At 47.6% G+C, this 283,717-nt stretch overlaps 7 protein-coding genes across 11 annotated transcripts; 5 read left to right on the forward strand and 2 right to left on the reverse strand.

Annotated features, from left to right (window-relative positions):
• The first annotated feature begins 14,744 nt into the window (after positions 1 to 14,744).
• Positions 14,745 to 79,068, forward strand: NARS2 (asparaginyl-tRNA synthetase 2, mitochondrial). 3 transcript variants are annotated; one of them, XM_074146479.1, is made up of 15 exons: positions 14,830 to 14,952; positions 18,546 to 18,655; positions 19,796 to 19,916; positions 20,602 to 20,742; positions 25,611 to 25,691; positions 37,066 to 37,166; positions 39,903 to 39,977; positions 52,744 to 52,879; positions 59,989 to 60,087; positions 60,506 to 60,543; positions 63,812 to 63,878; positions 65,992 to 66,129; positions 67,439 to 67,536; positions 69,654 to 69,680; positions 78,236 to 79,068. In XM_074146479.1, the coding sequence occupies exons 1-15, from the start codon at positions 14,830 to 14,832 to the stop codon at positions 78,378 to 78,380; spliced, it is 1,500 nt and encodes a 499-aa protein (XP_074002580.1). In that variant the 3' UTR covers positions 78,381 to 79,068. The 3 variants fall into 3 exon arrangements, with proteins under 3 accessions (XP_074002597.1, XP_074002580.1, XP_074002589.1); XM_074146496.1 differs by lacking the exon at positions 39,903 to 39,977 and having other exon boundaries at positions 14,745 to 14,952; positions 52,747 to 52,879; XM_074146488.1 differs by lacking the exon at positions 39,903 to 39,977 and having other exon boundaries at positions 52,747 to 52,879; positions 59,989 to 60,086; positions 60,499 to 60,543.
• Positions 79,069 to 92,827: 13,759 nt separating this feature from the next.
• GAB2 (GRB2 associated binding protein 2) lies at positions 92,828 to 192,160 on the forward strand. Its single transcript, XM_074149260.1, has 10 exons — positions 92,828 to 92,941; positions 151,447 to 151,747; positions 177,646 to 177,886; positions 181,537 to 182,123; positions 183,138 to 183,232; positions 183,969 to 184,251; positions 185,251 to 185,341; positions 187,164 to 187,266; positions 188,125 to 188,250; positions 189,977 to 192,160. The coding sequence occupies exons 1-10, from the start codon at positions 92,870 to 92,872 to the stop codon at positions 190,118 to 190,120; spliced, it is 2,043 nt and encodes a 680-aa protein (XP_074005361.1). The 5' UTR covers positions 92,828 to 92,869; the 3' UTR covers positions 190,121 to 192,160.
• Positions 192,161 to 201,438: 9,278 nt separating this feature from the next.
• USP35 (ubiquitin specific peptidase 35) lies at positions 201,439 to 220,147 on the reverse strand. Its single transcript, XM_074152383.1, has 10 exons — positions 219,466 to 220,147; positions 218,029 to 218,164; positions 212,395 to 212,524; positions 210,876 to 210,977; positions 207,015 to 207,173; positions 206,253 to 206,446; positions 206,037 to 206,130; positions 204,058 to 204,164; positions 202,267 to 203,482; positions 201,439 to 201,609 (listed from the first exon to the last, which is right to left on the reverse strand). The coding sequence occupies exons 1-10, from the start codon at positions 220,145 to 220,147 to the stop codon at positions 201,439 to 201,441; spliced, it is 2,991 nt and encodes a 996-aa protein (XP_074008484.1).
• Positions 220,148 to 244,064: 23,917 nt separating this feature from the next.
• On the forward strand, positions 244,065 to 244,847 carry KCTD21 (potassium channel tetramerization domain containing 21). Its single transcript, XM_074157285.1, has one exon. It carries the CDS (start codon positions 244,065 to 244,067, stop codon positions 244,845 to 244,847), a length of 783 nt encoding a protein of 260 aa, XP_074013386.1.
• Positions 244,848 to 251,769: 6,922 nt separating this feature from the next.
• On the forward strand, positions 251,770 to 264,894 carry ALG8 (ALG8 alpha-1,3-glucosyltransferase). Of its 2 annotated transcripts, none has more exons than XM_074162818.1 (13): positions 251,770 to 251,849; positions 252,503 to 252,581; positions 253,892 to 254,085; positions 255,856 to 255,965; positions 257,484 to 257,551; positions 257,805 to 257,931; positions 258,509 to 258,612; positions 258,723 to 258,843; positions 259,134 to 259,273; positions 260,090 to 260,229; positions 261,458 to 261,555; positions 262,575 to 262,647; positions 264,663 to 264,894. In XM_074162818.1, exons 1-13 carry the CDS (start codon positions 251,770 to 251,772, stop codon positions 264,892 to 264,894), a joined length of 1,566 nt encoding a protein of 521 aa, XP_074018919.1. The 2 variants fall into 2 exon arrangements, with proteins under 2 accessions (XP_074018919.1, XP_074018991.1); XM_074162890.1 differs by having other exon boundaries at positions 251,793 to 251,848; positions 252,491 to 252,581.
• A 3,749-nt stretch (positions 264,895 to 268,643) lies between these two features.
• NDUFC2 (NADH:ubiquinone oxidoreductase subunit C2) lies at positions 268,644 to 273,311 on the forward strand. Of its 2 annotated transcripts, XM_074153583.1 has the most exons (4): positions 268,655 to 268,793; positions 270,259 to 270,402; positions 271,701 to 271,703; positions 271,920 to 271,969. In XM_074153583.1, exons 1-4 carry the CDS (start codon positions 268,655 to 268,657, stop codon positions 271,967 to 271,969), a joined length of 336 nt encoding a protein of 111 aa, XP_074009684.1. The 2 variants fall into 2 exon arrangements, with proteins under 2 accessions (XP_074009692.1, XP_074009684.1); XM_074153591.1 differs by lacking the exon at positions 271,701 to 271,703 and having other exon boundaries at positions 268,644 to 268,793; positions 271,920 to 273,311.
• Positions 273,312 to 279,021: 5,710 nt separating this feature from the next.
• LOC141469434 (thyroid hormone-inducible hepatic protein-like) lies at positions 279,022 to 280,156 on the reverse strand. Its single transcript, XM_074154959.1, has 2 exons — positions 279,695 to 280,156; positions 279,022 to 279,400 (listed from the first exon to the last, which is right to left on the reverse strand). The coding sequence occupies exon 1, from the start codon at positions 280,103 to 280,105 to the stop codon at positions 279,713 to 279,715; it is 393 nt and encodes a 130-aa protein (XP_074011060.1). The 5' UTR covers positions 280,106 to 280,156; the 3' UTR covers positions 279,022 to 279,400; positions 279,695 to 279,712.
• Between the last annotated feature and the right edge of the window lie 3,561 nt (positions 280,157 to 283,717).

A 283,717-nucleotide genomic window follows, 5' to 3' on the forward strand; every position in this document is an offset into this window, starting at 1 on the left:
GATTTTACCTTGATTCACAGTCTCTGAAACAGGACACGAAACAGATGGACAGATCCTGGCTGGTTCACATGGGAACTGCTTCATGCCCTGGGACGTGTCAAGCGACATTCAAGGTCCTCTGCTGGTGATGGGTCAGCTCCCAAGCACAGCCAGGCTCTCCCCACGATCCCTCAGCCACCACCTGAGCCATGTCTCCTAGGGACAGGGCAGCTCCCAAATCTGAGGATGAAGCATGTGACATAGGGGAAAAAGCATAATCAGTGACTTCAGTGGGAATGAGGTATCTGCATGGTTGTTTATGAATATTTCACCTACCTATAGCTGCAGGAGCTTAAATATCTTTCTCAGTCTGTCTGTGCCATCCCATCCCTTCCCATCCTATCCTCTCTCTCTCCTCCTACCCAACTCTACCCTACCCTGACCTATTCCATGGGACTCAGGTGGACACACACTAGGCTGCTCAGGACACGCTGCAAACAATCTCTGAGCTCTTCCTTCCCAGGGATGGGATTCGTCTTACCTGAGTATCAGGATTTAGTCTAAGTGACTCATCTGAGCTTTCCCTTCATGGCCAACTGAGAGACAAAAGCTTTTCTTGATGCTTCCTAATTCCTATTTTCGACACTCATCTTGGGAAGGGCAGAAGCATTTTGGGGAGTTATCCACCTGGCTATTTTGTCACATGGGGATCCTACACTGTCAGCTTAGTTTGACTGCCTAATATCTAGAAACCTCCTTCTCCACCACCAGGAACAACTAGAGCATGACACCAAAGAAACGGTATCATTTTCTCTCCATCATCCAGCTATGGGCTGGAGACAGAGTGATCAGAAATGAAAATGCTGGTTTAGTTTTCCGTCATAGTGCACGACAAGAGCTCTTCAGGACTGTGATCCTGCACAGTTCAAGTCAATAGGAGCAAAGGGCCAAGGACTGATCACGATCTGTAGGTTTTGAGAGCAGCAAAAATTATACTGCAGGGAAAACAAAGTCAACAACCACAACCTCTACAGGAAACAACATGGAAGCTTCTTCCAGTCACTGACAAGAAGCTTGAAATAAATTTTCTAGTTTTGCAGTATCTGAGAGATTCAAATGGTCTTGGTATCTCCCCTGCTTTGGTTTTGACAAGGACAAAATCCTGGACCATGGCCAAGAGCTGCAGGCACTGAAGATTGCTGTTAGGGATTTAGGTTTGAGAATTTTGTAATGAAAATCCTCCTTGTGAAATATTGTCCCAGAATCTCCTATGAAACTGCAAATAAATCACACAGAATGTCTCCTAAAGTGTCCTGGCCTCTCCTAAGAGCATAGATCATACCCTCCCCCACAGAATACCTCTGTATGGATCAGAGACCTGGTTCAGTTAATCATCAGACAAGGTCCACGCACTCACGCAGAGCTCTTTGCTCGACAGCGGCCTGAATCAGCCCCCTTCATAGCATCCCAGGTACAGAAATCACTTGTTTGATTGGCTCGTGTTTAAAAAAACCCTAGCCTTTTCTTCCCTGTTATCTGCACCTGGTAAAGGCATTCCTGATAACAAAATAATTTATAGTGAAATAATTTATTTTTTTTAAAAAAATCCCTATTCTACCTTTTATCTAACTCTCTCAATTATCTGGTCTATATTCCACTGAGAAGAAGTAATTACTGTATGCACTAAAATTCATCCATCCATCCATCCATCCATCCATCCATCCACCCATCCATCCTGTCTAAAGTACTTATGCTCATATTTCTCGGTAGGAAGAAATTCTTTCCTGTGAGGGTGGTGAGACACTGGCCCAGGTTGCCCAGAGAAGCTGTGGCTGCCCCATCCCTGGAGGTGTTCAAGGCCAGGTTGGATGGGGCTTTGAGCAACCTGGTCTGGTGGGAGGTGTCCCTGCCCATGGCAGGGGGTTGGAACTAGATGATCTTTAAGGTCTCTTCCAACTCAAATCATTCTATGATTCTATGATATTTAGGTGCCAATTTCCACTTATCACAGAAATCCTCCCACCTATTCCTTGGGAGCTCAGCTCTGTGTCTGTAGGTGTTGTATAGGAGCAGGTTGTACAGGGCTGGAGGGTGTTCCAGTTCCCAGCTCGGACTGTATCCCAGCCCATATCTGTGAGCTCTCCTTTAAATGAAATGAGGTGGATAGTGTCCGTCTTTGGAGAGCACAAGTCTAGTTTAAAATGAAATGCATCCAGTAGGTGTGAGAGAAATTGTTAAAAATAGGATGGGGACGACAGAGATAATAAAGCAGGAAAATGCATTCAAACTGCTCCACACAAAAGGTGGCAGTTTTTGGCTTAAATAGTGTATTTGTATATAATCTTCCAGATAAATATGTAGATAAAGAGTTGTTAGAAGTCGTCAGGATGATTTGGGGCACCCAGCAGGCTGTCCCAGCCATGAACTGCCTGGTACAGAAGCGGTACCAGCTCTGGGTTCAGAGCGGTCCTTGGTGTGATGTTATGAGACCTCTGCTGTCATCTAGTGACAAAAAGGAAGAAGTAGCCGAAAAAAAGGAAAATCTTGGGATTAAAGAAATTTCAGCATACATTATGATGGGGGAAGCACAAAACAGTGTATTTTGAACAGCTGGAGCTCACTAGCAGCAGGTGAGGTCTCACCTGTACATGCAGAGCCATTCCAGATGGTCTATAATATATCAGCTAACATACATCTCTCCTAACCATGGAGGCTTCACCATCCTAGATTGCCATCCTGTGAGCACACACCTAGGCTATTTTAGATGTTTCCTTCAGGATGGGACACCTTGCTCCCTAGAGGAACCTATTTGTCTCCATCAGCTATGAAAGGAACGTGAACAACAGCTCAGCTGTAGACACCTGCATGGCAGCACTCTAGAGTTAGGTGAGATGGCTGCTGTCCCTTATGACTACTAGGAGGTGACACTTGCATGGAGAACAGGTCAGAATGTCTCCAGAAACCTTGCTATCCCTATCCTCACCTTTGCTGATTTTGCTGAGGAAAACTCAAGCTCGCCACAGAGCAGCAGACCACAAAGTGGCTTCTTCCTTCATATGGCACGAGGAGCTCCTCCAGCCTTTTGCAGACATGTCCTGTATGGGGACACGTCCCCTGTGGGGACACACTGGAGGCAGCAAAGAGCATCACTGGCAGCTGGGAGAGGTAGAAGGCAGCAGAAACTATCTGGAGTGAAATGAGGCATGAGAAATACAAGAGCTGATGGTGCGTGCACAGAAAGAGACATCAGAAGGTCAGAGTTCAAATCCCATGTGTGACCTTGACCTCTTGCGTGATTTAGGACAAGTTGTTTCACCAGTGAAGCCCAGTAGCACAACAGGATACTGGTTTCCCCTGGGAAATCTCCAAAGGCATTAAAGTTCGGAGGCTTAAAACACCACGGTGATGCTGGCCACAATAGTCTGCAGATACTCCAATTTCAAAGAAAATTTGGGTTTTACCAACAAAAAGTTGGTTTCCTCTCCCTACATTTTAAATACTATGGGTGCACAGTGGTTAGAAAGGCTTAGATTTCTTCTTGCCAGCAGGGATGAAGCAACTGAATCTGAATTTTGCCTTTGTTTGCCTTTCCCCCACAGTATTCTTCAGCCATCCTGCAAAAGTGGGTATGAAACACTACCACCGCTGTCCCGCTCTGCTGGTAACGGGCCCTCGGTTCCTTCTGTATCTCTATGAATCACTTCATTAGGTTCACAGACCTGCCAAAGGATATTTCAGAGATTTCCTTTTAAGTCTTGAAAATAAAATATTAAGCACGATCAATCATTTCCTGTGACAGCTTCTTTGTCCATGTCCAACTATTTCCATTCATTAGAAACCATCTATTTAAAGGCCACAGTGCGTGGGAGAGGGGTAGGTATTAAAAAAAAAAAAAGCTATCTTTTGATCCTAACACTGAAGCATGGTCTAATTTTCTTTGTTTTCCTGCTAGAGTCACTTATCTGAGGTGCAGCCATGCCTTGAATAAGGCAGGAGCATTACAGATGCTCAACAACGTCCCAGCATCTAGGGCACCCTGCTAAGGGCAAAGACTCAGATTTCACAGCGCGTAATTTTTGCTCACACGATTGGCAAGCAAAGCTCGACAACAAGCCCCAAAATGATTAATAAACACCTTTATGCACCTGCCGAGGTCTGAAAGGACGAGTTCATGGCAGGAGCTTAAACTTCAGGGGGTTTGAAGAACTTGAAGCTCCTCAAGACTGGCCAATGCTGGGAACCATGTTGGGCACCAGCAGTGATAGAGGTTCCTGCATCCAAACAAATTCCTTCTGCTACCCCGAAAGTAGCAGAAAGTCAGCTGCCATCTCTATATTTTCAGGCCAAGCGGGATATTTCTGAGCAGGATTAAGGGCTTTTATGTTGTCCTGCCGCTAAAGGCAAGTTTAGAGAGAGGGCAGGGCCAAGTTCTCAGCTTGCCCTGTTTTTTATGCTCCTCCACAGCAAGGAGGAGCAACATCTCTTCACCAAGAAGGGGTTTTCTTAGTTTTCTTAGAGCTAAAGGGATGCTGTGAGAGTCATCAATGCACTCCACATCGCCTCGGAAGGGGCCGCAGGACCCCCTGCGTGGGGGTCAATGTCTGCATGGAGAAGTGGAAAGACGTAGTCGACGCAGTAAACAAAGGCAACACTTCAGAGCAGCACATGGTAGAGGCAGCTCACCTCGGGTAAATACGCCACGGATGAATAATAAAAAGCTCCCCTGGTTGCCTGAAGCGGAGGCTGTCATGGAAACCCCGGCAGCGAGCAGCGTCGTTTAGGGGAATCGCTTAGGAGTGACAGAAAAGAGGGCATCGTTTCCTGGGTGGTGGCAGGATTCAGAGATTAAACACACCAAGCAAGACTGAAGTTTGGGCTCGGGAACTCTTCAGCAGGTTGCCCATTCAGCCTGGGACATATCAGAGACTTTCTGTGCCTTCCCTGCAAACTGGGGTGGATTTTCCCCTGTTAGCCCTGTTGAAAGGGTATAAGCCCTTTGGGACAATAAATATCCATATTAAATACCCATTAATACTTAGGCTACCTTGGGGGAGATGCTTTGTAACCAGAAAAGGTGGTTGTTGTGGGTATCTACCATGAGGTTTGGATGCAGAGCCTGAAGGAAGAGTGGTGGAAGGACTCTGTATACACCACTCTCCCTATGAAACATGGTCCAGAAGGTCATGGCCGGTGCTGCACCCTCTCCAGACCATCATCCCTCAGCGCTGAAGGCTCGGGGCAGCTCCATCCTGCTTGTGTGATCCAAATCAACACGAATCCCAAATTTCCAAACCTGGTTTTATACCCCCTCCTCACTGAAAGATCACAAACCAGGATGCTCGTTTGGGCCCACCAGCTCACCAGCGTGCAAGCACCCTCCTCCTGGCATTCAGTGTCAGCCTTTATGTCTTAATTGGCATCCCCCAAACCACTCCAGCGTGAGGGCAGACAACCCGATAAACATAAGAAACTGCCCTCCCTTCGGTGCCTTTTCCACCGCGCTTCCCCCTTCCAGGCAGCCTGAGCTGTTTTATCACTTTCTCAAAAGGAAAGCGCTGCCGAGTCCCCAAACCTCACAGCAGCAGGGCGCTGGAGATAAGGCAGGGAAAATATTTCACTCGCAAGGAAACTGTGCTCGTCTCGCACTAACGTCCCCATCCTCTGGAATCCAAGGCAATAATTACAGCAATTTGTAGATAATTATTTGTTAATTAAAAACAGGCTTGCTGGGTACAGTTACCAATTTCCTCCGCTGGCTGCATAGGGCTGCGCGAGGAGACACTGGGGGATTGCCGGTTTCGTGAAATCCTTTGCTTGTTCAGTTCAGAAAAAAAGCCCCCGGCGGGTCGTCTCCCCCCTCTCCCCACATCCTGGCAGGTCTGATTCATTCTCCTAAGACATCCCAGAGACATCCGTGCCTGGCTTTCCCTTGGAGATTTCCAATGAAGGTGACTGCCTCATCCCCTCCCGGCCCCAGCAGCCTGTTTCCCCAGCTAATTTAATGACCCCATGCTCAGGCAGATTCATTTCCAACTATACTTGAATTAGTAGCTTCTAAAGAAGGAGTCATGACCCCAAGTTGAGGTCATGAGCCTGTGAGAAGCTCACCTCCATCCCATGTTTATGTTAGCAGTAATAAATGAACAGTGTGTAGATGGAGTTACAGATGGGAGCAAACCGAAGCCGCTGGCTTAAATAGTGCTGTTGGGGGCAATTATTCTGCCCTAGGCTGGGCAGTCTGTGGTTCTTGGTAGCTTCTCAGGGATAGTTTCCATGAGAGCTGTGAGAAGAAGTAATGACAAGCTTTCAGATGTCCCCCACTAAATATCACACCACGAGGAGTGTGTCTTGGGACGATGCCCTTTATGATGTGCCAGGACTTGGGATCTTGTGAGTCCTCTGTTTCTCCTGTGGAGCACACCTTCTCCTGGGCCCAGCATGATCCACCAACTCACCAACCTGCTCCAGGATCTCTCACAGCTCCAGAGCCAGGAGGAATTATTTAGCCCTGGTAGCAGGAAAGTCACATTGCTCCTGATCTCCTGCTTGATTGAGCTGCCTCTGGGTGGCCACTTCAGATGTCCCTTCTTCTGTGGCACTGAGGAAACAGCTCATGGAGTTGGCCGTGTGGGTTGTACACCAAAAGAGTACCAGTAACACCAGTATAAACCCTCACAGAAGAGCAAGCCCATGGGGAAGTGTGGTAGGAAGAGAAACTGAGCAGCCTCCTACTCCTGGTCGTAGCATAGCTGCTTGGAGCCACAGAGACAAGGATGGGACCACAGAATAATATGGCCATTTGTCATCATGTGCCCAGAAGCAGTTTGTTCCCATCCCCCTTAGCAGTGGCGTCAATGAGAACAAACCAATGATAATGGGGAGGGGAAACAAATTAGACTGTCAATATCCTCTTCATGGAAATAATCTCACAGGTTGTTAGTCACACAGGGCTGGCTTCGCCCCTCTAATTTTCTCCTGTACGTGGGCTTTCATGTTCCTCTCATCACCTTAGCGGCTGAGAGCCTGCACCATGTGCAGAGGAATCACAATTAAGCAACGTGGCTGGATGTCATGATATATGGGACTACGTCTCTGCTTCAGCAGAACGGAAAGCTAGCAAGGAGCCGAGATTAAACACCGGGTTAATTAGTACATTTAATTAGCTCTCAGTTATTAAATCCTTTCAGACCCTTAGATAAATCGCTCAAAGTACAAAACATTCCTTAGAAATGCTATTATTTATACCCCTCTTCTCTCTCCAGGTGTGTGCAGGGCTGGGAAGCTCTTAGCTTTCCTCCTGCAGCTTCCTGCAGGAGCAGAGTCCATCCTCTCCTCAACGGCCCAGCATCAGGCCCTGAGATTACCCTTGAATTTACAAGCCTGAAAATTTTCCAATTCACTGTTCTTTTGAGAGGGGGAGAGGCAGTACCCTGCTAACATGGGCAACAGCAGGAGGAAAGGGAATAGTGTTGGAAAAAAAAGCAGGGAGCAACAGTTCCTCTTAACTCTGAGAGACAGAAACAGACTCACAGAGGTTTGATGTGGGCTTAGTAACCCAGCAGTACGTCCCTTTCCGTGTCGCCTCCCTCTGTGTCTGCAGCAGATAGGCATGGTGGTCCTGCAGGAAAAAAGAGCAGAAATAGGTGGAGGAACTTCTCATGCAGGCATTGGAGCACTGGCAGTCACCGTGCCATCCAGACTGAGGTAAAGGACAAGCTCCTCCAGGATCCTGTTAGTAGAGTCTCCAGTGTTCACTCCCCTAATGATTTTCCTGTGGTTTCCATATTCATCCTAAGAGTCTGTGGATGCATCTCTGCTCCGAAGTCCTGGAGCAGCTACCAGCCTGCATCTCCAAGTGCATGGTGGTCCCATGCTAACTCACCACACAGAGCTGCTAAGATCCATGGGGTCAGCTGAGCATCAGAGAGCCCATGGCAGCCCTGCCAGAGGCTGTTCTGGTAGATGATTTATTTATGGCAGGGAAATCCAGTTTCTGAGATGACCTTGGAGACCGACTCAAAGTGTTTATCACTTGGATAATGCAGGGCCCTGAACAACACAGATGCAACGAGCCCAGGCTCTGGGCAGGCTGGAAAACTGACTCCTATAGAGCCAAATCTGTACGTCGTTCCCATCATAGTTCACTGGGAAACGGATGTTTGTGTCTAAGGAAGGAGGTTTCAGCATTTATAGCACTGAGCCTTTTCTTCCCTAGTTATGATGGTGGGCAGGGAATTCAGGTCCTCCTGATGCTGGTGACCTAAACCCATAGGCTGAGAATTTCTGGGATCAAAGGGCTACATCAGACATGTTTTTTTTAAGGGATTTTGCTTAGGAAAATATAACAGTATAGGATTAAGCTGAGGGATATTCCTTGTTGCACCATGAAAGATACCACACAACAATGACCTAGCCAGTACTTGTCTGTGATTCTAATAATCTTAAATTATTAGAAAGCAGAAAGCAAAGGCTACGATAAGATGCTGTTACTCAGCAAACCAACATTTTGAGAACAAGGATGCAGCTTTCTGGAAGATAATGTTCTTTTTTCCCCTGCACAGTTTCAAAAGAAAGGTATTTAATCCTTCTATAAATAAGTATGAATGCATTTGCTTCTAGAGTCTACAAAATATGTCTGCAACAAAGCAATGTGGAGACATTTGGGAATGAAGTAGCTAATTTGATACTCATAAGAAACCATAACCATAGCCTAGGACTGCATCTCAGAGGACTGGACTGACCTTTCAGCAGCTGGTGATAGTTCTAAAATGGCTTCTCATCACTGAAAGCCCAATCTAACATCAGTTAAAATAAATTAAAAGCTATCACTGGCTTCTGCGGATATTGGATTAGACCATATAAAACCCACTTGAATGCTGGGAACCCAAGGAAATTATCATGGTAAATCTAAATTCTAGTGAAGCCTTACAGGCTTTAAAACATCTCTCTGCAGCCCCATTAAGAATGGGTTTCTACTTAGCTCATGAATAATTCACCTTTCTTTTCCTTCTGATAGATGACGAGTACCACCACGATGAAATACCACCACGCCCAGCACAAAACTTAGCATTCCAGTCACCTTCTTGCTCACAGATCCAGAGCACGTTTCTGTTGGAAGAGAAGTCCAGAGAAGTCCTCTCCAGAGGCCCAGGCTAGACGTTGCTTTCCCCCAAAATGTCTTTCCTAGTTTCCTGCTGTCCACAAAGATGTAGGAGCGACTCTCCTCAAGGCTTTGTGATCTCCCCATTTCCAGTCACTCTCCCTGGGCCATGGTGATGGGCACGGGCAGGCTGACATGCTCCACCTGCTTAGATATGCCCTTGCTTTGGTATGACTTCCAAAGTGACCAGGATCTGATCACTGATACAGTGAGAAGACTTCAAAACTGTGGGGAGACTGGCAGATTGAAGAACTGCATACTATCCACAGGTTAACAAGGATTTATCTGCCTTACTCTTCTTCCTTTTGGGAGGCCATGCTCATGCCCTGAGAGCATGGTCCTTTATCTGCCCAGAAGACACTATGTCGAGCTTCAAGTAGAAGGCACAAGCTGATCTTCTGGCAACATAGTCAGAAGGATGCTGGACTCTTGGGGGATGCTCAGGGCTCCAGTTTAGAGGTCTGTGAACAGTGGACTCTGCTGCTAATAAAAGCCCTCACTGAAAGAGCCTTCCAAATCAGAAAGAGATGCCACTGCTGGGAAAAACACCTTCAAGGCTCTCAGCAGGAGAGACGGAAAAGATTTCCACATGCCCAGTCCTGAGGGAAGAGACTTTCTGTAGCAGCATTTCCAATTCGGAACTGGACATGTGGACATACCAGGTTTGTCTCATTAGACACCAGACAGACGCGAGTCACAGTGACATGGGTTAGTGGTGGTATTGTCAGCGTTAGGTTGATGGTTAGACTGAAAGGTCCCTTCCAGCCTAGAAAATTCTAAGATTCTCTCTTGGAAGAGGCAAAATTTGATTTCTTGCTTCATACCACTTCATCCCATTCCTTGCCTTTCTTCGGAGTCCCACTCCCTGGCCAGATCTGGAGGATCTGAGGTTAAAAGCCTCAGAATCAGAAGGGAACAAGGACAGATTCACTTCAAAAGCAGAACTGCATGAAGCTTTTCCTTCTCCACCCGCTAGAAAGGACAAAGGGAAGGAACAGAAAGATGTAGAAGGCATGGGTGAGGAGGGTCCATGCAGAGACAGTCTGGAGTTAAAGGCCCAGGCTGAAATATCCACAGAGGAGGCATTTCAGAGCACTTCTCCTGCCAGGTGAAGGCTGGGCATTGCTATATGGATGGTGCCAAGGAGGTTGGGGCCCTGCAAGCATAAGGCTGATTCTCTGCTCACCCAAAAACTGACACTGCCTGTTTGGAAGCCCTTCCCCACCACAGCTCCATGCTTTCTCCGCAGCCCCTACGCCCAGCTGGGAGTACAAGAGAATCATTATTTTTCACCATCCTTTCAACCTCCCTCCTTGCAAACAACCTGACAACTGGCTTCCTGCCTCCCAGCCCAGACGTTCATTACTAATCTGATCCACAAACAGCACCAGTGCCCTCTGGAGAGCTTTTAGAAGAGCTCTGCTCTGCAGGGAAAGAAACCAAATACACATTCAAACACTGTTCTGTCCTTTGCAGACACCCAAACTGCCTCCAAAACACCCAGAGAGGGAACAGAGTTATGAGATAGCTCCAACACTGTGTGGACCCATATAGACCTACTGAAACAACCTGAGATCTGGGGTCATCACTGGGGCTACGGTTCATGGTACTGACGTTGCCAAACTGCTGGCCAGTGAGGACAGCATCCAGCAGTGAAAAGAGGATGATCAGCTTTGTTGGGAACAAACTGATGTTTGTTGGAGAGCTCTGGGAACACAGTAACGCCTATCTGTCCCCCTGCCACCTTAAAAAAAACTTGCCGGAGACTACACCTGTCAGCACGTGAGCGTTATCTGCAGTCCAGGAGCCTGGAATGGCTCACAGCAACGTAAGTAAGTCCTGGCAGCATCATCCCCAGGTGAAGATCTCATCAAAAGGGAGTATGGAGCAGATCAGGGTGTATGAAGCAGCAGGTGATGTAGAGCTGAGCTCCAACGACAGAAAAGCCATCTGAGAGACTGTCGACTTTGCACTCTGCTAGTGCTCCATCCTCATTTTCTTTTGGGGACTGATGGACCAAATTCCTGTCCTGTCTAGCGATGCCATTTGGTCTTTAGAAAGAAGGATGGGAAAAGTTCAAGTCCAATCCCAGAAATTTGAGGCCAGACTTTCCTGTGTTACCCCCTTCCCTCCAAAGATCCACAGGTGGCCCCGGAGCAGGCGGGTCTGAGGGGAAGGATCTTACCCCTTTCCTGGCATACTTAGGCACTGTCATTGGTGTTACTCCCTAATTATTCCCTAAATTAATTGTTTATCTGGCCTGGAGAGGGTTTTATGAGTCAAATACCCCTGGAAAAAAATATTCTGGGCAGTATAGGCCAAACAAGAGAGGCAAAACCTATAGCTGAGAGCAACAATAAATGCACCGTGACCGGGCAGAGAAAACACATAACGTGCACTGAAGAGTCATTACGCACTCATTTAATTCTCACATTAAGCCAGGAGTTCCCCGAACGATAGAGCCCTGATTTCCTACCAATTTACATCCTGTATCTCTGCCTGACACTGCGGCAGTACCAGCTTCTTCCTGCGCTGCGATTCTCTAAGAAACCACACCACAACGCTGTACCAACAGCCAGCAAAGCTCAATGCTGGCCCTTACAGGAGGGGATGGTGATTGGCATTAAAAAGAAACTAATTCTGCTCACTCCGGAGCACAAAGTCCCTGTGTTTCCATCCAGCACTGAGGCAGTAACCTCTGTGTGTCCAGGCAGTCTGCCCGATTCCGTGCAGCAGCACGGAGGACATATGTTGGACAAGTTTCCTCGTTGGCTGAGGATGCACTTCCAGCCCGGTTCTCACCTACCCTTCCTGCACCCTTCCCTGAGGTCTCCTGTCCTTCCTCTGAATGTCTTTCTCATCCACCTGGTTACGTCCCTGCCCCTGCTCTGCAGCTCTAATTCCTCGGGACGGCCTCTCAAGGCAGCTCAGAGCTCAGGTCTAGACTGAGAGCCACGGGTGGGGACACTGGCTTACTGGGAGCAAAGGCAGAGGTGAAGGAAGGCCCTGGCAAGCAGCATGGGGACTTTGAGGACAAGAAGCTTTTCATGCACAGATAAAAAGCACCACAGGGGAAAGTCGAAACCAAAGCTTTGCTCTTCTCTTTCCCATGCGTCCAGCTTGTTTCTTTGAAACGAGGTCTCTGGTCAGCAATTCTTTTCTTTCCTGAGACTTTGCAGTGAGGCAGGGATTTGTCTCCCTATAAACAGCATCACTGCCAAAGCTGCCTCCCAGCACCTCCTGGCCCTGGGGCCATCACACTGCTGCTGTCTCTCGTTTCACCCACCAACTACAAAGATCAATGCACAGGAATGGGACAACCCCTGACCACAAGCACAGCAGACGTGTTCAGCCGCTGTCTTTCCCCAGCATGACCGAGCAGAATCACAGAATCACAGAATCTTAGTGGTTGGAAGGGACCTTTGAGATCATCAAGTCCAACCACATTAAAAAAAAACAAACAAACAAAAAAAAAAAAACCCACAACACGCAAAACCAAACAAACAAGCAAACAAAACAAACAAAAAAAAAACAACAACAAGAAAAAAACACACACACAGAAAAAAAAAAAAAAAAGCACCCACCAACTAAACCCCACACCCACAACCTCACACACAACACCCCACCACAAACCAACAATCCCAGGCACTAGAACATGCCCTGAAGAGCCATGTCTACACGTTTCTTAAATACCTCCAGGGATGGTGACTCCACCACCTCCCTGGGCAGGCTGTTCCAGTGCTTGACCACCCTCTCAGTAAAGTAATTCTTCCTAATATCTAATCTAAACCTCCCCTGCCGCAGCTTCATACCATTTCCTCTGGTCCTGTCGTTATTCCCTTGGGAGAAGAGGCTAACCCCCGCCTCTCTACAGTTTCCTTTCAGGTAGTTGTAGAGGGCAATGAGGTCTCCCCTCAGCCTCCTCTTCTCCAAACTAAACATGCCCAGTTCCCTCAGCCTCTCCTCATGAGACTTGTTCTCCAGACCCCTCAGCAGCTTGGTGGCTCTCCTCTGGACACGCTCCAGCAGCTCAATGTCCTTCCTGTAGTGAGGAGCCCAAAACTGAACACAGTACTCGAGGTGAGGCCTCACCAGTGCCGAGTACAGAGGCACGATGACTTCCCTGCTCCTGCTGGCCACGCTATTCTTGCTACAAGCCAGGATGACATGAAAGGGAAATGCAGGCGAAGGGCAGAACAGAGCGGCAAATTCCAGGCAGCCCAGGTAAGCAGGAGTGATTTTACCCCATTTTTATAGAATCATAAAATGATTTTGGTTGGAAGGGACCTTTAAGGATCATCTAGTTCCACCCCCCCCGCCCCGCCATGGGCAGGGACAGTTTCTACTAGGATCAGGTTGCTCAAAGCCCCATCCAACCTGACCCTGAACACTTCCAGGGATGGGGCATCCACTTCTCTGGGAAATCTGTTCCAGTGTCTCATCACCCTCATAATAAAACAATTTCTTCCTTATGTCCAATCTAAATCTACCCTCTTACAGTTTAAAGCCATTGCCCCTTGTCCTGTCATGACAGGCCTTAGGAAAAAGTCTCCATTTTTCTTATAAGCCCCCTTTAAGTATTGAAAGGCTGCAATAAGGTCTCCTCAGAGCCTTCTCTTCTCCAGGCTGAACGCTTCAACTCTCTCAGCCTGTCCTCACAGCAGAGGGGCTCCAGCCCTCTGATCATCTCCATGGCCTCCTCTGGCCCCGCTCCAACAGGTCCATGTGTCTCCTGTGCTGAGGCCCCAGAGCTGGAGGCAGCACTGGGGGGGGTCTCCCCAGAGAGGAGCAGAGGGGCAGAATCCCCTCCCTTGCCCTGCTGGCCACGCTGCTGGGGATGCAGCCCCTGATACAGTTGGCTTTCCGGGCTAGAAGTGCACATTGCTGGATTGTGTCCAATTTTTTTCCCACCAGTATCCCCAACTACTTCTCTGCAGGGCTGGAGACACTCGCCCTCTTGACAACTGCTTTTTACACACCACTCAGAGGAGCTGGAAGAAGCAGAGGGTCTGCTTGCAGAGCAGAACAGAGTCCTGTGTCCCTGATTAGGAAAAGCATGGGCCAACATGGGGCTTACCCCTCCAGAGATGGCCCCAGGAGGACAGAAGAGTGGCGGATGGTCCCCAAAATCCACAGCACGCAGTCCACAGACTGTGCTAATACTAAGGAGGGTGGCCTCTCCCTTCAGCCCGCTCCCACAAGCGCTCTCAGGGCCAGCTGGGGAGCAGGGCTGCAGCCTGGCCTGGCCGAGAGCCCAGCCGCCATTGCTTTCTTCTTCCCCAGAGGCTTTGGCCTGGACGGTCCCCAGCCCATCTCGTGCGATGGAGGTGGTGGGAGCCCAACTGGGGCCCCTAGGGCAGAGGAGGCAGTAACAGCGCTGCCGCGGTCCCAGAAAGCAGCAGCATCTCTTAACCCCGGCCAGGGGGATCTCTTCTCCCCCGTCATCGGTACCCTTGTCCCCCTGACCCACCCACCATGGACTACATTTCCCAGTAGCCCTTGCGCTCCAGAGGGCGGAAAGGGCGGTTCCCTCTCGTTCTGATTGGCTCGTTGGCGTAGTCTCCCTCGCGGCCATTGGATGAGGCCGTCACGTGATGCGGCGGCGGGCGCGTCGCCTCACGGGAGCGGCGTGGGAGCGGGCGGGATGATGCCGGGCCGCCGGAGGGAGTAGGCCCGCTAGGTCCTTCGCCATGCTGGGGGCTCGGGGAGGGTGGCAGGCCCTTCGCCGCTGCTCCTCCTTGCCTCGGGCCGTGCGGCTGCGGGTCCGCGAAGCGCTGGGGGCTCGGCAGCCGGTTGACGAGGTTAAAGTGCAGGTGTGTGGCCGGGAGGTCGGGGTGTGCCCGGTAATGACCCGGCCCAGCGCCCAAGCCGAAGGGAGAGGAGCTGGAGCAGCATGGGCCGCGCCGGGTCCGCTGCCTGTGCCTCAGGGAGAAAAGCTGAAACCTCTGCAGCGGAATTTACTAAACTTACAGGTGTCTTTTACAGTCTGCAGAGGCAGCCCTCGCTGTATTTTATCAGTTTGCCGTTGTGAGGTCAGATATGAAGCTTTGAAGTTGCTCAGACCACATGCAGGGAAAGACGGTTGCTGTGGTGGGTTATACTGAAACACGCACTGTCCAGTTTTGGTTTTATCATCTGTTTTGGTTTGGGAGGCTGAACCAGAGTGGACCTCTGCACTGTTTTTAAAGATTTGCTTCAGGTCTCGTTCCACGTCTAGGTTTATAGCAGTGTCAGGTAAAGCCAGCATAACACTTTCATTGATGTTCGTGTCCAGCTCCTGTTATGAAACAAGGTAGACTGGGATAAATGGACTGTTTTGCAATGCAGCTCTTCCCTGTTTCTCAGCACAGGGTTGTGTGGCCCCCTGTTTTTTGGTGTTTCTGACTGACAGGTGCGTAGTCCCTGTTTTAGTGCAAGGTCCTTGGCTAGAACTCTGCAGTTGTCAGTATTTCTGGATGACTCTCTAAAAGACTGGGGTACTTGGTAACAGTTTTAAACTAAACTGAAAGAGGAAAGATTTGTAAGGAAGAATTTCTTTGCTATGAGGGTGGTGAGGCACTGGCACAGGTTGCCCAGGGAAGCTGTGAATGCCCCATTTCTGGAGGTATTCAAGGCCAGGTTGGATGGGGCTTTGAGCAACCTGATCTAGTTGAAGATGTCCTTGTCCATGGCAGGGGGTCGGACTAGGTGACGTTTAAAGGCCCCTTCCAACCCAATCCATCCTATGATTGTACTGACCCAAAACAATTTGTAGCGCGCTGGTATTCCTGCACACATGTAGCTGAACCCTAATAGGGTAGGAGGAAGCTCATCCAGCACAGGTGTTTTTCAGCTGTAGTTTTATGAATAATACGAGCTGGAATAAACTGATGATAAAATTGGCAATCCTGCCTTTTTTTCACCCCAGGTCCTTGCTGCTTTGTTGCTCTGCCCCTGTGCTGGCAAAAATGGTTTTTGTATTAAACTGGGTTGGGGAACTGATCTGGCTTAAAACCAACCTTGTTACGGGAATGTGCTGTCTGGTCTGAGTTGGGGTCATCACTACACGTTGCTTCTGGTATGGTGTAAAGTGGTCAAAACATTCCTGCTACAGCTGCTGCTGCTCCAATACAAGCCTGTGGGTATGGGCTTATTTCCTGTTGCGGGATGCAAGACTCATCTTCTTATTTGACAGATCCCAGAACAGTGTGGTGAGGTGGAAAAAAAAGCTCTTGAGAATGTTTCTTTGTTCCAGAATTTTGTGTGTTTTGGTAAAGAGAGCTTTAGGAGGAAAGAAACTAAGAAGAACATCTGCCATTATACATTAAACATCATGCATCAAGTATAATGTGTATGATGTGTTCTGGGGATTTACTGGAATACAGAGGGTAGGCACAACAGCGTCAAGCTTGTTGTATGAAAAACCTTTTAAACAGCTGTTTCTGTGTCCAGAGGAGAGCCACCAAGCTGGTGAGGGGTCTAGAGAACAAGTCTCATGAGGAGAGGCTGAGGGAACTGGGCATGTTCAGTTTGGAGAAGAAGAGGCAGAGGGGAGACCTCATTGCCCTCTACAACTACCTGAAAGGAAGCTGTAGAGAGGTGGGTGTTGGCCTCTTCTCCCAAGGGAATAATGACAGGACCAGAGGAAATGGTCTGAAGTTGGGGCAGGGGAGGTTTAGATTAGATATTAGGAAGAATTCCTTTACTGAGAGGGTGGTCAAGCACTGGAACAGCCTGCCCAGGGAGGTGGTGGAGTCACCATCCCTGGAGGTGTTTAAGGAACGTGTAGACATGGCACTTCAGGGCATGCTCTAGTGCCCGAGATTGTTGGTTTGTGTCTGTTTGTGGGTTTTTTTGGTGGTTTTTGTTTTGTTTTGGTTTTTTTTTGTGGTTGGACTCAATGATCTCAAAGGTCCCTTCCAACCGTGAAGATTCTGTCATTCTGTGATAAGAATATGACAGTGCCCAAATGACCAGACTTCAGTTTTAGACTCTTGTTTTTTGCGTTAGTTCTTGCCTCGGGTGGAAAACCCTGCAGAGGTCGTTTAGGGAAGCGCTTGTCTGAAATTGTGAGGCTGGAGCAAAAGGTGAAGTTTTGTTAATCAATAGGTTTATGACTTTAAAATCCTCCATAGTTCTTGTATGCAGTTGTTCTCCCCCCCGTTATACAAGCCTGTCTAGCGCCTTGTCTCTGAGTAGTCATGTTGTAGTTTTAAGAATGCTTTACTTCTGGTACAGTTTAATTCTTGCTGTTTGTTCAGCCTGGGCGATAGAAGAATTTGGATTCACATTGGTCTGTCTGGTATAAAATCCCTACAGCACTTGCACAGTTTGAAGTCATTGGAGCTACTTGGGCACTTACAGTTAAGCAAAAGACAAAACTGACCTGAAAAGAGGCAGTTTAGTTGTTTAATCAGCACTGTTTTTGGTTGTTCTCTACAGAATTGTTATAAGATGAGCTTGAAGTTCCCCAGCCGATAGTTTTGCTTTTAAGGGCAGCTTTGTCTCAGCTCTTGTGAGCTGGGAAGCAACTAAAGGAGTTGCATCTTGGATGCTATTACTTTTGCTTGGTGCCTTGGTATTGACTTAACTTTTAATTTCTTTTTAAGGGAAATGTTATTTCTTATTGAAAAGCTCAAGACGTTACCCTGACATGTACGTGGTCAGTTCTACTGTTTTGCTGTTACAAAGAGCTGCTGTGTGACTGGCTTAATTCTTCTAGTCAAACCAGACAAGAACCCTTCTAGATGTTTTTTTTTCCTTAATATTTCTTTTTCTGTTGGGGCAGTGTAGCAGTCTTGATTTTGAGGTGTAAGGAGAAACACCCAAAATTTTCAAGGCCTTAGTTTTGATTTTTGTGTTGCGTGAATATGTAGTTTTTCACCTGAGTCTGTTGGCTGCGGCATCATTGTTTTAGCAGTCCAATGACTTAGGGCTTGTAAATAACCAGTGAACAAATTTCAGCAACAAAAGTTGGTACTAAAAATCATCAAACCAGTCTTTGGTGTGTTATCATAAAGAACTGTGCATTACTGGCCTCTCTTGTTGCAGTAAGAAGTGTTTTGAAGGGACATCACTAATAATACATACTTTGCTAAAATGCTTTTAATCTTCAGAGCACTTTGCTGCTTTTCGTCTTCTCAGCTCCCCAGAGGCTCAGGTAGATTTTAGTTATCCCTGCTGTACTCAGGAGAGGAGTTGATGTCTCTGCCTAAGGATTTATTCCTCTTTGCTTTGAAGTCAATAGAAAAACTGACACAACTTTTTTTAAATTATTTTTTACTTTTTTTACCCCTAAAGAAATATTTCCTTTGATTTCAATAAGAAGTTGAAATAGACCTGAAGTAGCACGTCCAGCTCAGCTGGAAGAAGAGCCATGACTACACAGACTCTATGCCAAGAAGTAACAAATTTATTTTTCTTCTAGGGCTGGGTCCGCTCTGTCCGATCCCAGAAGGAAGTTTTGTTCCTGCACATAAATGATGGGAGTTCTCTGGAAAGCCTCCAGGTGGTTGCCGATCCCAGTCTGGAAAATAGGTTGGTCAATTTGAAATACCTGGAGAAACATCTGTGTTGATCAGTGGTTGGAGGGGTCTGGTTAGGCCTCCTTCCCTGTCCCAGTGACTCACTAGAACCTCCAGCAGCTGGCACCTGACTATAGGAAAGGCACTGCTGCAGTCTAGAGGTCACTGGATGAGATTTTTAGGATGGAGAGTGTCTGTCTAGTCTGTCTCCACTTAACTGAGACCTGGTGGTTCAGCTGCTTGTACTCTGAGATTAATTTGGACCACGTTTTCTTAACAGCTGTAGCAGCTTGGGCATTCTGGGCTACTGTTGGACTTGCTTGGAAGTCACACAACGTAGCCAGGGATGACTGTCCCCCAGGTTTTTGGAGGGCGCTGTTGCTATTCCCATAACAACTTGAGGGCTGGCTTGTTAGGCACACCCCCTAGACAGGTGTGCCTGTTCTATTATAATAGGGTAATAAAACAATGCACTTATTTTACAGCTTCATCTTGTTTGTTACTCTTAATTGTTCTTTGGGCTAGGGTTGGGAGTTTCAGGATGATCCAGGAAACTTCTGCGCATAACTTGATTTATTTAATTTTTTTTTTTTCTATACGCCTGGTTTGTCCCTACCAATAGCCCCTTCTAATAAAAGCCTTTCCCCCTCACTTGTACAACACTCCTTACGGAATCACAGAATTGTCAGAGTTGGAAGGGACCTCTAGAGATCATCTAGTCCAACTCCCCTGCTAAAGCAGGATTACCCAGAGCACATTACTCAGGACTGCATCAAGGCAGGTCTTTAGAGCCTCCAGAGAAGGGGACTCCACGACCTCCCTGGGTAGCCTGTTCCAGGGCTCTGTCACCCTCACCGGAAGGAAGTTCTTCCTCATATTTGAATGGAACTTCCTATGTTCCAGCTTGTGCCCATTGCCCCTCGTCCTGTTGCTGGGAACCACTGACTTACCTTGTCCTAAATTCTTCTACAGCTTTGTGAATCTATTCACATTCCCCACCGATGCATTTAATAATTTTTCATTTCATCAGTTAAGCCCTATGGCTACAGTATCTCTTGTGATCTCAAGTGGTCCAGGTAAATTAACAGGAACCTCTTCTGAATGTCTTTGTATCAGTGCCTAGTAAAGCTGTTGTTTTTTCTTGGTTTCTTAGAGACCTCACTTTTGGAAGTGCAGTGGAAGTGCAAGGAAAACTGGTCAAAAGTCCTCATAAGAGGCAAAACATGGAGCTGAAAGCCGAAAGCATCCGTGTGGTGGGACCTTGTGATACTTGGGTATGTCACTGCAGCGGGAGTGCAACTGGTAGGACCACTGTGGGAATTAATTTCAAAAGGTCCAAGTATCCAGCAAAGCATGCTTCCAACTGTATTTTCTCTGAGTGCTCCTGCAGGCTTTGATTTGTTTGCAGTGTCTATAGGGTATGTCAAAGGAGAAACATGGGATCACCATGAAAGCTTTCTTTGGGGGCAGAGCTGTTTCTGCGTGGAAGCTGGCACACGTGCTGCCAGCTAAGAGTGCGCATTTGTCCCACCATGAAGCCATCACCTGTGCCAGGTGGTTTAGCTGGTAATTCTGGCTGAGAAAAGAATTGGAGAAGCAGTGGGACTGGTGAAAAACACTAAAAATTGGTGGAATAACCATATCTGCCCCAGGCACGTTTGGAAGCAACTTGCTGTTGCAACAGTGAGATGAACAGTGGCTTTCAAGGGGGCTCAACATCCAAAAGGTGGAGCATTTCAGAGCACTGCTACCTTCTCTTGTGTTCATGGATCTTGCTGTGCTGTAAGCATTATAAAATCCACAAAATAACTAGAATAGATACACAAAAACATCTAGTTCTTCTGTCTCTGTAATGATGATTGAGTTTTGGTAGGAAGGGATGGTATTCCATGCATAGCAATAAAACTGTATTGACTCCAAGTTCTCATCCTCTTATTTTTCTTGCCTTGTTGTTTTCAGTCATTCCCCCTAAAAATGAAGGAGAGGCACCCGCTGGAGTATGTCCGACAGTTCCCTCACCTGAGGTGCAGAAACAACACGCTCGGCTCCCTCTTGAGAATCCGCAGTGAAGCCACTGCAGCCATCCACTCATTCTTCCAGGTAGACTCTTCTGTACCGAGCCTTATGTGTAAAGCATTCCCCCAGTTTGGCTTCACAGGAGCATGTTGGGAGGGAGGGAGGGAGAGTGATGTCTTAATGGATTTTGGACGTGGTGGTTTTCTTTATAGGCCTTGGCCAGGCTGTTGTTTATCATAGAATCATAGAATGGTTTGGGTTGGAAGGGACCTTGAAGATCATCCAGTTCTAACCCCAATGCCACGGGCAGGGACACCTCCCACTAGACCAGGTTGCTCAAAGCCCTATGCAGCCTGGTCTTGAACCCCTCCAGGGATGGGGCATCCACAGCTTCTCTGGGCAACCTGTTACAGTGTCTCACCGCCCTCACAGTAAAGAATGTCTTCCTGAGATCTAATCTAAATCTCCCCTCTTTCAGTTTAAAACCATTACCCCTCATCCTATTACTATGCTCTCTCACAAAAAGTCCCTCCCCATCTCTCCTGTAGCCCCTTTTAGAGACTGGAAGGGGCTCTAAAGTCTCCCCGGAGCCTTCTCTTCTCCACGCTGAACAACCACAACTCTCTCAGCCTGTCTTCGTGGCCTCTGCTGGACCCTCTCTATCAGGTCCATGTCGTTCCTGTGCTGAGGACTCCAGAGCTGGACGCTGTACTCCAGGTGGGGTCTCAGGAGCACAGAGTAGAGAGGTAGAATCCCCTCCCTGGCCCTGCTGGCCACACTTCTTTTGATGCAGCCCAGGATACAGTGTGTGGTATCTGTGGTCTTGTTAGTGTCTTTCCACCCGTTTTCTGTTAGTTATTTTATCCCTTTAACTAAGTTAACTGGGAGGGGTGGCTGGCACTCCAGAGGGCTGTGCCACCATCCAGCGTGACCTGGACAAGCTGGAGAGCTGAGCAGAGAAGAACCTAATGAGGTTCAACAAAGGCAAGTGTAGGGTCCTGCACCTGGGGAGGAAGAATGCCAGACACCAGTATAGGTTAGGGGTGGACCTGCTGGGAAGCACTTCTGAGGAGAAGGATCTGGGGGTCCTGGTAAATAGTAAACTATCGATGAGCCAGCAATGTGCCCTTGTTGCCAAGAGGGCCAATGGGATCCTGGGCTGCATAGGGAAGAGCGTGGCCAGTAGGTCGAGGGAGGTCATTCTCCCCCTCTACTCTGCACTGGTGAGGCCACAACTGGAATAGTGTGTCCAGTTCTGGGCTCCCCAGTTCAAGAGAGACAGGGAACTGCTGGAGAGAGTCCAGTGTAGGGCAACAAAGATGATTAAGGGATTAGAGCATCTCCCTTATGAGGAAAGGCTGAGAGAGCTGGGGCTCTTTAGCCTGGAGAAGAGAAGGCTGAGGGGAGACCTTATCAGTGCTTATAAGTATCTAAAGGGTGGGTTGAAGGAGGATGGAGCTGGACTCTTTTCAGTGGTTCCCAGTGATAGGACAAGCGGCAACGGGCACAAGCTGGAACATAGGAAGCTCTATTCAAATATGAGGAAGAACTTCCTTCCGGTGAGGGTGCCAGAGCCCTGGAACAGGCTGCCCAGGGAGGTCGTGGAGTCCCCTTCTCTGGAGATCTTCAAGACCCGCCTTGATGCAGTCCTGAGTAATGTGCTCTGGGCAATCCTGCTTTAGCAGGGGAGTTGGACTAGATGATCTCTAGAGGTCCCTTCCAACTCTGACAATTCTGTGATTCCGTGAAGTTGCAATATTGCTGCGTGTGTGGTCTGTGGAACACAACATAATACAGAGTTGTTTAACCCATCCTCAGCAGTGACCTTACGGTCTTTGGACAGAAGCCTCCTCCCACATGGAAAAATTTGCGATGCAGGAAGGCTTCTGATTGACTCAGAGCTTCAGTAAATTAACTCTGATTCCAGATGCCACATAGACACCATGGGTTTCCATGTAAAGAAATGTAGCAAGTCCTCTAGCAAACCCGAGTCCTTTCTTTTCAAACTGTTCATTGAAATAAACATGGTTTAGTTTAGCTAAACTGGCTTTAGTTTGAGTAGAATCATATTCGGAGCGTTCTGATTATAAAATTCTTATGTAGTAATTAACGTGGCCCAAAGAACAGGTCAGAATTGTTGAGACTGACTTTCTGGTCCCAAGTATACTGCTATTTGTCACCTGCAGTGGCAAAGAAACATTGCTTGCTCTAAGAGTTATCTGAATGGAATGACGTGGTATTTAGAAGATTATTGTTTTCTAAGAACTTAATAGAAATCCGGTGTCAGGTAAAGCTGCTGGTGGTGTCAGTATTGTGCCAGCTCCTGAGACAGAACCCGACTCTGTCAGGAATCTGGCTTTGCTGGTGTCGTGCCACTAGATGGCATTGACTACAAAAATTTGTGATTTCAAACGTGCCCAAGGAAGCCGAGGTACAGAACAGCATCTTATTCTGACAGAGGCTTTACTTCTCCAAATTAACTCCAGCTCAGACTCTGACATATCTTCCTGTTTAAAAAACTCAAGAGCTGAGCAATATTAAAAAATATGAAGTAACATTAATTTAGCATCAGCAGCTACACTAAAGTTATTTTCAAAGGGATAAGGAAGATTTGGTCCCAGACCTGATATTTGCAAATGCTTGTGTCACAACTCTACTGGCACCAGGAATGTCTGTGGTTTGCTCCATTTCTGATGGAAGGAAAGCAGTCTTTTTTAATTGCCACCTATCTCATCCCAAGAATGTTGCAATTTCCAGCTTGACAAAGTCAGAACATCCGATAACGAGAAAGTATAATCAGAGTGTTTGCACTGTGCAGAGCTGTAAAGAGCTTAATGCTGAAAGAAAATAAACGGGTTTTTGGAATACACATTCAAAGTTACGTAGACTCCCTGTAACTTAAAAAACTTTCTTTTTTATCCCCTTCATTTCCAACAGTGAATGACTAATGCCAAATGCCTTTGGTTTGGATGTTGAAGGCTAAAATGTCATCTTTATGTCTTCTCCTGAGTGTTGTGGTCCTTGTGGGATAGGAACATTGTTCCTAGGCACAGTGAAATGGTTGCAATGTGAATGGCAGCCTCCACTTTGTACGTTAACTAACTTCCAGGTTTGTCAGAGCCAATAATATGACTTGAAGTATTTTAGGAGCTTTTATAAGGGGAACTGAATAAGCTGAATCTCGGTGAGGAACTCCTGCGGGCACTCGGCAAGCCAAGGTCTTTGCACCTGTAGCCAAGGTAGCCTAGAGCTGACTGCGGGGACTTTGCTCCCTCTAGATCGTGTTATGGTATTTCCACAAAATGCATTGTGTGTCCGTATGAACTCTTTGGTGCAAATTAATTTTAGTTTCATTCCCAGGATGGGCAGTAAATACTGCTCAGGTCGTCTTAGCCTTTTAACTAGCTACTGGTAAGGACCAAGGCCTGTCATGAACAGTTGATTTATATTATTGTGGTAAAAGCTGTGAAACTAAACTTTTAGAAACATTTGCTTTTTATCTTTTTTTTTTTTAATTAGTCTTTTGTGTAAATAGACAATGGGTTATGCTGCATCATTGCCTGTATCGTGGTAATACTGACACACCCTGATTTTAAAGGGATTCCCTTTGTACTAGATATTACAGTGATGCAAGAGAAAACAAATCCTTCGTTCACAGCTGAAATCAGGTAGTTCCAGGTTCTTGTTTGCCTTGACATGCTCTGTGCTCCGCTCCATAGTGAGACTAGGTTAGGAAGCTGATGGTTAGTAGAGTTCTGTTCCCAGTTCTACCTCTAACGAGCTGTGTGTCATTGTCTGAGGTCTGCTTGATGTACCCATCCACTGAAAATTGGGTTGCAGCTGGTTTAAAAGCCTATGGCTGCACTGCAGAGAAACACAGAGAATAGGGGCTCTTTCTTCATACAGCCTCCTGGTTTCCAAGGCCTCTGCTGGATGTATGAACAAGTAATTGTGTGGGTACCTAGAAGGTGACCAAGCCAGTGTCACCTTAAAATCAGTTTGACTTTGATATCTGAGAAGATGTGAGGAGGGATGGACATTTTCATGGTGTCTGGGTGGTTTTAAGGTGTCTCTCACATGCGGTGTGTGATTTGTCATGTAACACACTCTCTTATGCAGAAAGGCTGAGGTACTTGGGTCTTTTTAGTCTGGAGAAGAGAAGACTGAGGGGGGATCTGATCAACACCTATAAATACTTAAAGGGTGGGTGTCAAGAGGATGGGGCCAGTCTTTTTTCAGTGGGGCCCAGTGACAGGACAAGAGGAAATGGGCACAAACTTGTACATAAGAAGTTCCATCTACACATGAGGAGGAACTTCTTTCCTTTGAGGGTGGCAGAGCCCTGGAACAGGCTGCCCAGAGAGGTGGTGGAGTCTCCTTCTCTGGAAACATTCAAAACCCGTCTGGGCATGTTCCTGTGCAACCTGCTCTGGGTGGACCTACTCTGGCCTGGGGGTTGGACTAGATGATCTCCAGAGGTCCTTTCCAATCCCATATCATTCTGTGATTCTGTGATCATTTCTTTCAGTGGAGAACACTAAGAGAGTGTCCTCTGGCCAACCACCAGCTTCCAAAAAGCTGGAAGAAACTGAAGTGTTGAGGCTGTAGGGGTGAATTTGATTGAAAATGCCCAAAAATGGAGGAGGTGAGAAGAAAGGGCAATGGTGTGGAGATGGGCAGTTGCAAAGACGCATAGTAATGGCATGAATCTCATTTCCTTATGAAACGTGGAGGAAAAAGCACAGGTAGTAAACATTGATTTGTAAATCATGCTAGTATTTAATTAGTCCTCTGTCTTTGTCCATTTAAGGCAGATGTTGCCTAAAAGAGTACATATGCTGTACTGGTTGGGAGCTAATAGCTGAGTTATAATGTGTGCTGGTTGATATCATCCTCAAAGTTGACGTTTGATATCTTTAGCCCATTAACTTCTAGTGTTCTGTCTGTTGCAGGATAATGGCTACGTGCATATTCATACCCCCATAATAACATCAAATGATTGTGAAGGTGCCGGAGAACTCTTTCATATTGAGGTAAGTTGAGTTGAGTGAAGTTTGTTTGGATTTTTGCTTGCAGAGCAATTCTGGAGTCATTGAAGGTTAGAGGAAATGCTTGTCTTCACAAAACCTTTCCTTTATGTACTTCTGTGATTATGTTTTTTAATATAGCAGTCCTTTGCTTCAACTAGTAACTTAAATAGATGCATTGCTTTTTTTATTTTATTGCTGGTTTGTGCATTAGTGAGCACCATTTGTACTGATGAGGTTTTTTCTATCCCTGGTATGGTGGAAAAGTTTACAAAGAACCACAGAGGGAGGTGGAACATCTTAATAAACAGAAAGATGTGATCATAAGAGCCTAAGAGCTGGGATGGGACATTCAGGACAGCCTGTAACACGCAAATATTTCTTATCTTTGAAATGAAGAATATAATTCACCATGAGATAGTTTCTTAAAAGAAAGTCAGCAATACCTAAAACTCCTTTTAACCTGTGTATATATTCCTCCCTACAAGCTACTCCTGCTGTATGTCAGAATTCTCCCCCAATATTGCCAAGTCTCCCCATCCATCCACCAAATTACTGCCACAATCCATCGTTACATAAAGTACTTCACAACTTGGGTCAGAACCCCCTATGAAACTTATGTACAGCTATAACGACTAAAATATTCCTAACCCCCACATCCATGAATCATAAGAAATTCCATCTGCCTTTTATACGTCTATATTTGAAATTCACTCTTCTGTCTCAAACAATTACATCCACTGCCACTTATGCTTACTGGCTCCAGCCTTGCTGGTGAATCATCTCTAAGCAAAAGAAAAACTGTTGAGGTGGCAGTTGCGGGATCACGTACGTCTTACACTCTCTGCACAGCCTCCTGACAAAAAGCCTCACTGTACTGGTTCTTCAGCATCTCGAGGTCTAACCTGTGCTACCAGTGATTCCCTTCCAGACCCAGTACATGCGTCTCAGCCTTTTTGCTTGCTGGGACAATAGAGTTGATTAGCTAAACTAAATGATTCCTGTTTAATTGACATCCCTTAATGCTACCAAAGGTTCGTTCCAGGCTGTTGCATGCAAATTAAGATGTGAAAACAAGTGACACTTAATGATGAGAACATTATACAGTTTGCAGCTGTACAGTGTATTACGTCTTTGGTACAAATTGTATCCACTTGAAAGCTGTAAAGGATGCAGGACTACAGCGTAGGTGGCTGGTAGTAACAGAAACACGGATGCAAATGTTGATTGAGGTGCTAAATCGTGAAGCTGAGACTTGTGTAAACTGGATCTTAACTAAATGCATAGTTCAAGGCAGCTTTCTTGCTCTCTCCAGAGTGATTGCATACGTGTAAGTAATACCTGTCTTGGAGAAATGCAGTGACAGCTTTCAGTGAAAGGTGTGGTGTAAGTGCTGAGTCAGATCCCACAAAGAAAGGGCTTCAGAAATCCACTTTCTGGTGGGAAGTGGGAAGTTCTCCCTTATTTCCTGTTTCTTCTCCGAGCACCGCTTCATTGTCTGGCCTAATTTAGGAGTTGGTTTTGTTTCTGCAAAGCTCTGTTCAGAATTGGTCACGGCAAGCAGAGATCCAAGATCACTTGCTATCCATCTGTGACTCCGCTGGAGCAGTGACACTGTTTCTTGAGAGTAGAAATCTGGGGAAGATTAAGCCTTCCTTGGGCCATGAGTGTGAGGCTGTCAGACATAAAAATAAAGGTGACATAAGAGTGACAGACATAAAAATAAAGGTGCGGTATTTGCAGCAGACCCAGACTCTCTACTTACTTTTAATCAAACCAAGCATCAACACATTCCTCATCTGCTGAATTCACTCACTTTTAAACTGGCCCTTAATTCACTGCTTGCGCAGGCCAAGGGAGAAAATAAATTCCTGTTGCTCTTATATTTGAGCAGTAGTCAAGAGCTATGGTGATGGGAATCAGTGAAAGCAACCAATGGGATCCTGGGCTGCATAGGGAAGAGTGTGGCCAGTAGGTCAAGGGAGGTCATTCTCCCCCTCTACTCTACACTGGTGAGGCCACAACTGGAATAGTGTGTCCAGTTCTGGGCTCCCCAGTTCAAGAGAGACAGGGAACTACTGGAGAGAGTCCAGCGTAGGGCAACAAAGATGATTAAGGGATTGGAGCATATGAGGGAAGGCTGAAAGAGCTGGGGCTCTTTAGCCTGGAGAAGAGAAGGCTGAGGGGAGACCTTATCTGTGTTTACAAGTACCTAAAGGGTGGGTTGAAGGAGGATGGAGCTGGACTCTTTTCAGTGGTTTCCAGCGATAGGATGAAGGGCAACGGGCACAAGCTGGAACATAGGAAATTCCATTTAAATATGAGGAAAAACATTTTTCTGGTGAGGGTGACAGAGCCCTGGAACAGGCTGCGCAGGGAGGTCGTGGAGTCCCCTTCTCTGGAGATCTTCAAGACCCACCTTGATGCAGTCCTGAGTAATGTGCTCTGGGCAGTCCTGCTTTGGCAGGGGAGTTGGACTAGATGATCTCTAGAGGTCCCTTCCAACTCTGACAATTCTGTGATTCCATGAAGTAGATTCCTCAATTTAAATCCTGTACTTAAAGTTTTAAGACCTATCCTCATAAATTGCTGTCCTGTTGCCCCTGAATTTGTAGCAGTTACAATACACCTGCTGCTTATGGGTTGTTTTTTCTGCCCTTTTCTTTTTCCTTTAGCTCTCTTGGGTGGTTTATAAAACTGATAATCTCTCTGGTTATAAAACTGATAATCTTTCCTGTTCTGCTGCAGGTGGAATGAGTTGAAAACTTTGGTTGAATAGCCCTTAGGACCCAAGTAAAAACTGCTTTTGCACCCACTGTGATCCAGCACCTTTTAATAGGTGTCTTTCTCCTGACTGGCACAATTTTAAGCCTCTGACTAATGTCTGGTGGCTGTTCAGGCCCATGCATTCTTTGGAAATGGTGGAAAGTGAAGAGAGTAGGAGTATGTTTTTACATGGCATTTGAAGAAATGGGGGGAGGGAAATATCTTGAGTTAGAAGGAAAAAGCTTTTTGAAGCCGTATGATCTTTGATTCCTAGACCTCTTAATCCTGTAGGATTTGTGATTGTTTATATTTTCAGCTTCCTCATTATCTTTGTTTGGTTTGGGGCACGCTGATTAGTGTGTACATAGCTTTGGTTGGGATGTTCTCATGCTTGGGATGAAGGAGAGTCCCTTTGCTTTCTGCTCGGCAAATGAGTTCAGCTAAATCCCGTAAATCAGGGCAGGGGGGATCCCGTAATCAAAAGACTCATAATGGTGAAAAGAGGGCAGTAAGCAGAGGAGATTTTAAAGAATAAATAAATCACAAGATGGTAAGAACTCCAGAGAAGTCTTTTGCGCTTGAGACTTTCTACACCCGAAAAGTGTAGGTTTGAGGAGAAACTGCCAGAAGTGTGAGAACAGCCAGGCAGACCCTAACCCGCACGGAGAACAGCAGCAACACCAACTTGTGGATCTTTGCACCGTTGATGGTGTCTACCTCTGGTGGAACCCTGGAGGGGGGAAGCATCTTGCTTGCTCTGCCTTCTTTAAAGTAAACTTACTGAAAATGCTGAAAGAGCCTTTAATATTGAAAGCTGGATTTTAATCAAATGCAAAGTAGAACGAGGTAATTTTTGAAATAAGGAGAACTCAGATCAGCAGAGTGAGATGGCTGCTTTTTATTTTGTTTTAATTTAATCTGAGAATAATTCCTCTGTACCATCTTGGCACCTCAGGGCAGATCCTTTCCTCACATTTTTTTCTTTTTTTTCTGCTGAAGTCTAAAATACTTAGCAGCTTTGTATGTTGCAAGAAACTTTACAGAGTGTCCCCTTGTGGGGCTGCTTCCGAGGAAATCTGCTTTTCTTTTGTCTTTGTGGCCCGGCTGCATGTCTGTTCCCTGCTATTTTCAGTAGCCTCCCACTCTGTCTGCAGTGTTGAAGGCTCCCTGCTTTCTGGGTCTCTAGCTCTCTCTTTTTCGCTTTGCTCCCTGGTAAGTCTCCTTGTTTGACTGTCCTCGGCGACTATGCAGAAGGTGGAGGCTCCTCTAAGCTCTGGAAGAGTCTTCCTGGACCAAGACACTCCAACCAGTATGATGAGGCCCTGGACAGCCACTTTGCCTGGTGCCCAGCTGCAGCCTTTTAAAAGAACTCAGTGTCCAGTGGATTTAGAAAGCAGAACAGCTGTATGGGCATTCACAGCTCTTTAAAGCAGATCTCATGTGTTTTGTATTGCTTGTGGCCTTATTCCTTCCTGGGGACAGTGCTCTGCATGTAAGAGTGGTGCATCAAGAAGAGTGTGGCCAGCAGGTCGAGGGAGGTCATCCTCGCCCTCTGCTCTGCCCTGGTGAGACCCCATCTGGAGCACTGGGACCAGTTCTGGGCTCCCCAGTTCAAGGAGAGGGAACTGCTGGGGAGGGTACAGCAGAGGGCTACAAAGATGATGAGGGGCCTGGAGCATCTCTCTTAGGAGGAAAGGCTGAGGGACTTGAGTCTTTTTAGTCTGGAGAAGAGAAGACTGAGGGGGGATCTGATCAACACCTATAAATACTTAAAGGGTGGGTGTCAAGAGGATGGGGCCAGTCTTTTTTCAGTGGGGCCCAGGAACAGGGCAAGAGGAAATGGACACAAACTGGAATATAAGAAGTTCCGTCTAAACATGGGGAGGAACTTCTTTCCTTTGAGGGTGGCAGAGCCCTGGAAGAGGCTGCCCAGAGAGGTGGTGGAGTCTCCATCTCTGGAGACATTCAAAACCCACCTGGACACATTCCTGTGCAACCTGCTCTGGGTGGACCTTATTTGGCAGGGGGGGTTGAACTAGATGATCTCCAGAGGTCCCTTCCAACTCCGTATCGTTCTGTGATTCTGTGAAGGAGTGCTGTGCTCTACCTGTTGGCTCCAGTGGAGGTAATACATGCTCTGCATCAGGCTTGTCTCTTCCCACACACATACCTCATTTCATCAGGGTCTGGGTCAGGCTATTTCATTAATCGAAAGGATACTTATTTAACTGCAAACCTGAAAAATCATCCAGATATTTTTCTTACCTAAAATGTGTCCAGAGATGGTGTGGTGTTTGCTTTTTTGCCACCTGCTCACAGGGTGAATGGAAAAGCTTCCAGATCCCTGAAGGATGCAAGTGCATCCTGTGCCTGCTGTGGAGCCAGAAATACGTTCCTCCTGCTGAAGATGCAGAAACTTGGTCCTACCATTCCTTCGGTACTGCTGAAAAATAGCATTGTCAGCACCAAGCTGGGGTCTGCTGGGGAGAATCACAGTTAAACGCCAGAGTATTAGTGTCTGTCAGGGGTTTCTGCTTTAGCGATGCATCATGGTCTGGGAGGCAGCTAGTCCCTGGGAGGCTGGGACTTCAGAGAGGTGCTCACCAGGGATTGGGATAAACTGGAACTGAGCTGAGGGAGGGCTTGCTTTTGCCTTTTCTGGCTCTCCCAGTTTCTGTTCCTTTCTACCTGCTTCATCTCTGCCTGTAATTCCAGTCTGTATTTATGAGGTGTTTGTCTCAGCAGAACCGGCTGCTGTTGCCCAATGCAAGTCCAGCTGATCAGAATTAGGACTGGAATTGCAAGGAGGACTTCTTGGAAGTTCTGAATGTTGCAGTGGTTGTCTGAAAAGGAAAACCCAATCGCGTTTATAATGGGACATCGCAGAGAGCAGGTCCGGATTAAAGATGTGGTGCTGTGAAGCCTCAGCAGCGTGGTGGTGTGGGCCTGGGCTAGGGCTACAAGCAGTGATTGCTCTGAGCTTTTCAAATTGTCTCTGATCCCTTCGTGCGTTTGTCTTCCATGGAGTGAAAGACTGAATCAAATGGTTTATACCCTCCTGAAGCTGATTGCCTCAAGTAAAAGTTAATACAAGACTGACATCAAAGGGAATAGTTTTAAATTAAATCATTAGACATTTGAGGAGATGGAGAACAAAACAGGTACTAAATCCAGTTGTTCTCGTATTTAGAATGAGAATAAAAGGCCTTTCATGTTGATGTTGAATCCGGGTATGTTTATAGCACATTTACTCTGAGACACCAAGACGTTTCATACAGATTCCCCCTCCCTTTTTCCCCATTGCAATTCGGGTAGTTTTCAACTAGGGATGGAGAGCACTTGAAAGCAAACGCATTATTCCCCCCTAATCTTTTATCCAGCAGCGATGTTGGGGTTGGGAAGTGGGAGAATAGTCCATTTAATTGAAATAAAAGCACCACAATGTTGTCGCTTCATTTTGCTAGGCATGGACATGAAAAACAGTCTCACTCAGTGACAGCAGCAAAGGGATAGCATCACCTACTATTTATTATTTGTCTTCTACCAGTGACTGTTGTTGTTTATTCTAAAGAAGCAAGTTTGATCTAAGAGGCTGAGTGTAAATCTGGGGCACAGGCACTTGAAAACTTTGGCCCAATCCTGTGCTTGGATGTGTAAAGTGGAGCAACCAGCTCTAGTGGGTTAGTCAATATTTGTACATGTGAAGCTGCTAATTATGGGTTACCTCCTTGCCGAAGGTGTCCCTTCAGAAGGAAAAGGGAGGCATTTAATTTTCCCTCTGCAGCAAGTGGATTGACTTTTGCAGCTCACGACACCGATTTGTCAAGCTTTGTGTCTCAAAATGAGGAAGTGGGCAGCTGTGGAGAGGCAAGGTGATCCGATGGTAATGGGGCAGTCAAATTTTATCTAAATATCACTATGTTCACTCTTCACCTTCTGCTGGAAGCCATCCAGGAGCTGCTCGCAATTTGGACGTGCACCTCAGGATCTCTCAGTGGCCTCTCAAACTGGCTGCGGGTTTTTATTAGTCTAGTTGAGCTGTAAGACTTTCTCACACTCTTCCTCCAGTCACTTACTGTTGTGTCTATTTTCTCTTTGCCTCCCTGAGATTACATCTGATTTGGAGAATGAAAAATGACACAAAGTCATTATAAATAAACCAAGCCCCAGCTCCTGGAGACAGCTGTATCCTGTTTGTAGAAGTGTTGAGATTTCATGGCTGATTTCTTCTGTTCTTTTCCTGCTTCCAGTCTGTCTCTTTCTCATTGTTTAGAAGTTGCATCCTACAGGATTAGGTGGGATTTTTCACTGGTGGAACGAGGAATGTAGCTGAACTAAGCTTGGAGGAGGAGAAACTGGAGTGGTACATGGCTCTTCTCTTTAGTGTTCTGGGGCTGTGGTATGTGGATGTTTGTATGTTTATTAATATCCTTATTGTTTTTGAGCAAATACTCTGGATTTATTTGAAGAAAACAATAGCGGCCGGCTTCTACATCCTTGGGTGTTGTTGTTTGGTTTTTTTAGAACTGCAAAAACCATGAAACAAAGGAAGGAGTCCTGGGGTTACAGCCGCAAATTGTCATATTTCCATTGATCTCAATGGAGCAGGGCAAACTTGCTCTTTTCTTTGGCGTGATGCTGTGAAGAGATAAAACTGCCTTGTGATCTGAGGTCTTTGGCAGTCTCTGTTTTATCTTTTTGCGATGAGCAGCAGAGCTTTTTGAGAACAAAAGCAACACCTTCCGACTCATTGAGGGGAAAAATTGGCAGGTTGTAGAATATCAAAGGCTGGCAAACAAGCCTGAGCCTAAACCTCCCTGTGACAAAGCAAGCTGGGGAGTAGGGTGGCTGTAGGAAGTGACACACTTAGCTGAGCTGGCAACACTTAGCATAACTCCTAGGAACTACTCTTTGAAAAGTGGGTATTTTGAACTTATCTCAGAAGTTTGGAAGTGAATATAGATCAGCCAAACCTCAGCCTCTCTTTGACGTTACTTTTGTCTTTCTCCTGAACCTTTGACTTCTCCAGAGCTTAGGGATGACATTGAAATATAGAAAATGCTGAAACAAAAAATCTCGTTTATCTTCATGTTTTCTAAAAAAGTCACAGAATCGTGACCTCTAGAAATTGTCTAATCCATCTCACTGTGCACAGAGTTAGCTAGAGCAAGTTGCCCAGGACTGTGTCCTGCTGAGTTTTCAATATTTCCCCAGATGGAGACTTCACAGCCTCTCTGGGCAACCTGTTCTAGTGTTTGACTACCCTCACAGTAAATAAAAAAAGGTTATTCTTGTTTTCAGATGAAATTTCATGGGTCTTTTTTTAAAATCTGTGCCCATTGCCTCTGTCCTCTCAGTGAGCACAGCTGAGATGAGTTTGGTTCCTTCTTCGTTTCCTTCCATCAAGTTTTTATACACATGCATAAGATCCTCCCCTGAGCCTACTCCACGCTGAACGGTCCCAATGTTTTCAGCCTCTCCTCATATAAAACATGCTCCAGTCCCTTAATCATATTTGTAGCACTTTGCTGGACTCACTCCAGTATGTCCATATCTCTCTCATACTGGGGAGGTGAGCACTTCACCCAGCGATCCTGGTGAGTTACCAGCGCAGTGCAGAGGGGAGGGAGCTCAGGAGGCTGGTGACTCTCTTTGCCACGAGGGCTCCTTGCTGTCTTATGGTCAGCTTGGTGTCCACCAGGGAAATGATGAAGCATGGTCCTTATGCTCAAATGACTTATAAAGTGCTCGACACAGAGGTCTGCTAATTTTTTTTTTATGTCTGTAAATTAAAAAACAAAAATATACCATCACTTTAATGGGACCTTTTTAGACTCTTTTTCATAACGAAACACTGAACTTGCTAAATTTTCCATTACTCATAGATTTTTATGCTTAAAAACATACCTGGTGACCTGAAAACAATATGCAAAAGCTGAAATTAAACATAGTTTGTTTTTCAGTGCGTATATAATTTGTAAGCCTTGATGTTTCCAACTCCGTATTGTTTCAGTTCTGCTTTTTTTGAAGACTGAATAGCAAGTCTTAAGAGGATATTGCATTCCTTTTTTTTTTCTGATTACTGTTGGTCTTTTTGCAATAGAAACAAGTTCACTTGCGCATGAAAAGGAAATAGCACTGATTTTTAAGTCTGCTAAAAGTCAGCACACCTGACACAGAAAATACTCCTCCATTTTCTCATCAGACTTGAAATTGAATTTTGAAGGTAATGCTGTGTGAAGCTTCAAACTTCCAAACGATGGAGATTTCTTTCCTTCCCCCCCTCACTGTTCAGCTTGGTAGGGTATTTGGAGACTGGATTGATGGGCTGGCATCTTTGTTTTGTATGTTGCTGGGCAAAATGTTCTTCAACAGATATTCCAGAGGGATTTTCTCTGGGCAGAGAAGAACCTAATGAGGTTCAACAAGGGCAAGTGTAGGGTCCTGCACCTGGGGAGGAAGAATCACAGGCATCGGTATAGGTTAGGGATGGATCTTCTGGAAAGCACTACTGAGGAGAAGGATCTGGGAGTCCTGGTGGATAGCCAACTTTCCATGAGCCAGCAATGTGCCGTTGTTGCCAAGAGGGCCAATGGGATCCTGGGCTGCATAGGGAAGAGTGTGGCCAGTAGGTCGAGGGAGGTCATTCTCCCCCTGTACTCTGCACTGGTGAGGCCACAACTGGAATAGTGTGTCCAGTTCTGGGCTCCCCAGTTCAAGAGAGACAGGGAACTGCTGGAGAGAGTCCAACGTAGGGCAACTAAGATGATTGAGGGATTGGAACGTCTCCCTTATGAGGAAAGGCTGAGAGAGCTGGGGCTCTTTAGCCTGGAGAAGAGAAGGCTGAGGGGAGACCTTATCTGTGTTTACAAGTTCCTAAAGGGTGGGTTGAAGGAGGATGGAGCCGGACTCTTTTCAGTGGTTTCTAGTGATAGGATGGAGGGCAACAGGCACAAGCTGGAACATAGGAAGTTCCATTTAAATATAAGGAAAAGCTTTTTTCTGGTGAGGGTGCCAGAGCCCTGGAACAGGCTGCGCAGGGAGGTCGTGGAGTCCCCTTCTCTGGAGATCTTCAAGACCCACCTTGATGCAGTCCTGAGTAATGTGCTCTGGGCAATCCTGCTTTGGCAGGGGAGTTGGACTAGATGATCTCTAGAGGTCCCTTCCAACTCTGACAATTCCGTGATTCCATGATTTTCATTTTATGTGTCTGCATTTCCCGGAAACGTGGGATGTGATTTCTCTCCCTGCTCCCAAACTCCTCGATAGACAAGCCCTTTGCTATATACGTGTTACTTTACCCGGGAGCCAAAAATTAGAGTCTGCTCTAGACAATCTGCATTTATACCACTCTTGTTCTCAGAATTGCTTGTAAAATGGTGAATGTGTCCTTCCTGACATTTTATTTTATGTTTTGTTATCTCCTTCCTTTCTACTAATTCAGCTTATGGATGTTTAAACACTTAAGTTTTAACATCTTTTCTTTGAGTAGAATTTAGAGCTTCTGATGTACCCACACACAAAGGCAAGAGGTGAGAAGTGAAGAGCCACATATTCTTTTAGCTTTGTGTGAACTTTGTGCTGCCCTCAAAGTTTTGGGCAAACAGTCAAGCTCTATGAAGCTGTCTCATCTTAACAACTTACTTCCTGCTCAGCTGAACTGATATAACTAATTACTGGGGATCCAATTTACAGTCCCTATTGCTTTGAGAAATCATAGAATCATAGAATGGTTAGAGTTGGAAGGGACCTTAAAGATCATTGAGTTCCAACTCCCCTGCCATGGGCAGGGACACCTCCCACCAGACCAGATTGCTCCAAGCCCCATCTAGGCTGGTCTTGAACACTTCCAGGGATGGGGCATCCACAGCTTCTCTGGGCAACCTGGGCCAGTGTCTCACCACCCTCACAGCAAAGAATTTCTTCCTAATATCTAATCTAAATCTCCCTTATTTCAGTTTAAAACCATTACCCCTTGTCCTATTTCTACACTCCCTGATAAAGAGTCCCTCCCCATCTCTCGTGTAGCCCCTTTAGGTACTGGAAGGCTTCTACAAGGCTCTCCCCGGAGCCTTCTCTTCTCCAGGCTGAACAACCCCAACTCTCTCAGCCTGTCCTCGTAGGAGAGGTGCTCCAGCCCTCCACTGGACCCGTTCCAATGTATGAAAGAACTGTGTATCCTTTCTCCATGCTGGCATGTCCAAGCTTTACTGGTGACACTGGGGGTATGGGTCACTGTTCACAAACTTGTTCTGCAAGTTGTTGTGATACCTAGAATACATATTCTCATAAGTCACTGAAAGTAGAAGCAGGAGCTGTGGCATTTCCCACTTAAAGCGTGGCTTTTCACTACGCAGACATGTTATTTGCATTGGACTCCTAGAAAGAGAAGTCCTCAAGAATGCTTTCTCTTGGGGGGGTTTTCTCTTAATGTCTTTTGCTTGAATAGGTTTTAGAGCCTGTTAGCAGGCTGAGCAACGATGGGGAGCGTTGTATTATGACTTACCACACTGTTGGATTCCATCTCGGCAGTGATTTCCTAAGAGAGAAAAGGGAAAATAAGCCACCAATAAACACCGATAGTCTGACTTTTTGCTCATTTTTTTACTTACAGACATCAAATGAGGCAAGGGAATCTGCGGAAAAGACCCATTTCTTCAATGTTCCTGCCTTCCTGACGGTTTCTGGCCAGCTCCATTTGGAAGTGATGGCGGGGTGAGCAAAATGGGAAGTTTTTGTCTTGATTTGAGGGATCTTCTCAGTTGGTAATTTTGCCCCATTGGTACCCATTAGATACCTGCGCCACGTGGGCCAGCAACAAATTGAGCAGCAGTGGCTGGACGATGGTGTGAGAGGCCAGCCTAGGCAGGGAGAAATGAAACTGCCTTTTAATTCTGGTCTATGAACTAGTTTTAAATACTAGGAGCCGCCTCCTACTTGCTATGGATTGGGAATATTGGATGACTGTAGGACTGTTGCTAATAACTGGAGTACCTGAAGTGTCTTTTTGCTGCTGTTCACATCTGACGTGTCTCAACAAAAAAACTTTTTTCATTTTAGCCGTCGCATTCCTTTCTTTTCTCCTTTTCCTGTCTCCTTCAGTCTTCGTGTTGTGTTTCTTGCTTCTGCCAATTCTCACTTCTCCTGTTTCTGGCCGCTAAAGTGATCACAGTCAAATAGTTAATACTGACTTTGATTTAAAAAAAAAAAAGTTATCCTTAAGTTTTTAATGTTAATATTTCACTGAGATTGTTAGGGGTGAAAGTGTCAGTCTGTCAGAGAGATAGTTCCCTTTGATTAGGGGTTTTGGTCCTCATCTACACTGAATTTTCCCAATAAATTAACCAAATTAGTACATTAAACAGATGGAGTCAAATCAGCACAATCCCTTATTTGAAGGCACAGTTTTCTGAGCGTGGGTTTTCCTCAGGTGTGGTACTTCAGCCAAATCACTGCTTGCCACCGAATGGCTGATAAAGTCTGTCAGAAACCAGGTAGCGCTGCAGTTGTTTACCACTTGCCAAGGGGGTTTGTCATGCACTTTAAAAGTGATTTTAAAGTCACTATAAGTGAAGATGAGAGGGCTAAAACCCCTTGCTTTAGAAAATGTGGACTTGGAAGATCTGCTTTTTTCAAGTGGAGGTTCTAACAAGTATTTCTAATAGTCTTAGTAATTGCTGTCTATGCCTCATATCTAATGTTGAGAACCAAATAATAAATTTTTAGCTGTGGGGTTTTTTGTTTTGTTTTAATTTAATCACTGTTGCACAGTTTAATTGGCTGCTGGTAAATAGCTGCAGTGAGATGTTCAAAGGGCAAGTTTTGTGTATAAATCAAAAGGTATAAATTTCTTCAGAAAGCTGTTTTCTGCTTGGCTTGTTATCTCTGAGAGACAGTGTCTTTTCTCAGACCACCTAGACAGCTGTGGTCTGCTGAAATACCCAAGCTAAAGGTTCTCAATGGACAGGATGTTTCTCATGTGGTGGCCTGGCTGCTGTGACAGAAGCACAGGTCGCTTGGCAGCCAAAGGCTGATGCGTCATCTCAGACATTAGCTGGGGAAAGTTAATGAGGAAGAGGTTTGTTTAACTGTAGGGGTGATGGAGTTTTTGCATCCCTGAAAGGAGATGGGATGACATGCATTTGTACGTGTTAGACTTAATTGACTGTCATGCTTTGTGACCTTTATTGGAAGACGTAATTCCACAAATCAAGTAAGTCCAAAGAAAAGGTATGGATTGTAATGATTAACTTGAAATACAGTCTCACTCTCTTACATCAGTGTGTTCCTTTAAATAGTACACAGCCTGCTCTGGAGTGGAGCAGAAGGCTAAACTGAGCAGATGCAAGACCTGTCTGCTAAATAATTTTTTCCATTGATATCACTCAGGTGCACTTTGTTCTCTAGAGATGGGTAAAAAAAAAAAATCGATGCACTTCAGCATGCAGTACAGTACATTACAGCTTCGTGGTCCTATTTTACAGTAGTGTGTTGTTCTTACAGGCATTTTAAATTGATCCAGTGCCATCTGAATCTAGATAAGCTGTGTTTATTCATAATGGGGCATAGCTGTTCTGTGAACATGCTCCTTTTATTTTTGTTTTATTTAAGCACACTGAGTTTTTGACGCCTGCAGCTCAAGTGGTATTGAGTCCCTTCAGTCTTCAAAAATAGATCAAGCTCTTCTCCATGCAGAAGCACCGTAGTGATGCATCACAGTATTAACCCTCTATGTACTGTGAAACCCTTTAGGTACTGTGAAAGTTTTATTTGTGGTTATCAAGTTGGGACTTACTCTGTCAATGGGACTCCTACATGATGAAAGAACGTAAGGCCATACTAGTAACCAGAGGTGCTTGGCCAACAAATGTGTTCTGACGATGCTTTCAGAGTAGTAAAAAGTGGGTGTCCTCTTCTCCCAAAACCAGAAATGTTCTGGTCTTTCCAATAAACAAAGCAGCCAAAACAGTAAAGACTTATTTTTGGATTGGTTTTGGATCTTATGACATTTGTTTGGATTTGATTTGGTTTTGGATTTGATCTTATGACATTTACCCTTTTGCTGCCTTCGGTTTTAGCCAGACTCATTTTTTCACACCCAGAAAATGAACTATTCTTCTAAAATTCCCTTGAGCTTAAATAAAATGTTGATTTGCTGCAGTCCTAAGGCTCAGTTGTTAAGAAACAATTTGTTCCTGAGAATTTGTGAGAGGAGAGGAGACCAAGGTAGAAATGCTTGGAAGACCCTTCCCCATCTAGTCTTGCTCCATATCCTGTTGTGACTTGCTGTGAGACATGGAAGTTGCAGAGCCAGATCCTGCAGAAGCCCATTAGAAACCAGAGGTGGGGCAGGATAGGTATGAGAGGCAGGAGGAATTCGTCCATGGGGTTTATGTATCAGAGAATAGAAAGCCAGCTGGGCAGTCGTGTCTGTCTGGAGTTGGGTTTTAGCTTTACAGGGCTCATGAGCAACCTTCATGCTGTGGTTGGAAAAGTCTGGACAGGAGAGGTATGGAGAAGACTTACCAGATGTGTCTGGAACCAAGTCTTCTGCTGTCCGTGCTGAGAAGTCATCTGCAGCCCACAGGGTATCATCTGGATACTTGTGCCTGCCTGTTGTCCAGGGCTCAGGGCTCCTGTTTATGGCAGGGCTGCTTGGTGCTATTCCCGATAACAGGAAAGAACAGTGAGCCGTTTATAATTTGTGAATTTTTAACCTTTTTCTTTGAGGAAAAGTAGGAAGAGAGATGTTCCTGCGTTTATTGACTGTCTGCTGTGCTGTGTGTGCGTGTTATTGAAGGCAAGGTCGGAGAAGTTCATCTTGTCTCTCAGTATGACATGAACAGCCTACTTGGCATAACTTCTCATCTCATTGTACTTCGTGTTTGCAGTGACGGCATCTATGTTGACTGCTCAGGGTGCCTGAATCATTGTCAGCTGCTGTAAATCTCTAGGCTCTTTAAGGTCTCCAGAAAAGTCTTTATTCAGTAATACAGCTCTCCCCTTCAGTCTTCTCAGCCTTGGGTGAGTGAGTAACCAGCATATGTGGTAGAAGTTTGTAGGACTGTGTGTGTCCCAATAACTGGTTTTAAATGTCACTGGTTTGCTGTGGAGTCCTTGTGGTATTTCCCTGCCCCGTGACCCTCTGGTGAGGATAAAGACCCCTTTGGGGACCTGAACTGGGCTGGAGGGTCTGTGACAGCTGAAGATGATTCAGAGGCGTACTGGAGACAGCCAAAGCCAATTGTTGCCAAGAAGTACAGCTCACTGGCTCATTTACTCATTTTTTTTTCTCTCCTTTCACCCGTCTGCACTTCCCACAAGCTCTACCTGCTCCTCTCCTTTCAGCCACTCTTGGTAATAGTTTACATCGTAGTTTTGCACTTATTTTCTTTTCACCATGTTTCATCCCAGGCACTGTCTGCTCTGCCTTTACATCATGAGCTTAACTAAAACTGCTCTTCCTAAAAGCTTGGGGGGCTATCCCCTCCCTAAATCCCAGGATAAGTTCTCTCCTCAATCCTTGTCCTCTCTAGCTCTTGTTTCTATTCTCTTATCAGGCCTTCAGTAGGTTTCTCCTCCCTTGTTCGTCTCAGGTTCTCTTGAAGTTCCCTGCAAATGGGTAAAAGTCTTAAAGGCAACCGAGTAGCAGCCTGCAAGGAGGTTATCGAGAAGACAAACCCTCTCATTGTAATGGTGAATGACCAGAGGACAAGAAACAATAGAGATAAGTTGAAACAAGAGAAGTTTTGAGAGGGTATGGGGGGACGGGAGGTGGGAAATCACTAAGAGATCAATCAAACATTGGAAAAGATTGCTGAGAGAGGCTGTGCACTTTTCATCCTTAGAGGTTTTCAAGACCCAGCCAGATAAAGCCTTGAGCAACCTGGTCTGGCCTTCTCACGGACCCTGCTTTGAGCATAAGACTGGACCAGTGACCTCCCGAGATCCCTTCCGTCCTGAATTATTTTGTCCTTCGAAGTTTATTCTTGGCATCATTCTCATTTTCCTCTCCATCAGTTTCATCCATGAGACCATCTTGGTGAATTATGTCTCTAGATCACTTTCAGTTCAACATCTCTCCCCAGAACCTGTATTTTTCTACCTGACTTAAAATCCGAGTCTTTCATACTGACATCTGCCCGTTAATGTCTAGCTATCAAACTTGGTTTAGTTGCAACATAATTAATCCCACTCCCTTCTCCTCAAGCACATCCCCTTGATTTCTAAACCGTCATGGATTTTGCTACCATTCTGCCTATTGCACATATTCTTTGCAGTCCTGCAACTGGTTTTTCTGGTTGCAGAGATGCTCTGGAAAAAAATCTCAGTCATCCAGACCATTCTAGCTGTATCTGCCTGAGTTTGTAGAGAGCTGAACGCAGTGAATTTCCTGCTGGTTTCAGAAGATGCTGAAATCACACGTTTTCCACTTTTAAAATGCCAGTTCTTCACTGTTTTTCAAAGCATGGAAGAGATGGGGAGAGATAGCTGTCATTTCGGATTGATGTTCAAGCAAACACTGCCAAACTGAAGAGAGATGTGTTTGAGGCCACATTCCATAAAAGAGGCTTCGTCTGGCAAATGCAGCCCTAAAATTTGATTCCAAACTGACTTGTTAATGATGGAAGAGATTGCATTGTCTTCAAGCAAATATTTGCTCTACATTGTACAATTTTAAACACTTTTGAATGCAGCTGCAGGAATGATGTCCAGTGGTAGAACATTCCTGTTGCTAAGAATTAACAAAAATAAGTGCAATTATTTATCTTGGAAGCCTGAATAAAATCTCTGACATTTTCTTGCAAAACATTTGTTTGAGTCTGACTCATGACGCAGACTCTTATAATTAGCACACTAACTTCCATTAGTTAGGCTGACACTTAATTGGAGCTATAAAAAGCAACCATGACATGTCTGGTTTTAATCAATTACCGCATGCTTCAGTCTGGTTCATGACTGCTGCAGTGGTCGTAAATGACTTTGTGTTACTGGGAGGCTCAATGCTTGAACTTTGTAGGTACGACAGTGAGCCCAGGGTGGCTTGGCTGGTTGGAGCTTCATGGTCCCAAGCACAAATCCAGGGTGGAGAATGGATGGAGAGCATCCCCAGGGAGAAGGACTTGGGGGTGTTGGTGGATGAGAACTCAACATGAGCCAGCAATGTGTGCTCACAGCCTAGAAAGCCAACAGCATCCTGGGCTGCATCAAAAGAAGTGTGGCCAGCACGGTCAGGGAGGGGATTCTGCCCCTCTGCTCTGGTGGCACCCCACTTGGCGTACTGCATCCAGCTCTGGAGTCCTCAGCACAGGAAGGACATGGACCTGTTGGATCGGGTCCAGCAGAGGGCCATGAAAATGATCAGAGGGCTGGAGCCCCTCTGCTGCGAGGACAGGCTGAGAGAGTGGGGGTTGTTCAGCCTGGAGAAGAGAAGGTTCCGGGGAGACCTTATAGCAGCCTTCCAGTCCCTAAAGGGGCTACAGGAGAGATGGGGAGGGACTCTTTATCAGGGAGTGGAGTGATAGGACAAGGGGGAATGGTTTTAAACTGGGAGAGGGGAGATTTAGATTAGGAAGAAATTCTTTACTGCGAGGGTGGTGAGACACTGGCTCAGGTTGCCCAGAGAAGCTGTGGCTGCCCCATCCCTGGAGGTGTTCAAGGCCAGGCTGGATGGGGCTTTGAGCAACCTGCTCCAGTGGGAGGTGTCCCTGCCCATGGCAGGGGGTTGGAACAAGACGATCTTTAAGGTCCCTTTCAACCCAAACCATTCCATGATTCTACTATATGCTGTTGGTCCTTTTTCCCTCTCTGCTTTTTTCGGCAGGGAAGGAGGTACTTCCCTTGCAAGAAGGACAATGAGTGTGCTGAGAGTAGCTGCAGGTCAGCCATGTCCCTGGGATCCACGCCTGAAGGGCTGAGTACCATCCCAGCAGTGTCCTGGACTATGTGCTCTTTATTTTATCTCCTGACTGTAAAAATCCAGAACAGGTAGCACCAGAAGAACAGGTTTTACACTCATCTGATGAAAGGTATCATCAGCTGAAATACATGGTCCTCCTTTTACAAGTAAGCTAAGCTAAGCCATTCTGTTTTTATCTTGAATCCAGTGCACAGTTCCTTTCCTTTCTCTGAAGGTCTTGTCATCCCTATTCAAAGCAGAAGTAGATACCACAGGATCCATGTCAGAAGATCCCAGCATCCAAGTTTGTGTAGGGCCTTGCAGCTCAGCTTCACGCGTGTGCCCAGATGAAACCCTCAGAGATGCAGGGGAGTGAGAAACTGTAGCTTTGTGAGTTATAATCGGGCTGTTACAACTCTCTGCCCATGTATTCCCCATGCCGTAGTACCCACATTCATGGTGGCTTCTGAGAACCTGCTTTACTTTGAGCGAGGCAAGTCTTCTCCTGCAGCTCAGCTGACCATCATTGGCAAACTTGATTGCTTACAAGAGCATGAATGTGCCTTGTGTTCAGGGTGCAGCTCCTGTTTCTTGGGGAGCCTCTGTACCCTGAGAATTGGCTCCAGTATGAGATGCTAAGGTAGGCAGCTCCACCTCTGTTTGCTCCCACGGCTTTCCTTAAAATAGGTGCACAAATCCAACAGTGTGTGCCCTGATTTTCTGCAAGGGTTTGCTGTCCTTGCACTGAAGTAGAATATGGTTAGAGATACATGTCATGGTCAGCGGGACCACTTTGCATTTCATACAGCTTTTAGTAATTTTTTTTTAATAGTTCTTTATTATCTTTAGTCACTGTAGAATTTGTGGCCTTGAAAATTTTAACTGCTACACCCAAACTGAAATAGGGCCTGATCCATGACCCTCCTTGAGCACCCGCCGATGCAGTTTGTTGCTGTGATTGATATTTGTGGAGTTGGGAGAACCAGTGTCCATCTGAAAAAAATAAAATTGATTTAAAAAGAAAAAAATCCTCTTCAAAGCTATTATAATGGAGTTTGTGGCGAACGTGTTTTTTCCACTCTGAAAGGAAAAAGATTTAACACAATTGCTTCCTCTCCCTCCCCCCATGCTGGTAATGTATTTTTATGCTTCAGAGTCAAAGTCACTGGGATGATTAAGTTTTGAAAGAGATCTTTGCTCCCTGTTTTATTTAAAGCATTTTATATCACTCCTTTGTAGAAGATCTCTGTTAGGTAGGACATGGGAAATGGTTATTTGAATAAACGCTTGACTACTCTGGTGGCTTTCATTAGCCCAGCTTGAATTATCATTGCTAATTGGTCGTTTTAATGACTTTAATTAGATATAATAATATCAAAACTAGGACAAAACAAGGCTCCACTGAGAATAAAGTCCAACAGTGTCGCGTAAAAGGGCGGAGGACCCAGGCTGATGGGATCTTTGAGCCTGAAGCAGAAGATGCTGTACGGCTCTGGGTAACTGTTTCCTTTGTGTCTGGATTTTTCCCCTGTTCTCCTGCCATCTGTAAGCTAACAATATAGTGTCTAGGTGTGCTGTGAGGTTTAATAAACAAAATGCGGGGTGCTTTGCCACATAATTAGCGTATATGGGTCACGTTAATTATTCAAGTGTGCCTGGATGTTTTTCAAGCAGAGGTTGATGACCCGGGGAGGATCCTTGTCCCATCTTCTCCTTTTCTCGCCGCCGAAGCCGGAGCAGAGGACGTGGCAGGGGAAGAGCCCACCCTGCGGGCATGGTAGGACTCTGCCCTTCGGAGGGGAAACTGCTGTGTTGCTTCAGTCTGAATGGCTGGGGCGGGGGAAGTTTGGCACTTCCCAGTCCCGTCTGGGAACTTAGACAGCTTTTTTTTTTAATGTATGTATTTATTTTTGGCTGCTTACAAAAGGAAGTAGAGTCCCATCTCGTCGCAGCGTGAATTGAAACCTTAGCACTCAGCACACCAGCTCTGCTGCCCCGGCTGGAGCCTCAACATACTCCTATAAAAGCCCTTGTCAAGATGCAGCTTTTCTCATCTGCTGTTCCTCAGAGGGCTGTGCTGCCATCCAGCGTGACCTGAACAGGCTGGAGAGCTGGGCAGAGAAGAACCTAATGAGGTTCAACAAGGGCAAATGTAGGGTCCTGCACCTGGGGTGGAAGAACCCCAGGCACCAATATAGGTTAGGGATGGATCTTCTGGAAAGCACTACTGAGGAGAAGGATCTGGGAGTCCTGGTGGATAGCCAACTTTCCATGAGCCAGCAATGTGCCCTTGTTGCCAAGAGGGCCAATGGGATCCTGGGCTGCATAGGGAAGAGTGTGGCCAGTAGGTCGAGGGAGGTCATTCTCCCCCTGTACTCTGCACTGGTGAGGCCACAACTGGAATAGTGTGTCCAGTTCTGGGCTCCCCAGTTCAAGAGAGACAGGGAACTACTGGAGAGAGTCCAGCGTAGGGCAACAAAGATGATTGAGGGATTGGAACGTCTCCCTTATGAGGAAAGGCTGAAAGAGCTGGGGCTCTTTAGCCTGGAGAAGAGAAGGCTGAGGGGAGACCTTATCTGTGTTTACAAGTACCTAAAGGGTGGGTTGAAGGAGGATGGAGCCGGACTCTTTTCAGTGGTTTCTAGTGATAGGACGGAGGGCAACAGGCACAAGCTGGAACATAGGAAGTTCCATTTAAATATAAGGAAAAGCTTTTTTCTGGTGAGGGTGCCAGAGCCCTGGAACAGGCTGCCCAGGGAGGTTGTGGAGTCCCCTTCTCTGGAGATCTTCAAGACCCACCTTGATGCAGTCCTGAGTGATGTGCTCTGGGCAATCCTGCTTTGGCAGGGGAGTTGGACTAGATGATCTCTAGAGGTCCCTTCCAACTCTGATAATTCTGTGATTCCGTGATTCCAGGTGGGCAGAAGTGGCATGTTCTATGAGGAATCTTTTAAAATTTTTTCTTCTGCTTTTTTTTTCTGGATAAAGTTCATTTCTTCCCCCCGCTGCCTATTCAACAGTAACATGCGTTTTCAGTGTGCAAAATCCAAACCATCAAACAATATTTACGGCAGTATTATTTTTACATTGAGGTTAAAAACCAGGTACTTCTGTCCAACTCCGAGGCTTCATTTTAACACAGTCTGCCCAGCTCAAGGATGTAAAACATTCTCCCTCTTCTCCAAACTGCTGGACACCCCATACCTCACAGCATCATTAGGAGCCCTAGGTTTCCGGCTCCTCCAAAAACTAGACCCCGGAGGCATTGGATCGGTACGTTTGAATGGCGTCTGTGTGCATGTGGTTTCTTGTGTCGGGCCAGAACATCTTTCAACATACAAATTTCAGCATCCTTGAACAATTCCAGTCGTGCTTGGGTCAAGAACTGCAGCCAACTGGTGTCTCCTGGCAGCCGAGCAAAGTCATCTGTTTATTTTGATGGAGAGGGCAGGTCCTCCACGCTCAAAATGAATATGGTCATGCTGGAATGGAGTGGAATTAAATTGGATGGATCGCTTTATTAATTTCTTTCCTTCCTAAGGGAAAGGGCAATGTGGCTGGCAAAGCTAAGCTCTTGGGCTTTAGGGTCACCTTGCTCTCCTTTCCTCCTGAGTTGACATCATGCTTTATTTTGTCCTTGAGTTACAAACTATTGTTTCTAGATTTTCTTGCAGTCTAAATTTTAGTGTGTGTATGTGGAGAGAATGTTGGTGGGCCACGGTGGCAGGGACGGACATATGGAGTTGAAGGGTGACATGTTGTGTTTATTTAGCATGGCCAAAGATAAGATTTGGCATAAGTGTTTAAGGCCAGGCTGGATGGGGCTTTGAGCAACCTGCTCTAGTGGAGGTGTCCCTGCCCATGGCAGGGGGGTTGGAACTCAATGATCTTTAAGGTCCCTTCCAACTCTAACCATTCTATGATTCTATGATTTTGTTCATGCGGACACCTGTAGTATTTTGCGATGAAAACAAGGACACCCTACAGATGAATTGCTGTGTGCGCTGATGTGGTTTTAGTGCTTACCCCTGAGTCACAGCATCCAGCTTCTGCCTCCAGCTGTGTCACTACCGTGTGGTGTCACCTTGGCATGGGCTGTAAGCTGACTGTGCAGGGATTGCAGCTTCTTGATTAATAGCCTCGCTCGGAGTTATATCCCCATGGTTCGACAGCACAAATAAGTCTTTATTACCCCAGTAGCAGCGTGGAGTCCTGGCTCAGAAAAGGAGCACAATCCATTCCTGGCTTGGGAACCACAGGTGCAATTAATTATATTTGGATGGCAGTGTAAAAATTGCCAGTAAGGCAGAGATGCTCAGGCCCACAAACATTGCCAGAGTTTAATTAAAAGGATGACTTTAAGCAGCTTTGGGCACGGATACTTTATACTTCTCTATTGGTTTCTATCACTGTCTCAATAATGAATTGTCAACGAGCTCAAATGAAATGAGCTTTCATTCTGCAGGGCATGAAGCTCTCAAAGGGGGAGAAGTAGCTACTTCAGCAGTGTGTAAAATAAGGGTGAAAAAGAAGTTGTTTCTCCTTTCTTGGGTGTTCATAGGGTGGAGATCACAAATGCAGCCTGTGTAAGAATGAGCCTCCACCAAGTGATGGTCCGTACGGAGGATGACTGTACTCCAGCAATGCATCCAAGCCCTTTGCTTGGACATCCCTCTACTCTGCTCTGGTGAGACCCCACCTGGAGTACTGCGTCCAGCTCTGGAGTCCTCAGCACAGGAAGGACATGGACCCGTTGGAACAGGTCCAGTGGAGGGCCACAAAGATGATCAGAGGGCTGGAGCACCTTTCCTATGATGACAGGCTGAGAAAGTTGGGATTTTTCAGCTGGGAGAAGGCTCCAGGGAGACCTTATAGCAGCCTTCAAGTCCCTGAAGGGGGCCTACAGGAGAGATGGGGAGGGACTCTTTGTCAGGGAGTGAAGCGATAGGATGAGGGGTAATGGTTTTAAGCTGAAAGAGGGGAGATTTGGATTAGATCTCAGGAAGAAATTCTTTCCTGTGGGGGTGGTGAAGCACTGGCCCAGGTTGCCCAGAGAAGCTGTGGCTGCCCCATCCCTTGAGGTGTGCAAGGCCAGGCTGGATGGGGCTTTGAGCAACCTGCTCTAGTTGGAGGTGTCCCTGCCCATGGCAGGGGGGTTGGAACTCGATGATCTTTAAGGTCCCTTCCAACCCAAACCATTCTATGATTCTATGATTTGCTGGGCTGGGGCAAGGAAACTCAGCCTTTTGCAGGATGGGGCCCTAGGTTTTGCAGCGTTTCAGTGTGTCGGAGGGAGCACTGTGAAAATTCTCTTGGCCTCCACATTAAGCTCTCAAATTCTCCCAGAGAACTGGGCAGAGTGAAATGCAGCCCCAGAAAGGGAGCAATTAATTAAGCAGCTCTGTGCCTTCCTCTGGTGTCGACCCCTGTGAACCGCGTAAATGCGCTTGGGTTTGCCGTCCCGAGCTCTGATCTGGCTGAAGCTGACGGCAAAGGGACTCCTTTCAAAGCCTCTCTTGTGTTCTTTGGGAGCACGTACAAGGAGAGTGTTACAGACATTACTGCTCTGCCTGTAATGGCTAAGGAAAAGGGCTCGACAGATTATTGGACTTGCTTTTTGCTTTTTTTTCCCCCCTCCTCTGTGTGCTTTTGTTGGAGATGAGGAATTAGCACTACTTTTCTTTAAAAGACTCTCGAGTGCCCACAACCCCAGCTGACCTAGGCACTTTTGGAGGCTTAGCCGGAATTTTCAAGTTATTTTTAAATGCTGGAAGTCTTGCAGAGGTCTGGGAATGTTAAATGATTGATTATTTGCATCGTAGAGCATAGGAGTCACAGCCCTGGACTGAGGCTCCATTGTGGTAGGTGCTGAATGCACACAGAACAAAATGCCTGGGTTTGCCCTCGGTACCGTGAAATCGGAGCAGAGTCAGCTCCCATCCCTCCTTTCTAATATATTTATACATGCTCAGTGTGACACGGCACTGTATCAAATCAGAGATACGTTTTTCAATAGCAGATGAAGTACAAATAAAGGTCAGATTTGTGTAGCGTGCATTTGCTTCATGTCTTGAATGGCAGAACGCAGTAAACAGTATATGAATGCCTGGATGAAAAATAATTGTTCATACTTGGAGTTGCTAAGAGTGACTATATGTATTTTTAGCTGTGTTTCTCTGGTGTGTCCAGGCCTCTGGTCAGTGCTGCGTTGCTATTACCAGATGATTTGCATTTACTGTGCTCCTTTGATCTTTTTGCCAGCGTGACATCTGGCTCCTTTCCCTTTGCCAGGGTGCCAGGATCGTGGCGAAGTTCTCACAGTTATTTGTATCTATCTTTTCCCTTTACAATTAGCCTGAGAAATGAATGATTCCTCCCCACAGATGTGGACTTGGGTTTTTGGTTTTTTTTATCCTGCCAAAGAGCAGACAAGGAAATTCAGCCCTACACCAGTAATGTTATGTTTTCTACAAGCTATCGCAAAGCCCTTATCCCTCCTGTTACTGGGCATCTTAGTCCATGAAGTTGCAGGGCTAATGGTTGGTTTTGTAAATGTAGGAGGTGTTCTGTGTACAAGTTTGAGAAGATTGGTCCCGGCAGGATGCCTAGAGCTGAGAAAAGACTGGAATTGGTTCCTGTGGGAGTTGTGCTGCGCTTGTCCTCCCAAAAGCTCCGTCTCGGGCACAGAGAGGCTTTATTCTTGCAGCACGGAACCGATCTGTGACTGTGAAATGTTTGACCGCTGTTGACATCTTGGAGCAATAAGGATTTTTTTTTATTATTATTATTATTATTTTTAGGTGTCTTGCAGCCAGAGAGCCCCTTGAAAGATAAGTATCTAGTCATCATGCTTGGGCTGCTATTCAGGAGGAAGTAAGTACAGCTCAAAAGTTCTCCTAGCAGCCTGCGATGCTGGAGACTGGCATCTGTCACAGTAACCTACATAAAGTGAGGTATCAGTGCCTGTGCCCGGACAGCAGCTGAGAAATGTGTGTCTCGCTGAAGCCAGGCTGCTGCTCTGTGGGACAGGATCTCCTGCTAGCCAGCTGGTGTAACGCTCGAGTTTTAAGTGTGGCTTTTTGAGGACTTCATGCCAGGGAGAAATTAGAGACCTGCACATCAAACGCAGCAGTCCCGAGTGGGTATTTCAGCAATTGCAAGCTTTTCAAAAGATTTTTGTCTTGGGTCCAGTCCTGGCCCAGTCACAATCTGATTTATTTAGGGAAAATTCTTTCTTTAACTGAACTGAAGAGCCCCAAGTTGAAATATTATACCAAAAGCCTCAAACATGGGCACAGGTAGCACAAGAACCTGCGTCTCCTGTTTCCCACTACAGGCCAAGCTCCGTGGCCTCGCAAGGAAAAGTTTTTGACCAGTTCATCCTTAAACATTGAACAATTTTGGCCGAGTGACTCATTGTTTCATATTTGTTGTTTGTATTGCTATAGCAGTTGAGGCTCTTAAGCTTTGGATCCAAGACCTTGTTGTGCCAGGTGCTGTAGGAACATGGAAAAAAAAAAAAAAAAACAACAAAACAAAACAAAAAGGCCTTGTGAGGAAGAACGTGCGTTTTTCTATAACCCAGCACAACAGATGGCTACAGATGGGGGAGCACAAGGAACTGATGAGATAATACTGACCTGTGCAGTGAGTAATAATCTTGGTACATCACTTACCTAAACATTGCCGAGGTTTTATAGACACTATAGCAAAGGGCAGTTTGAAGGAGGATCATCAAGTGACGGCAGAAGTTTACAGTAACATCACATTGAGAGAGAAAAGCAGCAGAGGGAGAAGAGACATGCTGGAAGTGATGCTGGAGGAAAGATGTTTCCTGCAAAATCTGGTCATCATTGCAGATGCTGTGGTCATGTATGAGCGAGTGCAGGTATAGGAGCAAAGTGGAGACAGAAAGTTTGTTTGAGCAGGGAAAGCAGAGCCAGTGGGGAAAAGAAACCTACAGGCAGGCTATGTATTCGAAGTCTTGACCTGGAACTTTCTTCTGGTGTGTTTACTACTACCAACTCGGGGAAAAAGAAAGTGCTGTTTCTCTGAGACATAACCTTTACCCGTCCTGTGGCATGAGGGAACAGATGAGTGAAGCAGAATGTGTGTGTTCCTTTATTTGCAGTGCAGATGCCTCCAGAAGGGGCAAAGGAAAAACACTGCTTCTTGTAGTGCTGTTTATTTAAACTTCAGTTTAACAAAATTAGCCTGTGCAGAAACTTCAGCGAACATCCCCTTGAAGTTGAAAGCTTGCAGAACAAGATGCAAGTCAAATGCCAACCCCAGCAATTAGCACGCATCCTTTCATGAGTGTTAAACTCTGCTTAATCTCTACTGATCAGGTTCTTTTTCTCCTATGTGCTAAAAATAATGTCGGTCATGATTTGCTTCCCATGCAGCATGGGAGGAAACAGCTATCATGATGTCTTTTCAGGAAGCTCTCGCTAGTTTGAGGATGTCCAGGAGCCCAAGTGCTCATAGCCCACAGTGTAAAAGGTGTTGCTTGGAGTGCAGCTTCCCCATGGTGAAAATAAAACTTGCCAAGGTGTGTTGCTGTTTGATAGGAAGGATTCTTACGAAGGAAGTGGAGAATCAAGAAGGCTGTTGTATCCTGTGTAACGCAGCATGACGTGACTGCAGAACAGGGGAGGATGTATTTAAATAGACTCCCCAGAAGGTTGCTGGAGAAATAGCTTCATAATAGGAAATGCATTGGTTGCTTCAGCATAAAATGATAGCCCAGATGTGTTCTCTGCAGTAGGAACCCTTTTTAGCTGAACTGTTTTTAGCTGTGTAGAAAGAGCCCAGTTCTTTATCTTGAAGGCTCTTTCGACAACAAACTTTGGTCTTGCCACTAGAGGGGGACTGAAGGCTGTACACTCCATCCATCCTGGGCCTCACCAGCCACCTCTCGGTGCTAACACCAGCCCAGCAACTCCAGCAGCAGGACCCTCTCTGCTCTGTTGGGCTCTGGGGTATCACAGCGCCCATAAAGGTCAGATCTTGCAGCCAAAGAAATGTGAAGGGACATGGACGAGGGGAGTCTGACTGGTGCAATGTCCAGATGCTTCTCCGGTGATCTGGTTCTGCAGAATGTCATTTTTTTTATTCCCACACAGCTACGGAATGTGTCCTGAGCAGGAATGGTGTTCAGTGAAGGCTGAACAGGGCTTTTGCAACCTCCCTGAGTTATGGAGAGGTGTGAATAACCCCTCTCCATGCCTGGATGAAGGAACGTAACAGCAGCATACCCAGCAGTGCCATTAAACTGGTCAAAGATGGAATGGAAACATGAGTGCTTCTAGATCCTCTGAGAAAAGTGGAGGCTTTGAGTATAACAGATTCACTTTTGTGCTGGGCCTGACCTACCTGTTTCTTGTTGCCTTGCAGGGCTTTTACTCATGTGTTCACCTTCGGCCCAACGTTCCGAGCGGAAAACTCGCAGAGTCGCCGGCACCTGGCAGAGTTCTATATGGTGGAGGCTGAGCTGTCCTTCATTGAAAGCCTTCAAGATGTCGTGCAGGTGGGCACTCCAAATATCTGTGCAGGACCAGTGCCAGAACTTCCTCGTCCTCCCTGAGCTGTGCTCCCTGCCCTCAACTGAGGTTGCAGCTCCTTTCACCCTGTGTGAGCCACGTAGAGGCTGCACAGGGACTTCCCAAAGATCAGGGTTTGCTCAGCAGAGGTAAGGCCACAGAGGGCATTTGGAAAGGAAGATACAGGCGTGAGCGCAGCCCCCATTTGAATGGGAGGCTGCACAGTTGCTGTATTGCTAGGAAACCATAGAATCATAGAATGGTTCGGGTTGGAAGGGACCTTAAAGATCATCTAGTTCCAAGTCTCCATGCCATGGGCAGGGACACCTCCCACTAGACCAAGTTGCTCAAAGCTCCATCCAACGTGGCCTTGAACGCCTCCAGGGATAGGGCAGCCACAGCTTCTCTGGGTAACCCGTTCCAGTGTCTCACCACCCTCACAGGAAAGAATTTCTTCCTGAGATCTAATCTAAGTCCCCCTCTTTCAGTTTAAAACCGTTACCCCTCATCCTGTTGCTCCCCTCGCTGATAAAGAGCCCCTCCCCATCTTTCCTGTAGGCCCCATGTGTAAATGTGCTTGGCTGGTGCTAATGAGAGTAGCACTTTCCCCTTCAAAACCTTCAGCATCTCTCCAGTGAATCTGAGCAGTACTTAACGCAGTGTGTCCCTTGGTGTGCTCTCTAAAGAGCTCCTTCAAACCTGCATTGAAATCGCAAGTAGAAACAACAGTTCCTGGCATACCCTGTTCGCTGTGGCTTTAGCGGAAGACTGATAGAAATCCTTAGTCAGCGAGCTTTTTTTTGTTGTTTAACAACATGATGGATGCTAATGCATCTTACTGGTCTCAGCATAAGCCAGCTGATGCCCAGTAGGGATTGTGAGTAAACATCCACACGTACTCTCCTGTATCAGATAAGGTCCTTGGAAAGCTGTTGGAGAAAGACTCTTAAAAAGACCCGAGGCACTGGCTACATATATGTAAAACAACATCCAGGTGGTGATTTCTTCAGCCTGGATCATATACAGTCTGAGTCAGTATGGCCTGAGAGCAGAGCTGACATACGCTCTCTCTTGTGTGTGCTGCTTCTGCATCTTGGATGTCTGGATGACACTGGGCTGTGTGGACTGACCCGTTGGGGTCAGTGCTCCATCATTAATAGCATCCCGCTCTTTCTTTTCTCTCTACTTTTTTTCCAGAACAACTTTGTGTATTCTTAGAGTGTTGCATCTGTATATCTTCACACCTGACTTCCTGAGCCCCCTGTTTCTCTGGGTAATCAGGAGCTGATTGAAATCTTCACTGCTCTTACTTAGTTTAATAAGCAGGGTCTTCTGTTAAGTGGTGTTTGAGCCCTTGAACACAGCATGAACATATCTGTACTCTTGTGCTGAGAACCCTAATTTCGTCGCTTTTGAACTATAGACAACCAGTTCAGACGATTCAGAGAATTAGATTTGAGAACCGTTCTGGAATGTGTAGGGCTTTTATTTGTAGGGGAAAGGAGGAACTTTCCCCCCTTGGCTTGGCTTTTGTTGTTGCTAAACATCTTGTGAAGTCTCAGCCTGTGCTCTCCTCTTTCGCTTCTTCCCTTTGTCCCAAAGGCTTTGACGAGCATCTCTCCCTATAACAGAAAGTCTCTCAGCAGCCATCATTTTGCGTTCCTCATAGTGAGTCTACATTGCAACATGCTTACTTTTGGGATGTTCTCATTTGCAGAAGTACAGTTCCTGTTTTGTTTTATTTTTAAATCATTGGGCAATCTCTCTTTTAAAAAAAAAAACAAAACAAAACAAAAAAAACCCAACCAAAACCTGACAGCTGCTCTAAAGCCTAAATTAAGTTTCTTTTTCCCCACATAACTGACCTAAATTCAGTGTTCTCTCATGAATCTGCCCATTGGGCAGTTTGTGTGTTTGTCGTCATCTGCAAGTTCTTTGTTCGGTGCAAAACGCCCAGTTGAAAGCCTTGGGGGCTCTTGGCCAGCGTTAGCATCTGAACTTTGTCCTCGCATACAGAGCTGGATTGTTTAAAATGTATTTTTAAAATTGGTATTCAACTTTTGGACTAAATACCTCTAACTTTAGCAAGTTAGTGTGCTGGGAATGCTCAGCTTCTCCAGGGACATCTTGAGGATGGGGCCGGTCTTGTTAGAGGATGGGGCCGATCTTTTTTCAGTGGTGCCCAGGGATAGGAAGTTCCACCTAAACCTGAGGAGGAACTTCCTTCCTTTGAGGGTGGCAGGGCCCTGGAAGAGGCTGCCCAGGGAGGTGGTAGAGTCTCCGTCTCTGGAGGCATTCAAACCCCGCCTGGACATGTTTCTGTGCAACCTGCTCTGGGTGGACCTGCTTTGGCAGGGGGGTTTGAACTAGATGATCTCCAGAGGTCCCTTCCAACCCCATATCATTCTGTGATTCTGTGAATTCTTTGGTTACACACCATTAAAGAAGAGCCTTGCTGCAAAGATTTACAGGTTTACCATTCACTGATGAGGCCTGAGATCTTTCTCTCAGCCAAAGCTACAAGAGAAACATGGCTTTCCTTACAAAATAAAAGGAAAAAGGAGATTTAATAACAAAGTTACACATATTCGTGAGCAAAGAACCTAAAATCTTAGAGCAATGGCCTTTTTTCTCCACTGTAATTGCACGGGGTAGTGCTCAGTTATTCCTAAATGAGTAGCAGAGTTCTTGTGAAGTCTCATGTGTCTTGATCATGCAATCTGAATTTGTTTTCTGTGCCAAAACGTATTTTAGTGCTACGAAGAAGCTTGAACTCCCACAATACAGGTTTCACAATACTTTGTGTGGAAAGCCCCATGTGCTTGGCACAGTGCTCTGCACTGCGAGGCTGGGTGAGAGCATCACTGCTTTAGCGTATGGAAGTTTATCTAAGGAGAGGCCTCTCTGGCTCTTTCCAGAACAGTCTACTCGAGAAGTTGAGTCAAGTTGCCCCAAGGGTACTCTTCCTCCAAACTGGATGAGAAAGAGAGGGAGATAGAAGAAGGTCAGGTAAGACAGTGGGAGGGATCCAGTCTGTATGGAAGTGGCTGGACTCACTAGAGCCATTGCCCCTCCAGTCCCTGAACTGGAGGTCCAAGGTCTCCAGTCTCATCTGTCCTCTGAGATGCCTGTTGTCACCCTCTCCCTTCAGGGCTGTATGTAGCTGTGTTTGTAGGTCATTATCTTTTATTTTTTGTTCCACTGTCTTGGCAGCACGGTGGATTTAAAGGATCCCACTTCACTCATTAAACTAATGGGGTCTCAAAGAGGCTGTATGATGCAGTCATTATATAATTTCATCAAACACACTTGCAAAACCATGCCAAAACCCCCACATTATTTAAGCAGTAAAGTTAGGAAATGCCAGAAGGAAGTTTTCTTGAGGGCGCTTTTGGGAGTTATGCATAGTGTTGGTCTTCCTTAGCAAGATCACATCCTAGTGTCTCTGTCTCTTTAAGAGATGGAGAATACATCTCCTTAAGATGGAGAATACAATTTCACACACGTTATTTGAGCTCCATCCTGAGGGCAGAAGTATTGTCTTCCACTGGTTATGTACTTCATCACAATTAATTTGCTGTCATTACAGCCCAGTGGCATGGAGCATTATTACCTCCATTTTACAGAAGGGAATTCAGGCATGAAATGAAATCAGCAGTAGCACTGATTTGGGGTGCCGGTTTCAGGGACCTTAGATCTGAAACGTGGGTGTGGTTTCATTTCCAGAATAGTTTGCACCCCGAGTACTTTGTGTCTTCAGTGCCAAGGTTGAGACAGTTGGGCAGATCTGACTGCAGTCTCAAGGGAACAGACACCGGTAATCACATGGGAAAGGTTTGTTCCAAGTGTCTTGTGCTCTTTAGAGACATCGGGGTACCCTCAGGGCTATAGGTACCTCCTCTGGAGTGGCACCCAGCTGCTATAGCTGAGGCTTTTGGTGTCCTAACTTCCATCAGTGTTTATTTTTCAGCAGTGACCTGACAGACCAGAGTCTCCTTCCTTTCATAACAACAGCATCTCTCTAGAGTGGGTCTTGAGCTGTTGGTTATACAGCTGAGGGAGGACACTTTATGACCAAGATCAGACACGAATCTCCCCTCTGTGTGCGTGTGTATGTGCACACACGTTCGGTGTGTGTGAGCAAGCATGAAGGCAAGAAATAATGGTCCACTTGGCGAATGTTTCGTATGTAAATACCCTGTGATCTACACTGCATCCATATGCATGTTCCCAGGTAAATGCATAAACAAAAATGCTTTTTGTGATTTTTCTGAAAGTCTTTTACCTAATAAAGATGATGATTTGAACCCTTCTTGTAGTGCACAGCACCTTCAGTTGCTGCTGCTGACGTTTACCGCTGTTGATGATTTCCTCTGTTTGAACTCTGGTCATGATTTTATTTGGGAAGCTGGTAAATTGCAGTGTGAGAAGATCCAGATTAAAATTAAACAATACAGTTGGGAGCTGCTCCTAATCAAAATCAGTCAGTTAACCACTCAGTTCCACAGCAACATTGGGGAAGGCCAGGACCGCTGCTGCTGAACTTCTCTGAAAGATGAAAATCAAGAAATAAAGGCTGAGAGGGATAAGAGAGAAGGGAAAACTTTTATCTCTGCTCTCCTACCAGTGCAATTTCTACTTTTCCATTATGAAGCAACCAAATTAATGGGCTTTCAGGCACCGAGAGTCCCACCTCTGAGATGAGCTACTTGCTGTGATTCCCATGGCTTTTTCCCCTGTATAAGTCCCCTATCAAACATGTTTCTTACAGGATATGTTCAAACCAACCGCTTGCCCTGTGTCTCCAGCTCACGCGTTCCTTCAAACCAGCAAGCTAGTCGTTATGCTTCACTCCTTTTTTCATATAGCCTACTTTCTAGTCCTTAATTATATTATCTGCTTAAAGCCATAACTTCTGATTTGGAGAGCTTTTTCTTTTCTTTTTCTCCCCTTTTCTTTTTTCTGTTTGTGCCTAGTACACATTTGGCATAAAAAAGAGCAGCGAGGAGGCCAATGCCTGACCCACGTGTCTGTCTCCTTTTGCCAGGATAAAACCTCAGTCACAAACCTGGAAATATTTCTCAGATTGTTTTTCCCATACCACCCACATCTTTTTTTCCACAAGAGGAAGCTGCTTATGTTGAATGCTGTGGGAACCTAATTGTTACTTTATCGCACAGTGAGGGAAAAAAAGTGCTAATTAAACAACACGGTTTTCTGAAACCAGATGATACTTTCATTTTCTAGAAAGAGGAAGCTTAATGTAAAATCTGTTCGTCTCTGCCTGGTGAAACCAGCTGAATTGCCAAGGAGTTTTCTAATTTCATTTGCATAAGCCTTTTTCTGGCTACTTTGAAGACAGTTCAAAGCTGTTTGGTTATTTGCCACTCAGCAGCAGGAATGCTGGCTTTTCATTTCCTCCGTGTTTGAGTATCAGTAGGGGTAAAACTGTTCATCTGCATATGATAATGCTGTTCCTTTATTTGGATCTTCCCTTTTTAAGCAGAGGGCCCAGGTAGATGCAGGAGCCTGAAGGCCGAGTTTGGCTCCAGAGGAGTCAAAATGGGCTGATTTACCAGCTTCTCCAGGCTGGTGGAACGCAGAGCTTGTTCATCAGCGCAGAGCAGCGTTTCAGCAGTTTGGGACAGATGATGAAGGATGTTCTTCTAAACATAAGAATTTGAACAATGTGCCTGCAATCTCATCTTGGCTGTGTCAATAGCCCAGCTTCTTCTTTTCTCTGCCTTTTGTTCCTCTTACCCTGTGAGATCTGGTTCCTTGCAAGGCAGAGACCTGCTTCTTCCTCAGATCTGCTGACCAGGCTGGATGGGGCTTTGAGCAACCTGGTCTAGAGGGAGTTGTCCCTGCCCATGTCAGGAGGTTAGAACAAGATGATCTTTAAGGTCCCTTTCAACCCAAACCATTCTATGATTCTATGAATGTCAGGTTTGCCTTTTCACGGTTAATCTCTCCTGGGCTTTGCGATGTCTAGGGACTGCTAATCACCTAGCTGCAATTAATGAAGCAGTTGGTATGCTCGTATTAAAAAACAGGGACATGCCAGGACTTTCAGAGGGTTTTTTTGTTGGGAGAAGACTGGTCCTATCCCAGGCTGAGATGCTGTGCAGCCCTGCTGCATTGCTCTGTTCCTTCCAGAGGAGATGAGAAAAAGGAAGGTGATTTTGAAGAGGAGTTGTGATCATCAGTTCTACACAGGTACCAGCTACCTGCTTTGTGCAGGCATAAGGCTACGAGGAGTCATGGGAACCCTTAATCTGCATGACAAGTGTCTCAGATGGTCTGCTTTGCTTAACCAGAGGAGAAAATTACTCTTAAAACGGGTTGATCAAAATACAGTGGTGTCCCACAGGGGGGATTTTTGTTTTTTTATTTAGAACCAAAATAGCATTTTACTTTTTTCATGGGTGAAGCCCATTTTACTGGATAAGTGTATACAAATTGGATGATAATGTCATTTAGCTAATCCACATTAGTTTAGGGAAATGAAACCACATCTTTTTTTAGTTTCTCAAACATCCCTGCATTAATGTGTTCTCTGCTCTCTACTCATCTCTGTACATGTCGTCTTTTGCTTTGCTCTTACTGTGCAGAGTCTCTCTGGCTGGGATCTGTTTGATGGGTTGGCTCTATACAGTTCAAATTTATTGTCGTCTCCTTTAGTTCTGCCACCTCTAACAACAAAGCAGAAAACCAGAATTGCTCATTTCAGGACAGGCTCCTCACTAATAATTAATCTGAGACCGGTCATTGTGAATGGTTGTAATGTGTGTGTTTGTGGCTGACCAGGGCTCCTGCTTGAATATTTTAGCTGTGTTTTTGTTCACTGGAGATACCTGACTGAAGATACTGGGACCATCAGCAGACTCTGAAGCCCTAAACCCATAGCAGAAGCAAAGTTTCCAGTCCTCTTCAGCTACTGAGCCAGCTACTTAGGAGCATTAGCAAGCTGGTACCATCTTATGCAATCTGACCATGCAGGAGCACAGAAGCTCCTTCTGTGCCCTTTGGCTGATGTGTACCGCCTGGGACATCTAAGCAGTGTTAATTTTTCACCCACTCCTGTTTTCTCTCTTAGGTTATGGAAGATCTTTTGAAGACAGCAACAAGCACTGTGCTCTCCAAATGTCCTCATGATGTTGAGCTTTTTCATAAATACATACGTCCTGCCCAGAAGGTAATAAATGTGACAAGAAAGAGCTACAATCCTGTTATGCATTATGGGAGCTCTTGGCTATAGGGAGGCTTAATTTTTTAATTTAATTTTTTTACTGTGTTGTCCTGTGTTAACAAACTGTGAAGACCTGAAAGTTGGCCTGAGCCAACAGAGAGAGGACACACAACTTTCTGTAGCTGGTAGCAACTCTGGTAGAACTGTAGCTGTCACATCATCCAGCAGTCTCTGAATCATTAGCTCCAATCGTCAGGTACCCTTTTAGCACTACATGGCTCGGTGTGGGTTTTGACCTATATCTAGATCACAATGCAGACCTACAAAATAAAACTTAGAGGGGGGTAGCTATTCTGAATTTCCTCTGGGCCCCTGAATCATTAAGAGTAGTTTTACATTTTTATTTTCTCTTGTTTTGACCAAGGACAGGTTGGAACAAATGCTGAAGAACAAATTTGTCACGTAAGTACTTCTATTTCAAAATGATCTGGAAGAAGGCTTTTGGGGAAAGAGTTCTTATTTTGTATATGTTCCCAACTCAATGTCTTGTGGGTTAGCATAATGTCTCCAGAAAAGCATGACTTGCGGTTCCCTTTGTGCTGTTCGCCAGTTGCCCTTTCATCTCTGCATGAGACTGGTATCCAAATCCATTGGCCTTTTGCTTTTGCTTCCCTGGACAAGATCCTCTTTCTGTAATGGTATCCTCCTTCTTCCAGCATGAACCTGTGCAGTGGTTTGCTCACTGTCTTGCTTGGGTTTGGATTGGATGCTCTGCCTTCCTTCACACTTCCACTCCAGTGGCTCTCTTTTATGAAACTATTTTTTGATATTTAAAAATCCCAATTGATTTTCTATTCCCCATTGCTTGTGCAACTCCTTTTTCCCAGTTATCTGTGTGCTAAAGAACTGAGGGGTTTTGGTTTCCCTCCTTGGCCCCCAGAAATACTTCCTCTTCCCTTGTCTTGGCTATCTCTTCGAATAGTGGTGCTCTCATGAATAGAATCATATAATCATGGAATTGTTTAGGTTGGAAGGGACCTTTCAGATCATTGAGTCCAACCATCAACCTAACACTAACAAAAAACGTCACTAAACCGTGGCCCTCAACACTACATGTACCAGTCTTTTAAGTACCTCCAGGGATGGTGACTCCACCACTTCCCTGGCCAGCCTGTTCCAATGTTTGATAACCCTTTCAGTGTAAAAAATTTTCCTAATATCCATCCTAAACCTCCCCTGGTGCAACTTGAGGCCATTTTGTATCGCCTGTTACTTGGGAGAAGAGACCGACCCCCACTTCTCTACACCCTCCTTTCAGGTAGTCATAGAGAGCGAGAAGGTCTCCTCTCAGCCTCCTTTTCTCCAGGCTGAACACCCCCAGCTTCCTCAGCCGCTCCTCACAAGACTTGTGCTCCAGACCCTTCACAAGTTCTGTTGCCCTTCTCTGGACATGCTCCAGCACCTCAATATCTTTCTTGTAGTGAAGGGCCCGAAACTGGACACAGTGCTCGAGGTAGGGCCACAGAACATTGTCAGGTTGCTCAGCCCAGCCTGGGGTTCCTGTTAAGCAGCTACAGCCATGCTTGGGCAACAGGATCATTCATGATAAATCCTCTCTGTGCCTTGTGCCTGCACAGACACCATGGGAGGCCCCAGTGAAGTCACTCTCCATATCAGTCCTCCTCTCTTTGAACCTAACTGATATTCCCGAAAGGACAGAGTTTCACTCAGCTTCTCCCATGGTCCAAGAATAAAGAAAGTGAGTCAGTCCATCTCTCTCTGTCTCTGTCTTTCTCTTCACCAACTGCTGGCAGATCTGGGGCATTCCTGCCTTACATCAGTTACATGCGTTGAGCCTGTGGCAGTGATATGCCTCGTTTGGACCATGGTCTTGCACAACCCAAACACATGAAACAATATGTTTCTTCCTGAGGTATTTCCTCCAAAAGCTGCTTCTGTATTAGTGAAACCTTGTAAGATGAGTAGAAAGAACTCATGCTCTTTAGGGAATTTGGTTTATAATTGGATTTAGCCAATGATGCAGAGAGATTAAATGACTATGATCAGGTTATTCATTCTTCTCTTTGTCTACATTTGCTTGGTATGTGGAAAACTTGTCAGCAAAAGTGTCTTCCCTTGAGTCTTCATTTCCAGTTATCAAACCTGCAGCATCTTTCATTGTGCCATGTTGCCATTCTTTTGTACTGGTGGAATCACAGAATGGTAGGAGTTGGAAGGGACCTCTGGAGATCCTCTAGTCCAACCCCCTGCCAAAGCAGGTCCACCCAGAGCAGGTTACACAGGAACGCATCCAGACGGGTTTTGAATGTCTCCAGAGAAGGAGACTCCACACCCTCTCCGGTCAGCCTGTTCCGGGGCTCTGCCACCCTCAAAGTAAAGTTTTTCCTCATGTTCAGATGGAATTTCCTCTGTTCCAGCTTTTGCCTGTTGCCCTGTCATTGGACACCACTGAAGAGTCTGGCCCCATCCTCTTGACACCCACCCTTTAGAAATTGATAAGCATTGATGAGGTCCCCCCTCAGTCTTTTCTTCTCCAGGCTAAACAGACCCAGGTCTCTCAGCCCGCCCTTGTGAAACAGATGCTCCAGTCCCTTGATCATCTTCGTAGGCCTGCACTGAACTCTCCCCAATAGTTCCTTGTCTTTCTTGAACTGGGGATCCAAGAACCGGACACAGTACTCCAGATGTGGCCTCACCAAGGCAGAGCAGAGGGGGAGGATGAGCTCCCTCAACCTGCTGACCATGCTTTTTTAAATGCACCCCAGGAGACCATTGGCCTTCTTGGCCACAAGGGCACGTTGGTGGCCCATGGTCAATGTGTTGTCCACCAGGGCTCCAAGGTCTCTCTCTGCAGAGCTGCTCCCCAGCAGGTCAGCCCCCAACCTGTGCTGGTGCATGGTATCTCCCTTGGTACAGCACCCTACACTTGTCCTTCTTGAACTTCACTAGGTTCGTCTTTGCCCAACTCTTGCCTGTCCAGGTCTCGCTGTATGGTGGCACAGCCTTCTGGTGTGTCATCCCAGTTTTGTGTCATCAGCAAACTTCCTGAGGGTACACTCTGTCCCCTCATCCAGGTCATTGATGAATACGTTGAATAAGACTGGATCCAGTACTGACCCCTGGAGAACACCACTAGTTAAGGCCTCCAACTTCAGGAAGTTGGTGGAGAACCTGCGCTCAGATCTGTCAGAGGAGTAGACAAACATTGCTGCAAATAAATCTCTCAGTTTTTGCAAAGTAAAATGAAAATGTTTGAGCTACAAGCCCTTTACACTCTGGGCTGTTATTTCTGCCTAACAGCATCCCTAAGGGCAGAGCTGTGTTGTTGGAGCTGCGCTGATGAGGGCACATTGTTTTCTTTAAAAAAAAAAAAAAACCACCCAACAATTTCTATGAAGCAATTCTCTGAAGGGCTCACTTCTGACTGAAATGCAACGTTGCAATAATTCAAAAGTGTCTCGAGAGCTTAGCGCTTCCTGCCCTGCATGTTGCTGAAGCACAGGAAGACATAGGGTTCTTGCCATATAAATTGGTTTTTGGTTTCGGTCCAAAGCAGCATTGCTGGGAAGTCTGACATCACAGCACAAGTTGGCACGGTGGTGGGGAAATGCCTCCTTAATTTTCCAGTGCAGCACTTTGCCAGTAAACTTTCTTGTTATTCCTTTCATAGTTATCTTAAAGACTTTTTTTTTGTTTGTTCCTCTTGCAGAATATCCTACAATGAAGCAGTGGAAATTTTGAAGCAGGCTTCTCAAACTTTCACTTTCAAGCCAGAGGTAGGTAGTTGCCTGGTGGCTTGTCCCTGTGCTTGTTCATGGGCATGGCCATCCTGAACTTTGTAAATCTCCTTTCTCTCTTTCTGATACCACAAGAGTCATTACTTCGCACAGGTTATCCGCCTCCCGGGGTGCTTGCTCAGCTGTAACCCAGTGTTATGGTTTGAGAAATCCATAATAATTTATTGTCATTTAGACAATTACTCTATCACCTGATGACCCTTCCCCACATGGGAAGGGTAATCAGGGAAAAACAAAGAAACGCGAGGGTTGAAATATAAATAGATTTAGTAGGATAAGACTAAATAATTAACATTAATAGTACTAAAGAACCACTATTGATCCCGGTACCAATATAAAATATACAAGGATCATACTCAGCCCTTTCTATCAGCAGGAAGCTCTGCACTCCCAGCAGGGGACAGCAAATGCCAGACACTGTGAGCACTGTGGCTTCGGAAAGAAGGGAAGGGCTCAGGGGTCCAGCACCAGGGCAAGAAGTTCTCTGGATCGCAGCCATCAAGTGAGAGAGAGAGAACTACGCAGCAAACTTTCTAATTTATATTGAATGTGATTTTTATGGCATGAAATAACCCTGTTGGCAGCTTGGGTCAAGTGCCCATGTCTCTCGCTCCTCCTCATCCCTGCACCTGTTGAGCTTGCAAACACTGAGACCTTGAATCCCACATACCACAGCTGGCTATAAAGTAAATATTTTCACGAATTCAGACACTAGAGTCTTCTAAAAGTGCTGTTTTCCCAAGCATTAGAAGAGAAATTAGTCCTGTGTTGCCCAAACCTGGACACCCAGGTATAACTTTTGCCCTTTGGGGTTGAAATGGGAGCAATATAAGGAATGAGATCTGGAGCAGAAGAACACGTGACATTTGTGGGAAAGGAAGCGATGAGTTTGTTGTTGAAGGACCAAGGCTGTAGTAAAGATGCTTCTCTCCTGTGTGTGAGTAGTGCTGAGTGTGGATTCAGTAGCAATCATCTAAGGAGAGTTGCTGCAATAGTCATCAAATAAAGGAATGAGATTGGAATAACATCAAAAGTTTGACAAGGACTAATAAGCCAAAACCATGTCAAAATACTGTGTAATCTAGATGTAGGTAAAGGGAATCCCTTGTCTTTCCAAAGCATATTGACTGGGAAAAAAAATATGTGCTAGTCTTTCTAACACTGTTAGATTATGGTTTTCTAAAAATCATATTTTGCCCAATTTCAAACATACACAGTAGGAAGTGCTTTCTTGGTGGTGCTCATCTCATGTGTACTAATTAATCTTTATCTCATTCTGATGCTTTGAGGAAAAGAACCCTCTGGCTGAAGCCACCCGCGTAGCCAGTTGCGTGACTGTCTCCTCTCTGTGTACTAGTGGGTGTAGAACCTTAAATCCTGTATCTGTACTACCTTAATCTGAGACAGAAAACTCAGGATATTTTCAGATGAGGAGAGTCTGCAGAATATCTGTTCCCCTCTTCCCCTTCCACTCCCATAATATTCTTTGCATATCCTATAATGGACTGGAGGTCTCTTGTCAAAAGCCACAGAATTTATAACAGCATTGGAAGAAAGGAGAAGTGAAAGACATTGGAAATGTCCAAGGCTTCTGATAACAAAGAATTGGTTAATAGGATGCTGGGTTTTCTTAAGTGAGAATTAATGTAGCATGTAACAGGACACAGGAGGGAAGAGGGCGGTGAGCCTAGCAAAGCTGCTTTCTATATACCAAAGATAATACCGAAATAAGGCTGGTTTCTGGGTTGAGTAAGCTGGCTTTGGATGGGTGCCTGTTTCCCTTAAGTTATGCAGAGTGTGGGTTTTGGTTTGTTTTTTGTTTGTTTGTTTGGGGTTTTTTTCTCATTTGATACCAGATGCTTGGGCTTGATGCAGGGATGAGCTGGCTCTGTTCCGTAAAAGTTAAACCATATTATTTTCATTGCTTTGCTCTGCCTTAAAACTCGTAAAGCTCTGTCTGCTTAGCAGATTTTCCCAGTGGCCTGGTGAGAAGTTGCTCTGCTTGGTTTCATGTTATTCAAAGCTGTACACCTCTCCTGTGCAGGGATTTTGCTGTGTCTCTTGCCACAGGGACCTTTTGCTGTCTTTACAGTGGGGCTGTGACCTCCAAACAGAACACGAAAAGTACCTGGTGAAGCACTGCGGTGATGTTCCCGTGTTTGTGATTAACTACCCGTATGATCTCAAACCTTTCTACATGAGGGACAATGAAGATGGACCTCAACACACAGTGAGTCCATAGGTCACACTTCCATCTCTTTTTTTGGCTAAGTCTTAGCCTACGGAGAGACAGACAGATGAGGATAGTCTTCTGCTGGGCCTCCAGTCCAGAAGTCCAAGATAAGACATGACCATCAGGTGATCCTGTTTCTGTTGTTTTCCTGTTGTAGAAGTAATCCCCAAAGCAGGAACAACAAGAGGAGGATTCAGGAGTTGGGTAGCATTAAGTTTTTGCTAAGTCCTTTAAGACAGATTTGCAATAGTTTATTTTTTTTCCTGGTAGACTTCTGTACTACTAGGTGAAATACCTGGAATTGCATGACTCCGAGCAGCCTGTGATTCTCTTGTCATCCAAATCTACCATCTGTGTAATTCTCAAGTAGCAGATGGACACAAGACGTAAACTCTTCCTCCACAAGTCTCGTGCTTTGAAGGTGTGACTTCCCAATTGAACTGAGACAACCTGAAACATTGCTTCTACTGAAAAGAGCTACTACCCACACTGTGTGCCACTGTCACTTCACAGCTCAGCTGTGGGAGAAGAGAAGGTACTCTACAAAACAAAACAGAGAAGAAAACCAGGCCAAACCTAACAGCAGAGGTGATAACACTGGAATCTGAACACTTGAATCAGCACATCAGTGCTGTTGGGCCATTTGTACCATTACCAATCACTAGAGCTTGCTCAAGGAATGGGGGCAGATGGGGTAAACACAGGTTGCAAACATCAGAGCAGCTTAAACTTTAAGGGAATCGGGGCTTCAAAGCCCCGTCCAGCCTGGCCTTGAACACCTCCAGGGATGGGGCATCCACAACTTCTCTGGGCAACCTGAGCCAGTGTCTCACCACCCTCTCAGTGAAGAATTTCTTCCGAAGATCTAATCTGTATCTCCCCTCTTTCAGTTTAAAACCGTTCCCGCTCATCCTATCGCTCCACTCCCTGATCAAGAGTCCCTCCCCCGTCTCTCCTGTAGGTCCCCTTTAGGTACTGGAAGGCTGCTGTAAGGTCTCCCTGGAGCCTTCTCTTCTCCAGGCTGAACACCCCCAACTCTCTCAGCCTGTCCTCATAGGAGAGGTGCTCCAGCCTTTTTCTGGGTTTTCTATAGGCTTACTAATTTTTATCATTGTAAAGTTCCCTCCCAGCCTTCTCCTGTCAACAAGGGACATTTCAAGCATTTGCAAATACTTACCTAAGTGTCCTGGTCTCAATAAAAGAATTACAGTAGCTTTTTACAAACAGCCATCCGGTGTCAACTGTGCTGCTGCTGTAGACTGTATGGCCACATGACATGACTTACATTGGGTTTGTGTCTTTTAAGGTTGCGGCTGTTGATCTCCTCGTACCAGGAATAGGGGAATTGTGTGGAGGCAGCTTGAGAGAGGAGCGACTGCCCTTCCTCAAATCACGCTTACAGAGGTACGGAAAACCCACAGGTGCCAGGAGACCAGCCCGACCAAGAGAGCATTTCATCAGCTTTCAGTGGTTGGCAAGACAGAGGAGCGGAAGGGCAGCTAATGCTATTTTAAAAAAGCCTGTTTTTATCTTTGAGATATCTATTTATCTGAGTAGGTGATCACCAACTGGTGAAGACGTTCTTGTGCTTCTGATGTAGGTATGCAAACTGCCTCTCTGATATAGCTCTTCAGAGAAGAAGAGTTTAGTTTATGCTAGGAGGCCATGGGAGCAGAATGGGACAATCTGGAAGAGGGCCTGATATGAGGCACTTCATCCTTGAGCCTTTTCTTCGCAGCTTTTGTGGCTGAGAGTGGCTCGCGAAGGTGGAAGTTGTCACGTAGACAAAGCTTAGATGTATTTGTCATCGCGTTGTGTAACTGAGGAACTGCAGCTTTGGTCAGAAGCTTTGCTGTGATGCAGCTGGCCTCAGTGGCACCATTTCAGAGAACAGGGTTCTTTGCTAACAGCTTGGTGGGAAGCTTCACTGGAAGCGCCTGCAACCTCGACTGTGTCATCTGGGCTATGGGTCATCTTTCCCTGGTACTTAGTTCTGGATCATGTGACTTTCAGTAATTTTAGGCTAAATTCACTACCAGAGTATCAAAGCTTCTGTTTAGTTAACAATAATTAACATTATGGATGGGATAATTCTCCATAGACAATTACTCCCTGTGTCCTCTCTGATTGTTCAAAAGAACCTTTCATAACTGTGATGAGTCCATTGTGGAAAGCAATTTTGGAGGAGGATTAGTCCCAGAGTAACACCGTTTGCACACTGGGAATGAATTTGTTGCTTAAGTCAGCTACATGCTCCCAGAGATACAGCTACTCAGTGGAGAAGAGCAAAATCCATTTCAGCATAATGAATTCAAAAGGGCAATTAAAATCACCAGAACATTGGTTCTCAATTTCTGGTGTAGGATGGTATCACTCCCTGGGCTTCCTGCTGCTCTCCCTGTGAACTCTCCCGAAGCAGGGATGCTTCAGCTGGAGTACGATGTCGCCTGCTGCACTTTTTCTCTTGACATTTTTGCCAGTGAGATCTGTAGAGTCCACAGCCCTCAAGGTGTGGGGCTGGAGGAGGTGTCCACATGGAGGTTGAAAACAGACTTTCTTGTTTGTCAGGAAAGTCATAGGAAGTATTTCAAGCTACAAATGGGGTGTGTCTTCAGTGACCTTAAAGTACAGCTCTGCATTGAAGATGACCTGGAAAAATAACACCTCTTTTCACATGGTTTTTCTCAATTTTGAGTACTCAGGATCTATCTGCTGAGTCCATATGCCTTGTTCAGGCTTTTAAATTCTACTTCCTGCACACCCAGCATAACTAAGGGAGATAAAGAAGGGGATTCTTGTCTCCTTATACACACTTCATACAATAGCTCTCCAAGTCCAAGTCGGGGACAGCCGCAAAGCACTGAAGGCGAGAGAAGTGCTCTCTCTTTGCTTACAGCCTTTTTTGTTCATGTTCAAAGAAATGGAAAAAAAAAAAAAAATAAACCAACAACTTTGTTCTGGTTCTGCCAGGGCAGGAAAAGGAGAGAGGGTGCACTGGTGGCAGTTAGAAAAAGACATATTTTATTTAGTAATTTTACAGAAGTTGACACACATTATTAAAGCTACGGGAGTTCAGTGGTTTTGTGCACTACGGAAGGGGAACCGCGTAGCCACAGATGTGAAGAGATTTTTTCCTCTCTTAAATGAGGTTGGCTGCATGTCATTATAAATTTAATATTGAGGCCTGTACTCTCCAAACATTCACAAGCAGAGTTTACTGATATGCTCCAAGTTAAGAATATGCACAAGTCTTTGCATGAAGCTGGGATCAACCCTGTATGTTGACAAAACAAACTTTGCATTTTAAGAAACATGTTGGGAATCTGTTGAAGATTGTCTGCTGATTACCAGAACTGACAGCCGCTAATTGTATCTTCCTTTAATTTCCTGCCTTTCCTTTTTGGACTGAGTTTAGTCATCAGACCCTCCCTTTTCTTGTAGCATTCTCTTCCAGGCAAGTGCTGCTTGCGCGGATCTCCTCTCTTCCTTTACTTACAGGGTTTTTTCTTTTTGTTCCACAGATTAGGACTCGCAGATGCCTACCAATGGTAAGACACTATCTTGGTCTGCAAGCTCTATTTCTTCTTTTGAGACTCCTTAAAAAACTATTTCATTTTTTTGATCCTGTTCTTGAGGGAACGTTTCTTGGCCCAGTTGCCCTCTCATCACTGCCAGTCTAAATGGAATGGCCAGTCCATTTAAACAAAGTTTAATCCAATGCTACTTAGTTTGTCTTCCCAATTTGTAAACTCACAGCACAGGTCATTCCTTTCAGGGTTGCATTAAGTGAATTAATTTACAACCCATGAATGATTTTTGATATTAAATCATTAAGCTGTGTTCCATGTTGAATAGATTCTGACCGCCATCGCACGAGATAAACAAGTTACGGAACCACAAGCAATTTGTGACCTTTAACAGTTCTATGAATAACTCCCTTTGCAATTGACAGGGCAATTGGGTCGAAAAATCTCCCCTAACAAAGCGGTTGAAGCAATTAAAACTGTCCTGCTAAGGAGACAGAACAACCTTTGAATTAATGGTTTAGCCTATTAAAATGACAGAAGGATCTTAGTGTTCCTCTTGACAAGTGTTTCTCGGTATGTACTTTGTTATAGCTACTGAAAGGGTGATAGTGCGGAGAATTTTAAATTTAGAAGAGTATATTCACGTACTCTGCAGTATTTGGAATGATCATTAGGGAGGCTGCTTTGAAAAAACAGCAGAGTAATGTAGGATTCTTCACTCTCCTCTTCCCACAATATGAAATCACTTAGGAACAGCCCATTGCATGGCAAAGCTTTACATCATCTATTTGCAAACAGGGTGAATAAAATGTCTTCCTTTATTTTTTGTGTTTATGGGCCAGAATACACCATATCGCTTCATCTGAGGGAAGGATTATCCTGACCAGGGGTAGTCAGTTGTGTGGTTTGATGCTGTGATACAGCCTGAGGAAGTCTGGTGTTCAGTGGCAGAGCCTTCCAGCTCAGCCTTGCTTCATGCTTCCCTCAAGAGAGAAGATTAAGACCTTGCCCGTCACCCATTTGCATTTCCGTGTGTTATGTAGCAATCACATTCTGGAAATTCTTTCCTCCTGTGGTCTTGTTTTGGAGACTCTTTCCTCCTCTGTTCCCTCTGCTCCATCACAGATGATGTAACTTAGCAGAGAAGATGAAAACTGTTGTTACCTCCTGCCGTAGCAGGGGCTGGTGTTCCAGGAAGGTGCAAGATAGGAATAATCCTGGATGCTTCTGGACTACAGTCCAGAATCTGCCAGAAAACAGGTAGGGGGTTTGCCAGCATCCATCTTTTCAGCAGAGGTGACAGGAGAGACTGAAATTAATCTCCCCCAATTTAGTGATTGAATTTAGTCTCCAAAGCTGGCTCACAAGCTCCTTAAAGAACAGTTGAGTCATTCCTTTTTAAATATAATATTTGCTGACTTTAGAACGAGGAGCTGTATGAGATGTGGTCCCTTTTGAAATCCCTTATATATTGCCATATCTCTGTTTCTATCTGTTTTCCTCTTCCACTAAGCGTGAGGATACTGGGAGCGGGGTCACTACATCTAGGACACCTTGTCTGTGGAAGAATCACAGGGCAAAGAGGCAAGTGATGATCTGAGATACAGTTCTGCTTATGCCCATTCCTAACTTTTAGAAAGCTTTTAAAAAAAAGTAGATAAAGGGACGTGGTCAAAGTCCTCTGAATCTTCTTCACTTCTCTACATCTTTTCTGTTGTGCAGGTTTCTTTCCATAAAGAGTATAAATTGCTGAAGTATTTGGCTTGATTTTGCACATTTATTTTATCTTATTTTCTCACTCCTTCCTTCGAGCTGCAGATAGAAAGGAGCTCAGTGCTGTAGATGCTGATCTTGGCCAGACTTGGAGGGGTTTGTGAAACTGAGGTGGGAAAGTAGGGTGGTCAGAATTGATTCTGGGAAATCACTTGTTTTCTCTGTGACCGGGGAGTATTGAGTATATTGCCTTGTAAATGGGGATTCTGATCCCGTTTGCAGCCTCCAAGTGCCAGCTTAGCAGGAGCAATAACAAAGCAGGTACTTTGTAATGAACAACATGTCCCCACTACCATCAGCTTGTGCATTGTGCTGGTTTCGGCTGGGGGCTGAGCTAAATTTCTTCACAGTAGCTTGTATGGGGCTGCGGTTTGGATTTGTGCTGGAAGCAGCGTTGATAACACAGGGATGTTTTATTGCTGAGCAGGACTTAAACAGAGTCTTTTCTGCTCCTCACACCACCCCACCAGCGAGCAGGCTGGGGGGGGCACAAGAAGATAGGAGGGGACACAGCCGGGACAGCTGACCCCAACTGACCAAAGGGATGTCCCATACCGTGTGACGTCACTCTCAGTATATAAAGCTGGAGGAAGAAGAAGGAAGAATTTCTCTCGTGGAAAAACTGGTTTCACACGGCCTGGATGAGCATACGATCCGCTGGGTGAAGCAATGGCTGACTGGAAGGTCCCAAAGAGTGGTGCTCAATGGATTTAAATCCGGCTGGCGGCCGGTCACGAGTGGTGTGCCTCAGGGCTCAGTGTTAGGACCATTTCTGTTTAATGTCTTTATTGATGATCTCGACAAGGACATAGGGTGTATCATCAGCAAGTTCGCAGATGACACCAAGTTAAGCAGGAGTGTTGATTCCCAGGAGGATAGGGAAGCTCTACAGAGAGACCTAGATAGGTTGGATCATTGGGCCAAAATCAACGGCATGAGTTTCAACAAGGGCAAGTGCCAGGTTCTGCACTTGGGCCACAATAACCCCAAGCAGCGCTACAGGACTGGGGAAGTGTGGCTGGAAAGCTGCCTGGAAGAAAGAGACCTGGGGGTTCTAATTGACAAGCGGCTGAATATGAGCCGGCAGTGTGCCCAGGTGGCCAAGAAAGCCAACGGCATCCTGGCTTGTATTAGAAAAAGCGTGACCAGCAGAAGTAGGGAGGTGATTGTGCCCCTGTACTCGGCACTGGTGAGGCCACACCTCGAGTATTGTGTCCAGTTTTGGGCACCTCAATCCAAGAGGGAGATCGAGGTGCTGGAGCGAGTGCAGAGGAGGGCAACGAAGCTGGTGAAGGGCCTGGAAAACAAATCCTATGAAGAGCGGTTGAAGGAGCTGGGACTGTTTAGTATGAGGAAGAGGAGGCTGAGGGGAGACCTCATCACTCTCTACAACTACTTGAAAGGACACTGTAGAGAGGTTGGTGCTGGTCTCTTCGCACAGGTAATTAATGACAGAACGAGAGGGAATGGCTTCAAGCTCCAACAGGGTAGGTTTAGACTGAACATTAGGAAAGAATTTTTCACAGAAAGAGTGGTCGGGCATTGGAACAGGCTGCCCAGGGAGGGGGTTGAGTCACCATCCCTGGATGTGTTTAAGAGATGTGTAGATGTGGTGTTGGGGGATATGGTATAGGGGAGAACTTTGTAGTGTAGGGTAGACGGTTGGACTCGATGATCCCAAGGGTCTCTTCCAACCTGGACGATTCTATGATTCTAAGAGGACGATGTTTGGAGTTACGGCCTTTTGTCTTCTTGAGTAGCCATGACACATGATGAAGCCCTGCTTTCCTGAGACAGCTGATGCCGATGGGGATGAATTCCTCATTTTGCTTGTGTGCGCAGCTCTTCCTTTACGTAATAGACTGTTTTTATCTCAACCCATGCGTTTTCTCACTTTTACTCTTCTGATTTTCTCCCCCATCCGGGGGGGTGGAGTGATCAAGCAGCTGTGTGGTGCTTAGTTGCCTGCTGGGGCTAAACCACAACAAGCAGCATTTCAGACAGCTTTAGACACATAAGGCACAGGTTTTCTCACTCTGATTATCATCCTGCACATCAATGGAGAAGATGGCCTCATGCTTAACCCTTTACAGTCCAGGTACCTTTCTGATCTTCTGGTGTAACACTGGTGGAAGCACACAGTGGCAGAGCAGGTGTTATCTGCCATCTTAGAATGGATATTACTATGTTGTCTTGGCCTTGCTTCTGCTCTAGAGGGAGAACATCGAGCTGTGTTGGGCTCTTGAATTTCTAATGTTCTTTGAAGCTTGAATGCTGGAGTGTTCTGTTGGGTCCTTGTGTGGCAAGGTAGAAAGGAGGAGTGGACTTAAGGAACAGCAGCGCTGGTGACCCACCTGCAATCCACAGCCAGTGACAGCATTTCTTATCATCCTTTAACATCCTTCAGTACCCAGCAAAACCATGTAACTCATCACTGTCCTTGGTGTGGGTGCCTGGTCCTGTTATTCCTGCTCTGGGGAGAAACCAGAGCGCTCTGCTGGGCCATACAGGGCCAGGCGGAAAGTCAGTGCTAAAGGCAGCCAAAACTTGCCCAAACCCGACTCGTGTTGGTGGGAGTGTTTTAGATAGACCTCCTTGAATGCTTTTTTTTTGTGGATTCTGAAAAAGTTGTAGCAGAACAGAAGGTGTCTGAAACCAAAGATAGTATTTTACCCAGCATCAGAACCTGGTGATACTTTGCGTGTTTATTTCCTGAAACGTTCAACAAAATGGTCTTTCAAATGTCATTTCACTAGTAGTTTTTCATTATCCTCCTTTTTTTCCAGTAGAATATTCAGCTCCATAGACTGCAATATCTTTGTTCTTTCAGCCTTGCTTTTTAAAGCTGCGGAGGCTTTAGTATAACAAGCGGGTTACATAAAAGATCAAAATTATATTTGTTTTGAAAGAAGACTGAAAATAATACATTCTGCTTATGAATGGTCACAGAGAGAGCACTGATCTTCACCAGTGCCTTGCCGTGCAGCACAGGAGCTCATGATGATAAAAGGGTATAGATTTTTAAAAGGATAAAAGGAAATGCTTTTCTAACTTGGCACATAACAAGCTCCTGGAATTCATTGCCAGGGGATGTTGTTGCAGCACATACTTTAGTAAGATTCAAATCTCTGCAGAAGTCCTCCAGGTCCAAAATGTGAACTCTGGGGCTGGCTGGGGTCGCAGAAACTTATTTCCCCAGTGGAATAATGTTGCAGAGTCCCCCAGTTGCCAATGGAGAGCTCAGCTCTTCTCTTAAGTTGCCATCTACTAGGAGAAATAGCTAGACTAGTTCATGGCTAGTTTTGAGGTGAGAACCATCCAATGTCTGGAGACTATTGAATGAAGGAAAACCCCAGGGAGCGTTTTCCAGCCTAAAGGGAATTTTCTCTTCATCTGCAGGCAGTTACTTTTTCTTTCATCTGGGAAGAATGGAAAATTTCTCAATTCCTTTGCTGCTTCTAAGCATGGTCGTCAGAAAGGTTTCACAGGCTTGATCCTCAGCACGTTTAATTCAATGGACTTTTTCCATTAACTTTAATGGGTTTTGTTTTGCTCCTTTTGCCAAAGTGGCTTCTCAAAGTGCTTTGAGATCTCCAGATGAAAGCCCTGGATAAGCAAGGGTAGAATTTATTGTTATTGTTCATCTGGAAGAAGCAGAGTTATTTCATTTCCTTACAATGACTTTATAAACTCTGTTGCCAGCAAATGGGGAAAAAAGATGCCAAGCTTAGTCTCAACTGGCTTTGCACAGCCTGAGATATGTCATCAGAAATATTTGTGCTGGTTTTTATATTACTAGTTGCAGTTAGAGTTGTCACCATCTGGTTTGCCAGTTCTGCTCAGAACTACTGAGCTCGTACAGATTGATCTGCCACAGGCAGCACCCACATCCCTCACATTTACGAGGTCTTTCCTATTTCCCAAGTCCCCACCCTCCACATCAGATCTGAGCATCCTCTTCCACACAAACCCTTGAAAAGCTGCTCAGCGGAGCTGCCTGGGGGCAATTCCCCGTGTATTTGTGGAAATTCAGGTCTTCTTAATGCAGTCTGTATGGAGTGCATATGGATGAAGGCCACCGCGCTGTTGCACAGCTTACATAGAATCATGGAATGGTTTGAGTTGGAAGGGACCTTAAAAAGATCATCGAGTTCCAACCTCCCTGCCATGGGCAGGGACACCTCCCACTAGACCAGATTGCTCAAAGTCCCATCCAGCCTGATCTTGAACACTTCCAGGGATGTGTAAGTGTTCAGGGATCCTGTCCATGTTCGTAAACTAAGCATAGTCTTCATTACAAGGTGTGGGATGGATGCCACTGAGCCTCAGCAAGCCTAGCTAACACCCAGCAGCACAGATAGAGAGCACGTGGGTCCCAGAGATCAGAAGAAGTACGTCCCACCCTCGAGCTGTTCAACTTGCAGTGTAGGCAAGACTGCACTCTGTGTGTCAGTGCTAGTAGAAGGAGGTATGAAGTTACAGAATCAGAATCATCTAGGTTGGAAGGGACCTTTCAGATCATCCAGTCCAACCATCAACCCAACACTGACAAAAACTGTCACTAAACCATGTCCCTCAGCACCACGTCTACCCGTCTTTTAAGTACCTCCAGGGATGGTGACTCCACCACTTCCCTGGCCAGCCTGTTCCAATGTTTGATAACCCTTTCGGTGAAGAAATTTTTCCTAATATCCAATCTAAACTTCCCCTGGGGCAACTTGAGGCCGTTTCCTCTTGTTACTTAGGAGAAGAGACTGACCCCCACCTCTCTACACCCTGCTTTCAGGGAGTTGTAGAGAGCGAGAAGGTCTCCCTTTGGCCTCCTTTTCTCCAGGCTGAACACCTCCAGCTCCCTCAGCCTCTCCTCATAAGACTTGTGCTCCAGACCCCTCACCAGCTCCATTGCCCTTCTCTGGACAGGCTCCAGCCCCTCAGTGTCTTTCCTGTCGTGAGGGGCCCAAAACTGGACACAGCACTTGAGGTGGGGCCTCACCAGTGCCCAGTACAGGGGGACAATCACTTCCCTGGTCCTGCTGGCCACTCTATTCCTGATACAGGCCAGGATGCTGTTGGCCTTCTTGGCCACGTGGACACACTGCTGACTCGCATTCTATGTTCTAAGAATTCATATTCTAAGTTCTATGACTCTATGAAGTTCTGCTTCTAGTTTTACTGGTTGGGCAGTGGAGGAGAGGGGAAAAACACTGGGGAAAAAGCCCTGAAGATTGGATGAATGAACTGCAAGCAAAAAGTGTATTTTATATTGTGTGTATAGACATAAGTATTTATATATGTTTATATATATATTTCAGTGTACTTGCTTGAATATATGTATATAAAGTGTGCTTGCCTGGAGGTCCACGTGCTTCAGAATTTTGTTGGCTTGAAGACTGCATTTTAACAGTGAAGCCAAAGTAACACCACTGGTCACCTCTACTTGCAAAATAGAAATATTCTGCAACAAATTCTACAGCTGCAAGAGATCACTCTGGTAGACTCGCTTTGACAGTATGCCTTTTGTGTCATGAAATATTATTTTTCCTTGCGGTTCATTAACAATAGTTAAAATTTGGGAAGCCATTTATTACAATTAATCCAATCTTAAATTTTTTTCACAGTGTTTTTTCCCCTCTGCTCAACTACCAAAGAGTAAAACATACATATATATTTAAGTGTACTTGATTTTTTTTTTTTTTTAAATTGGGATGATAAAATATTCATGCACGAAGATTAGAAGCATGTAATACATCTGGAGTCACTCTAGTCCCTTCCTAGTGAATTCATATAAAGAAGAATAACTTTGTGGCCTCAGCAAGCTCAGAAGTGGCCCCGTAAATCAACAGAACCACTGAGATGTTTTTCACTCCTATTAAAATAAAACTGTTGGTGACAACTTATAGCTGTAAATATTGTTCCTGTGTATCACATCAGCTACAGTCTAGCTGGGAAATGGGGAACTTTTGACATATTCTTTTTGACACCCATATATTTGGAATATCTGCTTCATTTATGGAGTTTCCTGTGCACAACAGGTGCTGTTCTCCAAAATGAAGTGTCTTGTTCCAGATCTCATTTTTGGAGAAGATATGTCCAAGATTTTTTGCTGACTTACCGTAGAAATAAATGAATCAGTCTGTAAGAGTGATTGGGGGGAAAAGTAACGAAGAGCCATCATAATTACCTTAAAAGAAAAAAAAAATAAATCTGAAGGAATATTCAGCAGTCAGCAAGACCAACTTAGGCTTCTGAAGAAATTACTGGAAATGAAATGACTTAGACTATTGAAAAGAAAACAGAAAATGAAAGAATTTATTGTAGGGCAGATTTCAACGCCAGCGTGGCGAGGGCTAAACAAACCCAAGCAGGCGACTCCCATCCCCGGCAGTGGAAATGTTTTGTGGTTCTGTAGGAACCTGGGTTTGTGCCTCTGCTGGGAATATTTGAGAAACTAAAACTTCCAAAGATGCTCTCGATATGAGCAGAGCTGCGACGTTAAAAGCTGTTCTTCCTACCCAAATGAGTTCTTGCTCCTGAACAAAACAGATTCTAGCGTATTGGCAAAGCAAAGCTACGCTGGTTTAAATGCATTTACACTTGGGGTTTCTGCTAAAAGAATTCTGCCTGTCAGGGAACCGCACCTCTTCACAGCCCTGACCAACGCCGGCTGCATTGGCAGAAATCCAGAGTGGTTAAAGGGTCAAGGGGAAGTAATTAAGATGGAAAGCAAAACCCTAGATAAAAAGCTCTCTGTAATTACATCGGCATAACCGTGCTGCAAATGTAACTGTCTGTTTAAATTACAGGTATCTAGACCTCCGAAAATTCGGCTCAGTTCCTCATGGAGGCTTCGGAATGGGGTTTGAACGCTACCTGCAGTACATCTTGGGAGTTGACAATATCAAAGACGTTATTCCTTTCCCCAGGTTTTCTCACTCCTGTCTCCTGTAGCTCAGCCGTTGACTCAATGTGGAGAAAACTGCTGCTGTGACGATATGTATATAACACATTAGGATATGACTAAGCGTGTTTGAGGAGGAAATCAAGCTAATTTTTATATCAGTGACACTCTTGGTAATTTTAATACTGGAAATTGAATTGAATATTGAAAATAATCTATGTGCTGGTAAGATTGTGGAAGCACACTCGCAGTTAATTTGATGGCAGTTCATGTCTTCAGTGCTCTTCAGGAGTGTTAATAAATCCCACTTAACTTAAGGGTTAAGATTCTCGTGAGACTAGTACAAGCCGTTGAAGTACTGAATAAGTGTTGTTGGGAGGTAGAGGGGGTTTTATGTGAAATATTAATAAGGAGGTGTGACCTAAAACGGACTGGGAGCCAGGACTGCTGTGAGGCTTTAATAGGCTTTAATTAAATGCCGGGGCACAGTGCTTTGAAGACTTGAGTGTTATAAAATTGTGAAGTGTTGTTATGGCTGCGATGCACTTGCTCTTACGAAATGGCTACTGTAAAGCATGTTTCTCCCCACTCCCCAAGTGAAAAGCAAATATTGTTTACCTTGAAAAAATCAGCCAAACCTAGCAAGGAAAAATGTCAGATTGGAGCTGCTGGAGCGCATCAGGTGTGTGATGTTGATTTTGTGAATCATCAATAAAGATGTACACTGGGTTGTTTTGTAACTCTGTATGGTTCCTTCTTCTGTTATAAAACTGTAGCACTCGGCATCACAGTGTTTCTTTCAGTGCCTTTGGTAGATGTTTCCTTTTCTGTATCCCCAAATTAGTTGCACAACTTCTGCAGGAGATAGTTGTTTTCTTTCTCCAAGAGAGCACGTGGTCACAGCAGAAAGAAATGTTCAGTTAGATGAGAATTCATTCATCTCTCTCTGGAGCCAGCTTGCAGTTTATTGGTGGTTTCTTTTGTTGTTGCTTTGCTTTTTTTGTTGTCGTTCCTGAAAAAATCTCTCACGTGCTCATCGGACCAAGCAGTTCCGTCTATATTTTGAAACAACCAATATATGCTCCCAAACTTTGCATATGTATTAAGTAATTGCTTATCACTATAGGATCTGAACTCCTTGCTGTCTTTAATGGGTTTATGTGCTCAGCTTCTTTGCCAGGTAAAGAAATACTCATTTCTGTTTTGAAGATGGGATTAAGTGACTTGCCCGAGGCAATTGGAAAACAGTGGTTTATTTGGGGCTTGAACTGAGAGTTTCCAGCATCCTTCTTCCCTTCCAAATTATCCAGCAAATGGTCATTTGCATAGTGCTTACTGCTCTGGAGCCCAAGACAGCTGCAGTATAAACAATATAGATAAAAAGAAAAAGCAAGGTAACAGCCTTATTGCTAATGAACCCTGGTGTTAATTGCCACATACAACGTGAAGTGGCTGCAGAACAGCCCTGAAGACTTCTTTTCCAAGTAGATGAAAGAGACTGAAAAATAGTAATCAAATAGCATTGCGCTGGTGATATTGCAGTCGCGGTTCTCTCTGGTGGGGCTGTATAATACTGCACCTGGAGTCTCTAAAATTTAATACATATTTATGTCATGTGGCACCTGCCATGTTTCAGTTTGGTCCACGGCTGGGACTCTTAACATGTTACGATCATGCAGACAACATGGCCACAAGGATGTTTTGTTGCACACACTGAGACATCCCCTGCATATCAAGGGTGTTTTTTTTCATATCTCCTTCATCTGCTTGATTAGCCAGGTGTTAACCGTGCGTTTGCTGGTTCCTGTTTCCTGGTACAGCCTGGGTTGGTGAGTCCGGTTCCACGAAACGGCTCAAGCACCTGCATTCCCTTCAAAACCACTGAGAAGTTCCTACATCAGACACCCTTCCTGCAATGGACCGTCTCTCCTTTTCACAGAATCACAGAATGATACAGGGTTGGAAGGGACCTCTGGAGATCATCTAGCCCAACCCCCCTGCCAGTGCAGGTCCACCTAGAGCAAATTGCACAGGAACGTGTCCAGGTGGGTTTTGAATGTCTCCAGAGACGGAGACTCCACCACTTCTCTGGGCAGCCTCTTCCAGTGCTTTTAATGCGTTGCCTTAAATGTTATTGCTGGCCTTTGTGGTTTGGATTTACTTCTCTCAGCAGAAAGATGTGGAAGGAGTACAGCTGCCAACCAGCCCCATCCACACCATGTTCCTAAATAACTTGCGGTGAGCAGGTGTCCTTATTGAGATCCTTAGTCACCGGTTCTGTCACGGTTTCTGTAAATGAGAGAGCTTGAACTGGAAGCCCATCTGCTGAAAACGGACCGGGTGGATGGCGAAACCATCTCCCGTCCACTCTGCTCTCTCCTTCCTGTGCCAGCTCTGGGCTGTGTTGGGTTTGGCATCAGTGGGAGGTGGCTGATCACCCTCCAAGATGCCAGATCTGATGGGCAGGGTGGGGCTCAACAGCGACAGGTGAAAAACAAGGTGCAGAGAAGACGACAATGGAAGGTGCCAAAAAGTCGTGGGATGACATGGCATGAGTCACATGGTACAGGGAAGGACAGAAGGACGGTTTCAAACAGGCTTGTGGAGCGGCTGTCAGGGCCTTCTTTGAGGTGACAGCTTGCAAGAACCAAGGACTGGTATGATCCACCCTTTGTTCTTTGCCTTGACAAGAGGTTGTTGCAGGACAGAAGGTAAAGGTTGAACCTTTGATTTATAGGTAGGTAGGTATATGAAAACATCAAGGGTCTGGGTTTTTAGTTTTGGGGGGTTGGATCGGTTTTTTGTTTTGTTTTGTTTTCTTTTTGTCTAGTTGCAACCATTGCAGAAAGATTTTTAAGGATGATGTAGCAAGGATGCACCGTAAATTATTCTGTGTGTTTCTGACTACATGTCCAAGAGGAGTGGTCTCCCCAGTCTTCTACATGTACTTCTGTTTCATTCAAATGTACTCGGTGAGTTGGATATCCAACGGGCAGGGTTGAGGTAAGGGGGCATTGCCCTTGGGTCTAAAAGCTCATCCAAAACTCATCCACTACCATCAATAATCTGGCAGAATAAGCAGGAGGAGAGCAGGGTCGTTCCCAACAGAACCAACCAGGTGAATGTTCGTCCTCAGAAGGGAGAAGAAAGGGTTGTCCAGTCTTGGAAACAGCCTTCAACTTGCATTGTCTTTCCTAGCGATGGGAGAGAGGAGAAGATGGAGGCTGAGGTCCATGAGTATGATGTTACTGCTCAGGGTTAATACCGAGATTGGCGTTAGAGTGAGAAGCTTGATTTATGGGTACCCAGCCGCTCTTTCCCTCCAGGCTGGCATTGTTCGCCTCGTGCTATGTATATATAACATCGGCTGGTATTGCCAAGGAATGTGACGTGTTTTCCCTGGGATTTCCATGTGGAATGTCATGTTATTTCCTTCGAATCTCCTCTCCCAGAATGAAACGGAAGTTAATCTGGAGGACAGGGGAGGTCATTCCTTTTGGACGTGTAGGCAGGGAAACGCACTGAGACTTTCCTAGATTTAAGCCATTTTCTTTGCTACATCTTCGCTGAGAGCCTGCGCTCTGGCCATGGCTGAAGCCAGATAAAACCTCTGACAGTTCTTCAAATAAAAAAACCCTGTTATTCTTTGCACACAGGAATCATCTCTTAGCCTGAACGTGCAGCGCAGTAGCTCACGTTGGGGTGTTTTCAGTGCGGTGAGCGGTCAGTTCTCGAGCCCAGGTGACCAGCACGGGCTCTGCTAGCATCCTTTCGGTAAGTATTTCTTCAAGTTTCAGTTCCTTGGCAGCTGCCACTGCCTCTTTTCAGGTTTGTCCTCGCTCTGAGCTTCGGAAGAAAGAATCGGTGTCATTGATTACTGCGTCTGTGGCTTTGCCACATTAGGACAGAGTTGATGGGAGAGCAACACCCCTGGGAATAAAAGAGCAACGCTGTAAACTTTGCATAACCAAATGCCAGCCTCTCAGAAGAGCGTTTAGAGGAAAACCTTTATTTTCACTTGAAGAATATCAGATAACCCCTTTGCTTAAGATTTTTATGTGCAGGATCAAAGTATCCCAAAGTACTCTATTTTTAATTTAAAAAATAATACTCGTGGAACCAACACCATGAATCGGTCTTTTTGATTTTAAATCCAAAGAAGAGCAAATGCATGCTCTGAAGCTGGTAGTAGAGAGCGCTGTTCTCCCCCTTATGATTTATCTTGTGATACCATGGCAATGTCTAGATCTTGGACTGTGGTACTAGCTTCTGTACGAGCAGAGATGAAGATACATCGCTGGGCCAAACTTTTCAAAGCCAACAGAATAGCTCAGGGATTTTAGCTGAATTATCTCTATTTGGACCCGTCGACTTAAGGGATAAGCAGCGAGGTGCCCAGCTCAGCATCCTCTCTCCGCTTTATTTGGTAGTAGCTGTGATTTATAAAGCATCGCTTGTTTGAGGGAATGCCAAAACTTTGGTGGGAAACATAACGTAGAGTTTTGCTTGCTGGACTAATATTGATTGTTTTGGAAATAGCTTATAGATGTGTTTTTCTTTGCGGGGGGGAGAAGGGAACTGATTTGCCAAGAAACACTTTGGTCATTGTTTCCATTAAATGTGTGTATAGAGATAAATGTGGCTTTGCTGCTGCTGAAACCAATAACAGTCGTTATTATTTTTGGTTTAGCCTCTGCCTTACGCTGAGGGAGAGCCGGGAGATGGCTCCAAAGGAGAAATAAGAAAGAGTTTGTATAAAGATTGTCAAAGTCCTAATTTCCTCAGATCTAACCAAAGATGCCGAAGCCACAAAAATGGTGGTCTCGGGGGTGAATTTATTGTTTTGTCTTACTGCTTGTTGCAGAGCCGTGACCTTCGGAAGGACTGTAAAGTTTTATTTTATGATCCTGCTGGTAAAGAGACGTATGTAATTTACTATACGAGTTCGTACAGACTTGGCTAACAACAAGTTTGACCCAGAGTTCAAAGAAATTATGGCTCCCGTGGTTTTATTGCTGCTGTGAAATGTATTATTATCTGTCCTACAGCTGTGTCTCGGTGTCTGCTGCACAAGGTGTTCAGCAAAGATGCTCTAAAGGGAGAGCCTTCACATAAAGGGCAGGAGAGGGGCAGGGCTGTGTGGCCATTTAAAAGACATATAGTAGCTCCGTCAGAAATTGCAGGCTCGATTGTGGGTGAAATGTGGATGAAATAACTTCAGAATCCTTGTTGCTCTTATTGCCGACACTATTTTACTGCGGGAAATTGAGGCACGGAGCAATTTAGCCGCTGGCCCAAGGTTATGGAAGATGTGTGGTGGCAGAACCGTGGAACTGACCCAAATCACCCCAATCCTTGCCCGGCGCCTCCCCACGAGACTTCTCTCTGTTTGCCTTTGGGTGCACTGCCACACCAGAAGCAAGGCAGGATGTTTGCGACTGCTCCGGTTTCAAACACATTTTTGGCATTTCTAAGATCCCAGACTGTGCTTCAGTGATTTTTATCTATCCCTGTATGGCCCGAGGCCTTTCAGAGATAGCAATCCTGCTGTTTATTTTTATTACTCTTACAATTGATTTTTTTTCTGAATAATTTGAGGCAGCAAACAGAGTACATTTTTAATTTTCTTTGCAAAGCTTGATCTTGCTTCTTGCTCTTCACCAACAGCTGTGTGTCGTACTGTCTTCAGCGGGTTAATGCACTGATACTTGTACGTGCTGTAAAAATGGAGGTCTGAATTTTCAGAAGTCGCCGACCATATGGGTTGCTGCCAAAAGAAGACACAACTTGCCCAGAAAAAAATCTTAGTGTGGTCTGGGAGGTGGCCTTGATAATTTATGTAAATGCATAAGTTTCTGTATGGGACTGTTCTGTAGCGTCTGCCATGACTTTCAAAAGTTGCTAGATTTACAGCCACAGGGGAAAATAATTGTATTTCATGGACACAATGACTTTGCAATAATAATTCTGTGGTGTCTTTTCCTCCGTTGAGCATTAATTCAGTGCTGTCTTCGTTGCCATTTGAAGATCCTGGCCTCTAAGTGCTCAGTACTGTGATTTAGCCTTGTGAATGGGGCTTGTGATCCATATCTTTCTGAGACACAGGTCTCCCGTTTTCTACGTGTCCCTCGGCTTTGCTGCTGCTCTGTTGATGGATGCGTGGCCACAGGCTGCTCATCCAAGCAGGAGACAGCAGGACACCCACCCTAGACAACTTCAAGGCTTACTGACCTCTCTGTGTCGGTGCTGCCAGGGCTTTTCACGCAGCTTTGAGAAATCCGTGCTCCAGGTGAGTGCAGAAAAGTCAGGGACATATGAAGGGACTTGCCAGAGGCTTTAGGGGGAAGCAAAGCCAGAGTTAGGATCAGGGTTAGAATTCCAGGCTCCTCTGCCTGAGTCGAGAACAGGTTTTTCCTATTTCTGCACGAAGTTACAGAAAATGGGAGCCTATGAGTAATCTGGAGAGGGGCTTTTTACAAGGGCATGCAGTGATAGGACAAGGGGTAATGGCTTCAAACTGGAAGGGGGGAGATTTAGATTAGATATCAGGAAGAAATTTTTCATTCCCAGGATGGTGAGACACTGGCCCAGGTTGCCCAGAGAAGCTGTGGCTGCCCCATCCCTGGAGGTGTTCAAGGGGATGGGGCTTTGAGCAACCTGGTCTGGTGGGAGGTGTCCCTGTTGAAACTCAATGATCTTTAAGGTCCCTTCCACCCCAAACCATTCCAAAATCAGTGCCCAGCCAGTAGCCAGTTTGCAGCTCTGGAGGATCCAGCTGTGAGCACTTACCTGCTGCTGAGCTTCTGGCATCGCTGTAACCGATGGGGCCTCGTTTCTGGCAGGTTGGGATCGCACGATGGCATCTCCATGAAGCATTTGAAATGACCTCAGCAGTGGTTTAGTATAAATACATCACCACGTGCGTTCAGGCTTGTCCAACAGCCTGTACACAGCATCGTTGCCACCGAGCAGGGGCTGTGCCCAGCAGCTGAGGTGCTGGGAAGGTTGTGCCTCTGTAAATACTCACGGGTGGTGCTTTTCCATATCACCCTGCACCTCTGAACTTTGCCACCCGCAAAACCCGAATAACCACGCAAATCAAAACCGAGGGCCTGGGTTATACGATGGCTTCCAACAGTCTCTCAAATTCCATTATTATTAATAGCATTTAATACGTTATTAGCATTTATGGTGATTTAGAAAGTATAGGGTTCAAGTATTTAACAAATTTAATGAGCCTATTTGTTAACAAACTTGATGGATGGCTTGCCGAGCAGGATTTGCGTTGCCGTCTCCTCGGAGTACATGCTAAAACGGGGTGGGTTTAGGACCATGTTACTCCAGTCCCTGATTGAGTTCTGGTACCATCTGTAACAGTACGGGGGAAAAAAAAAAAAAAAAAGAAGAAACTTTGCGCTAAACCCTCTGAGATAGAACATTATGAAGTGTTCATTTCCCAGATCATTAGAAACTCAAAATAGCCATCTGGCCAAAACCAGGGACGCGTCTGCCTGCATCTACGGCGTAACAGCGTTCAGCTGTGGGGGTGGCCGGGACTGGGGGCTGGAGAGCTTCCTTTGCCGCTCATCTTAGTTAGAGAAGTCTCTTTGCGCTTTGGGCTTTCTACGGTTGATCTGCGATTCGAAACTGCACTGGCTTTTGGGGGATGTCTGCCTAAAATGCAATCGACGTTCCAACGAGGAATATAATAGGCTTCCTGTGCCTCCAAATGGCCTAAAATGCTTTGAAAACCACGAGAGCGTATCACCTCCACGCGTTACTCCGGTGGCTGTTTTCACTGTTAAAAAAAAAGTGCCGTATTTCAGTCTCCGTTTGCCTGGCCTCAGCATCTGGCAGGAGGGTATCAGTGTGTCTTAACTCTCACCTTTCCGGGGGCATTAGAAAAGACCAGGGGCTCTTGAATTTGCAAAATTTGACCTAAAGTATGATGGGAACAAGCTGTCACAAGCTGGGTGGGGATCTGAAAATAAGGTCTTTATGCTGCTGGCTTTACTACATTTATCAGCTGCCACCCTCACCTATATTATCATAGAATCATAGAATGGTTAGAGTTTGAAGGGACCTTAAAGATCATCCAGTTCCAACCCCCCTGCCATGGGCAGGGACACCTCCCACTAGAGCAGGTTGCTCAAAGCCCCGTCCAGCCTGGCCTTGAACACCTCCAGGGATGGGGCATCCACAGCTTCTCTGGAATTACCTGTAGTAAAGCTCTAAGTCTGCTATAAACATGGCATTTTGTATATTCCTTATTCTCAGCCGATGATGTAGGGTGGGAACTGAGGGACTCCTTCCTCATCAGCCATTCACTCCTACTCGTGGTCTCATCTTCCCTACTTGTACAGTAAGAATAATAACATTTATATGTCTCAAAGCTCATGTGCATCATAGGTCCAGTAGTTTTAGCTCTAAGCCGTGCATGGCTTACAACTGTAAGCAAATGTAGATACATACTCTAAATAATTTACACTTGAATTTACGCTGAATGTAGTGTCACAGCAATGACTTCCTTCTTCTAATAGAATTTTTCGTTCATTATATTGCCTGTACAGTGCAAGCTCATATCCTGAAGGGGTGTCGTTGGAAGGAGGAGTAGGAGGAAAGCATCTGTTTTTATTCTGGCTTCTGTTTTGACCAGCAAATATAATGGCACATGACCGTTGAGCTGACAGTAATCCAGTTACAAAAGTCTTCAGAGTTACGGCACCAACCAAATTAAACTTGATTACATCCAATTATGCTGAAAAGCCAGACAACAGCTCTTAGCTTGGGGTGAAGTAACTTCTTGCCATCGCATGCGGGGAGGCCTTGCGGGGTGTCAGGAGGATAATTGCTCGTTTGCTCTACCACAGAGCACCATCTGCTCTTGAAGTCATGCCTAAGGACGTGAGAGGATACCGGGGGGTGGAGGGGGGACACAGAGGCAGGGGAGCCCGGCGAAGATTTCTCCCCGCTTCTTTTATTATCATTTGTTTTATGGTTGCTTGCCCTGGGCCCAGCTGCAGTCAAAGCCCCATTGTGCCAAATAGTGTGTCCGTAGAGGGAGTCCTTTCCGTACAGAGCTTCTGGTCTCATCAGGGAAAAAAAAAAAAAAAAACAAACAAAAAACCAAGGATGAAGTGGCCTTTATGCTTAAATCAGAATAGTGGCCATGTCTGGAGCACTGCCTGGTGCTCTTTCCACCCAGCAATGCTACAATGGTTTTCTGTTTTGAGAAGGTGAGGAAAAAAATAGGAAAACTCCCAGTTTCCTTCTCTTCCCTGGTGGAAACAGCATAACTGGAAGAAAAAAAAAAAAATAAAAATGGGTAAACGTGGCTGCCAAAAATGTATCTGGATCTCAGGAGAAGAGTTTGCGTGAGGAACTCGTCCATCCTAGAAGGAAGCATCCGGCACAAAGAAGCTCTGCCTGGGCCCAAAACTGAGAAATATTTCAGTAGCGTTCTCTCCCAGCTCAGCTCTGGGCAAAATGATTTCTAGCTGTCCAGTTTACCGAGGGAAGCAGGACTGGGCTTCAGCTTGGACTGTGGTTCTCAAATAGGAAAACCCTTTTAATTATCTTCAAGGGCAAGGACTGGAAGTGTCCTCTGGCTGCATCCACAGACACCGTCCAACTCAGCACCCCGGCCCCTTCCCTGTGCTGCCTGTTGGTCTGCATCCATTCTTGATGGGTTGTGCTGGTTTTTGCCAGGATCTCAAACAGAGAGGACAAAGCAGATTTAATCTGTTGTTTTCCCATCGCCACCACTAGCAACTGGGCCATCAAGTCCAAGGGAGCGTGGGCGCCTTGAACACTGCTGACTTGCGAATCGTAGAATCATAGAATCATAGAATGGTTTGGGTTGGAAGGGACCTTAAAGATCATCAAGGTCCAACCCCCCTGCCATGGGCAGGGACAACTCCCAAGAGACCAGGTTGCTCAAAGCTCCATCCAGCCTGGCCTTGAACACCTCCAGGGATGGGGCAGCCACAGCTTCTCTGGGCAACCTGTTCCAGAGTCTCACCACCCTCACAGGAAAGAATTTCTTCCTAATATCTAATCTAAATCTCCCTTCTTCCAGTTTAAAACCCTTACTCCTCATCCTATCGCTCCACTTCCTGATAACTCTCTTCCCTTCTCTTTTTTTGAGTCTCTATTAAGGCATCAGAGCTCTGGTGCCCCCCCCCCCCATCTTTGCCAGAACATGGTAGTAAAGATCCTTCAAACTGTCTCATTATCTGATCAAAGCATCCTGTGCTACTCTTCCTCCCGCTCACGAGGAGCAGCCGGTGCTGCTGGAGCCGCTGTCTGTCACCCCAAGGAAAGGACCTTCTTGTGGTTTGGCTTCAATAGCGGTTGTTCTTGGCGGGGGGGGGGGGTGTCTTTGCTCTGTTCTTTTATGGAAGGTGGAAGGCTTGAAAAGACTCGAGTTCTTGAAAGGGGTGGTCTTTGATTTTTTTTTTTTTAACCTTGAAAATTCTTGATGAAATAAATAAATAAATAAATAAAAGCTGCTTCCATCTAGCTCTGCTGCAGGAACTGTTTCGTGAAGATAAAGTCAGGTCATATTGTTGTGGAGCTGGATCTCATGAGACCGAGCATTCGCTCAGAGTCGAAAAGCCGGCGTGTAGCAGCACAGCAGATTTTTAAAGCCTCCCCCACCCCACCCCAGCATGTTTCAGTTTATATTAACCTCAGCAGAGGGCATTTCCAAGGAATTAGTGCCTGGCTGGGGTAAGTAGCCCAAAACATTTCAGCCAGCTGGTCCTTAATCCCCAGGAAATGCCCTGCGTCTCCATCCATCCCTGCCCCTTCCACCGGCTCTGCCTGCAGCTCTCCCTTCTGCCAGTAGATGGCACAGCTCATTTAAATAAATTTGGAGCAGGCAGGAGGAGCAGCGGGCATTGCGGTTTCTTTCTTAGAAGTTCTGATTTTTCACAGATTTCGGTTTCAGCCAAGAGCAAGGGAGCACACTGAAAGTTGTGATTAAAAACCTCGGAGATTTCTGCTGGAGAAAGTGTAACTTTTTCGTGCCCCACTGCCCCCAGCACATTAAACACGCGGCACAGGGGCTTTTTCTTGGAAAAAATGCTTTTCTTTGTGCCCTACCCTTGTGAGAGGAATATGATTTCTTACATGGCATCTCTTAATTTCTCCCTTGCTACGCCTGCTAATTCTGCTGTTCCCCCTGCAGTGGCTCCCGCTGGCAGAGACGAATTCTCCGTGGCTTCATATAACTCCCTCATCGCGTTTTTCCAACACAAGGATGTGGTTTTCACAGTTTTCCGCCAAGGCTGCTTGGCTGTTAGCTCAGACTCCGGAGATTTACGCAGTCAGCTGGGGCCAGCCTGAGTTCAGTCCCCGCCGCCGGTTGGAGGAACAGCTTGAAGTTGGTAAAACTGTTAACGAACGTGCGAGCGCTGCCAAATCAGAGCCGCGTTCATGACATCCCTCGTCTTTAACTCCTAGAGGCACTGGGAGTAATATTTGTATTTCTGGCCAAATGCTTTAAATGGGGCCAGCATTATAAGGCATTGCAACGTTACATACATTGGATCATATGTAATCTGGCAACTCCGCGCCAGAATTAACTTGCTGTTCCCACCCTGAGCACAGCCACAGCGGAATTCGGGAGACACGTTCACGTGGAGAGTCTTTGTTTCAAGCGTTTTTCTGCACAGAGCTTATATTTCGCATTTGAAATGTCAACGTACTTAAGAATACAGAAAATGCAACCTGTTTCCCAGCCGAAAGTCCCAGCAATCTGAGCTACACGTGTCAGGTTTTTGCAATAGGCATCACCAAAGGTGTGAAAAAAAGAATTCGCGGGGGGTACTTCACGTTTTGGACACCGTTCAGATATGTCTTGTGCTATAATCAAGTCAGTAAATGTCATCCAGAGTAGGGGATGAGTGGAGAGAAAGGATAGTACAGCGAGGAAGGAGGGTGATAAACCAAAGGCTGCGACAGAAGATGTAGAATAATTCATTCCAACTCACGCGATGATAATTACGGAGCATTTCTTTAAACATCCGTCGCCCAAATGAAGTGTGCGTGGTGAGAGCTGTTAATATAAAAATGCGGACAGGGTTCTCTGCAACTGGTTTTCAAACTGATACCACTTTGCACTGGTGTCCGTAGGAGCGAATTCCTAACCCCTGAATCATTAACATACCCCATGGAACGGCTCTGCACGACACCTGCCTATTAATCGTGATGGTCTGCTCTCAATTGGGTCTTTATAAATCCCCAGTAGGTGACCGGCCTCCCTGAAACTGCTCGGGGTTTGGGGAAGATCTCTCAAGCGCAGGTCACCAGGACGCAGTTTTCCCGGCGAATGCGCAAAAGGAGAGTTTTCGGGCGAGACACTCGGCTCTCGTGCAGCGTAAATTGATCCGGCTCCAGTGCACTGAATAAGGCAATGCCGACTGGTGCCAGCGCAGAACGAGCCTCTCCGCCCCCCCCCTGCCCTCGGCTCCATTGGCAGAGATCACAGAATCACAGAATGATATGGGGTTGGAAAGGACCTCTAGAGATCATCTAGTCCAACCCCCCTGCCAAAAAAGGTCCACCCAGAGCAGGTTGCACAGGAACGTGTCCAGGTGAGGTTTGAATGTCTCCAGAGAAGGAGACTCCACCACCTCTCTGGGCAGCCTCTTCCAGGACTCTGCCACCCTCAAAGGAAGGAAGTTCCTCCTCATGTGTAGATGGAACTTCTTATGTTCAAGTTTGTGCCCATTTCCTCTTGTCCTGTCACTGGGCACCACGGAAGAAAGACTGGCCCCATCCTCTTGACACCCTCCTTTTAAGTATTTATAAGCATTGATCAGATCCCCCCCTCAGCCTTCTCTTCTCTAGATGGGGGAGCTGATGTGACCACGGCCATCATCTGCGCAGGGGATGCCCCGCACTTGACTAGGGATGAACCCCTTCCTTTGGGCAGTGAAAAGGTAGGATAATCATTTTTAGCCTTGGCATTCTGCTGGCAGAAAAAGCCAACGCAAGCTGTTGAAAAAATACATTCCTGACAAATAACAAGCTTGCTCTTTAAGGGGTTATTCCCCTCTCTTATGTATTCACAAAGACGATAAACAACATATGGCTTAACTGTGCTGTCCCCATCTCGAGAAGAGGTGCCGTGCCTACCTCCCGGAGGCACCGCGACTTGTAATTACGGCTCCGAAGTGGCGCAAGAGCCCCGCGCGAGCGGCGTTCTATAAAAGACTGTTGTTGCTTGACGTGCCGTAGAGCATCCAAGCCGGCGTGGAGCTGTTATTGCACCAGCTCCGGCACAAACACGTCAGGAGGGAACCGTCCCTGCCCAGGGAGGTTGGACGGGCCGGGAAGTTGAGGCAGGAATGACTGAATGTGCCCGAGCAGGTTTGGGGCAGAAGTGCTGTATAGAGGCAGGTCTCAGAAATCCATCCCCAGCAAACAACCCCCCCACAAGTTGTATTTCCCCAGTAAGCGGGCAGCGTGAGCGTGGGCTGGGAGGACTCGCCTTTTACGAGTGCCATGCCCAGATTTTTGGTTTTAAGGACGGAGCAAAAGGAGGGCTTAGAGCGTAATCCCACTCGCAGGGCTGCGGAGGGAAGTTTTTTTGCGCTGCCAGAGCTGGGGAGAGGATCAGGCTTTTCAATGTACGGTGCTTCTAGATCTGGAAGATGATAGTTAATCTCAGCCGGGGTATAGTACGCTGTAATACGAAACGCGGCTTGTCTGCGTGAGACTCCAGTGGCAGTCAAATCCCCTTTCAGTGGGCACAGCTCCATTATTTAAAAATCAATAATAAAATATGAAGCTTTTATCGATTCCCCTCAATTTTTTTTTTTTTTTATTATTTTTTTTTTTTCCATCCAGGAGGGTTTTTTTTTTTTTGCTATTGCTGGTGTTTGGCTGTTTCTTACTCAACCTCTTTGTTTTCCTATGGCATCTTCGTCTCACGCACAAGCCCCTGAGCGTGGCGGGGGGAAAGCTTGTATCTCCTTTTTGGGGTGAGAAGGGCCTTTTCCATCAAAAGAGGGGAAGGGTCCTGGGGTGATTAAACCTTATGGTGGAGGGGTTTGGGGGTGGGGGGGGGGGGGGGGGGCATGACTTTTTGATTAAGGCAGTGCCGGGCTACCGTGCAGATGACCTGCTGCGGTATGCGTAAAGTTCCTATATAGTGCTAAAGTGGGGGGTGTCAGGAAGGAGAGGCAGCCCCTCCCGGGTGGCGGGGAAGCCTCCCGGGGCCGAGCAGCCCCTCTTCCCCGTAGGGTTTGTATCTTTAAAGCAGGCTGGCGGGGCGGGAGGCGTGGTGAGCCGGGGAAGGAGCCAGTTTCCTGCTTTCCCCGCTCGCAGCCCGGCGGCGGCAGCGGCGGCGGGGGGGGAAAGGCGTTCCTCGTGTCCCCCCCCCCCCCCCCACCCTTCATCCATCCATCTCCCCACCCACCTACACATCCATCCACCCTTCCATCCCTCCATCCATCCACCCACCCACCGCCCTCCATGGGCCGGCGCTGCCGGCGCTGAGCGCCGGGGGAGGCAGCGCCCGGCCGCCGCGATGAGCGGCGGGGAGGTCGTGTGTTCGGGCTGGCTCCGAAAGTCACCGCCGGAGAAGAAGTTAAGGAGATACGTAAGTCTCAATCCACCCCATCTCGTCTCTAACCCGGGCTCTTCCCCCCCCCCCCCCCCCCCATTCTCCCTTCCTCCGGTAGCCGCCGCCCGCTCCGCTGCACCTGCAGCCGCCTCGCCCGGCGCCGCGGAGGCTGGGCAAGGCGGGGGGGGGGATGCCACTTGCCCTGGCCGGGAGGGGTTGGTGGTGGGTCCTCGCTGCTCGGGGAAAGGGGGGGTGGAAGCATCTCCGACCCCCCCCTCTTTTCCCCACCACCACCACCACCAACCCCCCCCTCCCGGGCTCGTCCCACGGCTGGAGCGGGACTCCGGTTTTGGGGCAGTTCTTGCTGCGCCCCGCGGTGGCCGGGCTCAGCCGGGACCTGCGACTGTCACACCCCCACCTTTGAAGTCGTGGGTTTTTTTTAGGGGGAGGTTAGCAATACCTTTGTCCCAGAGAGTAAAGGTGATAATGCATCTCGGATTCCCTCCCCCCCGCCCCCAACACCCCCATAACGGTCGCTTCCCCCCTCCCCGCTCACGGTTCCTATTAATCATTTAACGTCCGAAGCCTTTGAAGATAGCACCAGGAGCGCTTCGATAGCCCTTTGTGTCATTAGCGGCTGAGATCAAAACACTTCAAAGAAGTTGTAAAAAGAGGGTCCAAACGCCGGCTCTGTCACATTCCCCACTCATGGAAAGAAATAACTGTTCTTTGCGCCCTCCGCCTGACGGGCTCGCCGAGCTCTAAAGCTCAGAAACGCGGCAGCGTCGAGCTGCCACCCTATGACTCGGCACATCGCTCCCCGGGATGAAGCCGAGGTCCTGCTCCCTGACTCCAGTGACCGACTTCTGCCAGGCTCCAGGTGGCTGGGACGCAGCCTCCGGGAGTGAGCTGGATGTTTTCCCTTCCTAGGAGGGAATCGTCCTTTGGTCCCGTTGCTTTTGCCCGCGTGGATTTTGGGAATGGGAAGCAGAATAAGTGCAGCTGGTGTCTCCCCGGTGCCTGTTATCGATTGATGGAAGCATCACTGCCTACCCTTGAGAGGGAGGTCGATGTCTGTAGTGCCCTATCACGGGCCGGTGCAGGGCTGAAGGGGTATCCCATTTGTGAACTGGTGTTATTTGCCTTGTCCGAAATGGGTGCAGCCCCGTAGATATCAGTGATGCCGCATCCCTTTGCGTGCCTGGTCTCTCTTGGCAATCCTTTCCTTGCGTGCCTGATCCCCTTCAAGGGACAATCAGGTTGACTGCGGGATGGAGCTGCGAGGGAATACGGTTCTTTTCCTCCCTCTTCCCCCCTCTCCCCCCCCCAAAATGTACCGTGACAACGGTAAAACCGGGTGTTTACATGGGAAATATCAAACCCCTGATGTATGTAGGCAGGCTTTGGGGGAGCTGGGCAGAATGAGTTTGTGCATGCTGAACTGTGAAGGATGCTTTTAGCTTAATGGAGCAGAGCACCTTCCTCCCGCAGAAATCAACTAATTGCTGATCCTGAGTCACCAGTGGCCTTAACTCATCAAACATCGTTAGCTCCCCAGCGTCTCCCCCCCTCCCCGTGAAAGGGCACTCACGTCGCCTTCTGAATATCCAGCCTGTGCTCCGGCATTCCAGAGAGAGCTGAATAAATCTGCTAAATGCTCTACACGAGGGTGTGACACGCCGGCGGTTAGCGCTAATTATCGACGTGCATAAGAGTGCTTTTCATCCAGATAACATCCCAAAGTGCTTTGCAAGCCACCTATGTTTTCAAAACATCCTCATTCCCCCAAGAGGAAACGCGGCCGTGCTGAGATGTGCCCGGCCGTCCCACGCAGCCTCCGCGGGGCAGGAAGCCCTGCTCGGCAGATGTCACTCGAGGGGATCTCTGTGCCGGAGCGGTCCCGGCGCTGTGGTCAGTGGGACTTCCCTTCCAGTCACGCCGCTTTGCAGCGGCTTCCTGCATCGGTGGCTGGATTTGAAAATGTTGACCTTAACTGGTACTGTGCCTCGCTCGGTGGTGCCCCATTCCCTTGCTTTTTGATGCATTATTATTAATATAATAATATTTCTTTAAGTGCATCGTGCATCCAGGGCGTTGATGTGTTGGTCAAGTTGTTCTCTTGGAACGGGTTGCCCAGAGAAGCTGTGGCTGCCCCATCCCTGGAGGTGTTCAAGGCCAGGTTCGACGGGGCTTTGAGCAACCTGGTCTAGTGGAGGTGTCCCTGCCCATGGCAGGGGGGTTGGGACTTGATGATCTTCAAGATCCCTTCCAACCCAAACCATTCTATGATTCTCTTCGATAGTGGTTTCAAGCAGCTAAATGTGGTAGAGCCTGAGACTGATGGCTTTGCTCCCCTAAAACCTGCCTTCGTCTGCAACAAACCCACATGGTTGGACTTTGGTTTTCAGGCTCAAAAGGTGAGTTTTCAGCCACCAGGGTGTTACACCAGCTTTTGTACGGACTCAAAGGGAAGGCGCTGAGCTGCTGGCTTTGCCGCTTTCCTTATGCCTTCGGTTTATATTCTGCTTTGAGACCTCAAAGGAGGAATCTCAGGCTGCAGGATGCTGCTAATCGGGTTTGAAGTTCCTGCTCTGGCTGTATCGACACAGGGAAGATGATAGATTTATTTTTTCTTTGACAAGTGCCTTTCAAATGTACGTGTCTGCACATGGGTGTGTTGCTGCTGCTGTCCTTGAAATGCTGTGCTTTTATAAGCCTGGTTTTGTTTTGGTTTTACTTTTCAAGGAGATCCTTGGCAAGAGGGGAAGGTGGTAGATTTTCTTTCTAAATTCCATCCAGAGAAGTTGGGGAGGGGGGTTTTTTCTCCACCCCTGATCCACGCAGCGTTAATCTGCATTTACAGCAGTACCCGCTTGGTTTCATTTTAGAGGATTGTGTTTATGTGAGATTGTGGGATGTTTTATGTAGGACCTTTTTGTACAATGCCCTGGGAAATACTGGGGTCTGGAGTTTCTCTTCCGTTGGGTGACATTCATCTGATCAAACAATGACTGTTTCGAGGTTGAGACGAATTGTGCCTCTTTTCTGCCGCATAACTGGGGACAGGGGTTCATGTAGAGCCTAGGGAATTTGCCCATGATCTCAGATGAGGTCTATAGATGCTACTGTAATACTGATAATGAAAGGTAACCAAACAATCAAAGGTCAAAAGTAATGGAGAAATCAAAATACACCTTCTGCCTCCAAGCTCCAATGTCTTCTTGCTTGATTTTTTTTTTATTTTATTTTTTTTCCAGACAAACACTTTTTTACCTTCAATGAGTCACAGAACGGTTTAGGTTGGAAGGGACCTTTAAAGGCCATCTAGTCCAACCCCCCTGCATTGAGCAGGGACATCTTCCACTAGATGAGGTTGCTCAGAGCCCTGTCCAACCTGACCTGGAATGTTTCCAGGGATGGGGCATCTCCCTCCTCTCTGGGCAACCTGGGCTACTTGGGGCAGCACCTTCATTGTGAAAAATTTCTTCCTTAAATTTAGTCTAAGTCTCCCCTCTTTTAGTTTAAAATCATTGCCCTTCATCCTATCGTAACAGGTCCCCACCTTCTCCCCTTCTGACTTTCATGCATGGAAGGGTCTCCTTGTACACAGCCACAAAGCACAGAGCTGTCCTTTAATTATCCTCCTGGTTCCTCCTTAAAACAACCATGAAAAAAAAAAAAAAAATAAAAAAAACCCCTCCAATCCCTAAACAAAACCCTTGGCTTCAGTTGTGTGACCGAGGAGCCGAGACCAGCGCGTGTTGTGCCGGTCTGTACTGACTCACTGTCTCCTGGTGCTCTCCCACTGGACGTGCGTGTCTGTTGTCTCTTGAGTTAGACGTGGGTTTAGAGTGGTGTTTTGTGTCTCTCCGCCGCCTGGCACGATGGGCTTCGGGGGTGGGCTCTCTGGCGGAAAAGCAATGTATAAAAAAAAATAATTGCTGTCGTGGTAGAGGAGCTCTTAGCTTCCCATCATTACATCAGCGAGCTTTGCCTGCTTCTTTATGTACCGTGAAGTCAGAGCATTTTTCTGTCTGGCTGAGATGTATGTCTACGATTCTGACTAAAACAAAAGCTTCTCCTCTTGGATTGGCTTAAAATCCTTTACTGCTTCCCCCCGCCCCCCCCCCCCCCCGCTGGTTTAAGTCGGGGGAGAGTTTGGCTTTGTGCATCAGTGGTCGTTTTTTACATCAAGCAGAAGCAGTTTTATCAAAGTCATCGGAAGACATGCTCCTCTCCTATGGGGTGAGCAGAAGAGTTTAAGGGGGGTATGACAGAATCACAGAATGCTATGGGGTTGGAAGGGACCTCTGGAGATCATCTAGTCCAACCCCCCTGCCAGAGCAGGTCCACCCAGAGCAGGTTGCACAGGAACTTGTCCAGGCGGGTTTGGAATGTCTCCAGGGAAGGAGACTCCACCACCTCTCTGGGCAGCCTCTTCCAGGGCTCTGCCACCGTCACAGGAAAGAAGTTCCTCCTCATGTTTAGATGGAACTTCTTATGTTCAAGTTTGTGCCTGTTAACCTCTTGTCCTGAAGGTAACAGGCTGATTTACTGATCGCAGCCGTATTCCTAGGGGTGACTCCCTGATAAAGAGTTTCTTTTGGTCCCTGAAGTAGGGGAGTCCCTCATATCCCACCTGAAGATGCACAGCAAGGATATCCTTGTTAAATGAGGACATAGGATGTGGGCTGAAGTAGGATCACCAGAGCAGAGAAGTATTAGACTGCTCAGAACATTGGGATACCGGGTGAGGTTTGGTACGGTGCTAATCAGGATGAAATTTTAGAGCAGGGAGAGAAGAAAGGAGATCCCCTTAACTCTGCAGCAAACCAGAAAGAAATGGATATTAAGCAAAGTGATCTCTTTTTCTCTTATCTATAAGGAGTTTTAATGGGTAGCTCTCATCTTCAGCTGTGCCATGCCCGATTCGGGATGCTCCCCTCTACCCAATGTAGGAAACAGTTGCAGAAACTCCAGAGAAAAGCACCGAAAAATGAGCAGAAGCCGAGAAAATGTGGAAAGACTGAAGGAAATGAGGTTGTTTAGTCTAGGGATGAGAGGAGAAATAACAGTCCTCGAGCATGTCAAAGGTAGCTGTGAAGGGGAAGGGAGTAAACTTCTCCATGGCCAGCGGTGGGAGGCCAAGAAGTGCTGAGCTCAAGCTGCAGCCAGGGAAGCAAGTGTTAGGAAAAACTTCCTAACCTCTGGAACCAGATGGTTTGGGATGGGCTTAGAGTCTCCGTTGGTGGAAGTTTCGATAGGCAGGTTGGCCAAACTATGCTTCAGGAGAGCTGATCCTGTTTTGAGGTAGTGGAATAAATTTGACAAATTCTCCAAAAATCCCTTCCAGGGCTGGTTTAGGTGAATTTATGGATTTTGAGCCTGAACTTGGGAGGGATAGCAAAGAGGCTTTAGGGCACAAATCGTGTCACCTAGATCTGCTGGTGGGACTCAGGGAAGTCCTCTGACCCAGTGCAAACAAGTTTTCTGCAGAAAGTTTTGACAGTCCTGAACTCCATGACTATGCATCTTATTCCATCTGTCAAGCTGCCTTGCTGCACCCTGCTCCTCCCATGTAATCTCCAGGCTTGGTTCAAAAAGACCATCAGGTGTCTTTGTTGTCACCTGCCCCATGATTCAGAGGAGGGATGAAGGCTTACTCCACTGGAGAAGGTTTTTCAGGTCATGGGTGCATTTTGTTTGCAAGAGCAGTGCCCACACGCGGTCCTGCAGCACCACCTCTCTTGTGCAACACTGCACGAAGGTCACGCTCCACAACTTGTTTCTCTGCTGCATCATTGCTGATGAGTCAAAACACACAACCTTCTCTCAGGGTCATTTTGCTTGGGTTTGGGGTTGCGTTCCCTTGCCTACTGTAGCATTCATTGTCTAGGGGCAGTCAGATGGGGAGGCGTATTGCCGTCATGATACTCTACTCTTGATATAGTAACTTGCAGCTACTGGAAGGATGGTTAAGGGGATGATGGAGTCAAACTCTTCTCAGTTTTAGCAGGTGGCAAAATAAGGGGCAACAACCGCAACCCAATTTTGGAGGCTCAGTTTGGGTCTTGGGGAAGCTCCTCCAGTAGGAGGGTCGTGGTGTAGAGGAGCAGGTTCCCACAGGGGCTGCAGGGCCTCAGTCTTGAGAGGTTTTCAAGACTTGGCTAGAGAAAATCCCAGCTGACCTGATCTAGTCACACCTCAAATGCAAGGTTGGACTAGAGACCTCCTCAGATACCTTCAACCCAACGTTTCTGATACCTTGGTGGCATAGTGCAGCGTGGATCCACCAATCTAGGAAGCAATATAGCTGCTTTAGCCCAGCTCTTGCTGCAGGTGGATAGTCCTTGTTTTGTTTTCTACCAACACAATGAACCCATGAGAAGTGCTGTTCTAGGGCATTTCCTCAGCTGCTGAAACTCAAGCTGGTTTGGTCAGGGCTAACTTGAGGCATTGCATTGGCCCAGGTGGACATACCCGTAGAGGTGAGGAGCCCGTGTGTTCTGTGGGGAGTGAAACTGGTGTATTTTCCTGGTGCTTTGGCTTTGCTTAAGACAGCCTGAGTGAATCTTTGGCTGGCTGTCGTGACTTCAGAGCTGGCCGATGGTCCTGGCAAAGTCCACGGCAGATGTAAAAGATCGATGGTGGCAAAGCACAGGTTGAACTTAAGAAAGACAAACAATACTTAAGGAAAGCGTAACAGGAAACTGTCTTCATTTCTCTTTGGAAGAGAGCAGAAGTGATACTGAAACACTTTTTTTTTTTTTTTCTGTCTTTTTCTTTTAGCAAGTGTCAGATGCAAGAGGTGATGTAATAGTGTTTACCAGACTGAAGCACATAATTTATAGTAGTGACTCAAATGCAGAGAAAGTATTATTTATTTGGATTATGGTAGCAGCTGAAGAGACTGGGATTGGGGCTCGATGCGCTGGGTGTTTGGTGAGACCACATCTGCCCTGAAGGGTTTGGTCGGGTGGGGAAACCGAGGCACGGAGCAAGTCAGTGGTTTGGCTGCACTTGTGCTCGGGGTCATTCCCACAGCTGGGAACTTGGCTTGGCTTTATCGCTTCTACCTGAGCCAGGGGTTTCTGAGCTGCTCCCCGGCTGCTGGGGAAGCCTGATGCTACGGAAAGGGATTGCAACTGGTCCATGGGAGTACGTAGTACTTCTAGCAGGGATTTAGACAGCGAGAGTGCCAAGGTCATCTGGGGGCTCTCTGAGATGAGTTGATCCAGAAGATTTGGAAATTACTGCTTTTAATGTAAACTGCCCTTCCTTTCAGCGCTCCTGTCAAGTCTTTAAAGTCTCACTTCCTTATCATAAGGCTTAGGTGGATCTTACAGCACCTAAGAGTGGTGGCGAAGCGTGTTTATCCCTATCTCGGGAGACGGGAGAAATGAGGAAGAGAGACTTTGATTTACTTCAGGGTGCACGGAGAGCAGCAACAGAGCTGAGAGAGGTTTCTGAACTGCTGTCGTTGCTGTTCTGCGTGGCCTCTCCTTCACATCTTAGCCCTTCTCCGTGGGAGAGACCCATCCTGCCAAGGATATGGCCAAAAGAGGTTAAAGCCAGGATCAACAACATGCAAATGCTTATTATCCCCACACCATCCTTTGGCTGGGTAATTTTATGGAATTTTAATTGCGGCACACCTAGGCATATCGTTTGGCCAAGAGGTGTCGTGTAAATACAGGCTGATTTGATTTCCTCATCCGGAGCTGCAAGCGGGAAGCCTGGCTCTGCCACCAGGGCTGTTGAGAGCCTGGCTCATGCCACCAGCATCTGGCTCCGGAGAGGCTCCCAAAGCTGCTGAGCATCCAGAAAGTCTCCTGGAGCATCCTGGACCTCTGCTATGGGTCACTGAGCAGCACCTACAGCAGCACTCCTCATGCGGGTGAATAAGCCAGGAGCAGACCTGCCCTCCGAGGTTTCATTTGGTGTCTCCACATTCTAGCGGTGGCTCTTGTAATTCTGTTCAAATAACGAAAATAGCTTGAGAAGGGGAAAATCTTCATTCTTGCTTGTACATCAGATGACGGGTTCATGAGAGGCAGGTCCTGCTTGACAAACCTGATCTCCTTCTATGATAAAGTGACCCGCTTGGTGGATGAGGGAAAGGCTGTGGATGTTGTTTACCTGGACTTTAGCGAGGCCTTTGATACAGTCTCCCACAGTATCCTCCTGGAGAAACTGCCTGCCCATGGCTTGGATGGGAGTACTCTCCACTGGGTTAAAAACTGGCTGGAGGGCCAGGCTCAGAGAGTGGTGGTGAATGGAGTTAAATCCAGTTGGCGGCCGGTCACGAGTGGTGTCCCACAGGGCTCGGTAGTGGGGGCAGTTCACTTTAACATCTTTAAAATGATCTGGACGAGGGGATTGAGTGCACCCTCAGTAAGTTTGCAGATGACACCAAGTTGGGTGGGAGTGTCGACCTGCTGGAGGGTAGAAAGGCTTTGCAGAGGGATCTGGACAGGCTGGATCGATGGGCTGAGACCAACGGGATGAGTTTCAATAAGGCCAAGTGCCGGGTCCTGCACTTGGGTCACACCAAGCCCATGCAGCGCTACAGGCTTGGGGCAGAGTGGCTGGAGCTGCCTGGCAGAAAAGGACCTGGGGGTGTTGGTCGACTGTCGGCTGAACATGAGCCAGCAGTGTGCCCAGGTAGCCAAGAAGGCCACCAGCAACCTGGCCTGTATCAGGAACAGCGTGGTGAATAGGACTCAAGAGGTGATCGTCCCCCTGTACTGGGCACTGGTGAGGCCCCACCTCAAGTGCTGTGTCCAGTTTTGGGCCCCTTACCACAAAAAAGACATTGAGGTGCTGGAGCGGGTCCAGAGAAGGGCAATGGAGCTGGTGAGGTTCTGGAGAACAAGTCTTGTGAGGAGCAGCTGAGGGAGCTGGGGTTGTTCAGCCTGAAGAAAAGGAGGCTGAGGGGAGACCTTGCTCTCTACAATCCCTGAAAGGAGGGTGTAGGGAGGCAGGGGTCGGTCTCTTCTCCCAAGTCACAGGTGACAGGACAAGAGGAAATGGCCTCAAGTTGCACCAGGGGAGGTTCAGGTTGGATACTAGGAAGAATTTTTACACTGCAAGGGTTATCAAGCCTTGAAATGGGCTGCCCAGGGAAGTGGTTGAAGCACCATCCCTGGAGGTGTTCAAAAGATGGGTTGACGCGGTGCTGGGGGACATGGTTTAGTGATGTTTTTTTCATCAGAGTTAGGTTGATGGTTGGACTAGATGATCTTGAAGGTCCCTTCCAACCTAGACGATTCTATGATTCTATCTCTGTGCCTTATCTCTGGTCCTTCCCCAGCACGCAGCGCTGCGGGCTCGAAAGGAGCTGAACAGGGAAAGGCTGGGTTGGGTTTTTGTTTGCCTTTTCCAGTCTCTCATCCCAACCGAGAAATCATTGGTGTTAGAAATTACTTGTTTACACCCTTGCACATCACTGTGTTAATAACCCACCGTGGCTGGATGCTTTTAGGCACAAGCTTTCAGAGTTGCTGGCCTGGAAATGCGGGGGCAAAGCGGTCCAGGTCTGACACTTGCAGAGGGATGGGCGGGTTTGCTCCTCCTTAGGCTTTTTTCAGCCTGAATCTGGAGAAACGGGATCAGCACCCGGACACCTCGGTGCCAAGCGAAACCAGCTTTGCGCTGATCGCGGGTTAAACCAGCAGCAAACTGGCGGGAGGCGGTCAGTGAAGAGCATCTCCTTTCTTATTCATGATGAGCCACAGAAAAGGCCAGTATTCAGCACGTGAAATCACAGAGATCAGAGCCCAGACCTCAAGAAGCCACGCTGACCGTGTGCGTGCCTCCAGGCGACCACGCTGGCACCTAAGGTATCCCTGCAACCACCTGGTTTTATAAGGTATGAAGAGGAATTCCTCAAGGTCAGTGTGCAAACCTGCCCGCGCGCATGTCATCAATCACATCTAGCCATACAGTAATTTAAACATGTGCTGTGTTTAAATTAAAAAGAAAGAAAGAAAGAAAGAAAGATCAGGTCCAAAAAAAAAAAAGCTCATCAAAAAGTCTGGAGCTTGCAAGCTGTGCCTTTAAATAACAGGAGGAAAATATGAGGGCTGGAAGCATATGTTTCTTGCTGTGTAAGATAGCCAGCGGTGTCTGTTTCTCCAATGAATCTGGAATAATTTGATGCCAGCAACCTGGGGGGGCGATTGCATCTCTGGATTTAGTCTTTTCGTATGCAGTTCCCTTTTTTTTTTGTTTTTCCTGAGCTCTTGCGCAGTTTTCCTGGAGAAGGTTAGGATCTGGGAAATCTTGCATCAGTCTGGTTGTCTGCATTACACTAATACCTAGAAATGAACTTCTCCGTCCAAATGTGAATATTCTCACCCCAAAACGATGCCTGTTCAGGATGGGAGGTTCACTCTTGGGCCAGAAATAGGGACATTTTTATTAATAGTTGAAATCTGGCTTTGAGGCAGGACCAGTCGAGAAGAGCTCTTAGACATTTCTGTATTAAGCGTTCAAATTGCTTCCTCCTTTCCGTTGCTTGGAAAGCTTTTCCATCTCTGCCTACTCTGGACTCTTCTTCACGTGGCCTGAATTTTTAAATCCTGTTTGTTTGGTCTCTTTTTCCTGTAATCTATTGACAGAAATATCTTCTGGTTGTTGTTTGTTTTTTTTTTTCTTAATTATTTATTTGGCTTCCCAACGCCTTTTGGCCACGTCCAAAATATTTCCATCGTGTCTCCTGGATCTGAGATGCTGCCCTAATAGCATCTCAGTACTTGTTATGCATCCTATTCCATTAAAACCTGGTATTTTCCAAAGGCGTTTGCTTTGGAAGGCATTTAGACATCTCTTTGGTGGAGTTCCAGCTCCCGCATCCATATGGCAAGATGGAAATAACATTTTGAGTCAAAGATTTGTGGTCTTTTGAATTGTGTAGATGTTCAGCGATTAAGTTTTGCTGGTGATTGCAGCTGCTGCCTTGCCCGTCCAGGTTCCTCGCTGACCTTCTGAACATCCCCGTGGACTTTCCTGTGGCTGCCAAAGGACGCGAGTTGTCTTGCTAAACAAAATCCTTGGCCATTTAACGTAATACCCGAACGGGGATTACGTCTCGTTTCCAGAACTGATTAGTAAACCTTCCTTTCCCTTTTCTGGTGACTTTGGGGTGTTTTCAAAATTTTCAGCTTCCAAGAGCTGTGTGATACATACGCTGTAGGCCTTGGCACTGTGTGCTGCTGTTGAACCGAGTGATACATATGTTTGTCTGCGTTTTTTTTTATCTTCTAGTAACGTCAGTAATCATGCTAAATGGGGTTATTAGTCATTGCTACTGATCTGTTCTGCAGATCTTCATCCATGTACATATTTAAGCATCTTTTGGGGTTCTTTGTTGTCTCTTTGTAGGGGAGTAATGTGGGTTTTGACTGCTCCCTGGATGCTCTTGGCTTGAAATAGTGCCCCACGGGAAAGGGGAGATTGGCGTGTGTAATTCAGCTCAGGGTTTCGGTCCTCCTCGGTTGCCTCTGCCTTGCAAAGTCCCACTCACCACCCCTACAGAGGCCACCTTGGCACCTCCGGATCTCCATCCTTCTCACGCTGCTTCCACGCAGGTGCCGTGCTTGAGATCCATCCAGCCCAGGAAGGGGCAAACACAATAAATGCCCCCTTCTGGCTTATTGACAGCAGAAAACAGCCGCTTGGCTTCCATGCCATCAACACCAACGCAGCTCCTTTGACTCTGGCTCTCTGCGTTGTTCCTCAATAACTCCCTCCAGATAGGAACCTCCCAGGAAAACCTCATTTGCTTTGACCCAAGAAGAATCGATGACTCGAGGCTTGTGTTCTCCCTTCCTCCCTCCCTCCCTCCCTCCCTCTCGCCTTCCCTGCCTCCCTCGCCCACTCTCCGCAGCACGTAACGTCAGAGGGTAGTTTCCAGCGGGTCGATGGGGAATAGAAGGGCTCATTGTTTTGGGGGTCAGGGCTCAGAGCTGGGGTGGCAGGAGAGAGGGGAGCGGAGCTGGTGGCTGAGCCCCGCTGCTACCCCCAACCCGGTCTTACCTTATCCATAGTGGATATCCATGCAGACAGCGAGCAATCCGTGATTGTCGGAGGCTTAAAGCCTCTGAAGGAGGGGAATAAATAAAATAAATGAAAGAAAAAGGAAAAAAAGAAGAAGAAAGGCAGAAGAGATGGGATGTGGGGAGTGACAGGGAGTGTATGGCGTTCTCCTGGCCGTGCCAAGGGGAAGGAGATGCTGAGAAATGATGCAGGCTGGCCCCTGCAGGAGGCCAGAAATTGGGGACTGAGGTTTGGACCTAGCCTTGACCATATAGATCTCTCTCCGAGGCCTCTGCGTGCATGGAGTGAGGCAGGACAGGGAGCGGGGAGTTTTCCTGCCAGCGATCAGGACTTTATCCTGCAGCAATGCGTGTGTGGGTGGACCCCTGACACCAGAGTCTTCAGAGAAGGGTGACGAGAGTGATTAGGAGCCTGGGAAAGCTTTACGTGACAGGCCTCCGACACGGCAAGGGACAGCCACCTTCCAAAGAAAGTAAATGAGAAAGTGCCCTGATAAAAGCCCACGGGGCTGCCCCCTCCATGCAGGGGAAGGGGGCAGCATTTTAGCTTGGCTTGTGGGACTTCTTATGGGAGCACCTCAGGGTCCTTCTGCCTGGAGGTGGCCCGAAGTGTTTGGCACATCAGCAAAGAGAGGGAGGGTCCCACCCCATCACCTGAACCCAGTCTTGGAGAGGCAAGATTTGCACTCGGGAGAGGGCATCAGACGTTTCTGATCCCTCAGCATCAAACATAGAAGGGGAGATGGTCACAGATGTTAAAGCCTGTAAGATCTTTTTGTTTCTTCATCCTTCAGCCTCCGCTATAGATGTGCGAGGGGGGAGAAACATGCCTCCTCCTACTGAGTCTGAATTTGCACCTTTTAAAGGAGGTGAGACGTGAGTAATGCGAAAGTCTGCAATGGTGGAAGTTGATACCATGAAGAAAACACTGGAAAGGAACAAATTTGATGTTTTGAGGCTTAAACCAGTCAAACAGCTGAGGATAGGTCTGCGAGTGATGGGGCTCCCTCCACCTGCCTTTTCAGAGAGTTTCCACCTGCAACGGGGTGTGCTTTGGTCCGACTAGCTACATCCATCACCATACCCATGGGCTTGCTCCCAGAGCCGCCTTTTGAGCTCTTGCCCTGCAAAGTTAACTCCAGGGAGGGCCTGAAAGGATCAGGCCGTTGCCTCAAACGCTTGCAAAACACGTTGGTTGAGGCTTCGACTGGGAATCAATCAATACGCTCTTTTTAGCATCAAATCAGTACAGCCAGCTGGTGTGCAGACGGGCTGATGTATCATGTGCTGTCACAGGGAGGTGTGCCGAGGAGCGAGGTTTGAAGATGGAGTCATGTGTAGAGAAGAAGGTTGTCTTCAGGGGTGGTTTTTTTTTGTTTTAATACTGAAGACGCTTCACATGCAGCCGAAGGCAGGGCGTCTTCCAAATTGGTGTTGTGGATGGTGGTGCTTCAAAGAATGCTCTACGCTCCATAGGTTGTGTTAGTGGGACTAAAAAATGAGTGTTTGCCTTGGGGCAGATGGAAACTGGACCTCATGCATTGGTCTGGGTTGGAACTGAAAGAGGGACATCAAGCAAAATCTATCCTGGGCTACACGTAGGAGATTTATGAGGCTTTTTGTATGAGTTTTTAGTTAACTAGGGCGTTTGATTAAAATATTCCATTTGTGATGTTTCTCTGGCCATCCTGTTTCTTGGAAATGTCTGCTGTGAGCCACTCAATGCTGTTAAATGCTGCCATTAAGACTAGGTGGGGTGAAGCGTGGACCTGCTGCTCTGATGCTCTTGTAATCTCAGATAGGATCGAGTTGTTGAGTACCACTTGGGGATGAGAAGCTTCAAGATTTGCATTTGTAATTAAGAATAAGAGCTTTTAAAGTCTATTCTTTGCATTTCTTTGTACCTGATGCCTCCCACTAACCAACCGTAGCTCAGGTTGTGGAGGAAGGTGAGAAGCCAGAACGACGTGTTTGGGGTTTACGCGCTCCCCTCTGCTGCGTGCATTACTGCTGAATCAGCTGTAATTTAGGCAAGGTTTAACCTTCTTTTTTCACTGTGGAAGGGCCTGGTCAAAACCTTGGAGTTGTTTCCTTGAGAGCACGGGAGAGTTTTGGCTAATTATGTATATTTAAAAAATAAAATAAAAATATCAGTTTGCTAGAAAACCAGACACCAAAGCATGATCAGAAACGCAGCTGCAGTGCTCTCCAAGTTGTATCTCAGATGTCCATTCCTTGGATATTCCTGGATATTATCATATCTGCTTCTCCCATTTTCCCACCATTATCCTCTTCCACCCAAAGCCCAGAGGTGTGGGCTGGCCTTGGGTTCATTTTCTTTCCCCCAAGCTTTGCTCTTTGCACTTTCAACTCTCTCACTAATACTTATCCACCTACCCTGAATATTACAGGGTCTTGGCGTTATAGCACCGAGGTGGGTTGCAAACACAAGGGATTTTAGACTTGCCCTTCCTAACAGAGCGAAGAGTTGGTGCCAGGGATTGGGACACACAATGGGTTTCCAGCCTTTCCACCCTTGTGCTGCCAGGTTGCTTCCTGGACTCTTGGCTCTTTGCTCTCCCTGCTTTATAAATAGGAAATTAAAGTCTACAGGGATTAAGTGCCTTTTTCAGGGTCTGCAACAAGTCCATCGCAGAGCTGGGAACCAGACACCAACATCCTCCAGTCTCATCTTCATCTTACCCGTTTCTAAGCCGCGTCCCGGCACGCTCTGTCCCTGCAGTCTCGTGTTGAGAAATTCCAGGTTTTCCGAGCCAAGTTCACCTCGCGTGTGCCTTGTCCATCGGATGAGGTTAGGAGTGAATTCAGCCTGTTTAAAAACTCAGTCCAGCTGCCAGACGGGAAAATCTGATGAGCGGAAAGTCAACCAGACGTGGGAAAGGAGGGGGAAAAGGCGAGCGGCTGTTGCCAGTGCTGCGTTCGTTGTGGGTTTGCGCCACATTGCAGAAATCGGTGGACTTACTCTTTTTTGGGGAATAAACACGTGGCATTGCACACGTGTGTGCTGGTAGGTGAACTTGGTTGGGTAATAAGAGTAAATCTTGCTCTGCTTTTGAGAGGCTGGGACTAAAACATGGTATAATAGCGATGGGTATAATTTTGTACAGTGAGACGCTAATTTACCGTGCTGTTTTGGCCATCAAGCACAACAGCTAGAGGCTGTTAAGATAATTTAGTGGAGGTTTGTGGTTATAAATACATTTCCATCGTGACTAAGGATTCTAATAGATATTAAATTCAGCCGAAGGGGTTTTAGTATTTTATTTTTTTTTTATTACATACTCCCCAGTGATTCTGTTTTGACTTATTAATCTTAAGGAATAAGCTGAGGGATGGCTATTAAATGTTTTTTAACATATAAAATAGGAGTTGTAAAAGGAAAAAAACAACAGTGGATGATGCAATTAATTTAGTATAATCCAGTTGTTCAGCAGTGGGGCTCTGGGGTGTCCTACTCTTGGCTGCTGAGAGTATAGTGCTGGGTGTCGTGCAAAGCTATTTTAATGCAATTCTTGGTCATTTACATGTTTTTCACTTGGAATATTTTGGGTAAAAGGGAAAAGAGTCTTTCCCATCCATCTTGGCCTCATGCAAGATAAGTTGTGCAGAATCAAGAACCTATTTTTGAAATTTAAACACAACTGCGTCCAAAAGTCAAGGTGCCCAGATATCAGCTCGGGACCTCAAAAACCTCCAGGACATTAGCCATGGATTCCCAGCCCTGTCCTGCATCCATACAAAGACCTCCCTTCTGCCACTGAGAAGCAGGCAGTGTGAGAAGCGATGTGATCTGCTGTGGGAATGCCTCAGCTCTCCTACTCTGCTGTCCTTAATCCAAATAATAACAACAAAAAGTTTGAAGGCTTAGTTTGGAATTGGATAGCTCTCCAAAAATAGGCTCTCCCTGGAGATATCTCCTACTTCCTGCTGGGCTGGAAAAGCTGTGCTGACAGCCTTTGTGCTTGGATATTTAGGCATCTCCTGGAACCTAGAGCAAAAAGGAATGTAAAATAATAGAGGAAATCAGTTGGACTTGTTAAATTTCAGAAGAACATTTGGTTTGAGCTTCGGAAAGTGTTCCCCCCCACGCTCCTCCTGTGTAGAAAGGTATCTGAGCCAAACCCCAATATTTACAAATATTTTTGAGATCTTCCAGACTTTAGGGCTCAAAAGTTTTTGAGATCTTCCAGGCTAGACCCTCTTTCTATAAATAGTACCTCTTGGCTTGAATGCGTCTGAGCTCCTGGAAAATGTGGACCCCAAACAGGGCTCCTTGCATCCAGAGCTGTGTTGGCTCCAACTCTCATGTGCTCAGAAGTGGGGGAAGGAATTACATCAAAAAAAAAAAAAAACAAAAAAAAACCTGACAAACTTCTGTTACTTTGTTACATTGGAAGGTCTCTGACAGTCTCAAGGAATAGCTGATACCATCTGGTATATCTGAGGAGTTTGTCATCAGGAACTTTATCTCCACTTGCCTTGAGGACGATGGGCTGAGCCTGGAGACGGCAGGCCTGGAGGTTTCCTCTCTGTGGGCTGCATGTTTTGGTACCCTCATCTTCCCAATTTATGGAAAAGGTGCTTTTCTTCTAATTCTTAACATTTAGGGGGGTTGTCAGCAGGAACCCACTTTTCCCTTCATGTGACTTGTATTTGGCTTGCTGAGGACCTGATTTACAGCACTGAGTAGAGCCACCTCTGCAAGTCCTTCTTCAGATGAGCAGAAATGAGCCCAGAAAGGCTACATCTGGCCATCCCTATGATGTCGAGCATCCCAGAAACCCACCCCGAACCTCGACATGCAGCCATGCCACGAGGAGCAACCCCCCCATTCCAAGCAGGACTCCACAAAACCAAGGCCAAAATACAAAAAAAAAAAACAAAAAACAGGGTTCTTAACCTGACTCAACATGTGGCGAGCCTGGGCTTGGCAAGCTGGAAAAATCTACATTTCCAAAGTGGTTGATTAGGGATTTTAGCCTGAAACTCTTTCCTCCATCCTCTCCCTTTAAGGTTTCCACAGGGATTACTGGGACGATGCTGGTGGCTAGTATTTCTCCCCAGCCACAGCAGCACCAGCTCTAAAGCCGTGTCGGGAACAGAAGTTCAGAAACACAGTCTCAACCTTTCCCGGCTTGTTTTTCCCATCTGTTTTTAACAGCGTGTTCTTGCCATTTGGACCTTTCTGGGCTCGATCTTGTGATCCCTGATGTAGTATGACATTTCCAGTTTATTAGGAATGCTTTTGTTTATTTGCTGGGTGGGTTTTTTTCTTTCTTTCTTTTTTTCTTTCTATTTTTTTTTCCCTTTTCCCTAGGTTGTGTGGAGGCTTTCTGCCTCGGTCGCCAATACAAACGTCCCCTCCGTGCCGGGAGATGCCACCCACACCCGTCCTCTCTGAAATCAGGACAGTTATCTCAGCAGTTGCAAGTCCTTGGAGTGGTTTGGGAGCTCTTATTAAACAAAAAAGAGGGCTGATTATTTTTTCCTCTCCTTTTCTACCATTTTGTAATAAAAAGCCAGGTCCTAGAGCGTTGAAGCAAGTGAGTTTTTAAAAGTCAGTTGTCTTTTTTTTTTTTTTTTTAGCTTGCTTAAGAAAGACCAGCAAGAAGGGAGCCGGGGCTTGAGTTTGCTGGTGGCATTTTCAGTTTACCCAGCCTGTCTCTGCTTTTCCTAGCAGATTGAGGGTATCGCCTGTTGTATGCAAGCGTGAGTTTGCTTCTAAGCTGAAGGTGGCTGGACGAGCCTTCACGTTGCTTTCCATTTTGCCTAGAAATCACTGCACTTCCCTCCAGTGCTGGACAAATATCATCAACAGACGAGTGTCAATGCCAGGGCAATATTTGGGCTGTGGTTCAGCTCTCCCCATAGTGTGCTGCTCACTGTAACCTGCGTGTCCTTCTCTAAAACCTCCTTTGTTCTCCTTGAAATAAATCAAGCGATACCTTTCAGAGACCTGTGTTCGGTTCCTGGCTGACATAAATCCTGCTGTAGGACTTCAAAGATGCTTAGTTGCTTTTTTTTTAAAATTCTTTCAGCTGTACCATACCAGCCCACAAAGCGTGTGATGCTGTGAGAAACTGCAATCTGAGTCCTCGGTGCTGGTGTTTCATGGGGGTCTGCATCCAAAAAGCATTTTTTAAATGGACAGGAGAGTCCCGTGAACATCCAGCTGCGGGAGGACGGGGCTCATGGTGGTGTGGACTCTCATGTACCTTGCTGGAGCCACCAGCTCTTGTGCCATGAGGAGCAGGTGCTCCAAGTCATCTTTGCCTGGAGGCGAGGAAGGCGCGGGGGCAGATTGTGTGTCTCCATCAGGCTTATATTTATTAAACTGAGCAGAATTTCAGCTGCATTCCTAAGCTGGGAGGGTAAATCCAGCAACAAGCCGGGAGAGAGATGAGGCTGATTTATTTTGGGTTGGTTCAGCCTGCACTTCAGTAAAGCTTGAGGACCAAATCTTTAGTTGCTGTGCCCTGTGAAGGATCCTTTGATCACTGAAGGTGCTGCTGAAACACCCCTCCTAAGACTGTGCTCCTGCACAAACGCAACCCACAGTCACGGTCATTTGCTGAACGTGTAGGAAATCTTTATTCTTTGCCATCAGGGCCAGAATTTGCATAAGGGTTTGCAACCAAAAATCATTTACATAGCCAAAACTACCCCAAAAATGCTCAGAATATTGCAGGGAGCTCAAAACTGCTGTGTCTGCTTTTTGATTCTTTAAACGTTGGTCTTCCCAAGAAAGCAGAGATCCCTCCGGAGACCCCACGACTCTGATTGCTTCCAGCCAAGCACCAGGCTACTAGTTTCTGTCCGGTGAATCTGGTTTCTTCATCAGCTTTCCCAGAGACCAGCCTTCACCTCTCTCCCTCTTTCCATTTTGTGTAGAAATCCCCGCGCTTCCCTCCAGCGCTGGAGGAATATCGTCAACAGATGAGTATCGATGCCAGAGCAATACTTGCTATGGGGCAAAATGAGCTTTTTAATATCCTCCCCAAAATGAACTGGAGTCTGTGCCTGCTCCCAGGGATTGCTTGGGACATGCTTTGGGCAGCATCTGCACAAGGATGCTCCCAAAGACCTCACCTCCTCCCATGCTGATTGAGATTTGCTGGTACCCAGCATTAAACGAAGTCGAGGTGAACCTCACCTTCCTGTTGCATTAATTAGGCTTGTTTAATGGCAGAAGCTGTAAAAGAAACCAGCTGTAAGAAGGACTGATTGCAAGTGCAGATGCTTTGGAGTGGGGTCAGGGGGACAATCTGCATGTGGTAGCTGCAGATCGGGTGCCTTGCCTGGCTTCAGGACCGAGGGATATCGAGGATGAAACACCAGGCAGTACCAGTCCGCTTGGATGGATTCATCCGACTCGATGCGATACGCTGAATTAGCCTTTATGTGTTTATTTTTAACATTGGGGAAGGCCTTGTCTGCTGGAAATAAAATTGATCGATACATGCTCGGGGTCCTCCTCTGGCTTGAAATGGCTCCGTGATGGATACGTGCTGCAGAGCCCTTGACCGTCGCCCTCGGCGGGCGCTCGGGGGGACGATGAGGATGGGGCGGATGCTGCCGAGCCTGAGCGGAATTTGGCCTCTGGGGGCTTTTGCCCCGGGGATGCGGGGTTTGGTGCCCACTCAGGGCTGGCTTTCATCCTGCAGCAGGATATTGAAAATAATAGGGTTTTTCTCATCCTCGTGGCCGTTTTATGAGCCAGCCTCTAACAGTGTCCCTGTTTCCCCAGGGGAAGCAGCTGCTAATTCTTTTCTTCACTTGCTAGACTTGCCGTGGGTCTCCCTGCCGGAGGATTTCTGAACAAGGTTTTCAGAATTCATAGACTGAACTACGTCGTGAAAAGGGGGCCATTAGTTCCTCCAGTTTGATCTCAGATCATTAACTCCACGCTATTGCTTTCCTTTGCCATCTTTTATTCTCCTTGCCCTTCCTAAGTGCTGTTTGTTTTTTATCTCTCTGTGTATCCTTTCAGCAATAGTGCTAGCGTATTTATTAGTATTAATTGGCATATGTGCAACAAATGTCACGCAAGGATCACAGAAGCCGTTGCCTTGGAGAAATCAGTGCACTTATCCCACATGGGGAACCGGAGGCACTGAAGAAACCAGATGGGCATCAGCTGCAGGCATGCCCCGACGGAGCTGACAGTGATTTCTTCCTCACAGGCAGTTTGGACCTTGCGATCGTTGGCACACGCTTGCTTTGAACTACTTCAGCCGTGCCCTGGAAACCAGGTGCTACCCAGGTCTTTATTCCAGCAAACCTGCCGGTTTTCATGCCACTTTCAGTCCTGCGAGGCGTGTCGCTCCCTCTCCCCTCGTGCAACCAAAAAAAAAACACAAAACACCCAGCCCGTGATGGGCTGGAGCAGTGCTGCAAGGTGAAAAAAGGGAAAAATCATAATAATAGGAGAGACCTGTTCTGGAGATGATAATGATAATAATTTTCTCGAGGTGTCATTTCAGAGCCACTCATCTAGGCTGAAAAGCAATGCAGGCAGAAGGACCAAAGCTGGGGCTTTATGCAGACTTGGAAGGTAAAAACAGAGCCAAGAGGGCAAAAAAGGAAGGCTGAAGTCCCATTTTATTGTATTTTTACCCCTCTGAGCTGCCTTTCAGTCTTGACCGGGGACAATAGGCACTTGTTCCCAGTGAACGTCCCCCAGCCCACAGCCTGTGCTGGGGAGGGGACTGGGAAGGGGCTGGCGGGGGTCCGACCGCAGCCGCTGCCCCCGGGGCTCGGCTCAGCCCGGCCGCCCGCCCGCGTCCCGCTGCGCCGGGGGAGTTTATTTTTCCAAGGCTCCTACTCAGAAACATTTGGCTAAAGGAAAAAATTGTGGAGGAGGTTTAGCTCAAGTGAGCACAAAAACATGTGTCCTTGTAGTATATTTCTTACTGAGTGGTGGTTTGCGTTTTTTTTTCTGTTGGGTTTTTTTTTTTTCTTTTTTTCTGTTTTTTTAAACATATCTGAGAGCTTGGGAATCATGTGAGGAAAGTGGGGGTGATGCCTTTCAGATGGACGCAGGGCTGTGTAAATACAAGGAAGGGAAATCTTTTCTGCCTGATGCAAGTTCTCCCAGCCTGTTTTTTTTCTCTTTTTCATACTACTTCTTTGGATGAATGAGTAGGAAGATGGCAAAGCCTAAGGAAGTCTTTAAAAGCCTTATCTAAAAACCTTACCTTAAGCTACCGTCGTCCCCAGGGTCTCCCTATCCTCTTCCCCGTGACCCCTAGAAGTCCCTGCATAAGGAAACAGGCTGGAGTGTTGCACCGAGTCCTCTTTTCTTGCCCCATGGCCTGGTCACTGTGGGGGGATACAGGGGCAAGACGCAAGAAAAGTTGGCTTTTGGACTTTAAAACTGGGGAGCAGAGCTGCCCCCTTCCTTCTGTCCCAAATTTATTCTTGCACACAAGCTCCTCTCTCCTGCCCTCCACCAGGGAAACATCGCTTCATTCAGAGGCGAGATGCTGAGCAAACAAATCTCAGCTCAACCTCTCCCACTCCTTCCCCCACCACGTTCCCATCCGCACATTTTTGTGCGCCATCCCCGCTGCCTTTTCCCATGCCCTTTGTGGGGAGCGGGGCTGGGTACGCCGGCAAACGCGGCCCCGCAGATGTGACCCGCCTTTGGCAGGCGAAAGGGGGTTATTTGGGGAATGGCTTGAAAGCCTGGGCAGATGATTTCCACCCTTCGCTGCGAGCTGGGGTCAGCAGAGTTGTTCTGGAAGGGAAAACGACGGCACGAGCACCGTTTGGTGAAGCCAAAGCAGGTGCTGATGTACCAGTTGTATCCACGCTAAACCCTTTCTTGGGTTTGTGCGGTGGCAACGGGGTGAGAAATAAATCCCCTCTAACCCTGCAGGGATGGGAACGGGGAGCAATGCATGTGGATTTGTGTACCCTGGGATGGTGCATCCCGAGGAGGAGCTGTGAAGCTTGGCTGGTAGCAAGGTGGAGGCTGTAAAAATATATTAGACGAAAACCCTGAGCATGCTGAGACAGCTGCTAGGATGGAGAGGTGTTAGGAAGAGAGGGAACCACTTTTCCAAAATCCTCTAAATAGGAGGATTTTAGCAATTTTGGAGAGAAACCCAGAATATTATGGATGCATCTGGCATGGGGCAGTGGGTTCGCAGGGTATAAGGTGGTTGGTTGCCTTCGGGTTTTAGCCTTTTCCCTATAACATGGAGACTATTTGCTGATCAAACCACCTTGTGAAGATAAATTCACACTGCTCAAGGAGTCTGGAGGACTCCAACTTGTGTCTCCAGCCGGTGTGGTGGAGCTGAGTGAAGTGAGCCTGAGGGTATTGCTCCGGAGGCGGGGAGGTAGCGATGCAGAACCGCTGCTGCGTCTGCTAGTCCTTGACATCTGTGCTGCCTTGGCCAAAAAATCCATGACCCAGATAAAGACGGAGACGAGGGTTTGCAAGCTGACTTATTCCACTGAGTTTCAAGCACCTGCCGTAGCCAGATGAATTCTCCTTGGGCGCTTTCTCTAGACAGTTATTTTGTTTTCTGGCCTGGAGCTGATACGAGGACACTAAATGTGGATTTAATAGTGAACTGACTCATCTTGACTTGATCATGCTGCAGGCATGCAAGTCAAATCACTGTCTGGGAGGGTCTGTACATGACATTGCTGTGATGCCCACTCATGGGGCTTGGGGCAGAGTGGCTGGAGCTGCCTGGCAGAAAAGGACCTGGGGGTGTTGGTCGATTGAGAGCTGAACATGAGCCAGCAGTGTGCCCAGGTGGCCAAGAAGGCCAACAGTATCTTGGCCTGTATCAGGAACAGCATGGTGAGTAGGACTCGAGAGGTGATCATCCCCCCGTATTGGGCACTGGTGAGGCCCCACCTCGAGTACTGTGTCCAGTTTTGGGCCCCTTACCACAAAAAAGACATTGAGGGGCTGGAGCGGGTCCAGAGAAGGGCAACGAAGCTGGTGACGGGTCTGGAGAACAAGTCTTATGAGGAGAGGCTGAGGGAGCTGGGGTTGTTCAGCCTGGAGAAAAGGAGGCTGAGGGGGGACCTTATTGCTCTACTTATTGCTCTACAACTACCTGAAAGGAGGGTGTAGAGAGGCAGGGGTCAGTCTCTTCTCCCAAGTCACAGGCGACAGGACAAGAAGAAACGGCCTCAAGTTGCACCAGGGGAGGTTCAGGTTGGATATTAGGAAAAATTTTTACACTGCAAGGGTTATCAAGCCTTGGAATGGGCTGCCCAGGGAAGTGGTTGAAGCACCATCCCTGGAGGTGTTCAAAAGATGGGTTGACGCGGTGCTGGGGGACATGGTTTAGTGATGTTTTTTTCATCAGAGTTAGGTTGATGGTTGGACTAGATGATCTTGAAGGTCTCTTCCAACCTAGATGATTGTATGATTCTATGGGTGAGGAGAGCTGTGGCCTTTACATGCCCAAGCCATGCCTGGGATGGGACCTCCCATGAGCTGGTTTCTAGCTGCTCCTAGTTGGTTGTACTGGGAACTTCGCAGTTTCTCTTGTGCCTGCTGTGGGGTTGACCTGAGGTCATTGGGTTACCCTGAGGTAAAGGACAATGGTCCCACGTGAATCCATGGTCTACTGGAATCCAGGAGGGTGGCAGTGGGGGTACTGGAGAGAGGACCAGCTTGCTGTCCCCTTCTCCTTCTCATTCAGGTCAGTGAGCTGTGGTTTTATGCATTAGGGAATAATTTTGCTTCAGCGTGTGCTTCTTCTCCCACCTGAGTTCTGCAGGCTGGGAGAGGATGCCTACAGGACATTCAGTGTTTAATCCCAAACTCCACTGGATCCTGAACACAGCCACAATACTCCATAAAACAGTACAGGATTGACATATGGAAGGACCCAGTGGGGTGCCCTGACCTTCTTGTAATAGACTCTGCACCCATGTAAAGTGGCAGTGTGGTCCCTGCAACGAAGAGTTTCTGATTTATCCCCTTCAGATGGTGGACCTCTGTGCTAGTCTGCCGGGATCAGGGATACACAGGCAAGGGTGCCAAGTCTTTCAAAAACAAATTAATTGGTTTTGTAGTGTGATTTTCCTTTTTGTTTCCATCTTCTCCCCTACTTTTGAAGGTGCTGAGAAGTACCATTTCTGCAGGTGCTTCTCAGAAAGCATCATTAGATGTCTAACTTTGTTCTTGGGGTTTTTTGTTTACTTGTTTGTTTGTTTAAGTATTTTGGGGGAAACTCCATCTGCTAGAGTACAAAGCTGATGTGTGGTAAAAGGGACCAACTTGGACATTATCATGAAGATCTAGCAGGACATAGTCCAGTCCAATCTCAGTGACTGCAAGATGTCATCTTGGAGTATAATGGATTTAGACTGACTTCAAATGGATCTCTGAAGATGGGCAGGAAATCCAGCAGAAGACAGGCATCCAACTCCCTTATGCTCATCTAGAAAATCAATGAGGAACAACAGTTTATCTCTGGTAGCTCCCTGCCAATGAGGTCCTTATCAACTGTTCATCCCTCAGATAAGCCTCACCTCCAGCCCCAAGCCTTCAGGGACTTCCACATCCCAGAGAACTGCTGGGTAAAATGGGGGGGTTTCCTTCCTTACAAAGCCTGGAAGCTGGGCATGTTTTACATCAAGTGCTAATGGTGTAAAATCTTGAATGGAGCTGTCAACGCGAGCTGCTGGACTATCTCAGTAGAGAAGGAGAAAGGGACTTTCACTTCTCATATCCTTACCTTGCCACTTCCGAAGTTTTCCTGCATGGCTCGGTCAAACCAGTCCTTTCCCCAGGAGCACACACAGTGGAAATCTGATAATTTGGCTTCTTTCTGCAGCTTTTGTTGCTTCATCGGGTCCAAAGCATTGACTCATCAGTCTTTCTTCACGTGATTCCCTTGAAATAGCTTCCCCCGGGCAGACGGCGTGAGGACCGGGCAGCCTCGTTGGCACACTTTCTCTCTGAGAAGCTGCCGTAGCCGCTGGTCCCTCCAGGAAGATTCTGGTCTCTGAAAGGTTTTTAACTTTTCCTGAAAGCATTGAGAGGAAAATCTTTTTTCAGAGGTGCTCTTACCTAAAGGAGGACAAGTCTTGTGGGTGACTTGAAGATAACAGCTGACGACGTTGTGTACTGCATGTCATCTGGGACTCTAAAGTGTTTTGAAATCCCGGGTTAAAGGTCACTCCTCCTGAAATGTCCTTCCTTCCTCCCGCTGGACACGGTGCCAGCAGAAACCCTGACGCTGTACGCGAACTCGTGCACCACCTTTTCTGATATTATCAAAAACCTTTCTAATTTAGACTTCTCTCGCTTTTTCGGGTTGCTTTTCTGGAGTAAACCCAAGGTTTTCCTGCAAGAGCCCGGGGCGGTTGTCTAGAGGAGCAGGGAGCAGTAATGACTGCTGATGTTGGTCTTTGGGATGACCCCCGCAGCCCATTGCTTGCAGCTTTCCCAGCGCTCTGGGCCCTCTTTGAAGGCTTCCACGCCGCCCTGGGTGCCAGCTAGCATCACTGTCTAAGAATGAGAAGTAATTTAGTTCCTAAGCAACCTCTCGCCTGGCCTCTTGCTAAAGAGTGACTTAGCATTTTCCGAAGGGGAAAAAAAAGAGACTGTGGATAGCAATGTGTCAAGGCAGGTTCTTCTAATGTGCTTAACCCTCCGGATGCCGATTTAACGAGCATCCACCGAGCCTTGGCCAGCTGGGTTGCTGCCAAGGGGCTCGGGGTGCCGCAGGAAGCCAAGTTCAGCCCATCCAGGGGGAGCTCAAATAAGGATTAAAATCCGTAGCTGCTGGGAGTGTTTCTAGGATCATGAGGACCGGCTTTTTCCTTCTTGCTTCTCACTACTTTCATTTTCCTCCTGACCTTAAGTCTTTTTACTGTCTGCTGTCAGTTTCATCACCCCCCTTACTCCTTCAAAAACCCAGTTAAGTCAACAAATGTCATTTTATAGGGTGTTTCTGCTGTGGTGACTATTAGTTTTATTTCAAATCCATCAATGCCTGGCCTGAAAAATGAATTGGCAGGTCACATCCCTGTCCTGACCACCTCTGTCTATCTGAGATAAGTTCCTACCACCTCCATTAGAGCTGTACCTCACTAAATCAAGAGCTTTATTGTGTTTATCCTTTTCACATCCCCATATAGCAAAGCTTGAGGTGAATCATGATTTTCCCAGGTTATTACTATGGAGAAGCCAGAGCCAAAGCATTAGGCTGTTCCTCCTCCACTGAGGGTCTCAGCTCCTCAGTTGAGGTTGGAGGATGAGAGGGTGTTGGATTTTGAGACGTGACTGTAGGGAAAGGACAAGCAGCTTGGAAGGATGATGTAGGAAATGATGTGGTGGAGATCATCTGCTGGACCCCAGAATCAGCGAGGCTGGAAGATACCCTCTGGCAATCACCTAGTTCAACCCCCCTTCCTAAAGCAAAGTCACCAAGTGTAGATTGCTTAGGATTTTGAGTATCTCCAAGGATGGAGACTCCGCAACCTCTTAGGGCAACCTGTGCCAGTGTTTGATTATCCTCACAGTTAAAAAAAGTTTATTCTTATGTTTAAAAGGAATTTCCTGTGGTTTTAATTTGTGCTCATTGCCTCTTGTCCTGTCATTGAGCACCACAGAGAATAATCTGGCTCAGTCTTCTGTAATTCGCCCCCATCAGGTATTTATACACATGGATAAGATCCCCCTGAGCCTTGTCTTCTCCAGGCTGAAGAGTCCCAGCTCTCTCAGCCTTTCCTTATGTCAGATGCTTCAGTCCCTTAATCATCTTTGTGGCCCTTTGCTGGACTCAGTCCAGTGTGCCCATGTCTCTCTTGTATTGGGGAGCCCAGACCTGGACCCAGCCCCTGGATGTGTCCCACCAGGGCTGAGCAGAAGGGAGGGTTCCCCTGCCTTGACCTGCTGGCAACGCTCAGCTTAACACCACCCAGGAGGCTGGTGACTTTCTTTGCTGTGAGGACACGTTGCTGGCTCATGATCAACTTGGTCTCCACCAGGACCCTCCCAGTCTGGTGGATAAAGATGCTTTCCAGCCAGTCAAGCCCCAGTGAGAATCACCTCACTGTCCAGTTATCTTGCCCAGACCTCACCAGCTTGTCCATGAGGACCTTATGAGAGATATTTTGAAAGAAAGCGATATTATCATCCTGATAAGAAGCACCCACTGCTCTCATAAAGCCAGTCATCTCCCCGTAGAGGGCTATCATGTTCGTCAAGGATAATTTAGGGTGAATGGGGTCAGAGGGGATTGCAGAAGGTTGAGATGACATAGTGATAGCTGCAACAGATATTTCAGTTTTGTTGGAGCATTTTAGCCATGATATTCATGCTCTAGTAACATCTAGCAGCAGGGGAGGTGTCCCTGGGCACAGGGCTTCTTTGTGGAGCTTAGCAACACACAGGAGTTTATAGTTCAGGATTTGCCCCCATGGCTGCTCCTATAATCATAGAATCATAGAAATGTCTAGGTTGGAAGGGGCCTTTAATATCATCTAGTCCAACCATCAACTGAACTCTGATAAAAACCATCACTAAACCATGTCACTAAGCACTATGTCTACCCATCTTTTAAATACCTCCAGGGATGGTGCCTCAACCACTTCCATGTACGCTGTATGCTAATGGCTGTGCTGAGGCCAGCGCGTATCTCCTGGTCCACTCATATCCCTGTCTGTGCCAGGAAAACAAGGCTCCTGTCTCCGTACTGCTGTACGTGGTGCCGCATCTCCCCTCTGTCCTCCCTGCAATACAAACATGCAGTTCAGCTGACGTGCAGCGAGGAGCAATTTATTTTCTTTTTCTTTATTTTCCCCTCCTTGCATTGCTTTTGCAGGGCTAAGAGAAATGGAAATAGGAGTGACAGCTCGGTCTGCTCGTGAACCCAATGGCCAAGAGGGGCTTTGCCTGAGGAGCAGTTCTGCTGAGTAAAGTAACGCTTTCTAACCTGGCAGATTGAAGCCAACGCAGCCACAAGGTTGTCCTTACATTAAGCAAGAGCCTCGCCAGCTCTCGAGGGTTGGGTTGAACCTAGGAAGACCTGATGGCGGATTTGGGAGTAGGCATGAGCTGATGATCCCCCTCCGCTGCAGCAAGCAAGTTGTCTAGAAATCCTAGGAAAGAAACACTATTAATTTTTATTCCCCTTTATTTAAAAAAAAAATTAAACAAAACAGCCTGGCAGAGAGTCAGCGTGCAAGGAATGGGCAGGCACACTGCCTCGTTTGTTGGAATGGCCAACAGATTAAATTAAGGTTAAAAAAAAAAAAAAATTAGAGAGGGAGACAGAGAACAAGCGTTTTCTATGGGCAGAGTTCATTCGCAAGTCACTCATTTCTCTTGCTCTTCAGGGAGTGATATGAGACAATTAGCTAATTGGTTTGGGGAGGTGACCTGTCAGTGACTCAAGGAGGAAATGTGTCCTGTGCAGTTTGACATAAAGAATATATTTTCAGCCCGTTGTGACAGCTTCAAGCACCCCCCATTAAAATCAAGCATGTAATGGCTGTAATAACGGCAAGCTTGGAATCCATCACAGAGAGGCAAAAGCAATGAAAAACCTGATAACACGCACTAAATTGCAGCCGGAGCTGGTATGTTATGTTGTCAGGTTTGAAATATTTCTGAATTATCTTATCATTAGTGCTGCGTAAGCTTCCAAAGCCTTTCTGAGGTTGAAGTCTGTCCCCAGTTACCTTTTTAAGCCCTCTGCTTGAGCAGCTTATCTGCCTTCAGGGCCAGGTACCTGCACATCTTCATGATGGACCCAATGGTTGAGTGTGTAGTGTTGGGAGGACTTGAAATCCGTAATTTTAGCCAAAGCCTTTGTAAAGAGGAGCCAGTTGCTCCATTTGCTAAGAGGATGTGGATCTTCCACATTTTTCTGTAAGTTCTCAGGACCTGAGAGTCAACGGGGTGCCTTCCTGCCTTGGGTGGCTTTTGGGGAAGGACGTGAGCTGAGGTCTTTGAAATGTCCCCATCCACCTGCCCCCTTAATTTTGTGCCTTTTGGCAAAAGCAGTAGGCTGGGGGGAAGCAATGAGAAGGGAAATGTTTAGCCAAGAAAGCAACGTTGTCCTCATGACCCGTGCCTGTGCACCCCCTCGACCGCTTATCCCACCTACGTAGCAAAAACCAAAATACCAAAACAAGTGTGTTGCAGAGAGACAGAAGTCATGAGATAATTAGACGAAGAAAAGGAGGAAGTCTCCTTCAGCCCAAGTGATGTAATTTTCCACAAACAGAACTTCATTCACGTGAATGTTTCCAAAAAAAAAAGAAACACAAGTGGGGCAACTACAGCTTTTAGCTACCAAGGTTTGAAGGAGGAGCAGGTCCCAAAATGGTGTTAGGAGGTACCTGATTTTCCATATGGAGGTGCTTGGTCCTCTCTGAATAACAAGTGCCTGAAAAATATTATTATTATAGGGTTTTGAAAATTTTGGCTAGCAAAGCAAGTCTCCATCCCTTCCCACAGCCCTACTGTTCACTCGTATTTCCATGTGCCATGCTCCATGTTCACATGGGACTGGTACAATATTCAGGCAGGAAGAATGGCTTTGCTGATGTTTGGTGGATCTGAATTTCCACACTGATGACGATGAGGGCATGCGAGGATCAGTCCTGGGAATGGGTACAGCAGAAATTTGAGATACAGTTAATAAGCACATTGTGTCTTGGAGGCTTCTGGCCACCTGGCACGAATGAAGACATCCTCCCCATCCCTGCCTCGCTGCAAATCCTTATGGGAAAATGCGTTGGTGGGTCTCCTGCGTGGATGGGCGGGGCTTGGTGGGACATCCAGGAGCACTGGGTCAGTCCAACACCTGCTCTGCTTGGGTTGAAGCATTTAGGCAAACAGTGTTTATACAACAAATAAGAAAAGGTGATGTTTTTCAACTTGGTGGCCTGTCTGTGTCGGTGTCAGACAGTTTCGCCACGGCACAAACAGGAGGCAGCTGCTATTTTAATCGTTGCTACGCAAGAGTTTCTCGTAAAGGTCATAAAATTAAAATAAACCTCGACAGACTGACCCATCATTAGTGGTAAAACCAGCTATGCACCACTACGGGCACATCCCACAGTAGGGTAACAGGACGTAGGAATGATTTAATGAAAAGAAAAAAAAAAAGAGGAAAAAAACAAGACATTTTCCAAAACCTTTTATTTTTATTTGTGTTGCAGAAAACTTCTAAAATACCTAGTTTACTTCCTTTTGCCTGAAGTATCAAACCTGTTTGAAGGGTATGGACAGCCCGTGTTTCCCCTTCCCACCCCTCTGGCTCCCTGGTTTTCATCCCTGAAGATTACTACAAGCCAGAAAGAGTGGCAGAGCTGCACCATGCTGGGTCTCACAGGGACTGGGCTCATGTTGAGAGGGAAATAGGGGCAAATAAAAGAATTACAACCACACAGGGATTAGGAGACAGCACCTAAAGGTGGGTTTTTTTGCAGCATCCAAAAGAGTTTATTGCTCAGCCACCACTTTATTGCTTCATGCAAATGATGTTAATGTGGTTTAATGTCCAAAAGGGTGAAGCTCTGTTTTATTTAATGATCCCATGCAGCGTTAGGAGTTGAAGTTCCCAAATCCCTAAATCGTAGTTGCATGGGAAAAACTCCTTCCTGAGGGTTGAATTTCTTTGGGGTTTATTTTCTCTGTTCCAAATACCGTGCTCCAGAGCGCTCCAATAAACCTTCAGTGTGTTGTACAAGGAGAGGGATCAAAGCTCTTGTCAAAGAGCTCTCGAAGCCTCTTTGTGCAGCCAGGGAAGTTTCTGGCTGCTAAAGGGCTGATTTTCTTAAAAGTTTTGTCTGCAAACCTTGAAGTCGGGTCCCTTGCCCAGAGCCTGGAAGAGAGGCTTATATTGAACCCTAGGGAGCTGCGCATCAGGAGTTACGCTTTAAATTGATGAAGGGCTGAAATCTCAATTGTTTTAGTAGACTGAGGTAAGAATTTTTTGATAAATCTTTTTTTGGTGTCAGAAAAATTTAAAATAAAAAAAAAAAATACAGAGAAGCTTTGCTTTTTCTTACTCAAGAGGGAAATTCAGCGGAAGGGGGCCAGAACTGAGCACCATCTCCCTGGATTCAGGGTGCCCCAGGTGTGGAGATCTCCCTATAGGGATCCCTCCCAACTTTATTGATCATTGTGGCTAGTAGGGCACCTTCTGCCTCATTTTGGCAAGGGTAGGATGTTATTTTTTACAATTGTCTTTTGATGTTTTCCTGGGGCTGGCTCTAGTCTGCTCTGAGGGCACTAACATTGATTAAAGCTGGGAGGTATTTGCTGAAATCTCCACAGAGGTACAGCCGCCTCGGGAGGTTTCTATACATACCTCGCTCTGGGCTCACTGCAAACATCCTGCCGGGAAAAGGAAACATTTCCTCTGCCCCAGGATAACCTGCCTTCCTATAGAAAGAGAATTGATGTTTCCGGATGGAGCATATGGACGTGGAAGAGGAGCCCGCGCGTGCTCTGGCTGTGCCCTGAGGGCCAGCTCCACCGTTGGCCAAAGTCAATGGGGTGGCTTCATGTGTTGAGTAGCATTTGGGGTAGGACCTTCTTGAGGAAGCTTCTTGGGGATGTTCTTCAGCACCTGGAGGGTGCTCAGGGCATTTGATTCCTCTCATGCAGCATCTGTGAATGCAACGGAGATCAGAGAATGATAGAATCATAGAATGGTTAGAATGAGTTGGAAGGGATCTTGAAGGTTATTTAATTCCAACCCCCTTAGATCCATGCTGGCAAGCAAGGACTGGAGCTGGAGGTAGAGTTAAAAGCTGCTGAGTGTCATACCATAAAAAAAAAAATCCCCAAAAAACAGGGAAAATGGGAAGAAAGAAGTGAGGCGGAGAGGAAGACTCCAGGAAATGAGGTGGTTTTTTGGTTGTTTTGTGCTCTTTTTTTTTGTTAAATAAAATGTCCAAGAAAAGATTTCCTGCTGCATGAAAGGGACAACAGAGGAGGGAAGCTCTTCCTAAAAATAACCGGGAGCTGCCTGGCCTCACCAGACAGCTCCTCCGCGGGGACCTTCGGCTCTGACGGGGGATGGATCAGCCAGCTCCCGAGGGCACGTCCACTGCAGCCCTCTAGTTCTCATCCAGTGGCGATGCGTTGATCCAAAGCAGAACTGACTCTTCCTTTCCCCTCCCTCCCCCCAGCTCCAAAAATATCTGGAGGTCCATCACCAGAGGTGACAGGGAGGGAGGGAGGCTTTTGCAAAAGGGAAGGGGCCGGGAGAAATCCTGGGTTGCTCGCACGTGCCAGGCAAGAGGTTAGAAATAAAGAGGGTGAGATGGGGTGGGATGTCTCACAGAGTCTGAGGGCGTTGTGTGACAGAGAGCAAAATGCGACTTTGCAGGTGTCGACGCTGTGAAGGTGGGTGAGCGATAGGGAGTGCTGCAAGGAACGCAACCGGTAGGTGGAATAGTGTGATAATTGGGATTTTGAGAGTGTTGACGCTCAGCATGGACAAGTGGGAGTATGCTGCAGCACCGGGCTACCTGCTTATCTTATTCTTGCTGCTTTCCATGGATGGAAAGGGGAGTAAGGTGAGATCTGGGTGCAGAAGGCGAGAGGTGAGCTCCTCTTCACCGTCCCTCCCTGCCGTGCCCAACGCTCATCTGAAAGGGTGCTTCTTATAACCACCCTCTTCGTGTTCCTCAGAGAGCTGACAGAAAAAAAAAAAACAAAACACAAAAGGCAAAATAACACCAGGCAAAGGAGCTAAGGATGATTCCCAGCTTTGGCTGCTGCATTGGGCATTTCTTGCAAAAGAAAAAAAATAGTAATAATAATAATAATAATTTTACCAATAAGTTTCCAAAACACTCGTGACAAAGGAAAAAAACAAGGGGAGAAGAAAATAACTTGTCAGTCCTTCCTGCTGGGATTGTGTGACACCAGCACCGGAGGGGTCACTACATGAAGTGACCGACAGCTTTTTAGGGGCACAGCTCCATTGCTGCAGCCCACCCCATCCCTGCAGAACCTGGGATAGTTTCCAAAATGCCACTTTTTATTGCCATCCCCTGCTTTGGTACAGAGCTGGCCTTGGGATTGCTCTGGCTCAACGTGGCAGCCAAAGAGGCTCCCAGAGGGAGTCAGTGCTTTTGTGGAGGAGGAGGAGATTATCCACTTTTAAATGATGTTAAAATTTAGACAAAAAGCTTTTTTATCTGATCCAGTTCACTGCGTCAACCACAGCTGCAGTCAGGGGTGCTGTTATGCTGGACATGTCCTCCACGGGCTGGATTAGGGGGATGTTTTTCCCAAAACCAAGCAATTTTGCTATTTTGGGAATTCTTCCACCTTTCCCTGAGATGTACAATACCGGCGATGCTTTGGGGACAAGGTAGAGGCTGGAAAACCTTTGGCCGTGACACAGGCTGGCAAGTCCCAAGTGGTCCATGGGAGAATGTACTGAACGTTGGGTGTTCAGCATCCCCCAAGCTGAAACCTCCCAGATCTGAGCAGGTTTTCAGATCTTCCTCTAGAAAACTGGGCGGGGGGGGAGGGCATCACCCAGTCAGCAGATGGGACATTTCTGCTGTTGAGTGACAGATTTCTTGTAGCAGCCCTTATGGCCAAGGCAAGTGACAGGAAAATTGGTGCAGCACCTGGAAGAGTGACAGAAGGGTTGCAGCTATCGATGGCCGTGATGGTCCTTCCAACCTCCCTTTGATGGAGACGTAAATCCAGGAGAGCTTAAAACCAGTGGAGGTTGTCTAGATGTTCGCCTGAGCGTCTGAGGTGAGAATCTGTCCCTAAATCTGTATTCCTGCTGCAGTAGTGACTTGGACCAGACTGGAACAGGTTTGGCTGTTTGAAATCACAACTTGTTCTGTATAAAACCCACATCTTATCCCTCATGCTCCTACTGCTGGGACCTTCCCACCATCACCATCCCCACTCCCCATCCTTCATCCTGTCCCAGGACTGAGAACTCTCTGAGAGCAGTCACATCCTCCTAGCTTCACTTTAAACTTCTCTAGTTAAATGATTCCTGTCTTGAAAAATGCAAAAAAAATCCCATTTCTCTGCATTTTTCCCAATCACATAAAGGGCCACATAAAGCATTTGGACATATGAGAGATGGGGGACACGCAGGGAGTAGGTTGCTGGACCTGACCTGAGCTACACTCTGGGTACAAGAGTCTTATTCTGAGAATAGCCATCAATTCTTGTTTGTGTGTGGCATCCTGGACAAGCTTTTGGTCCAACCTTGATCAACAAACTTGCAAGCAAAGGACGTTTTATTCATCCTACGAGGCTGTGCATAGGAAATACAAATAAATCCTTCCTGGGATGTGGTTCTTATAGGCTCTTCTTGTATAACCTTGGATGGTTCCCGGATGCTCCGCATGGTGCCACATGATGAAGTAATGATTGTAATCATCAGTACTTTCACATTCTTGCCCAAATAAACCTCAAGGCTCCCTGGAGGAGCTTCCCAGATGCTGTAGGAACCGCGCTTGGGGAGCACTCTAGGGGTGCCCAGACGTGTGGGGTGGGAGAAGATGGCTTTGTACATCCAAAGTGATACCATGGGAGGTGAAAGGGGGTGAACAGAGCACTTTTTGTGAGAAGTAGGTTTGAAATGGGCTTAGTTGTATGTAGCAAACAGTGGGCATGTGTCTTGCTTTGTAGTCCCTAAGGGGATTGGTGACCCATTCTAGAACACACACTGTCTTTCTGTGAACCTACAGAGTAGAAAATCCTTTCCACCGCTGCATAAGAATTGCCCCTAAAGCCATGATCATGGGTTCCTGGAGCCTCTTGTGGCCGCTGGGCCAAACACACAGCCATCTTCTGCCACCAAGCACCCCAAAACACATCAGCTTCTACAGCCAACGTGAGCTGAGATTGTCCCAGCCAGGGACGGGGTGAGGAGTTTGGCTCCAAAACGGCAGCTCTGGGATGATGCAGGGATGTTGAGCTTCCCCACCGCTGCTTGCAAAAGCATCAGGAATCCAAGGGGGTAATTAAATCACGGGAGCAATTTACTGTAGGCCCGTTCCATGCAGCTGCGAGACGGCTGCTGGTAAATATAAGAATATCAATATTGCAGAGCGACCACAGGTTTGGAAATCAGTGATGCAGCAAGCGCAAGGCATTTTAATGCTGCAGAGGAGAGGAGGGAGGGATGCCAGAAGCCAAAGACGTGCGGTTCGCAGGTAGCAACACGTCGGAGCCCCATTAGTTCCTGAGGCAAATGCATGGTGCTCAGAGGGTTTTAAAGCTCTGTGTAATCTTGGAGGGGGGGTGACATCTCTGCAGTGACTTGGGGAGCACCAGGTCCACAACAGCACCCTGGTGAACCCAGTGCTACCCCTGCCTTTTAGGAGAGCATCTCTGTGGCACCTTAATTTTGGCAAATTAAGGCAGAAGCAAGTGCTGAGAGTTGAAAGCCTGGCTCCAGGCATCCAACAGGTCCAGGCACCATTGTCACATCTCCTTCAGAGCTGTCCCACTCTGGCCAACAGACAGCCTGCCTGCAGCAAGGCGATGAGGTTCTTCCAGTGGTTCTGCCTTGAAGCAAGGGCTAAGAGCCAGGTCTGGTAGAGTGCAGGGTGGTGGGGATGCCTAAACTCCCTTTGCTGAGCAAAAAGTGCTGGTTGAATTCTGACCAGAACACTTTCTGAGTAAGAAAAGCTGGGGGAAAGGGTTTTTAATCTCACCTGGGACATCCCTCTTCACTCCTGAATGAATTTAAGGGAGGGAGTGGTGGCTCTTCTCCTGCCATAAGTGGATGCTCTCAGAGGTCTTCAGCCTCCTGACACAACCTGCATCTTGTACCAGCTCTTTTCCCCCATAATTACCAATTTTTCATATCCAGCACTATGCACAGAGCCCTGGCCTGGGATAATTCAAGACCTTTTTGCCCCAAGAGAGCAAGAGGTCAAAACTGCGTGAATCATGCAGAAACTTACCCCTTTGGGGCAATTTGAAAGATTCTCCCTCTTGTAATAAATCCTCATGATTTCCAGGTGGTTTTTGCTCGATGCAGCTTTCCCTTGCCTTTCTGTAGCTGTGTAGAACAGCTGAAATGGGGATTTGTCCCAGGTGGAGAGAGCTTCACGCAACCAGCTGGCACACTGACATCCATCAGCCCATGGGAGGTGTCCATCAGCCCTTCTAGTGGGAGGTGTCCCTGCACATGGAAGGGGGGTTGGACCTCGATGGTCTTTAAGGTCTTTCCAACTCAAACCATTCTATGATTCTATTGGAAACGGGCACAGGAGTGTGCCATGTGTACCTAAGCAAGCATGTGTTACTTCTCCTGCCACAAGACAGTATAGGATGTGGCATTAGGATGTCCCTCAGTCCTGGGCACAAACGAGGGGAACAGGTCTTTTGTTGACCAGCATGAGCCCAGCCCTGCCAAAACCGAGGTCGCAGTGATTTACCTTTCACCCTTCCTGCCCTGTCATTCTCTTGGCATGTCCAGCATGATAATAAATTCAGATCTGTAAAGTGAAACAGCTGTGGCTTTGCTAAGAAGCTGAATTTAGGCATTTTCCAGGGAAAGCACTGCCCGTGCACATGGCTGGGTTTGCAGGCTCGCTGCTTGGGAGGGCAGAGACATCAGGTCCATCACCTCCAGACATCCTTTGGGAAGCCCAATCTCCCTCCCCAGGACCCTCCCTAAGGTGGGACATGAAGATAACTGAGAACTGTTTAGTTCTTCCAGGCAGGATTTAACCACCTTAAATTCTTGTAAATGGCTGGGGAAGCATTCTATGCTCTCCAAGCCAAGCAGGTCACATTTAATTTCCTTTTCCCTCCATCAGTACTGCTGGCGGACGGGTGTTTGGTTTATTAAGCACTGAATAATGGGCCTTTCATGTGTCAGAGAGATAAACAGGCCCTTTTGAAGGCAGATTTCTGGAGATGGCTGTGACTTCTTATAGCTATATATATAAGGCAATGCAGACACCCCCCCTCCTTGGACATCCCCAATATTTCGGGCTGAGCATGGCTCTCCTCCAGCTGCCCTGCGCCATGTTATGTGCTCGAAGCGACCACCCCCGACCTGCCCCCCTGGGAGGATGATTAATGCTTGCAAAGTGCTTTGAGAACATCAGATTAGTAGGACAGAGCCTCATTATTATATTAGCAATCACCGGCTTCTTGGCCTTTTTCACTCTCGGTGCACTTAGCGCAGCATCTAAAAGCCAAATGCTGTTTACAAGCAAACCTTGGTGCGTTCGGATGCTTCAGGGAGAGCTTTTTGTGCTGTTCACAGGTTTATTTTTAATGATGCACCTGTGGTCCAGACTCCGCCGAGGTCCCCTCAAACCGCTGCCCTGCTTTTCATGCAAACACTGGGCAGATTAAAAATAAAGACCACTGGCTACTCACAGTTATAACTATAGAAACCAAATATTTGGTTCAACTATAAAAGGCAGGAGTGTTTATGACTACAAGGCCAAAGTAGAATGTATTTTAGTTCTGCAGGCTATTTATAGATAGGCAGCCACTCTAAATTTGAATCTTCCCTTCCGTAAGCAATTTTTTGGTGCCTACTGGGATATATCCTCCTCGTCTGGGGTTTAGCAACGTCACTACGGGGAGTCAAAACAGTTTGGAGTCACCCTATAAGACATAATGTCTTGGTTTAGGGGGTTTCTCTGGCAGTTCTGCAAAGCTGGAGGAGAACTTTGCTTGAAAGATGAATAAATATTTCCCTTGACTGTAAATTAAATATTTTGATTTGGAGCTATTGTTTTAACCCTTCTAATTTGAAAGTGAGTGTTACTTTGAACTGAAAAATCCAAACATAGTTATGAAACACTAAAATTAATTGTTTCGGGGGCTTGGAGGGGGGTTTAAAGGATATTTTCTCCAAGTAAATAATTTTGCAGAATTGATATGGATTAGCAAAATATTTTTTTTGCCACATCCATCCTAAGATTTCAGCTAAAAATCATCACCCATCCCTATGCTTTAGGCTTGAGGCTGGTGGTGATAGAAGAGAAAAACAGGAGTAGGTGGGGAAATGTCCTTGTTATGAGCAGCCGGAAGACCTGCTGGGAGCAGGGCTGTGTGGTGTTAGATACCGCTTTGCCCTTGCCCTGGTGAGCTTAAAATCACACCAATATCAAGAGACTGTCTCCTTGTTGGCATCCACAGAGATGAAACCTGATGTAAGGGTTGTGCGTGCTTCTCCAAGTCCCATCATGCCAAAGCGGATGCTACAGAGACCTATAGAGCAGCTATAAAATGAAGGAGCTTAAGCAAATTGAACGTGGGGAGACCTAAGCCCCAGTTAGCAATCGTGGTGGGTTAGTGCCTTCACTTCATTCCTGCTCATCCTACTCCGTAAACCCCCCTTGGTGATTTTCCTCTTGTCCTTGGTGTTTACACCCTTCAAATATTTGCAGACAGTTGAGTTGCCGAGCCCCTGCTAAGCTGCCGTTAAGCCAAGCTAAACACATTAGCTCAGAAAGTCAGTCTCTCTGACTCCGTAACAATATTTTGCTTTGTTCTTCTCTGAATTTCCTCCAGTTTGCTGATATTTTTCTGGGATCGTGGCACCTGGCCCTGATGGTGATACGGGAGGTGCAGAAAACTAAGCAGTGGGTAGAAAATCCGGGTGCCTGTGGCTTATGAAACCAGAAAGGGTGCTGAATTTCATGAGGGCTAGATGCCTCCTTGACTTGTTTGAGCAAGTGAAGACTGGAGGTGGCCCCATGGCCCCGTGGCTGAACCCAAGGATCAGCTAATATAGGACCACTCTCTGTGGAGCTCAGTGGTTGTCTGTCTTATGGCCTTTCCCTGGGCTCATCCCTCCTATCTTCTTCTTCTTCGTGAAGATGGAAAATGAGCTTTGCCAGGCGGAAACCCCTCTGCAGACCTGCAGCGTCGAAGGGATCTTCAGAGCTTCTCTCCCAGCTCATCTATGTGAGAGACATGCTTTCCTCAGTAGAAAAAAATGCTAGTAATTCTTATCTCTAAACATAATAATACAGCTTTTGAAGCCCAGCCTGGTCCTGCTGGACCAGACCATCTCCCCGACCTTCATTCTTCCGTGCCCCTGCTGCTATAATGTATCACTTGATCTTGCTGGCTGAAGCAAGGAGACATCCTTGGCTTAGCGTTAGGACTTCCTTTCTTCTGTATCCATGGATGCTAAGACCAGTCATCAGGAGCGCCTGGACTACATATGGATCCCACCCTTGACAGGAAGGAGAGCCATTCTCCAGTGTTTGCTCAGGGTGGAGAACCCAGCAGGGTCCTCGTTGCTCATCCTTTCTGGTGGGAGGATGAAGAGGCCATGTGTAGACAGGGCAGGGATACACAAGGGGCTTCACACCTATTTACTCAGCTGCAGAAAGTACTTGAGTCAATGCAAACTGCTTGCAGCAGCATGGTGGGGCAGTATCAGACCCCACAGAGCCGGACAGGGGGCACAGGGGTGCACAGTGGGTTTAGGAAGCTCACAGCAAAATCAAAGCCTGGGATCCCCTGCACATCAGGAGGTAACATAATAAGGAGCGGCTTCCCTCAAACTTTTACAGAGCACAGGGTGTATATATATCCGTGGAAACAACCAGCCAAGGAATCTGGGATGTTTTAGCCCAGTGCAGGCTCCCCATCTTCCCCAAACCCAACAGTCCATGCAAGTCAGAGCAGGAAAGCCACATACCCCATACATCTTCCAGCACGGCCAGAAAGGTCCCATATTTCAGTAATGTTGGTTTCTAAAGATGAACTGCCTCCAAAGGAGTTTGCAGGTGAGGTCCTCTGCGGGAATACGGTGACCCCCCTTTATCATGGTGCCTGTAGATGCAATCATGGTGTGCCTGCCCACTCGTGTCCACACCTTGGTCCTCCGCTCACTGCTGTGAGCCAGGGAGAACTGCCCTGAAACACGGAGGGTTATACTGGTAGGAGAGACATGCAAGTGGGATCAGATAAGCAGGAGAAACTGAATGGAGAAATGCTGGCATGGAGTTCCGGCATCCCAAAGCAGAGGAGAAAACATCTTTCAACTTCACTGTGCAGCCGGCTGAGCCACCAGGCCACCAAGCTCAGCCTGCCCCACCAAAGGATTTGGGGACAAAGGTTCCCATTAAAAAGTGGACCTGTTCTTCCCTGGCAGCCTGTGCAAGGTAGTCCTCACAGCCTCTGAGCAAATCACTCAGAGAAACTCTCCACTCCCTTTGGAAAGCATCTGCAGGAGTCCATGACACCAGGTCACTTGAGGGGCACCTCCGAAGGCCACGCATGGCTTAGTGGGTTGGGTCCTTCATGCAGGTTGGCCACAAAGAACATTTCCTTCTGGCCTGCCTGGACCAGACAGTGTGTTCCTGTTCCAGGATTGATCCCAGATGTGAGTTAGCATTACAAATACATCTCAAAACCTTCATTTCCCCCAGCTGCCAAGTCCTCCACCCCCACCCCAGTCCCTCTTCTAGAGGGATGATTAACACATGCTGCAATAAAACTCATCAGTTACTGCTCTTTCCACCCCTCTTTGCTGCAGGTTCAGGTTCCCACGCGCTGTTTTCTGTGTCTCGGTTTGCTGAACTGTTGCAGGCAGAAAAATTACTCCCCACCCATCATGTAACTACACTTTCCACCCCCAAAGTATTTTTGCAGATTAAGGCTCAGTGATTTTTTTGTAACATCCATCTGAGATTGGGTCTCGATTTGACGCCTGGAAAACTGCGGCACAATAGGGTAAAACCCCTTTCTCCAAGGGTTTTTGACAGATTAATGGCAGCCACAGCATTGGATCTCAGAAACTTGTACCTTGCGTTCAGCTTTCTGCTGCAGGTTATTCCATTTATTTCAATTCTGTGTATTTTATCTCATCGATACACCCAGAATATATGAGCTTTATGAAGCTAAGAATAAGCAGGAATTAATGTGTTCCATGACTATCTCCAAGGTCTCTTCTCCTAAGGGATGAAATTCAGCACAGCATTCAGGTGTCCTCATGAACCTTTCTTTACACACCCCCTTAGTATCAAAGTTAATTGGCAGACCATTTTCTTGTGATAAAGAGCATCACATGAGAACGAGCCCATTTGGGCTTTAAAACACACTTAAACACACTTTAAAGCACAAGCCTGGTGTGATAGTCAGCACAAGGGGCAGGACACAGGATGGAGCTCCCAACCCCCTGAGCTCTGAAGGCACCTCACAGCGTCCTATTGTCGTCACTGCACTTTCCAGGCGCTTTCTCCATGATGGAGCAAATGGAGCCTTTGTGTCCTCTCTAATAGCCTGAGAGTCCTGTAGAGTCTGAGCACTTTGCAGGCCGCCTTTATGGGAGGAGAGCGGCTTTATCTTTATGACACTAATGGAAAAACAAGACCTAATGACAGCTAATCCTACTCACTTCACTTACAGGCCTACTTTTGGTGCCAAGTGGTGTTTACGCTGTCAGTTTGGCTTATCCAGTTTTGCCCTGCAGTGCCCTGTTCCTCCATACCCAGTACATGTTAGTTTGAATCAGGGATTGCTGTGGAGCAAATCTAGTGATTCCCTTGCTGGAGAAACCCAGGAGCAGAGAAGAAGACAGTCGAGGTGCAGGTCTGGACACCTTCAGCTGGAGGATGTCCAGGATGCACCTTTGCTGTCTCATGAGCACTGTGATTCCCAGCATGTGTGGATGGGTTCATCCACCATCCATCATCATGTTTTTCATTTGCATCTTTAGAGGAGCCAACGTGGGGAGGACTCAAGGTTTCTTCCACAAACCCACAGGCTTGGGGAGGGATGAGCGCTGCGTAGGAAGGAGGACTGGGGAGTCTTGTTTCTCTGGCTGTGTCCATGCAGCGTATGGGCTGAATGTTTCCTTTGTGGTTTGGTCTGTGAAGGCTTGTGTCTAGCCCTTTGCTCTCGTGCCAGGGAGTCCCGGCACTTCCATCCTGGAGCTATCTCGCTGGGACAAAGGACATCAGTCTGTGCACAACTTCCCCGGCTCTCCCCTTAGCCCTTCTGACGGTTTTGTGTTGGAGTGGAGCATGTTTAAGTGGGTCAACAAAGAGGTCATTTTTCCCCAGTGCAAAGTACCCTAATAAATTAACCAGTGAGGATTTTAATAATACATGAAAGAAGAGAGGTTCACCGCTTTTGGAATGGCTTTTCAGCTATTGACGGGGTCAGCAGCTGGGTCAGTGGCCATTGGGATTCCAACGGTGGGCATCATCCTCCACCGATGAGTATATCTGTGCTGTCGGGCCAAAATCGAGCTACCCCCGTTTCAACCCACTGATGTAAGTGATGTTAACAGCTTTTCAACACACATTAACGGGCAGATGGAGGGGCTTCTGTGGGGTGGTGGTGGGGTGGAATTAGCACCCAGCCTTCTGTCCACTCCTCTGAAGCCTGAAGCACATGGGCTTCCAGCTGGGTTTCCAAAAAAATGAGGCTTGTGTGATCAGTCAGGGGGAACAGTAGACTACCTCAGTCGTGTCTGGCTGCAGCCACTTTTAATGGAATAATTTAAATTTAAGGAGAAAAGGCGAATCCACAGAGGTCACACTGAACGGTCCTCTTGATCCAGTAGCTTCTCAGCTGTTGTAAAGTGGTTTTCAGCACTTCAGCTGATTTATTCACCTTTTGTGTCCTGGATTTTAAAGAAGTCTTTGAACAAGGCAATATGTTACCGTGACCCCAGATTATCTTCTGCCCTGTTCAGTCAGATTTCTGGGCATTCTCCAGGTCAGAGGAGGAATATTTGATGTCACGAGCCTGTTCTCGCTGCGTTGTTGGTCAGGCAAGAAACAGGAACGACCAGAAATCTTGTAGCATCCCAAACATGCTATTGCAAGAGCTTCTATAGGCTCTAAGTTTTAGAAGACAATAGTGACATGAGCACTGCCATTAGGAGTTGGTTATCTTTGAATAGGCCATCTTCTCATCTCTTTGACCTTCTTATCTTTGTTGGCTAAACCATACTACTATTTATCAAGTGACTTCTTATACACTTGAGTTCCCAAAGCCAAATAGACTATTTGTGGTCAGGAATATCTTTCTCGGGCTTTGCTTGCTGGCAGATGGCAAAGGCTGGGGCAGAGACGTGGTTAATAAAGTGCCTTAGCACTACGTTGACTGCTGTTCCTGTTGGCCATCATGGACTCTGCCAGTGCACAGTCGTACACCATCACAGCATCCATCAGACCCCAGCCATCTAGCTGTCTTTGAGGTTCTACCTTCTGGAGAGGGTCTCTTTCTTCCTGTGAGGAAGCCCAGGACTTTCCTTGTTCTCTTCCAAATTCTGTGTGGATGAACTCTGGAGAATGCCTCTCCTAAAGCCTTCTGCCCCAACCAAAACTCTCAATGGCTACTTCCCCGTGATTTTCAGAAGGGGTCACATCACTGAAGGACCATGGAGAGATTTGAAAATCCATGGTATTTGAGGAAGAAGTGAGCAGAGCAGTATGCAAAGTTCCAGCAGGGAAGCTCATGGAGGTCCTGGAAGCAGCAATCTTCTTGCCTTTCCACCAAAGCATGGGAATAGAAGACAACAGCTTTCCAGATATGGGGAGAAAGGCAATAGGTTAATTCCAAATAAGGGAGTTAAATGCAATCCAGAAGGTAGAAGAAATGTTTAGAAGAGACTCCCTAGGCAGCAAAAGGTCGATGCCCAGCATCAGCCCTCGGCCAAATGGTGGAGTCCATGGTTCTGTTAATGGCAGGTCAACCTGTACCCCTGTAGGGTAGTGAGGGTAGCCCATACATCCCAGAGCACGTGGCAAATGAATTAAAACCTGATAGATCCCAGAAGGATGTCACCCTTGAAACTGGCTTTTCTTCTTGCTGTTTTTCAGGAATTAGTAATAATTAGCATAATAATAAATAATAAATAAATAATAATTAGCATTTCTCTAAGTGAAGCAGGTCCGATGGCTCCTGCAGGGAGAAGCTGCTAGTGGCACAAAGGGCAATGAAACGGTAAATGCTGAAGACAAATTCATCAGACAGGGTGATCTGGATCACTTGGTAAGCAGAACCCATTTTAAAAATAAATAATAAAAAAAAAAAGTTAGACAGCCCAATGCAAAATTGTGCATCAAAGGAGAAGAAATTAAGGTTGTTCCTACAGAAAGGGACAGTGAATCACCAAATGCAGGGTTTTCTGGGTTTAGTAGAAAGAAACTGCACAAGCAGCTCCTGACATGAGTTGAGGCTGAGGCAGGAACAGCTACTGTGACCTTTGATGTCTAAATGAACGGGTAGGAGGTGCATTTATTTCTCCTTATACACAGCAATGGCAAAATGTATTAGAGTAGCTGGCTACTAATGTCAATGCTGAAAAGGAAGAAAGGGAACATGAAAGTATTGCAGTAATAGTGTTTAGCACAGAAAATGCTTCGCCTGGCAGCTGGTTGGTTTTTTGGAAGAGCTGAGAGGTTGGAGTACACAGATGACTGATGTTTTCTCCCCGCCAAGATGCTAAGGGCACTCCAGTCCAGTGGAGAAGGGCATCACAAGAGCCCTTTGCAAGATGCCAAAGTCACAAAGTGGCAGATTGGAAGCAACCCCCTCCTTGCTTCTTCTTTCTGGAGACAGTGGCTAAATACGAGGACAAATGAGGGGTTACTGGGGTCCATATGGGCATAAATGTGCATTTAATTAAGAGCCTGTGATATAGAAAAAGTCAGTTTACAATCATAAGATCATCGAATAACTCAGGTTGGAAAGGAGACCTGGACTGCCTGAATCTGTGATTCTGTGTAAGGGGGAGAACCTGGAGCAAATTTCCTTCTATAGCCACAGAGTTGTGGGACTGGAAATGGCCTGAGAACTCAACACAGCCCCCAGCCAACTGCTGTCACTGACGGATGTTTTGGCTGTTGGGCTCATCTGGAGAGACGTACCTCACTGTGGCAGGCTTGAAACCAGAAATCTAGGTATTTTAGCTGGCCACCCTCAACCCAGCTGCTCAACAAGTGAGATTTTGACCCTTTTGTTGTGCCAATCTGGGGTTGTCCCCACGTACACCCTGAGTTATCCTCTGCTGCCCTCCAGCCCGAGCTGCCTGGGCATGGTGCCTGCCAAGAAAGCGGTGGTCAGGGCTGTGAGCTCGGCACGGCTGATGGGGAGCCTCAAGGAGTGCCTGGATGTGCATGTGCCTTCTCTGTCTCCTGGAAATCAGTAAATTCCTCAGCAGGTTTCAGAGGGCCCTGGAAGCAGGATGGGATAATTAGGTCTCTACGAATTTCATCTAAAAGGGTGAGTTGGAAGAGGAGAGAAATCCTCTTTGAACTAAGGAAAGGCTTTTGCATGAGCTTACGCATTAGTAAGTACCAGGGAATCCACTTGTTAGGGTGCCCTTTTAAACTGCAGGAATGAGCCCCAGGTCCCAAAATTAACTAGGCCACAAGAAACCAGCCCACATGTAAGCAAGTGCTATTGGTGCTGGTCTCCATGGAGCTGTCTTTCTCATAGGGACTTTTGACTCCATTTCTTTCTTTTGCCCACATTTCACGTGTTTGGCCTCAGCCTCCTGCCTCTCTGTCTTGCCAAAATACCAACCACACTCTACGTTTCCCAAAGCAAATCCAGAGCAGCATGTGAAGCCGTGATGGTTGGGCTCTGCCATGAGGATCAGTGTGGACAATGCTGCCTCCTTTCCTCCTTCCAAGCCTGGCAACATATGAACATCCATAGAGGATCAAACCCAAGTCCATCTAGTGTTGAATGTTGCACAGTGTTCAGTAAGAAGATGTCTAGGGAAGATTCCTGCCTCTTCCTAATGTTTTCACTGTTGTCAACGGTTTTCAGTGCAGACTTCCATTGCTACACCTCATGGCACCCAGTAACCTTTGGGGGATTTTGTTTCTCCACTTGGGTCAGCTAAACATGAAACCTCCAGAACATCCTTCAGCAAGGAGTCCCACCAGTCATTTCTGTGTTGCCCAAAGGAAAGTCTCCTTTTGTGTGTCCTGAACCTGGCTTCCGTTACCTTCCTGTGATGTCTCGTCATTCTTGTAATAGGTGAGAGTGGTCATACCTACCATCTTCTCCCTGGTGTTGGTGGTTTCCTTAACATCTCTCCTATCCCAACTCTTTTCCAGACTGAGAAATCCTGTCTCACCTAATGATTCCTTGCAGAGAATCCTTTGATCATCCTTGTTGCCCCCTTTTGTGCCAGCAGCTGTGATGCTGGCCATGCCGCTCAGCTACCTCCCATGAGATGCAAAGGGTTGTCCAGGAGACTGTGAGTTCAATGCAAGCCAAATCAGCCAAATTCCTCTGTTTTTCCATAGTTTACGGACACAACAGGGCTGCTTCTCTTCCCCCTTCGTCCAAAATATCCTCTAATGCTTCTGGCGTGCATTTATGTGTTTGTGTTGTTTCTCCTCTGGGATGGCTACAGGAGGAGCACTGAGCCACTAACTTGGGCACACATTGGCCTATGGGTATGGTTGCCCCTGACCCTCTCATGAGATATTTGCTCACTCGTTGGACTACAAGTATTACCATTTCCTTCTCTCATCCACCCACGGTCCCCCTAAAAAGTGCCCAGCTGTTTTGTAAAGCCCATACTGAAATGTACACTCTGTGTCAAGTCCCAAGAACACACTGTTGTCTCCGTTGCCTTTGCAAAAGGCCTGGGTTTGCTTCAGGCTGCAGCAGCTTTGCTCAAATTTGAGTACTATTAACCTGTTCACAAAAACTTGGGTTTAGTTGAAGATAATCTATGTGGGGACACAAGGTCTACCATTTGTCACAGTCGAAAGGGAGTACGTTGCCTCCACAAGTGCAGCTCAGTAGCTTGAAGGTGTTGAACCTCCTCCTGCCTCCTGTGTTTTGGGGCAGAAGGTGTCTTCTGGGTCTGATACCAGCTGGAGGACATACTGGTGGTCCAGCCCCATAGTAGCCTTATGTACCTGTCCCCACTAAAGTCAGAGTACATTTGGACAGGGATAAATGGCTTCATTTCCTCTGAAAGGGAATCTGTCAGGGTGCGCCAAAGCCACTTAAATACCTGAACCAACACCTAGAGATGAGCACATTTTTTTGTGTCAGAAAATGAATATTGCTGTAAGCAAACACACGTGCAAGTTGACCATAGCTAGACGTAAATGAGATGTAAAAAGGGGAAATTTCCTCAAGAAAAAGACTATAGAGGCAGCATGATTGTAGCCAAGGGGTTAAGGGAGTGATTTATTGGCTTGGGAGCCAGAAGGCGAGGTAAGGACGTCACCTCCGCCTCAGATTTGAGTAGCCCTGGCTGGGTTAGCTCTCTTCTTTCATTTGTCATCTGCCTTTTCTCTTCCAGTCTGGCATCTCTGAGCTAATGATGTTTCTCACAGCATCTGGCACAAAGCGGCCCACATTTTGGATAATGCCTCATGTTTGGGCTACCATGGTAATATTTCCTCGACAAAAAAAGCTGCGGCAGGGAAAGATGAAGGTCCAAATTTTGTAAAGGCGTGAGAATACCCGAATCACACGGGCAGATCTGATGTTATTTTCCAGAGGGTTTGTGGGAATGTGTTGGGAAGGTAAAAAAAGAGGGATTTGAGGGAGCATGTTTCACCAAAGCATACCTAAGCTCTGCAAAACCTTGTTGTACAACTGAACCCTGTGCTGGTTCCTGTGTGTTAGATGGAAGTTTTGGCTGTTGCAAGAGCAACACCCCTTGCTCTGATCCCAACTGATGTCCCAGGGGTGCAATTGTCTTTCTTTCATAAAAGGAGCTGGGCACCGTGATGCTCAAGAAGTGCAGTTTTGTCACATCATCTCACTCTTACAGACGTTAGTTCAGCTGGGGATGGTTACACACTGAGACAACAGTACATTAAACTGGCTGAAAATTAACAAGCTTTGGAGTTTCCCTAAAATAAGAAGTCATCCCTGGAAAGGCAAGCCTATCCCAAATATCCTGCTACAAGCTAGAGAAACCAGGAGACCAGTCCTTTAGATGATGGGAGAAACTTCCTGACACTTACTGTCATCTTCAGCCCCATGATACCTCCAGCTCATCATCTCAAACCAAACAGGGGATGGTGATTTTTGCTGGGGCTGTTAAGCTCAGAAGAGATTCAGTATCACCTTGTAAGATCCTATTTCTGCAGCCTTTAAGCGAAGGAAGCAGCATTGTCAAGGGAAGGGGAAGGCATCCTGACACACCTCTCATTCCTGTTGTCCACCTCCATGTCCTCTATCTGTATTGCCATCCATCTTCACCTGAGAGATTTAGGGCAGAGCAGTTTAATTACAGGATTCACTCGTAGAGCTGACACGGATGCCTATCTCCAAATGATTGAAACTAAGCCTCTAATTGGCTTTTTCAGATTCTTTTCCTGGTTCAAAAGTGTAGTTTTAAATCAGCTTTGCTTTGAAACACGAGCAGCGTTCACGGTTTGGAAAGGATTCCCTGGCTAGGAAACCTGTTTCTTATAGCAACCTCTTCCCCATCTCCCTCTGGTGCTCATGGATGCTCATGGATGTGGGACAAAAGAAAACAAAAATTCAATGCCCTGCCTGGAAAATATCTCACAGCCAAGCCTAAACCTGGTGAAAGCAAACCTTGTCCTCTCCTGAGCATCTTCCTGGATGTCGCAGAGGGCTGGCGACAGGTGATACAGGGTGGGAGATCAACCACAACCTCCATGAGAAGGCGGAGGGGAGATGGGCAGCGATGTGCTTTTCCCCATGAAGCCTATCACTGGGTGCTCATGGGGCGAAGCATCCCTGTGGTGAGTTTTGTGTGGGCAGAGTCTGGCATACGTTCACCGAGGAAGTCTGGGGCAGGATCCACGGCCCCTGCCAGCACGGTGCATGGGTTTTTTGGGGGGCAGATCCCTATTCTTGGGGTAGCAATTTGAGGTAGCCCAAAGCTAGGGGTGAGGGAAGGGGAAATCGCTGACAGTGCTGTGGGATTTGTTTTGCTCTTGCAGAGGCCAGAAAGCTAGAAAAACTCAGTTATCAAATCGCTGTGCTCGGAGTCATTTGTTCATGCTGCGTTCCCATGTCCAGCCCTGCTTGTGTAATGGCCGGGAAAGCGCTTATCAGAGCCTGATACCGAAGTCTCAGGAGGGAAAAAAAAAATCTCCGACCAGTTTGCTTTTTCTTCCAGAAACCCAAAGTTGAAAAAAGCAAAATAAACTACCCTCTCGCCGTTGGCGTGCTCGCATGGCATGAGCTGACTTACCCTGGCAGGTTGGTGGGCTCATGCTCATCTCCATAGGGTTGAGTGTAGTCAGTGGTGGTGTCTGGGTGTTGCAAACAGACTTGAGATGCACCAGTCTCAATGTGCATCATGTAAAATATGTATAACTATAGCATCATATATGATAAATATAATATCACTAAATAAGCTACTGGGGCATCCTGTTTGGTTGTCGCAGCCCCTTGTCCGTGTCATCAGCACAGGAAAGACATGAACCTGTTGGAGCGGGTCCAACGGAGGGCCACAAAGATGATCAGAGGACTGGAGCACCTCTGCTGTGAGGACAGGCTGAGAGAGTTGTGGTTGTTCAGCCTGGAGAAGAGAAGGCTCCGGGGAGAGCCTTGTAGAAGCCTTCCAGTACCTAAAGGGGGCTACATGAGAGATGGGGAGGGACTCTTTATCAGGGAGTGGAGCGATAGGATACGGGGTAATGGTTTTAAACTGAAATAAGGGAGATTTAGATTAGATATTAGGAAGAAATTCTTCACTGTGAGACACTTGAACAGGTTGCCCAGAGAAGCTGTGGCTGCCCCATCCCTGGAGGTGTTCAAGGCCAGGTTGGACGGAGCTTTGAGCAACCTGCTGTAGTGGGAGGTGTCCCTGCCCATGGCAGGGGGGTTGAAACTCGATGATCTTTAAGATCCCTTCCAACCCAAACCATTCTATGATTCTATGGTTCTATAACCTCCAAAGAAGAGCGAGGTGCAAGCCAGCCCCCATGGTGCTGTGTTGGGAATGGTGAGAGTGGGGGATGAGGAAAATGCATCTTTGTGTTCAGTTCATCACTCATATGGCAGAGCTGCATGCTTGTGCCCCGTGACGAGCATGCACTCGGTGCCATCACCCCACAGCTTGCCCCAGCATCAAGTCAGGATGTGTCCAGGGCAGATGCGGGAGCCGAGAAGAACCCCGGGGACGAGCATTGCCAAAAACAAAGCACCTCAAGGCTGAGGATGAAAAAATCCTTTTAGTGGCACTGTCTTCTGGATCAGACCCAGACTAAATAGTTGGCTGGAGACTTGCTGCAATCCCTTTGGGGCCTCGGGGGTACCGCTTGCAGTGTTGCTTTTGTAGGACGTGGTCCCTTTCACTGTGCTGGCCAGTGGGGGCTTGGAACAGAGGCAATGGTGGTGTCATCTTATCCCTTTTCTGGGTGTTCTGCAGATCCCTGGGGATCCCCCTGCTCATCCTCATGCAAGGGATACCCCCCCATGCAATGCCTGCGCCTGTTTCAGGTGACACTCCAGTCCCCCAGCAAAAGGTATGCTATGGCAGGGCAGGGGGGAGAGATTCCGGCTAGGAATAACAGAGTGGAATACAGAACAGGGATGAATAGCAGGAAATACTTCATGATAACAAAATCCATGGCACAGCAGGAAGAACGTGGTGGAGGTCCCGCATGTAGACCATTCACAACCAGCCCTGGGGCAGGAGCTGGACTCCAGCTCGCTCCTTCGATCCCCATGCTTTCCCAGCACTTTCCTGCTTCCAAAGGCACATTGCAGATTTCAGCAGAAGGAATTACTCAGAATAGGTTGTTTTACTCAAAGAGAGTTGCAAAATGCCAATGCTGCCCTTTCTCATGAGGATGGGTGCACGGTGGAGGGCTGCGCCAGTCCCACGTCAGGGCTCGGCGTCTGAGCAGTCTCATCACGTCGCTGTATGACAAGTTCAACACTGCTCGCTGGGAGCTGGATCTAATTATGGAAAAGCAATTTAGATTCAGAGATAACTGGGGTCAGGAAGAGACCTTTGGAGGTCTCTGGACCAACCTCCTGCTCAAAGCGGGTTCTGCTTGAAGTTAGGGCCAGCTCTGGAGGTAAATCACATTCATATTCTAATTTTTTTTTTGTCCTACCACTCATTGTGAAGCCTTTTCCTTCCATCTAATGGGACCTTCCCATTGCCTTTCATGCTGTTCCCATCCATCTCCCAGTAGTGTTTGGCTCCATCCTCTCTACAACCTCCATGCAGAAGCACTCCCAGCCCATTCCAAGGTTCCCTCTGTGTCCTTCTTTCTCAGACAGTCACAGCTTGTCTGGTGGTGTAAGTACAACCTCACTACTTGGTATTTTGTTGTTCCACCCCATCCTTAATCAGGCGCTCCAGCATCCCAGCAGAAACGCGGTCGGCGCCCTCACGTCCCAGAGAGACATCTTTATTTTCCTAAGATTGACCGTGAGCAGCACTGAGCTACTGAAATCTTTCCAACCGGAGAACTCCCGTAAAATAAATACAGAGGGAAATGTTTTCCACATTGTGTCACTGCTTCGTCGCCCGTCACATTCGCACAGCACGGCGGAGGGGAGCAGGTCCTCCAGTTCACACCAGAGTCCCTTTAGCTCCGAGCCATCCCAAGCCCTTCCTTCCCTGGTAGCAAATCTCTGATGGCAGGAGCTGATTTTGAAGCTTAAAGGTTTTTTAATGGCCTTACAAATAGTTTTTAGTCTGTGCTTGAGCCTCACCCCCTTAAAGCCCAGTCTCAGCCAGCCATGGGTGATGCTCGGTGTGGGAGGTCTCGCACCGGCTGCGCTGCCATGGGGTGGATTTCACATGTAGCAATTCAGCGTGTGTTCTGAAGCCTAATTACACCTCTGACAGTAGGAAAAAGTAATCCCGGGAGGGAAGGTCAGTCTGACAACGTGAAATACATACTGAGTTGGGGGGATTTTTGCATCGCCGTTACTTCCCCCAGTCCCCCAGCGAGCTGAGGAAGAGCTGCCTTGTACCCCAGCAAGGTTTCCCTTGCCCTGCAGGGTCTCGCCGCTGCAGTGTGGTGTTATTAACGCTGCCAATCAAGCCTCCCCCAAAGCGATGCCGCTAACGAACTCGCCGTGAACTCGGCCACAGCAGATGCGTGATTAGCAGGGATCAGTCTCCGTCCCTTTGAAGGGTGAGAGGAGCGGGGTTGGGATCCGTCTGTTGCCAGCATCATGTCAAAAGGTGCCCTGAGGGGGCAGCAGGGCATGGAGAAGGTGCTTGGAGAGCCATGGGGGGTCTGAAAGGGCAGGAGGGGGCTCAGGGAGCTCCTATGTGCTCTTGGGCTCGGGGACATCAAGGCTTTGTGCGAGCAATCAGCCAGCAGAACCGTTACCTGAGCAGACCCGGGGGGGCTTCCTCGCTGCTTGCAAATCTTCTTCCAAGCTGCATTTCCTTTGAGTTAGCGCTGCCACGGGGAGGGGAGAGGCGTTCTTGCATGAATAATAAAACCAGCATCCTTCTGTCCATCAGATGAGATAAAAAGCCCCCAGGGACATAGAGGAAGACAACATTATTATACAGGTCACCCATAGGTTATTCTACAGTCCTCCGTGTATGAGGCTTCACTCCCCGATGCTGGTAGCACCGGCAGCAGTCGGGGACCGTGCCCCTTCTGCAGGGACTGCAGGGATGGGGTGGCGAGGGCAGGGTCAGCCCCGATGTGGGGTATCACAGTCTGACAGGTACAGTTGGCACTGTTGTTGAGCACAGCAAAAACAATAACACCACTGAGTGAGGCAGACCAACCAAAATGTGCTCTCAGGATACCTGTATCATCTCTATCCCCCTTTCCCAGGGGTGATCTTGCCAGGATAGCTAAAATGGTGGCAGCTGGGAGGGGACAGCAAGGGGACATGGTGGCTGGGAAGAACAATGAGACATTTCTAGGCATCGCAGTCCTTCTCACGTGCTCCTGGGCATGAGCTCTCTGCCACAACAGATGTACCAGGAGCCAGAGGGAGAACATGCTTGATGGGGTGCAAGACCACTCTGCATTGCAGAGTGAAAACTGGAGGCATGTGGGGTTGGGACAGGCTTGGGACTTTTCGTGGCCATAGTGGCATCCCTGCTGGTTGCTGGTGGCCACAGGGGCAATGGGAGGAGCCATCCTGCACCCAGGACTTCTCGGGCTCTGGGCAAATCTGGGACAAAATCACCCACTTGCCCCGCTGTGGGGTTTCCTGCTCGAGTCGCTCAGTCCCTGACTTTATCCCGGTGTGAGAAATTTGCCCGATGTCACTGCTAGGTCACTCATCCTGCCTGCCAGCTCGGATTAGATCCTGTGGTTTGTGTCAGGTCAGATTTTGGAAGGTTTATTTCACACTGGTGGTGTGCTGCGCTCCCAGGGACAAAGGTGGCAGCGGGGGGAGAAGGACCAGGGAAGAGAGGTTTCTTGGGAAATATGTATTTTTTTCCTTCTCTTCTCTTCTCTTCTCTTCTCTTCTCTTCTCTTCTCTTCTCTTCTCTTCTCTTCTCTTCTCTTCTCTTCTCTTCTCTTCTCTTCTCTTCTCTTCTCTTCTCTTCTCTTCTCTTCTCTTCTCTTCTCTTCTCTTCTCTTCTCTTCTCTTCTCTTCTCTTCTCTTCTCTTCTCTCTTCCCTTCCCTTCCCTTCCCTTCCCTTCCCTTCCCTTCCCTTCCCTTCCCTTCCCTTCCCTTCCCTTCCCTTCCCTTCCCTTCCCTTCTCCTTCTCCTTCTTCTCCTATCCCTATATGTCCTATAAGGGTCTGGTGGTAAAATTACTCAAATTAAAGATTTGAGAGGTCTGGCTCAGTTTATCCTAATTGAAAGAACATTCCTCTCACCTAAAAGCTAACGGTCTCTGACTGTTTCCAACTCCTCACTTCTGAGCTAAGATCATACGGGGTGGGCCACTCCTATAGGCCCCACCAAGAGCCAGCTCTCTGTATTGTCACATTACTTACTGTTTGGTTCCTTCTTAGGATTGTGGCAGTAAGCAAGCTCCCTGGGGATGGATACCTGGCTTTGCTAACATCGAAATTACTCTTTTCCTCACCTCTTTTCTTTTTTTTTTTTTCTGTAACAACATGTATGCTGGGTCTCCACAATCATTTGGCAGAGAACAGGGAAGCAGAAAGGGAGATGCTGTCTGAATGTCCTCTCACTACCATCATAGTTGATAAAGCTTCTGTCTGGCCTGTACTTAATTGCACTTGGGTTATTGTGGACTTGGAGTCCCAAGATTCTCTGACAAGGGACAAAATGAGGCCTCTGCACTGATGCCACCAGCTCTGTCACAGCATTGCACCATCAGGACAGCCACAGAGGACATGAGGGACCTCACTCATAGTGTGGGCAGAAAATTTCCCATGATGGTATCCCGGTTGCTCAAAAGCAGCCACCTCTCTGGTTGGCCTCTCCTGGTTCCTCACCCAACAGAGGGGACAGGAAAGGTCCCAACCACTGCCTGAGCCCCACAGAGCATCCCTGCTAAGTGCACTCAGCCAGGGAACCCAGCAGCACTGCCTCATCTCTGCCAACCCAACTCTCCAACCCATAAAACAACCGATTCCAGGTAGCATCCAGCTGGAAGGGGGTCAGTTTTGAAAATTTTAACTTACCAAGGCACTGTTGAGGTGGAAAGTAATCAAGCAGCAGTCGCAGTTCTCAGCGGGAGGAGTTCTCTCCAGGGAGGATTTACATTGCGCTGGCAGCATGATGGGCACTTTTTTTTAACAAACAAGTCTTTAAAAGAAGTACTCGCCAAACGTCAAAATCTTTCTCAATGATTCTAAGGGCCTTTAGCAGCTGTAATTTAACTGTGAAGCAACCTGATGTGGGCAAAGGACCACACAGCTGGAAATTTGTGCTGCAAAGGCACCATTTTATGGCTGTTAAGCTGTTGGCCTCTCTACGTTGTAAAGCTGTTAAACAAACACAGCCCTTGGCTCACACCACGTGTCGGTGAGGCACGGTGCTTTGGCAGGAGCGGGCTGACAACAACAGGGGCTTCAAAGGAGCCAGGAAGGAATAGAAATAAGGAAAGAAGGAGAATTCAGGTGGAGGAGGAGATGCATGTTGGCCGTCACAGCCCCGTGGTGGGAGAAGGTGGTCTTGGAAACAAGAGTGTTTGGATTCACGTGGAGTTGCATCCTCTTCTGGTTTGGCATGGACATATGGATCCTATGCATCCTACTGCTGTCACAGCTGGTGGTCGGTAGATCCTCAAATCACACACCACCCCCCACAGGAAGGTGATGTTCTAGGGAAACCTAAAGATGGAATATTTGAATGATATTGATAGTTTTGAGTGGGGAAATAGGGGTCCCAGGAGGATGGGAGACATGCTGCAGGCTGTGTATCCTTTGCCACATATCACTATATGTTGAAGCAAGCTCCGTTAGTGCCATGAGATGCTCCAAGAGCAGCTCCAGCCTGGCAAACACAAGCTGAGCCCTTTTTCTAATGGAGAAATAGCAAATCTGTGGGGAAGAGCTAAAATATGCTTGCTGAGCTCAGTGCTCAAAAATTCAAAGAAATGGGGAAAATCTCTACAAAAAAAAAAAAAAAAAAAAAAAAAAGAAGGTTCCTGGCTATTTTTTTATTATTTCCTTCCATTCTCTTCTAATGGCCAGTGCTTATCCCTCTGCCTCAGAAGCTGATCTCAGGAGACAGAAATGGCTGGTCCTGCTGAATAGATGTGCAGTAGGAGATGCATCCAACTGTGCTGCCTGCAGCCATCTGTCCAGGACAGCAGCTGCTGCCGTGAGCTGTTTTTCTGGACCTGAAGCTGTTTTAGAAAAACACCAGTGACTCTTTATTATCATGAGGGCACCAGGCAGAGGTGGACAGCTTGGTGGGGCTGTTGTTCTGTCCAAGGGTCCCACCTTCCAGTGATACTCCAGCTCCTGATGCTTCCCAAGAAATTTTGTCCTGACGACAGCAGTTCATTTGCAACCAGCTTATGTTAGGACTTACCCAATGCCACCAGACTGCGTGTGTTATACTGTTTTCTCTGCCAAATATTGACTATGTGGGGCTTTCCATTGCTACCAGACAGACCAAAGAGAACTAGAGAAGTTGTGGCTCTCGCATTGGCCGTAAAAAGGGAAGCTGTGGTAGCATCATTGGCCTTGTTTGCAGCATTTCCTCCTATTTTTTCCATGAAAGCTCTAAATTCTAGAATCTAGTTTCTGTATTTTTGGCTTTCTTCAATGCAACTTCTCGGCCATGAAGGGATGCTGCAAAGCTTATCTCAGAATGGTTGGAAAGCAATGAGCCAAGTAGCAAGCACAGGTGTTGGATGAGTCTTTATTCAGGTGGTGGCTAATGTGGTTGCACAACTTGATCTTCTTTCAGACCCCCTCACTGGTGTCTGCCCATATCTTAGTCCTGCCAAGTGGCTGCAAATAAATAGCTTGGTGTTAATAGGTAGAAGCTAATGGGACATTTTTCACCTAGAGCTAGAACAAAATGTCCGTGGGGTTTTTTCCAATGATTTGGGTGATCCATTTTGAGGAGATGGACTAGCAAATTATTGTTGCTGCCTGGTGAAGTTGTTTTCCTCCCTCCCTGATGGACACAGCTCCGCTGTGTGCAGCTTTTTTCATCTAAAAGCATCCGTTTTGATGAGAGGTGGGTGAGCATCTCCTGGATGCAACCAAAATCTGCCAGCCTCGCACGTCCTCTTTCTAAGCAATTTCCTGCTCTGCTGCATTTGGAAGATTGCACTGAAGTTGCTTTCCTGGCACCAGGAGCTGGTTTGAGAATTAGTGCAAAACTAATTTGGTTACAGATCTCAAAGACACCAACAAAAGCTATTTTTAAGCCTTTGAGAAGTATGGCGCAAGTTGGACTGTTCAGAGAAAAGATTGCAGGGGTTTCTTACCCTTATTTCATGCAACTAAATTCTCAAAAATTGTGGGATCCTCGTGCAATTGGGTGGCTGAGATCCAGCTCATGCTCATCGCCAATATGTAAAGCCTCACAGGGCTGTAGTCGCCTCCCAGGGAGCTTCATGGAGGTCCCAGCACACCGCTCGCCTTGCTGCCTCTCTTGGGTTAACTAAAGATGTTTGTGGCTGTTGGTTCTTCCTTCTTAGGGACATCATGTGCTTCCTCATGACCCAACCTCTCATAATCACATGAGCCCAAAAACTGGTGATTTTTTAGAAAAATAATTAAGGTAAAGCTCACAAAACAAGCAAAAGCCCACAGCCAGGGCAGGATGGTGGGAATCGCATCCCTTCCCTTGCCGTCCTTTGGTGCAAACTGAGGTCTGCATCAAGTAGTGCAGGACCTCTGGTGATACCCCACATCACCCCGCTCATCCGCATGGGCCATATCCAGCCCACGTTGTTCGTGCACCTCTCAAACCTTCACCTCCTTCAAAGGGAACCTGAACAAACTCAGATGTTTTAAGGACTATGCTTAGACATAGACCTTCCATTCTGTACGCCATGGGAGCTGAGCCCTCTGCAAGGCAGTATAGCTCTGTGATGGAGAGCAGCTCAAGGTGGTCCCTCACCCTATGCATCCCTCCTGCAGGTGCCAGGATGCTCCTGCAGAGCCCACTCCCCCCCCAAAAAAAATCTCTCCAGCCCATGGGATGGGGAGTTACAGCTGCACGATTCTCTGTGTAATGTAAGTCGTAGCATTTAGCACATCATCGTTGTGGCTACTGCCCCTCCTGTGGGCTCCCAACTGCAATTGGTGTGGAGACAGCAGAGGGGACACAGCTCCCAGTTCCAGGGCTGATGGCTGACATTTATTTTGCCAATTTGCTTCAAACACCGTAACCCCCTGAGTCCGTTCCCCGGGTGTTTTGGCCAGGGGTCGCTGTCGGCAGCGCTTGGAAGAATCGATGATAACCTTTTCCTTTGCTAAGGAGTTTCCTACATACCAGGGAGCAGAAGATGCTGAAAAACAAATGAAGCTTGGATTCTCCACGGGTCTCCCTGGCATTATTCCTGATATTTAAAAAAACAAACCAGCTCCCCACTGGTTTTACTGGCCTTTCTATCCTGGCATTTAAACAGAGTGGGATTGGCGTGGTCGGTATCTGCAGACGCGCGCTGTGATGCTCTCAGGGGTTTCTCTGAAGGGAAGGATAACCAAGGCACTGTGTCCAAAGCACCTGAGCTCCTCCAAGCTGCTGGAAGGCATTTTGGCACTGTGATTGCCAGTGATGCTGCCCTGCAGATTATCTCACATGAAGGAGCAAAGGGTATTTGGGTCCTGGGAATGCAGCTGGACTGTAGGGAGCATGGTTGCTCTAAGCCTCAAGATTAGCACTTCTCGGGGTCGTCTGAAGCTGGTCTAGTGGGAGGTGTCCCTGCACATGGCAGGGGCTTGGAATGAGTTGATCTTTAAGGTCCCTTCCAACCCAAACCATTCTATGATATTTTGGTATTTAATTTTCCCTGATAACCAGTGGGATTTGAATATTGAACTAATGAACTGAGCTGAGTCTGTGTACCTTTTGCAGGATGTCCTGACCAGCATCCCAGAGCATCCCAGGGCAGAGATGTCATGTCCGTCTGTGTCACCCTGTGCCTGGCAGGGGTTTCTTGGCCCTCACGACTTGAGCAATGACGTTCATGCTTCCTCTCTTCTTGGTTGCAGGCATGGAAGAAACGCTGGTTCGTCCTGCGCAGCGGTCGGATGAGTGGGGACCCTGACGTCCTGGAGTACTACAAAAATGACCACTCCAAGAAGCCTTTGCGCGTGATCAACCTCAATTTCTGTGAGCAAGTGGACGCCGGCCTGACCTTCAACAAGAAGGAGCTGCAAGACAGCTACATCTTTGACATCAAGACCAGCGACAGGACCTTCTACCTGGTGGCCGAGACCGAGGACGACATGAACAAGTGGGTTCGCAGCATCTGCCAGATCTGTGGCTTCAACCAGTCTGAGGAGAACACAGGTACCGTGTGAAAGCCATGTCTGTGGCCAAGAACATCTCCTGTCCTGTCCTCCCAATGGGGCCTGACTCCTCTTTCGGATCCGACCTGTGGGAGGGGAGTAGAGCCTGCCACAAGGCTGGGTGGGCTGGAGTGAGAAATGGATAGACACATGGGAAATCTCTACGAGGCCTTCCTACCTTTGACATCTGAAGCAGAGGAGGGTTTGCCCCTGTGAGCCACTTAATTGATTTTCTCCACCTGTAACTGTAGACTTTTGAGTCTCTTATAGGAAGTTGGTGGGGTTTGGGGATGTTTTTAGCTTGCATCTTTGTCCTCATCCATCACCAAAGTCCCAGTGGAGTTGTAAGAACCAGCAGTGAAAATCCCCCTCGTTCAGAGGTTTCAATCCCTAGGTGGGGTGGGGAAAAGCTTCACAGGGACCGTGTCCCTCCCTGCTGTAGCTGTCCCCACTGCCAACAGTATCTCTTGTGAAGGGCTGATGCATCCTCCCCATCTGCATCTCCGCCTCCTCCTGGGACCCACTGGGAAAGCTCTGGGAGGGGAGAGGAAAAGGTGGAGGGGAGGGGTGGTTTTGCACAGCAGCAGAACCTGTTCCACCAGTCGTGCTCCACCATCCAAACCCAGCTGCGCTTTGGCAAACCTTTGGCGGATGAGCACCAGCAAGATCCCTCTGGTTCCCCAGGACCAAGAGGACTCACATAAATCCCAAGTGAGATGGGATGGGGATGAGCATGGGGTGCAGCACTGTGGTCACCTGCTGGTCCCATTACACTTGGTAGCACCTCTGGGCATCTTGGCTTTATCTCATCCATGGTCCATTCTCATCTAGGGGACTCCAGTCCTGTGCTCTTTCTACATGAAACTCGCCATAATGACGTCCAGCTTGAATCTGTTTTGGTCCCTCGCAGAGCAGCTGCCATCCGCAGGAGCTGAAACCCTGCCAAGAGCTTGTCAGGCAGGACAGCAAACAAAGCATCACAGCAGCGTGGATGCGATCATCCACCGGCTGACGCATGAAACGGGACGTCACCTTGGCAATGGGTGTACAAGTGGTATAAAGGAACCTTGATAATGCCGCCAGCACGGTCTTGCAGGGAAAGGTCAGGCTAAATAAATTACATCCCGTTCCGATGTTCAGCAGCGCAGTCCTCGAGGTTCAGCAAAATCATTCAGGCCCCTGTTTTTTTAAGAGCTGTTTTGTTGCAGGATTTTCCATTTTACGTGCATTCAGCTGGGGGAACTGTTTTTGCTTCCCATTTAGTAAAATGAGCTTCCAGCCCAGCGGCAGCGGGATCGATACTGGACTTCAGTGAAATATAAATCTGGGCAGCAAAAGGAAAAACAATCTCCCGCTTGCAAGTACATCTGTCCCAAAGGGCACATAGGGCTCGTCAGGCTGCAGAGATCCGAGCGCTATTCCCTGCAGGAGCACGGAGTGACATCAGCAAAAGAGGAACAAAAATCCCTATTTGTAACAAAATCACAGCTCGTTAATGCTGTAGGGAAAGTACCCACTTGAAACAGTACCCAGCTGCCAGAGCGTGATTTTCTGAGTCAGCCGAGAAAAAGCCTGCAACGGCCAACGCAGCAGATGTGTCCAGATGCAGCAGAAAAGAGGGAGCATGAATTATTCAGGGCTCGTGCTTCGCTTTGGTGGTCACCAAAGCCATGACCCCACACTCACCTTTCCTTCACCGTCCCTGCTAAGTAATGGCAAACAAACCATCGATTTCCCAAAGTAGATAATGTTTGTGTGAGGGACTCGTGGCCCAAGGCTGGGCAGAGAGGTTGTAGGATTGTTGCAAGGCGATGGGTATTGGGAGTCTTGTCCATCTTGGCATACACAAGCCCATCACCCATCCTTCATGATGGGTCAGCTGGTGGGAGAACTAAGACAGTCATAGATAGCAATATTCATAACTGCCATGCTCCGTCTCCATCACCTCCTTGAAGCCATGGGTTGATGGGTAGAAGAAGATGAGGAATTTTCAAGAGAATAAGACAATTCCTGGGCAGAAATAGAGCTTGGGACCTCTTATATTTCTTTCTTAGACTTCACCCCTTCATCCTCAAGCCTCTCTGTGCCTCGTTGTAGCCTCTGCGTTGGAGAATGAATGAGTTGGTAATTGAATACACCAAAAAAGGAGAGGAAAAGGTAACCATCATGGGCAGGAATAGCTCCATGCTAATCGTAGCAATTAATTAACTAAACCTCCCTCTCCCAGCAGACAGGCAGCGTGGCGGAACGAGATCAGAAACTGCTGGGGAAGCCGCTGTGCACATTTTTCTGGTTCTTCTCGTTCCTGGGTGCGTGACTGCTTTATGCTGACCCAATGCTGGGTCCAGCCCCAAAGCCAGGCTGTTCCTGGCTGGGTTATAATGAATCCCGGCAGGGGTAGTGCTCCACCACTGGCAAAGGCTTTTACTCCAGCTGCCATCACGTGCTGAATTACCTCCTGCTTGAAGGGATACCCAACATCAGCTGAGCTGAAGTCCATGAGTCTGCTTTTAACCCACCAGTGGTGGAAGAAAAACTCATTAACTTGTGGGGCAGTTCGGGTAAAAGCCTATTTCACCAACTTCCCATGATGGTAGGGAAAAGATGGATTTTCAATTGCTTTTTAGCATGATTTAGTGAGCAAAGGGGCAACCTGAAAGCGGCCGCACAGGGTGATGCGAACTGTCTGCAAACCTTCTGCACCAGCGTGGGATCGTGCTTGGGTGCTGCCCACAATCCCAACAGGTGAAAAAATTAACAGGCCAAACATATTTATACCTTTTGATGCTTCTTTCTGTTCGCAGCTGGACAGGAGAGCGTAAATTTTCCGTTGCTTGGTTTTCACATCAGTCCTTCATGTCCTGTCTAGACTGGGGGACTCCAAGGATTAAGAACCAGGCTGGTGTGTAGGGAGGTGTAACGTCGTGCTAGGGCTAGCTGCTGGTTTTGCTGATCCCCGGTCGCATTAAACATCTGGTTTGTCAAAAGGAAGCTCGTTTCAGCCTCAGGGACTGAAATGTCAGTGAAGTGGTGGTTACGACGGCTGCCCCGGTGCCGCTTGAGGAGCAGCCGCTCCACAAAGCCACCGCCGTGGCTTCTTCATTCCCCACCCCAGCCTGAAAATAGTTGTAGAGCAGCGCGATTACATCTGCTGGGAGAAGGGAAATTAAATTCACTCTAAAATGTTTACCCAGACTGCGGCGAAGATCTTTGTTTCTGTTAACACCTATTTACTTTGAGAGCTAATTACTATTTTTGAACAAGTGGAGCCTCGCAGGTTCCCGGCTCCTCTGCGAGTCCAAAGAAGCCAACGGGGCTCGAGGGAAGTAGATTTGCTCCTGTCTTAGCGTTGCTTTTGCACTGCCATTTGCATGACTGCCACCTCAGCCGGCCGGAATACGATGGGGGGAGACCTGCCAGGGACCCTGAGCCACGGGCTGCGGGAGAAACGCAGGCGCGTGGGTATCTGTCTCGAACCATCTGCATTTTCCCTGCCCTAGTGGGCAGGCAGCCAGGGCTCAGCTGTGAACTGGATTTTCTCATATGCTTTGTTTGTTGGAGTTTAAAAAAAAAAAAAAAAATACCAAATCCCATTAAACATATCGCATGTGCCGTTAACCCTTTCTGGAGCTGGTGCTTTGGCCAAAACCCTGCCGTGTCCCATTCCTGATACAACTCAGCCATGGTAGCACGTAATTTAATTTCTCATGAACCACCATGTGCCCTTGCAGTGTGTGTGTCCTTGCAGAGGTCCTGTGCACAGGTTAATTATTTCAGAGAGGTCGATACCTTTATTAACTCCATCCCAATTTACTGTGCCACCCCCAGCACTACTCTGCAGCTCCTCTTCCGCCTCCTCCGTGGGGCACGGGCTTTCTCAGGGGTTTGGACTCATGGGTGTTGAGCAAACACCAAGAGGAGTTTAAGAGCTTATTCATGCACTGCATTAATGCCCCTGTGCTAGAGGTTTATCCCAGCCATGGAAGCAGGAAAGGGAATATTTGTGGGTGAGTTAATGTCCTTGCTCTGAGCTGAAGGCTCCCATCGCTTGGAGAGGGTGAGCGGGGCGTGGGAAAAGGATGGTGCTGGGCTCCTGCCCCGATGGCTTGTGTCTGGCAGTGGTGGCCTCTCCCACCCAGCCCAGGCATGTTGTCTTCTTTTTTTTTTTCTTTTTTTCATCTGGGACTTTATTTCTTTTATTTGGTTCTCTGCTTTCTGCCAGGGGGCTGTACCAGGGCAGTCCTGGGCTCCGGCTCTCTCTTTGCTCCCTCTCCAAGGCTTGACGCTGGTGTTTAGTGTCGTGGCTGGGATCGATCCCCAACCATCTCAAGGCTTTTACCATCTCACTGAATGCAAGTCAGGGCCAAGCATTAATGTTTAATGGAGAGCTGAGTGTCTCTTCTTCCTCCTTCAACTCAGCCGCACTCACTCCAGCAGAGCTTGCTGGAGCAGCCCTAGACACCAGTGACTTTCCACTCATATTAATGAGATCTCCTACGTCCCACGTGCATGATCTCCGCTATGGGTCTCTTTGGCTTGATGCTGCCCCAGACCCTCCACTGGTTACCCCCTTCCAACCCACAAGAGCAAATTTCACAGACTCACAGAATCACATGGGCTTGGAAGGACCTCTGGAGATCATCTATTTATTGCTTTAGTAACCACTTGACTTGCTTTGGCTGGGGGTCCCATACGGGTCTCTGGCTGGTTGCTCCCCAACCTGCTGCCTGCTCAGATGGGCTGCCTGCAAGTCTCTGCTATGAGCCCATATGGCTGCTCTTGTTCCCTGCTCACTTCTCCCTCAAAAATATGTTGTTCCCAGCATCAGACCAGCAATGCCGCTCTCCCTGTCAGTTCCTTGCAGCAAGGTTTGCGTGGGTGTTCGCTGAGCAAAGGGAGCTCGAGGTGGGCTGGATTAAAAACACCACAAAGATACCCCTGAAGACTTCTTGGGAGGACAGGAGCTGCCCAAAAGCGCAGTGAAGAGGCTTCAGGTAGCAAGACTAGAATAAAAAGATATTTTTGCATGTCAGGTACTACCCATCTCCCTCAAATCCCCCCATATCACTGATGTTCACCATCCCTGCATGCAGGAGGGGGGCACCAGGAAGCCCAGGCAAGGTGACAGCCCTGGGACAGCCCCCACTTAACTGCTGCCATTGCCTCTGACATGGCCAGGCATAACCAAAACGGAGGGGAAACGCTAATGACCGCCACAAGGCCAGGTACTTCCTTGCTATTGTGCCTGGCACACGCCTCCTTCCTTCCCTGCTCACACCCTGGATGAGTTGCAAGCGCTGCACCATGCCAGGGAGCCTGCCGGGGGCTGAGGAATGGTGGCCAAGAAATGAGGGCAAGGAGGGTGATGTGGGGGTGTCCTTGTGTCCCTGAAAGCACCCGAGCCCTGATACGCTGTGTTTCAGTATCTGCAGGCAGCGCTGCCACCTAAGGGCAGCCAAGCAGGCAACCCTTTGCAGACCCTTGTGCCCTCAAACTAGACCAGGATTTGAGTCTTCAGCTTCCACCTACGCAAGTCGATTGATCTTGACTCATCTTTAAGTTCTGGTATGGGTTGTGTTTGGATACCAGCTCACTTGGATGCCAGTCTGTCCCCCAGCAGACGGTACGACACTCAACGACAAGTGATGAGCAAGACTGTGGTTGAGCTGAGCTTGACCCGTGAGGTGGATGGGGTAGATCTGGTTGGGTTCTCTCTATGTATCCCACCCATGTCTCATTCATCTACCCAAAGACCTAATGTCCCCTGTCCTGTTTGGGACCTGGAGGTGGCCTGCACTGGGACAGCAATGTTGAGTCCCTGAGCCTTGAGCCCTTTCCTCTCACTCAGCATCCTACCATATGTATAGATGTAGCCTTTTCCTCAGCCTTCCCATCTATACTTCCCATCTGCACTCAGCATCATGGAGCTCCTTATTTTAAAACACTGTAAGTCACATCTGGACCTACTGGTTGCACACCTCAGGGGCATTTGGGTCCGTCCCATACCTCCTTCTCTACCATGTGCTGAGTTTTCCTAACAAGGGAAACAACTGTGGCTGCAGATTCGCTCTGGGAGGACAAATGCAGATGTCTTAGCCCCAGGCTTGACCTAGCCTTGCTGGGATGGATGGGGAAGACCCAGTGACCCCAACTCACTTTGCACCAGGCTCATGGTTGAACTTCAGGCTCATGGTTGAACGCCTCCTTGCCTGAGTCCCAGTTCATCCCGTAGCCATCCTGCCTCTTTAAATTTGTTCAAAACTTCCCTGACCCTGGTTTTCCTGCTCCACAAACAGCAAGTTATTTTAAGATCTGTCACTGTTCAGCTTTTATTTCAATGTAAACAATACTGGAGATGGAGTGGTCTTGGCACAAAGGAGCGGCTTGAGAGTAGTTAAGTGTCTGCTGCCTTTTTTCTCCCCCTTCTTTCCCCCCTCTCCCCCCCTCTTTTTTCCCCTCTTTCCCTGTGGAGATGAGCTAGTTCAGGTGCTAATGAGTCTGCTGAGGAGCAGAGGGACACTAAGGACCCAGAATTTGCTTCCTAGAGGACAGAAATAGGGAGATCCTTGCTGATCTGTACCAACTGGTCAGGGTCTCCTTGCTGTGATTCCCTGCGCATTTTGGAGAGGGAACTGATGTCATTGAGAGTGAGAGTCTACTGGTGGTTATAATCTGTCCACTTTTTGGGAGAAGATGGAAAAAGATATCGAAAATGAGGGAAATCATTTGCACACTAAAAGTGCCCATTTCTTCCCCTTGGCTCTCCAAGGAACCAGGACTGATGAGCCCAGGTGGAGACATCCACCTTGTAGAGTCTTAAAACTCTGCTGAGATGAATCCCACCCATCTCAGGATTGCTGTCAAGACCTTTAAGATATTTCAACCTTCAAATGGTGTCATTTGTCATCATTTCATTTACACCAGATGAGGTGTAACCCCTACTGTTTTTCCATACTTTCTTCTTGCTGTATTCAGCTCTTCAACATGTTGTGCTACCAGAAGCATTGCAGGACCAGGGTCAACACTGCCCTGCTGTGATAGTCACTGTCCTTAATACCAAGAGCAGATTTCTACCCCATCTGAGTACCAAGAAAAGGACTGAAGCAAGGATGCAGAGGGCTTTAGAAACCAGAAATCAAGAGAAAAGCTCTTAAAGTATCTGCATGATTAGAAAGCCAAGCTTCTGGCTTCAGGGTTTCTGATGGAACTGAATATCTGAGGTTTGCAATGCTGGATCAACATTTTCTCCAGAATTTGGGAATTTAGGAATTTTTAGGGTTGTATTATTTATTTTTTTGTGTGGCTGCGAACATTTTGGAGAGGTGGGGCTGGGAAAACCCAGAAGATCTGCCAGCTTTGTGATAGCAAGCCCATAACTCTGCCATCCCAGAGCAATCACCAGGAGAGACATGTTAGTTGAGCCCCCTTTAACCCTCTCCAGCGTTGGTGGGAACTGGCAGAGGATGCGGCTGTTTGTGGGAGCACCAGGTTTACAGGCAAAGAATGCTCTTATCTCACTGCAAATAGTAAAACCATCAACTAGCAAAAAAAAAAAAAAAAGAAAAAAAAGAAAATTTATGCTCAGCTTTCAAAAAAGACCAACAGCCAAATACTCCAGTTCTTCTGACTGTTTCCCAGCAGGCACCCAGCACAAGGGTGTCCAACCGGTCTCGTCTGTAGATAAATATGGAGCTGGAGGACTGGGGCCTGTGGGGAAAACCCTGCCCTTTCCTGGCCAAAGTCCCACTGGGTTTGCTGAGCTGAGGCTGAGATTTGAGCTGGGAGGAGAAGGAAGAAATGTGAAGTTCAAGAGGTTTGGGGTTTTTTTAGAGCAAAAGAAAAAGCATTGCCCAGCCTTTGCAGCACAGGTTTCCCAGCAGAGGTTGGCAAGCTGCATTCATACCTCTCAGCCCTGCCCGGGGCTGTCTCCTGGGCCAGGTATCCAGAATCAGAAACCCATTTAAAATAATTCTTCATTTTATAATTGGCTTTTATCGCTATGGGCCCTCTGTGCGTCAGGTCAGCCCCATTAGTTTAACGGGCGCTGAGGAATTTTTAGGATGACTTACTGACCGTGGAAAAATGAGCGTGGCAGACGGTATCAGCATCACATCAAAAAGCAAAACCACGCAAAGCCTTTGGAAACGAAAACAGCTGATGGGCTTGGAGCGAAGCAACTGGCAAAGCGGCACTGTCTGAGCAAAACCGAGGGAGGGAGGGAGGCATTTTGGGTGTCGGCCAGCTGGGAGGAAACTCGCCCTCAGATTCGCCTGCATCTGTATTTCCCAGGGGGATCCTGGGACTCTTTTAGCCCCTGTGACCCAGCCACGCCGCGTTGGGGTTCATGGAGCTGTACCCCGTGTCTGCAAAGCTGCTCGGGTGTCAGGACGGGATGCGGATCTGCAGGCGACGCCCAACACATGGGCAATGCGATGGACACAGGACCCAAAAACTTGTGTGCGAGCAAGTTGGAGAACAAGGGAGAAAATCACAGCGACCTTCACGGTGGATAATTTCAGGCAGTTTTTCACAGCGTGACTTTTTTTTTCCCCCCGAAGCCAACATATTTCGCCTTTTCTTCCCTCACAGAATCACAGAACGATCACAGAATGATCACAGAATGATATGGGGTTGGAAGGGACCTCTGGAGATCATCTAGTCCAACCCCCCTCCATATATTTCGCATTGTTCCCTCCAAACCTTTGATAGGGGCCATGGTTTGTACGCCCTGAGCACTGCTTTGTGCTTTATAAAACCCAATAAAAGCCAGGACAGATTTAGATTCATTTCCCGGACCCCAATGCCTGTTTGTTTACTGGTTTGTATTGCTTTATATTTCCAATTAAAACTGAACCTGAGTAAAGGGAAAGCTTTCTAAAGCCTTTAAAGCCTCTGAGTGAAGGCACACGGAGCAGGAAGGAGCCGTGAAGCTGTCAATTGCTGTGAACTTTCCATGACACCGCTGAGGGTTTGTTTCCAGACTGATTTTTATTTATGAATGCAGTAGCATTTATTACTGATGTTATCTGTAAAGATAACACTTCTTCCCTATATGGTTTCTATGCTTCATTTATAATTGCTGCCTGTTTCTCAAACATTCTTCTGCATTATTTAGTGTGGTACAATGTCAGAGCTGTAATGTTGATGATTTATTACTTGGATTGTGGGGTTGCACCTGGTCCAGGGATGCCCCATGTGTGCCCTGGCAACATTCTGACTCCTTCCAGGAAGGCTGAGAACATCTCTCAGGGTCCTTCAGGCTAGCGATGTAGCCAAGAATCCATGCTAGGTGCTACACAAGCACTGAGCACAAAGGCAGGCTCTGTTCAAAGGGATCCATCCAGGGATCCTTCATGCATGTCAGTGCATCTTTTATTCTGCTTGTAGCCATTTGCTGCCAGAGGTAGCCCAGTGATGGTACCTGCTCCCTCCAAGCTGGGAATGGTGTTAAAAGGGACACTTGGCCACAGCTTCTGAAAAACTTGGTGAAAAATGAGACTGTCCACGAAAATGAGATGTCATTTATCTCTCCTGTTATCCCCTTGCTCTCAGCCTCCTGCTTCTCTCTCTGAGAGTCAGACCTAGGAGGGGGGTTACAGTTTCCAGCAGACATTCAAGGAGCAGCTTAGCTGTTGGTCCATGCATATGATCACTTTAAGCCACAGAGGATGAAGCAAATACTTACAGTTAAGTATGAAAAAACCACCTCAACTTGAGTCTTCATCTTGGAGATACTCAAAATCCAACTGAACGCAGTCCTGAACTGCTGTAGCTGCCCCTGCTTTGAGGGGTTGGACTGGAGTCTCTCCAGAGATCCTTTCCAACCCAAATATTCTGTGATTCTGTGATTTTTATGAACATACTGCAGGGAAATACGAGGATTCAGAGTGTGGTGAGGAGCTGAGATACCTCAGCAATCCCAGCAGGTAAAACTGGAGTTGTTCCCTGTTAGCATCACCAGGAGGGTAGGAGTGCAGAGCATGAGATGAGACATTGCCTCATCTGAGTCCATATCATGCTGTATTGTCCAATAACCTTGGCTCGGTGTAAGTCCAGACTCATGTTTTCTTACCCTTTTTGCTCGGTGTGATGTCCTTCATAGTCCTCCAGCTGCTCCATGGCAGGTGGTGAAGCCCTGGCACATCTCAGCCTTTGCTGGGGATTCAGCCTACTTTCATACTTACTGGGTCGTTGTCACATGCCGAGGAATGTGTCTGACTCGTTTGCACCTTTGATTGATTGCGACCCTTTATATCTGTTTATTAGTATGGAAAATAACATTTCACCTCAAAAATTTCATGATGTGTTCTTTCAGCTCCACATGGCCAAATCCCGTCCTGGGCAACACAGCTGCTCCTTGCCAATTTTTGGTATGATTTGCCTTCCATCATTTTACTGCCAAATATATAAACTGCCCCTGTGCTTGTGTGCCATTGCTTTTGAAAGTAAGCTGGAGTTGAGTGACTCATTGCATTTGCTTCTTTTTTTTTTTTTTATAACTGACAACGAATCCTCTTTTTGAAGTGTTGGGCAGGCATCTGGGCACTCGGGCACTTGCGAATTCTTCATCACGTGTGAAAGCGTAGTGAAGGGCTGTCGCACTGCCGGTGGCTTCATCTTCACCTTTATCTCGCGGCAGATCACCTGCCCTGCCAAGCACCACCTTGTTTGACATTGCTATCTGTGTAAACCATTCCCTCGAGCCTGCATATACTTTGCACAGGCTCAACCTTGATATAAAGCCTTTATGATGGTAATTATTTTTGCTGGCTTGCCATAACGGTTCACGTTGCTCTCAAATGAGTCACGATGAAGTCTTTCAAATACCCACTTGAAATCCATAAATTCTGTGATGAGTCTTTTTGGCTAGATGGTGGTTGCTTTGATGATTAATGTTAGGGTCAGAACCTGGTCAACATATGATCTCCCAGGTGAAAATGCTGCCTTCCTCTCTTGAGATTTGTCTGAAAATAGTTCCTGATAGAGCAGAAGACTCTGTCTTTCCTGGAGAGCGCTGTGGTGGCTCTTCAGTCTTTACACTTTTTTTTTTAAAGTATCTCAATCCCAGTTTCTTGACTCCCGTGGTTTTTCCTCATCCCCAAATTTCATTCCATAAGTCTAAGAATGGGGTGATGTGATTTGTGATTTTCTCTTGAAGCACATTTGACACTTTTTCAACTTTATTACAGTTTTTAAATACCATTATATCTGTTCTTTAGCATCAACATAACTCCTTCTGAGGGTCTGAGATCCTGCTGGCTTTTCTGTGGTGCTCCAGAAGTTCACCTCCACCATTTCTGCTACCTTTAAGAAGAACTCAGAGTACAGGCTTGCAAATACTTTGAATTCCTTTGGCACATTGCTGGAAGGACCACCCTGTCCTCTGCCTGCCACTAATATTTTTATGCAGATAAGTCCATCATGTCCTAGCCCTGGACAAACAGTGCTTCTTGCAGTAAAAAAATCCACCGACATATCTCAGTAATGAGAACACATGCTGCTGTCTGGTGTCTCCTGGTGCAGTTTGAAGGGAAGACCATGTTCACAGACATGTATGACACGGAGTGGTTCATTTTATAGATAAAGGGACTTAAGGAATTCATACTTCCGTGAGTGCAAGATTTCCCACAGTTGTATTTGATAAGTTCAAATATTTGCTTTAATAAGGTTTATAAATGATGAAGTGAGGCACAAATCAGTTTTCCCTGTGGGTACATTGCTGCATGAGTGATCCCTGTGAAGTTCTCAGCTGTGTCCAAAGTGTTTGGAAATGGAAAGCTGGAGCAGGCTGGCTTCTGGTCTGGTCCGGTCCTGGTAATTCCTGCATTCCTGTGGTCGTAGCTAAAATACATTATAACATGGCTTATTCCTCCCAGCATCTGTGGAGACAAACAGCTCCAATGCACTGCATATTTGTTACCAATCCACATTTCATTCCATGAGTGAAGGACATGATCTTTATGGAGCAGATCATCTTTAGTGCCATCACACAGCAGGTACAGGACAACTAGGTAATCAGGACCAGTCAGCACGGATTTACGAAAGGCAGATCCTGCTTGACTAACCTATCTCCTTCTATGACAAGGTGACCCACTTAGTGGATGAAGGCTGTGGGTGTTGTTTACCTGGACTTCAGTAACGCCTTTGACACCATTTCCCATAGCGTTCTCCTGGAGAAACTGGCTGCTCGTGGGTTGGACAGGTGTACTTTTTGTTGGGTAAAAAACTAGCTGGAAGACCAGACCCAAAGAGTGGTGGTGAATGGAGTTAAATCCAGTTGGCGGATGGTCATGAGTGGTGGCCCCCGAGGCTCAGAATTGGGGCCAGTTCTCTTTAATATCTTTATCAAAGATCTGGACAAGGGGATTGAGTGCACCCTCAGTAAGTTTGCGGATGACACCAAGTTGGGTGAGAGTGTTGATCTGCCTGAGAGTAGAATGGCTCTACAGAGGGATCTGGACCGGCTGGATCTGTGGGCCAAGGCCAGTCATGTGAGGTTCAACAAGGCAAAGTGCTGGGTCCTGCACTTGGGTCACAACTACCCCATGCGGCGCTACGGGCTTGGGGAAGAGTGGCTGGAGAGCTGGCCGGCATAAAAGAACCTGGGGGTGTCGGTCGACTGTCAGCTGAAAATGAGCCAGCAGTGTGCCCAGGTGACCAAGAAGGCTAACAGCATCCTGGCCTGTGTCAGGAATAGTGTGGTCAGCAGGAGTAGGAAAGTGATCGTCCCCCTGTACTTAGCACTGGTGAAGCCCTACCTTGAACACCATGACCCATTTTGGGCCCTTCACTACGCGAAAGACATTGAGATGCTGAAGCGTGTCCAGAGAACGGCAATGGAGCTGGTGAGGGGGTCTTGAGAACAAGTCTTATGAGGAGCGGCTGAGGGAACTGGCATTGTTCAGCCTGGAGAAGAGGAGGCTGAGGGGAGACCTTATTGCTCTCTACAACTAAGTCAAAAATGGTTGTAGTGAGTTGGCAGTCAGTCTCTTTTCTCCCAAGTAACAGGTGATAGGACAAGAGGAAATGGCCTCAAGTTGCACCAAGGAAGGATGAATATTAGGAAAATTTCTTCACTCCAAGGGTTATTAAGCATTGCAACAGGGTGCCCCGGGAAGCAGTGGAGTCACCGTCGCTGAAGGTATTTAAAAGACTTGTCAGTGTGGTGCTGAAGGACATGATTTAGAGGAATGGGCAGTGAGGTGGATTGAAAACTGGCTGAAAGACAGAGCTCAGAGGGTTGTTATTAGGGGCACAGAATCTAGTTGGAGGTCTGTAACAAGTGGAGTCATCCAGGGGTCAGTACTGGGTCCAGTCCTGTTCAATATATTTATCAATGACCTGGATGAGGGGATGGACTGTACCCTCAGCAAGTTTGCTGACAATACAAAACTGGGACAGGTCGTTGACACACTGGAAGGCTGTGCTGCCATACAGCGAGACCTGGACAGGCTGGAGAGTTGGGCAGAGAGGAACCTGATGTACTTCAATAAAGGCAAGTGTAGGGTGCTGCACCTGGGGAGGAATAACCCCCTGCACCAGTACAGGTTGCGGGCTGGCTTGCTGGAGAGCAGCTCTGAGGAGAAAGACCTGGGAGTCCTGGTGGACAAGAGGATGACCATGAGCCGACAATGTGCCCTTGTGGCCAAGAAGGCCAATGGCATCCTGGGGTGCATCAGGAAGAGTGTGACCAGCAGGTCGAGGGAGGTCATACTCCCCCTCTACTCTGCCCTGGTGAGGCCCCATCTCGAGTACTGTGTCCAGTTCTGGGCTCCTCAGTACAAGAAGGACAGGGAACTGCTGGAGAGGGTACAGCAGAGGGCTACAAAGATGATGAGGGGCCTAGAGCATCTCTCTTAGGAGAAGAGGCTGAGGGACTTGGGTCTTTTTAGTCTGGAGTAGAGAAGACTGAGGGGGGATCTGATCAACACCTATAAATACTTAAAGGGTGGGTGTCAAGAGGACGGGAGTGGTCTTTTTTCAGTGGTGCCCAGTGACAGGACAAGAGGAAATGGGCACAAACTTGAATATAAGAAGTTCCACCTAAACATGAGGAAGAACTTCTTTACTTTGAGAGCGGCAGAGCAATGGAACAGGCTGCCCAGGGGCATGGTTTAGTCTCCTTCTCTAGAGACATTCAAAACCTGCCTGGACAAGTTCCTGTGCAACCTGGTCTAGGTGGACCTGCTTTGGCAGAGGGGGTTGGACTAGATGATCTCCAGAGGTCTCTTCCAACCCCATGTGATTCTGTGATTCTATGATTTAGTGGTGGACTTGGCAGCATTGGGTTAACAGTTGGACTTGATCTTAAGGGTCTTTTCCAACCTAATTAATTCTATGTTTCTATGACTCTGTGATAGTGATGAGAGGGGCACCAAGTGTTGGATCTCATCCAAATCTGTTACAGCAGCCACATAGTTCAGGTAATTGAAAAAAAAAAAAAAAATTAAAAAATCCCATTCCTGTGGGGAAGGAAGAGTTCTCAGAATTGGCATGTGTGGAGTCTGAGCAAGCTGATGCTGGGGGAACACTGCCCTTCCAGCAAGTAAAGCAGGTGATGAGCCCATCACAAACTCCATTTCAGAGGTGGTAAAAATTCAGCGTGTTCATTTTCACTCTCGCCGGAATTCATTTTCATCCACTTTCAGTGTCAATTTTGATTCACACCTTTTCATTCTGAATTTGAATGAATTTCATAAAAAAAGATCAAGATTTCTGCTCTGAATTGCACTTCCATACCTAAAAAGCACATGACGATGATCCTCAGTCAAAGCAGGGCAATCCATCCCCAAAAAACAATCCGCTCTGATGAGAAACAATTGAAACACCTTGACCTTCTTTCCTTTTACTTGAAAATTCACTTCTGTCCTCTAAAGGTTTCTTGTAATTTCTGGCTGCAAGCAATCCCTTGGCAAGCTCCTATTTTGATTAAATGGCGTTTTCCAGCTGGAGGATGTCAGAACATTTTCAGCTGGCCCTAAGCCAAGCGCGCAGCACGGGCGATGCACCGGGCAAGAAGATGCGGATTTTGGTCTGGGTGCTGGTACCATCTGTGGTGTGTGCAAGGGTGGGTGAAGCCACAAGGGTGATAATGTAATCTGGCTCTTCTGGGTTTTGAGGATGGTCTCACCCCACTTTGTTAGCCAGATTGGAGTGAAAAAGAGGAGGGTGAGGAACTGCTGAGTAAGCCTATGGGATGGTTCCCAACCCATGAGAGGGCATCAGGGGAGAGAGGGTTTTCTCCGGTCCTCGAATGCTGGAGGATGTTTTATTCCTGAGTCAGAGGATGAGGAATGCCAAAATCCAAAAATACTACCCTCAAGGAGATTGTGATAAATCTGCCTTGCCCAAGTCTCCTGAGGACCAAGCTCTACATTATGCTCCGTTGCCCCACTAAACCCAGCTCTGCTGCTGCTGTGCATTAAAAATAGCCGCAAAACCAGCCCGTGCTTTAGTGCACAAGGTTCAAATATCAACATCCACGCTGGGAGCTCGCCCCGCTGCTCAGTGCAGAAATACCCAGTAGGGGGAGATTGGCTTGTCTGCAGCCAGACGTGACGGGGAGATGGAGGTGGTCCAGGTGGAAGCAGTCGTGCACAGAGATAAGAAATGCAAGAGCGTAACGTGGAACTGAACTGATGGCGACCAAAGTCCAGCGGGATGTTAAACCCAGCACGATTCAGGACTGCAGCCAACCCTGCATCTCCTTTAACCTCCTTCAGCTTTTCCTTGGGATGGTCCTGGAGGGGTGCCAGCCATGATGGACGAGGGACATGGGTATGAGGACAAGGCTGGGGCTGACCCCAACCCAAAAGCGCTTGTGGGAGAGGCTGCCAGCCCCGATTCAGAGCGCGAATACCACGCTAACATATTGCTGTGCTGCTTTCAACCCACGCCAGTTCTTGCCTTTGGCACAAGCCGCGCTCCCCAGTCCCTGCCAAACCAGTACAGATGTTTTAACACCCACCGGAGCCCAGATAATTGCAAACAGAACTGAGAGACTGGTCGGGGCTGTTTTCTTTTCATTGCCTGAACTCTCAAGCGAGATGCCTCCCACTTTCTGACATGGCTTTCAAAGACATTTTTGTGGGCCACATTGCTAATACTCGTTTTATTAGGGGAACGCCAAGAAGCCCCAACCATGACGAGGATCGCACCATGCCCGCTGATGTAACAGTGACCACAGAGCGAAACAAGTGCAGGGAAGAAGAGTGGAGTTTCTGGGAAAATATTTTCATGGGAAATTAGAGCTGATTTCTAACCAACAGCTTTCCAGCCATGGCATTGCAAAGCTCAGCTCATTTTCAAATGGTTTTGGGGAGTGTTCTCAATAGGACAAAACCATGCAGTCAGCTGGTGGTGGCACTGGCTAGAGGATGCCACAGGTCCTTCCCATCCTAGATCCTCATGGAGACAGTGCCCATCATGGCGAGCGTGTGAGCAGAGCAGATGAGATGAAGGAAGGAGCAGAATCTCCTGTTTTAACAGAGGGAATCCAGCAGCAAACACCTTCTTCCCGGTCTGTGCTTGTGCAACCTTAAGGTATTGGAGTCTGGCCCATGATCAGGAGCTATGTTCCCTCAGGTCATTTGCAAATAGCCTGGTTTGAGCTTAACAGATGAGAACTGATTTAGCAGTAAACAAAACCAGTTGTCATATGTATCTCCCTTGAGGCCACTTAGAAAGTATCTGTGGGGAGGAGGACCAAGAAAGCCTCCGCAGGCTTCACATCTATGTGAACCTCGTGTCTACTCACCCCTTTTCCATCAGGATGCTTTGAGGTCCTCCTGGACATGCAGGTTCATTTTGTCCTTGCATTTGTTATCGCAAGCTGATAACTGGTTGGGTGGAAGACAACTGGCACAAGCCCACCAACCGTGGTGGGCCTGAGCCATCTTCATGGCTCTCCCCTCAGTCCCCGTTGTGAAATTCTTCGTTCGCCATGCCCAGCCATGAAGATTTTCTTCTGACATTACTGAAGTTCATTTCTGGTTGCTGTGGAGACCAATTTAAATGAAACTCTAGTATTTTGAAAGAGAATATGATTCTAAGTCATTTGCGATGCAAGGTCTCATGCTAATAGCATTAGCATATTATTTGATTATGGCGATGTGAAGGGAATAAATTCCAAGTCCTTTTTGCCATCACTGCATCTTAAAAGAAGAGGAAGAGAAAAACCTCCAGGTTTTAGCCAATACTGAAGACCTCTAGTGCAGGCAAACTCATGGTTTCTGAATGCATAAAGCTTTGAGGGTCACGGGCATTTGTAACCTCATCGCAGTGAGAATAGCTCCCTGGAAAGGACCTTTTCTTCCTCTGCTTCCACTGAGCACTGTTAATAGACTGTCTAATGGGCAGGACTCAGGTTTTTAATGATGGGTAGAGAGATCCAGGATGGCTTTTTGAGCTGTTTGCCTTTCTGCTGGAGTGCTGGTGTGGCAGAGCCCAGCTAGAGGGTGGCTGTGGAAGGCACAGTCCTCCCATCGCCTGCAGAGATTTTTCTTTTTACATTTTACTCTCAACATCTTAGGAATGATTTTTCCTTCAGGACTTCTTTACATGATTCTAGTATGTGGACAGGGTATGTGCGTACCCCAAAAAGAAGAAAAATTGCATGGAAAACCTTTGCAGAGGGGCTTGTTTTGAGAGTAAAGGCTGCAAAGGTTGAAAAGGGAGAGCTGAACTTCCAGCAAAGAAAACAACCCAAGCCAAACTATTTTATTTTGTTGAGTCCCCATCCCTAAGGGCATGTTTTCTGGGGATGAACTGACCCTTGCTCGCACTGACCCCCGGGCTGCTTTGCTCTCTGGTTCAGGGACGCAGTATTGCAGCCGTGAGGGTTAATGACTTCTTTTCTCTCCTCTTTCAGGTTTTGCAGTTGATATTGCCCCGTGTGAGCATTCCGGGCTCACCTGAAAAATTCAGGGCTCTACCACATCTTTTCCCCTGCCCCATGCACAGTACCCACCTCCCTTTCCTTTTAACCCATCATCTAAAATACCACCCAGAGAACAAAAAAATAACATTAATCTCAAATACAGGAGAGAAAAACGGGACCAAACTGCTGTGGTTTGGTCCCACACATGGGTGAAAATGCACCCGTGAGGAAGGGGGGTCTGAGAGGAGAAATTTGGGGATCCTCTGCCTTTCCCCATTGCAGTCTTGCTGAGCAATGGCTAAGCAGACCTTTAACGGCACTGCTGTTTTATTGACTCCCCAGCAAACCAGGAGTTATAATGTTTCTCCCCCAAGGTAAGGAGAGATTGAAATAAATTACTTCTGTAAAGAGCTGGGAATGGCAGTTTTTCTATAATACAAAGTGCAAATATTTGGGCCTTTCGTGCGCTCCCTTGAATAGAAATGGTACTAAATCATGCATAAGTAAAATGGGTTCACATTTCCTCCTAGCAAAAGTTTTCTTTTGCTCTCCTGGAGCATTTAAGACCTACGCTCCCATCTCCATAAAAAGGGCTATAAAATTTAAAGCAAGCCGTTAAGAAGCCCTGGCTGGGATTAGGCTAGGATTCATCCTTTCTTCTTCTCCATCCCTGCTAAGTGAGGCATGCACCCATGTTTGCTCAGGTGAGGAAAGGCGCCCACGTACTGCTTGTAGTGAACAATAAGGAGGACGAGAAAAAGTGTGTTCAGGATCCGAAAGCAAGTTTTTCCTGGGGTAAGGGATGCGAAGTCAATGGTGCACCAGCTTCTAGGCTTTCACCCTCCTCGCTGGTGGCATGTTGGACCATGGAACTGGGTGAGACTGCAATGGCACGATATCCAAGGGAAAGCCCTTTTAGGAAATGCCAAAATCACTAATCATCATCATCATTATCCATGATAATAACCAATGATAAAAAACAACAATAATGGGAAAGGGCAATAATTGAGAAGGGCAACGGAGCTGGTGCGGAGTCTGGAGAACAGGTACTGTGAGGAGAGGCTGAGGGAGCTGGGGGTGTTCAGCCTGGAGAAGAGGAGGCTGAGGGGAGACCTTCTCGCTCTCTACAACTCCCTGAAAGGAGGGTGTAGCCAGGGGGGGTCGGTCTCTTCCCCCAAGGAACAGGCGATGGGACAAGAGGAAAAGTCCTCAAGTTGTGCCAGGGGAGATTCAGATTGGATATTAGGAAATTTTTTTACACTGAAAGGTTATTAATCATTGGAACAGGCTGCCCAGGGAAGTGGTTGAGGCGCCATCCCTGGAGGTGTTTAAAAGATGGGTAGATGTGGTGCTTAGAGATATGGTTTAGTGATGTTTTTTGTCAGTGTTAGGTTGATGGTTGGACTTGATGATCTGAAAGGTCCCTTCCAACCTAGACAATTCAATGATTCTATGATAATAACTAATGCGATCCTCCAAAACAGGATGCTGGAGCTTGATTTCACACAGTAAGAAAGCTGGTTTGATGCTGGGCCATCGTGAGGCTGCCTCTGGAGAGGGAAAAAAACCTTTTCTCATATAAATGTGTCATCTGTTTCCATAGCTCTTAGCTTTCAACAGCTTCATCCTGTCCTGCAGCACCGGGGTCCACAGACTGCTCATACCTCCAGCCAGATTTGCCAAGGATGCCCCTGGCATCTGCAGGAATCACACATGCCACCTGCAGACAGAAAGCAGATAATTTTGCACATTCCCATTGCCTTGTTTTTGCCACCTTATCCCTAAATGAAAAAGGTAAAAATACCCCCCTTGAGACCACTTTGTGTTTTGCACAGTTACAGCCTAGCATCTTTGCCCTTTACCTCTGTTCCAGCCTTTTTATCTTTTTTTCTTTTTTCCATTTAATCCCTCATCAGATTGGTTTTGCAATGTCAGAGATGATGATTCATGAAGCAGAGGGTCGGAGACGAGGCTGGTTCTGTGGAGCAAATGAAGCCTGTCCCAGCCCACGCTGCCACCCTGGGATTGTCCTTCATCCACAGCTGTGGGTCGTTGTCCTACTCTGGGGCTCTCTGATAAGGGTGTCCCAGGTGGGATGCTCAAGGTCACACGAAAGCCAAGGTCTGCGAGCATCCACGTTCATCTGCTTTTATCTCCAGCACTGAAGCCCTTATAACAAAAATAAATAGGTGCACACCAGACAACCCTATCTGGCCAAATGTTAGACCTCCAAATATTGACATGAAAGGTTGACCTCCACGATCGAGTGGCAGATTTGCTCTTTAAAGGGTAGCCACCATGTGCGGGGCATGTTGATATGATACAGAGCTGGGTCGCTGCCACCAAGAGATGGTTCCCAGGGCAGGGATGGGATTTGGGGCAGAGCCTCATCTCACAGAAGCAAACCTGTGTTCTCCAGGGAGAAGCGTCTCATCGTTTCTGTTGCAGCCTCTCTCCCTTCTGCCCCTTTGTCCTTCAAAGAATTGATTGCTGTTAAAATAACTGAGATATATAATGCAATGAGGTCAGGATGATCTGACTTGGCTCCTTTCCCTCTCTTCTCACTCACTCACTCTCCAGCGCTGTGATTTTTTCCCTTGGTTCCCATGCTTCTCCAAGGCAGACACTCTTACATTACCACTATTTTTCAGTTGTTTCATACAAATGCAAGCAGAGCCCTGACACTAATGGGCAGAGATGATGCTATTTGCTGCCACTCATCTTTGTCTCACCGTCTCTCCCATCAGCTCTTTCTCAAGTAATTCTCCCCATCCTGTGTTGGATGCTTAAATAGTTGAGGGGTTTCACTCTTGTTGATAGAGGAAACATAAGGGAACCAGCTTAGGCTACGTATCATTTAGTTACTGGGTAAGAGAAACCATGCCCTTAGCCCTCGGTGCAGCAGATCCCTATTCATAAAGTCATGATGCTCCGCCTTCCCCTTCGCTAGTCTGTCCTGACCAGTTTCTCAAAACAAATGGAAATAAACTGGAAAGGAAAAGTTCAAAAGCCCAATAGGTGTCACTTTTGTCCTCACCCCTCAGCTCCTCTGCAGCGGAGGATGCAGCTGTGATGGGTCCTACCTTGCCCCTTCCTCAGTTTTGGGGAGCTCCACTCCCCCTGCTTGGCAATGAAAATTCGGGCAACACCAAATATTAGGGTACCTGTGTCCTTGCACGCATGTCCCTGTCCTGATGGAAACTGGAGAGTGGAAATTATCCAAATCATATGCTTTTTCCAACTAACCTGCCAGAGGAAACCTTTAGCGGGTGACCTGCCAAGGCGTCCTCAGACTGACAACAGCTTTTCCAAATGCAGTCCAACTCGGAGGCGATAGGGAAAGCTCAGTAAATAAATCTTCCTCGGGTGCCATGCTTATCATCATGGCATCCCAGGGCCTCCTGGCAGCATGGTGGCGTGGTGACTCAGCCATCGGACATGTTGTTTGTTCTCTCCCTGCCAGAAGAAGCACATGGAGGCCTTGTTTTGGTAGGGTTGTTTGTCTTTTTTTAATTATTTTTTTTATATTACTGCTTGAGCTGGCAGTGAAAGCAGAGGTGCAGGCAGATTCCCATGGGAAAGGTTCTCCCCTTTTTTGCTAATAAATGATGGAGCTGCTCCAAAGAGTGGGGAAGATGATAGCGCATGAGCCCACTCCGCGCTAGGGAGTGGCTCCCTCCTACGGCTTATTTCTAGTAGATTTCTACTATTCCCTCCTGAAAAAAAAAATAATCTCATTAGACATATTTTTAACTGGCATGAAGTAAGCAGTGTGATCCAAGGCATTTTGTGGCCTTATTTGCCAGGGCAGATGTGAGGAGCCCTTATCTGCGAGGTCCCTCAGACCATCTCACCCTTACCAGTATGGTGTGGGCATTACAGGGCATTTCGTGCCACTCAGGGATTCCAAGCAAACCTGGCACCTTTGCTGCCACCATTGACAGGAGCGCAGGAATTTAGCGACACCCAAAAATCACCGCCTTCCCAGGGGCATCATTTCAAATCCATGGGATATAGGGAGTTGTAGTCCCAGCCTTTGACTTCAGGCGGGGAAAGCTGACATCATGGATCCGGTGAAAAAGTCCGTTATGAGCAACAATTTCCGAAGGAGGCCGAGTAATTATTTCACTCTGATAAGCCCAGGAACATTGTGCAAAGCTCCGTACACACAGCAATAAGTGAGCACTCTGAGCAAGGGAATTCAGAGCTGTCAGCAAGGAGGGAAATACCACTTTGGGGGACTGAAAACATTCATAAAAAATTCCTGGCTCCCAGCCTAGTCCATCCTGTTGCCGGCCGTACTCACAGTTGCGTGTTTTTGCTTTGGGGATGGAGTCTCAAGGAGGTTTTTTCCCCCTCTTTGCTGCAACACATGGCCAAAAAGGCATATCTTAACCTGGACTAGTGAGTGCTGAGCCTTCGGCTGACAAAGCCTGCCTGGCACCATGGGGTTCTGCAGGGCTGTGCTGGCTCATCCCCAGCGAGCATCTGGCTTGCTTTCTCACGGGGACCAGCGCAACAGCTGTAGCACGAGCCCAGCAAGATGTATGCATACAAGCCGTGCTGCTGACATTGAATTTTAAGTTGTGGGCGTCCAATGCCGCCTTTTCTAGACTGTGAGAGTCCAATTCCCCGAACTCGAAGGAGAACCAGCCAGGAAACGTGGGGTTAAGATGACACTTCCCACATGGCCCCACTACATAACCTTAACTCTGCCCCCCTGGGAATGGCAATAGGAACTGGAACAGGATCTTATCCCTCCTTGGCTGTATTTGATACATTCCCTCAATATAAACTCAAGATCTCAGCATAAAGCCAAGGGATTTGAAGGTTACATCTACACTGTTGAATAAAGGAGGGCCACGGGTTTATCCATGGCCCCGAGGCAGATGACCATGAGGAATGGAGAAGGGTTATTCTTCTTGGCTCATGGGCGGAGTGAGTTGAGCATCTTCAGTCATGATGCGGGTGGAACCAATGCCTGGAGGTCTCTGGATGGGACCCCCTGGAGGTTATTCACTAAGTGCCCTGCATGGACACAGGAAAGGAGTGTTGGTCCTCGTGGCCTGGGAGCTGGGCACTGCAGCGTGGCAAGTTGACATAGCTTTAGGACCTCTGGCTTGTAATTCACCCTGTATGCCTTACCCTCATGCGGACCTCTCTCCATTTCAGGCCAACATGAGGGCACAAATGTCTTGACTTTTCCCTTTAACATGTACTACTCATCAAATATTATTTTTCTGCCTCAATTCCCTTCTTGCCTCCTTTTCTGCCCCCCAGCAGGACCCATCGTCAGCGTGTGACCTAGGCACGTGAGCTGCCCTATTTCCTAGTGCCAAAAAGCCCCACAACCTGAAAAATACCGAGCAATCTTGGCAGTCCCCCTTCTGCAGCCGCAGAATTTATCTTCCCAGCCCTTGCAATACCCTCCCAGCCCCGCGAAGCAATCCATCTCTCACCTGATATTACGGAGTTCATCTCACAGACCTAATGGAGTGCGTGAGTCCTGAATTGGCTCCCACTAATGCTCTCGGTGGCCGGGTCGCTGCGGGAATGGAGCTAGGAATTCATTTTGAAAATCAATGCGGCCGTCGATAGAGCGGCTTCCCCCGGGGAAACGGCGTGCTTTTTACCAGGCATTGCCTCCTGCTACCCTTCGTCCCCCATTTTCTTTTATGCGGTCGGAGTGGCCACAGAGTAATTCATCCTCCTTTCAATGAGTGTGTTTTTTTGCGCTGCGCTCTCCCATTTCCACAAGTCAGACTGATTTTTGGGAAAAGATTAGGGTCTCCTGGCAGTGCGGGATTCACTGGGCTCCTCAAAGTGTTGTGATTTGAACTTGCTGTGCCCCAGTGTGATGCTGAGGACTGTCTTCTCCATGTAGCCCCAGCTCTCCCCTTTGGCTGTGTTGGCACAAATAAATAGGTGTAATTTTGGCCTGCCATGGCTTTTCCATGCAATAGCAAGTGTAGAGCCTGCAGGGGTAGTGTTGGAGGACTCCTCAGGGCATTGGGACTCCAACCCAGTGCAGCTCACACTTGTCCCCAGAGGTGACCTTCATGCTGGAATGGGAGCACAGCACTAACATGCCATCCTCACACCATCCTCGGAAGAGTCTTGGCCAAAGCCCAATGTCATGGGCAATTCCTGGCCATGATTCAGGAGTAGGAAGACTGGGGGGCTGTTCCTGAGAGGCACTTTAGGTACAGCCCCCCTGGTTTTGATACCATCATGGGTATGGGCTCTACCACGCTGGTTGAGCTCAAAGCACTTGATTTGGGACTCACAGAGCTCTCAAGACTCCTTTTCCAATGGGGATCAGTCTGCACTGCTACAGGATAAATATTTAATAAGATTGAGGGTCAAGGCACGGTTTTGTCCAAGGACACCGAGACAACCATTTACTCCCATGAAAAGCACCAAGGGATCTTTAATGCCCATGCAAAGAAGACAGGAATCGGAGTTTTAAGCTCTCATCCCCCACCATTAATGTCAATGTTAAATATTGATCCTTTCTGTGTTTAGCACAAACCAAACAACAGAGTCGAGACACGCTCTCTGGCTTTTATTAATGTACTTTTTCTGCATCGGGTGAAGTTTGCAGTAACGCCAGGAAAAAAAATGTAGCGGTGGTGAACGAGCGGCAGACAGATCGATTTTGTATCTTGACACAATTCAGAAGTCGGTGAAAAATCACCCCGTGTGGAGCATCTCCTTGTCCAAGCCATGACAGCCATTTTGCAGAGAACTCATTTCTCTGCGGTGTAAGAAGGTGTGGCCCAAAATTTCTGGTAGGATCTGGCATTTTTGGGAAGGAATGGAAAAAAGATGTTAGAAATCTGTAAAATCCCCTTTTTCCACATATCGGAGCAGGTTCCCTTATGGCTGTCTGAAGTCGAATTTGAGGAGCAGATGGACATTGTGTTGGGGATCCTAAATCAGCATAGGCCGAAAAACAGGTGGATTTACTCAGGGAAAGACATTCTCTTTGTTAGGGTTTGGATTTTTTCTGTGGTTTTCATCAGCACCAAATAAATGTAAATCATAGCTATTATAAAGGGTGACTTCAGTGAACCACGATGAGTGGTTTTCACACACCAGGAGTGCATGCATGGCAGGGAGATCACGCATGGTCTTCTACATGGTATTCTGCAGCCAGAGATGGATCAGCTTTCCCAAAATATTCTGCAGCTTGCGGGTTTTCTGGGGTTTTAGTGTTGTTTTTTTTAATAGGGGTTTACAGCTTGGCTGTAAAAATTCACTCCTGGTTCAAATTGTTGGAGCACATTTATCAGAGGACTGGAGTAGCTGGGTTGTTCCTGATCTCTGGGATACTCTTGGTTGAAACTAATTTCATATTTTAAAGTTCATTTCTCCCTGAGCAATGGGGAGGGGAGTCACACTTTGGGTTTGCAACCTCTTTTACTAGCAGAAAACAGCAGGAACTCTTCTGAGGTCACAGAATTAAAAGAGAATTGGGTAAAGTGGGTATATTTGTCTTCTCTGCTGTCATAAGTCCATCCGTATTTCAACTCCAGTTTACCCCGCTGTAAAGGAATGGCAGCGATGACCATACACAGAGGGGTGGGGATGACTGAAATCACATCTCTAAAGCCACCTACCAAAGGTCTCAAAGAAAAGAGAGAAGCAGAAATTGTGGTGTGAAAGCTCTTTCCTTCCTTTTCCTTTTTAATTAGGTTTTAACAACCCACTGAGCTCCCCGTGAATTGGGCTGCCATCCCCCAGATGTCCCTGCAAGCCACTAAGCATAAAATATGATAATATGATAAGATATGATAAAATTATGAAATATGATAAAATATGTATTTCCCTATATGGTACCTATAGTTACATGTGCTCCAAAGGAGAGGAGCCTGCTGTTGAGTGCATCATTCAGAGCCATAAGCAAACCACACCATCCTCCATAAATGCCGTAGCATTTAAGTAAGGAAAATCCCAGGAACACAGGCTGCGGAGTCGCTGCGTCTGGCTGCTCACCAGTGTGTTTTTTCCCTTCACAGATACCCTAAGGACCCTCGCCTCCATGAACCATGCGCCGCGGTCCTCCCCGGCAGAGCTCAGCGGTGCCAGCCACCATCTGCTGCGAGAGCGCAAGTCCTCGGCACCATCCCACTCCAGCCAGCCCACCCTGTTCACCTTCGACTCTCCCACCAGCCACCTCCAGAGCACCCTGTCTGCCAGTGCCCCCCAGGACTACCTTTTCCTCCACCAATGTATGAGCAGAAAGTCAGAAAACACAAGGTATTGTAGCCCGCCTGGGAGCAAACCTTGGGGAGAGCTGAGGGAGGGCTGGGGGTGAGTGGCTCAACCCACCTCCATCCTTGGAGGTAAGCAAAACCCAGCTGGAAGCCCTGAGTTATGGTCTCATCTCATCACAGTAGGGAGGAGGAGGGATGAGTGGCAACGTCCTGAGATCCCAGCTTTCCTGGCTTTCTGGGTTGGATTAAAAACTGGCTGAATGGCTGGGCCCAGAGGGTGGTCATCAGTGGCACAAAGTCTAGTTGGAAGCCAGTCAGTAGTATTGTGTCAATACTGGGTCCAGTCCTGTTTAACATCTTTATTAATGATCTAGATGATGGGGCATAGTGTACCCTCAGCCAGTTTGCTGATGACACCAAGCTAGGAGTAGTGACTGATATACCAGGGGGTCATGCTGGTACACCAGAGCGATCTCAACAGACTGGAGAAATAGGCCAGCAGGAACCTCATGAAGTTCAACAAAGAGAAGTGTAAAGTCCTGCACCTGGGGAGGAACAACCCCAAGCGTCAATACAGACTGGTGGCCACCCAGATGGAAAGCAGCTTGGCAGAAAAGGACCTGGGCGTCCTGGTGGACACCAAGTTGGACATGAGCCTGCAATAGGTCCTTGCAGCCAAGAAGGCAAGTGGTATCCCGGGCTGCATTAGACCTGTATTGCCAGCAGGTCGAGGAGATGATCCTTCCCCTCTACTCAGCACTGGTGAGGCCACACCTGGAGTATTGGGTCCAGTGTTGGGCTCCCCTGTACAACAGGGACATGGACGCACTGGAGAGATCGTGGGAAAGAGTGACGTGAAGATGCTGAGGGGACTGGAGCATCTCTCCTTAGAGGAAAGGCTGAGGGATCTGGGACTGTTCAGCCTGGAGAAGAGAAGGCTCAGGGGGATCTCATCAATGTGTATAAATACATGAAGGGAGGGTCCAAAGCAGACGGAGCCAGGCTCTTTTCAGTGGTGCCCAGAGCCAGAACTAAAAGCAATGGGCACGACCTGAAACACAGGAGGGTCCCTCTGAACATCAGGAAACACTTTGTCAATATGAGGGTGACTGAGGAAGAGGGAGATTGCACAGGGAGTCTCCATCCTTGGAGATGCCCAGGGATGTTGTGAAGTCTCCATCCTTGGAGATATTCAAAAGCCATCTGAGCACGGCCCTGGGCAACCAACTCTAGGTGGCCCTGCTTGAGCAGCGTTATTGGACCAGATGATCTCCAGAAGTCCCTTCCAACCTCAGCCACTCTATTATCCTGCAGACCGGGCCCTAATTCTTGCCTTTAAGCAGAAAAAAAGACAACCAGAGGCATGAGCAGGGTTTGCCACCATTCATCCCTGCTGTGGCCCAGAGCTTGATGGGCTTCGCAGCAGCCCGTGGTGCACGGTGTGGTATTTCTGAGTGAGCAGCAGCTCTCCTCCTCCAGAGGCAGCCGGTTGCCTTAAATAGCGAGGAGTTTTTTCAGCGTGAAGAGTTTTGGCTGGCGAGAGCAGTGAAGAGGGAGGGAGGGAGGGAAAGAGGGAAGGAGAGGCGGTTGGAGCCCCGCTACCCTGAGGTGAGAGCAGAGCCCAGGCTGCAGTCTCCGCTGGGCTTTCCTGCTGCAGCTGCCTTTCCCTACCCCAAAAACAACAACAGAAAAAGGCTTAGAAAAAATTAACTTCAGATGGAGTTAATGGAAGAGCGTTTAAAAAAAAAAAAAAAGGCCCTGTGACGCTGCAGCTGTGAAGTTACCTAAAAGCCACCCTCCGAGAGCCTGACCGCGGCTGGGACACTGAGGAGGAGGGAGCAAGCACTGATGATGCTGGGCAGGGACAAACTGGCCAGAGGCAGCTTCTGCAATTGGGCCAGAAATAATGGCCCCGATCGATGCCCAGTGCATGGGGCCAGGCTGCAGGACTGCTGGGAGTCCCTCTCCTTTCAGCTCCAGAGCTCTTACTTTACTCATCCATAAAATGAGGGTAATAGTAGTTAATTGGAGGGCGATGCTGGATAATTAACCCATGAGATGCTTCAAGTCCTCGGTCAAAAGGACCCTGCCAGAGCACAAACGTCTCTTGGGCGGACTGAGCTCCAAAGGCGGCAAGGATTCGTTGTCATATTGCAGCACTGCTTGTTTTTTCCCCAAATAAGCCCTATTTCTGAGCGCCATCTCGTGCTGGCTCCATGAAACAGAGTCCCTGTTGTCCCTGCAGAGCACCAACCCTGCCGGAGCCACATAAACCAGCGTCTCCCAGCTTTTCCCATAGGGCTGGCACTTCCCCAGTGATTTGATGCAACTGGAAACCGCTCCCGTAACCACTTCACTTTTTCCCAGCGCAGTGATAGGGCAGGACTCTCTTTCCACGGGGAGATGTTTAAATGGGGCTGGCTGAGCCCTTTCTGGGCTGTGAGCATGTGGTTCCCAAAAGCCTGACCCACTTGCGGTTAAAACTCTTTGAGCAAAAAGACCCAGCCCAAGGTTACCTGCCACCCTCTACTGGTGTGCATGCATTAACTCTTCATGGGAAGATAATCCTTCTTAGGAACTTTGCCATGTTTTCTTCTTCCACGCTGCTTCAGCCAGCTTAGGGAAGGTATCATTGTCACCCGTGCTCAGCTCTGCCACGTCTTGTTCTCATGTCCCAGTGCTCCTGCAGCAATGCTCGCATTTCCCCAAGTCTTGTGGGATGTGGAGCTGCATCTTGGTGGCAGGGGTTGATGATGGGGGAGAGAAAAGTCCCAAGTGGCCAATTCAGGCATCCCTTAACTTGAGAAAGTGTCATCTGCTGGGGTTACGGGTGGAGAAAGCCAGGCTCATCATCTTCTGCAAGGCTGGAGCATCAAAAGAGGAAGCAGTAGGAGGGATAAAACAGGAGATGAAACACCTTGGAGGGAATTGGTGGTGGAGCAGTGGCTAACAAGCAATCGTTAGAGGACTGAAGTGTCCCTGGTGTTTGGCTTCTGTCCTGGTTAGTATCCCTGGGAATACTAACCGCAGTACAAATTGAGGAATCATTAGCAAGGCACGGACCTAGTGACCACGCTGCCTTGCTCGCCCTGGGGGACTCGAGGGCTTTTATCAATCTGAATTCAGCCCCGAGGTCCACTCCTCCTCCACTGTGGATCAGGGCTGCAAACCCCAAATCCCAGCTGGGGACTGTCCTCACCTCCCCAGGGCTTGCAGGGTGGCAGAATGGCTGGAGGTTTTGAAATAATTCCCATCAGGAATTTTTCCAGTCCCTCTCAAACACCTTTGCAAGGCAGAGGTGAGAGTAAGCCTCTGTCCTGCACCACAGACAAGCAGCCAATCCATGGTGGCAATGCTGATGGGGTGGCTCTTTGTAGCCATGTCTTGTGTCATTATCAACTGGTGCAAAAATTGCCTTTTTGGAGCAATTTATGTCCGGATAAAAGACTTGGTCGTGCCCATAGCCCTGTCGTGGAGGTGGGTACACATACCTCCCACCCATGACAGAGGCATTTTGAAGGTGTTTCAGAATGAAATGGGCTGTGGGCATCTTTGGATGGGTCTGAGATGTTCCGATCACCCTGAGGTGGGGCTATGTGGGTCGGGAAGGTGACAAATAGGGGGAACAGAGCTCTGTGCACCCCAGGACCATCGGTCCCCCCATCTCAGCCCCTTTCTTCCCTTCCTCTGCAGGAGTGCCAGCTTTTCCCAAGCCACGAGGTCTGCCTTCTTCATGCGGAGCGACACGGCGGTCCAGAAGCTCTCGCAGGGCAACGGGCACTGCGTGAACGGGGTCAGCGGGCAGTTCCACGGCTTTTACAGCCTGCCGAAACCCAGCCGGCACAACTCGGAGTTCAGGGACAGTGCGTATGACCTCCCACGCTCCTTTGGTTCCTATACCCACCCCAAGTCGAGCCTCACTAGCTCTGAAACAGATAACGAGGAGGTCTACACCTACAAGACTCCCAACAACACCCTATGCAAGGAGTTTGGAGAGCTCTCCACGGACTCCTATGACATCCCTGCCACCCCACTCTCCATCTACCAGATCCCCAGGACATTTACACTGGACAAGAACCACAACGCTCTGGCCGTGGCTGCCAGCGATTCACCTGCTGCACCACCCCCGCGGCCCCCAAAACCCGGGCAAACAGAGCCACGGTGGGGTAGCCCACCCCAACGGCCCCAGCCCGGTGAAAGCTTAGGGCTGGCCCCTATGGCAGCCACCATTCCCCGGAGAAACACGCTGCCAGCAGTGGAGAACAGCAGGCTGCACCGAGGTGAATATGGGGATGGGGATCTGGGGGTGGCTTTGTCCTGTCTAGCAGCCTTGGACAGGTCAGTCCCACTGGGTTGTTCTAGGACTGGGGTGACTATTGGCATCTACCAGGGGGCTGAACACAAAGAAGCTCTCCCCAGTCAGGATCTGGCCCTGGTTTTTGTATTCAACAGGCAGGGAGAGGCATCCCCAAGGCTCTGCTTGAATCAAAACCCCAAACCTGCTTGTCCATGCAGCTCTTAACCAGATTTTGGTGATTTCAGCCATTTTTAGCTTCAATTCATAACCAGATTTATCAGAACATACTTCAGCCTGGAGCTGCCTTGGTTTTGCTCATCGGACAGGGATGTAATTTTGTACATCTGCAAGAACCAACGTCTCCAGTGCATCAAAACCACCCTTCCCATTGGCCATGGATGGGCTGTTGATGAGCATGCCCTTTCCAAACCTTGTGCCTGGGATGAGATAGTTGCAAAGTAACTTAGAAGAGGTGGTTGGAGAGAAAACATACTGTAAACGATGCACACAGCTCCCTGAAATGCCTCTTCCATCTCCTCCCACCTAAAAACCAATATTTAGGCTGATATCAGACCCATGCTCAGCAGTAGACAGACCAGTCTGGGAGCTTAGCACCCCATCCTCACCCCATCCTCCCCTTACTGGAGACAGCCAGCCCTTACATCTGCTGAGCGAGCTGTAACGGAGCTCTCCCTTAACCCAGTTTTGTCACCGTGATCTACCTTATCTGACGTCTTTACCCCTGGGATTTTGCAGCACTTTGACAGAACCAGGTTAGGTCCGTGTGGCACGTGCAGTTGCGTTGATGCATTGGAGAGATGCTAATTGGGAGTGACCATAGCAGGGAGTCTGTGACGGGCTAAAAACCACGTCTTCCACCAACATATGAATCATCAAGAATAGATACCTCCCTCCCAGTACCTGGATTTTGTTTTCAGGGGCCCCTTTTATTCACAGTTGTGTTGGGACACATTGTGCATTTGTGGTTGTGTTGCAGCTTCTTCTTGCGAGACGTACGAGTACCCCCAGCATGGGGGCGGCAGCGCTGTGCAGTCAGTCGAGTCGATGAACGACGGGTACAACTCCTACCTGGTGAGTTGGCCTCAGTATCAGCCACCACACTATAGGTACCATTTGATCCCTACAGATTCAGAGACCAGTCAGTTGGAAGTGGGACCTCGCATCCCAGTCCTGCAGACCTAAGTCAAGAAGGGTTTTAATACTGATTTCAGTTCATGGTGGCCTGCAGGGTAGAGATGGAGGGACAACCACTTAACCCAGGACCTCACGGAAAGCTTTGCTTTGGGTGCTTCCGCAGAGTGTATCTGCCTGGAGCTTTGACCCCAAAAAAGCACCCAGGAGTCTGGCAACTTCCTGAAAACCTGGGATGCTGCTGAGCTGAATTTTGACATGTTGCCAGAAGAGCCCCTTTTGCGCACTTTCTAAGACTTTCTGAGCTGGAAATGACATTAAGGCAGCCTTTCATATTGCATTTTAGTCATGGCCAGAGCCCAGGGAAAAATGACTTTCCAGGTTAAGCATGCTTCTGCAGCTCACTCTGATCATGAGAAGAAGCTCTAGTGTGGGTGATTAAGACCTTTCCCTGAACTCAGGATGTCGCAATGTCTTGGAAACAGTGGAGGTAGACCCTCTCAGTGCAAACTGATGCCCAAGGAGGGGACAGACCATCCCTTCCCTCTGTGCTGAGATTTTAGAGCTGGTCCCACCTAAGGTGTGTGTTTGGAGATGACGAGATGAAGGGGTTTATAGTGGGATGGGGTTGAGCAGTGTCTGATGCTCACAGCACATCCTCCCATTTGTCCCCCAGCAAGCCAAGGCAGTGGTGGCCCGCTCCCACAGCACTGACTCCGAGGACAACTATGTTCCCATGAACCCTGGTTCCTCACCCCTGATCCACACTGAGAAAGCCAACGACAATGCCCAAAATCTCTACATCCCCATGAGCCCTGGGCCGCATCACTTTGACCTGGTGGGGTTGTCCTCAGCCACCCTCCCTGTGCATAAAGGAGGAGCCATGGCACAGTGCCACAGACGGTTGAGTGAAATCCAGCCCCCACCAGTCAACCGCAACCTCAAACCCGACCGGAAAGGTAAGAATGCTTGTTTGTGGGCAAATCTTCCAAGGAACCTTTCTATTCTTGTAATACTTTGGATTACATTAGTCATCTTGTGCACACTCAGTAGAGTTCTATGTGGGCCAGCTCAGTCAGACCTTCAGATCTTCCCCATCCCCTTCCTCTTTCAGGAGGACTATGGTGCCAATGCAGCATCCATGGCACTTGAACAGCCTATCTCAAACCCTTCCTGGCCTTTACAGGAGATGCATGTCACAGGCAGGATCTCACCCCCTTCGCCTGCATCTTCCCACACTCTACCCCAAAATCTCTGTGTTAGATTCAGATGACCCAAATTTCTCCTACTGTCTCCTTCTGGCTGGACCTAGTCAGCTCTTCCCTCAGAGCTTTGCCTACAACCTCCAAATCCCTCCCCAAACCATTGCCAACAGGTCACCAAGGAGATGCCAAGGAGGAGGCCTCCCATCATTAGGGTGTCAGCACCTAGCGGTATCAACATGCTAGGTGAGGGCTGGGCCTGGAGCGCAGTGGTCTTCTCTTCCACCTAATGAACCACTCATGATGAGAAGAGCTTTCATGTTACCCTGCAGATGTGCTTTCCCATTCCCTATGGGGAAACGCTCTGGAGGGAAGCACTTCAGGGCTGGCAGAGCCTGGTCTTGTCCCCATCTTATGGGTTATCACAGCTCCCTAACGAAGGTACTTATTATACTCCAGGCTTTGGGCATTTTTAGCAGATCTCCATTCCCTGGGAGGCACATTGGCCTTTTGGGGCCACCCATCCACTCTGGGGCTGTGGGTCAGGGGGAGAAATTCACTGTTTTCCCCTAGTCCTGGCATAAATGACTGCAGGGATTTTGGTTGGGGGTATTTTTTTATCAGCAAGGAGGGTGGAGGCGCTGATTAGCAGAATGGGAAGCAACCAACAATTTGTTGGGGACCTTCTCATGCCATTCATGGACGCTGAATTGTAGGAATGTGCTACCTCTAAAAAAAAGCTTTTCCTCTCCCCAGCAAAGCCATCACCGCTGGACCTGAGGAACAACACTGTCATTGATGAGCTTCCCTTCAAATCACCCGTCACGAAATCCTGGTCCAGGCCAACGTGAGTAATGGTCGGGGTGTGAGTTCTTGCTTTGTTCCAACGGCAGATCTCTGGTTCCGCTGTCGCTGGTGTCCACATGTAGCCACGCTGTCACCTCTGGCTGAGTGTAAAAGGGGGGTGTCGGCTGCCCTTGTGCCTCCACTTGCTGCAGAGGTTTCTTCTGGACCACCATCTCTTTTTGTTGAAGGGGCATGTTCCTCGTGAGCCATCTTGAATCAAGCTAGAAGTGAGCCCAGGCTTTGGATGCAGAGCCGACTTTTCCCAAAAGCTGGATGATCCCTTCAGCTCTCATTGTGTTCTTTGTCAATTTTAGAAATAGGAGCTGGAGAGCTGGGTCTTGCCATGCAAACTTCTGCACTGGGCTGAAAGTCCACCTTGCCCAACATCCTACCCCCATCAGGCACCAGCAGGAGCTATGTGGGAAGAGGAGCATTTATAGAGTAATTCTTTCCTAAAATATCCTGCCACACCATGGCAATTCAGGATTCAGGGGTTTCCTTGGTCACATCAGGGCCACACTTAGGACCTGGGCCAGATGCTGTTGAAGCAGGGTGGCTCCTCTCTTGGACCCCTCATGAGCTCTGTCAAGAGCTGTAAGAGACAGAGTTCCTACATCCCAGCCGGTGGCAGCATGATAAATTTGTTTCAGTCAGGATTCCACATGAAAGCCCAGCATGTGGCCGAGCAGCTAATTAAGATCCCTTGAAGACATTTCCTATTTCTGGGATCTGACACCGCCTGGAGAGCTGTGGCTCTGAGACAGGACCTGTGGTCCACCACAACTCGTGATCCAGCTGAGCCACCCCGACTCGGCCGCGCTGAGGGCGCGGGGTACGATTTCACATCCATCCCTCCCTCCCTCCCCCTCAAAAACCCCCGCTGCAGCCTCAAAACGCAGGGTGACACTCGCAGGGTCTGTTTTGATTGCCTTGAAAGCAAAGCCTAGCCCGAGGGAAGTCTGCGAAATGAAACCAAAGCACTTCAGAGCAAAAAGTCTGCCGGCCAAAAATAACAGGATTCGCACAATTCCAGTTCTGCTGCTAATTCGTGGTCTGATGTTGTCCAATGAAAGGCAGAAGCACAGCCTGGCTGCTATGGCTCCTCTAATAAATTGGATTGTGTGTGGAGACTGACTGCAGGGCATGAGCGCTGTGTGCTGAAATCACTGCGCCGGGAAACAGCGAGCGGGGTTTGATTGACAAGACGTCCGACCTCGGAGAAGCTAATGGATTTTTCCCCTTATCAGCTAATCATATGACCCTGCCTTTACTGCAAGGCAACAAATAGCTTTTTTAAGACGCGAGCTTTAATGCCAGATGCTGATTGCATTATGTTTGTCGGTATAATTAGATTTGGCCAATGGAAAGCAAGACGATGCCTCAGAGGTTTTGTTTTCCAGCAAAAAATTTGGGTAGGGCCCTGCACGGTAAACAAATCCTGGAGCTGCACTGAGGCTGGGGGTGAGAAGCTTCACCGAGGCTGGCCCTGCATCCTCCACAATCAAATATTTCCTGTGAGATAAAAGAGCTCATGGAGCCTGATTTATGTAGCTGATAGCAGGAGAGTTATGGGTACATAGCAAGCAAGGTGTTATTAAAAAGCCCTGGAAACTAAAAAAAAAAATGAGAAAACCAAACCCAGGGTTTTCTGACCCATGGGAAGGCCAGATTGGAGAACCTCAGTGCCGCCAGTTCTTCTTCATGCCCAGTCAGCAGGTCTGAGTGTGGTGATGTTTGGAGGCATCAGGTGCTCCCATCCCTCCTTGGCCATGGAGGAGCAGCATCTGCAGCCATCATTAACGCGTTGACCCTTGTCCTTACAGCCAGAGCTTCAACGCCGGCTCTTTGCAATACTGTCGCCCTGTCTCCTCCCAGAGCATCACCAGCACTGACTCGGGAGACAGCGAGGAGAACTACGTGGCGATGGTAAGGGCCCCACAACTAAGATATACGATCCTGGCAGGGCGTATATGTTCCCCAGCCCTGCAAACACATTCCTAGCTCATGACATGGAAGCGCTCAGGCAGCACCGTGTGGTGTACATCCTTAAGTACATCCCTACATGCACAAAACGGTGGCTTTCATTCCTAAAATGACATGTTCTATTGGGGTTTCAACTGTATATAAGAGCAGGAGCATATATCACCTACTTTGCCAGGAATTAAAAGGGGATAAAAACATCTATGGACTTTCAGGGTGCATTTTCCTAATTTAAGTTGATTTTTTTCAGGGTTTTTTTCCCCTCATAGCTGCTGACATCATGTTTGTGTGGAGGGCAGGGGCTATCGGAGCAGCAGCAGGGAGTGGCACCGCGTACAGGGAGGGGATTTTGTCTCTCTTCGCAAAGCTGCTGACTAGAAGCATATTTTTAAGGCTGTGTAACTCAGGGGGATAGAGGAAATTTGTGCTCCGCGTGGCGTGGCTGTGATTAGTGAAGATCCCAGCGCTGGCCTGGCCTCGCTGAGGTGTGGTTCGGGGGAAATGCTAAAGCCCACGTATCACATCAGGCATGTGAATAAAATCAGCACAAAGGCAGCAGAGCTGCTCCTCTACATAAAATCAAGAGCATGAGCTTGAAATATTTCTTAGCACAATATACAATATCTATAGTCCCCCAGCAGTTCTGCACACCCAGAGGCAGGTGAGCACCTATCCAGGCTGTGACCTCTTTTAAAAGTCCCACCGAGGCATTTCGTTGCCAGATTTGTGTTAACTCCTTTTTTTTTTTTTCCTTTTCTTCCCATTTTAATCCTCGTTATCTCTCCTGTCTCTTCCCTGCATTAGCAAAACCCCATTTCTGCTTCTCCTGTTCCTAGTGGCACCAACAGCCCAGCGCCTAAAAAGAGTTCGGGGAGTGTAGATTATCTGGCCCTGGATTTCCAGCCAAGCTCACCAGGGCCACACAGAAAGGTACGAGGAATTTTATAATCTTCTGATTAAAAGTGATGCATTTTTTTAAGGGGTTTTATGCACATTGGCAACAGCACGGCCCAAAGTCCTGGGCAGGGTTGGTAAGTGACACGGTAACCTCGAAGGTGTGATTTTTCCTGCAGACTCGGTCTCTGTTGCGTATCTGCAGCCTTGCTGGAAGTGTTCCCAGAAGCACGGGTGTGCAGGGGTTCAGGGATGCTGATGAGACCAGAAATTCAGCTGGAGACTGTATATTCAAAAGCTGTCAGGAGATATCCCCAAGAAGTGTCAGAAATCTTTTTTTTTTTTTAACCCCCTTCAGAATAACTGGTCCTCCAAAACCAGGCTTGGGTTTTCCACCTGAGATACTTTCAGGAGCTCCTTCAGAAAGTGCTGGGCACCCGCCTCCTGCCAGTCAGGTGCTTTTAAAGGCTTCCATTTTGGGCAGAAAAGGTACAAACTGCTTTCAAAAAGTGAAGCCGATGTTTAAAAGCTGTATTATGTTGAGCTGATCAAGCTATTTCCCTGTGAGAAAGAGCTGTGGGGAGAAGATGGGTCGGGAATGGGATGCCTCTGCCAAGTGTCATGTCCTAAAGACTGAGTTGTTGGGGTCTTTTCTCCAGGTTCGTACAGGGGAAGCAAGCATAGCAAATCATGGGAAAATAGGGCAAGGGAAGACCTCGGGGTGTCCCCACATCCAAAGGAAACCATCTCTGCTGAGGTGACAGATGAGGCTTAAGTATGATGGAGATCCTCCCCAGCAAGGCCATGTACAAAGATAAAGAGGACACTGAGGAGTGACAGAGTGGGCTGGGGAGGGACCAAAGGCAGGTCCTGCTGGGTGCCATCCTGAGCAAACTGGGAGGGGGAAAGAGAGACTATCTCAAGCAAAGCACCTGAGCAAGGGGACAATGAAGGACAAGGCATTGTATAAACCTTTGTGGGAAGCACCTGTGAGTTGGCCTCAACTTTCTCAAACACTGCCTTGTTTCCTGGGCAAGGCATCCCACTGGTTAGGTCTTTTTATTATTTTGAAGATGTCCCTTGATTGTTTCTTTCTGCCCAGCAATATTTCTGCACATATTAGCAACTTAAATTATATCCCAACCTGGAAAGGTGATTTTAGACCATGAAAAAACAACCAACTGGCTCCAGTTGCAAGCAGCTGGGGGGTCCTCTGAAACATTTGTAGGGGCAGACAAAGTTCCAGGACTCAAGAAACTGCAGAAAAAAAAGTATCTCCTTCTTCCTCAGCAGGTCTCCTGGGTGAACCTGCAAACACATCTGTTGGTTTGGGGGTGAAAATTATCAGTGCCACAGGTGTGTAGAGACAGTACAGCTAAGAGGGACGCAACTGGGATTTTTACGTGTATCTATAAGAGTTCTTGAGTTCTTTACAAGAAAATGAGCAAGAAGCAATGCTGAATTTGCTGAGTCAGCAGTTAGATACCACAATTGCAACCAAACATTCATGTCCCAGAGTTGGGGGGAAGGCAGAGACCCAGGTGCTGTTTCTACCCTTCCATTGCACTGCAGTCTCATGCAAGCAAGACGCAGAGCAGACTGAAATCTTTCACCCAAAACCCTATGGGAGGTTAGAGGGAGGGTGGTGAGCTCTGGGGTCTGCAAGAAAGCAGGGGGGGGTTCGGTGGACTCCGCGGGAAGAGAGGGAAGAGCAGGGAGCAGATGAGTGACCAGGCGGTGGCCGTGTTTCTCCTCCCCCCAGCCCTCCACCTCGTCGGTCGCCTCGGACGAGAAGGTTGATTACGTGCAAGTGGACAAGGAGAAGACGCAGGCGCTGCAGAGCACCATGCAGGAGTGGACTGATGTGCGGCAGTCCTCGGAGCCCGCCAAGAGCACGAAGCAGTAGCACCTGGGACAGGCAGCGAAATAGGCAAATGTCCCGGCGGTTTTCCCCAGTAGGGGTCCCACCAGGCTGCCAGCTCCACTTGGGCTGGGATTCGAGGACTTGTCTATGGAGGGGAGGGGGTCTTCATTTTTTTTTTTTTCTTTTAAGATGAAAAAGAAACTTAATTTCAGGGGAAGACTTGGCGGATACTGTTTGCCAGTGATAAAGACCAACTATGTTCGGTGGCTAGGTTTGTGCTTTAGCTGCTGGATGCACTATCCAGGAACTTCGACGAAGCAATACCAGGTTTCACCCTACACATCTTTTGCTTACAGCTATTAAAGCCACCTTGTATGTGCTAACACTGCATCACCTCTCCCCATCTCTTTCCATACCATACCCCCAGGTTTGCAGCATCTCTCATAGGACATCATTCCCCAGCTCGGATTCCCCACTCCTTATGGTTGCCCTCTTCTCTGCCTCCTCCCAACCCCAAAACTGAGCAAGGACCATTCCTTTTGAAATCACTTTTGTTGTCCCATCTCTTGTAAATAATATGTTCAAAACCTCTGAGGGCTATTCTCCTCCTGGTGGGACAGCCCCCATGGTTTTGGTTGTGGTTGTTAACCTTTAGGAGCTTGAAGAGCATCCAGGTTGTCCTATTGAGCTCACTTAGAAGCCCAAAGCTTGCCCCATCATACACACACACACACACATATATGCCAGCATATGCTCACACATATGCATGCATGTGTGAAACAGCCAAGTTTGTTGGGGTGTCTTCTGCTGTTGATGCTCTCCAGCATCTCTCAAAGTCAATGGGCTGGAGAGATTTGTGTTGGATAGCAGAATTTAAGCCCTGACCCATTGCCTATCTGAAACCAATTGCCTGTGAATCTGGCCCTAAGAACCAAAATCTCTCTTTTGTGGCACCAAAAGAAGCCCATAGAGTGAGAGCCCTGCATCCATGGCTGTCATGAGAAGCTCTGTGGTTGAGTATGAGGAGCACAGGGAGGATCTGGAGACCCTGTATGTCTGGACTGGTACAAGGATGAGTGACAAGGAGGGAATGGGAGGCTGTTGCAAGGACTGCGAGAAGGTGGATGCTGTACTGCAGAGGTTGGTCTGGGGTGAGGAGGCCCGGTGGGGTGTACCTTGGAGGAAAGGAGTAGAGTAATTGAAATGTTGGTTGATGGTGAGGCCTTAGGCTTCGGAAGAGGCTGGTCAGGAGAGTCAGGGCAAGATGTTTCAATATTAGCTTTCATGTAGCATTGTGGTTGGTTTGTGGTGGGTGTGAAGGGTTGGACTAGGTATTTTCTCCTCATCTTCAACAATGTTTCTTCAACACAGAAATGGGGCTTGTTGACATTAACAACCCTAGGTTCTAATTATGGTTATAAATCCGCTGTTGCCCCATGCCAGATTCCTTGACACATCCAGGCTTTGGGATCGCTCCCCAGGCAGCTGCCAGGCGCAGAGAGGCGAGAAGGAAGAGGCAGCTTGTTGCAGAGATAGTAATTCATGATCTCATGAAAACAGGAAGGACTAATGATTGCCATGGAGCAGCCTGATTGCCAGACAGCGAGCGCTGACAGGGATAAACAGGCAAACCACAAACCGAGAGCCAAACGAAGGAGACGTTAGAAAGATTAGGTAATAATATTTATGAAATAGCTGGAGCTTTCTGCAAGCTGAACCCCTCCCAACGCCATGGGCTCTACATTCCACCACCGCCACCAAGCTGTATTAATTCCTAGAATCATAGAATGATTCTATATGTGAATAATCACAGATTATTGATGCTTAAGCATTAACACATTTGTTTAAGCTTGGCCTGAGTTTGGAAAGGGCCAGACATCACCCACACAGCGACAGGATTACTAGTCCCTTAAGGGCTGCGTGCTGGTAAAATAAGTCTTGAACTTCCAACACAGGTTTATATTTTCTTCTTGCTTGCTGTGAAAGAGAAGGATGTTAATGGATAAGCTCTGACAAACCTTTTAAGACATTGAAGTGTTAGCCTTTTACAGGAATAATGAAGCAAATATACTAATGCTCACGGTAAAATAATGATCATCTAGGAGAAAATAAAGAAAAAAGGGACCCAAAGGGGAGGACTTAGCACAGCCAGATGCTTTCTGAAGGTCAGGGAGTGTGTTACAGCCTGCAAGGACCTTTGCCTCTTGTTGGGAGCTTGCACACTTGCCTGGTGAGGTAATGAAATGAAGACCAGAGTATAGTGATACGCATTTCTATAGCCCCTTTCATCACTGCATCCCACGGGACACTAAACGTTGGGCCTGATCCAGAGCCGACTGAAGTGTGCGTTCACCCAGCTGGGAGTGAGATCCCCATCCCCACCAAAAAGCAAATGTGACTCAAGTGGGAAGCTGATTTTTTCCGATTTGATCCTCTAAACTCCCAGGTGGACACGAAGGAAGATGAGGCTGGGGGAGAAGGGTTATGGTGCATGCTGGATGTATTTCCCTGCCAAAATTGTGCTGTTCTCCTCCTTATCACACTAAAATGCAGCCGCCTCTGGGGTGGATTGCAACAGCAGTTTTGGGAATAGCCCTTTATGCTGCTTTGGGTCTGTCTCAGTAAAACAGTGCAACTATTCTCGAGATCAAACTGAGCCCAGCTCCAGGCCAAAAAGAACTTGAACTGGACCAAAAGCCTGGAGAAATCAAATGAAAAACCATGCTTGGATTGAGTCTTTTTCTCCACCTGGGAGATGGGGAGCTCAAGAAGTCCCAAAAGTACCCTGCAAGTGGGCAGGCAAAGGGGAGGCAGCAGCAGTAGTCATTTCCGATGGCTCTCAGTGACTTGAGGAGACAACATAGTGGGTTGGGATGCATTTCCCTGTGCTTCTGCTCTGGGACTAGGTCCATCCAGTACCCACTTCTACATTTAATCCAAAGCATTAATGAAGATTGGAAAAGACCTTTGTGGTACTGAAGAAACTCATCCTTTTTCTCCACATCCCTCAAGTGTCTGTATTTATTCATGGGGCAGGCTTGGGCATGAGATAGTTCTTTTCCCAGGCTTGACCTCCTGTTTTGATGGTTTGTTTTCATGAGCATCTCTAGTCACTAGCCCTTTGTGTTTGGCAGACCAGGGACCAAAACAGCCCCAAAGTAGCTATTTTGCAACTGCTGGTTGCTGGTCCCTCCTTGCTTTGCAGTGAGATCTATGTTTTCCCAGAAACAGATATATTCCTCCATAATTATTTTTTTTTCTGCTGAGCACCCAGCAAATGCTACCCCCTCCTCCCCAAACTAATAGACTCCATGCATTGCCATATAGACATGACTATATCAACCCCTCCTGAAAGCCGTTAAGTAATCAATAGCTGCAGTGGAAATAGTCATTCCTGATGGTTGCTGAGCTGATTACAGCAGTCCCTGATGATTAATGTTTGTGCAGTATTTAGTCTTAAACCATATTGAAAAGCAGCTGGTTTAATTACACGGACTGCCAAGAACTTTGTCCTGAAGGCATTGAGTTTATCACATCCACTCTATACTTGGATGCTCAAGTATGACTGACTCTTTTGTTAGAAATAGGTATTTTAGGAAGCTGAGAACATTGCAAATGATTCATTTCAATTGCAATTAAAGTGGCTTGAGTCTTCATGTCAGAGCTTGCTCTTCAGCTCTATGATCCCATTTAAGAAAAGGGATGTGCTAAGAAAAGGGATGTGCTTGCATGTGTGTGTGTGTGCTCATGGAGAAGGGTTGTCTGTGGGACAAGCATCATGACCTCAATATTTAGTATTATGAAGGACCAGGGCCATGTCTCAAAGCTCTCCCTGAACTGGTGGTTTTAAAGGCAGAAGTCTCCAAAAGTGTGTATCCCTTGCTGTGAGTGTGTGACTGCTGCTCATGGTTCCTCTGTCTGGTGAGATGTGTGAGCTGCCTTGGAGCTGATTTGCTCTGAACTGACATTAGAGTGTTCGGTGGGAAATACATTGCCAGCTCCAAATGGATGCCAGGTTTAGGCTTAGTCTCAAGTTGGAGAAAGAAAATACTTGTGAGTGCAGATTGTTCCAGGGCAAAGCTGAGTGTTTGGCAGATAGGGACAAATCCGGAGCCAGAATCCAAAGGTAGCTAAGGTTTGAATAGATTGGGGGCTAGTTGGGATGGGTTTGGACCCAGGGCCACCAGCCACTGACAAGGGTTATATATGGGGGAACATAGAATCATAGAATAGTTTGGGATGGAAGGGACCTTTAAAGGTCATCTAGTCCAACATGAGGTTGGGAGAACTGAAGGCAAGAGTGTTTGCCAGCAAGATTTGAGTCTTGGCCCTCACCATGTCCTTCTTTGGCGTGAGTCTCAAGTCAGATCTACAAAGAAGGTTTGTGGGTTGTGGAGAGGGGTTTTGCTCATTAAAGGCCATGCACTGGTAGGAGGGGAGCTCCCACCACTCTTGGGACTTACCTAGGATGCTTCGCCCTTGAGGGGGTCATCCTGCCCCACAACATGATGCCTCAGCACTCTGGCTTTCAGGGAGCCCCAGGCCATGTGCCCAGTACTGAGCTGGGCAGGTGAAGCCCTACCAGAAGGATGGTGGGGATCTGGCCATGCTGGGGGACACCTTGCTCTGGGGGTCCCTTGGCCTGATCATGGGACAGCAGTGCCATGGCTTCGCAGGGTGTCCAAGAGGTTGTGCCATCTCCATCCATGGAGCTTTTCAACACCAGACTAGATAAAGCCCGGAGCCCTGCTTGGAGCACAGGGTGGGACTAGAGACATCTCTCCCCCCCGATTTACCTTCAGACCCTGTGCTGCTGGGGCTGAATGGGGACTCCTCCATGTGAGGGATGGGGCCAAAGGCAGCACCTAGAGTCCTGTAGCATCCTAAACAGGGCCAAGGCCTCTTCTCCAGCCATGAAGCCAAGTGGCAAGGCACAGCTCAACCCCTAAGGCCATACCCCCCAGCAAGGTGGCCTAATCCACACTGAGACCATTCCTTGCACCTGGGAGAGGGCTGGCTGGCCCAGGCCAAGTCCTCCAGGACACAGACACTTCAACTGGAGGACAGCCTGAACCTCTAAATTTGTTAGGGTAGACATTGACCCAGGGCTCTCTGGAGCCCCACGCAAGCCCCTGCACTCTGAGGTCCCAGTCCCTTGAGTGTACCGGGAAGAGTTGTCTCCTTTTGGCTACTCATTAAGCATGGCTTCTTGGGAGGAGTAGAGTCATACCCAGGTCTTATGTGGTGATGGGCTTCAGTGGGAAGATGTTTACGTAGCTCCCAGGTCCTGTCTGATCTTCCTGGCCTGGGAGGGGAATAAGGGGATGGTGTCTTCAAGTCACGCTTGCATTTTGTTGGTGTTTTCCCACCTGGTGATATCGCTATTCTATGTAACAGTTGACAGCCACACTGTGTGTCCCATTGGAGGGATATTGTCTGGATGAGATGGATGCAGTGGGGCTGTACCTATAGAGAAGCCCCATTTGTGACAGGAAGGGTGAAGAGCAGAGCCTAACCCCAACCCCAGTCAAGGACTGAGCCAGAGGACATGCATGGCCATCAAAAAGCCATCAAGAAAATCAGAGAAACCAGTCCAGCATCAAATCACAAGGGGCAATAAACCAGTTTAAGGCCCCTGGTGACTCTGTGTGCCTCTCTCCTCTGCCCAGAAAACAAAAACCTGCCCATGTGTACACAATGATCTTGCAACTGTTAATGAGGCTCTTGCAAGTAGAGACATGCAAACCATTTGTTGATGGTTTCTCCTTGGCCTGGAGCAGTTCATCCTTCCATCAGCTTGTCCTTGGTGTCTCATCCTTGTAGTTGCAATTTTATCTCCTTGTTCGCAACTCCTACAGTTGTACTGTTAATCAGGTTGCTACTTCAGTGGCTGCTCTTGAGAAAAGTTGTTATGTAGCAAGGTGTCACCAAACAGGTCTCCCCTCACCAACCCACGGCCAACTGGTCCTGCCACACGATGTCCAAATTTCAGCACTGACTGGGCCACATGGCTCCATCTCTTGAGCTAAAAGAGCCTCTCAATGGACTTGCTTCCAGTCAGCAGGCTCTTAATCTTCAATGCAGCCCCTTACTAACTTACAACAGGTGCATTTGCAGGCCAAGGGGTTGGCTATATGGGAGAGGTTTGCCCCAAGACCAGGAGACAAGAAGCCATCATTTTTATTGTCGTTCTTTGGGTGACACCACACTTTATCTTCAGGTGGGACGAGGGGTTTCATTTGAATTCTCTGTATCCTGCTTTCTCTCCGGCTTGTGAAATGAAGATTTTAAGTACTTATTTCCCCACCTCATAGATGTGTCGTGAGGTGTAATAAATTGACATTTAGTAATGCAAAGAGCTGGTTTGAGTCTGCAGGCAACGGCCCGGCAGCATGTGGTGCTACCCCGTTGTCACGCCCAGCATCACACACGACACTGCACATCCCGCTCTGCAAAACTCATTAAAAACCCCTCATCCTTAATTACCAAGGTGGAAAAATCTTGGCAGGGTTTTCTCCTGAGCGAGGGGGGGGTAGGGGAAAAGCCATTTGCACAGTTTCAGCATTCTGCTGCCACATTGGCCCTGAAAATACCACGTTTTGTTTGGGAGCCCTTTGGTCGTGGTGGCTGAAGCACGTTATGGAGAGGGGAAGGGAGCAGGACCTTGGGCTCCGTGGGGAGCCCGATGATGAATCCCGTAGGGTTAGGACCAAACCTTTAGAGTAGTTACGTCCCACTCAACCCAGCCCTTGGTGAAGTCAACGGGTCCCCGTTGACGTTGGGCATTGTTGTGTGAGAACACACCCAGCCAAATTAGGGTAGTTTTCTCCATTTGTTTCTTAACCTGCTGCGAGGGGGGGGTCGGAGCCCCGGCTTTGAAGCCGTCGCGTCGGCAGCCGATTCGCAGGGATGTTTTGTGTGTTTCAAAGCCTATGACTGTTCTTAAAGAGGAGTATTTTTAATTTTTCTTTTTTTCCATTTGTAGAAGGAAGGACAAGAGTAATCTGTGGCAAACTGTACAGTACGTGTCTTCTTGTGGTGTCACTGTTTGAATGGTTATTAAGTTTTCAAATCACTGTGGACAGCTAATCACTTAAGTTATTAATTTATTCTTTGGGGTTTTGTTGGTTTTGGTTTTTTTAAGTAATTTGAAACAATTATTTATCCTGTAAATCAGTCTTGAGTGAAGCCTAGATAATACTTTTTTTGCTGTTAATAAACATGGTACATGCCTGACGTGAAGGTGATCTCATTTTTTAGTACTGTATATGCAGTGAGAAAGCAACGGGAAAATAAAAGAATGGTAATAAAAAGACATCTCTCACTGGTGACTCCCAGCATGGGTTTGGAGTGGGGAGAGAAAGAGGGGGAATTAATGACCGGATCAAGCTGAATTATGCAGCAACCTTTAAAGCTTTCAGAGTATCTTCCCAGCATGTTGCCAAGTATCTCCTACAGCTTCAGGTATCCCGTCTGTGCAATGAGGGCCTTTAGGATGCAGATAGGGGTTTTTTTTCTGATACCAGAACCCAAACTGTGTGTTTTTCAGCTGCTAAAGTGAATTTCATACTATATATCTGCTCAAGGGATATATTTTCGTGTGTGCAGGGTGAGGACAAATGCTGCCTGCCTCGCCCATCAGCAGCTCGACACCTGTGAGCCCCAGATCAGTACACCAAATCACCCACAAAACCTAAGCACAAACACAAAACACTTTCCCCAGAGTTAAAGGTTCGACACCTCCCCCTTCAAGACACTTATATCTACTTCAAAAAAATAAGACACTTGGGGAAAGACACCTCCCTACAGCACAGCCCCTGCAACCCTGTTTTTTAGACAAAAGTGGCATCACCTCATGTTGCAGCAGATCTGGGATCCTGAACCTGGAGCTGAGGACTCTGCTGTGGGCTCTCCTCAGCCAGAGGCATGTGTGATGTTATGGGCCATACTATCATATATACTATAGTATATGCTTTACCAATATACCATATACAAACATTACTGTCATTACTAACACTAATATTAATATAGTATATACTATTGGTAATAGCATAGAATCACAGAATGATATGGGGTTCGAAGGGACCTCTGGAGATCATCTAGTCCAACCCCACTGCCAAAGCAGGGTCACCCAGAGAAGGTTGCACAGGAATGTGTCCAGGCAGGTTTTGAATGTCTCCAGAGGAGACTCCACCACCTCTCTGGGCAGCCTCTTCCAGGGCTCTGCCATCCTCAAAGGAAAGTTCCTCCTCATGTTTAGGTGGAACTTCTTATGTTCAAGTTTGTGCCCGTTACCTCTTCACCTCTTCACTGGGCACCACTGAAAAAAGACTGGCCCCATCCTCCTGACACCCACCCTTTAAGTATTTATAAGCATTGATCAGATCCCCCCTCAGTCTTCTCTTCTCCAGACTAAAAAGACCCAAGTCCCTCAGCCTTTTCTCCTAAAAGAGATGCTCCAGGCCCCTCATCATCTTTGTAGCCCTCTGCTGTACCCTCTCCAGCAGTTCCCTGTCCTTCTTGAACTGGGGAGCCCAGAACTGGACACAGTACTCCAGATGGGGCCTCACCAGGGCAGAGAAGAGGGGGAGGATGACCTCCCTTGACCTGCTGGCCACACTCTTCTTGATGCAACCCAGGATGCCTTTGGCTTTCTTGGGCACAAGGGCACATTGCTGGCTTGTGGTCATCCTGTTGTCCACCAGGACTCCCAGGTCTTTTTCCTCAGAGCTGCTCTCCAGCAGGTCAGCCCGCAACCTGTACTAGTGCATGGGGTTATTCCTCCCCAGGTAGACAGTAGCATACTGTACTAATGCTATACTGCACTTCTATAAGACCTCTGATATGGTCACCCATATCATTCTTACCTCTAAATTGGAGAGACACGGGTTTCATGGATGGACCATTCGATGGATATGGAATTGGCTGGGTGGCTGCATCGAAAGAGTTACAGTCAACGGCTCAGTGAAGGTGATGATCAGGGAAGTCCGATGCTAAGAATTCTAGGAAATGAACAGGGACCAAACCAGACCACCTCGTCACGCCATTGAAACTATCCAGACTGCCATCCATGCTGAGCAGTTCCTCTCTGCTCATCTCAGAAAATCTTGGGGGAAAAAACAAGACGTGTTCAGGGAACAGCGTAGCTATAATACAGCTTCTCCATTTTCCATGTTGGGTTGATTATCTGCCTTGATTATTTAGATTAGGATCTCATCAAGGCAGAGACGGTCTCTGCAAAAAGCACCATCCAGCACACGGCTCAGTAAATGCCTCCAGGTGACACTCCAGCACAAAGCAGGGAGCTGGCATGACAGCAACATGAAAGCTTTTGGCGATGTCTTTGGACAAGAGGTTCATAAAAGACTATTAATAATACCAGGAAAGACTGTACTTTTTATATCACTTCAGCTTCAGATCCATATTTAGGAGGGAAAGGTTTAGATTGGATATAAGGAAAAAATTCTTCACTGACAGGGCTATCAAGCATTGGAATGGGCTTCCCAGAGAAATGGTGGAGTCACCATCCCTGGAGGTATTTAAAAGACAGGTAGACATGGTGCTGAGAGACATGGTTTAGTGGTGGACTTGGCAGTGTTAACGGTTGGACTTGATGATCTTAAAGGTCTTCTCCAACCTAAATGATTATATGACTCTATATTTCTTTCTTTTTAGCACCACTTCAAGTCTAGCAGATTTAAATAAAATGAACACATTCCACTGCTCAGCTACAAAACCCCACTGATAGGATTGTGATCTGCATATGGAGGGCACCCATCTCCAGGCTGGGTGTCCCCATCCTGCCTCTGCTTCCTCCCCTCTTCCAAGCCACCACTCTGCAGGGCTGTTCTGCATCCATGAGGTTGGATGCATGTTTTCCAGCGGATTCCCCATCTCTTTTTTGACCCATCAGCCCAATAGCTATGAGTATTGCATTAAGACACTAAGCCTCTATGTTGAATTAATTAATTTACTTTATTTATATACAGGAAAGGCAATAAAAGAATATGATAGCGTACACCAGAGATTTGATCCCAAGTGACATCTCCAGCAGACTTTCTGCTCGCGTTATCCGTAGCAATGTTTGTGCTTTGCCTTTTCCTCTACCGCAACACAATAATCCCACCCCAATGCCCCACGGTCAGGATTAGGCCCTGCACCCAGGACCTAAGGCACAAGTCTCTGCCACTTGAGCTAGAGAAATCTCTACTACAGGCGCGAGGGAGGAGCAGGTAGGGACAACAGCTGGGGAGGGACATGTGAGGGAGCTGTGGTTCCGTAGACGCACTGCCCAGGTTGACCTCCTGCCACCAAAATCAGCCCCTGTCCCATTACAGATTGATATAATACATTGGTTTACATAGTATGTATTTTTACTGGGTAGATATAGTATAACTGGTTGGGTTACTCTCCTTGCAAATCAGCATTTAAAAAAAAAAAAAAGCTAGTGGGTTTCAGGGAGCTCTGTCATTTGCTGCTCAGTTCAAGGTACCCCAAAGGAAAGCCCAAGTATGAAAGGGCAGATCCAGCCCAGAAAGCCATGAGATGACAGCAGCAGAAGGAGGCAAACCAAGTCCTAAAGATATGTCTGGGAAAACAGCCGTGTGTCTGGGCCTGCCGTGTACACTAGCAGCATCCAGAGGTCACCAGTAACACAACAGGGTTCTGCTGGAGCCCCAAAAACTCCAACTGGACCAGGTCAGTGTCTCTTGGCTGGAGGGTTCTGTGCCCCTAGGTCTCTTTTAGGTGCTTTGCAATAAACTCCCTCTGGTTGACCTGTCACTGCTCGCTGTGACCGAGCAGGCTTACAAGCTCACCACCCCCCAGATCAGTGTTGCCACAGTGACTGCTTGGCATTTTTCAGCCTTTTTCTACTTTTAGAGGTGTGGCAAGGTGGGTTCTCAAAACCACACTAAAAAAACCCCAACAACCAAACAGAGGTCCCCCAAAACCGACTCAGCGCCACGGGAAGAGCTGCAAACAGGATGTGCGTGGGACATCAACACCCCTGGGGCCCTGCTGGGTCCCTCTTCATCCCCGTCCCTCTCCCTGTCCCCTCCCCAGGCTGGTGGTATGGCTCACAGCAGGCAAGACACGGCTACACTGAAGCAAAAGGGCACTTCTCCGAGCTGTCGGCATCTGCTCATCTCCGCGTTAGCTTAGTTACATTAAGGCGTGAAGACCAAGTGCATAGGAAGCGGTGGGACCCTCCAGGCGCCTCCCAATCAGCCCCTGAGTCCTTTTCCATTGAAATGTTCCCCAAATCCTCCTCCAAGATGCTCGTTGTCATCAGGGTGAGGAAGAGGAGCCTCCGACTTCGGGTTGGCCCTGTGGACCAACTATCTCATTTAAGCCGTTGGCTAGAAGACGAGTCCGTGAAAGGAGCCCGATCCGCCCCCACCTGCTGCCGGGCTGCAGCCCCCCGACGAGTTGTCATCGTCCTTGTCCCTGTCAAAGTCTCTCCACCACAGCGGGGATTTTGGCAAGGCAGAAATGTAGGCGGCTCTGTTCCTCGCTTCTTTTTCCTGCTCCTGGGAGAGGGAAGCGGGGAGAAATATTACAAGGATATCTGACTAAATGACCTGGGTGGGGGGATGCTCCCTCCTTCCCCAAGGAGCCGGGAGCGTGTTTGGTTGCCCCTGGGAGCCTTCTCCAAATTAAATCAAGGTGAGAAGGATCCCTAGAGCTCGGCGGGAGGGATGCAGCAAAGCATTGCATCTCTCCAGCCATCAAAAAGTAGCCCTTCGATGCCACCTCTGGGAGAGGAGGGACCCCATAAATTCCCCCCAGGCGCTGCTCATGTCCTACAGGACATTGCTCTTTGGAAAGCATTGAACTCCCCCACAGGTTGAATGAAATCTGCTCTAGTTTGTATTCCCAGCTCGCCCATCTTTCCCAGGCACTTAGGAGAAAATTTCAGGCAGAGCTGCCTGGGGTGGGCAACAGCAACTCAACCCCAAGGTGTCTTGCACCAAACTCGACACCCAATTCCATCATGAAATTGCAACCCATTTATATCTGAATGCTGAAAAGGAAAAGGGATTTGGCTTCAGGCAGCGGGTGGGTATCTGCACACATGGATATATTCAAAGGACACGACCCTGCTGCTGCCCGGATGGGTGGGAACGTGGCCCATGAGCCGGGCGGCTGCAGGATTGCACCCTGCTGTGCACGGCGGCGGGAGTTACCTGCAAGTAGAGGATGTTATCTTTGGAAATGGCTTCCATCAAGTCCTTATGGAGGGAGGGTTCGCCGTGCAGGCGGCCGGCCTCAGCCAGAGCCTCATGCAGTGAGCAGCTCTGCCTGCCCGGCCGCTGCCTGTAGAAGAGGACGTAGGCAGTGTCCTTGGGGAAGAAAGAGGTGACGTTGCTGACCGATTCGAAGGAGGAGAAGGAAACCCTGGTGTCATTGAAGAGGTACCACTGGATTTCAAAGTCCAGCTGCTTGTCAGGAGCCGGTTTCGGTGTCCCATCCCGGGGCGGCCCATGGGGGACAGTGTCAGTGCACTCTCTGGAGTAACAGTAGTAGTGGCCGCTCTCGGAGGAGATGCCCGAATGCACCACCACACTGCAGAGGTCATACACCACAGACATGAAGCCACTTTCTGGACCAGCCCTGTCCTCCCCACGGCGGCAAACATCTTCAGTTTCCTCTGGGGCAACAAGGACGGGAAGCTTGAGCACCACAGGGATGGAGACATTGTCCAAGATCTTCTTCCTCTTCATAGTCCGTGGGTCGAAGGAGAACCGCAGCAGTGTGAGGATGAGGTAGTGTGGACCCTCTGTCAGCTCCGCCACCTTCTCGGCATCCTGCAAGGAAGCACATTTCTCACAGTGGTATTTATTCTCTGCTGTCAGTCTCTCTGGGGATAGAAAATAGTTAATTAAATCCAGGACGGATCTAGAGTCCTTGGGAGCACACGCCTGCCCCCCAGAAGCTGACAGAGGGTCTTTGGCCGCATCCACGCCAACAGCATCACTGCTTAAGGGATTTGCCTGTTCTCCAGGTTCCTGGAAACCCAGTGTTTCCACCAGCATCGGTGGGGCTGCAGGTTCTCCGGTCACACGGGGTTTCCTCTGGATCCAGGGAGACCCCGTTAGGTGGCTTGGGTTTTCAGGAGGTTCAATAAGCTGTGGGCCGATTTCTTCCACTGGTAAAACAGATGTGCTCCCACGCACATTCCTGTCTGGTGGGGGGAAAGCCAGCGACAGGTCTGTGAAGGCTTCTTCTCGGGAGGAGACATTCAGACACTTCAAGCAGCGGATCTTTGTCATCATTTTACCCCCAAACATCTTCTCAATCAATGTCTTGTTTAAGTAATGGTGCTCCACCGCCTGAGACATCAAGCTGGATTCCTTGAGTTTCTGGTAGATCCTTTTTCCGGTTTTTTCTTCTTCGTGCAATCTTTGACAGGGAAAAAAAAAAAGCTGCATTATCCATCAATGCAACACCAAGAGGTAGTTTCTAAAGTAGGGTTTCTGTTTGTCACTTGAAAGGGTTAGTCTGGGTTAACCCTCCAATGCAGAGAGGTCTGGTGCAATGTGCAATGCTGAGGGAGGGATGTGGGATGGATTTGGGAACCTGAGGTGCCATTGATCCCCCCACTTCTGGGGGCGATCACTGAGACACCAGAGATTCAGGATTTCTAGGTAAGAGAAAAGCAAAACCAATTTTAGAGGAGGTTGAGTGACTTGTCAGGTAAAGCTCTGACTTTGGTGCAATTCCCCTTGCCTTCAGAGCAAAGGCAGAAATTTTCCAGCTGAACTAAGTTCTGACCTTACACCCAAGCCCGCCCAAACAGGGTTTTATCAAGGAGCTCTGGACTGGTCCCACCATCTTTCACCCCAAACCTCCACCCTCTCAACTTCTCCACGTCTCAGCCGCTTGCCCCATTTGCATGTGGGTCAACGTTAAACGTTACATCAGGTCTAGGGATGCTGTTGTTACCAGGCTCTGAAATCACGCTGCTTGCCACGTACCGGTCCAGCAAGTACTTGAGATACTCGGAGCAGTCCTGCTGAGCGCCGGGAGTGAACCAGGGCGGCCAGGAGGCAGAGAGGAAACTCTCAGGTGAGATGGCAGGTCGCTAGCAGCAACACAGAAGAAGGAGAAGCACATTTAATCCTAGGGTTTTGCTTCTCACTTCACACGGAGGGATGGAGAGGGGAGAGGAGGGTTTTTCTGGCTGCTTCACTGGGAGTAGGGTGCACCCAGGTGCCTGATAAGGTCCCCGTTTTTTCCCCTACAAGGGCTAATCCCAGTGCATGGGAAGACTTTCTTGGTTTGCTGAAAGCCAGGACTGTAAGGATGAATTCCAGCCACTGTTTACATATAGAATCATAGAACGGTTCAGGTTGGAAGGGACCTTAAAGATCAACTAGTTCCAACCCCCTGCCATGGGCAGGGACACTTCCCACTAGACCAGGTTGCTCAAAGCCTTGTCCAGCCTGGCCTTGAACGCCTCCAGGGATGGGGCATCCACAGCTTCTCTGGGCAACCTGGGCCAGTGTCTCACCACCCTCACAGGAAAGAATTTCTTCCTGAGATCTCATCTAAATCTCCCCTCTTTCAGTTTAAAACCGTTCCCCCTTGTTCTATCGCTTTAATCCCTGATAAAGACTCCCTCCCCAATATACTTCTATAAAATACCCACGTGTTTATTTCTTCCTTCAATTGTAAAATCATTTATTGGCCTGACACAGGGACTTCTACTTAATTCAACCTGAATTTAATTTGAGGCTCTATTTAATTTGATGAGGATCTCTTTCACCAAATCCTTTCATAAAAAAAAAAAAAAACCAAAACAAAAAAACCAAAGCAAAATATCCACTAAACTTCCAGCCACCGTTCTGATCACTGCAGGCAGGTAATCTGCATTACCAGATAATGTAATCACTGCCATTAAGAAGCTGCTGTCTAATTAACATGGAACAAGACTCATCTTTGGCAAAGAAGTGAATTTAAGAACAGCCCAAAGAAGAAAAATAACTAGAAAGTTATTAGGAAATTAGCAGAAAACTATTAAACATAAACTATACAACAAGCTTCTGTGTTTGCTCATCAGAGATCACAGACACTCCAACCTGCCATCAAAAACTAGGTTTCTCTACGACCAAACATTAAATCTAACAGGTTGTCTATGTTTTTCCCCCCAAAGGCATCTATAATGGCATAGTACCACAATCCAACAAGCCATCTCTATCAATCAAGGCTTGGAAAACAGAGAAGTGCAGATGACTGGTTTTACAGCGAGGGAAAATTCACCGGATTTTCAAAACCATGTCTTTCTAGGGACAGAAAGATATATTTTCAAGAGAGGAGATAGATATGACTTATCTGTATCTCTAGGAGTCACTCGTTAAATTTCAGCTTTGTGAAGAAAGCGTTCATAATTAATTTGTTTAAGGGTATTTAATGGCTGGGTTGTTTTTTACTTTCCCTCAAATACAGAGGATTTGGAATGTAAAGAGCGGGGGTTGTGTTTGGTTTTGGTTTTTTTTTTAACAAAACCACTTTTAAGGCAATTTTCACCAATTGCCTGTGCTTTGCTGTGAAGGGGACAAGGGAGCTGCTCCAGTCTTCTTCCTCGCTGTACAACAAGAAACAAAAACCTCTGCTTTATACCAACAGGCTTTTCAGCTGGCCACATATGTAAACTATTACCGCATGGATTTCATTGTCAAAACTGCTAGTTATTACATCAGTCCAACCCAGGAAGGCCACAGGCTGAAGACAGACAGCCCAGTGTGAACACAGCTCGCTTTCATGGGGGATAAGAGCTTGCCTCCTCCACCCCCAAAATTAGCCTCTTTCGTATAAACAAAATTCGTCCCGTTATGAAAACCCACCAAGATCCACAGCTCCTTATCAGCACGTTGGAGTTGGCAGGAAGCAACTTGGAGACGAGCCTTTCCGCAGCCGACAGTCCAAACAAATAACTAGAACATGAAATAATTACCTGACTGTGCTCCAAAAACGCAAAGAGCCACTGGAGCTTTGTCATCAGGGGCTGGGAGTTGCCCTCGGTTAAATTCAACACCGAATGCCGAAAGCTGCAAAAGAAAAGCAGAGATGCAAACCGTAAGATGGAAAAATTGGGGCAGGATGTGCAATGCCGCTGCGATGAGCAACCCCCGGAGCAGTCTTCAGTGGGAGCAAGGGAGCGAAAACTCACTCCGAAGCCATGAAAAGAGACTGTATGATGCTGTTCATGTAGCAGGTGTTTCCCAAGTTAATTAACCCGATCTTTCCCGTCTCCGATTTGGACGCCAGGCGTGGGTAGAAGCAGGCCAGCTCGTTCTTCTGGGAGGTCCAAGCATTTTGCCCCAAGAGATGTTTAATCCGGTCTTCATTTGGAATAGGAAGAGCCTTGGAAAGAGAGATATGTGTTACGAATTGTTCTCTTTCCACGTGAAGAATTAGTAACTGTCAACTGCAAAACTCCTCTGCTAGAGGTGCTCATGCAACTCATTTCCCCTGCTCTTTACATGAAGATCCATCCATGCAAGGAAGGTGTTTAGCTGCTAGTATTAGTCTTTTAGAGGCATTCAAGTTTAAAGTTATAGCTAAAAACCATAGGCATGATCAGGACTTCTGCAGGCCCACCATAAGAATCAAAGAATCATAGAATGGTTTGGGTTGGAAGGGACCTTAAAGATCATCTAGTACCAACTCCCTGCCATGGGCAGGGATGCCTCCCGCTAGACCAAGTTGCTCAAACCTCCATCCAACCTGGCCTTGAGAAGAGAAATATCTTCCCTCAACTTGTCTACCTGGGGTTCAAACTTGGAATTTTAAACCCTTTCTTCTATCCCAATTTGAGGTGTTGAGGTTAGGACACCTCTACCAGTAGGACAGCCCCTCTGCACTAGGCTGCAAACTAAGATGCCATTTCCACATGGAAAACAGAAAAACGTTCAAGAAGTACGTGTCTTACTTTAACTGCTTCTAGGACTGGTTCGTAGAGATCTGGAAATCCTGAGAAGCGGAAGAACATGCAGTGGATGAGCTCAGCTAGCTGCTCCAGGGAGCTAGCAGCAGAGTTGGAGTCCTCCTTCTTCAGAGAGGCCACCAGCCTGGGGATGTGAGGGAGCAGCTGGGAAAGGAAAATACACTGCATCAAAAATGTCTCCAAATTACTCGCGGAGCTTTAACACACACACAGGAGAATGAAGTTCACACCCAGGCAGAAAGGACAGTCAATAGGAGTTGACTTCAGTCCCATTCTGGACTTCATCCTTCACCCTATGAACTCAACAGCAGCTCTTCTATTGAGTGCAAATGCTATAGACCTCAGAGGCCTTCACACAGCATGTTTGTGCTGCCACTGATATGGGGTTGGAAGAGACCTCTGGAGATCATCTAGTCCAACCCCACTGCCAAAGCAGGGCCACCCAGAGCAGGTTGCACAGGAACATGTCCAGGCGGGTTTTGAATGTCTCCAGAGAAGGAGACTCCACCACCTCCCTGGGCAGCCTGTTCCAGGGCTCTGCCAACCTCAAAGGAAAGAAGTTCCTCCTCATGTTTAGATGGAACTTCCTATGTTCAAGTTTTTTCCCGTTACATCTTGTCCTATCCCTGGGCACCACTGAAAAAAGACTGGCCCCATCCTCTTGACATCCACCCTTTAAGTATTTATAAGTGTTGATCAGATCCCCCCTCAGTCTTCTTTTCTCCAGACTAAAAAGACCCAAGTCCCTCAGCCTTTCCGCATAAGAGAGATGCTCCAGGCCCCTCATCATCTTTGTAGTCCACATCTTCTTTGTGCAGATCAAACTCTACTGAAACACACAGCCATGGTGGAGAGGAGCAATATATGCTGAGTGCCAATTGCAGGGATTCAAACCTACAGGACAGACAAATCAGCCTACAAGAAGTGTTGTCCGGTGGGCTATATTTTATTTTATGCTGTATAACCTAAACTGGAACTGGTATGTTCGGGTGGGTGGCGACAGGCACGTAAACAGGACATTCGTTATTTTGCTTTCATCTAGAAAATTTAAAAATGAACAAGCAGACACAAACACCACTGATATCTTGCTCACGGGCACCCTCTGCTGACCCCGCAGCTGCACAGAGAATTAATAACCTATTCCCAACCCTGCAGATGTGCTAAAGTGACCCTGGGCACTTACGCAACCTTTTTCATATTTATAGTTTATGTGATTTTTACCCCAGAACAACCCAGGAGTAAAAATCTCAGGATCTCCAGCCTGGCCATTTCCCACTCCTCCTTTCCTCCCTTCATCTCCCTATCTTCTTTCTCTCTCTGTTTTTCTTTCTCCTCAAAATGTTGGTGATTTTAACTATTTCCTTTCCATCAGAAAAGTTTTGTTGGGGAAGCAAATGAATCGCAGTATCATTTTATAAACCGCTATTTTGCCAAGCTGTGATGGGAACAATTCTCCAAACCCTTCCAAAGAGCCAGGGCAAACACAAAAAGATAAGCAGCAAGACAGGTTTGTGCCTTGTTTTTATTTTAAAATAGGGGAGGAAATCTGTGCTTGCTGGGCTGCAGATGGAAACTTAGAGCCAAGAGCAACTGACAGCTTTTGGAGTGTTTCAAATTTTGGACGCCCAACTAAAGACAATCCATTGGAATGACCCTATTTTTAGAAACCAGAGAGTTTCTCAAGAAATTCAGGCTCATTTAAAGTGTCCCCAGCTGAGAAATGAAAAAAACATCAGTTGAAAATGTTGGCTAGCTTTACTTTTTTCCAGCCTTATCTGTTTATTCTGTGAATTTTAGGTGAAAAGCCAAATGTAAGGGCTTTAATGAAAAAAAAAAGTATAAAATGAGATATTAATAGGAGTAATTTTCCATTACTTCTTTCATCGGTTCAACCATTGCAAGCATGCTTTTGCCTTCAACTCTGCTTTTTAATTACAGCATTCCAGTGGCAACACCGACAAGAAGCAGAGCTGAGCTTTAGTGTCAACAGCAAAATAAAATATAAAATATCACTGTGGAAAAGCAAAGGGGAGAATCAGATACTGCTAAAAGTGGTTTTTTGCCTTTAACAGTGGAGAATCCATGAAGCAGAAGTGCTCCGATTCAGTCTTCAAGTCTGATGCTGTGCACCTTGGGAAGGTGCCCCATCACTCCAAGAAATGGTAATGGGTGCCACATATTGGTGACAATTTGAAGTCACATGTGGGATGGGGCCCACTGAGTCCAAGGGACAGTCAGGCACCTGCTTAGGAAACAGCAAGGGCTGTTTAAGAATATGTTACCTGTCCTCCACTGCCAGAGCCTTCCGAGATGCTCTCAATGCAAAGGTTTCACCTAACGCATCCCAAAGCCAGAGTGGCAACATCTACAACACCTCAGCTGAAAGGGTGGGAACAAATATGGGGCCCTATCTTCTAAACCTGACCCTGAAACTACATCCAAAGCCAGCCTGGCTCAGCGTAGCCCTGCTCATCTTCCCGCCCCAGGTCACCCCTCCACCTCCTCCCTTTTCCTTCTCCAGGAAAATGCAATAGAATCATAGAATTGTCTATGTTGGAAGGGACCTTTCAGATCATCCAGTCCAACCATCAACCCAACACTGACAAAACCACCACTAACCCATGTCCCTCAGCACCACGTCTGCCTGGCATTTAAATACCTCCAGGGATGGTGATTCCAACGCTTCCCTGGGCAGCCTGGTCCAAGGCTTGACAACCCTTTCCATGAAGAATTTTTTCCTAATATCCATCCTAAACTTCCCCTGGCACAACTTGAGGCCATTTCCTCTTGTCCTATCGCCTGTTGCTTGGGAGAAGAGATCAACCCCCACCTCGCTACAACCTCCTTTCAGGGAGTTGTAGAGAGCGAGAAGGTCCCCCCTCAGCCTCCTTTTCTCCAGGCTGAACACCCCCAGCTCCCTCAGCCGCTCCTCACAAGACTTGTGCTCCAGACTCCTCACCAGCTTTGTTGCCCTTGGTTGACCCAGACCAAGCTGGTCAATACCGACCATCATGATTTTCTGCTAGGTTAGGTTTCACCTGGGCTCCTTTCACAACACGGTTCAGCACATGGCTGTACAAATGGCTCAGCACAGGGGAGAGCGGCTGGGAGATGCGAGTGGTCTAAGAGCAAGAGCAAGGAGGAGGGGAAACTCCTCTTCCACCTGCAGGGCTGGCAAATACCAGGTTAAAACGATTGCAAGAGCAATACAGCCACTGCAGATGAGACCCTCAGTGTGGTTTGACAGGCCATCCAATATATTTAACTGCACCCTTGGCTGATGGACTTTGAAGTTGCAAGAGGACCACGGGGATGCACTCGCCCATAGAGACCACTCCTCCAGCTGGTAGAGTACTGCAGAAATAAAGAGGAGCATGCACACATTGCACTCATTTCAAATCCAGAAGGGCCAGGCCCCAAACCAGCTTTACACTGATTTATCCCCTGAGATGAGCCATCCAGCTGATAATCCTCACGAGGAATGGGAGGAACCATCAGAGGAGAAAGCAAAGCCTCACTTCTCCTCTGCACCTCGCTCTCTGATGTAGGGTGGCTGCTCCGTCTGTGGCAACCAACACCTTTTAGGCTCAAGACTTGCCTCTGCATCTCAGCATCAGCTCCGTGGTGCCCCAAAAGGTGTTGGGGCTGCAGGAGAGGGTGAGCAGCGGCCAGGACAGTCTGCAAGTGGGCGGACAGAGTTGGGTTTACATCACTTGGTGAAATCAAGCAGATGAAGGAAATATTCCCCAATGTCTCAGCACCTTAGGCTCCCTCCCACCCATGTTGCCCCATGGCATGGTTACAGTCAGGGTGATGCCCTTATCTGAGCGCCAGACGTGGCCTTACCAAGTGAAATGCCTCATGGGAGTGCTGGAAGCTCAACAGCATGTACTGTAGGACGGACAAAGCCCCCTCTCTCACAATGGGGTACAGCAATTTGGAGAAGACCTGGCGGGGGAGAAAAGAAGCAAATGAGAAGGTGGGATGGCACCACAACACGCATGAGAAGGGGCCAGCAGGAAAGAGAGGCACTGGGATCTACCACAGCTGCTGGTCTGTCCCTACCCAACACGGGATGTCAAAGCAGGCAACCCACAACCAGTCCTCCAGGGTCATCTCCTATCCAGAGCACGGACTCAGGACACCCTAAAAGTGCCGTGTGGGTGATTCTTACTCTTTCAAACCCGTGCAATGCCTGGCACAGCGATGTGCAAAGCTCTGTTAACACCGCTGGGTCTCCCTACCTCCTGATGGACGAGGCCGTGCAAGCACAGAGCAATGCTAGACTTCCTAAAATGTGCCTTTTCTGTTTAATTGTGACATTTGGAACTTTATCGCCAACCTTTCAGGTGAAGAGATAGAAAGCAAAGGCCTTTTTCAAAGGCTAAGTAACGATATTTATCCTACTTTACAGAAAATGGCATAAGTTTGAAAATGCCCTCTAGACCTTTCAGAACATACTTCTGAGCGTTTCCAAGAATTGCATGTTATTTTAAGGGCTGTGTTCCTTTCCTACACATTAAAAATTAAAGGAAAGATAAAGAAAAGTCAGAGATGCTTGGTTACTCTCCCACTGCTCAATGCATGTAGGGGATCACAGGCACAAATGCAATTATTTATAACGTTCCAATACCGATAATTATGGTATTGATAACTTCTGTGGTGATTTCCACTGGAGGCTCAGCCAGGTGTTACCCCCATCTTACGAAGGAGGGAACAGCAGGACCACAGCATGGAAAATGTTTTTGAAGAGTCAACAAATATCAGCACTTGCTCACATGGTCTTCAGAGAGCAGAAAGTACTCACTGCTGAAACGGGTGATGGCAATGGCAGTAGTGGCTTTATCTACACTAGTAAATGAACTAAGGCCAGGGCACAGGCTTTAAACTTGACCTGTGACTGTGTGGCCTGTTAACATGCTCACTGGTATGTATTTTGCCCCTGCCAAGCAGCACTGATCCAGGCCCAGCTGAAGGAGAGAGTGTCACATTTCCAAAGGCACGTTGCACAAGAACTCCGTAGTTTGGGAAGAAAACTGGTTGGTAGGCTTGAAAATCCTTGGCCTGTTTTATTTCATAACCTTTATGACATCGGTACCTCTGCAAACCATGACCTGAAGAACTTCAGGTTGTTCTGGAGAATACCATTCCTAGTCACAAAAATGCCATCAGCCCACCATCCCAAACACAGCAATGTAGCATTTGCAGAGGGTGCAGAGGGCACAATGGTCCCTTCAAAACCCCTTTTCTCTTTTCTGTACATCTCAATTCACATCTCATCCTCATTCGGTGGAGAGGCAAGAAGATAACTCTGGTGCAAGGAGAAGTCTGTTGTTCACATTCGTGTTTAAAAGAGCCCACTGACCTTTTCAATTTTCGAAAGAGTAACTTCAATCAAGATGCTGAACTTCTTCACTGCAGCCAAACCCTTCAGCAGAGCAATGATCCACTTGTCTATGTTCTTTCCCAGGGGCCATGATACCCAGTCGATCATCCTGAAAAGAAATACAAACTCTTAAAGTAAATTTAATGCACATATCCTGAAAGCCAAGCTCTGCTCTGGGTTAAGCCTCCTCCAAATTCCTGTCGAGTTGGTGGGATGACCAAGTGAGAGATGGGCTCCTCATAAGGCATTTCACATGTTATTCAAAGCACAGCAGAGCCTGAAGTTGAACTATCCCAATGTCACGGGCACTCTGTGGCTCATCAGAGGACCTGACCCAAGTCCGTAGAAGAAAGTGGGGATTTCTTCCACTAACTTCGGTCAACTTGAGTTCGAGGTTTTACCAGCAATATAGTGTTCTATATACCACAGCTCTACTTTGTGGGTTGTCTAATATATCTTCCAGAGGAGACACTAGAAGGACAACCTCTGTTTTCAAAGAATCATAAGGCAGATCTAAAGGGGTAGTGATGGATATCTGTATCTGCACGAGGTGCTGATCCAGGTCTCTGCATTGTCGCCGTTAGAGAACAAGTGATACTGGTATGATCTCTGCATTGTTACTGGTAAGGAAAACCCACTCAGATTCAGATCTTTAAATTCTCTGTGTGGGAAGCATTCATTTCCAAAAACACATTAAAAAAAATATGGGCAACCCTAATAGAAGCCAGATATTCCTGAATGTCACAGCTAACAAATTTCTTCTATAGCCACTCAACCAAACTGTTGTCATGTTTCTGCAAGTAATAAGTACTTTACAGAAGTCACTCATTAAAATATAACCTCAGAGTGAGTGATGACAGGATGTTTCTGTTTAATGCTAAACAAAAATGGGAAGCAACTAAGTCTTGCGATCTCCAAGGGTCAAACTTTGCTAACCATTTCAGTACCTTTGATTTGAAGATATCCTAGATCTTCAAGCTCCCACCTCAGCCCAGTTATCAGTCCCTTTTGCTTATCAGTTTGTATCTTGTGCAAAAGATATGAAGGGAACACAGATAACTCATCACCACAAGGCAAAGAATGGGAATAAGTGAAGTGTACAAGGAACTGGAAAAATAAAAGGCTACCCAGTAAAGAAAGCGCGAAGAGCAGAATATGTTGGGATGTTGAGAAATACCAAAAGGCAAGCCATGATGGATAATTAAGCAAATACCAGAAAAGCTTCCACAGACATTTGCATCAATAATAAGGAAAGTCATGCAGTCACTGTGTACAGAGGATGTGACGGTGATTAAAGATGTGATATGGCCTCTAAATGTGACTTCCAAATTAAATACATTCTGTGCCTCTGTTTTCAGCAAGAGGAAAGAATTGATCAGTGTGACAAAGAGGAGGCAGACAAAAGATTTGAGAATGGAAACAAGAGCAACGACAATTGATATGAAATCGAAACATGAAGTGCTCATGAACTCCAAGCAAGAGAAGGAGGTGATTTCCACCATGTAAAATTGAGCTCTGGTGGGTTTTAATGACTCTATTAACTTTGCCATGGTGCTTTATGTGGGAAGAATAGGAAGACAGTTCCTATAACAGAGACAGGTAACGAGGGGATAACTGGGAAGAAGGGATTGCATGCCACAGGGGGTTACCATATGTGCCAAAGTCAGGTTTGTCAGGATATATGAATTTCCAGTCAAAGTGCAGATGTAGATCATCACAGAATCACAGAATCTTCATGGTTGGAAGGGACCTTTGAGATCATTGAGTCCAACCATACACACACACACCAAACACAAAACAAAACACCCAACCCAACAATCTCGGGCACTAGAGCATGCCCTGAAGTATCATGTCTACATGTTTCTTAAATACCTCCAGGGTTGGTGACTCCACCACCTCCCTGGGCAGGCTGTTCCAGTTCCTGACCACCCTCTCAGTAAAGTAATTCTTCCTAATATCTAATCTAAACCTCCCCCTCCCCTCATATCTGACTGGCTGTCTAAAAGGAGGTTACAAGCAATGTTCTTCAGGATTTGATGATGTTAGCACAAACATCCTAAACATGGCTGTGAAATTTGTGATGATGCAAAGCTGGAAGGCATCATTAACACAAGAGAAGGATCAAGGTATCATGAGGAAGACCCTGATGATTTGAGGTGCAGAACAGGGAGGAAATGTATTGATTCAAGATACATGCAAGGCACAATAAATGGCTGCTACATGACGGTAACTCATCTGCTTGAAGATGACCAGCCAGACACCGGGTGTCTATTAGTTCTCAGTGTAACAATAGCCATGGAAAAAACCAGCACCATGCAGTGGTGCCTAAGATAAGGTGTTTTCTATGGCAAAACAATGACCTCTCAAGCTGTTGTCTAAGGCAATGATGAACTTCACCTGGAACATGGTGCACAAACCTCACCATCCATGTCCAAGACCAATAAACTGAAGGGGGAGCAGGTGTTGAAAAAGCCTGTTAAGATGGTCGGGAAAACGAAGAACCTTTCCTGCAAGAAAATAACCTGGCTTAAAAGCTTAAAATAACCTGGCTTGTTTAGCCCAGCCATGGGAAAACAGAAATGGGAAGGGGCTGCTCTGCCTGCATGCATTGAAGGAATAAAAACCAGGGAGGAGAAAGAGCTATTTATATTGGCATAAGAGCAAATGAACTATAAGATGGACAGAAATATATGTAGGCTGGCTATTTGAAGAGAGATTTGAGCCATTAAAGCAACCCAATGGTGGAACAGCTATAAAAGAAAGCAGTGGGAGCAAAAGCCCTTCCTGCTTTGAGGAATGTAGTTGAACATTCATGAAAGGGGTCTGGAATGTCAATGCCTATAAAGCAGGGAGATGGATCCAGAGATCTAAATCATAGAATCATAGAATCATAGAATGGTTAGAGTTGGAAGGGACCTTAAAGATAAACTAGTTCCAACCCCCCTGCCATGGGCAGGGAAACCTCCCACTAGAGCAGGTTGCTCAAAGCTCCATCCAGCCTGGCCTTAAACACTTCCAGGGATGGGGCAGCCACAACTTCCCTGGGCAACCTGTTCCAGTGTCTCACCACCCTCACAGGAAAGAATTTCCTCCTAATATCTAATTTAAATCTCCCCTCTGCCAATTTAAAACCATTACCCCTTGTCCTGCCACTACACTTCCTGACAAAGAGTCCCTCTCCGGCTCTCCTGTAGGCTCCCTTCAGATATTGGAAGGCTGCTATGAGGTCTCCCTGGAGCCTTCTCTTCTCCAGGCTGAACAACCCCAGCTCTCTCAGCCTGTCTTCATAGGGGAGGTGCTCCATCCCTCTGATCATCTTCGAGGCCCTCTGCTGGACCCGTTCCAACAGGTCCATGTCCCTCTTCACCCTATCCTCTTCTACACAGGCATAAAATGACCTTTAAGCTATTTTTTACCAGCATTAGTGACTAAGTTACAGTCCTGCCTGCTGCCTGCCTGCATTGCTACAGGAAGAAATGATATTTTAAATCCACATTGCACTTTCCGCATTGCAAGATCCACAAATGTTTTGGAAGCCAAGGCTCTGGTTTTTCAAAGGAGCCATTGACTTGGTACATTAAACTTTTAAAGGCTCAGATCCTAATTTTCAGAGGTAGCAAGTGTCTACATTGCTGTGTGATGGCAGATGCCTTCTTCATCTGGACCTGGGCCCTTTGAAACAGATCCAACTCCAGGGAAAAAAAAATTAAACAACCAAATCAGTGAGTACTTTTGAAGTCACGGGTGCACATTAATAGAGTTTACCTGAAAAGAGACAAACTCTAGAAGAAACTCTCTAAAAGAGATTGTGGTGTACACTTACACCAGCAGGTGCCAGGCTTGCTTTTTTTTAAACCACTATTTGTTCTTTAAAGGCTTGATCAGAAGCTCTGCCCCATGTCCAGTTTAATCCCTTGCTACTAACTCCCAAACCCAGACTTTGGAGGAAGAGACTCCTACATGCCACGGGTTTGTCAGCGAGATTAAGCTTAAAGATCCTCTCAATGTGTACATTTTTCTTTGATTTTTCTAGGCGTGGAGCACACAGTCACCGAAAAGCCAACAGTCGTACAGTTTTCTGGGGCGTTTGTCTGCCATAAACACGCCGCCAAAACTTCCGCATTTCTCCTAAGTGATCTTAATTACATTTTGCAGGCTCTGCTTAATGTTTAGCTAACTCTGAGTAATCATTTACTCATCCTCCTGCGTGACAAAGAATGTTTTAAGGAATGACGCAATTGATTTTGCAGCCTCTATATTTAGACACTGGCACTCTCGGAGGATTTATCGCCTGGAGCTCGCAGAAGCAGGTTGCCAGAAGGAGAAAAAGATGGAGAAGAGGGTTAAGAACTGAACTGATAACTTAATCCTTTCTTTTGGGTTGCTCTGGACTCCGGGAAAACCATGACCTTCCCCAGCAAGTCAAAAAGCAGCACACCCTTTCTGCATACATAAAGTTCCCATCAGGAATAATGTGTGTTTCTGTCATGTAACCTTATTGGGGGACACACAAATCCTGTAATGAGAAGAGGAAAAGAGATATTTCCAGTGAGATCAAGTCACAGCAGCTCCCTTGGGTTAAATGTGTGTGCTGCTGCATGTGAAGATCACCCATTTAAATGGAAACCTCTAAGGCAAGCATGGGTTGAAGATGCTGGAGAAGAGCAGATTTAGATTGGATATTAGGAACAAGTTGTTTACTATGAGGGTGGTGGAACACTGGAACAGGTTGCCCAGGGAGGTGGTTGAGGACCCTTCCCTGGAGATATTCAAGGTGAGGCTCGACAAGGCCCTGGGCAACCTCGTCTAGTTGGGGGTGTCCCTGCTGACTGCGGGGAGGTCGGACCAGATGACCTTTGGAGGTCCCTTCCAGCTCAGACCATTCTATGATTCTATGATTCTATGATTCTATGCTCCTAAGCAAGAGTGGAGCAAGAGACTGGAGCACAGGAGAGCTGTAGGACTTGGACACAAGAGTGCAAGGAAGATCTGGTGACACCAAGGAGGGCACTGGCTCTTCAAAGACCAGGTCTAACACATCAGGTAGTATTTCATCCCCTACTCTTCATCATGCCTTGATGTCTCCATTGACTCTGCCTGCACAGAGGGCAGAGATAAATGTTGTACAGGACCAAGATCCAGACCAGCAGCACCACATTCATCTGACAAGGTCAAGATGGGATCATTGAAACAGTTGGTCATACCTCCCTCTCCAAGATTTTTAGCTGTGACTGGTGATTAGGATGATGTCCATCTGAAGGGAGACAGGGATCAACATGAAATTCTGTAAAGGAGATTTTTGTGAAGAAAAGGCCCTCAACAGCTACTGGAAAAAAATCAAAACTCTTCAAGAGATCTTATGTTGGGCATTCCATAACACTACTTATCAACCAAATAAAATAACAATAATAATAATAAATAAATAAATAAAGTCTTTATTCTAGTTCTCTAGGCCCTCGGGGCTTGAAAGAAGGATCCAAAAATTCCCCATTTCCCCACACATTCCTCACTAGACAGCACCAGCCAAACTGGTTGTGATAAAACCACACAGAGGAACTGAGTGCACAGTTTTCTCCAAACTGAGAATGATGTTACTACTGCAGCTTCTCCTACCTGCCAATGGCTGTCATCATTTGCACATCGGTGATGCTGTCATCGTTGGTTAGGTTTCTTATGACGCCATCCATAAGCTCCAGAGGGACAAATTGGACCACGCTGGCCAAGGCGTTGGATGGCGCTTCCTGCTCCTCTGCAAGACATGGATGAGCGCCAGCAATGAAGATGTTAGTTGCCAGGAAAACCAGGCACATGAGGTCATTTCTCATCTCTAAAAGCCAAATCATTTCTGCCTACGCGAATGAGCGGATAGTCAGCTGGTGTAAATGAGCAACATGGAGTCCACACTTAGCTGTTCTAGGAGGACAACTCCCCAAATCCCAGCGTAGTGCATAACAAGGTTGGGTTGTAGTAGATGGGCTGTTGCATAAAGCCATACACAGCCCAAAGCACAACATTCTTGGGCCAACTCTGGGTCCCAAATTTCCTCTCTGTGCTCTTACAGAATCACAGGATGATAGGGGGTCGGAAGGGACCTCTGGAGATCATCTAGTCCAACCCCACTGCCAAAGCAGGGCCACCCAGAGCAGGTTGCACAGGAACATGTCCAGGTGGGTTTTGAATGTCTCCAGAGATGGAGACTCCACCACCTCTCTGGGCAGCCTCTTCCAGGGCTCTGCCACCCTCAAAGTAAAAAAGTTCCTCCTCATGTTTAGATGAAACTTTCTATGTTCAAGTTTGTGCCCGTTACCTCTCTCTTTATGCTAAGTACAGCAAATAATTGCAATGGGATGCAACTGCAGGTTTGCCTGCCTGGAGCATCTTAAAAAGGATGAGGCTTTCCTACAGAGGGCACTAAAAAATCTCCTCATGGGTTTAGGAATAGCTGGAACAGGAGCTCACTCGCTGGCAAGTTCCAGCTTTTCATGCCACTGGTATCTCCAAAAATCCCCTGAGACCCTCTGCAACAACATAAAGGCCCTAGAAGTTGGATAAACATTTTCTGTCCCATCTTAAGATACAACCACCCTCCAGAGAAATAGTAGGGCTTCCTACCTCCAGGTCGGTGAGAAATAACTCCTTAGCTTTACCCTTAGTTCCTGGTAAGAAGCAGGCTGTGGGGTCCCATCGAGTCAGCCATAAGAGCTTTTTCTAAACCTTTCTAAAAGCTTTCAAGTCCCACTCTAACCTGCTGCAGACAAGGTGCTTTCCATTAAGCCCAGCTGATGCTGGAAAGTGCTGAACACACAAACTTGGGCTGTAAATATTTCAACCCAGCTGACAGCTCCTGTGTACAGCCTCTGTATGGTTTCAGGGGATGTTGCTTTTCTAGCCTAAACCCCTGGGTAACTTTTAGGGACACTTGTTAATTATATTTCAGCTACGGTTGCATTTCTGGGGTGGATGAGAACCATGCAAGACATCAAACTAATAAAATTTTACTTCACCAGAGCCAACATTTACATTCTCAGCCTTTCTTTTTTTATTAATTACCTGTTGAAGAAATGATAGTGAACAGCTCCTTCAAAGAGGGCAGGATGGCTGAGGTCTGAGTCCTCCAGATCCTCTGCAGCAGACCACTCACTTTGTTCACCTGCTCCAAAAACTCCATGATGTCCTCTTCCCCCTCGGAGACACATTGGAACTGCCCGATGCACCGGATCAGCTGCTGACAAAACAAGACCTGATGTTTGCCTGTGGGAATGCACTGAGGGTGCTGGGTCAAGAGTTTGCTGATCTTCGCACACTGCTTGGGGCCGGGCCTCTCGCAGACTTTCCGGAGCACCTCAATCCTCAATAAGCTGAAGATGCTGTTTGCTGATGGGCTTTCCAAGACAAACTGCAGTCCTAATTGGATATAATCGAGTACATAATGGCTTCTCTTCCCCAGAGGTCCATAGCCTTCCTGGAGAAGACTCAGCAGGAAGCGGACATTGAAGAACTCCTCAAATTCCTCCGGGTGGTAGTGGCCGTAGACCTCCAAAACCTCTTTCCCGATCTCTCTTTTATACTTTGTGTCCCCTGTGAGATAAAGCTTGGTAGACAGCTCCAGCATGGACCAGCATTGCTCACTGTCCATGGGTTGCTTCGCTGCCTCAATGACACGCCTCACAAGCCCTTGTTTCACATTGTTGGGGTATGAGGACATCACCACGGCTTCCAGTATCTTATCCATCTCTGCTCCCAGCTGCTGAAAGAGAGGAACAGAGCAGAAGATTAGTTCAAACAAGGTCTGCTGAGCTTTCATGCCCAGGTTAGCAAGGGAGGTCAAAGAAGCAGAGCTTGAAAGCTGTGTGGGGCCACTATGAAGATGATAATTCTTGTGCCCTTTTCATAGTGGCATTCAGAAAAGTTTCCAGTCTGGTGATCTTTGACTGAGACTAAAGCCCCCAAACTGAGTGAATACACAAAAACACAGGATTTCTTCAGACTAATCACACATTTGAGCATTTTTGTTTTGTAAACAACCAACTGCAACCTTACAGTGGATCCGAGGGATGGATGAGCTCCCTCTCCTCGATGGGTTCAGCAACTCAGGATGGTGCCCCATGTTTCACAAAATCCAGTCCCCGCTGGAGACAGGCCGCCACAGACCCACAGAGGGGCTGAGTGGGGAATTAGAGGAGCCAGGGTCTTCCACTGGTGTCTCCTGGCCCAGGTGTCCTCAAGAGGCAGAGATGCTCTCCTGTTGATTGTCTTCACATTCAGGGAAGGAGGGAAAAGCCCCGGGAAGCAGAGATGGGATTGCAGCCTCCCTGTGCAATAGCAGAGGGGTACACTTGACATTTACGCCGCGCTGCCCAAGCCACCCCGGCTGAGTGGTGCAGTCTTGGCTGCTCCCCAGGGACCTGCCGCATTTGTATGCAGGACCAAAGCGAGAGCAGAGAGAAACTGCAGAGACAGGCAAATTTTCCCATTCTTCAAGGCCTGAATTCATCAGCAATAAAGCCTTAGAGGAGAAACTGCTTAAAAAAACCCTAAGGATTTCCCTGGAAATGCTCAGAACATTTATAACCGGGTGCTGGATGCACTACTGCATGAGAAACTCCCTTACGGGGTGATAAAATCAGACAACCAGGATTTCTTCAAACATATTACAGGGCCTATATAAAGGCTCATCCACAGCAGGCCCCCCCCCAGTGCAATGCGCTGCACAAATACACGTTTGGAGAACGTCGTCCCCCCCCGCCTATAGCCTGAAACAACCCATGGAAGAGGGAGAAGGAAAGTATGTACCATCTTCATTACCTAAATGAGGGATCACGGCAGGACAGATCCATCCACGCTCATGTGTGTCTGACTAGAGGAACAATCACCACCTTTCTGTTCCTCAGTTTCCTAATCTGTGAAATGAGGACAACACACAGTAATTCCTAGTGGGGGTGGTTGAAACTTCCTTCGTTAGCATTTGGAAAGCATTTGAAGCTTTTCAAGTGAATAGTGTTATATTAATGAAAAATATACATGCAGGTGGCATATACCCCAAGTATGGTTTTCACACATGACATCCAGAAAGGACCTCAGAGGATGCCATCCAAGGACCATCCCATCCCTGGAGTAAGCCAGAGAGTATCTTTTCTCCTGGTAGACAGCTGCTTGCTGCTGGAGAAGGAAAACCCGTGCCAGATACAAACCTCAAGTTCTGGCTCACAGCTGCTTGGTTGGGAAGCCTTCCCACTCGACCAAACATCACCTTTTCCCATCATTGTTTCCCCCACAATCTCACAGGATGAAAATAACCCATGATATATGCACGGCCACTCCCCATCCAGCAAAGCCAGCAGCCTACGCTGCCACGGTTCTCCGGGCACCACCTTGGCCTTTCTGTCTCCTCCCTGTTGACTCATATGGTCCTCTGCTCATCTGCTGGATTTATTTTTCCCCATCAAGCACCACTGCTGCCTTCCCTGCAAGAAGCTATGGTAGAGCTAATGCTCCTCATCACATTGTTTTCACAGGATAGAAGACATAAGCAGGACTCTTGAGGGACCAACCTGCATTAAACCAGTAACAAATGAGGACAAGGTAAAAGGAGAGAATAAAAACCCACAGAAAGTACCACAGTGACAGCAAAGGTTAAAAGCCAACATAGAGACCAGAAATCAGGAGGAACAGTTGTCCTAGCTGTAGCTCAGTGGTCACCTTGGCCATACAAAGACTGGCACAGTCCTGCAGTCAAGCTGATAACCCCTTCACCTCCTCTGCAGTTTCACAACCTAAGCCCTGACACCTCAGACATCTGGCAGATTGATAATGGACCAGGAGGAGACAGGAGGATCTACAGTGCTCACTGGTTGTGTCTCACCGTTGCGTGGTTTCTTCTTTCTTGGGGGGTTGGACTAGATGATCTCTAGAGGTCCCTTCCAACCCCATAGCATTCTGTGATTCTGTGATTCCCTGGAGCAACCCATGTTAAGCCTGGGACAGCAATGTGGAAACACCACACAGGCAGGATGGTCAAAAAATGGTTACAGACCTTTTAGATCTAACCCCATAAATCACCACAGACCACAGCATGCATGTGGTGCTGAGTAGCCTCGCTGTCCTTCTGGGAGGTGATGATCGCCCACTGCTGTCCCCTGCATAACTGGGCTTCAACCTACTTTAGCATTGCCAAATTTCACCCATATTTTTGAAGCAAAGAGTCTACTTCCATCTGAATTTTGAGATAAACCTGCAGCTCCTGAAACAGCTTGGTTCTTTCTCAGACTGATCACATAAGGGGACATGAGGATGGGTCACCCCAGCCTTGCTGCCTGGAGTACAACTGGATCTCATCTGACATAGTGCAGCGAGGACAAGACTGAAACAAATTCATTCCATAGTCAATAGACAAACAAGTCCCAGTGAAGAGTATCTAAGGACTATAAAGGCAAACCATTTTCCTCATTAGGAAATGTCGTAATGTCTCATGCTGACATTAGGACCTCGAAGACACGTGGGGAGAACCACCTGAGTTGACCTTAGAATCATAGAATCATAGGGGGTTGAAAAGGACCTCTGGAGATCATCTAGTCCAACCCCACTGCCAAAGCAGGGCACAGGAACGTGTCCAGGCAGGTTTTGAATGTCTCCAGAGACAGAGACTCCACCACCCCTCTGGGCAGCCTCTTCCACATCTCTGCCACCCTCAAAGGAAAGAAGTTCCTCCTCATGTTTAGATAGAACTTCTTATGTTCAAGTTTTTGCCCATTTCCTCTTGTCCTATCCCTGGGCACCACTGAAAAAAAAACCGGCCCCATCCTCTTGACACCCTCCCTTTAAGTATTTATAAGCATTGATCAGATCCCTACTCAATATTCTCTTCTCCAGACTAAAAAGACCCAAGTCCCTCAGCCTCTCCTCGTAAGAGATGCTCCAGGCCCCTCATCATCTTTGTAGCCCTCTGCTGTACCCTCTCCAGAAGTTCCCTGTCCTTCTTGAACTGGGGAGCCCAGAACTGGACACAGTACTCCAGATGGGGCCTCACCAGGGCAGAGTAGAGGGGAAGGATGACCTCCCTCGACCTGCTGGTCACACTGTTCCTGATGCACCCCAGGATGCCATTGGCATCCACCTTGTGGTGGAGGGTCCATGCTCTCCTCAACCACAAAGGACTTTCCAGTACAAGGTTGGGCTTTAGGTAATACAGTCCCACCTACACATCTCCAGTGACCCTGGTGTCAGCAGGAGGGGACAAACAAGCCCATGTTTCTGTAATGTATCAGGGTACACCAAGCTGCTCCATGGGTGTGGGCCAGACAAAGTCAGGATGGAGGATGCTAGCCAGGGAGCCCCTAAGAAGGAGACATTTATAATACATATTACAATCTTAGAACTATATTAAAACAACATTCAAGTTGCCTTGTAATATGTAATAATAAATATTACAGTCTTAAAACTGCACTAAAAGAGCATTCTACACTAAAAGATCATTCACATGTCAAAGGTTAGGAATTAAGATGGCTAATTCAACCCCAGCATGGCTCCAGATGCTTTCAGAGAGATATTATTTAAAGGATCTCATATTAACTTTTTTTTTTTTTCCCCAGGACCTGTCTGGAGAATGAATCAGGGTTTGCAGCAAAGGAGACTGTTGTCTGTAAGATCATTGTCTCATTTGTTGCAGAAATTGGAAGTGTGTCATAAATAACCCAGGGAACTGCAGGAGAGGGAAGGAGAGTTTCATTGCTGGGCAGCCGAATGCTGCCTTGGAGATCTGGTCCCTGGCTCTCCTCTGTTTAATACTGAAATAAAGAGACTAAATATTCAGATAATCAGGCTTCTATAAGAAGAGTGCTCCTGAAGTAGAACAACCTTTCTGCACTTCATCTTCCTCGCTGGCAATAATAACTCACAGAAAGTTGGGAGGATCGGCTCATTCCTGCTTGTAAAAAGAACCGAGTTCCTAGAGCACATGAGGATGCTGTAGAAGGTCAAAGTGTTAATTACTAATCTGAAGAGCTGCTTTAAGGTTCCCATCTGTTATGTTGCTTACATAAAACAGAAAGTACACAATATGAGCTTTTGCAGCGAAAAAGAAAAAATCCTGTGAAATGGCAAAACTGTTCTGCTCCCCCAGTGAACGACTGGCAGGAGCAACATGGGTAAAATCACAGCATCAGGAGACCAGGGACCTTGGGAGGTCTCTAGACCAACCCCTGCACAAAGAGGAAATCGAAACAAGCTGCTCAGGGCTTTGTCCATTCAGGTCTTGAAAACATCCCTGGACGGAGATCATACAACCATCCCGGGCAACCTGCCCCAGTGCCCAATTAGCTCATAGTGGGAAGTTTTTCCTTATTTCCAGTGGGAAACTCTTTTTTCAATTTATGTCTGTTTCTTTCTCATTCTCCTGCCACGCGCTGCTGTGAAAAGCCTGGCTCCATCTCCTGAATAACCTCCTTGTAGGTACTGGGGGGCTGCTATCAGTCAGTCTCCAGCCTTCACCAGTGCAAGGGGTCAGTCCTCCCTGGGTAAGTCCATGCTGGGTTAGTCCATCCCAGGTGAGTCCATCCCAGCTGCAGGACTTTGAATTTGTCCTTGCTGAATTCCACAAGGTTCTTGTCAGCCCCAGCCTGTCCTGGTCCCCCTGTATGGCAGCCCTGCCCTCAAGCGTATTGATTATTCCCCCAAGTTTGGTGTCACTCACAAATTTGATGAGGTGAATTTCATCTCCTCCTCCAGGCTGTCGACAAAAATATTAAAAAGGAAAGGTTCCAGGACAGTTCCAGCCAGTTTTCTACCCAATTAGCAGTCCACGCATCTAGGCTGCAGTTTCTCTTGTATCTTTGATACAAGGACACTGTGGGACATCATCTTAAAAGCCTTACTGAAGTCAAAGCAGACAATATCCATGGCTCTTCCCTCATTCATAGATCTATCAGCCCATCCTTAAAGGCCATCGCTTAAGTCAAGCACGATTTACCCTGGGTAAAAGAATGCTGGTCATTCCCAGTCACCTCCTCCTTCACGTGCCCAGACACAGTTTCCAAGAGAATGTGCTCTAAATCCACAAATAAAATGAAGTGTTTTGCCAACATTTGCAACAGGCGTTGCTTACCATGAGATGTGTGCCTGCAAGGACCCAACCATGCTCTAGAAACCAGAGAGGGAAAAGAAAGATAAGGAAAGAGCAGCATTGACCAGCTTAGCTTCACTCTCCAAACTGAGTAAACTGCTAAAAAAAAAAACCCAAAACCAACCTCAGGATGAAAAGTCACCTTGGGCTTCGCTTGGGCCTAATCTTCATAATCTGTACTGTTCAGAGGTGTCCTTATATTTCTCTTCCGCCTGTGTTTTTTCTTTAATTAGGATTCATTTCAATTGAAGTCTATCCAATTACTTATCAATCAATTCATTCCCCTATCCCTGCCAGCAGCAGATTTCCACTAAAGGCTCCTTAGTATTTTTTGCAGAATGCAGTATCAGTTCCCACACCCCAGATCTTACAAAGCTCTGAAAACACCGATCTGAGATAGACCTTATCTTTAGGAAACCTTGGTAATAAATTCAGCACATTTCCTACAATGTCATCCTATATAGTTTGATAAATACCCCTAAAGGAGGAAAAAAATCCCACCATCCAAACATAGACTGATAAATAAAGTGATTTGCTTCTTACTTACAAAGAAGAAGAAGAAGAAGAAGAAATCATGATCTGCTTCCCTGAATTCTCTGGAGGTCTGGAAGCACAGAAATGAGACTCACCTTTTATTGTCCTTAACTCCTGCTCAAATGGTTTCTTTTATGTCAGCCAAGACATTACTGTTATTCTTGCTGCATCCTCCAGGCAGTTAGGCAATTAGGGCTCAATCCTGCAGCGTGCTGAGCTGCTGCAGTTTGGAAGTGAGTGCACACAGAGCTAGAGCTCTATTTTGTGCTAGAGCACAAAATACCACACAGAAAATACCGTATTCTCTAAAAATTCTACAAAATTTGCCGTGACTTGGTATACAACTTCTTAAAAGGACCAGCCTCTGCTGTCACATACCTCTCTAGGTCTGTTTTCCAGGAACAGCAAAGTAATTTGTGTCCTAATGATTTTTTTTGCAGGGAACAAATGTCCCCTTAATTCATAGGCAAAAGGTGGGGTATTTTTGGTCCAAAGTACCTGCCTGTTCATCCAGCCAAGGAGGAGAGACCACAGCCTAGAACTCATCAGTACCACATCCAACAGATACAGCCTGACCAGCGGGTATCAGACAGTCACAGGCAGTCCTTCTTCTCATTTCCCCATGACTATTTTTCTAAAAGGCTAAAAATCCCTCTAAATAACTAGGAAGAAATTGTAATTTCCCTACAGAGTTGGAAATAGTCAAACAAAGGCTGCTGCTGGGCCCTCATCCATGTTACTGCACCTCCTACTCCTGCCTCCCCGTGATCCAGTATAATTTACACATTGGATTATACTCTTCATTTAGCTGAGGTCTAGTTTTTCTGACTACACAACCTTAATTAATGTAAGTGATGTGACTCCAATTCAATGATCTTCTGTCTACAAGTCAAGCATCACAGAGAATTGACGTTGTGGTCTTTATCTTGAGTCGTCTTAGTGACACAATTGCTGCTTCTCTCTGTACTTTTTTCTTAATTATTTCATAGAATCATAGAATGGTTTGGGTTGGAAGGGACCTTAAAGATCATCCAGTTCCAACCCCCCTGCCATGGGCAGGGACACCTCCCACTAGAGCAGGTTGCTCAAAGCCCCGTTGAACCTGGCCTTGAACACCTCCAGGGATGGGATATCCACAGCTTCTCTGGGCATCCGGCTACTCATTACTCTCTGAAGCCTCGGTCTACCTTCTATGTTATTTGCACTGGAATAATGCCCGGAGGCTTCAACTGAAATATAGCCCACTGGCCTAAAAACTATCTATATATCTATACGCATATACATGATCTATAGGAATATATACAAGGGAATATATATCTGGCTCAAGAGACATGGCAGATATCATGCATGCCGTGGTAGCAATGTAAAATATTGAGACACATCCAGATGAAACCATTTGCTCAAGGAGATGCAATAGGTTGTGGCAGAGCCAGCGGCCAAACCTCTCCAGCCCTGCAAATACATTAACAGCAAAGCTCCACCTCGCTTTCCTCGCTTCAGCTGGGGTCAGAGTTGCACCCAATAAAGTCCCGTGGCAAAGCAGAGGATTGGGTCCATTTTTATGAGATCCGGGCAGAGCTGATAACTGCAGAAAAATCCAGTTAAATACCCCTTTAGAAACAGAAGTGAGACTCTCCCCATCTGCAGCCGTAACAGGGAAAAATCGCCAGCACAGAAGCCTGGCCACATTTTTGGCATGTAATTATAATCTGCCTTTCTAAATTCACCTTCCCTTTTCAAGGAGATCACATATTCTTCGCTTCCTGTCCCAAACTGTTTTCCAGTGACAGATTGCACTTGTGTTGAGTGTCTCCTACCCACCAGAGCTAATTACTTCTGGCTGGCTAATTACTTCGTGCTTTCCTGTCCTTTCTTGCTCTGAATCAGAACCGCCCTTTAGCACAGCACCCATGGAGATTCCCCTTCAGCCACAGGCAGTAGCAGATTTGGAGAAGGAGGTTGTCCCCACGTTCTGCGAGACCTTCCACCCCGCTCAGCAGCTTTCTGTCCTCTCTGGGAAGTAAAGATTTATTTGAGCATCGTCACCCGACTGGACTGTTGGCGTTTTGCATGGCTTTCCTGCACATCAGGAGCTCCACCTTGGGAGCAGCGAGTTCCTCTCCTGTGGCCACACGCTTTTCTAAGGGGTCCCTAAAAGGTAACTAACCAAAAGACATCTATATGCAATCAGCCTCGAGTCACCACATAGTAGGTCCTACCTTTACTAAAATCTATTGATGTTTTAGATCGACAGATCACTGAGGACCCTTTCCCTTTCTTCTGCAGTACCATGTATTTCATCAATTCCTTTTTCCTCTAAAACATTACAAATTGGTTTGACCGCACTATATAATTCTATCAGCCATCTCCAAGTGACCTACCATGGCCATAATTCATAGTCAACAGTGCTGTATGGGCTGTCCTACCCAGCTATCTCAGTGCCCTGCCCTCTTGTTTCTCCAGTGCTGCCTTTTTGATCCCTTTGGTGCCCACAACCCCCCCCCCCCCCCAGTCTCTTCTCTTGCTCCGTGTTTCTTGCTCTTAGGCACTCAGTCATCAAATAAAAAAAGGCTTTGGCTGGATGTCAAAGCGATCAGCACAATAATACCAAATAAAGCCCAAGGCCCTAACATTTCATCCTCTGTTTCTCCTGACAGACTCCTCCTCCCAGCTCCGTCCCTCCCCTCCAGTCACCAGCTACATACATGCATCTCTAATAGGTACTGGTATCCATTCCTAATAAAGCATCTCGAAACCATCACTAGCATATTATCAGCCATCCTGGTATGGATGCAAGCAGGAGGAATTAAATTCCTCTCTCCCCTTGCCTTGAAAATCAGGAACAGAGAAAGGCGGGTAAGGCAGGACTTGCTCTAACCGCTAGACCAGCAGTGACAAACCACCGGCTCTCTGGCTAAGCCCAGCACCAACCACAGACAAAAAATAAATCAATCCAGTTGCTTTTTAATTTTCTGAATATATTTGGCATTGGATGCCCAAGAGCTTTATCCTCCCCCCACAAGGTAAGTTTCTCCCAGGGTGGTCACTCCTCCTCACATCCCCCAGATGAAGATTTCTTCCTTTTCTTCCTCCAAAAGCCTTCTGCTTTCATCCTTAGCCAGAGCTCTCAGCCAGACCTCTGCTTCCCTAATTCCATGGGGCTTGATACTCGGAGCACCCGGATCCTGCACTGACCTTCAGACCAATGTCCTTTCTATTATCATCTCTGGAGACTGTAAATACATCTACTCCGGAAAGCTGGTTGTTTTCTTGAAGGTATTTATAGCATTAACATCACTCTTCTTTCTTCAGATTTCTGTCTGCTTTTGTCTCTGTATAGAAATTAAACCCCTGGATCTAACCCAAGGAAAAAACCATGTCCTGTCCACCAAAGAATACCAGACCAAGGGCTGACACTGCCAGCGCTGGCTGGGATTCATCAGACACTGCTTCGCTGCTTGGAGACACAGAAATCTCCAATTTTTCCGTGGTGCCTTCAGGAAAAATGGGATATGACACTCATTGGAGACCTCAGTTTCCCTCCAGCCCCCAACATATCTGGCTTTGTACCAGCTAATCCAGAAACCAGGAAGGTGAAGTGAGACCACGGCAAACTTTATGGACCCCACCACAAAATGTCCAAGGCATTTTGAGGCCCCTCCTCTGGTGAAAGCTCAGCCCCTTGCTACATCCTTTCAGCCTGAGGTAGGGTATAGAGGCGAAATTTCTCTGCCATGAGTTCCGTGATACAAACACAGTAGGATGTAGTTCCCAAAGCATTTTGAAAACCTCACAGAAGTAGCAAACATTCCAACATCTGCTTTTACCCTTTGGTGACACCTACAAAGCCCAAGCCACCATAGATTTAACCTGAAAGGGGTTTGGATCTGGACTGCTCTGAATTGAACCCTCACTTTTCGGGCTTTTTGGCTTCCTATGGGATGGGAACATCCCTGGGTGTCTCTCCCCAGGTCAACTTCCTTGAGGAAAACCTGAGCCCATCTTAGCAAGTTCCTCATAACAAGATGCTGCCTTGCAAACAGGTTCGCAAAGCCCTGCAGGCACTGGGGAAATGCACACACACCCACTTGCCAATGTTGCTCCTGCATCCCTCCCTCCAAGCATCCTCCTGTAGCCTGACCCTCAGACATCCAGGTGCTCAAGTATCCCTCCTCCAGGGTTCCCTCCTGCATCCTGACCACAGAGAATCCCTCTCTCTGAGCATCCCTCTGGGAATCCTGACTCCTGAGCATCCTTCCAGAACCCTTCCCTTCAAGCATCCTTTCTGCATCCTGACCCTCCAAGAAGCCCTTACTCCAACCATCTGCAAACCCCGCTCCACGCCCTCTCCACATCATGACCCCCAAGCATCCCTGGGAGTAAACCTCCTGCCTCCCAACCCCCAAGCACTCCTCCTGAATCTCTTCCCCAAGCATCCCTCCCTCTGAGCATCCCAGTTCCTGAGAACCCCGACTGCATCCCAATCCCCAAGCATCCCAACCCTGAGCATTGCTCCCCCTGAGCATCCCTTCCCCCCGAGCATCCCTGCCTCTGAGCAGCCTGACCTCCAAATACCTCCTCCTGTACCCCTTCCCTCGACCATTTCTCCCTTTGAGCATCCCTCCTGCACCCTTTTCCCCAAAACTTCTCTTCTGCATATTGACCCACAAGCATCCCTCTCTGGGAGCATCCTGACTCCCAAACACCCCTCCTGCAGCCCTATCCCTGAGCATCCCTTCTGCATCCTGACCCCCGAGATTCCCTCTTGCATCATGACCCCTGATCATCTCTCCCTCTGAGCAGCTTGACCCCTGAACAATCTCCTGCATTCCTTTCCCCAGCCACCCCTCCTGTATCCCTTCCCCCAAGTACGCCTCCTGCATCCTGACCTTCGAGCATCCCTCTTGCACCCCTTTTCCTGATTATCCCTCCTGCACCCCTTCTCCTGAGCACCACTTTGCATCCCTTCCCGAGCATTCCTCCTACATCCTTTCCCCCGAGCACTCCTCATGCATCCCTTTCCCCTGACTACGCTTCCTGTACCCCTTCTCCCGACCATCCCTCCTGCATCCCAACCCCAGACTGACCCTCTGCATCCCTTCCCCTGAGCACCCTTCCTGCGCCCCTTCCCGAGCACCCCTCCCGCATCCCTCACCCTGAGCATCCCTCCTACATCCCTTCCCCCGAGCACTCCTCATGCACCCCTTTCCCCTGACTACGCCTCCTGTATCCCTTCTCCCGACCATCCCTCCTGCATCCCAACCCCAGACTGACCCTCTGCATCCCTTCCCCTGAGCACCCTTCCTGCACCCCTTCCCGAGCACCCCTCCCGCATCCCTCACCCTGAGCATCCCTCCTGTATCCCTTCCCCCGAGCACCCCTCCTGCATCCCTCCCTAGCATCCCTCCTGCATCCCGATCCCACACCGCCCCTCTGCACCCCTTCCCAAGCACCCCTTCCCCCCGCACCCCTCCCTCCCATCACCCCAACCCCTGACGGCCCCTCCGAGCCCCCCCCCCCACATCCCCCTTTTTCCCCACCCGCCCCGCGTTACCTCCCGCCGCCGCCGTGCCCGTGAGGCTGCGGCGTGGCCGGCAGCGAAGCCGCAGTCCTGCGGGCAGCTCCGGGGCAGGGCCGAGGGTTGCGGTGAACTACAAATCCCAGGGCGGCCGGGCCGGGCCGAGCCACGCCGCGCCCCCCGTTTCCTCCTCCCGCCGCCGCCGCCTCCGCCTCCCGCGGCGCCCGGCGAGCGACGGGGCTCGGCGGCTGGAGGGGGCGCAGGTGGGTACCGCGGAGGGGGGGGGGGGAGCGAAATCCGCTGGGGAGGGGAGCGTGGGAAGGGGATGGGGTCACCCCATCGTAACACACCCACCGCCCAAGGTGGGGAAACTGAGGCACGGGGAGCGGGGACCGGTGGCTGCTGCACCGCGGAGAAACGCTGTGGGATGCGGGAAGGAGGAGCGATCCCCCACTCGGGAGGGAGGGAAGGGGGGGGGGGGGGGGGGGGGACGGACACGACGACACTTTGGGGTTATTTTGCTTTTTTCAGTATTTTAAGCTAATTTAATAGCGCGAATGCCTGGCTGTGCGGGGAGGAGCCCTAACTACGGTTGCCCTTAAGAGGGTAGGGCTCAACGCCACTCTGCAAACTTTGCATCCCCCACCCGCTTTCAGTGAAACATCTCCAAAATTAAAGGATTTACAGCGGTTTAGCACATCCAAGCCCCCCACAACGGGGGCTGGCTCCGTCCACCGGCCCCGGAGTGCGGCGTGGGGCCGGCTGGGTGACGGGCGTGAGCCCCTACCCTGCCAAGGGTCTAAATTTGGGTGGTACCGACCTCGTTAGCGTTATTTCTGAGCCCTTTTCACTAGTGTGGAGCTGCATCCCTGCTGGCAATTAGATGCCCTTCTTAATTGCAGGGGCTTCCCTGGAAGTGAAGGGGTCAGCGGAAGGTGGGGTGGAAGCTGGAGCCACCCTGGGCGTGCATGGAGCAGCGGGCAGGTGGTGGGCTACCACCTGTGTGGGTGAAATGGTCCAGGAAAGAAGTAAGAGTATCCCAAGGGTGCCAGGTGATACCCCATGCGGATGCTGGGACAGGACATTAGAAATCAGTGAAAACCTTTGCCGGGGCTGGCATTAAATTGGTATTTTGGACCGTACAAAGGGTTACATCAGGTGCTTGAAAGGAAAAGTGATGCTCCTGCTGCTGTGAGATCCCAAACAGCCGGTGGCCATGCCCTCCTGGCAATCTGCGTTGCCCACACAGTGGTCCCTGAGCCCACGGGTGTCGGAGGTCGCGTCAGGAGAGCGCTAAGCACCACAGCATTTTGGCTTTTATTCTCCAAACCTCACTGCAGCTGCACCTCTCTGGCCATGCTCTCCCTCTCCCCCTCCATCTTGCCTTCTGCCGTTCTCCTTCGGGAGCTGCTAAGCTTTATTTCGGTTTCCTCCTCCTCACCACTGCTTTTGTTCCTCTTCTTCCTCAAGAAGAACTTGACCTTTGTTTTATGTCGCTCCTTCCTCTTACTAACTGGGCACCAGCTCTGTTTTCCTGCCCTCGTCTCCCTACCCCCATCTCTTTACTGCTTAAATTCAGCGTCTGCAGCCTTTTGCGTTCGCCTGCATCCCTCAGCAGGCAGCCCAGGAGATGCTCAAGAGCATCAAGGATGCAGGTCTGGGAAGGGCTGGTGGACCCACAGCATCACACCCACAACAAACCAGGGATGTTATGAAACTCCCGTTCGCCCTTTCCCATTGTTCGAGCGTTTCCGTGTCTAAGGAAGCCTGGTTAATAAATGAAATATAATATTTTAAAAAAAAAAAAAAAGAAAAAAAGAAATATAAATAAATATAAACAAGTGGTGGCTAAGCAGCTGCTCTCTGAAGGTGGATCGTCGACGTGTCTATTGCAGGGTATCGCATCCGCCGGCAGATCGATACCGACCATCCTCTCTTGCCATGAAAAGGGAAGGGTGAGCCGTCGTTTCCTGCCACGCGCCTGCTGGGAGTTTGAGTCCCCTCCCGCAGCTCGTCACCCGTGTCCCCCGTGCTGGCCTCGGGGGTGAGCGGCCTTTCCCCAAACGCCGGCTGGAAATTTCCAGTGGCTCACGGCAGCCCCAAAACAAAAAGCAGCTGCTGGCCCCCCTCCGGCGCTGCATTTCGGGATATATTGCTCCTGGCAGACACGCCACGCTCTGCTTCACCGGCTGAATTTTAAGCCTTTAAGTGCTGCAATATGATTATCGGAGGGGATGATGTTAAATGAGTGTCCAAAATTAGGGGGGTCCGTCCTACAGTGATGGGAAAACATGAGTTTTCCTCTCTAAGATTACTATAAGTGAGCATATAGGGTGTAGAAACCATGTTGTTAATGTTTAACCTTCTGCGGTCGAGGATGAGCCGAGATAAATAAATGTGCACGAGGGGAGGTTAAGTCTGTCCTTGCAACGGATTTTGTCCCAAATCCTTTCTTAAACCCAGCTCTCACTGGATACCTGCTGGCTACTGAGTTTTTTATCTTTTTTTTTTTTTTATCCCCTAAATACTCTTTCTTTTGATTCTGCCCTCCCTTTGTTGTTCTTTTGTTATTTTTCTCCTTTCGTGGGGCGACTTCCAGGCTTCCAACTGCCTCGTCTGCAGTCCCCATAACACAGCGGGGCACAAACTGGTAGCTGAGGGTCTGGATTTCCCATGGGAAATTGTTCCCTTGAGAAGGGACAAGGCACAAAACTTGTCTGCAAGTGCCACAGGGCTGCGTGTGCCCGGGTCTGGAGCTCACAACTTCAACAGGTGGGTTTTGGTTTTTTTTTTTCTCAGGACTCGGGTGTTTCGTGGAAACTGGAATTTTTAACCTCAAACCAACACGTGGGTTTTCGTAAGAGGCGATGGAGCAAAGCGATGCGTGCCGAGCGGGGGGAATCTGGGGCAAAACCCAACGCGGAACGGTCATTACGCAGAAAGGAATGGCTTTGGCTGATTATGTTTGCCATTAAGGCGCTCTAACGAAGCAGACTGGAGCCCCATCCTGCGAACGACCATCTTCTCCTGCCGAACCGCGTTTAAAGTCACCAGCTGCCGGACAGGTGCCCAGATATCTCTTTTTTTTTTTTCATACCTTCTTTTTAGCTGAAATCGATCCCGCCCCTCCCCATGCAGAACGACTTCCTATAATGCATCCCCTGCTCAGCCTCTCCTGACCTTTCTCCAGCCGACGTGGCTCTCGCCCACTCTCTTGGGCGACACTCAAAAAGCCAGAGAGGTTTTTAGTCTGGCTGCTCTTCCCGATGCTTAGCAAAAATGCTCCCCGGCTTGCTTTAATTTTCTTGCCACTTAGGCATCCTTCATTGTGCCGGCCTAAATAATTCATCTCCTTTTGTCTTTTTTTTTTTTTTTTTTTTTTGCTGTGCGTGTATTTTGCAGCTCGTTGTTACTCCTCAGCTATTTCTTAACGAAGCTGCACGCGTTTCGCTGGCTCAAATACAGGGTTCCGAAGTTTTGGTCGTGGAGGGATATTTTACGGGTGAGCTATTGAAGGCTCCGCAATAAAATGACAATGAGCAAGCAGTGTGCTCTTGTGGCCAGGAAGGCCAATGGAATTCTGGGCTGCATAGGGAAGAGTGTGGCCAGTAGGTCGAGGGAAGTCATTCTCCCCCTCTACTCTGCACTGGTGAGGCCACAACTGGAATAGTGTGTCCAGTTCTGGGCTCCCCAGTTCAAGAGGGATAGGGAACTACTGGAAAGAGTCCAGCGAAGGGCAAGGAGGATGATTCAAGGATTGTTGGTTTGTGGTGGGGTGTTGTGTGTGAGGTTGTGGGTGTGGGGTTTAGTTGGTGGGTGCTTTTTTTTGTTGTTGTTGTTTTTTGTGGTTTTTTGTTGTTGTTTTTGGTTTTGTTTTGTTTTGTTTGCTTGTTTGTTTGTTTTTGTGTATTGTGGTTTTTTTGTTTGTTTGTTTGTTTTTAATGTGGTTGGACTCGATGATCTCAAAGGTCCCTTCCAACCACTAAGATTCTGTGATTCTGTGATTCTGTGATTGGAGCATCTCCCTTATGAAGAAAGGCTGAGAGAGCTGGGACTCTTTAGCCTGGAGAAGAGAAGGCTGAGGGGAGACCTTATCAATGCTTATAAGTATCTAAGGGGTGGGTTGAAGGAGGATGGAGCCAGACTCTTTTCAGTGGTTCCCAGTGACAGGACGAGGGGCAACGGGCACAAGCTGGAACATGGGAGGTTCCACTCAAATATGAGAAGAAACTTCTTCACGGTGAGGGTGCCAGAGCCCTGGAACAGGCTGCCCAGGGAGGTTGTGGAGTCCCCTTATTTGGAGATTTTCAAGACCCTCCTGGGTGCAGTCCTGAGTAACATGCTCTGACATGCTCTGGGCAATCCTGCTTCGGCAGGGGAGTTGGACTAGGTGATCTTTATGGTCCCTTCCAACTCTAAAAAATTCAGTGAAATTCAGTGAAAATTAACCGGCAGCGCGGTACCTTACGTATAAAATTAAAACCGGGGGCAGTGATTGTGTAAATGGCCGCGTGTCACTACGTCTGGCAGCAAAAGACACTGATGCTGTCACAGCATCCATTATCTCCTATTTCAGGGGATGCTACTACTTTTAATGTCAGGCAGAAAGGCTTCAGAGGCCGTAAGCAGCCTGTGGGATGGACTTTGGGAACCCTAACAGCTCATGGTGATCCACTCCTACCAAATTAAAGATCGCTCTTGTTCTGTGTTTAATTCATTTCATTAATGAGATCCTCTGAACGACACTAGGATCAGCCTGATAACCCCGGTGTTACACCTAAAATCATAGAATCATAGAATGGTTAGAGTTGGAAGGGACCTTAAAGATCATCGAGTTCCAGCCCCCCTGCCATGGGCAGGGACACCTCCACTAGAGCAGGTTGCTCAAAGCCCCATCCAGCCTGGCCTTAAACACTTCCAGGGATGGGGCATCCACAGCTTCCCTGGGCAACCTGTTCCAGTGTCTCACCACCCCCACAGGAAAGAATTTCCTCCTAATATCTAATCTGAATCTCCCCTCTTCCAATTTAAAACCATTACCCCTTGCCCTGTCACTACATCTCCTGACAAAGAGTCCCTCTCCGGCTCTCCTGGAGGCTCCCTTCAGATATTGGAAGGCTGCTATGAGGTCTCCCCGGAGTCTTCTCTTCTCCAGGCTGAACAACCCCAGCTCTCTCAGCCTGTCTTCATAGGGGAGGTGCTCCATCCCTCTGATCATCTTCATGGCCCTCTGCTGGACCCGTTCCAACAGGTCCATGTCCTTGCTGTGTTGAGGACTCCAAAGCTGGACACAGTATTCCAGGTGGAGTCTCACGAGCGCAGAGTAGGGGGGTAATCCCAAAGAATTGATTCATTTTCCTTCCCTGCCATTTGTAAAGTGAAACTTGCGTTTGCAACCAATTACTGCTGCTTTTCCCAAGCTATATTTTCCCAACAAATACTTATATTGGGATTTATTTGTCAGGGAAATCAAGGCATCGCTACACATTTTCCCCAATAAAAACGTCTTCTTTTGTCTTCTGATTTGTTGAGTACCTTTTCTCTGCCCTGCTGGTATTTATAGCTCTGGCTAAATGACTATTTGCTTTATTTTGTTAATGCAGAGAGAGTTTTCTTCAGATTTCTAATGAGACTGTCAAACAGAACCAGGCACACCGTGTCTCTGGTGTTTCATAAACTTACTGTTTCAGGATAAATTATTTTTAACTGGAATGAGCTACGTTACCATTTTTTATCTGAATAAGTAACCAGAAAAATCCTGTCTTCGTATATATAGATAGATAGATACCTTAAGGAAAGATTCATATCTCTTTGAAAACCCTATAAACATATTTATAAGTTAGACTTTTCATTAAGCTGTATGTGTTGGCTAAAAAGGGTAGACTACAGATGTACCCATTTTTGAGAGTGGTTAAATATGTAGCAATATTTGTGCCGTTTCTTTGCATTTTACTTACGTTGGCAAACCATGACTGATGCTTTTTTTTTTTTTTTTTTGATGATTACTTGTACGCTCATGGTTTTTTGCCAAGTTGGGTGAAACAGGCACTCAGTAAAATTATGTATACAGAATTTTATTTATTAGCTCATGAAAGCGCTCTCAAATGTGATGAATACATAAGAGGGGAAATAAGCTTATCCAAAGCTGTTCTACATTTAAAATTAGTAAACAAAGGAAGCGTTACGGATAATGAAGGAACTGAGCTGATGCTTCTAAGTATGTGAAGGGAAAATACATAAGTGAAAATAGGTAGATTTTGTCTTTTTACATATTCTTTCACGCCTCCCTCCTGCGTCAACCCCCATCACTCTCCCAGGTTCGAACCATTTATTTGCCGAGTTAAAATCCCAGGGTAGGAGGTTGTTAACAGAAATGTTCTCTTTGCATCCCCTGGGGATGTTGTGAGTAAAATCCATTTGAATTTACAAACCCTGGTTTGTTGAAATGCTCAGATGCTCAGACAGCAGCTTCTCTTCGGTAGTTTGACTTTCCCAAAAAGTTCAGCACTGCTTCTTTCTCTCAATTTACATCACCTGAAAAGACTATGACTTTAAATCAACCGTAGATTTTTTTTTCCCCCCACCGTATTAAATTAATCTGTTTTTAAAAGGAAGATGTATTTAAATACGAGTCACTCCAAAAGCACGAAAGAAATCCTGTGCTCTTCAGCTAAATTCACATCTTCAACTCTCAAATTAGATCTCTACCTGATCTAATCTGAATGAATTTTAAGGGCTACTCGGGGAGCAGCTACACGAAAGGCTTTATGGTAATTCTTGGCTTCCAAGCACCATAACCCAATTCGTACTCATCCTCGGTGACCTCAGGTTATAGCCACCAATGTCCCACATCAGGTGCTCTCTTGGTACCTCCTCTTTGCGGAAATGCCACCAAGCAGAAGTGATTTCCGCGCTGCGTTCCTGGAGAACCTTTATATTGCATTAGCAAAGTACCCAGGCTTGTTAAAGCAGGGTAGGGGCTGCAAATGCTGGTTGGATGAGCAAAGAGAGAAAACTGAGAACCCATTGAATTTTAATTTTTACGGGTTTATGAAAAACTCTTTTCATAAAGAAGATTATGAGAAAAAAGCAGCCCGGATTGACTTACTTTCCCCAGCTACTCTCAAGTGAAATGTCAGTTGGCCAATGCATTAAATCCAGGTTGATGATGAATCCAGCAGATGTATTGCACGCTCATTTGTGCTGCAGTTTTGGGTCTTCTGAGGCTGCCAGGCTCTCAGATTCATCTTCACACTGCAGAAGATGCCTGGATCAATGGGCTGAGACCAACGGGATGAGGTTCAATAAGGCCAAGTGCCGGGTCCTGCACTTGGGTAACAACAAAAACCCCATGGCAGCGCTACAGGCTGGGGGCAGAGTGGCTGGAGCTGCCTGGCAGAAAAGGACCTGGGGGTGTTGATGGACAGCCGGGTGAGCATGAGCCAGCAGTGTGCCCAGGTGGCCAAGAAGGCCACCAGCAACCTGGCCTGTATCAGGAACAGCGTGGTGAATAGGACTCGAGAGGTGATCGTCCCCCTGTACTGGGCACTGGTGAGGCCCCACCTCAAGTGCTGTGTCCGGTTTTGGGTCCCTTACCACAAAAAAGACATTGAGGTGCTGGAGCAGGTCCAGAGAAGGGCAACGAAGCTGGTGAGGGGTCTGGAGAACAAGTCTTAGGAGGAGAGGCTGAGGGAGCTGGGGTTGTTCACCCTAGAGAAAAGGAGGCTGAGGGGAGACCTTATTGCTCTCTACAACTCCCTGAAAGGAGGGTGTAGGGAGGCGGGGGTCGGTCTCTTCTCCCAAGTCACAGGCGACAGGACAAGAGGAAATGGTCTCAAGTTGCGCCAGGGGAGGTTCAGATTGGATATTAGGAAAAATGTTTACACTGCAAGGGTTATTAAGCCTTGGAATGGGCTGCCCAGGGAAGTGGTTGAGGCACCATCCCTGGAGGTGTTCAAAAGATGGGTTGACATGGTGCTGGGGGACACGGTTTAGTGATGTTTTTTTCATCAGAGTTAGGTTGATGGTTGGACTAGATGATCTTGAAGGTCCCTTCCAACCTAGATGATTCTATGATTCTAAGATGTAAACCTGCAAGTAATGGGCTGAATTAGGCAAAAGCAGATGGTGAACTTGTCATATGTTGATTCCACGTTATGAGCAACATCTGTGCAAGAGTTACCCTGCAGCCTTATTCAGGGGCCAGATGTTTGCACCATTAAATGTTTGAAATTCAACCCAGTGCGGGGGCAGCAGGGAGGTCCGAAATAAGATCAAGCTGGTGTCCTGGGAGACTGAAATCCAGCCGGGATGGAGTTGTAGACTGCAGAATAGCCATAAGCAGAACAAAAACGGTCAGGGTGTTTTGTTGGCGGCTTCCCTTTCGAGACTGCTGATAAAGAAACCAGTTACAAGCCTTCCAGTACCTGAAGGGGGCCTACAGGAGAGACGAGGAGGAACTTTTTATCAGGGACTGTAGTGATAGGACGAGGGGTAATGGTTTAAACTGAAAGAGGGGAGATTTAGATTAGGTATTAGGAGGAAATTCCTTACTGTGAAGGTGGTGAGACACTGGAACAGGTTGCCCAGAGAAGCTGTGGCTGCCCCATCCCTGGAGGCGTTCAAGGCCAGGTTGGATGGGGCTTTGAGCAACCTGGTCTGGTGAGAGGTGTCCCTGCCCATGGCAGGGGGGTTGGAACTCGATGATCTTTAAGGTCCCTTCCAACCCGAATCATTTTATGATTCTATGACATTTTAACCTTATCTGTTCAGATTGGACCGAGATGTCTGCCTCTCATTTGACGTATACAGCCAGTGAGTCTTTGGATCAGAATAAACCTAGGGTGGATCTCGAGTTTGAGATGAAAATCTGTATTTTGTCACTGAACATTTCAACCATGCAATGGTCTGTAGGTCGTGACTCTTGACAACGTGCTCTGCCAAGTGAAGGCACATGGAGGGACACATCTTACTCTGCATCTGGCTCAGGCTGGTGGAGAGCAGGAGAAGGCTACTCCTGTGGGGCAGATAAGGAGTCTCTGGCTCAGACAACTGAAAGCACAGAAAGAATTTGGGTTGTTTAGTTTAAATCAGCCTGAGTGATAGCAGAGGAGGGAAGCAATGAACATGGCCTTTGGGATCACTGTCAGGGCTGCGTTATTTGCAGGGAACGCTTCTGTTCCTTGGTGAAAGTTGAAAAAAAGTCAAACCCATTCTAGGCTGGTTTTGTGAATGTCGGATTGTGCTCGTAGCAATGCTTTTACGGACATACTGCAAGCCCTTAGGGGAAAAAATTCACGGCAGCCACTCGTAGTACAGAATTAGACCAGGTCGAAGCCTCTCTATGACCTGTTTTAGACAGCTCTTGGCTCTAAATTGGGTAGAAGTCTTCAAGAGTGGGCAGTACCCTGAGACTACAGCGCTAAAGGGGAGTTTTTCAGTGAAAGAAGTAATTTTTTTCCAGGTTATATTCGGCTGAAGTTAGTGACAAGGATGGTCTTCAGTCATGAAGGTGGAGGGGGCGTTGCCTTGGTCTACCCATGCATTTATTTGCCAATGTTGTTGGATAGATGGGACTAAGGGACACACAGGCAAAGCACCCTGGATTTACAGATCTGCTTCTTTCCATGAATTATTGTGCAGTGAGATACACACTCACTGGGAGCTAAAGCGGGCTAAAGAAAAGAATGGAATGTTAGTCTTAAACTATAAATGAAATACAGATTCTCCTTTGACCCGTTCATTAGATGTCCTAAATTGGGCAAGTTTTTCATAGCAAAATGTCCTTGCTATCTAGAAACGTATTTGTTTTAGAGTGCCATTACCACTACTATTTGGGGTTTAGCAGTCATAAAAGAATTGATATTCCAGCACGAGATGACATTCTTCCTATCTGTATTTCGCTGAGACTCCGGAGCTGATAATAGTGTTGTAGTGTCTGTGATTATTTTTGTGACTCCTTAGGAAAATGCCTGCAGTTAAATTTAATTTTAAGGGAGCTGTCTGGCAGCTTTCTGTTGAATGACCGTAGTTACTACAGCAAGAGCTACCTCCTACCACTGCAAGCAAGCACCGATGGGTTTCCTGCTGATTAATTCAAAAATAAAACTGGGAATTAACAGTTGATTGAGCAAAGGAAAAACAGATTTGCAGGTCCTCAGCCAGCAGGAATGAGGGCCCAGCTTTCCGAGGCAGCTGAGCTGATCTGCAATGGAAGGGGCAACATAGCTCCTTCCTCTTCCCTTGCTCCAGCCCTGGCATTCGTCTGCTTCCAAGATGTAGCAGAAACATATCCTGAATAGAAAATGGTGTTTTTCTCCCTAAACTGGCTGATAAGTACTAGGGCTGGCGTAACGGTGGAGGAAGGTATGGTGGAGGGGGAAGGGAGCTGCATCCCTTCCAGAGGCAGTGACGCTGAACTGCACCGTAAAACCGTGTCCTCCTTTCGTCTCAGCTGATTGCAGAGAAGCCATGTGGCAAGTACCCCTCTTGATTCTACCCCTCTACTCTGCTCTCGTGGGACCCCACGAGAATGGAATACTGTGTGCAGCTTTGGAGTCCTCAACACAAGAAGGACATGGACCTGTTGGAACGGGTCCAGCGGAGGGCCTCGAAGATGATCAGAGGGATGGAGCATCTCCCCTATGAAGACAGGCTGAGAGAGCTGGGGTTGTTCAGCCTGGAGAAGAGAAGGCTCCGGGGAGATCTCATAGCAGCCTCCCAATATCTGAAGGGAGCCTCCAGGAGAGCCGGAGAGGGACTCTTTGTCAGGAGATGTAGTGACAGGATGAGAGGTAATGGTTTTAAATTGGAAGAGGGGAGATTCAGATTAGATATTAGGAGGAAATTCTTTCCTGTGAGGGTGGTGAGGCACTGGAACAGGTTGCCCAGGGAAGTTGTGGCTGCCCCATCCCTGGAGGGGTTCAAGGCCAGGCTGGATGGGGCTTTGAGCAACCTGCTCTAGTGGGAGGTGTCCCTGCCCACGGCAGGGGCGTTGGAACTCGATGATCTTTAAGGTCCCTTCCAACTCTAACCATTCTATGGTTCTATGATTCTATGATAAGTATGTCAACTGGGATACGGCCCCAATTAATTAGGAAATGTTTTCTAAGGTAAAGCACGTTGGAAGGAGAAAGCCTGGTGTGTTTTTTTTTTTACTGAATGGAACCACAGATTGTCGCAGGCTTACGGCAGCGTTGCTGGCTGGCTCCCTGCTGGGCTGACTGCACTCAAATGTGTGTCAGGGGAACCTGCTGCGATAGCTTTGTTGCTTGAATTGTATCTTCAGGTGCCACAGAAGATGTTGGGATGTGTCTGGTTCTTGTCCTGTCCTTTTCTTCCCCTCTAAATTCTCTGTTCATGAGGGAGATGGGATCAAGTGAGCCCAGGACACAACTCTTGGTTTGAATCACAGAAACAGAGTGATACAGGGTTGGAAGGGACCTCTGGAGATCATCTAGTCCAACCCCACTGCCAGAGCAGGTCTACCTAGAGCAGATTGCACGGGAACATGTCCAGGCAGGTTTTGAATGTCTCCAGAGACAGAGACTCCACCACCTCTCTGGGCAGCCTCTTCCAGGGCTCTGCCACCCTCAAAGGAAAGAAGTTCCTCCTCATGTTTAGGTGGAACTCCTTATGTTCAAGTTTGTGCTCATTTCCTCTTGTCCTGCCACTGGGCACCACTGAAAAAAAGACTGTCCCCATCTTTGTGACACCCACCCTTTAAGTATTTACAGGCATTGATCAGTTCCCCCCTCAGTCTTCTCTTCTCCAGACTAAAAAGGCTCAAGTCCCTCAGCCTTTCCTCCTAAGAGAAATGCTCCAGGCCCCTCATCATCTTTGTAGCCCTCTGCTGTACCCTCTCCAGAAGTTCCCTGTCCTTCTTGAACTGGGGAGCCCAGAACTGGACACAGTACTCCAGATGGGGCCTCACCAGGGCAGAGTAGAGGGGGAGTATGACCTCCCTCGACCTGCTGGTCACACTCTTCCTGATGCACCCCAAGATGCCATTGGTCTTCTTGGGCACAAGGGCACATTGCTGGCTTATGGTAATCCTGTTGTCCACCAGGACTCCAAGGAGGTCTTTTTCCCCAGAGCTGCTCCCCAGCAGGGCAGCCCCCAACAGCAGTTGTTTTGCTGTAGGCATCTGTGGGAGAGATTTCACTCTCCCACAACTCCTATGAGTATAAAGTTTTGGAAGGCTCATGATTTCTAGCACTAAACTGAACTAAACGAAGTCCTGTCCAGGTCTGTTAGGAGAAAAACCATCCTTACACTTGTTCTCAAGATAGTAATTCTCAAAAAGTAATTCTCCACTTCTAATTTCTATAATGAAGTCTTGCTGTGTAGTTACCCTTATGGACTTAGGACTCCTTATCTTTGTAGCTGAACCTTTCAAATGCAGCTGCATGTGTGGTGTTGGATTATTTTATTTTTTATTTTTTTTTTTAGAATTAATTCCAGCATCGTGACTTTTCCATCATGTCAGAGCCCATCACGCTCAATGTGGGAGGAAAACTCTATACCACCTCTCTGTCCACCCTGACTAGCTTTCCAGACTCCATGCTGGGGGCCATGTTTAGCGGGAAGATCCCAACCAAGAAGGACAGCCAAGGCAACTGCTTTATCGACAGAGATGGCAAAATCTTCCGCTATATCCTGAACTTCTTACGAACTTCTCACTTGGACCTCCCTGAAGACTTTCAGGAAATGGGCTTACTTCGACGGGAGGTAGATTTTTATCAAATTCAGCCACTGATTGAGGCCTTGCAGGAGAAGGAGGTGGAGCTTTCTAAAGCGGAGAAGAATGCCATGCTCAACATCACCCTCGATCAGAAGACCCAGACTGTTCACTTCACCGTCCGAGAAGCACCACAGATCTACAGCCTGTCTTCCTCCAACATGGAAGTGTTCAGTGCTCACATCTTCTCCACGTCATGTCTGTTCCTGAAGCTTCTGGGTTCCAAACTTTACTATTGCTTCAATGGAAACCTCTCTTCAATATCCAGTTACCTGCAGGACCCCAACCATTTGACCTTGGATTGGGTTGCAAGCGTGGATGGCCTTCCAGAAGAGGAGTACACCAGGCAGAACTTAAAGAGACTCTGGGTGGTGCCAGATAATAAGCAAATCAATAGTTTCCAGGTGTTTGTGGAAGAAGTGCTAAAAATAGCCATGAGTGATGGTTTCTGCATAGATTCTTCTCATCCTCATACTTCAGATTTCATGAATAATAAGATTATTCGCCTAATTCGGTACAAGTAGGAATGGCTGTTTATTATGGTGCCAGCACGGAGATAACACAGGTTAAGTGTTTCCCTTTAAAACACACTTACAGCCTAATTCAGAATCGTGCTTATCTGGATTAAGAGTCACTAACAGGGAGATGATTTTCCTTTAATGTATTTACCAATATGACCTTTCAGAATATGTCCATATTCTAGACAGAAGGAATATTGTCTAGCGCCTGAATTAAGGATTGGTTCCGTCTCTGCCTCCACCTCTGACCTGCTGTACAATTGTGGGGAAAATCACTTAACTTCTGTCCTTCTTACATTTTCCACTTGGAAAATGGGCGTGATCCTCAACCTATATTGCAAGGGTGATGTGAGGGTTCAGTAATCAAAGCCTGGAAGGCTTTCTGGAGATCAGATGCGGTGAAAAATGCCATGGAGCTCCAGCACAGAGGACAGCCCTGGGGGCACATTTTTGATGTCTTGCCATATCACCAATGCGGAACATCCAAGAAGCTTGGTTGGATCCACAGAGAAGAAGCCTCCCCACATGCACGTGCTCAAAATAACTGTAAAGGATGGTGCAAATCGCAAATGAGTCAGGGGTCCTGTCTGTTTGGGTTCAACAAAGGATTTCTGTCACCATCTGAAGTGACTCTTTTTTTTTTCTGAAACTGGTGAGGAAGCCCTCACTCTGTTCTGCTGTCAGGAAAGCCATGTTTGAATGGTGTGACTGGCACGGGGAATGACCAAGGAACCCATAGCAGAGAGAATGGTCTTCTTACAAACCAAGAAGATTGGAACCAGTGGGGGAACTTTGCTTTGGATGCTCTTAAACCTTTACTTTTACATTCCAAAGGCAGCCAAGACAACTAGTTCTTTTCTTTCTCTTACAAGTTGTATTTGTCTGGAGGATGCTGCTGAAAACACTTTCTGAGGTGGAGACTTTAAGAGGGCAGAGGTGTCCAAATATCTTCTGAATGTTTGAGCCTCTTCTGCCTGGGCATGGCTGCCTTTTGGGCACGTCTCCCTTCATCAGTGCCTGGAGTGCATGGGATGCTCTCTGGGTAGGATGGATTCCACCTGAAAAGACAACTTTCCCAGGTTACGCCTAGTATTTTTCATTGCAGAGCCAGAGGCTCACTTTTCCTATCCCGGTACATTGAGCCAGTTTTTTTTTTACATCATTGTGAAACGCCCAGGTTACTGAAGTAGCATTTTGCCCGCTTGCTTGGCTTTAGTGTCAGATTGTCGGAGGTAACGCAGTGGGAAGCCAGAGGTGATGACAACAGTCAAGCTCTTTCCTACAGGCACAGTCTGTGCTGTAATGAAGATCATAATCCACTGGCTGCATGTGAGCTCTAAACATCATTTGTGACACATTCAAGGTGGTTCATTCTCAGCTAATTATGTCTAAAATTGCTGCCTTTCCCTAACCAGATTGCTACGTGCGCATGAGAGACCCTCTGGAACATTTCCCATTATCTCTAATGAGACACAAAGGAAAATGCAATAACCAAGTTTTGCGTTTAGAATTTTAGTGCTTCCAAAAGTTCTTAGCACAGGGCTGCGAAGCTCGATGTTGCTCATGTTCTCGTTTCCCAGAGTAACTGGTCTGTCGCTACATTAAGCTGACTGTGAACAAGCATAAAGAAGTGTTTTGTTACTGTTGTAAAATAGAGTGAGATAAATATATTTCTAATAATTGCATGAACACCACAAGTGAGCATGCTGATGGTAAAAATGCACATTCTGCAGCTGTCAGCAGCCTGTTGCAAACCACTTCTGGCTGACTTGGTGCTAAACCAGCATGAGATACGTGGGACCATGTTGTTAGGAAGCACTGACTAGGCTTGAAGCCCTCAGAGCCATTAAACCTGGCAAGTTTTGTGAATTTTGAGGATTGTAAACAGGATTTTGTGGCTAAATTCCAACCTGAGTCACCATGTTCTTCTAGTTTTAGTTACATTAGGAAGAACTTCTTTTTCCCTATCCCTGTCCTGAATTACGGAGCGGGAGTAATCTGTTCCATGGGTTGCTGCTGGCCGCTGACAAAGCAATGCAACTCCTGTGTGAATCTTATTTCTGACATGAGTTTGCCACTCAGTTGGACGTTCACAGGGATGATCTATGCAGGTAATACGATTATGGTCTGTAAAAATACCATACATGAGCCTTCTTTCATCAAATCTATGCCTTGAAACAGATATGCCTTTGCTGAATTTATGCTAACAGAAGTTTTGGGGGCTGTTGGCAGTGTTTTTTAGCCCACGCCCTTGAGAGTAGATTTTAAATGATCTGTAACAGGACTAAAATAATACTTACCTGTAGTAATGTGTTTCCTGTCAGCTCGAGTTTATCCAAAGGTAAGAGCAGTGGGCTGAAATCTGGTTTGGAAGGAGTCTGATCTACACCCTTTAGAGCTCTGGATCAGTACTGCTCCGTTCTGTTTTAGAAAAATGAAATAAAAATATTCCTTGGGAGAGTTGAATCATTACTGCATTTTCTGGTGAAAGGCAAGTAGGAGGAGCCTGTAAAAGCACTATGCATAGTTTAATCTACAGCGTTTACTGTTCCGCTTTGCCTCCACTCTCTTTTCTTCGGACTGTAGCAGCACCCACATTAAAAGCAGTTGGGCAGTTTCTTTAAAGTCTAAACAAGAAACGAAGAGTGTCCCAATCTGGCCTAGACAGTAACTGGGGTAATTCTGCTGACATGGAAATAGGGGTTTCAGACCCCACCGGCTGAGGAGAGAACTGAACCCATCTTCTCCTGGAGTGCTTTAACCCATCAGTCTGGTGTGCAAAAGATGGATGACTTGGATAGACATTTATCTGTGCTCAGGTAATTAAATCAGGCAAAAATAATGCCTGGCCACAAATCTCTGTCATTTATTAATATGCAGAGAGATGCAAAATTTCCAAAAAGTGTAAAGACGTGAGTGAAGTCAGGCATTGGGAGTAATAGAAAAACTTCAGATACCTCTAAATTGCTACGCGGAACAAACATCTTTAAGCATGAGCTACTATTTATAATGCCCCAGTCGCTCTGCATGCTAATCGAGTATGGGAAATAAGCAGCAAGTGAATCACTTGTGATTGCAGGCAAACATATGTTCTACAAAAGCAGTTGCTATTTCAAACTACACACTAAGCTAAATTTATATCTGCTCCTTAATTTTGCAGTCTGTGAATTACATTACAATGACTGTTTATAGGAATCTTCTCTCTCCAAAACATTTGTTCCCTTTTTATCTAGATGGCTGGGTGGGTTTTTTTACCTTCTTTTTCTGAGCCGAAGAGGTGTAACTTGCTTTTTGTTTACCAGTCAACTGTACCAATGATTCTTCTTAAGTTTTCCTGAGTTAGAGAAAAGTGAACATGCACAAAGCGGTATTAAATACAGCACAACCCCATTGCTAGTCATGAAAAGCACTTGCCATTTATTAGGAGTAACATCTAAAAATTATTTCACTGTTGAGTGGAATATTTACTCTAGGAACAAACTTATTTTTTCCCTGTAAGGGCCTGAGAACAAGGAAAGGATCTAGTGAGGTTTTTTCCCTTAAAGTCTGAAGGGTGCTTTCTCCCACATACGGGGCATAACTCCTGTTTTGATTTTGCCATATGACCGTCTCCCTCAACAGCTTCATCTACAAAATGGGGGTAAGTCCTGCACTTTTTTTTAAATGGCCTAAATGCTGAGAGAGACACTGAATAGAGCGATCAATAGCATTAGAGCAGAAAAATAGCAGAGTTAGGGCAGGTGATAAATAAGTTATTAGCTGCAGTCTAATGGCATTTTCAGATATGGGCACATGCATAGCACAGTGGGATTTCTTATATGACAAAAAGATTATTATGAAGCATCTTAGTGGAGTCCAGAAAGAATCACTCACGGATTTCTCTATGTGTTTTAGGCTTGGTAGCTCTTAAATATCTAATAATGTCCAGATATAATGAAGGGACTGAAACCATACTTAAATACTAAGGCTTCTTTAGTTCATGCAGCTGTTGCTAAAGGGCATTAGGAGTCAGTGAGAGGAGTTATTTGTTGCTTAAGGTGATGGTAGGGAAATAAATAGGTGTAAAAAGTTAGACATGGAAGAATTCACGTTATGAAGAAACCCAGGATTTAGCAGGAAGAGAATAAAGAACCTTCCTTGTTCAGGAAAAAACCCAGCAAGATAACAATGGACAAAGATTTTGCTACAAAAGGAGGCTGCAATTAGAATGACTCACTGCTCCCTTCCATTTTCAGTCTCCTGTTACGCAACTTAAATATTGGTCACGCCAAGAGCGATGCTGGTAACTTGTCAGGAGTAGACAGCTTTGATATAAACTGCTGCTTGAGTTCAATGGTGGTAAATACCTGCAATGAATCAGATTTATTCCCACCCTAGGAAAGGCTGGGAGGGGTCCATCCGTATATAAGTTTGATGGGAGTGATAAATACTGCCTTCAGCCCATGCCGTAGACAGTGGAAAATAAATCTAGTATCTTCTGATACTTCACAGTTAAACGGAGAAGTTATGAAGAAGATCCTTTGGGGAGTTTCATTTTCACCCCATCCCTTTGAATTTGGTGTCACTGCTTAGAATTTTGGTAAATTTTGAAATAATTTAACTGCCATTCTGTACTGACTGCCGTATCCACCCACTGATGGACACAAACATGCAGGGTACAAGCCGTGCTGATATGTGGCCCTCCCAGTAAAAGTATCGTATGTAATTAGTACAGGCAGTCGTGTGGATATTCTGTGCAAGAAGGGCTGGATGAACCATAAATATGCAGATCATGCTCTCAGATTCACTTGGGAGTAACACAAGGGATGGTTTCCCTATGAATTCAGGGAAAAAAAGGGAGCTGTAGGGGAGGGCTGTACGGAATAGTTCCTTTTCTCTTCCTCCTCTTGCCATTCCCCTCCCTCTTATTTTCTTGCTCCTACTCCTAACTGTAGGATTTTGCCAGTGATCGGAATTTTTATCCCTAGTTCACTAAAAGCCATGATTTTGAATGAATGCTATTTGGAAAGTGTCAAAAAATGGGTTTTATTTCTTACCACTTTCGTAGAGACCCTGTAGGGCTATCACACTTAAAAATCTGGTTGTGGTTCTCTGCCTGTAACTCCTTTGTGTTACTGCTACTAGTGAGTATTTTAGAAAACACTAAATAAAATATGAATGAAGCAGGAGATGCTCTGCCTGACATACATTTCTTGAGGGAAGTGCACACAGCGATTCTTGCTGAAGCTGCAGCTTTTCCTCTCTCTAAGGATTTTAAAAGTGCGTCACTGCAGTGCTTGCCTAGACGTCTCCGTGGCTGAGAACTGCAGGAAGCTCCCCAAAAATTAGTTCAGTTGTAGAAAACTTGGATGAACAAGCCTTCCTAAATAATCAAAACCATTAAATAATCAAAAGCATTTATGTTTCAAACATTTCTAAACAGAGGATTCATTTCTCCAGTGAAAACCCTTCTAAACCCCAATGCTTTACCGCTGTTGAACTTGTCTCTAGTCCCTGAGTTTAAACAAACCATAAAAAATTGCTGCAACAGGAAAAAAGTAAGTTCAACATATTATCTATATGATTTCATGCAGGCTCTGCAAGGTACTATTCCTAGATAAGATGGAGGTTTGCTGTAAGGAAGCAAAAAGGCATCGGCCTTGCATGCATCCACCCTTCAGGCTGACAGTTTCTTCCAGGTATTAAAAAATTGAGCATTTTCCTATGAACGGGCACTTTATACCTGGAAGCTGCCTGAGACTCCCGTGACACTGGCTGGAGATGGCACCTCCCTGGAGCAGAGCTAAGCTGATATAATAATTGGAAGTGGCTTCTGCCCTATGCCAGGGAGCTGTCAGCATGAGAGCTGCCATAAATTTGCCCATGGTCTTCACCCAACATCATCCAATTCCACCTCAGCCAGGCCCAACGCCACCCAACTCCACAGCTGGTCCCACAGCATCCCAACCCCACTGGTGGTCCCACACCATCCAGCCCCACATCTCTCAGGCCCAGCACCACCCAACTCCATGTTTGGTCCCACAGCAATCCAACCTCACATCTTTCAGGCCCAACACCACCCAACTCCACACGTGGTCTCACACCACCCAACCCCACATCACCCAGGTCCCACACCACCCAACTCCATAGGTGGTCCTACAGCATCCCAGCCTCACCCCTGACCCACACACACCGCCACCCAACCCCAGACCTGGTCCCACAACCCCCAACCCCCACACCTGGCCCCACCAGCACCCAACTCCACCTCACCCAGGCCCAACACGACCCATCTCCATAGCTGGTCCCACAGCTACCCAACCCCCACACCTGGCCTCACCAGCACCCAACTCCACCTCACCCAGGCCCAACGCCACCCAACTCCACAGCTGGTCCCACAGCATCCCAACCCCACTGGTGGTCTCACACCATCCAACCCCACATCCCTCAGGCCCAGCACCACGCAACTCCATCTTTGGTCCCACAGCAATCCAACCCCATATCCCTCAGGCCCAACACCACCCAACCCCGCTGGTGGTCCCACGCCAGCCAATCCCACATCCCTCAGGCCCAACACCACCCAACTCCATCTTTGGTCCCACACCACCCAAACCCACTGGTGGTCCCACATCACGCAGGCCCAACAGAACTCAACCCCACATCACCCAGGCCTACTACCACGTCACTCAGGCCCAACACCACCCATCTCCATACCTGGTCCCCATCCCACCCCTGAGCCCCAAATCCAAGCTCCCCACAGATGCCCCCCCCGGAAGAGAGCCGGCCCCACGGGCTTCCGCGCATGCGCCGTGCCGCGCCCGAGGCTGCTGACAGGGAGCGGGCAGCGCGGCGCACGCGCACCCCGCCGCGGTGGGCGGGGCCGTGCGCTTTAAACCCTGCTGGCGGGCACCCGCCGCGCATGCGCGTTGCGTCTGTCAGCGCGCGGCGTGTCATGGCGGCGGGCGGCCGCAGCTGGTTCCGCGCCCTGGCGCTCGGCGTCTCCTTCCTCAAGTGCCTCCTCATCCCCGCGTAGTAAGGATATTCCCCGGGACTTGGGGGATGGTCGGTAGGGCCTGTCAGCCCTCCTCCCGAGGCGGCGGTTGGCTGCCACCGCCCCTCAGGGCGACCGGGGATGGGGAGGGGGACGTGGGCCGGCCTGGTGCCGCCGTTCCTGAGGGGATCCTGGTGTCCTGAGGGTCTTTATTTCCTTCGGGGGCTTGTGGGGAGCGAGGCTGTGCTGGATGGCGCTGCCTCCTCCTCGGCGGTGTGAAATCGCTTTGCTTTTGTGTCTTAAGGTGCTTACAGCCCGTTCTGCCTGGCTGTTGGTCGGGAGGGCCTTTAAATGCACTGAAACATTAACACTTTTTATCTTTAAAAGACACTGCAACTGTTTTTTCCTCAAAAAAATTAATCAAACCGCTATTAAAATGTCAGTTAGAACCTGGAATTTTGGCTTTAATTGTCAGAAAAGGCAAGCTATAACTAATTATTGTCCTATATTCGCCTGTATATGTTCTTGGCACAAAGTTCATGTGGCATCTTTGTTACTGTTCCAGTTAGTTGATCAAAGGCTTGCCCTACAGCTGATCAGTGTGAGCTTCCTTTTTATCCCCCTGTGGTGATGTGCTCTGAAATGCTTCTCCTTTAAGTGCGTGTATGTGACTCTTAATATAAACCTTCTGTAGTTATTCCACAGATTTTGAAGTACATAGGAATTGGCTTGCCATCACTCACAACTTACCCCTCTCTCAGTGGTACTATGAAGTAAGTACTTGTTTGGGTTTTTTTTAGCAGTGTATAAATTATAGACTTCTTGGGTATGCTAGCCTGTGTGAATGCTAGAGGAGAAAACCTTTTATTTGCAGAAAGTACATGCTGTGGATACTGACGGTTGGCAGCTGTGCAGCAGTGGTTCAAAAACATACCATTCAGGAGTTGTTGCCTTTAGTTAAAAAATGAGAATTGTTTGGGAAAACTGCCAGTACTTAAAAATGGGAAAGGCAGTTAAGGCACATGGATTATTAGAGAGGCTTTGTAACACAGCAGCACGTTGCACGGTAGTCTGAAATTGCAGCTCTCTTTGATCTTGTCATTAACGCTACACAGTTATCACAATAAAGAATGAATCACATAAATGGGTATCTATACTATGAAATCAATCACTGTATTAAAGTTTTGAGCCTCTGTTGGTGCGCTACTAGCATGCATTGATTTTAATCTAGATGAATCACCTTTAAGTTGATGATAGACTCAGCCTACACTATTGGGTTTTGATCTATTTTAGAACTCCTGGAATTCTGGGATAAGTATCATAGTCTCTACTACTCCTCCACGTAAGCATCTGGGAACAGTGTATCCAGGAGTAAGTGATTTGTGTGGGTCAGAACTTTGAGAGGCTGATCCAATACCATAAAAAAAATTCTACAATGTCAGGGTGATCCAATAGGATGCCTTTCGGCAGCAGAACATAAGCATTTGGGTTTATATACGCTGGCAAATATACCTCATTACAACCTGCTCTGTTCCTCCTTCCCCCCTCTCCTGTTTTCACAGCCAAGGAGTTAATCATTGATCAGGGCATAGTAACGGTCCATATGGGAAAAGATCAAATAATACTGTTTGATCTTGATAAGGTCTTACTAGAATTAAGACTTGTTGAGTAATGACTAAAAATAATTTTTAGACTGTATCAAGGCTGATTATGCTGGTGATTAATGTAGACAAATATTCACTGTGAGCTATTTTAGATATTGAGATTATTTAATATTGGCCCTATTACTGCAAATTGATTTATAAAGCAGACAATTATATACTGGTTAGGTGCAGATACACAAAATGTTGTTTAATCTTTTTCTCTGAATCAAGAGACATCCCGTCCCTCTACCAGTATTACAGAAGAACAGCTCAAATCATGTTCAGCACCATACAGCTGGCTAATTTATTGGGAAGTACTTTCTGTTAAATAGAGGCCACTGAGATAAAATATATCAGCTGATTTGCTGTGATGAGCTGTACCTGAAGGGCTGTAAACAGCACGGATTGTGTTAAACTATTTAATCTTATTTTGTCTTTAGGCAACCTCAGAATGGACCCTGGATTATCCACCATTTTTTGCTTGGTTTGAATATGCACTTTCGCATGTTGCCAAGTACTTTGACCCCAAGATGTTGGTTATTGAAAATCTGAATTATACCAGTCATGCAACCATCTTCTTCCAGAGATTTTCTGTCATCTGTACAGATATCCTTTTCATATATGCAGTTCGTGAGTAAGTCTTAATGTTCTAATTTTAGGGCCAGTGGGTAGTCAATAGTACATGGACTTTTTCTACAGTAAAAACAAATAATTATTTGTACAAAAAAAGCTTGTGGATGCATGGAAATATCAAAGTTGTTGTAGCCTATTCAAGGAGCAATTTGGAACATGCTGATAAACACAAGATAACTTCTTCTTGTTCTTGGAGATCACAGAATCTTCATGGTTGGAAGGGACCTTTGAGATCATTGAGTCTAACCACAAAAAAAAAAAAAAAAGCCAAAACACAAAAAAGAACACACACAAAAAAACTCCCACAAACAAACACAAACCAACAATCTCGGGCACTAGAGCATGCCCTGAAGTGTCACGTCTACATGTTTCTTAAATACCTCCAGGGATGGCGACTCCACCACCTCCCTGGGCAGGCTGTTCCAGTGCCTGACCACTCTCTCAGTAAAGGAATTCTTCCTAATATCTAATCTAAATGTCCCCTGCCCCAACTTCAGACCATTTCCTCTGGTCCTGTCATTATTCCCTTGGGAGAAGAGGCCAACACCCACCTCTCTACAACCTCCTTTCAGGTAGTTGTAGAAGGCAATGAGGTCTCCCCTCAGCCTCCTCTTCTCCAAACTAAACGTGCCCAGTTCCCTCAGCCTCTCCTCTATGCTATTGCTGACCATGTGGTCGGATCTGCACGCATCCAGACATTAGCTACTGATTCACACATTACAGGTATTTTGTTTCTCTCACTGGGTTCATCTTGTAGGAGCTTCAGGAGAGGTTGGGTGCACCCAACTGTTTCTTCCTATTACTTTTCTTCTTATTTTGCTCTTCTAGAGTAGAAGCATAAAGGAAACCTGTGATAAAATGCCGGTATCATCCAATATGCTAAGTCATTCCAGTGTTTTGTGGTATTCTTGATGATAAACTGTTTAGTCCAAGCCTAATTTAATATTAAGATTGTATGTTTTTGGTGTGCCCTGCCTTTGTGAAGTGTTTATCTTACACCTAAAGAGTAGAGGGGGAAAGATGTTATGAGGATTATGTTGTTACCTTAACCTCTAACGGTCTTGCCTCATTTTATTCTAATTGCTCAAAATCTGGGTAGACAGTTCTCTGTTGCATTGGAGCACTACCTAAGCTCCTTTATTTCCTTTCTTTACTTGAAACAGGCTAGCTTTGCATTGTGACTTCTTTCCTTTTATTGTTTTGACTCAGATGTGTGAATTAACTGGGTTTTTTTTTTAAATGGCTCTACTAATAGTATTTCAACACAAATCATCCACAGCTTTTTAATCTGATTTCTTCAGATTCTGAATCTGAATTTAATCTGAATCTTCAGAAATAATACAGACCATATGGCTTCACACTGAGAAGCAATAAGATGCTGTTTAACCAACAGAAATAGCTCATAATATTGGAGGGAGCCAGGAAGAGGTTATTGTCTAACTGAGGACCTTAAATACAACTTGGTACATTGTCTCCAGTTTTCCTTCATGAAGTCGATAGCAAACAGGTTATGACAACTATACGGTTATTATTGGATGTGAGACTTGAGTCTAAGTTACTTAACATAAGTTTTAGCATGTGGAACACAGTACAGCTATTGAAACTTAAAATCCTTTTTTTATTAAACTTTATTCATGGCACTGTCTTCTCTTAATGAATTTAGCAAGAATTTTATCATTGCCTTCCATCATAACTTTTCGATTTTTAAAACCAACAATGTTTTCGTTGTCTGTTTCAATTAAGACTTCTGTTTCTTCTGCCCCTTGTTCAGGTGCTGCAGGTGTGTAAATGGGAAACGAGCTGCAAAGGATATCCTGGAAAAACCAACCTTTATTCTTGCTGTTCTGCTCTTGTGGAACTTTGGGTTGTTAATTGTGGATCGTATCCTTCCAAAACCTTGCGGGTTGTTTGTGGTTTTGTTTTGCTTTTTTAACAACCTGTTACAGCATGTGGTAAACACCCATGAATACTATTATTACTATCACAGCAAGCAACACCACTGTCTGTGTTGCTGGGGTTTCTTGAATAACTACATGTTTTCATTAGACTTATTTGGCAAAATGGAAATTGTTCAGTTTTTGGTCTGATTTGCCAGAACTGCAGGAGGACCAGGCTGGCAGCAGCATTCCTGTTCCTGCTGGCTGCTCCTCCTGCGCCTGCCTACAGAAGTACTAGCAGAGAGCCTTGTTTTTCCTGGATGTGGTTCCAGGGTTGTCCCATAGCAAGGAAAACCCTACAAGTGCTCTATGTTCAGGTTGTATTCGATTGGTTAATGTTACATGGGAATTAGCAAGTAATTTTTAAAGAGGGTGTAAAAACACCTCTGGAAAGTCCAGTTATTTTGAGTCAGTCTTGACACAACATACATTGAACTGGGGAGGGAACAGAGGGGGAAAACAACAGTAATTCTTTCATAGGAAGGACTGGTTTTCTCTGTCTCAGTCCTTGTTTAAGTTCCCTGCTTGCAGGTGATGATGGATGGAGAAGGCAGCCCTCCCTTAAGTGAGGCAGAAACTAATATTTAAAAATTCAAAAAGTGGACAATTAACCTTTTATTTGTTCTGGTTTCTAGCAGATAAGTTGTGTACAATCATAGAATGGTTTGGGTTGGAAGGGACCTTAAAGATCAACTAGTTCCACCCCCCTGCCATGGGCAGGAACACTTCCCACTAGACCAGTTTGCTCAAAGCCCCATCCAGCCCGGCCTTGAACCCCTCCAGGGATGGGGCAGCCACAGCTTCTCTGGGCAACCTGGGACAGTGCCTCACCACCCTCACAGCAAAGAATTTCTTCCTAATATCTCATATAAATCTCCCCTCTTTCAGTTTAAAATTGTTACCCCTCATCCTATTGCTCCACTCCCTCATAAAGAGTCCCTCCTCATCTCTCCTGTAGCCCCTTTTAGGTACTGAAAGGGGCTATAAGGTCTGTCCAGAGCCCTCTCTTCTCCAGGTTGAACAATGCCAACTCTCTCAGCCTGTCTTCATAGCAGAGGTGCTACAGCCCTCTGATCATCTTTGTGACCTCCTCTGGCCCTGCTCCAACAGGTCTGTGTCTTTCTTATGTTTGGGACTCCAAAGCTGGACACAGTACTCCAGGTGGGGTCTTAGGAGAGCGGAGTAGAGGGGTGGAATCACCTCCCTTGCCCTGCATGATAGATATGTGGTCAGATTGTTAAGCTTTGTTTCATCAAGATAATGTACTAGTATTAGATTTTGTGTTTGTGCTTACAGGTATGGCTGAGTAATGACTTACATGTCTATATGGAGTGAATTTAAGATTTCTGGTTTAAAGTCCCATTTTAATTTGAGTTTCTTGTTTATAAGTTTTTGAGTCTTCCCCAGAAAACCTGGAGTAGTAAAGACAGCTTGCTTTATTCCTTTCTTGACTCAAGTGCAGATATTCACTTTCAGTACAACGGCTTTCTCTTTGGGCTGATGCTGCTTTCTGTTGCCCGACTATGCCAGGTAAATTTGAGTGGCTCTTTCCTGTTGTTGCCATATGTATTTTAGGTGCCTTAATTACATTCAACATGAGCAGCCCAATGAAGTGATTGAGAGTGTCTGGAAGTTTGTAATTTGAAGCAAATACTCATTTGTTTTTATGCCTATGATAAATGTCCTGTCACATTAGGAGTACAGAGGATCGTTAAAAAAAAAGTTAGTACAAAAGGAGGTCAAGTAGAAAAAGCTTGAGTTTTGTATTGTTTTTTTCCTTTAGAAAAGATACTTGGAGGGTGCTCTTCTCTTTGCTGTTCTTCTGCATTTCAAACACATCTACGTGTATGTGGCCCCAGCATATGGCATTTATTTGTTGCGATCCTATTGTTTTACTGCCAATAATGCAGGTAAGATGGGGTTTTTCCTCACTTCGTTTTGGGGGATTGTGTTAATTAGCGGGGCCTGGGGAACACTCAAGATGTGCAGATAACATCAGGACGAAATGACTGTGGGTCAGATGAAGATTTTGCTTGGGTAGCAGAGTTGGTAAGATCTTTAAAGGTCTTTGAAATTTATTTATGTAAAACTCATATTTCTAGGGAGATCTTTATTAAGAAAAAACAACATGAAGAAACTGCAGGTGACAGTTTGAAGCCGTAAGGATTATGAAGCATTTAGGTAGCATCAGAAACTAGTTCAAAGTCCATCTTTGAGTTCCTTTCCACTTCTTAGCACGGAAAAACGTTTGATATTCCTCACGTGAACAGAGAAGGCGCTTCTCTTGAAAGAGAAAATACTGAAAGTTTGTATAATGGAGGAGCTGCAGAGTAGAAAAAGTAAATGCAAACTTAACTGTTGAAGGAAGGAACTAAATGTATCGACATAAAAGGCTGTATGTTTCTTTTAGGTGCTAGCAATTCACTATTAGTGTGGGATGTTTTATCTCCCCCTTCACTGTTTTCATAATCTTTTTGCTTCTTGCAGATGGATCCCTGAAATGGAGAAGTTTCAGCTTGCTTCATGTAACTCTTCTGGGATTGATTGTCTGTCTTGTGTCTGCTCTTTCACTGGGTCCCTTCATAGTGTTGGTAATAACCCTTCTTTCACCTGTTATTGCCCTGAACCATTAGAAAACTGTGTTATAAAAATATAAACCATGTCTTGTCTAAAGAGGCCGCTTCTTTTTTGTTTTCTGCAGGGACAGCTGCCTCAAGTCATTTCACGGCTTTTTCCTTTCAAGCGAGGCCTCTGCCATGCTTATTGGGCCCCAAACTTCTGGGCTCTGTACAATGCCATGGATAAAGCACTAACAGTTTTTGGTACAGTATGCTCACCTTACTATATGGTGCTTAAATGCAGATAGAGCTCTCTGGATTTTATTAGTCTTCCTTCCCCATTTGAAATGCTGGTGGTAAATTACATTTTCAGATTGCCTTAAATCACTTAATTGTCTGCATAATCTGGTGCATGATAAGTTTCCAGCAGTACGTCAGAAATCAATCATTCCTCTCTGCTGTCCTTTAAAAAGAAAAGACTTGGCCGCGTACTTAATCCAGCTACTTCATTTTCTTCATTAACATTTCTCAGTTTGTGCTTTTTTTATTTTTAGGTTTAAAGTGTAATTTTCTTGATCCCACAAAAATTCCTAAAGCCTCAATGACAGGAGGGCTGGTTCAAGAGTTTCAGCATACTGTCCTCCCTTCTGTGACTCCACTGGCAACATTAATCTGTACTTTCATATCTATATTGGTAAGGACAAATAATATTTTTTTGGAAACTTGAGGTGTTTTGTCCCCCATAGATTTTTTTTTTTTTTATTTGATTAGCGGGCACTTCTGAACTTTAATTCCGGGACAACAAAACAGTTTTCTTTTAAAAAAAATACCAATAATACAATTATTAGGATAAATGTGGAATTAATGTCTTTTTGGATACACGATGTTACTTCAAGTATGGCTAAAATTATGGCCCCTGTCAACTATAGAACAGCTACAAGATTGCTAAAAACAATCTTGGATCAAAACCACTCTTCTGTCTTTTGTGATAGAAGGTAATTGAACTGGGATGTGAGTAGAGATGCTGATGGAACTGTTTGGGCAGCTTATGGTGTTCCCAACAGCATGAGCTACGGGAAGGCCTTGGGTTCTTCATGTGACAAGCAAATAATTGAAGGTTCAATAAGCAATTACGTGGATACGGAGTCTTTTTCACTCTTAACGAGCAACTAGCCTTTAACTGGAGATCTTTGTTTCAGCACCTTTATGTAGTAGCTTTGATAAAATGGATTTAGTGGCAGAGATTCCAAGACAGTTCTTGCAACACAAATAGCAGGGAGTTGGGTGTAGTCTTTCAGTCTGCTTTTCCCCTCCCTTGAAGAAGTCCTTAAGGCCGTACTCCTATATCCAAATAGATACGGTTCCTCCAGTGCTATGTAATTCTTGTGCCCCACAAACTGGGTGCAGTGGTTCTTATTAACATTGAAAAAAATAATCTCATTGGACAATGGCTTGTGTTCAGCATTGCCAGACTCTTCACTGAAGTCCTGTTTTTGCCTGTTGTTTCTAGCCCTCTGTTTTCTGTCTTTGGTTTAAACCTCAAGGGCCCAGAGGCTTTCTTCAGTGCCTTGTTCTTTGTGCGTTGAGCTCCTTCATGTTCGGCTGGCACGTGCATGAAAAAGCAATCCTCCTTGCTATTCTGCCTTTAAGGTAAGTGGTTTTTGTACGTAGTAGCTGACCAAACTGAACCCGCAGCCGCTTGTTGAGGAATCCTCAAAGAGGATCACTTGGTTTTCAGTATATTTCAGAAAATGAATGTGTTTATAGAACGCCTTGAGCTGTAAAGTTTAGGTGCGCTTCAAGTAAATTCATTTCAGGCACAATAAAACGTGGCTGCCTTAGCAGTAGAATGTGCTGGTGCTGGTAGAGCTCATGCAGGAAACTGGTGTGGTGTTAAACAAACAAATGCTGTCTTATGACATATTAACACTGGCTTATGCTTTACAATGGTTTGCATTGACAGAAGCTCTAAGTAGAGCTTTATTGGGAGTAGCTGATTCCTGTATCAGTTCTGTGGGACACAGCGAAGCTTTGTACTAATTTACAGATGATGGGAAGGACAGAAGCATATGGCTTTGGGATGATTAAGCGATCGGTTTAGGAGTCTGACACACAGGCCTTCCCGCTCCGTATACTCTTCTGTGTCTCTCTGAATGCTGCGTTGTATTAAGAAGCGTAGTATACAGAAAATCTCTGTGCTTTGATTCAGATCCTTGATTGCTGTTAGAATAATGCAAAAAAGAAAAAACCTAAACGAAACTAAACCCAATCCAAACTATGCTGTCCTACTCAAGTTTGGTCAGCATGCATAGCTGATTAAGTTCTTTTTCTCTCTGAATAGTTAAGTTTAGAGATCTGCTCTGGCAGGAAAAAATGTAGAAATATTGTAGTCTTTTAGCTGCCGGGCAGCTCAAGCCTTGGTGAGTGCTGAGGCTGTAGTTCCTAAGCTGCCTGACCAGTATTGCTGCAAACTGTATTTTTCCTGTTCAGGGGTTTAGTGCTGCTTAAATCCTTGAAGTGGGAATTGTGGGAGGGAGGAAATTAACACTGAAAATACAAAAGGAAGGAGAAAAAGTAGGGATGGCAATGTTGGCAGCCAGCTGGCATCGGAAAAAAGACCGTTTGTAGAAAACTCCAGGCCTTTCTGATGGTTGTGTTCAGTGGGGGTAGGGGGTGGTCTTCTGGGGGCAGGTTTCCTGGCTGATATTTTTTCCTCCTGCATTTAAATCTCTGAGGCCACATGGCTTGGAAGCAAGAGGCTTCATCAGGGGAACTGGGGTACTAGGAAACCCTGTTTGACCTGTTCTTCAGTCTCTTGTGAACTGTAGTGTTTCACTGAAATAAAGGCAAAAGTATAACAAACTCTTGTCACTTTTAGCTTGTTGTCTGTTCAGAGAGCGAAGGATGCTGGCATCTACTTGATTCTGACAACCACAGGGCACTTCTCTCTCTTTCCGTTGTTGTTCACATCCCCAGGTAAAGCGTTTTCCTTCTTTCTGTGCTTTCATCTTACTGCTTTGGGGTTTTTTTCCAGAGACGACGTACAGGTACTAGCTTTGGATTATTTTATGTAATAAGTTAAAAGTTGCAGGAGGGTGTATGTCAGCCTGTTTCCATAAATCCAAACTCTCCAACTAGTGAAAAAAAAAGCTGTGGAAGAGCTGTAGGCTTTAAGTTGAAATAGAGAAGGGAAATTGTCATAGTCAGTACTTCCCCCTGTCTAAAATAACCCTGTGAAGCAAAAGTGATAAAGGCAGTTTGAAACCACAAACCTGCCAGGCTGTTTTTCAGCTGATTCCTTCACGCCATCAGTAATGTGCTTAAACTGAAAAACCATGCAGCAGCATCAGTTAAATCAGCATGCGTAGGGGCAGTTGTGACCAAAAGCTGTTCTTTCCGTTCTCCCCTGCCTCCCCTTTTGCTTCACTTATACCCGAGGCCATCGTCACTACGACAGCACTGTAACTCTGTTTTGATTGGCATCCTTCTGGGAGAGGTCAAAGCCAGACACTCGCGCTCTTCTGGTCTGATGATGCTGCTTATTTGCAATAGTGAAGCTGCTGCCTTGAGGAATGAGAAACTACCCCTGCCTTCTCTATTACTTAATTTTTATCTACCACACAACCTAGAACTAGATAGCGTTGATTTTTGGCTGTCACATTTATGTTTTACGCTTCCCAACCCAGTAAACTTCTGATTTTTTTTTTTAATAGGAAAATCTTATTGTAGTGCTATCATATTGTAATTATAATTAGTGTGTTCAGTATATTTATAGATGACTGAAGTAAGTGTATTGCAAATATTTGGCATTTGCTTTAGCAAATACCTATGGTTATTTTTAGGTGTCTTAAGCAGTAAAACAATTACTTTCTCCAAACCAGAACTAAAGTTGGACAATGCAGGTGTGACCAGTAGGATTTAAAGATACTGCAATTAATATTACAAAAGGCTTTTATAATTAATTTTAAAAGTACATTATGTTCCTTGTATTTCAGAACTTCCAATTAAAATACTGCTTATGCTGCTGTTTACTGTGTACAGCTTCTCTTCGCTGAAATCTCTATTCAGGTAATTAAAGAAATTTGTTCCCAAAGCCAAGAACAAAACTGTTTCTTCTGTCACTGAGAACAGTTTTGTCATAAGGGGCGAACAGGGTAGAAAAACGATGCTGAAGTATCAAATTGGAATGTTACCAGTCAAAAGATGATGCTGCCCCATTTCTCGGGAGGCAAGGCTTAAGTTAGGATTATTATAGCACATACTTGTTATGTTTGAATTGTGACAACTGCCCTGTAAATCACCACCTGCTTGATGCACTGTAAAAGCATAAATTTGCAGTTCTGTAGCCTGTGAGGGTTTAATTTGATATTAGAACACTTATTACAGTGAGTTATCTGAGGATTGTTTATCTGTGCTAGCAGTTATATATACTTCTGTGGGTTTTTTTGCAGTAGTACTTAGTATTTTCATCTGTGGAAAGAGCAGGTTATAATAACATGGATTTACAAGCTGTAATTTGTCAACGGATCTCCTGCAAACACTTAATTGTCAGAACATATAATTGCCCAAATCATCCTGTGTATTTTTACAGGCCATCTATCTCTTAGCCACTTGACCAAAGACAGTGCTTGTCTTTATAACCCCTGTAGTCTCCTCTTCCCTGTTTCCCGAACTTTTCATGGCAAAGCCAAGCTGTGGTGAAGGATCTGTCAGGAATGCAATAAACCTGTGTTCAGTACTTCAGTCACCTGCTTCTTGTAGGTGATCCTCTTTCAATCAGACTGTTTTTTTCCCCCTTAGTATTCCAGAATTCAATCATTCTGTCTCAAGAGCTCTCACTAAAACCTCTGTAAGAGCTTAGTTTCTGTCTACAGATGGAGCATCACAAGTTTCTTGTTCTTAACTTTACAAAAAAAAAAAAAAAACCCACCCAAATTCCTTCTAGAAGAACATAATTTCCCCTGCAAACTACCCACAGTCAAAACCTGACCACCGATGTCCTTTGCGAGAGAGACTGGCTCGTACATCCTACAGAAAGCTTGGGGGGGGACGTTAAGATAAATCTGACATTTCCAGTCCCTGGATATAGAAAACTTCCATGGAACAAACATCTCAGCCCCCCAGTTGAGGAAGGGCAAGGAACTACTGAAAGAGTCCAGTGGAGGCTACGAAGATGATGAGGGGACTGGAGCATCTCTCTGCTGAGGAAAGGCTGAGAGACCTGGGGCTGTTCAGCCTGGAGAAGAGAAGGCTGAGAGAGGATTTCATCAATGCTGAGCAATGTCTAAAGGGCAGGTGGCAAAAGGATGGGGTCAGGCTCTTCTCAGTGGTGCCCAGTGACAGGACGAGGGGCAATGGGCACAAGCTGGAACGCAGGAAGTTCCATTTCAACATGAGGAAAAACTTCTTTCCTTGTGAGGATGCCAGAACCCTGGAAGACATTGCCCAGGGAGGTGGTGGAGTCTCCTTCTCTGGAGATATTCAAACCCCACCTGGACATGTTCCTGTGCAACCTGTTCTGGGTGGACCTGCTTTGGCAGGGGGTTGGACTAGATGATCTCCAGAGGTCCTTTCCAACCTCTACTAGTCTGTGATTCTGTGAAACGTGAAGTTCTCTGCTCAGTTGTTCACTGGAACGATGTGAGGTGAAGCAGAGCAGCTGCTGAGATTTCTACTTAGGTTTCAGGGCATCTTGGAACTTGATGTAAGAAGCACGTGATAACAGAGGGTACAGCTAATTTCACAGAATCACAGAATGATATGGGGTTGGAAGGGACCTCTGGAGATCATCTAGTCCAACCCCCCTGCCAAAGCAGGTCCACCTAGAGCAGGTTGCACAGAAAGATGTCCAGGCGGGTTTTGAATGTCTCCAGAGAAGGAGACTCCACCACCTCTCTGGGCAGAATTTTTAAATCTTTAAATTGTTATTTAAAGCCTTACTGTGATCTAATGGGGGGTATTCTTTGCACTGGTCACCAGTGATAGCCAAAAAACCAGAATAGTTATTTTTAATTAACATCATGTATTTTAACACTATCTTTTTCTCTCTTTTTTTTTTTTTTTTTTTTTAATTCCTCTGACAGGAGAGAGAGGCCTCTCCTTAACTGGCTTGAAACAATCTACCTCGTCCTACTAGTGCCTTTGGAAATCTTCTGTGAAATTATATTTCCCCTCACCCCCTGGAAAACGCACTTCCCTTTTGTCCCTCTGTTGCTGACCTCCGTGTACTGTGCTCTGGGCGTCACGTACGCTTGGCTGAAGCTCTACCTCTCTGTCCTGACGGAGAGAATTCCTGCCAGACAAAAGGCCGAGTAAAGCTGCGGGTGTTGGGACCGGTCCCACCTTTGAGGGGACGATCTGGGTTGTCACGAGGACATACGACTCTCGATAAAACACAGCGTACGGGTACCATCGCCACGAGGGGAGTCTTCCTTTCGATGCTTCCAATGAGGATACCTCCGATCAGAAGCGTTTGCTCCTCACAGTAACATGGGGGCACGGTGAGATGCTACTTGCTGCAGATAAACTGTGAAGCTTAACAAGGTCCAGACTTCCGTCCCGAGCAAAGCCTGTCCCCCTTTCCCATTACTGTTTGGATTTGAATCAAAATCACTGTGGCAAATTACAAATAAGGGATCATTGCTGTGTAGAAGAGAGCGTTGTAACTGTAATCTGTGGAATATGTAAATTAAAAAGTTGATATTTTTTCTTTGAATGTTTCTTGCAGTTTTTTTAATCTCGTGTCTAAGCCCTGCTTTTGGGGGGGACACCCGCAAAAGCAAGGATGTAGCATCTGGCTGGAAACTTGTCCTGAGGTGCTTTGTTGAGCTCTTGAACACCCCAGTCTGAAGCTTTACGTTGTTGCTTAATTTGTCTGTGCTCCTTTGATCTTCTTTCATACAGTCTTTGCAAAGAGGTTTTAACATTCTTGTAATCATATTTATTTTTGTAGAGCAGGTTGCCTCACTTCAGACGTACGCCTCGATTTGATACTGTTTTAAGACCATTAAATGTATTGGACAACGTGGCTGGATAATTGTATTTATTTGCAATCCGTGTAAAACTGCAACCACGACAGAAGACCAAGTGTCCATAGCTCTAGTAAACTGAGGATGAGGTATATCGTCTTCTGCCTCTGCAGTATTTTTCCTCAAAGAAAACCCCCAAAAAATAAAACCCAAAAAGCCACCTTCATCAAGATCTTGCTCTAGAAATTGGGGTCTGGGCTGGAGCCCGGCACTGACACATGAAATTGGGAGGAGAGAAGGGATGGATTTTTATTGTATGGTTTTTTCCCCAGTGGTTCTTAAACTTTCTTCCACTTTAGTTGAAGAAGGTGACCCCCTTTGGAGGGGATAGACCCTGGAATGGTTGTGTTCTTTGAATATTTTGGATGTTAAAACAGAGCATGGCATGTGTTAGGACAATACATTTGTTGCTGTGGCCATTTTTATAAGCAAATACCTTGCACATTTAACTTTTCAGGGCCAGTGAGCTCACTTTCAGACTTTTTCACTCTGGTTTTCATTACTTTCCGCTTTGTTTACTCCGTTAATTACTTTGCCACGCTCTTTCTAGCTGCTCTGACTGCTGGCAGCGGCTCTGTGACCCTTCTACCCATATTGTACCTTTGGTCTAAGCCTCAAAGCTCTGCATAGGGTAATGCATCCATGATGTTTGTGTCTACCTGTCTGTAGGTGCCATCCTGTGTAAGGGAATGGTAATATCCCAAAAAAAACCCTCCTCTTCGTGCCCTTCTCCAGCAATGCCTTTGCAAACAGCCCAGATCTTCCAAGCAGTCCTGCCTCCACTTTGGCATCTCCTGCTAAGGAGTAGTGACAGCCCAACCTCCTCTTGTGGAGAAAAATTAAATGATAAGTTCTTAGGAAAGAGGTTGGGAAACCTTGAGGACCTGTGATGTGTTCAGATGTGTTTTTTAATGGTTATGTTAAGGGAGACCTCCTTGCTCTCTACAAGTCCCTGAAAGGAGGGTGTAGCCAGGGGGGTTGGTCTCTTCTCCCAAGTCACCAGCAATAGGACAAGAGGAAACGGCCTCAAGTTGCCCCAGGGGAGGTTTAGATTGGATATTAGGAAAAAATTCTTCACCGAACAGGTTATCAAACATGGGAAGAGGCTGCCCAGGGCAGTGGTGGAGTCACCATCCCTGGAGGTATTTAAAAGCCGGGCAGACGTGGTGCTGAGGGACATGGGTTAGTGGTGGTTTTGTCAGTGTTGGGTTGATGGTTGGACTCGATCTCAAAGGTCCCGTCCAACCTCAACGATTCTGTGATTCGGTGTCAATCCTGGTGCTGTTGCAATGGTTTCAATATGATTTTCACAGAATCACAGAATGGTATAGGGTTGGAAGGGACCTCTGGAGATCATCTAGTCCAACCCCACTGCCAAAGCAGGGCCACCCAGAGCAGGTTGCACAGGAACTTGTCCAGGTGGGTTTTGAATGTCTCTAGAGAAGGAGACTGCACCACCTCCCCGGGCAGCCTGTTCCAGGGCTCTGCCACCCTCAAAGTGAAGAAGCTCCTCCTCATGTTTAGATGGAACTTCTTATGTTCAGTAGAGTGCACCCTCAGCAAGTTTGCTGATGACACCAAGCTCGGTGGCTTAGTAGACCTGCTGGAGGGAAGGGATACCATCCAGAGGGACCTGGACAGGCTTGAGAGATGGGCTTGTGCAAACCACATGAAGTTCAACCAGGCCAAGTGCAGGGTCCTGCACCTGGGATGTGCAGGAAAATCCCAGGCACAAATACAGGTTGGGCAGAGAATGGCTGGAGAGCAGCCCTGAGGAGAAGGACTTGGGAGAGCTCGTGGATGAGAAGCTCAACATGAACCGGCAGTGTGCACTGGCAGCCCAGAAAGCCAACCGCATCCTGGGCTGCATCAAGAGAAGCGTGGCCAGCAGGTCATGGGAGGTGATTCTACCCCTCTACTCTGCGCTCGTGAGACCCCACCTAGAGTACTGTGTCCAGCTTTGGAGTCCTCAACACAGCAAGGACATGGACCTGTTGGAACGGGTCCAGCCGAGGGCCACAAAGATGATCAGAGGGATGGAGCACCTCCCCTATGAAGACAGGCTGAGAGAGCTGGGGTTGTTCAGCCTGGAGAAGAGAAGGCTCCGGGGACACCTCATAGCAGCCTCCCAATATCTGAAGGGAGCCTCCAGGAGAGCCAGAGAGGGACTCTTTGTCAGGAGATGTAGTGACAGGACAAGGGGTAACGGTTTTAAATTGGAAGAGGGGAGATTTAAATTAGATACTAGAAAGAAATTCTTTCCTGTGAGGGTGGTGAGACACTGGAACAGGTTGCCCAGAGAAGCTGTGGCTGCCCCATCCCTGGAGGTGTTGAAGGCCAGGCTGGATGGGGCTTTGAGCAACCTGCTCTAGTGGAGGTGTCCCTGCCCATGGCAGGGGGGCTGGAACTCGATGATCTTTAAGGTCCCTTCCAACTCTAACCATTCTATGATTCTATGATTCGGTGATTCTATGAAAAAAGACTGGCCCCATCCTCTTGACACCCACCCTTTAAGTATTTATAGGTGTTGATCAGATCCCCCCTCAGCCTTCTCTTCTCCAGACTAAAAAGCCCCCAGTCCCTCAGCCTTTCCTCCTAAGAGAGATGCTCCAGGCCCCTCATCATCTTTGGGGTCCTCTGCTGTTATTTTCATAGTAATAAAAAAAACCCTAGCAACATGGTAGTGTTGGCCTTTAATCTGTTGGCAAGAAGAGCTCTGAAAAGAAACTGGGTTTTGATTTTAGTGTTTAATTAAACCTCTAATTTAGTCACAGACAGGCCTCCCCAGCACTGTGCCCTGGGGCCGAGCCGCTTCACCCAGAGCCCTCAGGACTCGGTCCCCGGTAGATCCGCCCGATCTGGTGAGGGGGCGATTTTGTGGGATGAGGGGTGTGGGGGGGTGTGTTTGAGTTTTTGGGGGGTTTTGGGGTGTTTTTTTGGTGAAATAACGAAAAGGGCGGCGGAACCCGAGTGCGCGGCGGTGGGGGCGGCGGAGGCAGCCGCTGCCGCACCGCTCCGCCCGGTCACCTTGGGGCGGGGCGGCCGCCATGGTGTTCCTCCCGGACGAGTCGCGGTCCCTGCCGCCGCCCCCCCTCATCAACAAGGGCTCGGCCTGGCTGGGTCTGGCCGGTTGGATCGCGGCCCTGCTGGATAACGGCTTCAACTACCGGCCCGTCATCCGAGCCGGTGCCGTGGGGATGGGAGAGGGGGATGGCGGGCGGAGGGTGGGGTGGGGGAAGGTCTGAGGTGAGGGAATGGCGGGGTTAGAGGAGGCTGCGGGAAGGGTTACGTGGGATTTGGGGTGACTGTGAGGGAAATAGGGGTGGAAAGAAGGGGAGGGGGCCCTGAGGTGAGGGAATGAGGGGTTTAGAGGGAATTGGGGGGGAGGGTAGGCTGGGGAAGGGGGTATGTGGGATTTGGGGTGATATTGAGGGATGCAGAGGTGGGAATGAAGGGGAGGGGAGCCTGAGGTGAGGGGCTGGGGAAGATGGGGCAGGGGGGGAGGCTAGAGAAGTGGGTATGTGGGATTTGGGGTGACTGTGAGGGATGTAGTGGCGGGAATGAAGGGGAGGGGGCCCTGAGGTGAGGGGACAGGGAGGCAAAGGGGGTTGGGGGGGCTGGGAAAGGAGGTATGTGAGTTTGGGGTGACTCGGGGATATAGAGGCAGGGGGAAGGGGAGGTGGCCCTGAGGTGAGGGGCTGGGGTATCTGGGGTTTGAGGTGACTGAAGGACACAGGGGCAGGGGGAAAAGGAGGGAGCCCTGAGGTGTGGGCCTAGAGGGGTGAGATGGAGCTGCGGAAGGGGGTATGTGAGATTTGGGGTCACCCCGAGGGATACAAGGGGAGGGAGCCCTGAAGGGAGAGGTTGGTGGGGGTTAGAGGGGACTGCAGGAGGGGGCATGTGGGATTTGGGGTGACTGCAAGGGATGTAGGGGTGAGAATGAAGAGAGGGAGCCCTGAGGTGAGGGGCTAGGGGTGGTGGGAGGGAGCTGGTGAAGGGGGTGTCTGGGATTTGGGGTGACTGTGAAGGATATAGGGGAAGGGGAGGGAGCCCTGAAGGGAGGGGGTGGTGGGGTTAGAGGGGGCTGCAGGAGGGGGTATGTGGGATTTTGGGTAATCTTGAGGAATATAGGAAGAGGAGGGGGCCCTGAGCTGAGGGTCTGGAGGGCTAGAGGGGGTTGAGGGGTCTGCGGAAGGGAGTATCTGGTATTTGGGGTGACTTCAAGGGATATAGGGCAGGGGAAAGGGGAGGGAGCCCTGAGGGGTGCTCTGTGGGATTTGGGGTGACTCTATGAAGGTTGTAGGGGCAGGAGTGAAGAGGAGAGAGCCCTGAGTGAGGGGTCCATTGCGGGGATGGAGGTAATCAGAAGGGGCTGGGAAAGGGGCATCATATGGGGGCAGAGGGGATTTGAGGTGACCCTCTGAGGGTTATGGGTGGACTGGACAGGGAAGGAGCCCTGAGGCAAAGAGAGGGGGCTTCTCTGGGAGCTGACAGGGGCCATGCGAGGTCTGCAGGTGAGGGTGCTGTAGGCACCAGGGGGAGCCAACCACAGGGACAAAGCGAGGAGCTGGGGTATGTGTCTGGGGGCCTGGGGGATGTCAGGAGGCCCGCCTGGGGCCAGGAGAGGGCAACATTCCTCCTTCTGCTGCAGGTGTTCACCGCCAGGTCCTGTTCACTACCGTGGGATGGTTTGTTGGCTATTACCTCACTAAACGTACGGAGTACATACACGCCAAGCTGGACAGGGAGTTGTTTGAGTACGTCCGGCAGCACCCAGAAGACTTCAAGGCAGCAGGTATAAAAACTTGGTATTTTAAAAAGTTCTCAGCCTGCAATAATGCACAGATTAATAAGTGCTAATGTATGTAAAGATGTTGCAGGGCTGCTTGCAGAATCTGTTCTTTTCTAGCAAGTCTGCTAATTCTTTCCTGTGTATTAACAATCTGTTGCAACAGTATTAAGGATTTTATCATATGAAAATAGATATTTTCCATTAGCCATTTCTATTCTAATAGGATCATAGAATCATAGAATGGTTTGTGTTGGAAGGGACCTTAAAGACCATCAAGTTCCAACCCCCTGCCATGGGCAGGGACACCTCCCACTAGACCAGGTTGCTCAAAGTCCTGTCCAGCTAGGCCTTGAACACCTCCAGGGATGGGGCAGCCACAGCTTCTCTGGGCAACCTGGGACAGTGACTCACCGCCCTCACAGTAAAGAATTTCTTTCTAGTATCCAGTCTAAATCTCCCCTCTTTCAATTTAAAACCATTACCTGTCATCCTATGGCTCCACTCCCTGATCAAGAGTCCCTCCCCATCTCTCCTATAGCCCTTTTAGGGATTGGAGGGCTGCTATGAGGTCTCCCCGGAGCCTTCTCTTCTCCAGGCTGAACAACCCCAGCTCTCTCAGCCTGTCTTCATAGGAGAGGTGCTCCATCCCTCTGATCATCTTTGTGGCCCTCTGCTGGACCTGCAGGACCATGCTGTCCTGCATGGACAGGTCCATGTCCTTTCTATGTTGAGGATTCCAGAGCTGGACACAGTATTCCAGGTGGAGTCTCACGAGCACAGAGTAGAGGGGTAGAATCACCTCCCTGGCCCTGCTGGCCACGCTTCTTTTGATGCAGCCCAGGATACAGTTGGCTTTCTGCACATTGCTGGCTCATGTTGAGCTTCTCATCCACGAGCTCTCCCAAGTCCTTCTTCTCAGGGCTGCTCTCCAGCCGTTTTCCGCCCAACCTGTATTTGTGCCTGGGATTGCCACGTCCCAGGTGCAGGACCCTGCACTTGGCTTGGTTGAACTTCATGAGGTTGATAGCTCTATCAGCTGCCTTGATGACCAACTCTTCCTACTAAAAGCTTGTTTTAATATAAAAATGGCAGAGGCAAAAAAAAGTAAGAACAGACCAAACTTGTGCCACTGAAGGAGAAATAAAGAAAATAATTTAATAATAATATAATAAAGAAATAAAGAAAATTAGAAATCACAGGTTTTATTCTTGTCAAATCACATTTTTACTGTTTATTCTTGTAAAATTGCAGTGCGTGTCGATTCAAAAACGGCGCGATGAATATTCAGAAAATAAACAGAGCGGGTGAAAAAAGAATCAATAGAAAAGGCAGGAAACCTGAAGCGCCATTGGCTCTTGCTGGCCTAGAGCCTGGGTGAAAAATGGCGTTTTCCTAAATGTAGTTGCTAAGCCCAGCAATGTGATGGCAGATTTTGGTGAAAATTGTCTTCTTTTCTAATAAAATCCAGTTATTGGGTGCTGATTAGCTTTTCCCACCTCCACCCCCCTTGCCTCTTGCAGAAAAGAGAAGAATTGGAGAACTTTTGGAGGATTTCTACCCAGTTCGCTGAGGATTCCTCCCGGCAGCGACGTGTCACAAGGATGCATCTGCTGAGCTGATTCTGCACCGAGAGCTTCGTCGAGTCGGCTGTAGCTGTTCAACCGTCCATGGCTTGCGAAATGAACCGTTACTCGCTCTCACGTAATCAAAGCTATGATTAAATACTAAAATGTTTAATTACTTGTTCTTCTGTTCCATTACAGTGTGTTGATATAAGCGTGTCATGTGTACACGTGACTCAAGTGTAGGGTGCTGCACCTGGGGAGAAATAACCCCCTGCACCAATACAGGTTGGGGGCTTGACCTGCTGGAGAGCAGCTCTGAGGAGAAAGACCTGGGAGTCCTGGTGGACAAGAGGATGACTATGAGCCAGCAATGTGCCCTTGTGGCCAAGGCCAATGGCATCCTGGGGTGCATCAGGGAGAGTGTGACCAGCAGGTCAAGAGGGGTCATCCTCCTCCTCTGCTCTGCCCTGGTGAGGCCCCATCTCGAGTACTGTGTCCAGTTCTGGGCTCCCCAGTTTAAGAAGGACAGGGAACTGCTGGAGAGGGTACAGCAGAGGGCTACAAAGATGATGAGGGGCCTGGAGCATCTCTCTTAGGAGGAGAGGCTGAGGGACCTGGGTCTTTTTAGTCTGGAGAAGAGAAGGCTGAAGGGAGACCTTATCAATGCTTATAAGTATCTGAAGGGTGGGTTGAAGGAGGATGGAGCCAGACTCTTTTCAGTGGTTGCCAGTGAGAGGACAAGGGGCAACGGGCACAAGCTGGAACATGGGAAGTTCGATTTAAATATGAGGAGAAACTTCTTTCCGGTGAGGGTGCCAGAGCCCTGGAACAGGCTGCCCAGGGAGGTTGTGGAGTCCCCTTCTTTGGAGATTTTCAAGACCCGCCTGGATGCAGTCCTGAGTAACATGCTCTGACATGCTCTGGGCAATCCTGCTTCGGCAGGGGAGTTGGACTAGGTGATCTCTATGGTCCCTTCCAACTCTAAAAAAAAAAAATTCAGTGAAATTCAGTGAAACTTCATTCCGGTGGGGGTGGCAGAGCCCTGGAACAGGCTGCCCAGAGAGGTGGTGGAGTCTCCTGCTCTGGAGACATTCAAAACCTGCCTGGACACATTCCTGTGCAACCTGCTCTGGGTGGCCCTGCTTTGACAGGGGGTTGGACTAGATGTTCTCCAGAGGTCCCTTCCAACCCCAGATGATTCTGTGATATTTGTAATAGGATAGTCATTTTGATTCACCTCCTTTTCGGTTATTTTAATTGTGAAAATCACAGAATGATTTTAAAATGGAATGATGGATTTAATTTTTCTTCCATGAAAATGGAAGATCCTTCATGCAGCATATATTTAAAAAAAAAAAAAAAAAAAAAACCACAAAACCAGAAAGTAGTTGTGTAAATTCCTTGGTTTTAATCCTCATTGGCATTTCTCCTGACCCTGGACCAGCCCCTGCACACGCTGTAGCCAAAATCTCGCTGTGGAATTAATTCTGTCCCGCTAGCAATAGTAGATGCTCTCCCTAATTAATTCCCACATCTATTTTGCATTCCCGTGTTGCTTTTTCTTTGGTGATCAGGATCCAACTTTGGACTTTTCTCACTTGGCTGTTGGCTCCCAACCCCACGTACTGAACCCAGACATTTCCCAGCCACACTGAGGAGCTGCAGCTCTTCTGGGTTTCGCTGCAGGGTGTTTGGCACCTCTGGAGCTGGAGAAGCTTCCAGTTGAGGCTGATGCAGTTGTAAATGGTTTTTTATCAAATTATTGCTGGTTTTCAGTATCTGCCCGGGCTTCCTCCTGCTCTGCAGTGTTCCCCATGTGTGCCTGGTGTGACCTTCTGCTCTGCAACCTCAAAGCTCTTTCTCCAGCTTAGAAGGTGGGTGTCAAGAGGATGGGGCCAGTCTTTTTTCAGTGGTGCCCAGTGACAGGACAAGAGGAAATGGGCGCAAACTTGAGAATAAGAAGTTCCGTCTAAACATGAGGAGGAACTTCTTTCCTTTGAGGGTGGCAGAGCGAGCCCTGGAACAGGCTGTCCAGGGGGGTGGTGGAGTCTCCTTCTCTGGAGACATTCAAAACCCGCCTGGACACGTTCCTGTGCAATCTTCTCTGGGTGGACCTGCTTTGTCAGGGGGGTTTGGACTAGAGGATCTCCAGAGGTCCCTTCCAACCCCATATCATTCTGTGATTCCCCAGGGAAGCTTCTCACTGTGCTCTGGATATCATTCCCTCAACCCTGCATCCAGCCGGGTGCTGCACCAAGGTGTGGGACAGTTGGCTCCCTCTCCTCACCTCGTCACCAGGGTCTGATTCTGCTCCCGGGTGATGTTGCACAAGGGCCACGTGCAAGGTCCTGCACGTGGGTTGGGGCAATCCCAAGCACAAATCCAGGCTGGGTGGAGAATGGATTGAGAGCAGCCCTGAGGAGAAGGACTTGGGGGTGTTGGTGGATGAGAAGCTCAGCAGAAGCTGGCAATGTGCGCTGGCAGCCCAGAAAGCCACCCGCATCCTGGGCTGCATCCCCAGCAGCGTGGCCAGCAGGGTGAGGGGGGGGATTCTGCCCCTCTGCTCCGCTCTGGGGAGACACCCCCCAGTGCTGCCTCCAGCTCTGGGGCCTCAGCACAGGAGAGACAGGGACCTGTTGGAGCGGGGCCAGAGGAGGCCATGGAGATGCTGTGAGGGCTGGAGCCCCTCTGCTGTGAGGACAGGCTGAGAGAGTTGGGGGGGTTCAGCCTGGAGAAGAGAAAGCTCCGGGGAGACCTTAGAGCCCCTTCCAGTATCTGAAGGAGGCCTACAGTCCCTGGAGAGGGACTTTTTACAAGGGAACGTAGTGATGGGACGAGGGGTAATGGTGTTAAACTGAAAGAGGGGAGATTTAGATTAGATCTCAGGAAGAAATTTTTCACTCTGAAGGTGGTGAGACACTGGCCCAGATTGCCCAGAGAAGCTGTGGCTGCCCCATCCCTGGAGGTGTTCAAGGCCAGGCTGGATGGGGCTTTGAGCAACCTGGTCTGGTGGGAGGTGTCCCTGCCCATGGCAGGGGGTTGGAACTAGATGTTCCCCGAGGTCCCTTCCAACCCAAACCATTCTATGATTCTATGATAATGAACAGGTGATACTTGTCCGAAGGGTGTTTGCCCCAAACCGGTTCTGATAAGGAGGAAGATGCCCGTCTCCTGGATTAAATAGTGACCAGGATAAAAGGGTCTTTTAAAACCAAGGAGGTGTCAGCATGAAAGGAAGCATGAAAGCTCCCAGGTGTGAGGGAGAGACCATGGAGAGGCAATGGCAGGAGTCAAAGCCTCCTATTGGACACTGCCGGAAGCAGCTCTCCTGGCATCCCAACCTCCATCCAGACCTGGCAGAACATCCTCCTGGATGGATGCTGTGGGCAGCCAGCTCCTGGGCTGACAGCCCAGGGGGCACCAGGCAGGGACAGAGCCAGAGTCAGCATTGGAGATGCTGGAAGGCACCTCTGGAGATGATCTAGTCCAACTCCTGGTCAACAGAGTCAGCAACAGGACCATGTCCTGTTGGGTTTTGAGTATCTCCAAGGATGGAGACTCCACCACCTCTCTGGGCAGCCTGGGCCAGTGTTTGACCACCCTCACTCTAGGAAAAAGGAAAGGTTTTTTTCTTATGTGCGGATGGGATTTCCTGCGTTTCAGTTTGTGCCCATCGGCTCCTGTCCTGTCACTGGGGCACCAGTGGGAAGAGTCTGGCTCCGTCTTCTCCACATGCCCCATTAGGTCTCTGTACCCATGGATAAGATCCCCCTGAACCTTCTCCAGGCTCACAGTCCCATCTCTCTCAGCGCTTTCATCCCCTTCGTGGCCCTTCGCTGGACTCTCCAGTGTGTCCATGTCTCTCTTGTACTGGGGAGCCCAGACTGGACCCAGCACCCAGCTGCGTCCCCCCCAGGGCTGAGCAGAGGGGAAGGATCCCCTCCCTCCACCTCCTCCCGGGAGGCTGGTGGCCGTCTGTGTCCTGAGGACACCTTGATGGCTCACGGCCAACTTGGCCCACCAGGGAGCCAGGCGTGGGGGGGGGGGGGGGGGCACGTGCGGGTGTGAATTTGTGGGGTGCTTCCCCCCGGCACCCGCGCGAGCAGCAGCAGCAGCAGCAGCAGCAGCAGGGGGTTCGGCTGAGGCCGGAGCACCCCCGAATCCAAAGGCCGGGGGGTGCAGGCAGGGAACCTGCCCCCCGGGAGGGCTGGGGGTGCTGGCAGCCCACCCGTCCTTGGGGTGGCGTGTGCTTAGGGCTTCTGGGGACGGGGTAGAGCAGGGTATTTGGAGTTTCTTATTTATTTAACGTTTTGGGTCGAAACTGTACTTTATCTCTTGTCTTCCTGACACCGAGCCTGCGTGGCCAGGGCACTGCTTTCTGGTTAATTGGATGTCGTTAAACAGATAGAAATAAACCTGCAATTCTGATTCGTTTCAAAGATGGGAACGGAAAAGGTTATTTCCCCGTGGTGGCTGGCAACAGCACCGGTGTCCCCGGAGCCTTTCCAGGGCAGCGTGGAGCCAGCATCCCCCTGCCAGGCCGGGGAGGGCCTGATCTGCCCCGTCTGCCCCCTCCAGGGACCGGCACTGGGTGTTTCAAGGACAAAGACCTTTTCTGTGGCCACCTCGTGTCTCTTATCAGCCATGTCCAACGGCAGTGGCCAGCAGCAGGGCACCGTCAGGGCTTGATGCATCCTCGGGGACAGCGTGATGCAATGCCCTGCAATCGGAGCAGGAAGGGACATGCAGGTCCTGGGGGATTGCAGGTGGTCCATATATCATCAGCATGTTCTTCCAGCTGTCCCATGTCATTGACCTTTCCTGGGAACATCTTACGTTTCTTATCATTCATGTTCAGCAGCGGTGGAGAGCACTTCCCTGAATGTTCCACTACGATACTACCCCCGGGGCACCACCAGCCTCTCCATCTGCCCAGCGCACAGCGCAAGCCAAAAGCCATTGATGGAGGTGACCACAGATGTTCCTCACTTTGACCAACCATCTTCTCCATGTGACGCAGTCCTGTCCTTCAGCTCCAGCCAGGTAGACCACCAGAGGGACATCACCTCCTCCATGGTCCTCGCCTCACAGGAAAACAACATCCTTCCATTCCTCACGGTTCAACAGAGGCAGAGGAGCTCCAAAGGCGGGCTGGAGACCCCATGTCCATCTTCCAGCTTCACTTCTCCCCTAGCCTATGCCATCACACCCCAACTTGAGGTGGCACCATTGCAGTGGGGACAGCTTAAGTGTCTCCCAGTATCCCCCTCGTGTTTCACTGTTTCTGGATAAGACAAGGCTGCAACCTTGCCTGGTTTGGGGAGTGACACAAGGACAGGTCTGCTCCGAGGTCCTCATGCTGGCTGGTGGACCTTGTGTTTGCCCATATTTTGGGGGACTTGGTGCTCAGCAACTGCTTTCATAGAAAAGCAAGGCTTTTGGGGCAGTGGTGCAATGACATTCTTGGGTCTGTGCAACCACAGGCATGGTATTTGGGAAAGCCTCCCCCCAACTCACCTTCCTCATGGGGAGGCCCTCCACAGCCACAGCTTGGGAAGGCAGAAAATGTTACCATGCACGTATCTCCATGTCATCCCTGGCACCTCCTGCTCTCAGATCTCACCCATGTCTGCCTCCCCACCGACAAATCACAGAATGAAGCACAGAGTGATATGGGGTTTGAAGGGACCTCTGGAGATCATCCAGTCCAACGCCCCTGCCAAAGCAGGTCCACCCAGAGCAGGTTGCACAGGAACGTGTTCAGGCGGGTTTTGAATGTCTCCAGAGCAGGAGACTCCACCACCTCTCTGGGCAGCCTCTTCCAGGGCTCTGCCACCCTCAAAGGAAAGAAGTTCCTCCTCATGTTTAGACGGAACTACTTATGTTCAAGTTTGTGCCCATTTCCTCTTGTCCTGTCACTGGCCACCACTGAAAAAAGACTGGCCCCATCCTCCTGACACCCACCCTTGAAGTATTTATAGGTGTTGATCAGATCCCCCCTCGGCCTTCTCTTCTCCAGACTAAAAAGACCCAAGTCCCTCAGCCTTTCCTTGTAAGAGAGATGTTCTAGTCCTGTCATCATCTTCATAGCCTTTTGCTGTACCATCTCCAAATGCCCCGAGACTTTGTCTTTGTTTAATCCAGCCTGGCATTTTTACAGATGTGGGAGGTCTCCACACCCAGCCCCCAGATGCCGTCTCCTCCCGGGTGGGTCCCTGCCATCCTTCCCAGAGCTGCAGAGTTGCCAGGACTCCCCTCCAAAGCACACTCCCCGTGCCTCCCAATCAGCTACTCGGCCACTGGTGTCTGTGGTCCATGTCCCTGCTGTGGGGAGGATGAGTTGAAGCCTATATGGTCTTGACAGCTAGGAGAACAGTCCTGAACAGGCGAGAGGAGATGGGGGTCTTCATCATAACCCAAACCTGGACAAGGGGTTGGGGTCCCAAGGGCAGATGCTTCCCAGAGGGGCTCAGACCTGCAGCTCCCCTGGCCCTTGAGGACTGTCTCCAGGCTCAGCCCCACTTGGGGCAGCTCCAGGGCAGAAACCCTGACAGGCAGGAGAAAGACATGGGGAGCTTTGGGGCACAGGGCAGCACCAGCAGTGGTGGGACACCCCTGGGCAGACCTTTGAAGAGAACCGTGAACCTGGTGACTTTCCTACGTGGACTGATGTCTCCCCCCATCACGGGTGTACAGCTGTGGAGCTCAGGAAGAAATTCTTTACAATGAGGGTGGTGAGACACTGGCACAGGTTGCCCAGAGAAGTCATGGATGGCCCATCCCTGTAAGTGTTCAAGATCAGGCTGGATGGGGCTTTTAAAAACCTGATCTAGTGGAAGATGTCCCTGCACACAACAGGGGATTGGGCCAGATGGTCTCTGAAGGTCCCTTCCAACCCAAACCATCTTGTAACTCTCTGATTCTTTAGACCTTCAAATTCCCCATCATTGTACTGGAAAGTCCCCTCCCAGCAGAACCGGTGTCCCTCTGCGCCATGCTGGGCAACTCCCCAAGAGCTCCACCCAGGGGAAAGCACCACACCAACAATGGCTTCTCAGGGCTCATTTTATTAGCAAAGAGTGGGGAAAACGCCCCTCAGAGTCCAGGTACCAGCTGGAAAAGGGCTTGGCAGTCACAGGGACCGTTGGAGGTCAGAGCCACCGCGCAATGCCACCGCCTTCATGCTGCTCTTTGAAAATAAAGAGGAGGGCATGAGGTGTGGGGCTCTTCCGACGGACCTCCCAGCACGACCAGATGCTTCTTCCTATGAGGATAAGGCACCATCTGGTTCTCGGGTGGTCGCAATCGTCTCTGGTGTGCGGTGCCCGCGCTGGGAGATCAGCTGCCGTGGTGCGGGGAGGGTGAGTGGGGCCGGGGAAGAGCCCATGATGGTCAGCGATGGGGACATCCTCTCCTTCATGCCATCAGCACCCATCCTGCAACGACAGCTGTCCTTAATCCCAAATCCCCACACGTCCAGTCTCAGGGAGAGACCTGCTCCACCAGCCCCGGGACCCCAGATCCTGAACCCCTGGAGTCTCTGCACGGAGGGATGGGATGAGTGCCCTCCTTCAGCATGGAGGTGGAGATCTACAGCATTTGAGGGGACAGCCCCCATTTCAAGGCACTTCCCAGGAGCTCCCCACCCCAGCACTCTGAGGGACCTTCCCAGGAACATCAGCCACCCCTTGCCCCGGTTCTCCTGGGCTCCACGTCCCCCCGGCTCTTACCTGGTGGCTGGGGCAGGGTCACCAGCTGGGCTGCCCCTCGCTGGGGCTGATCTGCTCCAGGATCTGGCTGTACCTCCGGGTGAGGGCATTGGTGTCCCTGGTGAGGTGGGTGAGGACCTGCTGCAAGCCGGCCAGGTGGTGGGACAGGCGCTCCTCCAGCTGGGGATCCATGGTGTCGTCGTCGGAGCTTGTGTTGGCGTCAGCATCGGTCTGACTCTGGTCGGTGACAGAGGCCAGGCCTTTCTCCACCATGGGCTTGATGGACCTGAGGAGCTGGTAGTGCTCATAGAGGTCCGTGTGGCCACCTGCGTCCGGGGCGGCCCCCTCCTGCTGCAGGAAGACCCCTCGGAGCAGGCTGGGGAACATCACCTCCTGCTCCATCTTCTGGGTGGCTGAGAAGTACTGCTCCATGGTTCTGCTCTCCGAGCTCTGGCAGTGCTGCTCTGGGCTCTTCTTGGGGTGCTGTCTGCTCCCCGTCCCCAGCGAGGGCTTTTTATGTGTGTCTGGGGCACGTCCCTCCTCTGCTGTCCTCTCCTGCCAGCCCTGGGCCAGGCTGGATGGCCACGGGGCCGGGTTTGGCTCCAGCCCAGCTGGGTCTCAGCCACACCGTGTCCCTGTCTCTGTGCAATCTGTCCTGGCTCGGCCTCCCCGTGGCCTTCATCCAAGCTGACCGGAGGTCACGCTACGTCCCCCACGCCATGAGCAGTGCGGCAGGGAGAGGATGTTCCTGGGTCTTCTCCCGACCTGTCCCATGTCCCCCGACGCAACCACTTCTGGGGCACTGAGAGACTGGGGCCAGCTCCTGCAGGCAGCATTGTTCTTGGGGGGGGGGGTCACCTCTCCCCTCTCCTTGCTGCCATGCGCCTGGGATATGATCCTTCCGGGGACATTGAGCAATCCCCAGTCTGCAGCTGGTCACCTGGAGGTGGTTGCAGCCACCGGTGTGGAAAATCTCACCGGGGATGGGCTGCCTACTGGAGTCCCACATGGGATCACGGGGACATGGGATGGGGACAGCAATGGGACAAAACACGTTGATGGAAAACTCTCACAGCCATTGCACGGAGCAATCACTGCCCATGGTGGAGCACAGACGGTGCCACCACCACCCCACCACCCACATCCGGAGGCAGAGGCCACAGCTGGGACAACAGCCAGCACTGCCTGTCCCCACGTGTCCAGGCAGTGTGTGGCAATCGGGGAAAATTGTTCTATTTGAGGAAAGGCCACAGGGTCCCTCTTCCCTTTTGCAATCCTTGGTGGTGGCAGCTGTCCCACTCCCCCCTGACATGTCTCAGCCAGGAGCCCACACTGCTGTCTGTCCTCCGCCTCCCTGACTTGTCCCCTCTGCCCGTCTTGTCCCTTCCACAGTGTCCCCAGTGTTTCTGGGTGTCCTGCTGTGTGGCCCAGCACCGTACTGAGGTGGGCAGGTGCTACCAGCCCTGTGGTCTTGGGCTGTCTGGGCCACCACGCAGCTTCCTGGAGGTGCATGGACATCCTAGTGTCCCCCCAGGCTGGGCACAGCGGGCTGCATTCACCCTGAGGCTGCAGCTTCACCGTGGAGTTCATGGAGGACATGTTGGTCTGCAGCCACTAGTGACAGCCGTCAACCCCTGTTGGGAGATGTCCTTCCCCCTGGGGACATGTGGGCAGGTGTCACCCCAGCCAGCCCCTGGGAGGGGGCTCGATGCCATGACTCCCCAGGACATGAGTTTCCTCCCCAGCCACGTCCTCAGCCCATGGGGACATCTCTGACCCAGCATCTCCACGTCTCCCCAGGTAGCTGGGCCTGGGCCAGGGCCAGCCCGGAGCAGGGATGTGCTCAGCACCTCGGGGCTGTGGCACCTCAGTCCTCTGCCTCTCAGTGCTGTCACAGGGGGATGTGACAGCAGGGATGACAGATAGACACTTCTGTGGTGGCATTTTCCCCATTTTGAGCCATGGCTGGGGACAGGGTCCCCAAGAGGATGGTGGGTCAGGGAGAAGCTGTCCAAAACACAGCGTCTGTGGCAGCAGAGAGCCAAAAATCTCACTGCATCTCCTGGGAGCCCCAATGTCCCTAAGGAACCTTCCCCCGGGCTCCCATCCAGGGCTGGGGACCCCGTTTCGGCTCAGCCCAGCCCCAGCGTGCCACAGCCCCTCTCTCCCTTCTCTTGCCATCGCTGCTGGCGGTGGTGGCTCTCCTCAACATCTCCCAGCGGGATGTGGGGGGCCTGGTTTTGGCTGATGGGGTTCCTGGAGGCACAGGGAGGGTTTGGGAGTGATTCATGCCCAAGGATAGGGAGCTGAGGAATGACCTGAGGCTGCAGAGTACCCCACCTGGACTACTGCATCCAGCTTTGGAGTCCTCAGCAAAAGAAAGACATGGACCTGTTGGAACAGGTCCAGAGGAGGGCACGAAGATGATCAGAGGTCTGGAACCCTTCTGCTGTGAGGACAGGCTGAGAGAGTTGGGGGTGTTCGGCCTGGAGAAGAGAAGGCTCCGGGGAGACCATAGAGCCCCTTCCAGTCCCCAAAGGGGCTACAGGAGAGATGGGGAGGGACTTTTAACACGTGCATGTAGTGACAAGATGAGGGGTAATGGCTTCAAACTGGAAGAGGGGAAATTTAGACGAGATCTCAGGAAGAAATTTTTCACTCTGAGGGTGGTGAGACACTGGCCCAGGTTCCCCAGAGAAGCTGTGGCTGCCCCATCCCTGGAGGGGTTCAAGACGAGGTTGGACAGGGCTTTGAGCAACCTGGTCTAGTGGGAGGTGTCCCTTCCCATGGCAGGGGGCTTGGAACTAGATGATCTTTAAGGTCCCTTCCAACCCAAACCATTCTATGACTCTTTGCAGAGCCCCAGGAAGCCCCTGCCCCGCTACCCCGAGCACTGCATCAGCTCAGGAAGATGATGCCAAAGCTGAAACAAGGGGGCAGGTGGGCAGAGTGACCCGTGTCCCCTTGCAACGTCCCTCCCAGCAGGTCCACAGTGGCCAAGAACCACAACGTGGGCAAGCTTCTGGCTGGTGCCTACACAGGAGCAGCAGCACCCACACACCTCAGTTTAGCGCTCGGTCCCACAGCAGGACACCCAAAGATGCCAGGGGCACCCAGGAAGGGGCAAGAGAAAAGAATGCTGAGGGGAGACCTTCTCGCTCTCTACAACTCCCTGAAGGAGGGTGTAGCCAGGGGCGTTCGGTCTCTTCTACCAAGTAACAAGCGATAGGACAAGAGGAAACGGCCTCAAGTTGCGCCAGGGGAGGTTTAGGATGGATATCAGGAAAAAATTCTTCACTGAAAGGGTTATCAAGCATTGGAAGAGGCTGCCCAGGGCAGTGGTGGAGTCACCATCCCTGAAGGTATTTAAAAGCTGGGTAGACGTGGTGCTGAGGGACATGGTTTAGTGGTGGACTTGGCTGTGTTAGGTTAACCATTGGACTTGATGATTTTAAGGTCTTCTCAAATCCTATGATTCAATAAGAGGAGCTTTGGGAACAGGTCTGGAGAGGAGAGGGCAGGCGGCAGCGCGGGCACCTGGCTGGGACACTTGGGGGTGGTGGGCGCGCTGCCACCACCAAGGGTTGCAAAAGGGATGAGGGACCCCGTGGCCTTTCCCCAAATAGAACAATCTTCCCTGATTGCCACATGCTGCAGGGACACGCTGGGACAGACAGTGCTGGCCATTGCCCCAGCCATGGCCTCTGCCCCAGGACAGGGGCAGTTGGGGGGTGGCCCCATCCACACTCTCCCGTGGCAGCAATGGCTCAATGCCATGGCCGCAGGATGGTGTCAGGTCCCCATCCAAGTCCCTGTCCATGCCAGGCTGGGGGAGAGCCTGGAGGAAGGGGACGTTTCTGGAAACCGTCATGTCTGGGCACCAGTTGGCTCCTCTGTCCCCAGGATCGCACGTGGGACACCACGGTGCAGTGCATCCTGGTGGCATTTTCAATACGTCTGCAGAAGGCGGTTGCTCAATGTCCCTGGAGGGTTCACGTCCCCAGCGCGTGGCATCAAGGAGAGGGGAGAGGTGACACCCACCCC

This window comes from Numenius arquata, chromosome 1, assembly GCF_964106895.1.
Source record: "Numenius arquata chromosome 1, bNumArq3.hap1.1, whole genome shotgun sequence".
NCBI classification, from domain to species: domain Eukaryota; kingdom Metazoa; phylum Chordata; class Aves; order Charadriiformes; family Scolopacidae; genus Numenius; species Numenius arquata.

Excerpts from the sequence above, each read along its gene's own strand:
- NARS2 (XM_074146479.1), top strand. The coding sequence starts at position 14,830 with ATGCTGGGGGCTCGGGGAGGGTGGCAGGCCCTTCGCCGCTGCTCCTCC. Across the intron at positions 39,978-52,743 it reads GAGGTATGGAGAAGACTTAC|CAGGGCTTTTACTCATGTGT; the intron begins CAGATGTGTCTG and ends CTTGTTGCCTTG. Across the intron at positions 67,537-69,653 it reads CTCAAATCACGCTTACAGAG|ATTAGGACTCGCAGATGCCT; the intron begins GTACGGAAAACC and ends TTTGTTCCACAG.
- KCTD21 (XM_074157285.1), top strand. The coding sequence starts at position 244,065 with ATGTCAGAGCCCATCACGCTCAATGTGGGAGGAAAACTCTATACCACC.
- USP35 (XM_074152383.1), bottom strand. The coding sequence starts at position 220,147 with ATGGATAAGATACTGGAAGCCGTGGTGATGTCCTCATACCCCAACAAT. Across the intron at positions 206,447-207,014 it reads CAGTCCTAGAAGCAGTTAAA|GCTCTTCCTATTCCAAATGA; the intron begins GTAAGACACGTA and ends TCTCTTTCCAAG. Across the intron at positions 201,610-202,266 it reads ATAACATCCTCTACTTGCAG|GAGCAGGAAAAAGAAGCGAG; the intron begins GTAACTCCCGCC and ends TCCCTCTCCCAG.
- ALG8 (XM_074162818.1), top strand. The coding sequence starts at position 251,770 with ATGGCGGCGGGCGGCCGCAGCTGGTTCCGCGCCCTGGCGCTCGGCGTC. Across the intron at positions 254,086-255,855 it reads TTCATATATGCAGTTCGTGA|GTGCTGCAGGTGTGTAAATG; the intron begins GTAAGTCTTAAT and ends CCCCTTGTTCAG. Across the intron at positions 261,556-262,574 it reads GTTGTTGTTCACATCCCCAG|AACTTCCAATTAAAATACTG; the intron begins GTAAAGCGTTTT and ends CTTGTATTTCAG.
- NDUFC2 (XM_074153583.1), top strand. The coding sequence starts at position 268,655 with ATGGTGTTCCTCCCGGACGAGTCGCGGTCCCTGCCGCCGCCCCCCCTC. Across the intron at positions 268,794-270,258 it reads CCGGCCCGTCATCCGAGCCG|GTGTTCACCGCCAGGTCCTG; the intron begins GTGCCGTGGGGA and ends CTTCTGCTGCAG.
- LOC141469434 (XM_074154959.1), bottom strand. The coding sequence starts at position 280,105 with ATGGAGCAGTACTTCTCAGCCACCCAGAAGATGGAGCAGGAGGTGATG.
- GAB2 (XM_074149260.1), top strand. The coding sequence starts at position 92,870 with ATGAGCGGCGGGGAGGTCGTGTGTTCGGGCTGGCTCCGAAAGTCACCG. Across the intron at positions 92,942-151,446 it reads AGAAGAAGTTAAGGAGATAC|GCATGGAAGAAACGCTGGTT; the intron begins GTAAGTCTCAAT and ends TCTTGGTTGCAG. Across the intron at positions 185,342-187,163 it reads AAATCCTGGTCCAGGCCAAC|CCAGAGCTTCAACGCCGGCT; the intron begins GTGAGTAATGGT and ends TTGTCCTTACAG.